The following is a 288,358-nucleotide window of genomic DNA, read 5'->3' as shown; positions in this document are numbered from 1 at the left end:
CATGTGGTTGAGAAAGCATTCTTGCACCAAAAGCAGGGAGAGAAATGAAACAAAATAAAGTTTCAGTGGCTGAGAGATTTCAAATAGACTTGAGAAGTCATTCTGAAGGTTTTCCTTATGCATTATATAGATATCCCTTTTTAGTTTTTAGTGTATTAGAATAGCTAGAATGAAATACCTGAAACTGTTGAACTGTAATCAGTAGCCTTGATTCTTGAAGATGATTGTATAACTATATAGCTTTTACGGTGTGACTGTGTAATTGTGAAAACCTTGAGACTGACAGTCCCTTTATCCAAAGTATGGACAGATGCATAAGAAAATTAAAAAAAAATAAATAATGGTGGGGAGGATAAGGAGTATGGGATGCTTTGTGTGTTGGTTTTTATTTTTATTTTTATTTTTATTTTTTTTTTGGAGTAATTAAAATGTTCAAAAATTGATTGTAGTGATGAATGTACAACTATATGATGATACTGTGAACCATTGGTTGTACACTTTGGATGATTATCTGGTATGTGAATCTCAGTAAAATTGCATTACAAAAAATCAGTGTGCAAGTGTCTGTTCATGTCCCTGCTTTCAGAACTTTGGGGTATATACCTAGTAGCAAGATTGCTGTATCATATGGAAGTTCTCCACTTAGCTTCCTAAGGAACTGCCAAATTATCTTCCACAATGGCTGCACCAGTTTTCATGCCCACCAACAGGGAATGAGTGTTCCTATTTCTCCACATCCTCTCCAACACTTGTAGTTTTCTGATTTTTGATAGTGGCCATTTTAGGAGGTGTGAAATGATATCTCACTGGGGCTTTGATTTGCATTTCCCTAATAACTGGTGATGTTGAGCAACCTTTCATGTACTTTTTAGCCATTTGTATTTCCTCTTTGGAAAAATGTCTATTCAAGTCTTTTGCTCATTTTCAAATTGGATTGTTTGTCTGTTTATTGTTGAGTTGTAGGATTTCTTTATATATTCTGAATATTAAGCCCTTTAAAGATAGGAAATTTGAGCCCTATTACATATATGGTTTCCAAATATGTTCTTTCATTGAATAGGCTACCTTGTCACTTTCTTGACAAAGTTCCTTAAAGCACAAAAGTGTTTAATGTTGAGGATGTCTGATTTATCAATATTTTTGTTTCATTGATTGTATTTTGGGTGTAAAGTCTAGGAAACCATTGCATACTACAATATCTTGAAGATGCTTCCCTACATTTTCTTCTAGGAGTTTTACAGTCCTGGCTCTTATCTTTAGGCCTTTAATCTAGGTTAAATTAACTTTTGAATAAGGAGTGAAATAGGGGTCCTCCTTCATGCTTTTGGATAGGATAGCCCATTCTCCCAGCACCATTTGTTGAAGAGACTGTTCTGTCCCAGTTGAGTGGACTTGGCTGTTACGTTTTTTGACTGGGGAGAGAAGAGACCAAAACTCAATCAGAGAAAGTTTTATTTATGCACAGGTGGGCTGAAGCCAAAATGGGCAACAGCCATGAACAAAAGGGGGCAGTACAATTTAATAGTTTTGGGGAGGGGTGTTGGGGTAAGATACAGAAGGAAGGAGTTGACATCAGGGGATTAGTTGGCTCATGGTAAGATGAGGGGTTGATGTTAGGAGATTGGTTTGTTTAGCGTAAGATAAGGAGTTGATGTCAGGGAGGTTATTATGTTATGCAAAATTTTTGTTTTTGTTCTTGGTCAGACTGCTATGTTAGCTAAGAGTGGGTTTTATGCAAAAAGTCACATCCATGTGGGAGAGCTTCCTGGAATATTTGTTAAGTGTGTGTTATGTGTGTGTTGTGGGTGGGGAGTTTTACCTTACATTGGCAGCCTTGTCAAAACTCAATTGACCATAGATGCAAGGGTCTATTTCTGAACTTTTAATTTGATTCCATTGATCAATATGTCTATCTTTGTGCCAGTGCCATGCTATTTTGACCACCAAAAATTTGTAATAAGCTTTAAAGACAGGACATATGAGCCCTACAACTTCTTTCTTCTTTCTCAACATGTTTTTGCCTATTTGGGGCCCCTTACCCTTCCAAATAAGTTTGATAATTGACCTTTCCATTTCTGAAAAATAGGCCATTGGAATTTTGACTGTGATTGCATTGGTTCTTTAAATCAATTTGGGTAAGATTGACATGTTAACTTTATTTCATCTTCCAATCCGTGAACACCGAATGTTCTTCCATTTATATAGATCTTCTTTGATTTCTTTTTGCAATGTTTTATAGTTTTCTGTGTACAGGTCCTTTACATCCTTGGTTAAATTTATTCCTAGATATTTGATTCTTTTAGTAGCAACTGTTAATGGAATTTTTTTCTTGATTTCCTCCTCAGATTGCTCAATACTTGTGTATAGAAATGATACTGGTTTTGCGTATTGATCTTGAATCATGCCACTTTGCTGAATTTGTTTATTAGCTCTAGTAGCTTTCTTGTCAAATTTTCAGGACTCCCTCTATATAGGATCATATCACCTATGAATAGTGAAATTTTTACTTCTTCCTTTCCAATTTGGATGCCCTTTATTTCTTTTCTAGCCTAACTGCTCTAGCTAGAACTTCTAGCTCAAGGTTGAATAACAATGGTGACACTGGGCATCCTTAACTTGTTCCAGATCTTAGAGGGAAAGTTTTCAGTCTTTCACCATTGAAAATGGTATTAGCAGTGGGTTTTTTCATATGTACCCTCTATCATGTTGAGGAAGTTTCCTTCTATTCCTCTTTTGAAGTGTTTTTATCAAGAAAGGAAGCTGGATTCTGTCAAATGCCTTTTCTGCATCAATCAAGAAGATCGTCTGGTTTTCCCTCTTTGGTTTGTTAATTTGTTGTATTGCATTAATTGATTGTCTTGTGTTGAACCACCCTTGTATACTGGGGATAAAACACACTTATCATGGTGAATAATTACTTTAATGTGCTGTTGGATTCAATTTGCAAGTATTTTTGAGGAGTTAGCATCTATGCTCATTAGAGAAATATGTCTGTGATTTTCTTTTCTTATAGTATCTCTATCTTGCTTTGATATTAGGGAGATGTTAGCTTCATAGAATGATTTAGATATTGTTCCCTCCTTTTCAATTTTTTGTAAAAATTTGAGTAGGATTGGTATTAATTCTTCTTAGAATGATTGGTAGAATTCATATATGAAGCTATCTGGTCCTGGGCTTTTCTTTGTTGGGAGGTTTCTGATGGCTGATTCCATCTCTTCATTTGTAAATGTCTGTTGAGGTCTTCTATTTCTTCTAGAGTTATTGCACATTGTTCTTGTGTATCTAGGAATTTGTCCATTTCATCTAGGTTTTCCAATTTGTTGGCATATGGTTGTTCATAGTATCCTCTTATGATCCTTTTTATTTCCATGGACTCAGTAGTAATGTCCCCCATCTCATTCTGATTATATTTGAGTCCTCTCTTTTTTTCTTTGCCAGTATAGTTAAGGGTTTGTAATTTTTATTGATCTTCTCAAAGAATCAACTTTTGATTTTGTTGACTCTATTTTTATTCTCTAAAATGCATTTATTTCTCCTCTAATCTTTATTATTTCTTTCCTTCTTCCTTTGGGATTAGTTTGCTGTTCTTTTCCTAGTTCCTCCAGGTGTTCCCCTAGGTCTTTGATTTTAGCTCTTTCTTTTTTTAATGTAAGTGTTTAGGGCTATAAATACCCTCTCAGTACTGCCTTTGCTGCATCTCATAAGTTTTGATATGTTGTGTTCTCATTTTATTCATCTCCAGATATTTTATTTCTCTTGCAATTTCTTCTTTGACCCACTGATTGTTTAAGAGTGAGTTGTTTAGCCTCTGTATATTTGTGAATTTTCTGATTCTCTTCCTGTTATTTATTTCCAGCTTCATTCTGTTATGGTCAGAGAGAGTACTTTGTAAAATTTCAATCTTTTAAAATTTACTGAGACTTGTTTTGTGACTCAACCTGTGGTCTGCCCTGGAGAATTATCCATGAGCACTTAAGAAGAATGTATATCCTGCTGTTTTGGGTGCAATGTTCTGTATATGTATGTTAGGTCTAGTTCATTTTCATAATATTCAGGTTCTCTGCTTCCTTATTTTTCCTCTCTCTAGATGTTTTATCCATTGATAAGGGTAGTGTATTGAATTCTCCAACAATTTTTGTGGTGGTATCTGTTTCTCCCTTCATTTTTGCCTCTGTGTGTCTCATGTATTTTGGAGTACCATGGTTAGGTCCACAAATATTTATGATTGCTACTTCTTCTTGGTGGGTTGCTCATTTTATTAATACTGAGTGCCCTTCTTTGTCTCTTAAAATATTTTTGAATTTACAGTTCATTTTATCTGATATTAGTACAGCTACACCAGTTCTATTTTGTTGTTGTTGCTGCTGCTGCTGTTGTTGTTATTGTACTGTTTGAGTGGAATATCTTTTTCCAACCTTTCACTTCTAACCTATTTGTGTCCTTGAGTTTAAGGTGTCTCTTATAGACACCAAATAGATGGATCATATTTATTCTTTTATTCATTCTGCCAATCTGTATCTTTTAATTGGGGCATTTATTTCATTAACATCAATGATATCATAGACAGTACTTACTTTAACCATTTTATCCTTTGGTTGGTTTTTATCTCATATCTTATTTTTGTCACTCTTTTTACCTTTTTAGTTACCCTTACTGATAATTTTCATTTCTATGCTCTTCTTCAAACCTCTCTCTCCTATCTTCTCCTTCCAGCCTGCAGAACTCCCTTTAGTATTTCTTGTAGAGTAGGTCTCTTGTTTTGACAACTCTCTTAGTTTCTGTTTATCTGTGAATATTTTAAACTCTCCCTCATTTTTGAAGGACACTTTTGCCAGATAAAAATTCTTGGTTGGCAGTTTTTCTCTTTCAGTACCTTAAATATATCATACCACTGCCTTCTGGATTCCATGGTTTCTGATGAGAAATTGGAACTTAGCCTTACTGCATTTCTCTTCTATTCTCTTATCTTTGATGTTTGACCTTCTGATTAATATGTATTGTGGAGTAGATCTGTTAGGATTTATTCTGTTTGAAGTACATTGGATTTCTTGATCATGTATATTTATGTTCTTCATATGAGTTGGGAAGTTTTCTGCCATTATTTCTTCAAATATTCTGTCTGCCACTTTGCCCTTCTCTTCTCCTTCTGGGACAGCCATGATACATATATTTGTGTGCTTTGTACTGTCTTTCAAATCCCTGAACACTGCTCAGTTTTCCCATTCTTTTCTCTATATGTTCTGTCTATAAGATTTCAACTCTCTTTCTTCTACTCTCTGATTCTTTCTTCTGCCTGTTTTGTGCTTCTAGTGCATTTTTAAAATTCAGTTTTATTGAGATATATTCACATACCATAAATCATCCATGGTGTACAATCAACTGTCCACAGTACCATCATAGAGTTGTGCATTCATCACCCCAACCTATTTTTGAACATTTTCCTTATATCAGAAAGAATCGGAATCAGAATTAAAAAAAATAAAAATAAAAAGAGCACCCATATCATCCCCCCTGTCCCATCCTATTTTTCATTTAGGTTTTGTCCCCATTTTTCTACTCATCTATCCATACACTGGATAAAGGGAGTGTGATCCACAGGGTTTTCACAATCACAATGTCACCCATTGTAATCTACATTGTTATACAATCGTCTTCAAGGGTCAAGGCAACTGGGTTGGAGTTTGGTAGTTTCAGGTATTTACTTCTAGCTATTCCTATGCATTAAAACCTAAAAAGTGTTATCTATATAGTGCGTAAGAATGTCCACCAGAGTGACCTCTCAAATCCATTTGAAATCTCTCAGCCACTGAAGCTTTATTTCATTTTATTTTACATCCCCCTTTTGGTCAAGAAGATGTTCTCAATCCCACAATGCCAGGTCCATATTCATCCCTGGGAGTCATATCCTGCATTGTCAGGGAGATTTACACTCCTGGGAGTCAGGTCCCACATAGGGGGGAGGGCAGTGAGATCATCTGCCAAAGTTGCATAGTTAGAAAGAGAGGGCCACATCTGAGCAACACAGAGGCACTCAAGGGGAGACTTTTAGGCACAATTATAAGCAGGTTTAGCCTATCCTTTGCAGTAACAAGCTTCATAGGGGCAAGTCCCAAGATAGAGGGCTCAGCATGTCAAGCTGTCAGTCCCCAGTGTTTGTGAAAACATCAGCAACAATCCAGGTGAGGAAGTCCAACACCTCCACATCCTCCCCCAGCTCCTCAGGGGGCCCCCAAATATATATTTTAATTCTGTGCCCAAATTACTTTAGGATGTGTCGCTATTTCACTCTAACCTATACAGACATGCCATATCCACTTCCTATTCAAAGTTCCACGTGATTGTGGTGTTTGAACAAACTGACTGTAGAAGTTATATTGTTTAGAAACTATAGATCCTACACCAAATAAACATTTCTTTCCTTGGTCTCACATGGAAGTTGAAGTTTTATCACACAGTCAGTTTCAACCTTTACCCTTTGGCCTGATTTGCCCTAGTCTCAACCAGATCTGCTTTATTCATATCTCTAATTGAAGTCTGGGCTCTTTTTCAGGTTGTTTTTTTTTTTTTTTTGTAACAGTTGCCATAAGCATTAATACTGACATTCATATCTGCTGAGCTGTGTGTTCTAGTTTGCTAATGCTGCAGAATGCAAAACACCAGAGATGGATAGGCTTTTATAAAACGGGGGTTTATTTCGCTACACAGTTACAGTCATAAGGCCACAAAGCATCCAAGGTAACACCTCAGCAATCGGGTACCTTCACCGGAGGATGGCCAACAGCGTCCGGAAAACCTCTGTTAGCTGGGAAGGCAGCTGGCGTCTGCTCCAAAGCTCCAGCCTCAAAACAGCTTTCTCCCAGGACGTTCCTCTCTAGCAAGCTTGCTCCTCTTCAACACATCACTCCCAGCTGCACTCTCTTCCTCCCCCCGAGTCAGCTCATTTATATAGCTCACCGACAGCTGGGTGGGGCACACTCCAAGCAAATCCAACCATCACCAAAACGCCTGCCCCACACAAGACCACAAAGATAATGGCATTTGGGGGACACAATACACTCAAACCAGCACATTCCACCCCCTGGACCCCAAAATGACATTATCTTTCCAGAATCTTCCCCTTATCCACTTAAAAAGCCGTTCCAACATGTTTGGTATTTGCAGACTCAGCAGCAAAAGCACCCCACTCTAGGTACCAAAATATCTGTCCTAGTTTGCTAATGCTGCAGAATGCAAAACACCAGAGATGGATAGGCTTTCATAAAACGGGGGTTTATTTCACTACACAGTTACAGTCTTAAGGCCACAAAGCATCCAAGGTAACACCTCAGCAATCGGGTACTTTCACCGGAGGATGGCCAATGGCGTCCGGAAAACCTCTGCTAGCTAGGAAGGCAGCTGGCATCTGCTCCAAAGCTCTGGCCTCAAAACGGCTTTCTCCCAGGATGTTCTTAAGGCCACAAAGCGTCCAAGGTAACACCTCAGCAATCGGGTACCTTCACCGGAGGATGGCCAATGGCATCCGCTAAACCTCTGCTAGCTAGGAAGGCAGCTGGTGTTTGCTCCAAAACTCTGGCCTCAAAACGGCTTTCTCCCAGGACGTTCCTCTCCAGCAGGCTTGCTCCTCTTCAAAACATCACTCCCAGCTGCACTCAGTTCCCTCTCTTTGAGTGAGCTCATTTACATAGCTCCATTGATCAAGGCCCACCCCAAATGGGTGGGGCCACACCTCCATGGGAACATCTCATCAAAATCATCTCCCACAGCTGGGTGGGGCACATTCCAAGCAAATCCAACCAGCATCAAAAACGTCTGCCCCACAGAACTACAAAGACAATGGCATTTGGGGGACACAATACATTCAAACCGGCACACTGTGGCTCTGAGTTTCAGGTGTCACAGAGATACCCAATGTTCCAGAGACCAATCAGGTTATACACCAAGGGATCAACGTCTCAGAGTTTGGAGATAGCCATTATAGTTCAGGAGTAGATTTGACTGCTGTAAGAGCTTATAATCTAGGGACCATTACAATAATCATTTCCCTGTTAGGCTGTGCTCTAAGATTCTATTCTGAGTTCACACATTGTAGTTAGTCCATATCAGTGAAGCATTATAGTGTTTGCCTTTGTTTCTGGCATACTTCACTCAAAATGCTGTCTACAGGATCCATTCACCTCATTGTGTATCAGAACTTCACTCCTTCTCGTAGTTGCTCAATATTCCATTGTGTGCACACACCACAGTTCACCTTTCTGTTCGTCAGTCAGTGTACCCTTAGCCCACCTCCACCCACTGCAAATCATGAATACTGCCTCCATAGACACCAATGTGCAAATGTCCATTCATGTTGCTGCTCTCAGATCTTCCAAGTACATACCCTATAATGAGGTTGCCAGACCTTATGGTCCCCACATACTTAGCTTCTTGTGGAATCACCACAGTGACCTCCAGAAAGACTACACCATTCTGCCTCCTGATCAACAGTATATAGGTACATCCCTGACTCCATGTTTTCTCCAGCAATTTTACCCCATTTATATTTTTTCCTAAAATTTTATAGAGATATATTCACATAACATGCAATTATCCACAGTGTACATTCAGTTGTTCACATTATCACCATATAGCTGTACATTTATCACCACAGTCAGCACTTAAACATATATTGATTACTATGAAAAAGGGTTTTTTGGTGAATAATAAAAAAGATAATAAAGAAAAGAAAAATAAAGTGTCATATACTACAATATATTAGCAAGGACAGAAAACAACACCACTACCAAGAATCCCATATCCCTCCCTTATATCCCCCTCTCATACACATTTAACTTTGGTATATTACCATCGTTACATTTAATGGAAGCATATCACAATGTTACTGTTGACCATAGACTCCAGTTTGCTTTGATTATGTTTTTTTTTCCCAAATACCATCCCTTTTTCAACATTTTGCATGGCTGACATTCATTTGTTCTCCCACATGTGAGAACATTTTTATATTTGTACATTTAGCAACAGTCATTGGTCACTCCAGTTTTTGCCAAGTTATACAGTCCCAGTCTTCATCATCTATCTTTACCTCTGGTGTCATACATTCCCCTATCCCAACTCTTTTAGCCTTACTCACAGACATCTTTGTTCAGTGTACTTACAATATTGTGCTACCATCACGCAGTATTATGCTGTCTATTTCTGGATCTATACAATCAATCTTGCTGAACATTTTGTAGTCCTTCAGCATCAAATGCCTGATCTCTACCCTCTTTCTATCTCCTGGTAGTCTGTGTTATCAGCTTTTAACTCTCAAAGTTTGCTCACTAATGTTAGCTCATGTTAGAGAGACCATACAGTATTTGTCCTTTTGCTTCTAGCTAACTTCACTCAACATAATGTCCTCAAGGTTCATCTACATTATTATATGTTCCATGTCTTTGTTCTGTCTTACAGCTGCACAATATTCCATCATGTTTATATATGACAGTTTGTTTATCCACTTGTCTGTTGATGGACATTTGGGTTGCTTCCATCTCTTGGCAATCATGAATAATGCCACAATAAACATCAGATTACAAATGTCCATTTGTGTCTTAACTTTCAGTTCCAAGTATATACCTAGTAATGGAATAACTGGGTCACATGGCAAATCTGTACTTAGCTTCCTGAGGAACCTCCACACTGTCTTCCAGAGTAGTTGCAACATTCTACATTCCCACCAGCAATGAATAAGTGTGCCTCTTTCTCCACATCCTCTCCAGCACTTGTAGTCTCCTGTTTATTGGACAGTGGCCATTCTGGTAGGTGTGAGATGATACTTCATTGTGGTTTTGATTTGTATTTCCCTAATAGCCAGTGAAGTTGAGCATTTTTTCATATGTTTTTGAGCCATTTGTATTTCCTCTTCAGGAAAGTGTCTGGTCCGTGTCTTTTGCCCTTTTTTAATAGAGTTTTTTGTCTTTCTGTTGTTGAGTTGTAGGATTGCTTTATATATATGGGATATTAACCCCTTATCTGATATGTGGTTTCCAAATATTGTCACCCATTGTGTAGGCTGCCTTTTTACTTTTTAACAAAATCCTTTGATGTACAGAAGTGTTTGATTTTGAGGAGATCCCATTTGTCTATTTGTTTTGTTGCTTGCGCTTTGGGTGTAAGGTCTAGGAAACCACCTCCTATCACAAGGTCTTTAAGATATTGCCCTACATTTTCTTCTGAGTCTTGTGGTCTTAGCCACTTATGTTTAGGTCTTTGATGCACTTAGAGTTAATTTTTGTATAAGGTGTGAGGTAGGAATCCTCTTTCTTTCTTTTGGAAATGGATATCCATTTCTCCAAACACCATTTGTTGAAGAGGCTGCTCTGTCCCAGTTGCTTTGGCTTGACTGCCTTATCAAAGATCAATTGCCTGTAGATGCCAGAGTCTATTTCTGAACACTTAATTCGATTCCATTGGTCAGTATCTCTGTCCTTATGCCAGTACCATGCTGTTTTGAGAACTGTAGCTTTGTAATATGCTTCAAAGTCAGGTAGTGTGAGACTTCCCACTTCATTCCTCTTTCTCAAGATATTTTTGGCTATTTGAGGCACCTTGCACTTCCAAATAAATTTGGTTATTGATTTTTCTATTTCTGCAAAGTAAGTTGTTGGGATTTTAATTGGTATTGCATTGAATCTATGAATCAGTTTAGGTAGAGTTGACATCTTAATTATATTTAGTCTTCCAATCCATGAACATGGTACATTCTTCCATTTTTTTAAGGTCCTGTTCAATTTCTTTCAGCAGTTTCTTGTAGTTTTCTTTGTATAGGCCTTTCGTGGCCTTCGTTAAGTTTATTCCTAAATACTTGATTCTTTGGGTTGCTATTGTAAATGGAATTTTTTTATTTCTTCCTCTTGTTGCACATTGCTTGTTTATAAGAACACTACAGATTTTTGCATGTTGATCTTGTAGCCTGCCACTTTGCTGTATTCATTGATTAACTCTAACAGCTTTGTTGCAGGTTTTTCTGGGTTTTCTACAGATAGAATCACAGCATCTGCAAACAGTGTAAGTTTTATTTCTTCCTCTCCAACTTGGATGCCTTTTATTTCTTTTTTTCTTTTTTTTTTTTTTTTTGCATAATTGCTCTAGCTAGAACTTCCAGCACAATGTTGAATAACCATGGTGACCGGGCATCTCTGTCTTGTTCCTGATCTTAGAGGGAAAGCTTTCAATCTCTCCCCATTGAGTATGATGTTAGCTGTGGGTTTTTCATACATTGTTTTTATCATATTGCGAAAGTTCCCTTCTATTCCTATCCTTTGAAGTGTTTTCATCAAGAAAGGATGTTGAATTTTGTCAAATACCTTTTCTGCATTGATCGAGATGATCATGTGGTTCTTTTGCTTTAATTGATTGATGTGGTGTATTACATTAATTCATTTTCTTGTATTGAACCAGTCTTGCACACCTGGAATGAACCCCACCTGGTTGTGGTGTATAGTTCTTTTAATATGCTGCTGGATTCTATTTGAGAGTATTTTGTTGATGATTTTTGCATCTATATTCATTAAAGAGATTGGTCTATAATTTTCTTTTTTTGTAGTATCCTTGATTTTGGTGTTAGGGTGATGTTCGCTTCATAGGACAAGTTGGGTAGCTTTCCCTCTTCTTCAATATTTTTGAAGAGTTTGAGCAGGATTGGTACTAATTCTTTCTTGAATGCTTGGTAGAATTCACATGTGAAGCCATCTGGTCCTGGGATTTTCTTTTTTAGGAGCTTTTTGATGACTGACTCAATCTCTTTGCTTGTGATTGGTTTGTTGAGGTCATCTGTTTCTTCTTGTGTCAGTGTTTGTTGTTTGTGCTTTTCTAGGAAGTTGTCCATTTCATGTAAGTTGTCCAGCTTCTTAGCATATAGTTGCTCATTTTTTTGTTGTTGTTGTGGTTGTTGTTAGTCAATCTAGGGGTCCATCAATTTTGTTGATTTTCTCAAAGAACTAGCTTCTGGTTTTGTTTATTCTCTCTATTGTTTTCCCGTTCTCAATTTCATTTATTTTTGCTCAGTCTTTGTTATTTCTTGCCTTCTGTTTGTTTGGGGTTATTTGCTGTTCTTTCTCTAGTTCCTCCAGGTGTACAGTTAATTCCTCAATTTTTGTTCTCCCTTCTCTTTTAATATTGGTGTTTAGCACAAAAATTTCCCTTTTAGCACTGCCTTTGCTGCATCCCATAAGATTTGATATGTTGTGTTTTCATTGTCTTTTGCCTTGAGGTATTTACTAATTTCCCTTGTAATTTCTTCCTTTACCCACTGATTTTCTGAGCGTGGGTTGTTTAGTCTCCATATATTTGTGAATTTTACAATCTTCTGCTGGTTATTTATTTCCAACTTCATTCCATTATGATATGAGACAGTGTTTTTTATAATATCAATATTTTTAAATTTGTTGAGACTTGCTTTGTGACCCAGCATGTGGTCTATCCTAGAGAATGTTCCATGAGCACTTGAGAAAAATCTGTGTCTTGCTGTTGTGGAGTGTAGTGTTCTATAAATGTCTGTCAAGTCTAGTTCATTTATCATACAATTCAACATCTCCATTTCCTTGTAGGTCTCTGTCTAGATGTTCTATCCATTGATGAGAGTGGTGTATTGAAGTCTCCAACTATTATTGTGGAGTTATGTACTTCTCCTTTCAGTGTTCTCAGTGTTTGCCTCATTAATTTTTGGTCACTCTGGCTTGGTGCATAAATATTTATGATTGTTTTGTTTTCTTGATGAATTGACCCTTTCATTAATATATAGTGCCCTTTTTTGTCTCTTTTAATTGTTTTACATTTGAAGTCTATTTTGTCTGATATTATATAGCTACTCCTGCTTTTTTTCTGGTTGCTGTTTGCAAGAAATATCTTTTTCCAGCATTTCACTTTCAGCCTATCTTTTCCTTGTATCTAAAGTGAGTTTCTTGTAGACAGCATATAGATGGGTCCTGTTTTTTAATCCATTCTGCCGTCTGTGTCTTTTTATTGGGGAGTTTAATCCATTAACATTTAGTGTTATTACTGTAAGGGCAGTACTTTCTTCTATCATTTTGCTTTTGGATTTTATATGTTGTTCTAGTTTGCTAATGCTGCTGGAATGCAAAACACCAGAAATGGATTGGCTTTTATAAAAGGGGTTTATTTGGTTACACAGTTACAGTCTTAAGGCTGTACAGTGTCCAAGGTAACACATCAACAATCGGGTACCTTCACTGGAGGATGGCCAATGGTGTCCAGAAAACCTCTGTTAGCTGGGAAGACACGTGGCTGGCGTCTGCTCCAAAGTTCTAGTTTCAAAATGACTTTCTCCCAGGATGTTCCTCTCTAGACTGCAGTTCCTCAAAAATGTCACTCTTAGTTGCACTTGGGGTATCTGTCCTCCCTTAGCTTCTCTGGAGCAAGAGTCTGCTTTCAACAGCCATCTTCAAAAGTCTCTCATCTGCAGCTCCTATGCTTTCTTCAAAGTGTCCCTCTTGGCTGTAGCTCCTCTTCAAAAGTTCACTCTCAGTTGCACTGAGTTCTCTCTGTCCATCAGCTCATTTATATGGCTCCAGTGACTCAACTTAGACACACCCTGAATGGGCAGAACAATACCTCCATGGAAATTATCCAATCAGAGTCATCACCCACAGCTGGGTGGGGCACATCTCCAAAGAAACACTCAAAGAAATCTAATCAACACTGATAACATCTGCCCACACAAGATTACATCAAAGATAATGGGATTTGGGGGACACAATACATTCAAATTGGCACAGGGGTTAATCCTGCAGCCGGTAGCCAAAATAGGGGTGCACCACTTTTTGGCTGCCTGGTCTGGCCAGTATGCCATGGCAGGGCTCAGATTAGTCATGAATAATTATATTCACTCACTTTTTTCAGTCATAGTTTCTCTGATTTTTCATCCAGGTCTTCCTTATATAATGCAGCAGTGTTTCTCTGGTCACTCGAAGCCAGGAACTGCTGCTTTGGTCATTTTCTGCCTGTTCTCTAGTTGTTTTATAGTGGAGGAGTGAGTTCTGCCTACCCTATTCTGCCATCTTCCCCTCTATTCTGCCATCTTCCTTCCCTCTGCTTGTTTTTGATTTGCCTCTTTAGTTTTTTAACCCTTCCTTCATTGTCTCTGGCTGCTTTTGCCTGGAGTGCAAATTCTGGGAGGAGGGTCACCCCAAAAAGGAACTTCTAGGTCAGTATTTCCCAGTCAAAACAGGTCAGGGACCCTGAAGGGGGCATAGATCAGTTCCAAAGTGCCACAGGGAGGAGACCCAGAAGGATGCCAAACTTCTCTTTGACAGCTCTCCAAATGTGTGCTTTTCTGGCCTGCCCAGCAGATGGTGCTATTCAGCCAACTGTTCCCCACAGTCCTAAGATGTTACAGTGCTTGTTAGTCTCAACTGATTCTGCCCCTGCCTGGGAAGGGGTTGAAACAGAGGCTGCCTGCTGCTTTTTTCTGGGGCGGCAGGTAACCAAAAATTCATAATTCTTAAAATAAAAATTTTTGTATATCTTTAAAATTATCTGGCCTTACAACTAGCAGTACAGATAACATGGGAAATACTGAAATGTTGTTTATAAAGTGCTTAGGCCAGAACCCACACAGATTCACAAAGCAAAAGCAGCTTTTGTGTGATAACTATCACAGTTATCAAATTCAAGAACACTTTCATCACACTGTTTTATGGTAGTAATATTTTTTATGATAGTAATATAAAGTTAAATATATAATAAATATTTTATATACCTAATATGTATTTATATATGCATCACATTTAATATAAAGCTAAATATTAAAATATTTAATTTTAAAACTTTATCAACTTGAGGAAAATCTTAAATAATGGTAAAAATTCTAAAGGCAATACAATAATGCCTGAAGGTTAGGAAATTCTGATATTTAAAGTAACACTGCCCAAGGAGAGGTAGAATTAGCCCCAGTTTCTGGAAAAGGAAACTGAGGTTCTGAGAGGTTAAATAGCATGCCCAATGTCACCTAAATCTCACATCTGACTCCAAAATGTATGGCCCTATTCAGGAGATGCCACTCTCTAAGACTTGGCCCAGGCACACCAGATGCGACCATCTTTGTGATTGAAAGCCATGAGCAACATTTCATGAAGATTCAGAATCAGGCTTTGGCATGTACCCCCTGTCTCATGATCTTCGGCACATAACTTCTAAGCTTCATTTCCATTCCCTGTAAATGGGGATGATAAGAATATGTACTTTATATACATTTATGATGAGGATTTGTTATTAAAAATTTAGTAAAGTGCCTGGTATATACACAGTGCTCCACAAGTATAAGTTACTATTGCTGTTGTTACTAATAATAAGACTGTTACAGGCTTTTAGGCTGAGGCTGTGGCTGTTCCGCACGTCCTGGTCAGGCCAGGTTTGGAAATGAGCTGACTGAGACATATTCTTGGAAGAGGGCCTCAGGGACTCCTGCTGGAAGTGGTTGGGAAAAGCAGGGTCTGACCAGGCATCCTCCAGACATGACTAGATACCCAGAAGCAAGAAAGTGCAGCCAGGTCTCTGAGCCCAGTCTGCTTAGCACAAGCTACTGAACTTCTCTGTGACTCACTGTGCCAGTTTGGATGTATTATGTACCCCAAAATGCCATGGTTTTTGATGCAATCTTGTGGGAGCAGACGTATTAGTGTTGATTAGGTTGGAATCCTTTGATTGAGTGTTTCCATGGAGATGGTGACTCAATCAATTGTGGGCGAGACCTTTGATTGGATAATTTCCCACCCGTTCAGGGTGGGTCTTAATTGAATCACTGGAGTCCTATAAAAGTGCTCACAGACAGAAGGAGGTGCTGCAGCCAAGAGAGAGACTTTGAAGAAGGCACAGGAACTGGGAGTGCAGCTGGAACACAACCTGGGATCAGCAGACACCAGCCATGTGCCTTCATAGCTAACAGAGGTTTTCCAGATACCATTCGCCTTCCTTTGGTGTAGGTATACCTGTGTTGATGCCTTCATTTGGACATTTTCATGGCCTTCAGACCATAACTTTGTAACCTAATAAGCCCTCTTTATAAAAGCCAATCCATTTCTGATATTTTGCATAACAGCAGCATCAGCAAACCAGAACACTCAGTTCCTATATGTGAAATGGGAATAATAGCAATAGCTATAGGATAACTGTGAAGATTAAATAAGTTAATATATGGCACATATATTATGTAAGAGTTGGCTATTTTTACTGGATTCTCTTTTCCCTTTGAGGAAGATGGTAGTTATATCAGTGATGTCTCCTCAAAAGACCCTGTCTCTGAACCAATACCTCAGTACCCACAGGCCAGTTGTGGGCATAGCTGACCCCAGTCGGCCATAAGAAGAGCCAGTGGCCTTGGGGCTCACTCACAGCAGGCCACATGAGAAAGGGCTCTCTTTTGGTTCCCTTCCCTTTGTGAAGAATGTTTGACCCCAAACATTTCTTAATTTCTTCAATTTCCCCCCACCTCCAATATTATTCTGTTGTCTCCATTCAGGGATACTTAAGCATGCTCATTTACATACAACTGAATCAACAGACCTTGAGTGATAGTTCTGCCAGTTCCCCTAGTCAGAATGTAAGAAAAGGATCAAAGACACTGGCAGGGGAAGTAAACTTTATTTAGGTGGTGTTGATCCTTAGAGTTAACTGTGAGATCTATCCTCTTCTAAATTGCTTGAGCAGTTCTAGTTCATGGGCAGAAAATTCACATCAGAAGAAATTGAGAATTTATTGGGTTAGGGGCAGCAGATAATGGGAAGAATTAGGTTAACCACCAAGGGGGTGGCCCAGAACTCCTGCAGCTCCTGCTATGAACTGGGTCTCTCCTCACCATTCACCCCATCTTGGACAGATGCATAAATGAACTTGGGTCCCTGGGGAGATCATTGCAAGCCTTTCTGTATGACCTAAGCAAGCTTGAAGAGTGGGGCTTCCCTGGCAGGTGTCAGAGGAGGTGAGGTGGGGGTGTGGTGCTGGCAGTAGGCCCCCCATGCAGGCTTTAGCCCAGAGACAGTATATTGGGCAGGTGAGACGACTCTCTCTGTACCCCAGTCTGGAGACAGAAAATGATTTTCAGGCTGTTTTTACTCAGGATGGGCCTTCAGGCTGCTTTCACTCGGGCTGGGCCCTGAGACCCCTGGATAGTGAGCCATGGACATTTGTCTGACTTCTTGGTGCCCCATAAGAATCTATGCCAAGACAAAAGGCCATCTCTTCGAAAATAAATTATCTTTAATAATTCATTGGTTTACTGGTGGCAAGTAGAGGCCCCTAGAACACTGAGGACATCCAGAGGAGGAAAAAGAAATTTCCTGGTAGGCCATGCTGTAGAGCTGAGAACAGAACAGAGCTATAGAGTAAAAAGCCCTGAGGGGAGGGAAACAAGCCCTGGAATTAACTGGTTGTTCCATAAAACCACACCCCATTCATGCTACTTAGGTCTTTTCTTCTCTGCATCCATTCTTGCTCCCACTCTAGACTCTTTTGTCAACTAAAGGATTTAAATTTTAAAATTAGATTTAATTGTGTCCCTTAGTTGTTGAAAACCTTTCAGGGCTCTTGGGTTTGAGTGCCATATTTGTACCCTGCCTGTACTTCCCTGTGAGATCTGGGTCCCTCACTTTTCCAGCCTTTTCTTGGGCAGCTCCTCTTGCCCATTACATCATGTCCAGCTGCCCTGACCCATGCTGCTCCCTCCATCTGGACGCTTCCTCACATTTGACTGGTTAATTTCTTTTCATTCTCCCTGCCTCACCAGCCTAGTTCAAGTCCTCCTGTTACATATTCTCATTGCCCCTATAGGTATCCTCCATGGCTCTTAGCATTGTCCTGGGTCATCAGAGTGAATATCTGTTTAATGTCTGTCTTCCTCTCTAGCCTGAAAATTCTGTGAGAGCAGAGACCTGAACTACTCAATGCCTGGCACAGGGTAGATGCTCAACAAATATTTTTGTGGAATAAATGATTAAAGGAATGAATGGAGATAGATGTATGGATGGATGAATGGATGGAAGGATGGATGGATGGATGGATGAAAATGAACTACGAGACTTACTTAAAGTTGTAAGCTGGAATTTAGAGCTCATGCTCTAAATAACTATATTTTTACTTGCAGCTTACAAATTCTTTGAACCTATGACTTTATCCTCATATTTCAAGATTCTTTAAGAGAAAAAAAAATTATATCTATCCAATTCAGAGAAAAGAGTTGAGTGAGTCAAAAGTCCAGAAAATAACACCATGGATACAAGAGGCTAGAGGCATGGATGGACTGTTGGGGAAGCAGGGAAGAGACAAGAATCCAAGGGTGGGGGTTGGCCATTTCCAAAGCATGTGGCAGGTTCTGGAACGAGGAGTCTTAGCTCAGGTCATTTCCTTGCAAGGAGCCCTGGGCAGTTCTGGTCAGGGCAGGGGTGGCTGTGCACAGATTCTCAGCCCTGCCCTGGCCTAAATTAGAAAAAGGAGCCCCTTTCTCAAGACACATTCCTACCTCCTGCAGAAAATTGTCTCATCCTATACAACACCTCAGTTACTACGATGTGTAGGGTGCCCCTGGAGCTGTGCAAAACATAACAAACACAACCATCAGTGGTAGCTCAGATGGACCAGAGGGCCATTAAAATGAATAAAACTGTGAGGAAACTTGATGATTGCCTAGCAGTGCTTCTTGGTAAAAAGAAAAATTATATCCTCCTATGTTCTCAGGAGAAACTTCATAAAGAGCTCCTCCCACCTTTTCTGGATGCACTCTTCCCTCCTCTCCCTTCTTCCTGCTGACAGCACAATGGACAAACCTCAGGTTCATTCATGCTTTTTGTTCCTTCAACATTTATCATGCACCAATCATGCAACAGGCAGTGTGCTGGAGACTGAGGGAAGAAGAAGGAACAGGGCAGGGTCTTTTCCTCCAACAAGTAGAAAAACCTACGAAAAGAAACATACCACTTCCCAGTACTGTCTAAGCTGTGGAAGTTGCCAGGGTAATCTGGGTTGCCAGTGCCAAAAAAGCAGAGCACAGTTGGAATCCGGAACACCCCTGCAGGGCAGGGAAGGGGTCCTCCTCTGGAGCTTCTCACTCACAGCCCCTCAACCCAGCAGCCCAACATCACCTTCCTCACAATAGCCCCTGGGGCTGGGCATTTAGAGAAAAGGAAAGAAAGGACAAAGGCTCAGTATCAGGCTTCTCGGTGCTATTTTCTAGAAGTCAGGAAAAGAAAATAGCTGTTCCCAAACAGAAATGAGCAATCCATCTTTTGTGGAGCCAGAGTCAGCCTGTCAGTCATCAGCGTACAGAGGGCTCACAGAAGACACAGAACTGCCTGGGTGCTGGGAAAGAGGCCAAAAGGCAGAAAACCCAGGACTCACCTCCCAGAAATTTCTTTCTAGCTCCTCCTTAATAAACAGAATTCTTGTTTAGGACCCCTTGTTCATTGGGCATTTATTGACATTAGCAGAATTTGGGGGAAGTATGGTTGTTCTCACTTGAGAGAGGGGAATCTCCCTCTTGGAAAAAAGTGAATCTGATCTCAACAACCTCGGGAGACACAGCCATGGGAACTTGGCTGGCGAGCAGACGGCTCCTGGGGATGCGCCACCTGCTCATAACAATCTGCCAACCTCCTCACACCCGCTATGTGCCCAACTTCTCTACAGAAGTAACAAAGCAGAAGGAGGAGAGCCAAGTGGTATAGAGGAAGGTGGAAAATATATCGTGATTGTTGCTTGACTCTTCCCCTCAGGAAGACACAATTCTAGAATTTTTTTAAAAGTGAAAGTCTTGTAGAAAAACTAGAAACAATATTTCTTACTCTGTCAAAATGCCCCAAAGTTTACAAATGTGGAACCTACTTTTTTAAGTAGCCTGAACAAGCAAACACCATAGCTAGAAGTTCACCATGGGAGGCAAGAAAGTTAAAAATGATGATTGTCAAGTTCTTTTCTTCCTAGGTCCGACCTCATCTGACTTGACCTACCACTTTCCTAGTGGAAAAGAGTCATCTTTGTTCCATGTGCTGGAAGGCAGGAGGAACAAATTGTGCAAAATATCTTGGTTTAACACTGGGTATATGTAAAAGTCCACTGGGTGAGGAAGGCCGAGGGAAAATCAGAATCACAGGCTACCAGCAGAACTGAAGGGAGAGACAGCATTGGTGAAACCTTAGGGAGTGGAGAGGGGATGGTATTTACTACCATTGGAGAGGTGGTCTTTGTATAGATATTTTTAACATATAGGTTAGGAATTGAGAGACATCACAGGCTTCCAGGCAAGTATCTCCCAAACCTGTCTTCCATAATAACTAACAGTCCCATGCAAAAAACAGTTTTGGATTAAGGTGTCATGACTTTAAAAGCCTCACCTAATGTGTTAGTTTCCTATTGCTGCTGTAACAAATCACACAAACTTAGTGGCTTAAAACAACACAAATTTATTATCTTACATTTCTCTAGGTTAGGAGTCTGACAAGGGTCTCACTGAGCTAAAATCAAGTTGTTGCCAGGGCTGCTGTTTTAATTTCCTAGCTGCTGAAACAAATATCATAAAAGGGGTTGGCTTAAACAATGGGAATTTATTGACTCATGGTTTTGAGGTTAGGAGCAATCCAAAATCAAGGATCAGCAAGGCAATGCATTCTCCCCAAAGACTGTGGCATTCTGAGGTTCGTTGCCCACAATCCTTGGTCCTCGTCTTTTCCATCACATGGAACACACATGGCGGCACCTTCTCCTTTCTCTTCTGGATTCCATGGACTTCTAGCTCTGGCTGTTCCCCGTGGCTTCTGTCTCATCTGACTTTCACTCAATTTGTAAAGGTCTTCAGCAATCTAGATTAAAGCCCAACCTAATTCAGTTCCACTCTACCTTAACTAAAATAACATCTTGAAAAGATCTTATTTCCAGTGGGTCCATACCTACCAGAATGCGGACCAAGACCAAAAAACATGTCCAAACTGGGGTCCACAATTCAGTTCACAACTGTGCTCTTATGTGGAAGCTCTAGCAGAGAATCCATTTCCTTGCCTTTTCCAGTTGCCCACTTCTTTGATTTGTGCTCCTTTCCTCCATCTTCAAAGCCAGTAACGGTGGATTGAGTCCTCACATCGCTTCACTCTGATCCCGTCTGCCTCTGACATGTACTTTTAAGGACGCTTGTGGTTACATTGGGCCCCCCTGGATGATCCACGTTGTACTCCCTATCTTCAAGTTGGATGACTAGAAACCTTAATGCCATCTGCAACCTTAACTGCCCTTTCCCATGGAAGGTGGCATATTCACAGTTCCCAGGGATCAGGATGCCCACATCTTTGGAAGGCCAATACCCTGCCAACCACATGTAGCATGCATATTTGTTACCTGGGATGGATAAGCCTAATTAAATTATAAGATCAATTAGCACTCACCCAGAAGTGTGCATGAACTTTAGCTCCTGAAGCTCAGACCTGGCATACTTTGATGAAAAGGAGGGATAAGAAAAAGGGTCAGTTCATTGAGTACTTCAAGGGCTGGAAGTCCTAATGGGGATCCAATGCTAAGTGTGAGGATGTGAGGGGGAAAAAAACAAAGAATAGGTCTATAGGCTAGTTGCCTTCTTAGTTATCTCATCTTTCAGAGATGCACAAAGATTCTTAACCTGGAAATATTTCAAACACTCATTCTCATAACCCAGGCAGCCTTATTTCCTTCCCCTAGCATGGTTTCTTTTGCTTCCTAATCTCTTGGCAGATGAGGCAAAAAAAAGATACATTTTGGATGAGAGCACCTCTTGCATCTGACATTTAGCTGCAGCAAATGACTACCAATGGAGCCCCAGAAGTGTTTCCCAATGCATGTCCCACAATCCACCTGCATCAGAATCCCTGATCTAGTTTGTCCAATTCTGGGATGGGATCCAGGAATCTGCATTTTAGAGAGCTCTTTGGTGATCCTGATGCAAATTAAAGCTTGATGACCACAATTTTTTATCCTCCTTTTATTTATATTTGTCTCCATCTCTTTTGTTTCTAAGGTATTAATTTCGTATTTTTTATTAGAAAAGTTGTAGGTTTACAGAAAAGTCATGCATAAAATACATAAAATACAGAGTTCCTATATACCACCCCATAATTAACACCTTGCTTTAGTGTGGTATATTTCTTACAATTCACAAAAGAACATTTTTATAATTGTACTAATGAATATAATTGTATTATTAACTATAGTCCATCATTTGCAGTAGGGCTCACTGTGTTGTACAGTCCTATATTTTGTAAAATTTTTATTCTCATAATTATATACAACCTAAAATTTCCCCATTTAACTGCATTCACGTATATAATTCAGTGCTGATAATTACATACACACTACTGTGCTACCATCACTACTATCCATTACCAAAACTTTACAGTCAATCCAAACAGAAACTCTGTACAGCTCAAGCATTAACTCCCCACTCTTTATCCCCAACCTCACCCCTGGAAACTTATACTCCAGATTCTGATTCTTTGAGTTTGCTTATTCTAATTGTTTCATATCAGTGAGATCATCCTATATTTGTCCTTTTGTGTCTGGCTTATTTCCAGCAACATGATGTCTTCAAGGTTAATCCATGTTGTCACATGTATCAGAACTTCATTCCTTTTTATATCTGAATAATATTCCATCATATATTTTATTTTACCATATTTTATTTACGCATTCATCAGTTGATGGACACTTGGGATGTTTCCATCTTTTGACAATTGTGAATAATGCTGCTATGAACATTGGTGTGCAAATATCTGTTCAAGTCCCTGCTTTCAATTTTTGGGGGTATTTACATAGAAGTGGATTTCTGGGTTATATGGTAATTCTATACTTAACTTTCTGAGGAACCACCAAACTATCTTCTACTGTGGCTGCACCATTTTATATTGCCACCAGCAATGAATGAGGGTTACTATTTCTCCACATGCTATCTGATTTTCTATTTTTTAATATTAGCCATTCTAGTGGGTGTGAAACGGTATCTCATTGTGCTTTTGATTTACATTTCACAATGGCTAATGATGTTGTGCATCTTTTCAAGTGGTTTTTGGCCACTTGTATATCTACTATGGAGAAATGTCTGTTCAAGTCTGTGCCCATTTTTTAATTGGGTTGTTTGTCTATTTATTGTTGAGTTGTAGGATTTCTTTATATATATTCCAGATATTAAACCCTTATCAGATATGTGGCTTCCAAATATTTTCTCCCATTGAGTAGGTTGCCTTTTCACTTTCGTGCAAAAGTCCTTTGAGGCACAAAAGTTTTTAATTTTGAGGAGGTCCCATTTACCTATGTTTTCTTTTATTGTTTGTTCTTTGGGTGTCAAGTCTAAAAAACCATTGCCTAACACAATATCTGAATATGCTTCCTTATATTTTCTTCTAGGAGTTTATTATAGTCCTGTTTCTTATATTTAGCACTTTGATACATTTTGAGTTAATTTTTGTGTATGCTGTGAGATCGTTTCCCCTTCATTTTTTCATATGGTTATCCAGTTCTTCCAGCACCCTTTATTGAAGAGACTATTCTTTCCCAATTGAGTGGACTTGGCAGCCTTGTCAGAAATCAATTGGCCATAGATATTAGGGTCTATTTCTGAACTCACAATTTGATTCTGTTGGTTGATCTATCTAAACTTATGCCAGCATCATGCTGTTTTTTCCACTATAGCTTTGTAATAAGTTTTGAAGTCAGGAAGTGTGAGTCCTTTAACTTTGTTTTTCTTTTTCAAGATGACTTTGGCTCTTCGGGGCGCCTTATCCTTACAAATAAATTTGATGCTTTACTTTTCCATTTCTGCAAAGAAGACTGTTGGTATTTTGTTTGAGATTGCACTCAGTCCATAAATCGATTTGGGTAGAAATGACATCTTAACAATATTTTGTCTTCCAGTCCATGAGCATGGAATCTCCTTTCAATTATTTGGGTGATCTTTGATTTCTTTTAGCAAAGTTTTGTAGTTTTCTGTGAATAATTCCCTTATATCCTTGGTTGAATTTATTCCTAGATATTTGATTCTTTAAATTGATATTGTAAATTGAATGTTTTCCTTTATTTGTTCTTCAGATTGCTCATTACTAGTGTATAGAAACAGAATTTTTGTGTGTTTATCTTGTACCCCACCCCTTTACTGAATTTATTAACTCTAATAGCTTTGTTGTATATTTTTGGGACTTTCTACACATTGGATCATGTCATCTGCAAATAGTGAAAGTTTTACTTCTTCCTTTCCAATTTGGATAACTTCTATTTCTTTTTCTTGCCTAATCACTCTAGCAAGAACTTCCAGTACAATGTTGAATAACAGTGGTGACAGTGGGCATCCTGTCTTGTTCCAGATCTTAGAGGGAAAGCTTTCAGTCTTTCACCATTGAGAATGATGTTAGCAGTAGGATCTTCATATATGCCCTTTATCATGTTAAGAAAGTTTTCTTCTACTCTCTCTTTTGAAGTGTTTCTATCAAGAAAGGAAGCTAGATTTAGTCAAATGACTTTTTTTAATCAATTGAGATGATCAAGTAGTTTTTTTCCCTTTGATTTGTTAATATGGTGTATTACATTGTTTTTCCTGTGTTGAACCACCCTTCTTACCTGGGATAAAATCCACTTGATCATGTGTATAATTGTTTTAATATGCTATTGGATTCAATTTGCAAGTGTTTTTAAGGAGTTTTGCATCTATACTCATTAGAGAAACTTGTCTGTGAATTTCTTTTTTTACAGTATCTCTGTCAGGCTTTGGTATTAGGGAGATGGCTTCATAGAATGACTTAGGTATTGTTCTTCCTTTTCAATTTTTTGGAAGAGTTTGAGCAGGATTGGTATTAATTCTTCTTAGAATGATTGGTAGAATTCACCTGTGAAGTCATCTGGTCCTGAGCTTTTCTTTGTTGGAAGGTTTTTAATGACTGATTCAATCTCTTTACTTGTAAATGGCCTGTTGAGATCTTCTATTTCTTCTAGAATCAGTGTGTAGATTGTTCGTGTGTTTCTAGGAATTTGTCCATTTCATCTAAGTTTTCTAATTTGTTGGCATACAGTTGTTCATAGTATACTCTTATGGTCCTTCTTTTATTTCTGTGGGGTCAGTAGTAATGTCCCCCTTCTTATTTCTGATTTTATGTATTTGCATTTTCTGTTTTTTTCTTTGTCAGTCTAGCTAAGGGTTTGTCAATTTTATTGATTCTTTTCAAAGAACCAACTTTCGGTGTTGTTAATGCACTTTTTTTTAATTCTGAAATTCATTTATTTCTGCCCTAATCTTTGTTATTTCTTTCCTTCTTCCTGCTTTGGGATTAGTTTTCTGTTCTTTTTCTAGTTCCTCCAGGTATGCAGCTGGATCTTTGATTTTAGCTCTTTCTTCTTTTTCAATGTAGGCATTTAGGACTAAATTTTCCTCTCAGCACTGCCTTCACTGCATACCATAAGTTTTGATATGTTGTGTTCTTGTTTTCATTCATCTCAAGATATTTGCTGATTTCCCTTGTGATTTCTTTTTTGATCCATTCATTGTTTAAGAATGTGTTATTTAACTTCCATATATTTGTAAATTTTCTAGTTTTCTGCCTGCTGTTGATTTCCAGCTTCATTCCATTGTGGTCAGGGAAGATGCTCTGTCTAATCTCAACTTTTTTAAATTTAAGGAGGCTGGTTTTGTGACCCAACATATGGTCTATCCTGGAGAATGGTCCATGAATACTTGAGAAGAATGCATATCTTGCTGTTTGGGGGTGCAATGTTCTGTATGTCTGTTAAGTTAGTTCATTTATCGCATTACTCAAGTTCTCCCTTTCCTTATTGATTTTCTGTCTATATGTTCTATCTATTGATGAAATTGGTGAAATCTCCAAGTATTATGGTACAGGTGTCTATTTCTCCCTTCAGTTTTGCCAGAGTTTGCCTCATTTATTTTGGAGCATTGATGAAACAAATATAGATATTTATGATTGTTATTTCTTCTTTGTGGATTGACACTGTTAACATACATTGTCTTTCTTTGTCTCTTGTAACAGCTCTTTTAAAGTATATTAGTACAGCTCCCCAGCTCTCTTTTGGTTAGTATTTTCATGGATCATCTTTTTCCATCCTTTCACTTTCAACCTATTTGTATCTTTGTGTCTAGGTGAGCTCTTGTAAACAACATATAGTTGGATTGTGCTTTTTTTATGCATTCTGTCAATCTGTGTCTTTTGACTGGGGAGTTTAATCCATTAATATTCAATGTTATTACTGTACATGCAGGACCTACTTCAGCCATTTTGTCATTTGGTTTTTATATGTCATATCCTTTGTTTCTCTTTCTCTTTATTGCAACCTCCTTTTCTGTATAGTTCATCTTCTGTGATGTATCTGACTGATCCCTTTCTCATTTGTTTCTGTGTATTTTTAAAATACTTTCTTTTTCATTGCCCTGGGGTTTATCTTACACAACTTACACCTATAACCTACTAATTTGAAAAGATACCAACTTAACTTCAATAACATACACCTTCTCTGCACCCATAACCCTGCGTTTCCCCTCTTTATGTTGTTTCTATCCCACATTTACTCATTATATTTTGTGTGTCTATTATCAGAAAACATGAGTATTTCTTATTCAATTCTATTCTAACTCTTATAGGCATTAAAGATTAGAGTTATATATTGAAAATACAGTACTATTTGGGTTTTGCATTTACCCATTTAATTACCTTTATTGAAGACCTTCACTTCTTCACACTACTCCAAGCCACTTTCTCCTGTCTTTTCCTTTCACCCTGAAGGACTTTCTTTAGCAGTTCTTGTAGAGCAGGTATTTTGGTTAAAAACTCTTTTCAGTTTCTGTTAATCTGTGACTGTTATAAGCTTTCTCTTTTTTGAAGGATGGTTTTATCAGATAAAGAATTCTTAGCAACTAGTTTTTTTCTTTCAGTACCTGAAATATATCATACCACTTCCTTCTCACTTCTGCAGTTTCTGATGAGATATTGGCACTTAATCTTATTGTGTATCCATTCATGAAACAAATCACTTATCTTTGCATCTGACATCTTTATTAGTATGTGTCTCAGATTAGGTCTATTATGTTTTATCTGTCTGGAGTACTTTGTACTTCTTGGGCATGTTTATGTCTTTCATAAAATTTGGGAAATTTTTGGACATTATTTCCCCAAATATTCTTTCTGCCCTTTTCCCTCTCACTTCCCCTTCTGGATTGTCCCATGATGCATATGTAGGTATGTTTCATGCTGTCACTCAAGTCCCTCAGACACTGCTTAATTTTTTCTACTCTTTTCTCTGTCTGTTCTTTTGACTGTATAATTTTGATTGCCCTGTCTTCTAGTTTGCTGATTCTTTCTTCTGCCTGTTCAAATCTGCTATTGTATGCCTCTACTGTATTTTTAATCTCCATCATTGTGCCCTTTCTTCCCCATAATTTCTGTTGTTTCATTTCAAACTTTCTAACTCTGCTCTATGCTCACACTTTGTCTCCTTAATATCCAATTACTCTATATCTACTATTAATTTATTTCTATCCATATTTCCTTCATCTCCATGGATGATTTAGATTAGTTTGAACTCCTTGGATTAGTTGTTCCAAGGTCTATGTCTTCTTTTAAGTTTTAATTTGTTCCCTTGACTGAGCCATATATTCCTATTTCTTAGTAGGACTTGTCATTTTTACTGATATTTAGGCATCTGATAATTTTGATGTACTAACTCTGAAGTTCAATTTCTCCCTCTTGCCTAGGGTTTTATTGTAGATTGGCTATGTGTTAAGGATAATTTCTGATGCTTGGTCCAACTTATACTGGACCTTTAGAGTAGCCCATGTCTAACTTCAGATTTCCTCAAGTCTTCTGTACCTAATACTTGCCCTAGATATGTGATATAACTTTTAAGATTGCTCCTTTGTGTGCAATTGTTTCATTTCCAAGAGAAAGCTTCCTTTACTTTGTTCTTTCTCCAAGAATCCTGATCTGCTCTATTTGTTTTGTGCAGAATTTTATCTCCACCTCTTGTGATTTGTTTAACTTCCCTTCCTCACTAAGTGTCCCCTATTTATTATACTTTCCAGTTCTGGGACCTGTCCTGGTTTACAGCAGTTCAGTTCCCCCATGCCTGTTTTTTTTGTTTGGGGCTTTTCTGCCTCCAGTAACTTCCCTGTTTAGGGTATCCTGCCCCAGGGAGCCAAATTGGGTCAATCCAAATGCAATGCAATGAATGAACATTAGCCTTTGTTTTAATAGGTAAGATTTTTTTAATATTTAAATTCCAGTTATCATAAAAGTCAAATAAATCTAATAATTATTTTGCATCTTGGCAGCATACATTTAAAATTCTTAGTGTGTGTGCTATGAAAGGCAAATAGCTTTCCTGCATCATTGTCAGCAGCTGGGAACTTATTAGACATAGAGAATCTTAGTTCCAACTCCATGCCTACTGAATCAGAAACTCTGGGGGTGGGAACCAGTGACCTGTGATTAGCAGGCCCTTCAGATGCCTCTAATGCACACTTAAAGTTGAGAACCATCACTATAGAGATACTGGGTAAAGCAACTGCTAGTATGGAGAAAATCCCTTCTTTGAATATCAAAAGTTAAACCTCCCCAAAATATCAAGTGCAAAGATGAATGGTGATGAAATGCCAGAAATATTGGGATTTTACTCTGACATTTTTGGAAAATTTTCCCTGAGTTAGGAATCCATTAAACTTGCCTTAAAAAATCAAGACTGGTTTCAGAACTCAAATATGTTACCTGCCAGAGCACAGAATCAAGAAAAAGTAAATTTGAACTTAAAATGTATACTCAGAAAGTAATAAAATGTTAAAGAGGTCTTGAGAGATCATAGTCCAAAAAAGGTCATTTGATACATAAAGGGACTAAAGGGACTGAGCCCATAGAGATAAAACATATTTTCCAAGCTCAATGAACTGGTTAGTGGCAGAGCGTAGACAAGATCTTCAGACTCCTAACCCAAGATTAGTACTCCAGACCTTATATCACTCAGTACTACACTTTAACTAAAGAAAGCCTTAAGAAAGGTATTACTACAATCTTAGAAAATCTTAATACATAGATCATTATGAAAAATAATTTTTAAAGAAATAAATACTGGGTGTTTATTCTACAAGCAATTGATTCAAATATAAAGAAAATACTACCCCAAAAATAATCAAGTAAGGCTAATTATGAACTTCCTCAATGACAGTCTCATTATTTTGTAATTTTATTTGACAGTTTTTACTGCAAAATTGTAAAATGAAATAATGTTCATTAATGTTTAATATTATAACAACATTAAAGGGAATGTTTAAATGTACATCTCTAATATAACAATTGTCTTTATGTTTCTTTGCAATCTTTCCATTCCCTATACATTTACTTTTATTTTCACCCAGTTGTGATACAGGTCACATAAGTGTTTTGCATTTTTTACTTTAAAATATTTGGTAGGCATTCTTCCATGCTTCCATGTTGATACACAATATTCATAATTAAGCTGTAGCTGTTTTTACGCATATTTTTACTTCTTCTATAGAATTATTTCCTTTGGGCAAATTCCAAAGGACAAGTTGCTGAGTCACTGAGCATGGGTCTGTTTATGGGTCTTGATCAGAAATACCTCGTCATCAGTGTCCCAGCAAAATTTTACTGGGACTCCACCAAAAGTCTCACACCAAGTACTTGTTCCAGGGGGAAAAACAAAGGAGAATTGAATCAAGTCTCAAAGAAAATAGACATCAAATAAGGAAAATTATGAAAATGAGCCCATTTTTAATTAGACCCAAAATGCTAATCTTGAGTCACATGCTCAATTATTAACCTTTAACTAGTACTCAATACTAAGAATCCTCTCAGTAATTTGAGATAATATAAAGAGGTAGGATGATATATAGTCTCTGACTTCAAGAACTTATAAACTAGTATGAAGTTCCATTAACTGGCACTGGAAAACCTTTATTTTCAACTTTCCCACCTGCAAAATGGAAGTAAACATATTTGCCTATCTTGCAGAAGAATGTAAATAAAAATGAGATAAAATAGGTGACTAAATACCTTTACTTTTCAAGATGCAGCTTGATCCCTTTTAAGACTCATTCAAGTTCAGTGACTCATTCAAGTCCATCATAGTATCACTATCAGTGACAAGACATGGTCAGGTCCTGGGGTCACTCAGAAAGCATATGTGACAGGGAGGCAGGTCAAGATGGTGGCATAGAGAGGTGTGGAATTTAGTTAGTCCTCCTGAGCAACTAGTAAATAGCCAGGAACAACGAGTAAATAGTCTGGAACAACTGTTGGGGGCATCCGTGATTGAAGACACATCATACATCAGCCTGGAATGGTGAAATGGCTAAGATATAACAGTTAAGTAAAGCTCCCAAACTGTGGAGCTGGTGTCCCTCCCCCACAAGCATGGCAGACTGAGCTGAAACATTCCCTGTGGAGAAAAGAAGCAGTTTACCAGGAACGAGAGAAAGTAACTCAATCAAGCTCCAATTGCAGTTTTAATTAACAAACTTGGACTACTGAATACAAATTACAAGCACAGACAAACCCAGAGCAAGCAGGAAAGTACCCTGAGTCACTCCTGGCAGAGAGGAGATGGTGCTGACAGAAAATAAATAAATAAATAAATAAATAAATAAATAAATAAATAATAAATAAAAACAGAGGCTTTTATTCTAAGTAGGTCATTAGAAAAGGTCTCAGGCATTTTCAATTGTCAGCACTGGCACAAGCAAGGGTGACCTGCCAGTTTGGATGTATTATGATCCCAAAACGCCATGTTCTTTAATGCAATCTTGTGGGGTCAGAAGTATTAGTGTTGCTTAGGTTGGAATCTTTGGATTAGGCTGTTTCCCTGGAGATGTGATCCACCTAACTGTGGGTAATAACTTTGATTAGATTATTTCCATGGAGGTGTGGCTCTGCCCATTCAGCATGGGTGTTCCAGTTTGCCAATGCTGCCATTATGCAAAAAGAAGAAATGGATTGGCTTTTATAAAGGGGGTTTATTTGGTTACACAGTTACAGTCTTAAGGCCATAAAGTGTCCAACAGTTGGGTACCTTCATTGGAGGATGGCCAATGGTGTCTGGAAAACTTCTGTTAGCTGGGAAGGCACATGACTGGCATCTGCTCAGGAGTTCTGGTTTCAAAATGGCTTTCTCCCAGGACGTTCCTCTCTAGGCTTCAGCTTCTCTCCAAAATGTCACTCTTGGGGCATTTGTCCTCTCTTAGCTTCTCAGGAGCAGAAGACTGCTTTCAAAGGCCATCTCCAAAATGTCTCTGTAAGATGCAGCTCCTCTCTCAGCTCCTGTGCATTCTTCTAAGTGCCCCTCTTGGGTGTAGCAAGCTCTCTCTTTCTGTCTGAGCTTATACAGTGCTCTAGTAAACTAATCAAGGCCCTTGTTGAATGGGCAGAGCCACATCTCCATAGAAATTATCTAATCAGAGTTATCACCTACAGTTAGGTGGGTCACATCTCTATAGAAACACTCAATCAAAGAATTAAAATCTATTCAACACTAATACCTCTGCCTACACAAGATTGCATCAAAGATAATGGCATTTTGAGGCACATAATACATTCCTACAGGCAAAGTGGGTCTTGATTAGTTTACTGGAGCCCTATATGATTTCAGACAGAATGAACTCAGCTGCAGCTAAGAGAGACATTTTGGAGATGGCCATTGAAAGTAAACTTTTGCTAGTCAGAGTTTGTCTCAGAGAAACTAAGAGAGCACCCCCAGACACCTAGAGAGGAATGTCCTGGGAGAAAACCATTTTGAAACCAAAACCCTGGAGCTGGCACCAGCCATGTGACTGTGCTTTCCCAGATGACAGAGGTTTTCTGGATGCCATCAGTGTTCTTCAGTGAAGTTACCCTATTGATGATGTCTTGTTTTGGACACTTTTATGGCCTTAGGACTATAACTTTGTAACCAAATAAACCCCCTTTATAAAAGCCAATTCAATTCTGGCATTTTGCATAATGGAAGCATTAACAAACTGGAACAGGTGGTGTTAACAGAGTCAGAGAGACAAGAGAAGAATTCAACTGTAAAAGACAACTACCTAAAGGGTGTATCTTCCTTAAGAAAAGGGGGTTTGGGCCCAGCTCAAGTGGCTGCCCTCCCTCAGATAATTCAGACCCCAGGGCATGGGGAAAAAAACAGAAACAACTTAAGCTTGGCTACTGACACCCTTTGCCCCAGCCAGAACAGAGTCCACTGAGAATTAAAGGGACCACACTTCTTCACACCAGTGGGGAGAATACAGGCCGCCAAGTACTGCCTGCTGGGCAGGATAGGAAAAGCACTGAGTCTAGAGGCCTCACAAGAATGTCTGAAACCTGCTCCTAAGGGAAACTTGATAGTGATTATACCTTTCTCCTTAGACCTGGACCCATCTGATCTGGGAAAATCTGATGGGGGTAGTCAAGGAAACCAGATGCCAAGACAACAGTTACAAATCACATTAGGAAAAATGAAGATATGGCCCAGACAAAGTAAGAAACTTATACTTCAACTGAGATACAGGAATTGAAACAACTAATTATTAATAAAACTAATCTCCTACAACTCAAAAATCAAATCAATGAGTTGAAGGAAGATATGGCAAAAGAGATGAAGGATGTAAAGAAGACATTGGGCAAACATAAGGAAGAACTTGAAAGTTTGAAAAAACAATTGGCAGAACTTATGGGAATGAAAGGCATAATACAAGAGATGAAAAACACAATGGAGACATACAATAGCAAATTTGAAGAGGCAGAAGAGAAGATTCATGAACTGGAGGACAGGACATCTGAAATCCTATACACAAAAGAACAGATAAGGAAAAGAATGGAAAAATATGAGCAATGTCTCAGGGAACTGAGTGACAACATGAAGCACATAAATGTTCATGTCATGGGTGTCCCAGAAGGAGAGCAAAAGGGAAAAGGGACAGAAGCAATAATGGAGGAAATAATCACTGAAAATTCCCCATCTCTTATGAAAGACATAAAATTACAGATCCAAGAAATGCAGCGTACCCCAAACAGAAGAGATCTGAATAGACCTATGCCAAGACACTTAATAATCAGATTATCAAATGTCCAAGACAAAGAATTCTGAAAGCAGCAAGAGAAAAGCAATCCATTACATACAAGGGAAGCTTGATAAGCCTATGTGTGGATTTCTCAGTAGAAACCATGGAGGCGAGAAGGCAGTGGTATGATATATTTAAGATACTGAAAGAGAAAAACTGCCAACCGAGAATGCTATATCCAGCAAAATTGTCCTTCAAAAATGAGGGAGAGTTTAAAACATCCTCAGATAGACACTGAGCGAGTTTGTGAACAAGATACTTGCTTTACAGGACACACTACAGAAAGATAGGAAAAGGCAGGGGAGAGAGCTTTGGAACACAATATTAGATGATGGTAGCACAAAAATGTATGTACACTGAACAAAAATGACTGTGAGTACAGTTGAAAGAGGAGGGTTAGGGGCACATAGGACACCAGAAGGAAAGATAGAAGATAAAGAGTGGGACTATACAACTTAGTGAAACCTAAGAGTGTCAATAATTGTGATTCAATGTACAAATTTGTTTTTGCATGAGGGAGAACAAATGAATGCTACCTTTGCAAGATGTTAAAAATTTGATGGTATTGGGGGGAAATACAGTCAATGCAAACTAGAGTCTATAGTTAAGAGTAACACTGTAATATGCTTCCATTAATTATAACAAAGGCAATATACCAAAGCTGAATGTCTGAAAGAGTGGGATATAAGGGAGGGTGTTGGCATTAGTGGTGGTGTCTGACTTTTATTGTGTTTTATTTTAATTTTATTTTTTCTTTTATAGCTTTTTAGTTGTCTTTTTTTTCTTTCTTTTTCTTTTTTCTTTTTACTCTTTTCACCTCTTCCTCTTTCTTTGTGGAAGAAATGGGAATGTCCTTATATAGATACTGATGGTGAATGCATAACTAGGTGATTATACAGGGAAAAACATTGATTGTTTACTTAAGATGGAATGTATGGTGTGTGAATAAAACCATCTAAAACATAAACAGAAGGACACAAGTACTGGAGAAAATGTGGAGAGAGGGATGCACCTAATCACCACTGGTGGGGAAGTAGAATGATGCAGCCCATCTGGAGGGCAGTGTGGTGGTTCCACAGGAAGCTAAGTATAGGGTTGTCATATGGTCCTGCAATTGGTTATTGGGTATATACTTGGAAGAACTGAAAAGAGGGACACAAATGGACGTTCGCACAGTGGGGTTTATGGTGTCGGTATTCACGATTTGCAGTGGACGGAGGTGGCCTAAGGGTACACTGACTGATGAACAGAATGTGAACTGTGGTGTATACATACAATGGAATATTGAGCTGCTACAAGAAGGAGTGAAGTTATGAGGTGAATGGACATTGAGGACAGCATGTTGAGTGAAATAAAACAGAAATGAAAAGGAAAACATTATAATGCCTCACTAATATGGACTGACTACAATGGGCATACTCTGAGAACTGAGTCTGAGAGCATAGATTATCAGGAGAAGGCTTATTGTAAAGATTCCTGCATTGTAAGCTCTTGCATCAGTTACATATATTCCTGGGTTGTAATGGTTATTTCTAAATTCTGAGATGCTGAACTGTTTGTGTATAATCTGATCGGTCCCTGGAACTTTGGGTATCCATGTGACACTGAGACTCAGAGCCCAAGTCCAGCAGCTATGAATGTCAGCATTACCCCATACAGCAAATGTTAAAGAGTCTGAAAAAAAGAGATCAGACTTCAATTAGAGATATGAACAAAATGGACTTGGTTAGGATTATGGCAAATCAGACTAAAGGGTAAAGGACAATATTGACAATGTTTTTAAAGCTTCAACTTCTGTGTGAGACCAAAGGAAGAGATTTTTATTAGGCACAAAATCTATATCGTTTGTAACAAACTATATAATTTAACTTGTATGGTCAGTTTATTCAAACAACATAATTGCATGGAATGTTGAATAGGGAATGAAATCTGGTTGGTTTGTACAGGTTAGTATGAAGCCCCAATACATCCCAGAATAATTTGGGCAGAGAATAAAAATGTATGTGCAAAGCCCCCTTGAGGGACTGGGGGGAATGTGGAAATATTAAATTTCCCCACCTTTGGAATTAATGATATTCTCACAAGCATTGGGAGCTACCAATTTAGAAGGCCAAACCTTCGATCTTGGGGCTTGCCTTTATAAAGTTTGTTACTGCAAAAGACAGGCTAAACCTACTTAAAATTGTGCCTCAGAGTCATCCTCAGAGAACCTCTTTTGTTGCTCAGCTATGGCCTCTCTCTCTAAGCCAACTCTGCAGGTAAACTTACTGTCCTCCCCACTACATGGGACATGACTCCCAGGGGTGTAAATTTCCCTGGCAACGTGGGACTCGACTCATGGGGATGAGCTTGGCCCTGGCATCGTGGGATTGAGAAAGCCTTCTTCGACAAAGAAGGGAAAGAGAAATGAAACAAAATAAAGTTTTGGTGGCTGAGAAATCTCAAATAGAGTTGAAAGGTCATTCTGGAGGTTATGCATTATATAGATATCCCTTTTTAGTTTTTAGTATATGGGGATAGCTAGCAGGAAATACCCGAAACTGTTGAACTGCAACCCAGTAGACTTCATTATTGAAGATGATTGGATAACTATATAGCTTACACTGTGTGACCTGTCATTGTGAAAACTTTGTGGCTCCCACTCCCTTTATCCAGTGTATGGACAAATGAATAGAAAAATGAATAGTCAAAAACTAAATGAATACTAGGGAAGGATGGGGATTGTGGGATGTTTTGGATGTTCTTTTTTACTTTAACTTTTTTTTTGTTTTTTTTTTTTTATCTTCATTTTATTGAGATATATTCACATACCACGCAGTCATACAAAACAAATCGTACTTTCGATTGTTTACAGTACCATTACATAGTTGTACATTCATCACCCAAATCAATCCCTGACACCTTCATTAGCACACACACAAAAACAACAAGAATAATAATTAGAGTGAAAAAGAGCAATTGAAGTAAAAAAGAACACTGGGTACCTTTGTCTGTTTGTTTCCTTCCCCTATTTTTCTACTCATCCATCCATAAACTAGACAAAGTGGAGTGTGGTCCTTATGGCTTTCCCAATCCCATTGTCACCCCTCACAAGCTACATTTCTACACAACTGTCCTCGAGATTCATGGGTTCTAGGTTGTAGTTTGATAGTTTCAGGTATCCACCACCAGCTACCCCAATTCTTTAGAACCTAAAAAGGGTTGTCCAAAGTGTGCACAAGAGTGCCCACCAGAGTGACCTCTCGGCTCCTTTTGGAATCTCTCTGCCACTAAAGCTTATTTCATCTCCTTTCACATCCCCCTCTTGGTCAAGAAGATGCTCTCCGTCCCACGATGCCAGGTCTACATTCCTCCCCAGGAGTCACATTCCACGTTGCCAGGGAGATTCACTCCCCTGGGTGTCTGATCCCACGTAGGGGGGAGGGCAGTGATTTCACCTTTCAAGTTGGCTTAGCCAGAGAGAGAGGGCCACATCTGAGCAACAAAGAGGCATTTGGGAGGAGGCTCTTAGGCACAACCATAGGGAGGCCTAGCCTCTCCTTTGCAGCAACCGTCTTCCCAAGGGTAAAACCTATGGTAGAGGGCTCAACCCATCAAACCACCAGTCCCCTATGTCTGTGGTCATGGTAGCAACCATCGAGGTGGGGTAGGCAAATACCCCTTCATTCTCCACAGGCTCCTCAAGGGGGCACTACATCTTTTTTTTTTCCTTGTTTTTCTTTTTTTTTTTTAACTTTCCCTTCTTTTTTAAATCAACTGTATGAAAAAAAAGTTAAAAAGAAAACAAACATACAATAAAAGAACGTTTCAAAGAGATCATAACAAGCAGTAAGAAAAAGACAACTAACCTAAGATAACTGCTTAACTTCCAACATGTTCCTACTTTACCCCAAGAAAGTTACATAATATAGCAACATTTCTGTGAACTTGTTCCTACTATATCCATCAGAAATTAACAGACCATAGTCATTCCTGGGCATCCCCAGAACGTTAAATAGCTTATCTGTTCTTCTTGGATTATTGTTCCCCCTTCCTTAATTGCTCTCTATTGCTAGTTCCCCTACATTCTACATTATAAGCCATTTGTTTTACATTTTTCAAAGTTCACATTAGTGGTAGCATATAATATTTCTCTTTTTGTGCCTGGCTTATTTCGCTCAGCATAATGTCTTCAAGGTTCATCCATGTTGTCATATGTTTCACGAGATCGTTCCTTTTTACTTTAACTTTTATTCTTATTTTTGTGTGTGTGTGATAATGAAAATGTTCAAAGACTGATTGTGGTGATGAATGCACAACTATATAATGGTACTGTGAACAACTGATTATACACCATGGATGATTGTATGGTATGTGAATATATCTTGATAAAATTGAATTTAAGAAAACAAAGAAAAGAAAGCATATGTGACAGTCTTCCAGAGCTAAAGGGACCTAGGGATGATGAGTGACTCCAAAAGAGGCATAAATTAAATTTATTCATAATAAGAAATAGATTATAAACCAGTTTATAACAAGGAATATATCTGTCAAGTATGGAGTCATCTAGCCAACATTTTATCTCCCTATTGGTAAAATCTGTGAAGCAAGCCAGATTATAATTAGGAAGAAGCCTGCCTGGTGAGCTTGGAATCAGATCCTGGGAGTTAGCTCCGACTTAGATGTTTGATAGCTTCAGGCACTGGTGCATCCATCTGCACCAACACATGACAGGTTGTGTCCTTAGACCCAGGAAACCTCTCAGGGCAACCTGTCTATAGGGCTTGGATGGGCACTACCAACACTGGCCTCTGAGAATTTCCCTTTTCCTTGCTTCCATGGCTGGCCATCCCTCCTTCTCAAAGACTTTTTTTTCCCCTTCAGATATGTTAATAGCTTAAAAAAGGTTTTGTTGATCTGGGAACCATTCCATCTCATTAGAGATGACTCTGGGTACCTCTGCCCTTATCAGTTATATGTTGATTGATGGTTCCGCTCTCTAGTTAATGAGTTTCCAAATTAATGGGTTACCGCACTGTATACTTCCCTCTTACAACTACAATGATACAGAAATTAACAGCTCACAAAGTAATGTCAAGCCTGACCTTGCTGGACATAGTTCTTCTCGAATTAAGAGAGAGACATTTGAAATGAAATCGTTATTAGAATATAAATAGATTCTTCTAAAAATGCCTAAGTAGTTTATTCTCTTTAATAAGAATAACTGGCACTCCTGCAATCTTGTCTGAATGTAAATTTACTTGGAAAACCTTTCCTTCCAAGTTTACAAGTAAATTTTAGCTCAGATCAATCCCGTTAATAAGAGATCTTGAATTAAATGGGTCCAAACTGATGAACTTTTAGTACATTATTACAAGAACTGAAAAAATAAACAGCAAGAATTGTGATGTAAAGGGTGGGTTTCCCCCACTTCCCCATAGACACACCACTCTATTGTAACTCCACCGAAGTACTTGACAATCTAGTTCTCAAATTTTCATTTTTACTTTTCATTACATTAGTAATGTTATTTTTCTGTCTACAGTGTTGCTAGTGCACAAGAACTTAACCCAAAGCTGATTTCAGCTACATAACTTTTTTTCAAAATTATAAGTATTCAATTAATTCAGAGTTTTATAGAGACAGAAAGTAGATTAGTGATCCCCAGGAGTTGGAGGGAGGGGACAGTGAGGAGTGACTGCTAATGGGTATAGGGTTTCTTTTGGGGATGATGAAAATATTCTAGAATTAGAGAGCGGTGATGTTTGCACATCCTTGCAGCCACCGAACTATTGTTAAAATTCACTTTAAAGCATGAATTTTATGGTATGTGAATTATATCTCGATAAAAAAATAATCCAGAGCAACTTGCATATTCTCAGAACACTGTATTTAGGTGTTATTCATTGCCAACTCCAAGAGGTATAGAGGAAGGAACTTGTTTAAACAATCCTGATTTAAAAGAGACTTGAGGTGTTGAACAAACTACAAACCAAATCCACAGAAGATTGAAACTCCTCTTGCCTCTGATGAGGAGTCAGTGAGTGGCAGCAACCTGGCTGCCTGAGCCCTTAAAAATGATGAAAAAATAGCATCATCTGTTCTCCGAATGCCAAGGCTAGCAACATGTTGTATATTATATGAAGACTTTGATGGCTCCACTCCACTCTGGATGGTCATCCGATTGATCTACCCACTCCAAAGAGCAGATGCCCATCCTCTGGAGGAAGACTTGCTCCTTCAAAATCTATCCCATTCCAATGCATAAGGAATGGTGAAGATGTGAATAAGTAGATGCTAGATTTCTGAAAAAGTGACCTGTAAGCTTAATTTGCGTAAAATGAATCACCTTTGCTCTACTGATTTGCATAAACATCTCAGAAAAGTCATTGTTGGAGGTGGAGGGTCTGATATTTAGCCTCAAGCAATATATATGACTTGCTGTTGAAATACGTTAGGTTATAACTGTGGTAGCTTTCTAGATACTGAGGTGGGAAAGTCAACTGGATGTATGGGAAACAGGGCTGAGGGTGTCCTCATCCTCCCCCGATATCACATAAGGATAGTTGACTACATCGAGCTTAGGAAAAAAAAAAAAAAAATAGGATGTGTATGCCCAAAGGTGTGATTAGGCCAGTGTGGTGGTGGCGGGATGGGATTTTGCCAGGCACAGAGCATGTCCCCTCAGTGTCTGCACTGACCACTCTTAAAGATATGTAAGGGCACACAGAGTTGCCATGATTCCAAGGGCTCTCTATTTATGGAATCCGTTCACTGAATGGGTTGCAGACCCATTCCATCTGATTGAACTGCGTATTCAAAGAGAGGGCCGTCATACAGCAAGCCTGCACTCCACTAATCAGAAGGAGTCTGCATGAGCCAAGTTGGAGGCAGCTGGGCATGTGCTCCTGGTAACCATTCACCTGACAAGATGCTGGGCTGCCCCTTCACATCCCTCAATTTCCCCAACCAACTTTGCAGTCAGAAGTTCTCCCTCAATATGGATTCTTTACGCTCGAGGGATTTTAGTTATCCTCATCATCAAAATAGCATTTGCTGTGTGTCATTTTAAATTCAGTATGTTTGATTTGAGAAGCTGTTGTGTTGTAATGAAAAAACTATGAGGAAAAGGTATTCAAGCTAGAATATATTGCTCAGCTTTAGAAATATATGATTCAAGGATCAACGAGAGTTTAACGAGTTCTCCAAGAACTTAACCAAAGATAGAAAATGCTGCACGTTCTTTATTTCAGTGGGTGCCCACTAAACAGAATTTGAATACATACCTTAAACTCTCGTGAATTGTTCATCTTATCTGAGAGAGGTAAAAGAAAGCAATAGAAGCAATTCTCTCTAAAAACCAATCACCTTGGGTGTTTTTCCCAGATTGGAAAGTAAGACATGTACAAAATTTGAAAACAATAAATAAATATTTTAAATTCTTGAATTTCTGTTTGTATGTCTTATTTCCTTCAAACTTGTAAATAGGGATCATAATCTGTTCATCTTTTATCTCAAGCTACTAGCACCATGTCCGCCTCATGGTGTATTCTCAATAAATATTTGTTAAATTAATAACTGTGTAATAGCCTAGAGTTCAATGAAGCTTTGTTATCCAAAAGAGAAATTGTTCTTTTTTTTCTTGAAAGAAAACTTTTGTTGAGGACATAATAAAAATAAATCTGATGCAATTTTTTTCTTGGAGATCTTTCATAGTAATTTTAGGAAAGCAATACAACATAATGACAAAGAGATTCTAGGGTTACAAAAACAGAGTTTGAATCTTGACTCTGTTGCTTAATGATTTTGGACTAAAAGCAAGTTACTAACTTCTCTAAGTCTCAGATTTCTTACCTATAAAATGGGGAATAATAACAGCCAATTGCTCAAAGAGTGAGACATTATATATAAAGCTTAGCATTTGGTAAGCACTCAGTAAATAGTAACCATTATTAATATTACTTTTATAATATTACCTTAAGTGCATAGGATAAAGATAACTTTTTTAAAGCTTATAATTCTGTAAAAAGGAAAATAAAATATATGGGTTGTAGATAAAAGAAAAATACTGATAAATTTGAATAACTGCTTCACAGACCTCTTGAGAATCCGATGAAAGCTATGGATATTCTTTCTAGTAACTATGTATCCACAGAGCCACACAAAATATTGCATCCAGTTGCAGAGGGTTCCAGACTCCTGAGGAGCAGATGGCAGGATGAAGTGAGTCCATGTAGGGATGTATTAGTTAGGCTGAAAGTGGGTGGGAGTCGAGAGCCTTGGGTTCTCACCAAATTTGCTATTAACCAGTTGTGAACTTGTTAGGTGACTTGATCTCTCAGATCCCAATTAGCTCCCAAATGACATTTTGCCTAGACAAACTCTGATTTTGACATAAGATTTGACATAACAGGAAGATGTCCTTTCTAAAAGTAAAACCTGGAACAAGATGACCCTACCAGGTAATGTAGAAAACTGAACACAGCTGTAAATTTGCTTTGTAAATTACGACATTTACTCATTCATTCAACAGATGACAAATTTGATGCAATGACTACTGTGTGAACCCTCTCCATTTCTCCAGGTGACCTCACATTGCATCTGAGAAAATCTAGTCCATCTGATGTGAATTTTCTCATCCTCTGTTCCCCTCACAATGGACCTATCTCTGCAAAGATTCCTTCCTCTCCCCCTTCCTCCCCCCTTTTATTGACTTTCCCAATCAGCCTAGATCTCACTCCTGACTCCTCTGCTTTGGTTCACAGATCCTGTCCCTTTAAGCCAGCCTGACTCACTCACATATACTGGCAGCTGGTGGCCAGGAAGGACAAGACACAGACCCTTCAGTGCCCTGCCCAGCAGTGCCCCTGGGTCTTCTTCACTTCACTTTTCCCTGGTGCCTGTACTGTCTTCATTCTTAGCCATAGCCTTAGTCCTAGAATGGATGCAGGGCTGTGGTTGCCCCAGCTGACCCTTGGTGCTCTCTAACCACACCTAGGCTCTCACTTTCTCGGTGGACTGCCTGGGGTGGGACTGATTCTCTGTGCTGGCTCTGCCCACCCCAGAACCTGAACCTGGGTGTCTAACCTCTTGGCCAATGCCTTAGCGAAGCTCAATCCAACCCCCAACAGTGAGAATCAGACTTTCAGACACAATCCTTTAAGCTTCTTGATTTGACCATGCTATTCCCTCATGCTGGCCTTCCTCTTTCCCAAAACTCCCTCATCCCTCTCTCAATAGTGCTTGTTTAAAGGTCACCAGAGCTGTCTAGTACAAAAACCAGTGGTGATTTCTTAGCCTCCTTTCTCCTGGACCTCTCTGCAGCTCTCAACTCTCTAGACACACGAGACTTAGACTCATACCTGCCCCTAGGAACCACAGCTACTCCCAAGCCTCTCTTCCCAAATGCTCTAAAAAGACAAATGTAATATATTTGCAAGCAGGAGGCTGGGTTCCAGCTCAGGCTTTGACACCAACTAGCTGTGTGGACTCAAGTCCTTTATCCAAGCCCTCTCATCTGAGTATAAACACCCATATTCTCCCCTCCAGAAGACAATGAGCCTGGATCAAATGACCACATGAGGTCCTCTCAACTTGGAGACCAAATCACAATTCTCTAAATATAAATAATAAGTATTCAAACATTGGTAGGAGAAATGAAAGATCAGGGAGGACTTTGAGACATCTTCCTAAGAAAGGAACTGACTGTGAAACTTGAAGGATGAGCAGCATTTGGAGAAGAGTCCAAAGGTGCACATTTTAGACAGAGCAGTATAAGCAATGGTGTGGAGATGAGAACAGGCAAGGAGATGAGCAGCTATGCTTGTGAAGGTTCAGATCATTTAGATGAATCTCTGACTGCTCACCTTGACCAGGTAAGTGTTTGATATAGGGCTATAGTAACACTTTTGAGGATGTGTTCCAGCTATAATGACCTTCTTTGGGTGCCTTCTCAACCATGGTGGTAGACTCCTGGAAACCATGATTATGAAACATGTCCCACCCCTGTGGCCACAGACAAACCAATGAGAGATGGGCCCTGAACCCAATGGAACCAATCAGGGTGTCTTCCTTAGAAATTCAGAATTTGGATGCAAAAAGTCACTCCTAAAATCAGGAGCTGAAACATGAATTTCAGAGCTAGGGCCCTCCACCGATTTGCATGTTATATGGAAGTTCTTTGGGTGATGAGGCACAAGCACAGATAGGCTGCCAGCCAAGAATGCATGAAAGGGCACCTTTACTAGATCAAGAGCCTGGAGGAGGAGAGGGGAGAATGAGGGCCGTGGAGATGCCTGGGCTTACAGAAGTTGGGCTCCCACAAGGGTCTGTGAGGAGGAGAAAGGAGAGAGTATATGTGAGTCCTGGGCTCTTTCCTTTGTTGTGACCCAGAGGGGAGGGTTAGGTCTTTCCTGTGGATCCTGGGAATTGGCAGACAAGCAGAAGTGGCAAAGGTAGTTGGGAGATACATGTCTTGTGAGTAAATTATGAAGCACAAAAGGGCAAAAGTGGTGAGGGCCATTTGGAAAAGCAAAGGGCAGCTCTTATTATCCAAACCAAATGGCGATACTAGTTGTGGTTATGGCCAGGGCAGTGCTAACTGAGGTGGTCACACCAAAAGGGAACTAATGACCAAGCTGGGCAAGATGATGAGGCCCCAAATACAATTTCTTTTATGCCATTACCAGCCACCTTGTTGTGCCTTGGCATCATTTCTTAAGACGCTTATGTCCTGAGTAGTCAAGATATTTAAGGACATATAAGCATTATGGTTTAAATGATCAGCCTAAATAAGGGAACCATAATCATAGTTGAAACTAGTCCTATGACTAGTAAATGGAAGGCCTGGCAGAGCTAGTCTCCCTAGATAGTGGGGCTTAGCCATGAGAAATTGTCCCAGGCAGGCTTGAAGATAGGGAGAGTTTGGGAGGAATTACACATTTTAACAAAGGTGTTACAGATGTTATTAATTATGTATATCTGTTGTTGCATCTTTTAGCAATTATTTTGGACTTACCCTGAGTTGTTGATGTACATACAACAGGCCATGCCAGTCATAACACAGACTTCCCCTTTCTTAGCCAGGAGATAATCCAAATGGTCTATTGTGGGAGACCATTTGAGCTGGGGAGCCCAGGGTCTGGGATACCATTTGCATTTGCTGGGTTATTGTGGCTGATCGTTACTGATTGGCCTGGAGGATACATATCTGTTGTAGGATTGTGGCTTCCAGTTTTGCAAGTTTAAGGTCCACATGAGCTCTCTGGGCAGGCAGTTGGTATAATTCCAAATATGAGTCCCAGAGCTGCAAGCAGTGCTGTAGGTCCTGTATTTCAACTCCTGTGGTGGATTTGATGGGAGGCAATATCCTCTCCAGAGACCAGGTCATGGGCTGGGGTGATGTCGTCTGAGGCAAGGTCATCTCCAACAGCAAACTCCATGGGCTGAGTGACATTGTCTGAAGTGGTGATTGCCAGGGATATCCCTCCCAAGTAGCAATCCATAAAGGATGGGGAATTTGTCAGGGGCTTTTGAATACCATTGGGCAGCTCTAGTCATGTTTTCTCTGTAGGTCTTGTAAAACAGCTTTTGTCACAGAGCTCCATGACTTTTAGGAGGTCATCTAGGATGCTTTCAGCTTCTGGCTGCAGTGGCTACCTCTCTGTTTTATCTGTTTTCTGTGTGTCCTCTCTCAGCTTCTCTGGGGCATTTTTTTTTTTCTTTTTAATTTTTAATTTTTATTGGGATTGTTCAGGTACCATACAATTATCCAAAGATCCAAAGTGTACAATCAATTGTTCTCTGGGGCTTTTTCTGTGAGCTTCTCTGTCTCTTTTATCCTCTTATAAAGGACTCCAGTAAGAGGATTAAGACTCACCTTGAATGAGGTAGGTCACATCTCAATTGAAATAACCAATCAAAAAGTCCCACAACAATAGGTCTATACCCACAGGAATGGATTAAAAGAACATGATCTTTTCTGGGGTACATACAGCTGTCACACTGTGTAAGAATGAATTTTAGGTAGGTTATCAGTAGTGTCATTGAACAGGGACTGATGTGGTGAGTCAAGTGTGTGTGGAAATGGGTAAGGCTGCAAGCTGTTTCCAGATATGGTGCCCCCTACATAGGCTTTTATTATATAACAAAATTATTGTGTTTCCATTGGCTTAACTCCCCTCCCAGACCAAGAATTGGTGACGATTTAGAGATTGGGAACTGGTGGCTCAGTGCATCTTGGAGGGCTAATTGGATCACTTCCAGCTCTGCCAACTGTGCAGATCCCAAATGGCCGTCTTGGGTAAGTGGGGTGTTTGAGGTCAGGTGATATAGCAAGGCCCTCTAGCAAACTGCATTGCCTAAGATAGCACTGCATTGGTAAGATATACTGACTCCCTTTCCACATCAGACATTAGGTCCCAAAGGGCTCCCCATTTAACCAGAGGAAGAGGCAATGGGGGTGCCATCACCAGCATCTCAAGGTCTGTGGGCAAGGGGTTGAACCTGGGGGGAAGCCACATCCTCCTGTAATTTGGAAAGGCCCTCTCCTATAGGTACTATCTCTCTTTTACCAGTGAGGTAAAATGGCCATGCTGAGCTCCTGCTGGGAATTCTCTCTCACCCATGGCATTATGGGCACCCACATGTGCAGGCTGACTAGCTGTGGCCTTTAAGTACCTCCATTTTATAAGAACCCAATAAGAAGCCAGGATTTTCCATTTTAATAGGGTATATCGGGTGGCAGAAAAGGGGAGCCTCTTGATACAAAAAACCTATAGGGAGCCATTGTTTGCCATGCTTAGTACAAGAACTCCAAAAGGCATATTTGGAAGTAGCCAAAGCCTCTAATATAAAATCTGTTCCCAGTGGGACAAGGAGCATGGCTTGGGAGATGGTCTATTGTGCTAATTCTAAGGTGCATTGCTGGGGCACTCCCCACTGGAAAGCAGCAGTTGCACATGTGATTTTGTATATGGGCTATACTGAGAGTGAGAGATGTGGGATGTGTAACCTCCAGAACATGAATAATCTTAATAAGCATTGTGCACATCTTGGTGTCTGTTTTGGGCTTATGTTTGATGGTGGCAGGAATCTGACTCTCTTTAGAGGACCAGATGAAACTCAGGAATTTCACAGCGTTTGATGGCCCTTGTATTTTATGAGGTGATATTGCCCAGCCTCATATTTATAAATGGTGTGTGTGTGGTTAGGTCCTCTTGGAGACGCTCTTCAGAGTCGCCCCATAATCAGATGTCAGCTATAGAGTGTCAACATTAAGAGGGTTTTTTAAATACCATTTGTTAAGGTCTTGATAGTAGGAGTAAGAGATTTTTTTATTTTCTTGTTTTGTTTTGTTTTGTTTTCCTTTAGGTATTGGTACTGACTAAAACATGTTGGCCAAGTCAGTCACAGCAAAGCAGTTGCCCATGCTCCTGTGTGTATCTTTTATTTATTAGACGATGTTAGGAATAGGAGCTTTGATGAGCAGGACTAGTACGTTATGGATGGTATAACTGATGGGGGAGGCTTTAAGACCTGGCGGAATAGGGTTATTATATGGGGAGATGGTAGATACAATGAATGACTCCTTCTTTGAGGACATCTTGGATTATGGGGCGGAGCCCATGGTACCTTGTCTCAGGCTGTATTGCAGCATTTATCACCTTGGTTGGCAACAGGAGTTCCATGGGGGTCCCATTTAGCATGGCCCACCCAGGGAGCCAAAGATTTGATCTTATTCCAGGCGATGTGTTGAAGTATAAATATCTATGGTAGGGAAAGTAAGAGCAAAAGGTGTCACCACTAGGGGTAGGTGTTTAATAAGAATTGTCACCACTCCCAGGAGGGTGGGGGCTAGGCCTTTGATGTGCAGGAGGAGGAGGCCATGGCCCCCTGTAGGTGTCCCCCTGGGCCTGATAAACCAGGATCTGGGACTCTACCGAGTCTCTCTCAAGTCCTGCCTATAGTTCCACACCATCCACAGCTTCGCTGAAAGTATGAGCCTTGCTGATAAGGTTGAGCAAGGCTGCCTGGTAATTTGGGAGGAGGGGGCTCCCTGTAAGAAAATGTTCCATGACTGTAACAAAATTTTCCATGACCTCGTGTCAAAGGGGGAAAGGGGGTCTCCCAGAGCAGGAGATAAACTCTGGGTCTCTTTTGTCTGGATGCTCAAAGAAAAGTTGTGCTCATTGCATCTTCTCAGTCTTGTAAAATAGCAATGAGTCCTCATAAATTGCTTGCCGATGGGCATCTGTCTTGACTGGGAGGGGCTCAGTCTTAAGTGATACTAGCCAATTGCCTCTCTCTCTCTCTCTCTCTCTCTGTTTTTTTGCTGGGGGTAATAGTGGCAACTCTGGACTCCTCATTAAAGACTCTCAGCAATTACTCTGCCCCTTTTTTCTTGCCCTTTAAACAAAATCTTTATCAGGGTGGGCATTAAAATTATATACCCACTGTACCCATCCTATTTTAGTCAGGAGAGCCTTTACTTCCCCTGTGGTCCTCTAGTGACTCACACCTTGGCTGAAGTAAGGGCTCTGAGGGATAGACTGTCTTCCAAGCCATAAAAGTCCACGTGAAGAGGGGTAGAGCACACTCAACTTTTAGGAGTCTTAGCAGCCTCTTGGTCCTCACTTTCTTCCTCTATATCATTGGTCTTTTTACCCCAGTTACAGGGACAGATCTTCTCCCTTTTAAATATAGCCGGATCCTGGTGGTCACAGATAAATTTAGCACGAAGGCTTAGAGTGTCTCGGAGCTAATGATGTAATTTGGATTCCTTGGCAATGCCTTCTAATTGTCTCATCTCCTGGGGGATGGTGGGTACTAATAACTCGGACCCAGGTTGAATTTCTTTAGCAACCAACAGGCCGACATTTCTCTCTCCTGCTGAATGAAATCCTTAAGAATGGTTTGAATTTCCAGTCTGGGAAAATTTCTGGTTTTGGTTTCAGTATCCTCCCCATCCAGGGTTAGTTTGACCTTGTAGGTCATTGTCAGAAAAAATTGTATGCGGGTGGGGATGTTGTTCCTCTGTCCTGTCTCACATTCTGCCACCTCATTCTCCACGTGTCTCAATTGCTCTCAGAGTGGTTAGGGCTCGCAGACAAGAATTGGACCCTCCATAATCCTTGGGGTCGCCGGATGATAATCCTTGGGGTCGACGGATGAAAAGTGACAGCAGGGAAGACAGCAGCAACAGAAGGGTTGCAGTCCCTGTATCCCTTTGGCCAGCGGGGTGCTGTGTTACCCAGTCAGGCGTACTCCCCTTCCTATATACTCTGGCAGGGGAAATATCCCTAAACCCACGGATGGTGTAATACCCTTGGACCAGGACTGGCAGACACAGCTCAGACAAGACTGAACAATGGAACAACTGAACAATGGAAGCTCCCATCTTGATACAATGCCATCCTCATCCTCAGGCCTCTGGGTGATTTGGCAGACACAGCCAATGGTAGGCCCATGAGTCCTTACCCCCTGGGTGGCCTAAAACACGTACTCCTGGGAACAGCCTAGTCTGTATTTTATGCAGGCCTCTATATCTTGCAAGGACAACAGGCAATCAATTTATACTAATTTGCACTGATCTTACCCAGTTCTCTCCTGCTTTTGAGGGTACAATAGGGACTTATTGTTCCCCGCTTTGGTCTACCCTCTTGCAGGCAGTAGAATTAAGTGGGCTCCAGGGAACCTGCCTGTGACTCTCTCCAGGTCCCCGGGCCTTTAATGTATCCACAGTTTGGTGTGGGTAACCTAGGCAACACCCAACAGACAAAGGGTTACGGTACAAAGCAGTGCCGAGGAACACTAGCAAGGGGTGGGGCCTTCCCAAATGTGCTGGTCACTTGGGACAGCAGGTTAGTAAGCCAAGCGCAGCATAAAGACATGCTCACCTGGCCAGTCAGTATCAAATCACTATGGCAATTGTTTTGGATATTATGCGGAAGTTCTTCGGGTGGTCAGGCGCAAACACAGATAGCCAGCCAGCCAAGAATGCATGAAAGGACAGCTTTGTTAGATCAAAGAGCCTAGAGGAGAGGGAAGAACGAGGCGGGTGGAGGGAGCTGAGCTTATAGAACCCAGACTCCCACAAGGGTTCGTGGAAGAAGAGAGTGTACATGTGGGTCCCAGGCTCTTGCCTTTGGTAGATCTTTCCCATGGACAGTGGGGATTGGCAATTTTAAACTGCGGTGTGAAAAGCAGAAGTGCAAGGGCTGTTTGGAGAAGCCGAGGACGGCTCTTATCACAGAAGCCATGTGGAGATACACACCTTGCTGGTAAATTATGCAGCATGAAAGAGAAGAAGCAGCAAGGACTGCTCAGAGAAGCGAAGGATGGTTCTTATGCTCCAAACCATAAGGATGTACAGGCTTTGCTAGTTGTGCTTATACCCAGGGCAGGGCTAACTGAGGTGGTCTTGCAAAAGGGGAGCTTAAGAATAACCTGGGCAAGATGATGAGGCACCAAACATAATTTATTTTATTTTATGCATTATCCTCACTATATGCACTAATAGCAGGAAAAACTGCCGTACTGGGAATGAAGAATGGAGCAGATGTGTAGCTCGAGGCACAGATGAGAAGCAGAGAAGAGGATGGAAGCCTGGGTTCCCCATGGCTTTACATTTCTCTGTTTGAGTCCTTCCAGTGGCCCAGATGCTCCATGCCTTCTAGTTTTGTAAGATGTCCCTAAAGCTTTTGAATAAGTTTTCTTCTTCTCCTTCTCCTTTTCCTCCATTACTTAACGTTGGTTTCTATTACTTGCAACACAAAGAGTCCTAAATCAGAAAAAGCTTAAAGATGGAGATATATCATTAGGAAGCATGACAGTATCATTGGCAGTTTTCAGAGGCTGCCAGGCAAGGTAGTGAGAGTGGGCTGTCAAAAACTGATGGCTAATAGATTAACACAATTTGATAGTGTTGACTCTTGACAGCGGTTCCAGATTTGCTGAGACACAATATCGCCAGGACACAGCAACATTGGTGAAGGACAGTAAGAGCCTGGGTTCAGGCTGACAGTCCCATACTCTGAAGAATATTTGGAACTTCTCTGCAGGGCAGGGCTCATTCATTCATTTATTCAAGAAATATTTACATGACCTTCTACATATCAGACATTGCGTTGGACACTAGGAATAAAAGGGTGAGCGAGACAGAAAAACAGCCCTGTGCTTATGGAGTCTGTATCCTAGTGAAGGAAACATTAAAAAATAAACAAATTAAAGAAATGTAATTGTGATAAGCTCTGAGAAGAAAGCAAACAAGAAGTAGAGATGGAAAAATAATGGGGGAACCTACTTTAACCGCGGTGGTTAGGCAGGACCTTGCTGAGAAGTGAAGGTAACGAAGGGCAGCTCTGTGAAAGGGTGGTGAGGAGCGTTCCAGGCTAAGGAAACATCATGAGCTGGGAAAGAAGGTGGCAGAAGGCCATGGCTGGATTATAGTAAAAGAGGAGAAGAGTGGAATCAGAAGAAGAGACAGAGATAGAAACCAGATCATGTAGCCTCTCGTAGACCATAGAAGGAATTTGCATTTTATTCTAAATAAAAGAAAAGAAATCACAGGGTTATAAGCTGGAGAGTGACATTTTAAATAAGATCATTCTGGATGCTCTAGGGAAAGAACTTGGAAGGAAGCAGAAGCAGGGAGACCTGTTAGGAGGCTAGAGCAGAGGTCCAGATGGGAAGTGATGGGGCATGAACTATGGTAGCAGCAGGATGGAGAGAACTGAACAGATTCAAGCTAAATTTTGGAGATAAACTACTGGAACATGCTGTAAATGATTAGTAAATAGCTTCAAAAGGAGAGAGAAGAAAGAACCATTTCAAAGCTTAGTGTTGGTGTTAGGAGCCTGAACATATTCCTGTTTTATAGAAAAGGAACAGAAGCCTACAGGGTTAGAGTGATTGGTTCTAAGATCTTTGGCTGATTTATATCAGACCCAGGAACGAAGCCCAGTCTTCTGACCTTGAGCCTAGCAGTCTCGTTTCCCTTCCCATTTTCAGAGCAGCCAAACTGCTCCTGAGCATCCACACAGGGTGTGTTTTTACAGAATGCTACACTCACAGCATTCACCATCCCTTCTATTCTCATACCTTCTGTATGCTCCAGTCGTGTAGAAGCCTAATAATTCTCTGCCTACCACTGGTAGACAAAAATCACATCACTTTTCTTTGATGTGGTTGTGAAATACAGTGATGATGGTGATAACTAACTTTTAGCCCCATTTCTGGGTACCAGAGTCTGATCTTAATGCTCTGCATAGATCTTAATGCTATGTCATTTAACCCTCCCAACAGCACTATAAGACGGGTACTATTATTAAACTCATTCTACACATCAGTAAAATGAGGCACAGAGAAGTTATATCAGTTGTTCCCTAAGTTCCATGTAAACTGCATAGCACCCCTCAGACTGTCAAGCTCCCACAACCAGCTCTGTGCTGGGAGAGTTCAGGCCTCTTCTTGCCCCCACAGCATTCACTCTGCTCTACTCACTTTACCAGTTGTCTGGTGGTGATATTTGCTTCTTTAGCTACATGCCAGGATATTTTCTGAGAGTGGTTACATAGGAATAATTAGTCTTTATGTAACCACTGCCTTGCAAAATATGAAAGATGTAACTTTTAGGCAGCCAGAGAAACCAGGAAACAGCTTATAATCACAAGGATTTTTGTTGTCTCCAGAAGTAATTACAGATGCAAACAACAAATCACCACACTTCAGTTGGGCTTCTTACCTTCTCCAAATTACAATAGTGATTTTCTAGGGAAAGATTAAGGAGAAAGGAGCAGATACCCAGTGGTTGTGTTTCTCTGCTGGAGGTTTCTAATTGAGAAGGAAACAGATGCTCTTTCCTGGGGAATCAATGTCATGGTCTAATCACAGCCCTCTAAGAGGACATGGGGGCTGGGAGGCACCTTAGAGTCTTAGTTCAGGCTCTTCCTGTTGCTTATGACAGAAGCCCACTTCAAACCAGATAATGCAAAAAAGAGGACTGGGGCAAGCCCTGGTCCCAAGCAAGGAAGTACAATCTGGCCTCAAGTAGGACTCATGCCTGGAACTTTGTTACCAGCATTCTCTTCTCTTATTTGCCACAATTTCAGAGGTGAACATAGCTGCAAAGGTAATAGCTGATCTCCAGGGTACATGTATACATACTCTCCTACAGCACAGTGCCCCACCACACCTCTTTTCTTCACTATCCCCCACCACCACCACCATCACTCTTCAAAATTGGAGAATATTCTGGTTGTCTGTTGCTGTGTAACAATTATCCCTAAACTTAAAGTTTTAAAACATCAACCATTTTATTAAGTTTCATGATTTTGTGGATCAAGAATTCAGGCAGGGCAAAGATGGACAACTCTTCTGTTCTATGTAGTTTCCATGGAGGTTACTTGGTGGTAGTCAGCTCATGGATGGGCTGGTATAAAGACGCAAGACGGCTTCACTCACATGTCTGGAGCATTGGTAGGGTTGGCTAGAAAACTGAGCTCAGAAGGACTTGTCAACTAAACACATACACATGGCCTTTCCAGCACAGCAGTCTCAGGTTAGTCAGATTTCTTACATGGTAGCTCAGTACTCCCAAGAAACCCCAAGGGGAAGCTTCGAGGCTTCTTTCAATCCAACCTCAGTAGTCTCAGAAAAACACTGTACCATACTGCATTGGTGAAACAAGTTACTAAAGCCAGCTCAGACTCCAGAGGATGGGAATTCTACCTCTCGATGAGAAAAAAATGTTGAACAATCTGTGGCCCTCTTTAATCTACTGCAGAAAGATTACTAGGCAAGTGTGCCGGTTTGAATGTATTGTGTCCCCCAAATGCCATTATCTTTGTAGTTTTGTGGGGTAGACGTTTTGGTGCTGGTTAGATTTGCTTGGAATGTGCCTCACCCAGCTGTGGGTGATGATTTTGATGAGATGTTCCCATGGAGGCATGGCCCCGCCCATTCAGCGTGGGCCTTGATCAGTGGAGCCATATAAAGGTGCTGACTTAAAGAGACTGAACTGAGTGCAGCTGTGAGTGATGTTTTGAGGAGAAGCAAGCTTGCTAGAGAGGAACGTCCTGGGAGAAAGCCATTTTGAGGCCAGAGCTTTGGAGCGGACGCCGGCTGCCTTCCTAGCTAGCAGAGGTTTTCCGGACGCCATTGGCCATCCTCCGGTGAAGGTACCCGATTACTGATGTGTTACCTTGGACGCTTTGTGGCCTTAAGACTGTAACTGTGTAGTGAAATAAACCCTCATTTTATAAAAGCCTATCCATCTCTGGTGTTTTGCATTCTGCAGCATTAGCAAACTAGAACAGCAAGTGTCCACAGTACTTAAATAATAATGGCTTTATTGGATCCAAGAGAAAGATCGATGAGAAATGGAAGCAAACATCTGGTCAAATGGTTTAAGGTATTCAGAGGACACAGCTTCCAGATGGGCTGCAAATGGGACATCCCCTCTAGATCCCTCAGGTGGGAAGCCTGGCCCCAGTCAATCCTGTTCGTTTCACCGGTGGGTGATAGCATCAAGAAGTGATGAAGGAAGAATTATGAAGGAAAATCAGTAAAATATGTAAAAGGAGGATAAGAATAGTATACCTACTTCACAGGATAGTGAGACGTGAGTAGACTTTATATCTGTTAAGAGCTTAGAACAATGCCTGGCACATAGTAAGTGACTTGTAAGTATTCCCTGCTATCTTCATCAACATCATCATCTTCTTCATGCTTGACGGACCACATGAAACCATTTCTTAGCCTTAGCTGGGGATCAGAATTTAAATCCTCAGAGGATGATCTTCCGAACTGTAATCGAAAGCAAGTGAGGAAGAAATGTACTTTACAAACACTTGGCTTCATTTGTCTGCAAATCACTAATAGTAATCCATTTAGGATTCTCAAAGTAAATAACTTCTTTTTTTTCACTTTTTTTTTTTATTTTAAGAAATTTTGTTTTGAAATAAATTCAAACTTACAGGAACAGTTGCAAAAACAGTTCAAACCCCATACACAGAACCCAGCATACCCCGACCCCCCTCCCCTGGTTCCCCAATTCACCACCTTTAACATCCTGTCACACCACCATTTCTTTCTTTCCCTCCCTCTCTCCCACCCTCCCTCCGTCCCTATCTGTCATCTATCATCTATTGCTCTGTCCTCTGAAAATATGAGAGCAAGCTGCACACATCTTTGAACAAACACTATAATTCACATATACCTTTCCCATGGACAAGAACATTCTTTTATGCAATCCCATTAAGCGCAGCTAAGAAGTTCAAGAAATTCAACATTGATACAAAGCTTACATTCTATATTTCATTTTTTTTTTCCTTATGTCCCATGTGTGTCCCTTTCAGCCTCCTCTCCTCCATCCTCATCCGGGATTATCCTTGGCATTTAATTGCGTCTATTTAGACTGTCTTTTTTTTTTTTTTTTTCAATTGTGGAAACATATACACAGTCTAAATCCTCCCATTCCACCCCCTCCCTTGCATTCCATTAGTGGGATTAATCACATTTAGAATGTAGCAGTGCTATCACGTTCCCACCATCCATTTCTAGAAGTTTCCCTTCACCCCAAACAGAAACCCTACACTCATTTCTGAACTCCCCATTGCCCCTTCCCCCACTTCTCATAACCTGTACTCTACTTTTCATCTCTGTGGTCATCTTCTCTGATACTTTCTTTGTGTTTACTGTGGGGCTTAAATTTAACATTTTAAATCTATAACAATCTTATTTTTCTTTGATACCAACTTAACTTCAATATGAAGCATAAACTATGTTTCTTTACTCCCTCATTCCCCCACCTTTATGTAGTTCTTGTCAAAAACTACATATTTTACATTGAGTCCAAAACCACTGATATATCATTACAGTTTATGTATTTAGATCCTGTAGGAAGCAAATAGTGGAGTTACAAATCAAAAATACAGTAGTATTGGTATTTATATTCACCATGTGACCTTTGCTGGTAATCTTTATTTCTTCATGTAGTTTCAGTCAATTGTTTAGTGTCCCTTCCTTTCAGCCTGCTCAACTCCCTTTAGCATTTCTTATAGGACTGATCTACTGGTGGTGAAGTCCCTCAGCTTTTGATTATCCGGGAATGTTTTCATCTCCCCCTCATTTTTACCCTCCAGGTGTTTGTGATTTCTCCAAGTCTCTGATGGTTATTGACTTCTATTTGTATTCCATTGTGGTCAGAGAGTGTGCTTTGAACAAATTTGGTTTCTTTTGTTTGTTTGTTTGTTTTTAATTTATTGAGGCTTGTTTTTATGTCCCAGCACATGGTCCATTCTGGAGAAAGATCCATGATCACTAGAGAAGAATGTGTGTCCCAGTGACCTGGGATATAATGTTTTATATATGCCTGTTAAATTCTCTATATCTTTCTATCCTTTCTTTGTGTCTCTGTCAGTAGGGCTCCCTTTAGTATCTGAAGTAGGGCAGGTCTTTTATTAGCAAAATCTCTCAGTATTTGTTTGTCTGTGAAAAATTTAAGCTCTCCCTCAAATCTGAAGGAGAGTTTTGCTGGATAAAGTATTCTTGGTTGGAAATTTTTCTCTCTCAGAATTTTAAATATGTCATGCCACTGCCTTCTCGCCTCCATGGTGGCTGCTGAGTAGTCACTACTTAGTCTTATGTTGTTTCCTTTGTATGTGGTGAATTGCATTTCTCTTGCTGCTTTCAGAACTTGCTCCTTCTCTTCAGTATTTGACAGTCTGATCAGAATATGTCTTGGAGTGGGTTTATTTGGATTTATTCTATTTGGAGTTTGCTGGGCATTTATGCGTTGTGTATTTATATTGTGTAGAAGGTTTGGGAAGTTTTCTCTGACAATTTCTTTGAATACTCTTTCTAGACCTTTACCCTTCTCTTCCCCTTCTGGGACACCAATGAGTCTTATATTTGGACGTTTTATTTTATCTATTGTATCCCTGAGATCCATTTCGATTTTTTTTATTTTTTTCCCATTCTTTCTGTTGTTCTTTCATTTTCTGTTCTGTGGTCCTCAAGGAGGCTGAGTTGTTGTTCAGCTTCCTCTAATCTTGTATTATGAGTATCCAGAGTCTTTTTAATTTGGCCAACAGTTTCTTTTATTTTCATAAGATCTTCTATTTTTTTATTTACTCTTGCAATTTCTTCTTTGTGCTCTTCTAGAGTCTTCTTTATGTCCTTTATATCCTGTGCCATGCTCTTCTTCATGTCCTTTATATCCTGTGCCATGCTCTTGTTGCCTGTCTGTAGTTCTTTGATTAATTGTGCCAAGTACTGTGTGTCTTCTGATCTTTTGATTTGGGTGTTTGGGTTTGGGTTCTCCATATCATCTGGTTTTATCATATGCTTTAAGATTTTCTGTTGTTTTTGGCCTCTTGGCATTTGCTTTACTTGATCTGTAATTTATCAGAACTGCAGCTTGGTGGCATACACTTTCTCTAACTAACCAGCAGATGGCATCCGTGAGTCACCTATTCCCTTCAAGTCAGTTCTCCCCAACTTTGTTTTTGTGGTGTGTGGGGGTCTGATTCTTGTGGGCTCCAATTGGTGCACCAAGTTTGAGTGTGTTGTTGGTGCTATCCGCCCTGAATGCGGGGAGTGTGGCTGGGTAGTTAGGGAGACAGGGCAGCTTTAATAATCAAACCTCCCAGGAGTCCCCAGAGATTTAAGGCTGTTGCAGGAGCCTAAGCCTTCATTTCAGTCTTTCCACAGATTGTCTCTGCTGCTGACCCACAAATCCTTGCTATTCACATAGGGTCCCTGGGGTTTCCTAGCGGGTTCCCCTTCCCAGCTGTGCTCTTCCAGGACCTCTGCTGAGGGAGGGCTGTGCCATGTCACAAGTGTGTGCTGGCCTCCAGGGAAGCCCTGGGTCACTGGGCTGTGCAGGGGCATTCTCAGCCCGCTTCAAAGATGGTTGAATGGGAAGGGTTAACTTCCCCCTTTTCGCACAGCTCCACTCTCCCAGCTCCAAGACAATCAGCTGTGGGTGCACTAAAGGCCACTGTCCACGGCCAATATTGTGGCTTGCATGAAGTGCTGCAGGAAAGACTCCCCGTCGCACTGGGTTTCTTGGCGCAGCTCTGGACTGTGGGTCTGGCCCCAGGCAGGAGCGTCCCCCACCCACTGGGGGGATGGCTGCAAGGAATGCGGTTTTTTTTCTCCTTTTGGCTCCCCTCTGCTCCCCTGGGCCTGAGACAGTCAGCAGCGGGTGTGGGAAGGGGTATCCTCCACGCCAGACACCGAGCTGTTAGCCCAGCCTGCTCCTGCCATGCTTCAATGCGCGGCTCTCCCTGTCATATCTGCAGCCACTCCTGGGCTCTTTTTTTTTTTTTAAACAACTAGTCTGTCTCCAAACGCCAGCCCACCATTTCCCCACACTAAAGCGTGGCTCCCAGACTTTCAGCCTGCTTACTCACTCATTTCAGAATGCAGACCCCTGGTTTCACCAAATGCACGTTCCCTGTGGATTTAGCAGACCTTGTCTGGCTTGTGCTATGCTGGGAGCGGTGTTCTGGGTCACTTTCTGGTTTTTATCTAGTATTTTTCACAGAGGTGTTTTTTTGCCGTCTCACCTAGCCATCTTAGGTTCTCCATAAATAAATTTTATTTCAATCTGTTATATGATATAAACAATAGTGTCATTTTTAAAGCTCTCAGGTGCCTGTTCCTACATGAATCACAGGAATGATCATATTATATAAGGAGCTGTTGACTGAGGCGGCCGATTTATGACACTGACTACTTTTCTTGCAATTCCCAGGGCCGCCTGTTACAGGCTGATGCATCGGGGACAAGTGGCTTCTCCTCCACCAGCCATCAATTGCTGGGCCTAGCCAGGTGTCAAAACTCACCTCCTTTAATCAGCCAAAGAAAGTTTCTGCTTCTTAGGAAGTGAAATTTCTGGGCAGAATATTGGGTATGGGATTAAAAGTCTCAGGAAGGTAGAAGTAGAATGGAGGTATTTTGTGACACTTGAAAATGTACCCAATGACTATTTCTCAGGACAGGCCAGAGGACACGCCCTTCATTAAGACAATAGAGAATGCATTGCTGTCCAGAGGACATCAATGTCAAACTTCTCAAATATTTCAGGGGCTCCCTCTAAAGGTTGGTTTTGAAAATGGGAGACGCTGCCATTGCAGACTCTATAGAATAAGTGGAATAACAGGATTCTGGAATGACAGATGTCAGCATTTAATTGTCAGAGCCAAGACAGATGCAGTTACCATACCGGTCAGCAAGACTGAAGTGGCAGTCAGGTTGCCTAGAACACCAGGGATCTGGAGCAATCATAGTTTTGCAAGGAGATAGATGGAGAGTAGACCAGATTATTACTCAACTTTTATAACCAATAAAGTTAAACTGTTGAAAAGCAGGTGCCTTGGTGAGCTGCAATAATAGAAAACCATGGTCTCTCACCTCCTTTGCTAATTTAAGTGAGCACAGAGACCCAGAGCCCATTAATTTAAGGGGAAGCTAGATCTGCCTGAGGAAAGGACCTACAGCAACACAGTTAGGTACAGTAAATATGTTCCCAATCCTTCCCCTAAGTGCATGTTCCCATTTTCCAGGGTAACTGTATTCTGGGGAAAGAGGAATAACTAAACTTTTTGAAGACTATTTATTAGGTAAGGATCTGAGCTAACACTATCTGAAAAGCAATAATGTTCCTATGGATAGAATGGGAGTGAGAAAAGGAATGCTGTTCAGAATGCATAGTCAGGATAGATATCCTCAGTGTATGGCAGACCCTCACATTGATTCTCTGGCCTATACAGTAAGAGCCATTATGGTAGGAATAGTTAAGTAAATGTCCTTGAAACTGTTTCCACACCTGTCCAAGACGATAAACCAAAGTAGTGTCACATCCCAGGTGGAACTGGAGAGATTAGAGCCATCATCAGAAACTTAAAGGATATAAGGGAGACAATTCCCATCAATTCACCTCCCAATTCCCTGCAAAAGCTAGATGGCTCATGACAGAGGACAGTAGACTACCATAAACTTAACTAAGTGGTGACCCTAACGTCAGCAGCTATCCCAGATATAGTATCCTCACTAGAACAGATCAACACAGACTCTGGCACTTGGCATGTAGCCACTGATCTGGAAAATATATTCTTCCCAAGCTGTATTAGTAAGGAGGTAGAAAAGAGGTTCATGTTTCGAATTGGAAGGAGAGCAGCATACATTCACTGTTTCCTGTCTAAAAGCTCTGCTTCACAGGTCTGGTTAAGACCAGGGACTTGCCCTTATGAATCTCATTACCACAAAGGAGAGTCTAAAGTTGTATGTAACGGTGCCTAAGAGTCTCCCCCTGAGTACTTCTTTGTTGCTCAGATGTGGCCCTCTCTCTCTCTAACTGAGCCATCTCGACAGGTGAACCCGCTGCCCTCCCCTCTACGTGGGACCCGACTCCCAGGGGTGTAAATCTCCCTGGCAATGCAGAGTATGACTCCCGGGGATGAATGTGGACCTGGCATCGTGGGACTGAGAGTATCTTCTTGACCAAAAGGGGGATGCAAAATGAGACGAAATAGTTTCAGTGGCTGAGAGATTCCAAATGGAGTCAAGAGGTCACTCTGGTGGACATTCTTATGCACTATATAGATAACACGTCTTAGGCTTTAATGTATTGGAATAGCTAGATGTAAATACTTGAAACTACCAAACTCCAACCCAGCAGTCTGGACTCCTGAAGACAATTATATAATAATGTAGATCACAAGGAGTGACAGTGTGATTGTGAAGACCTTGTGGATCACCCCCACTTTATCTAGTATATGGATGAGTGGAGGAATGGGGATAAAAACTAAAGGACAAATGGGGTGGGATGGGGGGATGATTTGGGTGTTCTTTTTTCACTTTTATTTTTTATTCTTGTTCTGGTTCTTTCTGATGTAAGGAAAATGTTCAGAGATAGATTGTGATGATGAACGCATAACTATGTTCTCATACTGTGGACAGTGGATTGTATATCATGGATGATTGTATGGTGTGTAAATGTATTTCAATAAAACTGAATTTAATTAAAAAAAAAAAAAGCTCTGCTTCACAAAATAGTCTTCAGAGACTTTGATTGTCTTGACATTCTGCAGAACATCACATTTGTCCCCAATATTGATAATATCAATGCCAATCAGACCTGGGGAGTCAGAATTAAAGTACTTTAGATGCTCCAGTAAGAAACACATGTGCCAGTGTTTTCTTAGACTTTACACCCAAAGCACAAGCAGCAAAAGAAAAATAGATAAATGGGACCTTATCAAAATAAAAAAAACTTCTGTTTCTCAATGGAATTTATCATGAAAGTAAAACGACAATGTACACAATGGGAAAAATATATGGATAAAGGTTTAATATATAGACTATATAAACAAATCCTTCAACTTAACAATAAAAAGACAAACAACCCAATTTAAAAATGGGCTAAAGACTTGAACAAACATCTCTTCAAAGAAGATACACAAATGGCCAGAAAGCACGTGAAAAGATGCTCAACATCATTAGCCATCAGGGAAATGCAAATCAAAACCACAATGAGATACCATTTCACACCCATTAGTATGGATGCTATTAAAAAAATGGAAAATAACAAGTGTTGGAGAGGATGTGGAAACATAGGAACACTCATTCATTGCTGGAGTCAATATAAAATGGTGCAGCCACTATGGAGGACAGTTTGGCAGTTCCTTGGGAAGCTAAGTATAGAACTACCATATGACCTGGTAAATCCCACTACTAGATACATACCCAAAAGAATTGAAAGCAGGGACTCAAACAGATATTTTCATACCGATGGTCATAGTGGCATTATTCACAATTGCCAAAAGCTGGAAGCAACCCAAATGACCATCAACTGGTGAATGGATAAATAAAATGCGGCATATACATACATTGGAATATTATTCAGCCATAAAAGGAATGGTGTTCTGATACACATGACAACATAGATAAACCTTGAAGACATCATGTTGAGTGAAATAAACAAGACACGAAAGGACAAATATTGTGTGATCTCACTGTTTTGAAACAATTATAAGAAGCAAACTCATAGAGTCAGAATCTAAAATACAGGTTACCAGGGGATTGGGTACGGAGGGGACAGAAAATGGGAAGTTAAAACTTAAAATGTACAGGTTTCCTATTTGGAATGATGGAAATGTTTTGGTAATGGAGGGTGGTGATGATAGCACAGCATTGTGAATGCGATTAACAGCACTGAAATATATATCTAAATGTGATTAAAAGGGAAATATTAGATTGTATATATGGTAACAGAATATTTTAAAAAATCCATAGAACTATGCTACATAAACAGTGAACCCTAAATTAAACCATAGACTTTAATTAATAGTACAATTATAAAAATGTACTATCATCAATTGTAATAAATGTTCCATACCAATGCAAGGTATAGGTGTTGGGGTGGTATACGGGAATCCTGTATTTTATGCATGATTGCTCTATAAACCCACAACATCTCTAATAAAAAGAAATGTTCTTTTAAAAAAAGAAAGGAAAAGACAAAGCAAGAAAAGAAAAGAAAAGAAAAAAGAAAAGGAAAGAAAAAGAAAAAGAAAAAACACATGCACCAGAAGGTAGGAGAAAAATCTCCACAAAACTTAAGAAGCTGCTATATCAGTGAAGTTAGAGGTGCAGTATTCTGGGATATAATGGGAAATCCTCTAAGGTGAAAGACAAGATATAGCACCTTATAACCCCTACCACTGAGAAATAGATGTGGTGCTTAGTAGACTTCTTTAGATTTTAGAGGCAGCACATAAGTCACTTGGCAAAAGTGCTCCAACTCCAGGTAATCAAAAAGCTGCCAGTCTTGAGTGGGGCCTAGAGAAAGACAGGACTGAGCAGTAGGTCAAGTTCTCTGCCACTGGGTACATTATGACCCCATGAACACAAAGAGCTAGAGGTATCTAGAAGATAAGGCTAGTGTCTGGAGATTGATAAGACTCAAGAGGATAATCTAAAGTTCTGAAGCAATGCTATGCCTTCTGTGACAGAGAAATATTTGCCTTTTGAGATAAAACAGCTCCTGGAGAGCTAGCAGGCACTGATAGAAATGCATGACTATGTGATCGGAGTTGCCCATCATGAACTATCTTTTATCAGATCCATAATAACATTTGGTCAGGTGAATGCAACAGCACTCCATTGTTGGAGAAATTGTAAATTTAGGATCAGGCTAAAGCAGGTTCAGAAGGCAGAAATAAGTTGTATGAATAGCTGACCCAAAGGCCCTTGGCACCTTACCTTTATTTCATTGACAGCTTTCCCTTAACTCACACCAATGGGAAAGGAAATTTCTCAGACCAATTTCCAGATGTGTCTGCACACTATATGGGTGCCAGCTACTTCTACCTTAAACCCACACTCAACAGTGGCCCTGGGCCATATGTCTTCGCAGAGAGTTATACCCACCTTAGTTGGTTTTACTTTTCTTATTTTCTCCTAGGGACTATGAGGCCAAGATAATTGGAATTCCAACTGCCAGGAATCCTGAGCCAGGAAACAAAATGGGCTTTAGGATGGAGACAAAAAGAACTTCCCTCAGTCCTGATGCATGGACAGGGTGCTCAGGGAAGGCTGAGAGAGGGAGGTTCTGGTGGTGCCCTACAGAGGTAGGCTGGCCTAGCAGCATCTCTGGATATCTAGTCTGTTCCATCCTTCTTGCTCCTCTGCCAGGTATTGTGAAGCCTGAGCCCTAGCTCAACCCAGGAGTAGGCAAAGAACCTAAGCTGATTCCTTGGTCTTAGTAGGGGGCTAATTTCCAACATAGCATGTGGCTAACTTTGAAACTCCTATTGACCTTTCCACCTGGCTTTGTGGGCATATGCCTCAGGAAAATGACTAGGTGGAAATGTGTATATGTATGTGTGTTTTAAGCTGAGATCACTGTATCCCTAAAGTTGCCACATGTGACTAATGAAATTTGAATTTAAATTAAGGTTTTTAAACATGCTAAATTCTGCTTCTTAGCCAACTAGCCACATCTCAACTAGCCACATGTGACTAGTGGGTACCATGTTGGGCCACAGTGATATAGAATACTTCCACCATCAAAGAAAGTTCTTTTGGACAGTGCTGTAAAAGAGCTGTAGCACTGGAATCACAGGCTTCAAGTAGTATGAAACAACCATAGATGAATGTATCTATGGCAAAGAGGAGTTCTCCTCTATTTCCAACACCCGGAATGTTGTTGCCAAATGTCTGGTGTCCATTCTCACACTGAAGCCAGGGAGAACTGCACTGGCCCATGAAATAATAAGATTGCCACCAAGTTATATTGCACCCAGTTAAGAGAGGCAAAGCATATCAGTTCTGAGTTCATCTGGCAGCCATTTCAGAGCCTTTTCATAAATGTGTAGAAGGGAACAAAATTATAGCATTACCTGCAAAGGTTTTTCCAGGTCTCCAATTTGCCAAAATTTTTTTTGCAACTCAGACACTGACTTCTGCTGCATGTCAAGTGTGCTTTTCTCAAGCTTCTGCCACCTGTCAATCATTCTGAGTCCTTAATTAGGGTTCTTCCAAGGAGACTGTGACATTCCAAAGAGTGATTCTTCCACATGGATCCTCACCCTCTTTCCCAAATCAAAAACTGTGTCAGCAAACATGGTCAAAAGAGGTGCTTCCAACTTCTTGGGGAGATATTTTAAAGGACAGATTTTTAAAGTGTGGGTGGGGGAGATGGTGTGTGCTTTGCAAATGCTGAGTTGTCAGAAGCCAGGGCAATAGAAAATTGCTGTGCCTGACAGAAATGGCTCCCCAAGCCTTGCTCCAGCCAACAGCAGCTAAATGTTGTTCTGATTATTTTATGTGGCTAAACAGTTATAGGTATTGCCTCCTGAAAAGTATGCACTCATCAAAACAGAGCTGGACACTGCTGAAAGGGCTTCCAGGCACCAGCTGTGTCCACAGCTGTTCAGCTTCCCAACTTCCCTCCATGAACCAGCATACTTGTTTTGGGCAAGGATTGTTCAATGTTGCCTCTGATTTAGAAAAGCCAATGAAAGCCAAGGAGAGGGATGCAAGCAGGAACAAAGGGCAGGCAGCTCTAGCCGGAGGTGAAGAGAGGAGCCAGATCATGATAGATAACAGTTTATAATGGGAAGAACATGGTGCTAGTCTCTGAAGACAGGGGCTATAAGGCCTCACTAAACTTCCTAGCCTGCCTTCTTATTTGAATGATATTCTTGTTTCTGGAGGACATGCCAGATACCGAAAAAGACAAAACCTTAGATACTACCCCAGAGACGTACGATCCTCACCCCTATCACATCATTTTGAAACGCCAACTCAACCATACTTTCCCTCCTTCATTGAGCTTCACTCTGAAACCATTCACATGGCATGGTTCAGCTGAATGGCACAGTGAGTTCTCTGCCTTTCTGCACACTCCTGTTCTCCTCCAAGGGGGCCTGGGACCCCAGAGTCCCTGTCCAGCAATCTCGAAGATCCAGCGCCCCTCAGCTTCCCAGTGGGCACTGCTGCTACTATTAAACTACCACCAAAGCAACAGAGTGGTCCCGATTTCCAAATGCATAATGAGACTACATTTGTCTCCTCTCAATGCAAGAGGCAGGAAAGGAGATTTACTATGGAAGTCCAAATGTTTACATTTCCAGGAGAGTTTGATGCTTTACAGAGTCCACAGAATCTGAGATTTAGATTGGAAGCCTCTGAGTTCCAGTTTCTGGACTGCAGAAAAGGACCTGGGAAAGGCAAAGAACAAGAAAACTGAGGAGAAGACAGTAAAATCAAATTTTGTACCTGAAACAAAATAGCTATTTCTAAAATGATGGAAAAGCCAATTGGCAAATCACCAGCCCCTAAAAATATACAGGTTTCTTTTAAATTTTCCTCATAATTGTTGTGAGTGTGTGCAGTGGGCACTGGGTAGTAGGGAGAAAGTTTCTAGCAGCAGACAAATGTCAAAGCACCAATAACTACTTTGTGAGCTACTGTTTCACCAATCTAGCTTAAGAAGAGCCACCCACCAAACACACTGCAGTTAGTCTTCAGTTTCATGCTCAACAGACGGACCCAGAGAAGAGCTGCCTTGGCCCCTGCTGGGGTGCCTGCCCACGAATCTCCCATACAAGGCTGACCCCACCCAAATGGGATGGGGGGCTTATACATTTTCCTTATATGGAAAATAAAAAGTCTGCAAATGTTGTTTCCAAAGGTTAATGAAATGAAAATCCAAAATGGAATTTCTGCTTGGCTTTCAACTATATAAATACCATGTAGTCATGAGAGCATGGACCAAAAGAGAACAAGAAAAATGAAATATTCAGATTGTATGAGTGGTGGGGCATGAAGATAGCTTTCTGTTTCCTTTTTTCCTATTATAGTAGTTATAATGTTAAGAATAATTCAACTGAATGAAGGACACATTAAAACTTGGCACTTTCAAAAGAAAAGAATTCCATTTATACAGTGGGGATGGAGTATACAGCAGATGTTCCTGGCTCCTGCTGGACCATGGCTCAGCCACAGGGCTGGCATCTTTCTCATGCGAGTGAGAACCAGAGGGTAGGCTTGGGTCTTGGGTGACAGTCTCTGACAGTGTGATACTTATACAGCTACAGGATCCCCAGTATATATCCAGACTCAGCCCTCAGCCCACCACTGTCTATCAGAGAAGAAGCAGCTTCTCACTGTCTCAAGACCATGAGTGCTCATTGGCCTGTTTCCTTCTAAGACCCAGGCTGGGCTATTATTTTATCTTATATTGGGAGACATGTCAAATCAGTCAAAACCTTCTTCTGGCTGAATCCTGCTGACCATGACAAATATATTTCTTGATTCATGTGACATTTTGAGTCAAAATGTAGTTTATTTGGATGCTGACTTGACTCTATTTTGGGAGGGAAGAAGAGCAGCTAAAACCTCAGTGCCCTTTTCCATGTAAACCCCACATACAACTCTGTGGGCTGGGAAATGCTCTGTGGGCTTCCATAGACATCTATGTATTTTAGGTTTTAAAATATATAGATAATAAATAATAGCTAAAATTATTAAGTGCTTACTATGTACCAGGGTCATATCTAATCTCTCCACATGGTACCTAAGCAATTCCACACACACCATCTTATTTAATCTCTCCCTATGACAGCCATGCCCTTCCCCCTTCATCTACCCCAACTTCTACACAACTGCCAACTGTGGGGTTTGGAGGAGGGAGGAGGGGAGATGGATAATTATCCCCACTTTACAGATGAGGAAACAGAAAAAAAAGCTTGCTCAGGATCACATAAATGACAAGCTAGATTTGCCGGTTTGGATGTATTATGTCCCCCCAAACGTCATGTTCTTTGGTGCAATCTTGTGGGGGCAGACGGAGTATTACCCCACCCATTCAGCATGGTTCTTAATTAAATCACTGGAGCCCTATAGGAGCTCAGACAGAAGGAGCTCTGTGCTGCAGCCAAGAGAGACACTAAATAATGCACAGGAGCTGAGGGTGGAGCTGGAACACAACCTGGGATCAGCAGACACCAGCCACGTGCCTTCCCAGCTAACAGAGGTTTTCCGGACACCATTGGCCTTCCTTTGGTGAAAGTATACTACTTGTGTTGGTGTCTTCATTTTCATGGCCTTCAGACTGTAACTTTGTAACCAAATAAACCTCCTTTGTGAAAGCCAGTCCATTTCTGGTATTTTGCATAATGGCAGCATCAGCAAACCGGAACACTAGGATTGAAGTCTTTGGATCTCAAGACTGTATTCTTAACCAATATGCTTATATTACCTTGAGTGAAATATAAAATCTATAGTTGACATTTGGGGTGTTTACATCGAGGCTTTCTTTTTTAGACTTTAATTTTAACTTTCAGATACTCTAGAGCTAGAAGGGACCCAGAGATTATTTTGTGCATCTCCCTTCTTTAAAAAGGAAACTGTTCTCTCTGGGCCCTCCGTCAATCCCAGATTCGCAAGAACAGGCGTTATGATGGGCCAGGCCAGTTGTGGACCCAGCTTGGGGACTGCGGGGGAAGGCTAGGGGTTCTTATCAACAGGACAAGAATGTTCTAGGCCATCAGACACCTGAGTCCATGGCTTTGGCTAGTCCCAGACTCTCCATGAACACATCAATCTGTCATCCCTGGTAGGGGAAGCAATGACCTAATTCCATCCCGTGGGACTGCTCACCTCAGAGAACTCAAGTCTGTAAATGAATCTGGTCACCTTGATCAGATAGGCTCAGGCTTCGCCTGTCTCAGCGTACTGAACATCCAGGAGGCTAAAAGGAAGCGTGAGGAAGAAGAGAGAGTGCTGCTGCCACCTCCTCTGACTCAAGGTATTACTCACCAGCCGTGACTAGGAATCTACGTGTGTGACCCAGACACAGGTCTGCCTGGACCACTCTGCAACAGGAGACTTCTCGAACTGGAGGGCGGAGCAGCCCTCTGCCTGCAGATCTCAGAAGCGCTGTCTCTCCCTGCAGCCCAAGTGGGTATCGTCAATGTAATAATAATAGCTAACAACAAAGGAGCATGTGCCATGGGCCAGCACTGATGCATGCACCATCTCAGTTAATTTTTACAACAATCTGAGGAAGTAAAGGCCATGATTATTAGCATCTCCATTTTACAAATGATAAAATTAAAGCACAGTGAAGCTGGGCTGCTCTCCAACCTGCTCCATGCTCTGCACTGCTTTGGATCCCCGGGAGACTGACCTATGTGACTGCATCAACAGGGCCTTTTTGCTCTGTGGCTCTGGTGAGCTTGGCAAGTGGCAGGCACTGGCTTGAGATGGGATGTCAGGAGAAGGTAGGTATGGGCCGCCTTCTCCCTCCTGCTTCCCTGCTGGACCAGTTTGGGCATTGCTCCACATCTGCCTCCCAGCAGCCTCTCTCCCACACCGTTCCCTCCCTCTTGTCCTTCAGGCAGAGGGGTGGCAGTGGCTTCCACCACCATTGGAAGTAGTCCCTTTGTTAAACTCTTCTTCAGTTAAATCCTTTTGGGTGCCACTTTTTTCCTGCCAGTACCTTGACTGAGCAGAAACTAAATTTCATGCTCAAATTAGCACAGCTAAAATACGGTGAAGCTTGGATTACGTATCTTGGCAGTCTGACTCCAGAACCCACACTGGTTAAAGCATCACATAAGGCCACCAACAAGAAGGAAAAGAGAGTCTCCCTCCTGATTTCAAATCTGCTGGTCTTTCTCAGACACTGTCATTTAGGCAAATATTTTCCATATTAGGGCTGACTCCTGGACCTCACTTTTGCCCCAGACTGCCCAGATCACCCTCATTCCTTCCCTGCAGACCAAGAAGTTCAGGGCCACTGTGAAAATGATCCATCCTTACCCATCCAGAGGCCCAAAAGCCTTTCTCTAACTGGGCCAGGTCCTTTCTCATTCTTGTTACCCAGAGGTTAGCAGAACATGATCATCCCCTGTGGGATCTGGATGAGATCATGCCCCCTCTGCTGCCTCCCACCCCCAGTTCCACACCCTGTGGAAATCCAAATCACCCCCATGGGTTTGGTGAGTGTCTTAGTTTGCCAGGGCATCTATGACAAATATCATACAAGGGGTTGGCTTATAGAATAAGAATTTTATTGTTTTATGGTTTTGGAGGCTAGGGTCCAAAATCAAGGTCCCAATAAGCCATGCTTTCTCCCAGAGTCTGTAGCATTCTGATTCTGGTTTCTGAAATCCTTGGGGTTCTCTGCCTCCCATAACATGGCAATCTGTCTCCTTGGTGTCTTCCTGTGGCTTTCTATGACTGTCCAAATTTCCTCTGCCTTATAAGGACTCCAGTTAAATGGAATAAGACCCACTCCGATTTAATTTGGCCTCACCTAAATAGGATCTTCAAAGACCCTACAGTATTCACAAATGAGTCCACAACTTAACTAAAAATAATATCTTCAAAGGTCCTATTTACAAAGTTGGTTCACAACCACAGGAATGTGTATTAGAACTTGAACTTGTCAATTAAACATTAAGCATCCTTGTTTTTAAAAGACCTTTGCATATTCCAGCACCTTTGATTTTGTCACTGGCTGTTTCTTCCCACATTGAGCCCAACTTCTCACTGTCTTGCCCTCTTCCTTCTTCCTCTCTCCTTTCTCTGCCTATCCTCCACTTGTCAAGAATAAAAAAGCAAAATTTGCCCATTACCCTCATGCAGGGCAGTTTAACTGTCTTCTTTGTTGCCTTAGCTCCTCATCTACCCAGAGCAGATTTACAATGCATTTCTTTTAACAAACTTCCCTCCTTAAGAGAAATTATGGAGCAGCTGCTAAATCAATTGTCACCATATCACTCATCAAGGTAGGTAGTTACCTCCATCATGCAATTTGAAACCATTTCCCATGCTCTGTGCAGTCTAGAAGTCTAAATTCCTGGGGAAAGACCCATATGATTTGGCTGAGAGCAAAGATGATAAATTGTCAAGAATGCAAAGACACAAAAGGACCGCAGAGCCTAGGAGAGGACAAACAGCCCAAGACTCAGCCTGAAAACCTGAATTTGGTCCTGTCTCTTCCACTCACTAGCTGTGGGGTTAGTGATGTTATCTTTCTGTGCTTTCATTTCTCCATCTACCCCTGGACCAGCAGCATCAGCATTACCTTGGGAATTGTTAGAAATGCCAATTCCCAGGCCTTTTCAATGAAATTGTTTTCAGGTCATCACAGAAATCTGGTAGAAATTTTTTGCTGGGAATGGGAAGGAAAAGATAGAAATTGTACTAGGTTTGTTAAATTGGCCTTGAAGGTAAACCTGAATTATTCCTTTTACAGGGCTTTTGGGATGGAGAGACCAGCAGGAATGGTCTATGATCTCTTCCTACTTCTAATGAACTTTGCTGACCATCCTGGCAAAGCTACCTACAAATGTAGAACTGCAGGGGATGGAGGAAGCTGGATCTCCTCTTTATCAGAGGGAATATGGTGAGGTGGAATAAAAAGGACACAATCAAAAGTACTTGGATTACAAATTATCTTAGAAAGTTACTTAATCACTCTAGTGTATCTATTAGCCTCCCAGTCTAGAGATATAATGCCCACTTCACGTGGCTAAATATGTCAAATTCTTAGCATGCAGAAAGTGCTCAGTACTTGTTAGTTTCCTTCTTCTCTTTCATGGCCCCAAATTTAACAAGTCCCAGGAAAAATCTGCTGGAAAGGTTTTCTTGTCTCTCTAAAATATCCCACACTCTGTACTTTTGAACACGTCAGCCCTTCACTTCAGCTAACTTTACCCTAGCCCTTTTACACCTATTCCTCTGTCTTCAAGATTCTTAGGTAAATAATTTTACGCTTTGGGGAATATTAATCATTATTTTGTTATCTTGATTTGCTGTAGTGTATTCCCCCTTTTCAGATGTATAGGAATACATGCACAGGTGGAACTTCCTTTTCTTTAAGATAAAAGGTTTATTGATAAAAATGAGATTCAAGGATTCTTCCAATTCTAAAATTGCTATATCCTCTGGTAACAAAGTTTCAAACAAGGAAATATGTGGCCTAAATGTATCATTTTTCTTTATTAGAGACCTCATAGCACTAAAGTGGTCTCTGATGTCCTGAAATACCCTGCAGTTTAATACTGATCATGTATTCTTCCCTTGTTTGTACCCCCAACTTGTCTGTGCTCCCTCTCTCTCTCTCTGTCTTAGCCTGCATTCTCCCCAAAACAGAACCTGAGATGAAGACTGAAATTCAGGTAGTTTGTTTGAAAATGTGGTCTCAGGGAACAGGAGTGTAGAAGGAAGGTGTGAACAGTGAAGGAAGAAAATAATTATCAAGGATGCATTATCAAGTTGGCCACCCTTACGGGTGACTGGCTCTCACTCCCACAGGATTACTGAAGAGCCTGATAAATTGCAACTCAAAACTGCCTGCCTGGGAGAGGAAAAAGGACAGCATTTATTTATCAATTCCCATTCCTACTGGTCAAGGGTGGCCCCTCAATAACAATCCTCTCATACTTCTAAGTTGCATGTGCCAGAGTATTGATCTGGTTCCCCTGATGTGATGTCAGGGAAGCTCTAGCATCAGAGAAACCTGAGGGATACAGAACAAGGCTAGTCTCTGTCAGGCTGCTCTGGGCCAAGCTGACTGAAGCCCACACAGACCTGGTTACCATGGAAGTGGCATGAGCAAGAGGATTTGGAGTAGTGCACAGGAGGCATCTGTGACAGTCCATCCCTTGCACTTGTTTGTGCCTTTCACTGAGTTTGTTCAACCTGTCACAGAGTCCTCTTCAAGATGATGGCCAGCCATAGTCTCTGCAAACACGTAATTCAAGAGAGTTAGTGGAACAAGTTCCAGTTGCTGTGGCTTCAGCTGGTCTCAAGACCATAATAATATTCTTCATTTCCCTCCTCCTCCACCCATTATAGATTTCTCTCACTCTTGTCCAGCAACATGGCTACTCTAGGTTTCTTGGTTAGAGGATGCTCTGGTTTGCTAATGCTGCCATTATGCAAAATACCGGAAATGGATTGGCTTATATAAAGGGAGTTTATTTGGTTACAAATTTACAATCAGAAGGCCATGAAAATGCCCAAATTAAGGCATCAACACAAGTATACCTTCACCGAAGGAAGGCCAATGGCATCTGGAAAACCTCTGTTAGCTGGGAAGGCACGTGGCTGGCATCTGCTGATCCTGGGTTGTGTTCCACTCATCTCTCAGCTCCTGTGCTTTCTTCAAAATGTTGCTCTTGGGCATTTTGTCCTCTCTTAACTTCTCTGGAGCAAACACTGGGCTAGCATCGCCAAAGTGTCAGCAAAAGTCTGCTTTCAGCGGCTGTCTCCAAAATGTCTCTCTCAGCTGCTTTCTAAAATGTCACTCTGAACTGTCCTAAGGTCCTTCTGTTTGTGAGCTCTTTTATAGGACACCAGTGATTCAATCAGGACCCATCCTGAATGGGTGGGGCCCATATTTCCATGGAAATTATTTTTATCAAATGGGTCATCCATATTTGATTGAATCACATTTCCATGGAAACACTCAATCAAAGGATTCCAACCTAATCAACACTAATACATCTGCCCCCACAAGATTGCATTAAAGAATATGGCTTTTGATGGGACATAATATATCTAAACTAGCACAGAGGGTGACCATAACTTTATCTGTGAGAGGTTTAAACCCTTAGTTGCCTTGACTTTTTTGTTGTTGTTGTTGGACAAAGAGATGCTGTAATAAATCCCCTGAGCTCTAACCATAGTCCCTGCCCTCACTGTGTAGCAGCAACCCTAGCTTCTCCTGCAATCCATGTTCAATTAGCCCACCAGTTTAGTACCTCTTTTCTTTTCTCTTTTCTTTTCCTGATGGTCTACTGGCAGGTGAAATAAAAAAAAAAAAGAAAATCAAGCAGCCATAGCTTGAAGTTCAGTGATATTCTTACCACATTGTCTGGAAACCAGGACCTTATCCAGCAGCTACCCTAAGGTTATGGGGACAGGAAGCACAAATTCTTCAAGAAGGACACTGAGAGTGTTGGTGAGAGAAACCAATCTTACTTTTTTCCACCAGACCCATGTGTTCTAACTATAGGATACAGCACTATAATGTATCTGCACTGTTGTTCAGTGCATATGCTTCATCCTGGATGAGCTGGTTTGGAGTGTTATGTACCCGGAAAAAAAAACATATTCTTTTAATCCAGTCTTGTGGGTGCAGACCTATTGTGGGTGGGGAATTTTTATTAGATTCTTTCCATGGAGATGTGACCCCGCCCATTCAAGGTGGGTCTTAATCATCTTTATTCACATCCTCTGAAAGGATAAAAGGCAGAGACATTTTGAAGAGAGCTGAGAGATGCTTACTCAGAAATGCCCCAAGAGAAACAAGCAGAGAAGCTAAAAGAGAAGCTAAAATATGTAATCCAGAGTTTGCCCCTGGGAGAAGCAAGCAGGGATCCACAGAAGCTGAGACAGAAGCCCAGAGATATTTTGTAGAAAGCCACTGAAACCACAGGCTAAACCCGGGAGAGAAGGTTCAGCAGAGCCAGCCATGTGCCTTCCCATGCAACAAAGGAACCCTGGATGCCATTGGCCTTTCCTCGGGGAAGGTATCTACCTCTTGATGCCTTAATTTGGGCATTTTCATGGCCTTAGAACTGTAAATCTATGAAATAATAAACCCCCATTGTAAAAGCCAATCTATTTCTGGTATATTGCATTTTGGCAGCTTTAGCAAACTGTAACACTGGAGGACAGAGTCCCAACCCAGCAGGATCTTGACTCCTGTGAGGTCAACCTTAGCTGAGCCAATCATAGGTATAACCAGTGGATACCATGGTCATGTGCCCATTGTTGTCCCTCCTTTGCCATAAAGGAAGTTTCTTTGTCTGAAGCAATGTTCTAAAGATACCATGCCCATAGAACAAGAATTCTACAAGTTCTTGGATGGTGTTGCTGGTGGAAGCAGAGGACAGGGATCACAAACCCACAGTCATGCAAAAGGGGCAAATAACTAACCACCATGGTAGAAGGATTCTGATGTAACCAACCTGCCAGTTGATGGGTCTTCTTGAGGGGGTGATGCCATATCATGAGTTCTATTTTCTAATGCTAGTAAGTTGGCTATTCAGCAGTAACAGTAGCTAGATTGGCCTTTGTGAAAGTAAACCATTGCTATGGGGCTGTGTATGCCCTCTATCCTCCAATATAACCATTCTGTTCGTGATTGTGTTGTGCCAACATTATTCACTTGGTTTTCAAATGCTTCCTGTGTGGTAGTCACTCTCTGGTAGGCAACAAAACATGAGAGTCAAAGATTTTCATACATTAGTCCTATGCTTGAAGGCAATCCTCAGGCCTTCTCTCCAGACTTTCTTGTCTCTGATTTTCCATCCTCCTCCTTCCAGAGCTTGGCCCAACAAGCCAAGACAATTGCCATTGCCCAGTCACTTCTCCCTCCATGCTAAATGGATGATGATCTTACATCTATTCTCACTCTGGTAGGATTACCTTTCACCAATGTTCTCTAGTGTTATTCCTGTGAGGGGCTGTAGCAGAAATGGTGTTCATTTACTGCTATCCCCTACATATCATGTCAACAATGTATCACATCTATCTATGAATCAGATCAGAATTTTTTCCTTTTCTATTGTTGACTGTATGAAGGTCTTCTATAAGGTCTTAGTCTTAGGTTGAAATGGAGATGTGCTGATTTAGCAGAGGTAAGTGGAAGTCTGATTATATACTTGAGTCTTTTGACTCTTCAGGCCTGATCCCTATTGTATCATTGTTTCCATTATACAATATATTGCTGCTGTGTGGTCACCATACCTGATGGATCTGATAATTCCAAGCAAGGTAACTTTAGTCACATAGCTTCTTGGTTGCCCTTAGTCAGGTGCTTAGTATCTACTCAGTCTAGTAGCACACAAGTTGCTGCTTTTCAAGTGGTTCGAGTGGTTTTCTGCCAGAGAAAGTATGACCTTGATCTAGAACTTTAGGGGTATATGCTATAATTCTATTAGAAGAGTTGCCCAAGACTCCAAACACTATTCTTATCTACCACAGATTACTACTAGCACCACAGATATACTGAGTCATATGACTGGGAACAGCAAGCATAACAGTCTTCGAAGACACATGAGAAATAGGTTTGAGAATTATTCCCAAGTGTGGTACACACTGCCTTCAAAATCTCAATGAGGCTGACCAAATGCTATGATTCTTCCTTAGTGGTAGTGAATGCAAGGTGCAACAATTGAACTTTTACCTTAGAGTAGATGACCCATGATGCCCCAGACCACAGGACTCCTAAAATCTTTACCAATAAGATGGGATAAACTTTGTGGGGTTTATCACCCATCTTCTGGTATGAATGTATCTTACTAGGATATCTAGAGTACTTCCCACCTCCTGCTCAACGAGGCAATTGGCATGTTGTTATCAATGGAGTGTATCAGTGTGATATTCTGTGGAATGCCCTAATGATCAAGGTGTCTGTGGAGTATATTGTGTGACAGAAAGATGGGAAGTAAACATAGCCCTAGAACAAGACATTCCTCCTTACTGATGGACATCAAGAACAGCACATTCACCAGTCAAAAGTTGCAAATGCCAGAGGCTGTGCTGACCAGTTGCAGAAAAGATAACACATCTGACAGGTGTGAGATTGGAGCTACCAATTGGTAAAGTTTGTATTTGGTTACCATAATCCACCATAGTTCATCTGACTTTCATAGGGGCCATACAGATTAATTGAAGTGGCTATTATGGGAAATGCCATCCCTGAATCCTTTAAATCTTTTATAGTGTCACTAATGTCTGCAGTTCTTTCCAGGATGTATTATTGTGTTGCTTTGTTTGTTTGTTTTTGTTGTTGTTTGTTTTTTTGTGATTCAATTTTATTGAGATGTATTCACATACCATACAATCATCCATGGTGTACAATCAATTGTTCACAGTACCATTTTATAATTGTGCATTCATCACCACAATCAATTTTTGAACATTTTCATTACCACACACAAAAAAATAAGAATAAAAATTAAAGTAAAAAAGAACACCTAAAACACATCTTACCCCCCATCTCTCCCTATTATTCATTTACTTTTTGTCTTTATTTTTCTATTCATGCCCGTACACTGGATAAAAGGAGTGGGAGCCACAAAGTATTCATAATCACACAGTCACACAGTGTAAGCTATATAGTTATACAGTCAACTTCCAGAATAAAGCTACTGGGTTGAAGTTCAACAGTTTCAGGTATTTCCTGCTAGCTATTCCCATACACTAAAAACTAAAAAGGGATATCTATATAATGCATAACAATAACCTCCAGAATGACCTCTCAACTCTATTTGAGATATCTCAGCCTCTGAAACTTTATTGTGTTTCCTTTCTCTTCCCCCTTTTGGTACAAGAAGGCTTTTCCAATCCCATGATGCCACCACCAAGCTCATTCCCTGTAGTCATATCCCACATTGCCAGGGAGATTTATACCCCTAGGAGTCATGTCCCATGTAGTGGGGAGGGCAGTGAGTTTACCTGCAGAGTTGGCTTAGAGAGAGAGGCCACATCTGAGCAACAAAAGAGGTTCTCTGGGGGTGACTCTTAGGCACAGTTTTAAGTAGGCTTAGCCTCTCCTTTTCAGTAACAGCCTTCATAAGGGGAAGCCCCAAGATCAAGGGCTCAGCTTTCTAAATTGGTAGTCCCTAATGCTTGTGAGAGTATCATCAATTCTGCAGGTGAAGAAATTTAATATTCCCACATTTTCTCTCAGTCCCTCAAGGGGGCTTTGCAAATACATCTTTATTCTCTGCTCACATTACTCTGGGATGTATTGGGGCTTCACACTATCCTGTACAAGCCAACCAGATTTCACTCCCTATTCAGTGTTCCATGTAATTATGTTGTTTGAATAAACTGACCATACAAGTTGAATTATATAGTGTGTTACAAAAGATATACATTTTGCACCTGATACACACATCTCTTCCTTTGGTCTCACACAAAAGTTGAAGTTTTAAAAACACTGTCAATATCATCCTTTATCCTTTAGTATAATTTACCTGAGTCCTAAACAAGTCCATTTTGTTCATATTTCTAATTGAAGTCTGATCTCTTTTTTTTAGACTCTTTAACATTTGCTCTATGGGGTAATGCTAACATTCATAGCTGCCAGACTCTGGCTCTAAATCTCAGGTGTCACACATATACCCAAAGTTCCAGGGACTGAACAGATTATACACAAACAGCTCAGCATCTCAGAATTTAGAAACAACGATTACAACTCAGAAATAGATGTAACTTCTGTAAGAGCTTACAATCTAGGAACTTTTATGATAAGCCTTCCCCTGACAACCTATGCTCTCAGACTCAATCTCAGAGCTTTGCACATTATAGTTAGTCCATATTAAAGATGCAGGCACTATAATGTTTTTCTTTTCATTTCTGGTTTATTTCACTCAACATACTGTCCTCAATGTCCATTCACCTCACAACTTCACTCCTTCTTGTAGCAGCTCAATATTCCATTGTATGTACATACCACAGTTCACCATTCTGCTCATCAGTCGGTACACCCTTAGGCCACCTCCATCCACTGCAAATTGTGAATACTGACACTGTAAACCCCACTGCACAAATGTCCATTCATGTCCCTCTTTTCAGTTCTTCCAAGAATATACCCAGTAACTGAGTTGCAGGACCATAAGGCAACCCCATGCTTGGCTTTCTGTGGAAACTCCACACTGCCCTCCAGATAGGCTGCACCATTCTACTTCCCCACCAATGGTTGTTAGGTACCTCCCTTTCTCCACATTTTCTCCAGCACTTGTATCCCTCTGTTTACTTTTTAGATGCTTTTATTCACACACCATACATTGCATCCTAAGTAAACAAAGAATGGTTCCCTGTAGAGTCACATAGTTATGCATTCACCACCACTATCTATTTAAGGCAATTTCCAATTCTTCCACAAAGAAAGAAGAGGCAAAAAATATAAAAAAAAAGAAAAAAGAAAAAGAAAGAAAAAATGGCAACTATAAAGCAAAAAAGAAAATTATAATAAAATACAATACACCCAGGGGATTGAATCTCCCCGGCAATGTGGAATATGACTCCCAGAGAGGAATGTAGAACTGGCATCGTGGGATGGAGAACATCTTCTTGACCAAAAGGGGGATGTGAAAGGAAATGAAATAAGCTTCAGTGGCAGAGAGATTCCAAAAGGAGCCAAGAGGTCACTCTGGTGGGCACTCTTACGCACACTTTAGACAACCCTTTTTAGGTTCTAAAGAATTGGGGTAGCTGGTGGTGGATACCTGAAACTATCAAACTACAACCCAGAACCCATGAATCTCGAAGACAGTTGTATAAAAATGTAGCTTATGAGGGGTGACAATGGGATTGGGAAAGCCATAAGGACCACACACCACTTTGTCTAGCTTATGGATGGATGAGTAGAAAAATAGGGGAAGGAAACAAACAGACAAAGGTACCCAGTGTTCTTTTTTACTTCAATTGCTCTTTTTCACTTTAATTATTATTCTTGTTATTTTTGTGTGTGTGCTAATGAAGGTGTCAGGGATTGATTTAGGTGATGAATGTACAACTATGTAATTGTACTGTGAACAATCGAATGTACGATTTGTTTTGTATGACTGCGTGGTATGTGAATATATCTCAATAAAATGAAGATTAAAAAAAAAAAGAATTTTAGGAGTGAAGCAGTTTAATTGTTTGATATGAGCCCAGTCAAAAAGCTTTGACTCTAGTTTTCAAAGTCTGCCTCTGTTCCCAAAGGTGGATTGAGAATTCAGCCTGAGGTCCCACTTCCCACGGCCACTAAAAGAAATAGAGACAAATAGGAGGGAGGGAGGGAAGTGAGCATAAGCTTCTCTGGAATGGACAAGGGCTAATTTGTGTAGGGTTAAGATAAGTAAAAGCATCTTTGTGTTCAAGAAACAAGAAAATATAGTGAGAGCATAGAAATAAAGGAGGGGAATAAAAGGGGGAGAGGCTGGGGAATACTAGGATGAGAGCCTAGACAGAAAAATTCAGGCAGGATCTACATTTGTGAGTGTGCAGATGGCTAAATAAGTAAATGCCTCAACAAAGGAATAAGAGGCCCATCACAGGAGCCATTTTAAGGAAGCTGACGCAAGATCCAGGGAGGAGAAAGGAGAGGGCAGGTGCCATAGAGCCAGATAGTTGTTAGTAAGTTCCTGACTCAATGTTTTTATAGCCTGTGGACATCAGCTCCTACATAGATAAAGGTAGGCAGGCAAAACTGGCAATAAAGGGCTTTTCAAAAGTCACCAAAGCTTTTAGCAAAAAGAATGTACAAGCAATGGAAATAAATAGTTTCTTGGGCTGGTGATTAAACCAATGAACAAGTCCTTAAAACCCATCAGAAGATGAAGCAGATCTGGTTAGGACTAAGGCAAATCAGGCCAAAGGGTAAAGGACGATATTAACTGTGTTTTTAAAACTTCAATTTCTATATGAGACCAAGGGAAGAGATGTTTATTTGGTGCAGGATATATATCTTCTACAGCACACTAAATAATTTAACTTGTATGGTCAGTTTATTCAAAAACCATAATTATATGGAACTGTGACTAGGGGGTGAGATCTGGTAGGTTTGTACAGGTTAGTGTGAAATAATAGTGATACACCCCAAAATAATTTGGGCAGAAAGTAAAAATATATTTGCAGGTCCTCCCTGAAGAGCTGGGGAAAAATGCAGAAATGTGGGACTTCCCCACCTGGGTTATTGCTAATATTCTCACAAACATTGAGGACTGACAATTTGGTATGCCAGGCCCTCAATCTTTGGGCTTGCCCTTATGAGGCTTGTTACTGCAAAGGAGAGGTTAAGGCTACTTACAATTGTGCCAAGAGTCTCCCCCAGAGAACCTCTTTGTTGCTCAGATGTGGCCCTCTCTCTCTTGCTAAGCCAAGTCCGCAGGTGAACTGACTGCCCTCCCCCGCTACAGGGGTGACTTCCAGGGGTGTAAATCTCTCTGGCAACACAGGATATGACTCCCAGGGATGAGCCTGGACCTGGCATCCTGGGGTTGAGAAAATCTTCTTGACCAAAAGGGGGAGGCAAAATGAAACAAAGTTTCACTGGCTGAGAGATTTCAAAGGGAGTCGAGAGGTCACTCTGGAGGGTATTCTTATTTACTATATAAATATCCTTTTTAGGTTTTAGTGTATTGGAATAGCTAGAAGGAAATAACCTGAAACTGTTGAACTGCAACCCAGTAGCCTTGATTCTTGAAGACGATTGTATACTTATGTAGCTTACAAGGGATGACAGTATGATTGTGAAAACCTTGTGGATCGTACTCCCTTTATCCAGTGTATGGACAGATGAGTAGGAAAATAGGGACAAAAACTAAATGAAAGATAGGGTGGGCTGGGGGGCAGGTGGAGTGATTTGGGTGTTCTTTTATACTTTTATTTTTTTATTCTTTTTGTTCTTTTTGGTGTAAGGAAAATGTCCAAAAATTTATTGGGGGTGATGAATGCACAATTATATGATGGCACTGTGAACAGTTGATTGTATACCACAGATGATTGTATATTATGTGAATATATTTTAATAAAACTGAATTTAAAAAAAAAATCAGAAAAAAAAAGTCAGACAACAACACTAATGCCAAGAATCCCATACCCCTCCCTGATATCCCCCTTTTATAGACATTTAGCTTTAGTATATTGCCTTTGTTACAATTAATGGAAGCATATCACAATGTTACTTTAACTATAGACTCTAGTTTGCATTGATTGTATTTTTCCCCATTTTTAATACTTTGCAAAGTTGACATTCTTTTGTTCTCCTTCATGTAAACATACATTTGTACATTTAATCACAATCATTGACCACTCTAGGTTTCACTAAATTATACAGTTCAGTCTTTATCTATCTTTCCTTCTGGTGTCCTACATGCCCCTAACCATCTTCTTTCAACCATACTCGCAGTCATCTTTGTTCGGTGTACTTACATAGCTGTGCTAACACCACCCAAAGTTGTGTTCCAAACCTCTCACTCTTGTCTTTTCCTATCTGTCTGTAGTGCTCCCTTTAATGTTTCTTGTAGTGCAGGTATCTTGTTCACAAACTCTCTCAGTGTCTTTGTCTGGGAATATGTTTAACTTTCCCTCATTTTTGAAGGACAGTTTCAGTGAATATAGAATTCTTGGTTGGTAGATTTTCTCCTTCAGCTTCTTGAATGTATCATACCACTGCCTTCTTGCCTTCATGGTTTCTACTGAGAAATCTGCACATGGTCTTATCAAGCTTCTCTTGTCTGTGATGGATCGCTTTTCTCTTGCTGCTTTCAGAATTCTCTCTTTTTCCTTGACATTTGATAATCTGATTATTAAGTGTCTTGGCATAGGTCTATTTGGATCCATTCTGTTTGAGGTACACTGTGCTTCTAGGATCTGTAATTTTATGTCTTTCATAAGAGATGGGAAATTTTCAGTGATTATTTCCTCCATTATTATTTCTGCCCCTTTTCCCTTCTCTTCTCCTTCTGGGACACCTATGACATGTACATTCATGTGCTTCATGTTGTCATTTTGTTCCCTGACATGCTGCTCATATTTTTCCATTCTTTTTCCTATCTGTTCTTTCGTGTGTTTGACTTAGATGTCCTGCCCTCCAGCTAATGAATCTTTTCTTCTGTGCGGGTGTCTGAGCTTGTACCTCGGCTTGCCAGGCCTGGGCCAGGGGACCTGATCACCCCCTGGGGAGGGTAGTAGGTACGGGCGTGAGTGCCCTCTGCAGCCCCCCCGAGCCTGGGGAGCGAGGTCAAGGCAGCTCCCTTTTCCTCACCCAAAATGCCACTGGCAGGGGAGGCTTGCCGGAGGAAACCGCCTTTCTCCCAACTGCCCTTTCCCCACTTCCTTATCTTACCCACTCACTCCCTGGTGCCAAGGCCACTCCTGCCACCGCCAGCGCGCATGCCCGTGGCCAGAACTACCCCCGCCCCGCTGCAACGGTTCCGGCGTTCTCTCAGAACCAATCCTAGCCCCTATCCCTTCAATATTGCCATTTAAGGCTACTTCACCTCCTTTCCAGCCCTGCCCTTCTTACCAGCCTATATATCCTGTAATCACCCCTGAATAAATCTCTTTGGCGCATACTCCTACTGGATGAAGAGTGTCTTGTCCCTATCGCCGCCCTCCATACCTTGCACGCCTCCCGCCGAGGACCCCGGCCACGTCCTCCGCCTCGCCCTCGCCTCCGGGAAAGAGCCCCCGCCGCCGGTACCCCTTGAGCAGCCCCGAGAGCTGAGGGCTCGGCTACCGGCCGCCTCTCCCCCTAGAAGTAGTAACCGCGACCGCACTTCTGCCTCTTCAAATCTGCTGTTGTATGTCTCCATTGTGTTTTTCATCTCTTGTATTGTACCTTTCATTCCCATAGGTTCTGCCAATTGTTTTTGCAAAATTTCAAGTTCTTCCTTATGTTTGCCCAATGTCTTCTTTATATCCTTCATCTCTTTTGCCATATCTTCCAACTCATTGATTTGATTTTTGGATTGATTTAGGAGATTTGTTTGATTAAAAATTAGTTGTTTTAATTGTAGTTTGTTCCTTTGACTGGGCCATATCTTCATTTTTCCTAATGTGACTCATAAATTTTTGTTGTCTCAGCATCTGGTTTCCTTGCTTTCTCTGATCAGATTGTCTCAGACCAGATGGGCCCAAACCAGCACACTAAGTAAGGGATTTGCCAGCTTCTAAGTATATTTACCCCAATTATACTGCCAGGGATTGGGATGGGGGTAAAGCACAGGGTATATCTGTGGACCTACTGGAGCCACTATCCATTGGACTTGGACCAAAAATCCCATTATCAGCATAAATTCCACTCAATTCATAGGATCAGGATGGCATTTTGTGTTGGCTCAGACACTTGGACAGTTTAGCTATTCCTCTTTCCTTGGGGCCTAGCTTACCTGGGAAAAGGCCCCTGGTTCCTTTGGGGAAGGATCAGGGAACTGTTTATTGTATATACTTGTAGTGGCACTAATAGGATCCTCTATAGGAAGACCCAATCTCCCCTTCCATCAGTGGACCCATTTCTTGAACTTATTTAAATCTGGAAGCAGAGTGAGGGGTTGCAATTTTCTACTGTAATGACTAAAGTCAGTCTCTGTCTTGCCAGCTCTCAATTTAGGAGGAGTGGGGAAGGGTGGGTTTGGGAAGCTGTTATTCACATGCTGTCCATTTCTTCCTCTTTCTTGGAACACCATAATGTATTATCCATCACCAGAGATCCTGTGGCTCAAGGCACACTGATTGACACTCTAGCCTTGCTGTCCATTATGGTCACTGCAACCACCTTGCTTCTGTTAGTTAAGTGTCTCTGCCTGGCCATCTTGGTGTCCCATTATCCCTACTGATACAAGGGAGCCCAATTCCATGACAGCATCTTCTACTTTCAACCTTGGCCTACAGAAGATAAACAACAGCTTTTCAAAGATAAGGATGCCCTTCTCACCAGTATATTCCTTATTATCTCAGTTAAGGGAATGTCCCCTGAGTTTTCCTAGGGACACGGTAAAGTGTAGAGTTCTCCAGTCTCATATAGACCTATTTTTTATTCCTACTTCTCTGAAACTCCTGACCACTTTCTCAATCCTATGCCAAGGCACATTCAACAAATCAACCTCATGTCTAAACTTCAAGAATCTATCCATTTAAAAAAAAAAAAGAATCCATCCAGTAGTGTGTTAGAACTTGCCAGCAGGATGAGCCCAAATCACAGGTGATTGCACCTTTGTCAATACATTTTCCTTTAAATTTTCCTTAATCCAACCTTATATACAACCACACCCTGATCTTCAATACCCACTTCCATTTGCTTTCTCTAGTTCTGCTAGTAAACATAAGCCATAGCTATCACAAAACCCAATGCTTTGCCTTTTACCTGCACCTCATCCCAGTCCACCACAGGCAAGTCTTAGTAATTGGGGTTCTGCTGGCCAGGTATCACCACTCCACTTACCGCCAGCCATAGGGTCCATTTTACCTCTGACCAGTGAGTAATATAACTCCAAAATTCCAGTCCCAATTACTGTAGCTTGGGTTCCCCTGAAAGCAGAGCCTGAGAAAAGTCTTTGTGCAGATGAAAGTGAAACAGGGTAAGAAAGAAAGCCAATACAATGATGAGATTTCAAGATATCCGCTGCTATGGACAATTGGTGCTTGATCCTAAGGAACATCCTGAGTCTCATGAAATGCATCTCAGAACAAGCCATGTGGGGACAAAAGGTGAAAGAATTTAGTTATTGGCTTCCATTCCCCATCAGTTAACACCCACTGAGCTAGGTCCCACACTTTCAAGTTGTATGTGTGTCAGTATCAAGCAGGGTCTCACAAGTAACCTACATCATGACATAGAGAGGTCCTGGGCAGGAAGTAGAAGCAGATGGTGTATGCCAGTAGTGAGGTATAGTAAGGTTGCACTTGTGCAGAGTGGTGGAAGCCTGTGCAAAACTGATTACTACTGCAGTGGCTGAAATAAGAGAATTTCAGGATTTGAAGTGGTACCAGAGATATCTGATATACTCACTCTCGGATGTCCAAATTGCCCCAGAAGCCTTCATTTATGCCTGTTATCCATTCATAATTATTAACAGTGTCCCTATGATAGTTAGGTTCATGTGTCAACTTGGCCAGGTGATGGTGTCCAGTTGTCTGATCAAGCAAGCATTGGCCTATCCATTACTGCAAGGACATTTGTGGCTGGTTAATAAACCAGAAGGCTAGTTTATTAAATCATCAGTCAGTTGATTGCACCTGTGGCTGATTACATCAAGGGAGTATCTTCTGCAATGAGAGAATTCAATCAGCTGGATTTAATCCAATCAGTTGAAGACTTTTAAAGGAGAAGAGAGAGAACCTTTACTTCTTCTTCAGCCAACCAGCCTTTCCTGGGGAGTGCATCTAAGACCTTCATCAGAATTGCCAGTTCTGTGCCTGCCCTACGGAATTGGACTCGTGCATCCTGCCCTATGGAATTTGAAGTCATGCATCCCCACAGTTGTGTGAGACACTTTTATAAAATCTCATATTTTCAGATATCTCCTATTGGTTCTGTTTCCCTATGGGACTCTAACTAATACAGTCCCCATACCAATTTAGACATAACGATATAGTAGTTTGGCTCTCACTCACTCTCTCAAACAGCACACACACACACTCTTTGAAAAGAGAAAAACAACTATCCCCAAAGAGTCCCTTTTCATTGCTGTTTTTTTCTATTTTTCCACTTCTCCCTGCAGAGATGTCTCTGGAGAGGATGCACTTTGTCTTCATTGAGGCAAATGAAGAACTGACCCAAAGAAACCACCTTCTATTAAGACTTAAGCCAGGGAACAGAGCCACATAGATTTATTTTTAATACACTTCCTTTAATGAAGTACTGAAATCCACAAGTACGGTTTGAACAATAATTCTGTTTTGGGATAGAAGAATCACAATAAAGTAATAAGTGCCATGAACTGCATGTGGAAGCCTTGTGAATCTAGAAACCAACAAGAAACCAACAGTATACGAACATGGAACATTCTCAGCTTTTAAAATGTGGCTGTTAAATAGGACAGGCTCTCTCATGACATTATACAAAATCACAATGCCAATATCTTGTTTTTATTTTAATAACCAACAAAAGTGTTTGTAAACTGTAAGCTTACTTTATATCACTATGATAAGTATTGCAAACTACATCTCTGATGAATGACAAAGGCTAACTACAAACAATTGTGAATAATTGGATTGTCTGTTGTATACTGTCTACTGAAACACAGCATTTACATGAATACCACAGGTATTCATTCATTAACAATTTCCAGATATCACTCAAATATGTAGCATTCTTCTCTCTGAGGCCCCTCATCTTGGAGAACTTGGTTAAAGATGGGTTACATGCCCACACGTCAAGGGTCAGTGTGGGCTGATATAATAAAAATTAAATACTTTAAAAATGGGATCAAAATCATGACCAAAGACCAATGCCATATCATTTTCACAGCATGGAAAAATAATCAACCAATCACTTATCAGGAGGTCTTGCTGTTTGATTCCATTCTGAGCTTATCCATGTAAAGCATCGAGCATAGCACCTGGCCCAGAGCAAGGGCTCAATAAATGTTCATGATTTTAGTATTGCTAAATTAAAAAATTTGTATTTCACTAGCATTTTTGAAATTAACACTTTATTTATATAGCATAAAACCAGCCTATTTAACAATCCCCCATGTCTGAACTTTAAAAATGATCCCCATCATTTAAAAATGGAAATATAAATAAGATCCGAACTCATTTACTTGTGAAATGTTTTCCCAGTGGCCTTTGATTGACTACTGGCCTCAAACATGAGTAGAAATGTCTCTCCTAAAGAACATGTGTTTTCCATTGAAAAACTGGTGGTTTGATGGGTTGAGCCCTCTACCATAGGTTTTACCCTTGGGAAGACGGTTGCTGCAAAGGAGAGGCTAGGCCTCCCTATAATTGTGCCTAAGAGCCTCCTCCCGAATGCCTCTTTGTTGCTCAGATGTGGCCCTCTCTCTCTAGCTAAGCCAACTTGAAAGGTGAAATTACTGCCCTCCCCGCTACGTGGGATCAGACACCCAGGGGAGTGAATCTCCTTGGCAATGTGGAATATGACTCCTGGGGAGGAATGTAGACCTGGCATCGTGGGACGGAGAACATCTTCTTGACCAAAAGGGGGATGTGAAAGGAAATGAAATAAGCTTCAGTGGCAGAGAGATTCCAAAAGGAGCCGAGAGGTCACTCTGGTGGGCACTCTTACGCACACTTTAGACAACCCTTTTTAGGTTCTAAAGAATTGGGGTAGCTGGTGGTGGATACCTGAAACTATCAAACTACAACCCAGAACCCATGAATCTCAAAGACAATTGTATAATAATGTAGCTTATGAGGGGTGACAATGGGATTGGGAAAGCCATAAGGACCACACTCCACTTTGTCTAGTTTATGGATGGATGAGTAGAAAAATAGGGGAAGGAAACAAACAGACAAAGGTACCCAGTGTTCTTTTTTACTTCAATTGCTCTTTTTCACTTTAATTATTATTCTTGTTATTTTTGTGTGTGTGCTAATGAAGGTGTCAGGGATTGATTTAGGTGATGAATGTACAACTATGTAATGGTACTGTGAACAATCGAATGTATGATTTGTTTTGTATGACTGCATGGTATGTGAATATATCTCAATAAAATGAAGATTAAAAATAAAAAAAAAAAAAAAAGTTTGCCAAGTGGTAAATGCATACCATTTGAACCTAATAATATTTTATGGATGAGAAGTAAATTTCACATCCAAAGAAACTATTTTTAGAATAAAGTTCCTAGGGCTTTATCCATGTGCTTTATTTATTTTTACATCCTACCAAGTGCAAGGAATTTGGTTGAGTAGACATGCTCACAAAGATCTTGGTCACATGGAGCACAGTTTCATTAACTATTTTTAAAGATACTTAACATTTGTCTTAAAATATATAGAACCAAGACAATAAAAATATTATTTAATGAGTCATGAACTTTATTCCATTAGCTTGTACCCACTTTCATTTGCAGACCCTTTAGACCCAAAAGGGATGGGGAGAGATTGGATCCAGAGGCCCAGTGGAGAAAACATGCAGAAGATATGGAGGAGGAGCTGAGGCACCTCTTTTTAACAACAGTGGAAGAAAACAATGAATAGAGCAATGAATATTTGCTCGCTTAGCTTTAGCCAAGTGAAACCAGATGTGGAAAATGAGTGTGCCCAATAATAAATGACACAAAAATACTAATTAGATTCAAGAGAGTTAGACTGAATGAGTCTTTAGCCAACTTAGGTCATTTGATTAAGTTTTCTTTTCCCAATACCTCTCACAGTACTACAAATTATCTATACTCATTGTTATTCAATCTTACTCTCTAATCATAATATCTTACAATCTTTGCTTTAGGGGCAAAGACAACAAAGAGGAAAGTATTCTCTAATCTCTCAAGGATAGAACTTGACGTCTGTCCAGGGAAGTTGTGTTTCTGAAAAATTTTCTTCTCTCAACTATATTTTCATTACATTATATGGAAGGGCCTTGAATAACTGGGCAGTCATGGACAATCAAATGACAAATAAATCTTACCCATGGGAAAACACAGCATGTTCATTCAAATGCAACATCAGGATTTTTACAAGCTCTTTTCATTCTCTTTATTCCTTTTAAAACAACCATGAGAGGTTGTAGCTACAGGGAAGTAACAGAGTAGAATGTAAATTATAATCCTGATTTTGTGTAAAAGTATATATAGGCAGCATTACCATAAATACATGGAAGAAAAAAAGATTAGAAAAATAAAGACCAAAATGGTAGCAATGGTTATCTATGGAGATGGGACTGAAGTGGTAATTATTTTCTTTTTATGCTTTCCTGTATTTCCTCAATTCTTCATTATGCCACCTAGGTTCTCCAAAATCAGACCTTCTGTTGATATGGCAACCAGGGAAAACTTGATTTGTTTTTCATATGCTAAGGAAGTCAAACTACTTGATGATTATCCATGGCAACTGTCAAAAGACCACAGAAACAACTCAGCACTTAGGATGTGGGGCATGCATTGATCAAGAAATTCTCCAAGCTGCTCATCCAAAACCTGACATTATACTTGTACGGACCAACCTTGATCAAAGAGAAGATTCTTGGATTTGTTTTCAAGAAAAACAAGGTACTGAGCTGTGGCCCTCATGTCAGAGAACAAGAAACTATCCCATTAGCCTTTACAAATGAAGAGAGTTACTCAGATCCTAGATAGTAATTCATACGTAGGGCTCAACCAAAATAATGTGATCTCCTAAAGATACTTGGAGATTTTTCCCAACTGTTTAACTTAATTTTTATTAAATTTAAAGTTATTTCTTTGGCATCTACTATTTAAAGTCACAGAGAATAACACACACGTATGTTCACTTAGTAGAAGATTAAGGCTATCTATACATTTTTGGCAGACTGGTATGTTATTTTTCTCAGACCTATATATATGCTGGGATGACACAGGGCCAGTCTCTCTGGAAGCAGGATGCTGGACTTTATGGTATCTGGAGGAACTTAAAAGTCCCATGACCCAAGTGTCCATCCACAGATGAACAGATAAATCAAAAGTAGTATATATGTGTAATCGAATATTACTCTGCCATAAAAAGGAATGAATTTCCAATACATGTTACAACTTGGATGCACCTTGAAAACAATCTGCTAAGTGAAATAAGACACAAAAGGACAAATATTGTATGATTCCAGTTATATGAAATATCTGGACTAAGAAAATTCATAGAGACAGAAAGTAGATTAGAGGTTACCAGAGGCCAGGGAAAGAGGAAATGGGGAGTTATGGCTTAATGGGTACAGGGATTCTATTTAGGGTTATGAAAAAGTTTTGCTAATGCATAGTGGTGATGGTGGCATAACAATGAAAATGTTATTAGTGCCACTGAATTATATACTTAATAATGGTTAAAATGGCATATTTTGTGTTATAAATACATATGTTACCACAATTAAAAAAAATACATCCTATGATCCTGGTCTGCTTTAACCATCGTCTTTTCCTCATCTCTACACCTAACCAACCTCTCAGTCCTACTGATTATCCCTTATGAACACCCCAGAACCATCCACCCTCCACATTCACTATTGCAGCCTTGGTCGAGGCCATGGCCAGCTCTCACCTGCGTTGCTGCACTGGCCCCTGACTGGTGTCCCTGGCTCCAATCCAGTCTTCCCACGAACTCAAGCCTGGTCCTACTACTTCTCAGCATAGCCGCCTTCCATGACTTCTGATTGGTCTCAGAAGAAAATCCTACTTCCTTGGTATGACCTAGAAGACCCTTCAGGATCAGCTTCATATTTCACACCCCTGAAATGGAGGTCCCGCCTCCAATCCCCACTCCCCTAGTGTACTTAGCACTCCGGCCATGTCAGCGAATTCAAAATTCTTCCATGGTCTCTCACCACTGTGCTTGTTTACACATGTGATTCCCCTGTCTAGAATGCTCATCCCCTTCCCCCCTTTACCTGACCAAACCCTACTTATCCCTCTGGTCTCAGTTTTGACGTTACCTGCTTACCCTCCTCACAGGATGAGGTGCTCTTTCTTTGGATCCCATAGTCCCAGTGATGAAATTGTCTATTTACTTATCCCCAATCCCCACCCCACCCCCACGACTCCACAAACTCTTTCTAGGCATGGACTGTTTCTTGCTTATTCTTGCTCCCCAGCACGTAACCCAGTGCATGACATGTGGAAGACATTCAGTAAATCCTGATTCAGTCAGAAGTAATGATATCACAGCAGCTATCCTCACTCCCCTTGATTTGGTTGCTTCAATTACGAAAGCATTTTAGATTTCTTCTCTCTTTTATATCTTAAATAACGAAGGAAATAAGGGGGCAATGATTATTGGAGGCTTTGTAACAAAATTCCTTTTTGGAAGATAAAAGATTAAAGATTCCTTTAATCATCTGTTACTCAAACATCTTTCTGTTTTGAAAGACTGTATTTATACTTTCCTATGGTATGTTTTGGAATGTCTAAAAAAGTCTGAAACCAAACCATGTGGCTTTACTACAAGGCATTTAATTGGAGAAATGTTTCAGAGGCTATTGGTCTCTTCCTTTATTTCACTGTGAATTAGGAAGAAAATACTGAAAAGCAAAGGACACTAGTTAATTCAACCCCCAGGTTCCTGGTCTGATACCAGCCTCATTCTTTTGAAACCAGAGCAGGTGACCTCTCTCCCTTAAAGGTTATAAAATAATCCAGCTGGGCACTAACACTTGCCTCCTATTTTGCTTGCACGCTACTCTAACGTAACCAGGAGACTTTCATCTTATCTGTCTTGAGCTTCAACCCCCTCCCAATCGTGTTTACTCTACCTAGGGTGGGAGTTTTTGCTTAGAAAATGACAACCTTTTCTGATCCCCTTAATAATCTAAACCATCCATTGAAACTCTTTCTTCCACAGCTACCGTCAGCAAGAAAAGATGGAGACAAAATAGGTTTGTGTAATTTTATGGTCCCTTTCCCTGTTAACGGTGAAGCTCACCTCACTTGTCTTCATCATTTTTCCAAGCAGCTATCCATTCAGAAATTTGGCCTCCTCTAGCACATTCTTAATGGTTTGTGCCATCTTTTATATGTGTCTTGTATTCTGCTTTTTCCTCCATCTTCCTGTCCTTATTGTTTTCTCTGTAACCATACCTTCACATACCCTAAAACTCAGAGATTCTTTTGTTAGGTTATAATTCTGCTGCCTCAGATTTCCCTGTGGTCATAACAAAGCTTCTCTTGCCAAAAGGCCATGTAGCTTTAACCTCCTGCCAAATAATATATCTTGTTTCCGAAAGCTGCTTTTTGGCAGCTAGTAGGGGCATCAATTATTCATATCCACAGAAATCACAATGCCAGTGGATCATTTGATTCTCCTCCCCAAGTTATAGATGTGACTTCAAAAAAAGCTGTTCCAGTTGAATGTCCACAGTGAAGAAGCTATCTGGAGGCTCAGAAAAAGGGAAGCACTAGACATTCAGCATGCTCTATGACTTTGAAGTCTTAGCCTTTTAAAAAAAAAGTAACTGAATAAAGAACCAGCTTTGTTGGTGCTAAAACCACTTTAAATATGTTCTAAAACTTTGCTTTAACAGTTCCCCACACATTTTTAACTTATGTAAGTAATACAGGTACTTTAAGAAAGTGTTTTTGGAAAACAGCATTTGAGACAGTTTATGAGCTAAAGCCAAGGCTAAGGCACTGCTGAGGCAATCTGTTACCCGGGATACTAATTAACTCCAAATACTGCATATAAATTAAGCCAGGAGCTACTGAATGAAGCAGCTTATGGGAGATAGACAAACTAGAGGCTTAAAAGAAAAGCACTGTCTTCTGATGGGGGAGAGGAAGACATCAGGGGCATGATAGGAACCAATTCTCTCCATCACAGCACTTCACTCTTTTCTAGTAGCTTCCACCCTTTTCTCTCCCCCTTTATTTTTCTGCATCCTCCATGGCAGGTGGGATTTATTGTGAAGTATGACTAGGGAAAGAGTAATCCCAGGCGGCCTGCTCTGCCTTGTCTCTTTAATGAGGAAGCTGTTCTCAGGTTAGATGCTCTCCCAGCCGTGTTCCCAAACCTGCCTGGGCAGGACAATCCCAAGCTCCTCCCCTGGAGGTTCTGATTCAGTAGGTCTGGGGAAGGGCCTTGGAATCTGTATGTTTAACAAGTGTCCTGGAGAGTCTTTGAGTCAGCAAGTTTGGGAAACACTGTCTCTTCCTCCAAGGCTAAGATGCAGCCCCCGTCCCTGCAGTGGGGTGCCTGCAGTTCAGGCTGGCTAAATTCAGTTCAGAGGAAAAGTTGACAATAACTGAAGCTGCAGCTATCAGTCCCCTTTCCAGTCAGCTCTACTGTTAAATGTTTTAAGCTCAGTTGTTAGAATAAAAAGTTGAATTTTTATTTTTGATGTGCAACTAAAGGTATAATAATCACTTATCTCTTGTTAACCACTTGTGGTGGTTTGGAGTTATGTACCCAGGAAAACATATTCTTATCCTTAATCCATTCCTGTGGATGTGAATCTATTATAAATAAGGACTTTTGATGAAGTTACTTCACTTAAGGTGTGGCTCAACTGAATCAGGATGGGTCTTAATCTCATTACTTGAGGTTTTATAGAGAAGACCCCAGAGAGAAAAGCCACAGAGAGCAGCCAGAAGCTGGAAGTCAATGGAAACCAGAAGAGAAAGGAGAAGAAGCTGCCATTAGCATTGCCGTGTGACAAAAAAGCCAAGGAACCCCAAAGATAGCTGTTCAGCCAGAAGACACCGACCTGGGAGGGAGCAAGCCTTCTAGCCTGTAAAACTGTAAGTCAATAAATTTCTGTTGTCAAACCAACCCACTGTATGACATTTGTTTTAGCAGGTAGGAAACTTAAACATCACCAGTGCCTGATTGGCTCCTTTTAATCTGAACTACAGTATAACTGTTGGCAGCACCTCTAACCCCAGTTTTTGTTTAGAATATGACCACCTTTTCTGATCCCCTTTATAATCTAAACCATCCACTGAAAATCGTTCTTCCACAGCCACCATCAGCAAGGAAAATGGCCAAAATGAACATGGATCTGCGCCATCCACTGGACCGTCCACTCAACCCAGAGGCTTAACCGGGGTTGTACTGAAATCTACTGTGATCCTAATAAACTCTTCTTTCAATGGTCATATGTCCCAAAAAGGGCTGCAAAGGCATGTCTGCTTAAAGTTAAAAATCACACAAGTGTCATCCCCATAGCCCTCTGGAAAAATGAAAATATGCATGTTATTTGTGACTTTATTAAATTATAGTTTGAGGGTTCAACCTATTCGCCATGGTCTAGCTAAGACCATGGATTCAGAGTAGCCCGAGGCATTAGTGGTCTTTAGTATCACCCATGTGTTGGTGGCCTATTGTGTATTCTCTGTAGTCAGTCGAGGAGAGCACAGCAATGAGCAACAAAGTCACATCATGCTCACTTAACCCTAACCTTAGGAACTCGTACAGCAAGGGTCTGCTCTCGGAAAAGGAAAACATAACTTTTTAAGTTTCTCTGCATGCAAAATTACAAATTACTTAAGAGTGTCACGGTTCTGATTCTGTTTTAAAATCTGACCTTGGGCCTATTTGCCAATTGCTAACTTCTATTTGATTGTATAGAGCTTTTCAACTCACTTTATTTATTGTGTACATTTGCTTAAATCTCTTGACCAAAAAAAGTTTAAATTATTTGATGAAAACATTCTTGTAAATTGATGTGATTGTAAAGGAAATAGGTGAAGTGGGAGAGGAAGGAACTTGTGTAAGAGAGAAATAAAGCAACATTCATTTAACAGATAGAAACTCAAAACAAATGTTCTTTGGGTGAGCAGATATTTCCTTAGATCCTTGTCTTTAAAGAAATGTTTCTGCTTCCTCCAGAGTATGCAAAAAGGGTGCTAAAATGAAGACAGGGTTTCAAGGTCTCAAGTTCCAGTAGGTTCCAGTCCTGGTTCTTCCCCTGGATATAACTCTGGATACCTGCTTCAGTTATCTGCTTCAGTTCTGTTTTCAGCCACGTGGGTAAACAGAAACATGTGTCCTAACTCACAGAGTAGCAATGACTAAAAACCCTGCAACTTGCCTTGTGAGCCTAATAGAATGGGCCCGAATAGATGTGAACAAATTCTCCATGGTGTAAAGTACTAAGACAGTGTTAACAGTAACCGTTAACTCTTTCCAAATCTCTACTCAAAAACTCAAGAAACCACAAGTCTCAAATGCCCAGTTCAAAAGACAGAGCAGGGAATTACATTCCACCATAAGTGAGAAATGATACCACATAATCCAGCATCTCCACAGCAGGACACCCTGAGAGAGGCTGGTTTTCCGTGAGCTCTGTGGTCGCCATGGCTCTGGCCACTGAGGTTGTTTCTACCACAGAACTCTGTTTTTCTCTTAAAGCCAAATAAGGACCAATGGAAGCCCACTCCTTCCATGGCCAAGAACCAAAGATGTGGAAAAGCAGTGTTCTGAATAATTCAGATCAGTGGCCAGGCAGGCACAGAGCCCAAATGGCAGAGATAAATACCCTGCAAACTCATCTACCCTCATTTTCCTCTTGATTTGTTCTTGACAAAGTTGAATGAGACAAAAACCAAACAGCTCTTAACAATAAACGTCTAAGAATCTGTTAATAGATCTGTTAGACTCAATTATACAATTTAAGAAAACAAGCATACCTTAAGATTGAGAGACAATTTAATGCATGATCATTTCTGGTGCAGTTTTTTCTTGCCAAAAATGAGGAAAAAACAAAAGATGAAAAATAATAAACCTGGGAGTTGAAGTACATAATACAAGATATATATAAATCTACAACTAATCCTAGTGTGCTGAGAGATCTTCTTTATGAAAAAGGGTTTCATTCCAAGATGCTGCTAGTTTTGAGGCAAATGCAGTTTATGCCACAGCTGGAGTGCAGTCATCAGAAGTTATTCGTTGTTAAGATTTTTATTTCCAAATCAAGCGTGCCTTGGTGGCAGTAATGGTTATACTTAGGGCAGGTAATCCAAACCAAGGAAAGCGCGCTATGGAAAAATACAAAATATTTACTCTACCTAATCTAGCAACTCCTACTGAACCTGTGCACTGCATATTTATGAGCTATAACTCACTACAGTACAAAACCAAACATCATGTGTTACATTTAGTATACAGCATGCCTTTTCTGCTCAGTACAAGAAAAATCAACTGCCCCACAGATAATGAGGGTATGGTAGCAGCAATGTGGCAGCACGTTATTCTTTTTTTTTTTTTCTTGCTCAAAAATCAAAAATAAAGTAGTAACACCACTCAGTATCCCAGCCAAATCCCAGTCCAACTCAAAATTCATCTTCGGAGCTGTCAGCTAAGAGCATTACTCGATCTTGCATGCTGTTGAATTCTCTCTGCTAGAGAAAGAAAACAGAAAAGCATTAAAGTTTCTGCCACAAAACAAAGCTGAGAAATAGGTCCACTTTAAAAAACACACTAACAAACGAAGCCCAAACAGCTAATCCAAACCACTGGGCACGTCAATACTTTTTATGCATCATTAAGCCCCGTGTGCTTTACTAAGTAAATTAGATAAGCAGAGAATGTTCTGGAACTGATTAGGTTTTGCTGTTGTTGGTTCCATACCTTTCTTTTATGCCTTTTGAAGCCATTTCTCCTTCGGCGATTCATAACCTTAATGCTGTAGAGTGCTCCCAGGATGAACAAGGCCCCAGCTATTCCAACTCCTACAGGCATGAGCATCCCAGACATATAGCCAGCCTGCTTAGAAAAGGACATGCACATTAGGATGCTAAACAGACCACAGCCCTGGGTTTCTCATCCCTGCTTTGTTATAAAAATAAGATAGCACCCAGAATAAAGTTACTTTTTAGGGAGAAGGCAACAGAAAGAGAGGAATGACTATTTGAGTTCAAGTACTTAGAAGAACAGAAATAAATCAGCTGGACCTAGTAGCACCTCAAGCCACTTGAATATGCACACTTGTCTACATCAGTTTCTGGTGACAGAAATATAATTTGTATTAAAGATGGATGAAGTGAGCTTCTGAAAATGCTGGCACTATCAAACTGCTATAAATTGGAAATAGTCTCAGTGTTGCTGCAAGAAGGTTGAAGACTTCTCTGGAGAACTGTGCTTCTTTGAAGGTAAAACAAGAGCCTTGATACTGGTGGCTCACTCTCTTTTGTTCTTAACTGCACTTGAGTAAGAAGGCAGAGAGCAAAGTGCTTGTAAATGAGTAAAACATGAGAGCTTTTGGAAACAACAAGGAGGAAAAAGATTTGCAAAGAAAAGAGGAGGGATATAAATGTTACAGCAAAAGCACAGGAGAGAGTGTGCACACAAAGTAGATGGATTAATTTCTATGAAAATACATAATCTGCCCAGTGGGCAAGATCAAAGCTGGGAGTTGAGAGGGAATTCTTGATGTCCCCAGCCACAAAGAAAGGAAGTGGCAGAGAAGGGCACAACGATCACTGCAAATGACATGGGTACATCCAAAAGAGCTATGGATACCTTGGTGCTAAAAGAACAGTGAGATCTATGGGCTTAAGTAGCTTGGGGTCTACCCTTGAACTTGGGGCAAGATCTTCGTTCCAAGGATGCCCCTTGTACCTTGGACAATGTCACATGTGAGCTTTTTCTATTCTACCCTTAGAGGCCTTTTATGAGGGAACAGATTCTGTTGTGTTTTTTTTTCCCCCAAGAAAGCCCCTCCTGGAAACCTAACCAGACAAAATACATAGACACCACCCCCACACCCCTGTACTCCCCCCAAAAAACTGTAGCAAGTACTTTAGGCATTATATTAGCAAAGAGAAACATGATGCTGCTCATTTATTTTACTATCTAAAATTTCTAATATAGCACAAACTATTTCTAGTATCTTTCAGAATGAGTCAAAAACAGAGAGGGATTGAATCATGTCTCTCACCAAAAGCATGTTCTGGTCTCAGCCCTGGTCTGAGAAACAACAGACCAGTGGGGGAGAAACAACATTGGGTCTATTGAGAAAACTTACATGGAGCCAGATTAAATAAAAGTACTATATCAATGTTAAAGGTATCAAAGCTGATAACTGTACTGAATATTCCTATTTTTAGGAAAGACGCTGGCGTACTTAGGGATAAAGAGACAGAGACAGCACAAATGATAAAGTAAATGGGATAAAATGTTAATAATGGGTGAATCTTAGTAAAAGGTGTAAGGGTGCTCTTTGCACTATTCTTACCCTTAAACCTTTTTTTTGTGCTGGGGCTGGCATCGGTCTGTGCTTTGAAATTACAAGATGGGAACAGAACAACCTATCATTGTCAAATATGATTTAACTGTTCCTCCTTCGAACTAAAGGAGAATAAGCTCTTCTTTGAGACTTGCCTATGATTTGTTTTCTGTGGAAATGAAAATAAATAAAACAGCATGTCCACATTTTTTAAGTTATAAATTCTCTATAGTCTCTTTTTTTTCTGTTCAAAATTATTGGACGTACAGGTACCCCTAGCTGTGGCACCCTAAGAAGACACAATGGCACCTATGTATTATTCCAATCAAGAATGCATAACCTGAATCTAATCATAGGGAAACAACGTGACAAACCTAAAATAAGGAATATTCTGTTTAAATAAAAGAATATATTCTTAAAAAATTTCAATGCCATAAAAAACAAAAGACTATAAAAATGTTCCAGATTAAAGGAAACTAAAGAGATATGTCAACTAAATGTTACATGATCTTAGACTGGATTCCTGTACTAGTGGGCGAGAAACAACATTGGGTCTATTGAGAAAACTTACATGGAGCTAGCTTAAATAAAAGTACTATATCAATGTTAAAGGTATCAAAGCTGATAACTATACTGAATATTCCTATTTTTAGGAAAGCCGCTGGTGTATTTAGGGATAAAGAGACAGAGACAGCACAAATGATAAAGTAAATGGGATAAAAAGTTAATAATGGGTGAATCTTAGTAAAAGGTGTAGGGGTACTCTTTGCACTATTCTTACCCTTAAACCTTTTCTCAAATTTTGAAATCATTTCTGCACAGAAAGTTGAAAAATTTTTTAAATAGATTGTAAGTCAAAATATTACTATATGTTCTTTGTTCCTGGTTTGTGTTTGTTGTTTTAAGTTATGAGGAAGGTATTTTTCCTTTGTAGAAAATGTATTTGTTCAGAAACAACTGTTCTCAAGAAAGCTATTAGAAAATCAAATAATACACTGTAATGCTTAAAGCCTGCTGAATCCAGAGTCCTCTTATGATTTCTGTGGAATAGTGAGTGGTTCTCAAACTTGAGTATGCATCAGAAACACTTTCAAGGCTTTATAAACACAGACTGCTGGGCCCCATTCCAAGAGTTTCTGATTCTGTAGGTGTGGGATGGGGCCCCCAAATTTGCATTTCTAACAAGCTTCCCTATGCTGCTTGTGCCGCTGGTCCTGGCCACACTTGGAGAGCCAATGCTATGAGGCATAATCTGGGTCATTCTTTTTCTGGATCATTTCCTAAAGTTAGAAGGAATAGAATGGTTGTGTTGACATAAAAACAGAGCTTTAAGCTAAACTTGCATATAACTGTGCCTAAGAGTCTCCCCCTGAGTGCCTCTTTGTTGCTCAGATGTGGCCCTCTCTCTCTAACTGAGCCACCTTAGCAGGTGATCTCACTGCCCTCCCCTCTACGTGGGACCCAACTCCCAGGGGTGTAAATCTCCCTGGCAACACAGGATATGACTCCCGGGGATGAATCTGGCCCCAGTGTTGTGGGATTGAGAACATCTTCATGACCTAAAGGGGGATGCAAAATGAGACGAAATAATTTCAGTGGCTGAGAGATTTCAAATGGAGTCAAGAGGTCACTCTGGTGGACACTCTTATGCACTATATAGATAACACCTCTTAGGTTTTAATGTATTGGAATAGCTAGAAGTAAATACCTGAAACTACCAAACTCCAATCCAGTAGTCTGGACTCCTGAAGACGACTGTATAATAATGTAGATTACAAGTAGTGACAGTGTGATTGTGAAAAGCTTGTGGATCACACTCCCTTAATCTAGTGTAAGGATGAATGAGTAGAAAAATAGGGACAAAAACTAAATGACAAATAAGCTGGGATGGGGGGATGGTTTGGGCGTCCTTTTTTTACTTTTATTTTTTATTCTTATTCTGATTCTTTCTGATGTAAGGAAAATGTTCAGAAATAGCTTGTGATGAATGCATAACTATATGATCATACTGTGAACAGTTGATTGTATACCATGGATGATTGTATGGTATGTAAATATATTTCAATAACACTGAATTTAAAAAAAAAAAGAAATCTTAAAAACAGAAAAAAAAAAACAGAGCTTTATTACACAACTAAAATAGTTACGTATCTTCAGTTTTCAGAAGCAATTCAGAGGTTAGAAACATTTATCCATAGGTAGCCAAGATAGGCTTTTCCTAACAAGCATCACCAACTTGGACATTTAACCAGGAAGGATGTTAATAATGGAATGAGTTCAGGAGTACAGGAACTGTCTCACTCAATATCCATTCTCTCCTCCTTCTGCAAGAATAGACCCTCTACTTTGGGGGGAAGCATCAAGCACAGAATAAAGACTACTCTGCCCCTTGGTACAGCTGGGTATGAACTTGTGATAAGTTTGGTCAAGGAGACATACCTCAAGAGAGGAGGAGTGCCTTTATCTTCTCTTTTGGGAGAATGGGTGTTGGTTTCCCCCCCTTTTACCTCCTTTCTTCTAGCTGGACTATGGATATGGCTAAGTTCAACTGCCCTCCAGAACCATGAGGTGACCTTGAGAATGAAAGTCACAACTGGTAGTGCATTGGACAGAAGGAGCCTCAGACACCCCACTAGCCCGTGGCTGTCATCTCCAGATTAAGAAATGAGACAAAAACTTCTCTCCATTAAGCATCTGGCATTAGGGATTTTCTGTCACGCACAGCTAATACAGGGACTAAATACCAACAAAAGGTGTAATTCAGAACTTTTGAGAACACCACCCTCACTAAAGTTCAGCTATCTGATGGGGACACTAACACCACAATTAAAGGAAGCTAAACCGAGATGTCCTGGAGCACAGTTAAACATATAATTTATCCTACAACTCAATGACAATAGTACAGACAGCCCAATTATAAAATGGGCAAAAGATATGAAAAGACATTTCACTGAAGAGGAAATATAAATGGCTAAAAAACACATGAAAAAATGTTCATCTTCACTAGCTATTAGGGAGATGCAAATTAAAACCACAATGAGATACCATCTCACACCAATTAGAATGGCTGCCATTAAGCAAACAGGAAGCTACAAATGCTGGAGAAGATATGGAGAAATTGGAACTCTTATTCATTGTTGGTGAGACTGTACAATGGTACAGCCACTCTGGAAGACAGTCTGGCATTTCCTTAGAAAACTAGATATCAAGTTACCCTTTAATCCAGCAATTTCACTTCTCGGTATATAACCAGAAGATCTGAAAGCAGTGACACGAACAGATATTTGCACACCGATGTTCATAGAGGCATTATTCACAATTGCCAAGAAATGGAAACAAGCCAAATGCCCTTCAACAGATTAGTGGATAAACAAAATGTGGTATATACACATGATGGAATACTACGCAGCCAGTACGAAGCAATGAGGTCATGAAACATATGAAAATATGGATGAACCTTGAAAACATAATGCTAAGTGAAATAAGCCAGGCACAAAAAGAGAGCTATTGTATGTTACCACTAATGTGAACTCTGAAAAAAATGTAAAATAAATATTTTATATTGTAGAATGTAGGGGACATAGAGACTGACAGCAACTAGTGAAGGGGGAACGATAATATAATAAGAACAGATAAGCTATTGAGGGTAATCTCAATGTTACGGGAATGCTCAGGAATGATTATGGTTCGCAAACTTTCTTGGGTATAGTAGGATCATGTTGGAAGCAATACAGTTATTTTATGTTATTTGTTTTTTTTATTCTTTTGTTTTGTGAGGGTTTGTTAATTTTCTTGGGATATGGTAGGGACACGTTGGAAGCAATGCAGTTATGCAAGATTATTTGTTTTTCTTACTCCTTTGTTCTGTTTTGTTTGAATTGGGTTTTTTAAAAAATTTTTGATAAAGTAAAAAAAAATGCTATTGCATTTTAAAAATTAGCTTCAACGTAGTTATTTTAGGTTACTTGGTTTTTCTTATATCTTTGACTATGGTTTGTTAATTTTCTTGGGATATGGTAGGAACATGTTGGAAGCAAAGTAGTTATTTTTAGGTTATTTGTTTTTCTTAATTCTTTGTTTTGTTTGAATGTTGTGGGGGTTTTTGTTGTTCATTTGTTTGTTTTAATTTTTTGATAAAATTTTAACTGATAAATTTGATAAAATTTGATAAATTTGATAAAATTTTAACTTTTGATAAAATTTTAACTTTGATAAATAAAGTTAAAAAAATTTATATACATATATATAGGTTAATTTTCAGTTCCAAGGGATTCTGTTACTTCATTGAAGAGGCAATAGTTTTGCTCTCAGCTTCTGAAGACAATTACCTGTAAGACCTTTACAGACAGGGAGACAGAGAGAGATGAAGATATGAATATGAATAGGTATTTCCTGTATGAATGTATGTATGAAGTGACTGAATAATAAATATTTCAATCACAAGGAAAATGAAGGTATGAGAAAGATTAGAGTGACTTCCTCCAAGAAAGAATCAAAATAAAAGACTGTAAACAGAACAACCATGACTGGAGACTCAGCTTTTCATCTTCCAAAAGTTTTTTTGCTTGTTTGTTTTAAATTAAGACAACTGAAAAAAATGCTACAGAAGCAAATGAAGAGAGAGCTGGAAAAACTTAAAAATAATCCAGAATACTAAGGGCCACACATAAAATTATTTCTTTTGGTAAAAAGGAGTGAGGAGAAGCTGCCAGTCCTTGGAGACAAGATAAGAAGGAAAAGTCCATAGGAATAAAAAATATATAACCTTAAGATTTTAAATAGAATCAAGAAGTCATTCTGGAGCTTTAGCCAGATATTACAAATTGCCATGGTATGTCAAGCCCCAACCAACAGTATTCCTGACAACCCTAAAGAAAACCCAGGGCTTTTTCTAAGACTCTATAATAAAGTTTTACTTATTAAGATTATTTTCCAGAAACTTAAAATCTCCAGATTGTTCCTATGTCAGATAAGCCCTAAAACTTAGAGGGACCAGTCTCTCCCAGAACATCAATTAATTTCATTCCCTGACCCCATAATGTCAGCACCCCTTTTCAATGTGAAGAAGTTAAAATGGTCATTGCCCAATATCCCAGAAGACTGAGAAAATGATCAAATGAGAGGGAGGAGTTGTAACATAGAAGTTAGGATTTAACAAATGATTATGACTACTGAATCATACCATAGATATTTCTTTTTAGTTTCTAGTATATTAGAACAGGAAATACCTAAAATTGTGGAACTGTAACCCATACTATACTTTGAAATTTGCTCTATAACTGCCTGTTAAACTGTATTTTGAAATTAAATATATATTTTTCTGTGTGTGTGTGTATATGTGTGTGTGTATATATATATATGTATATATATATATGTATATATATATATATGTATATATATATATATACATATATATATATATATCTTCTTTCTCTAAAGCTGCACAGATTTTTAAAGGAGGTAGCTAAGCTATGTATACACACAGGTAAGAAATGTTGCAATATCTAACTTCAAAATGAACTACATGCCAAAATTTATTTTCTTACATCTATTTTTTTTATCCTTTTTTGTAACTCAGAAGAACATTTTCTATAAAAATAATGACATATGGATTCCTAGATTAGCACAGCAACACCTCTTTAATTTTTATTGCATCATATTTTCCACTGAAAAATAACAGGAAATACTACCAATGTAAATATATTCAATTCTAAATTTTTGACCTTTTCTTCCTCCAAATATCATTCAGTCCATTTGGTCATACATCCCTTGGACAACTAGACCCAGTACAGATACCAAAACAACCTCCACTGACCTCAAGAGACTTCAAGTTTTCCAGTGTCACTTTTAATATTTATGAACACAAAATAGTCTCAATCTCAAAAGTTATATATGCTGAATTTTACTGAGAGGCAGAAAAATAATTGTGAGGGGAATTAATATCATTTAAATGGAAATTGAATATTACATTTTCTTTTATTCTTTAACACTAAACTGTAGTCAAAGAAATATTAATAACTCAAAAATGGGAATAACTGGTCCCCAAAAATCAAAAAGATATGGAATACCATCAACAGAAGCATATTCTGAGGCTAGTAAATCAGAGGTACCTCAATATCTGGCAGTTAAACAGATTATCACTTAACTAAAAACCCCAGTGAAATCTAAGCTTGGCTATAGTGATGGAATCTGACACAGGCTACAGCAATTAGAACTCCATCAGTTTTGTTGAGTAATTCCCACTTAAAATTATGTGGAAACCGAGAGGAAAATATTTTTCAATAGTTGGTCATTCCAGACAGGTCAGGTCATCAAACACTTATGAATTAGAGACACAATGATAGACTCCATGAATGTTGGCCATTTAGAATTTCTAGGGAACATGCTCAGGTGTTGTATTTCTCTCTCTCTCTCTCTCTCTCTCTCTCTCTCTCTCTCTCTCTCTCTCTCTCTCTCTCTCTCTCTCTCACACACACACACACACACACACACACTATGGTTTAAGGATACCCTTTCTGTCCACAAACTTTTATTCAATTTTTGCTCTTGGGTCAGAGAATCAGTGCTTTCCAAAACCCAAGTTCTTTCTTCCTCAAACAGGAAGAACAGGCTTAAGAAAGCCTTACATTGGGAAAAGAAATAACAAATAGAACGGGATTGTAATTTCCTAGAAAAGACTTTATTTTGATATGACTGGGGTATTATTCTATTGAGCATACCAGACGTTGCCTTTACAAAAACGATTAGTGCTCCAAAGGAGATGATATCTCCTCTGTTCTAAAGGGAGTTTAAAGGTAAGTCCTTTCTTTTTGGGCACTTGGAAAGTAGTCCTATATCTTGGATTATCAGAATTAGAATAATAAATTAAAGCTCCACTTCTCTGGAGCTCTTTTATTTGACAAAGTCATGCCCTTTAAGATAAATCCAAAGGAAGAAAATACTTTTCTTACCTTGTCTTTTAGTTTTTCCATCCAACTTCTCACTAGGAAAAATAAGAGAATAAAATGTGAATAGCCATCTTTTTAACTTATTTTTCATGACAAAAGGATAAGGTAAATTTGATAGCACAAGGAAGGTTTTACTGAATGGAACACAGTAAAAGGGTTAGCAATATTAACATATAGACATTAATGGTCTTGTTTTTGTTTTTATTCTCACTTATTAAAAAATGCAACAGATAGCAAAAACATATCTTTCATGTCATTATTAGATGAATGGAGAATATTTTTGCTTGCCAAATGCCTTTTCTATTATTATCAAATGCTTTTAGGGAAAAGCTGGGGCAAAAAATGGAAATCACCTTTAAAATATCAAGTTGTAATTTTATCTGACTTTCTTTAGCTTTATTCCTCAACTTTATTTCTTATCTAAACGCAGTGGGAATGCAGCACTTAAATCAATGCCAGAGAGCAGAAAGTAAGATAAGAAAGGGCAATAGGTAAGCCAGGGCTGCCCAGCACTGGCTCGCATGCTAGGCATTTCCATTCATCTTTGAAGAAGATTCTGACCAAAGGTAAGAACAGAAAGTATTTCTGAATTATGTACAGCTTGCAAACTGTAACATTCTATCATGGTGTACCCACTATGAAAAATAAAGGCAAAATCAAGTAATAAAGATTATGTGGCAAGGGCTACAGCAACCATTATGTTTTATGTAGACCATGCTTACGATCATTTGGAAATAAACCAAAGCGGAAGGAAAGGAAGCATCAAGCACAATGAAAACATCTGTTAGAGTGGCGATGTTAACAATGGCTTGAGGTTGGGAGGCAGGGGTATTGTTCCCCTTAACTGCCTCCTGAAGTTATAATAACATTTCACACTGAATAAAAATTCATTTTTTAAAAGCATCAAAAAGGGTTTAAAAAAAAAAAAAACAATTACACCCTGATTTTACTCTTATTATCAGGCAAGAGAAATTAGCAAAAAGAAAAAAAAAATAAATATAATAATAATAATAATCATACTTTGGATTATCAGATTTCCTTAAATTTCCTTTCCTCTCTGGGAGCTTCAACAAATAGGAAGGAAAGGGAACAGAATGGCATACCTAGAGGTGGCTTCCAAAAAGCATAACCAGGGTTCAGCAAACTTTTTCTACAAAGAGTCAGATAATAAATATTTTAGGCTTTGCGAGCCACACAGTCTCTGTGAAAACCGTTCAACTCTACTGTGTACCACAAAAGCAGCCCCAAACAATATGTAAACAAATAGGCATGGCTATGTCCCAATAAAATTTTATTTATGAGCACCAAAATTTGAACTTTATGGAATTTTCACATCATAAATATTTTTCTTTGGATTTTTTTTCAACCATTTTTAAAATGTAAAAAACATCCTTTGCTCATGGGCCACATAAAACAGGCGGCATGCCAGATTTGACCATGGGTTGCTGACACCTGGCATATATACTTTACCCAAGAAGTTGATGTCTTCATTTAGAATCTGACTCCTCTAGTATTATCTGACAATAGTAATGACAGCTCAGATGTGTTTATGGATTTAAACCTTACAAAGTACATCCACACGTATTGCATCCTATAATCAGCAAATCAAAACAAACATGAGAGTAAAGTATGATTATGCTCAGGGAAAAGATGAGGAAATTGAAGCTCAGAGAAGCTAAGAGATTTGCCCATGGTTAACCAGAGAGAAAAGAGACACTGGAACTTAAACCATGATCTGATTTAACTACCCACAAGAATAACACTTCCCAAATACTTTTTTTTTTTTTGGTGATCACCACTCTTCTGCTCTCCCAGGTTGAAAATGAGAAATGAGGAGACACTTTCGGACCTTCATTCTCCTTCGGTTCCCACCTTCAATCTCTGATGTCAGCCTTTGCAAAGCCTCTCGGGTTTGCCCTTCCCTCATCATTCCTTCTGTTTCAGCAGGGTTCAGGCAAGAGTGGTGGTACTCAATCCAGATAAGACCAGGGTAATGGAAAAGTCAGAGGAAGAAATTCCAGGAACCTCCGGGATGAAGCCAGGGGTTAGTGATTCAGGAGTGGCTCCATGAAGAGTGAGTTCAACCACTGATGCACTGAGTGACCATGGATAGATTAATGAACCTCTTGGGCCCTCAGTCTCCTCATATGTTGAAGATGATAACACTTGTCTCACAAGATTGTCATGAAGATTAGAAATAATATGTGCAAAGTGTCTGGTACAGAACTTGACAAAGAGAAACTGGAAAATAAAACAACAAATCTAGGACAGAAGGGGAGGAAGAAAGGCAAGTGAAATATGACGATTGTGCCAACATGTCTCCACTAAGTCCAAGACATAAATTTAAATGCAAGCAAGAGAATGCTTCCAATTCATTCATTCTTCATTCAACACATATTTATTAAGCACCTGGTATTGGCTAGGCATTGTGGTCTGCAGCAGGTGGCTAGAGGTATGGGGACCTAATTCCAGTGAGAAAAGGGTTAGATTATCAAGTCTATGAGAAGTGGATGACAAGGCAGCAATGCAGGGACTGAGAGAGTGAGGGACTGCAGGAATGCCAATTATTGGGACACAAGGCAGAACTCCAACTTTGAAGGAAGCAGGGAATAGGTAGGGTTTCATATAAAAAGCAAAACAAAAGAGGGGTGGGAACAGGAGTGCCTATGTGAGCTCCTTGAGGAGATGGCGAGCTGGAGCAGGCTCATGGCAGGAGAAACCACGGGCAGTGGAACGTGGCAGAGTACTTGTGGCTGACGGGATTAAGGGTGGCTGTGAGAAGAGGAAAAGGAGGCAAAGATCAAGCCAGGGACCGAGGTGCCGGAAAGCTTTCCACACTTAAGGAAATTCCTTTTTGAAAGAAACGTCTTAACTTAGGTCTCATAAAGCCAGACATCACTGAACGGCCATATCTTAGGTTCTTAGAGTACTTTATAATAGAGTCCTGCTTTGGAGGTAGTTTGAAAGAGCACGCTCAATGTATTTATTTCTGTAGTTTTAATGCAAACTACACAAAGTAAAGCTGGGCAAAATCTTCTTGGCTAGTGAGTGGGCGATACCCAGAAGACAGTGAAAAAGTATTTTTGTGGGTATGAGCCTAAAAAGGTTGAGAAAACACTACTCTTTAGAGTACTGAGCTCATTGTTTTAAGGAAGAATGTGAGACCCCTGAGGGTCACGCCTTATGTTTCTTAGGTATCCACCAGAGTCCTTAACATGGCATTGGAAGTATTTTTTCCTTCATTCTGCAAATATTTATTACCTTTAAGTGAGTTCATAATCTTTGAGTAAGCATAATTCTCTTTCATGAGGGTTCTGTAGACTGTTTTCAACACAATGCTCAAGGTGCTATAAGGATAAATTTTATGCAATGATCATTTTTAAACTTAAGGAATTGAAATGGAAAAGGGAAAGCAAAAGCAAAAAGAAAGTCATAAAGGAAGATTGTCAATTTAAAAAAATATTATTTATAAAGAGGAGAACAAACAACCACAATTTTTTAAAAACTGAGACATCACATCAGTGAAAGGAGTAGGAACTGGTACAGCTTTTTGGAGGTGAGGGAGGAGGGTGATTTGCAATCTATATCAAAAGCCTAAAAAAAGTCCAAAATGTTGATTCAAAGTTCCACTTCTAGAAGAAATGTATCTTGAACAATTAATCACGGATGTGCACAAAAATTGTGCTCAAATAATGTTCATTGCAACATTATTTATAATAGAAAATAATTTTGGAAACAATATAAAAATCCAAAAATGGAGGATTGGTTGAAATATTCAAGGGGAAAATAACAAAATAAAGCTATTTCTACAGAAGAGAAAGTTATACAAAAATTATAATTATTTGAAGAAAAATATTTAATGTATGGTATTCAAATTTATATTCCAAATTTAAAAATTAGATACGTATAAAATGAACCCAATTTTGTGAATACAAATACTATGCATTTAGGAAAAAATGGAACTATGTACATCAAAATGTTAACTGATTTCATCACAGTGCGGTGAAATTATGGGTGATTTTTATTTTATTCTTTGTCTTTAGGATTTTCCAAATTGTAATTTCTTATTGCTAATTTTAAAATAAGAAAAAAAAAATTCTCTTTGCAAAAAAAATAATATAGAAGTCTCTAAACCTTTGCAAATTGAGGTTAATGGAAGATTGCCAATAGTGAGATACACAAGAGCCTTTCCACTTGGCTAATCCCTCAATCCATGGCTACAGATTCATTCTAATCTCATTGATTCTGGTCTATTTTCTTTCTTACAATTTTAATTACGCAAGTCAGAAAGCACAGCAATATAATGAGCCCTCAGGTCTAGCCTCTAATAGGGAGATACACAGAAAAGAGTCAGAGGACATTCTGCATTTGTCTGAGCTAATAATTAAGATTTGTTGAGCACCTCAAAAAAGCTAGCAAGATAGGTATTATGCCCACTTTACAGATGAAGAAAATGAAGCTGAAGCTTAGGTAAATAAAGTACTGAAAGCATACAAGCTCAAAAGCAGCTGAGCTGGAATTTGAATGCAGGCTTTTATGGTTCTAAAGCCTATTCCTGTTCAGCACACCCGTAGGTCGCTTCGGGGACGGGCATGGGCAGGTCAGCCAAGGTGACTGTTCCAGTTTGTGAGAGCTTCACTGAAGGAAGGCCCATGGCGTCCAGAACACCTCTTTCAGCTGGGAAGGCACGTGGCTGGCATCTGCTGGTCCTTTACTCCAGGGTTGTGTTTCAAAATGGCTTTCTCCAAAATGGCTCTGGGTTTCTGTCTCTCTTAGCTTCTGTCACTCAGCTCCTGTGCATCTTTGCTTGTTCTCCCAGGGTGTTTCTCTCTAAGCATCTGGGGGTCTTCTCTCAGCTTCTCCGGGGCAAACTCTGGGCTTCATGTCTTAGCTTAGCATCTCCAAACATCCTTCTGTCTGCATCTCCAAGCATCAGCATCTGTGTTGGCTCTTGAGCTCTCTTAAGTACTCCAGTGAACTAATCAAGACCCACTCTGAATGGGAAGGATCCATTTCCATGGAAGTAGTCCACACCTCCATGGAAATGATCTAATCAAAGATCTCACCCACAGTTGGGTGAGTCACATCTCCATGGAAATATTCAATCAAAAGGTTCCAATGTAATAAAAAACTAATAACTCTGTTCCCACAAGACTGCATTAAAGATCATGGCTTTTTTGGAGGACATAATATATCCAAACCAGCACCGTGGCCATATCAGAGCCCACAGTGGGGCTTTTCCAAGTTCTGGAGATGGGGACATGCCCAAATTAGGGAAGGTGTATTATATAAGCTTACCTGTATGTTATCCTGACTCCTTTTTTCTCTATTTTCTCCCTCTCCCTCTCTCTGACAAGCTCCCTCCTCTCTCTGTCTCTATGTGTGTGTTTGGCTCTCTCTCTCTTTCTCACTCTGTCTCTGTATATCATATTGTGTTTTGTCTCCCTCTCAGTCTTTCTCTTCCTTTCCTTTTCTCTCTCTTTCAGACTCTGTCTGTGAGTCTGTGTGTCTGTCTGGCTCTGTTGTCTCTCTATGTATCTGTCTTTCTCTCTCCTTCTGCCTCTCTTTCTGTGTGTGTGTGGGGGGGGGTGTGTTTCTTTCTCTGTATGTGTCTCTATTTCACACAAAAAATAAACTAGTTCTTTTGGTTCCACCTCAGCCTGAGGAGTTTTCTGACTTAGCCAGTGTGGCACCACACAGAGCTCTCCATTGGGTAACAACAGTCCTGAGTGGCAGAAATCCTGGGATGAAACATAAAACTCAAAAGAAGCAATGCTGAAGATACTGAGTCTGAGATCAGAGTACATGGTGACCCTGAGAAAAGACGGAATACAGAAGGCAGCAACACATTCCTAGGGAGATGATATTGAGTTGTATCCCAAATATCTGGAGTTTAACATACTTCCATGATATCCATATGGATGTATCTTATTGGCAGTTAAAACCTCGGATCTGGAGAAGCCCAGGCTGAAGACCAAGGTGTGGGAATCCCCAACATGTTGATGGAAGCTGAAGTCAAGAGTGGATAAGATCACCCCAGAGTGTAGTCAGAGCCTGGACAAGGCCAAGGTCATAATCCCAAGGAACCCCAATATTTAAAGGCCTGGCAGAAGAGGGGCTCAGAACCCTGCACTGTTCTCATGAAACAACCCAGAAGAGCTCATTCCAAGTGTTTATGAGGGCATATTGACTTTCCATCAATCAAATCCTTTCTCCAGGTACAGCTGAGGCTATTGGTGCTCCACTCAAGCACCCTCACCTTTAGAGGGCATAGCAGACAGCTGCCACCCCATGCAGGCCTGAGGGCCTTTGTGGCTGAGGACAACCCAGTGTTGCTAGAACACAATGGACCTGACGGGGGTGGCCAGAAGTGCTGAGGAGTCACCATCCAGGAGCCATCCTCAACCAATGAGGGCAGCAATTTGGTGGCTGTAGTAGTTTCCTACAGCTGCTATAACAAATGACCACAAACTTAGTGCCTTAAAACAGCACATATTTATTTTCTTATAGTTCTGAAGTCAGAAGTCTGAAATCAGTCTCACTGGGCTAAAGTCAAGGCGTTGTCAGGGCTGGTTCCTTCCAGGGGCTCCAGGGGAGAATCCATTCTCTTGCCTTTTCCAGCTTCTAGAAGCCACCTGCATTCCTTGGCTCATGGCCCCCTTCTTGCATCTGCAAAGCCAGCAGCATAGTATCTTCCAATCTTTCTCTCTCCGACCTCTGTTTCCATCATTGTATTTTCTTCCAACTCTAATCTTCTTGCCTTCGCATGGTAATCTCCCATCTCAAGGTCCTTAACTTTATCACATCTGCAAAGTCCCTTTTGCCATGAGAGGGCAACATAGTCACCAGTTCCAAGGATGAGGAAGTAGACATCTTTAGGGGGCTATTATTCTGCCAATTACCATGAGTAGATCTCTCAGCTTTCCCTACCCCTGAGGGGGGACATGGCCTCTCAGAGGATCCCCAGTAGGCGCTGCCCCAGCAATCTTCCTCTCATTAATGCCCCCTTTGTTGGCTGCTCACCCTCCCCTGTGTCACTTCCTCACTCCCTCACTATGCTTCCTGGGATCACTTCGCAAATGAACTCCTCACCCCCAAACCCTCGTCTCAGGGTCTGCTTTTAGGGAGAATGCAAACTAAGACATTCTGCCACCACACAGGCAGGCCCACCCTTTGCCACACTAATTGTATTTATTTTTGTCATCGAAAGAAACTATTAGAAAGAACAGAAGGAAGAAAGCAAGAAAGGCACAAGTTGACCAAGTTCAAGGTAGAGGTCATTTCCATTAGTCTAAATTAATTATAATTGAAGAACTTCAGGGTACCGGAATTGATAAAATACATACTTTCCGTATAGCATTTTGTAAGATGTACTTTATAACTGGGTTCACTTAGTTCACATTCAATTTTGAAAGGGTTATAAATACAGTCTTTTTAATAATCAAAATTTCAAACTCATTTACATCGTTCAATAATGTGGGAAACTTGATATTTATCTTAATCAAAAAAAAGAGACATGCATATTCTACCTAAATAAAAAAATGAAATATCAGAAAATAGTCCTTTGTTAAAAGTCTGAATAACTAAATTGCAATTACAGTTATTTCTACAGTGTCAAGAAATAAATGGAGATCATCTTTTTCTTTCTTTTGTTATTTAACCAGAAGTGCCCTTTCTAGCCCAAAAAACAGACAAAGCTTTTGCCAACCTACATAATACATTTTAAGAACAATAAAACCTATCAAGTTTTAAATATTATCTGAATACAGTTTTTTAAAGAAACTTGAAATTTTCTAGCTATAGATTATTCTCTAATGATGCTAAATTTACCTGCTTTAAAATCACACAGAAACTCCATCTATAATCATTTGCTCTTCACATAATTACAGAACAGCAAGATTGTGATGAAAGAATGACCTATTTCTTTGCATATAGCTAAGTGAGCTGTAATCGTGCATCAAAGATGCAATTAATTTTGAAGGCTCTGCACTGATGCTTATAGAGAAGGGTGCAAAGAGTCCAACTACCCTAATCTCTACTTTTCAGGGATATTAATTTCTTTCGTATACTGCAAGCTTAGGAATGATATTAGATACCCAAGTGAAAAATGCAAAGAGAACACTTTCAGTTTCCTGGCTGCCAAAGCAAATATCATGCAATGGGTTGGCTTAAACAACAAATTTACTTGCTCACAGTTTTGAGGGTAAGAGAAGCTCAAAATCAAGGCATCATCAAGGCGATGCCTTCTCCCAGAAGACTGTGGCTTTCTAGAGCTGGCTGCCAGCTGTCTGTGGTCCTTGGCTTTTCTGTCACATGGCGAGGCACATGGCAGCTTCCCCTGGCTTCTCTCTTTTGTTCCTGGTTCTGTTGACTTTCAGCTTCTGGCTGCTCCCTCTGTCTTTTTCTCTCTCTGTGGCCTTTCCCATAATTCTTTCAGTAGTAAGATTTAGACCCGTCTTGAGTCAGTTGGGCTACACCCTACAGAAGTAACCTCATTGAAAGGACTTATTTACAATGAGTTCACACCCACAGGAATGGATGAAGTTTAAGAACATGTTTTCTGAGACACATAGCTCCAAAGCACCACAAATACCTTATAATCAACTGTACATCCTGCTGTTAATGCTAACAAGCTGATAATTATAAACTGTGTTGTCACCACATGGAAGTATATGATGCATAAATTGTGTCTCTTTCTCTTCCTAAAAAGGAAGCATGATATACAACATTGCTTCCCACTAGTCACAGGAAAAAAAAAAACAACCTGTCTTTACCCTTCCCTATACCTGATTGTGAGGGGAAAAAAAACAAAACACTGTTCTTTGCCTGACACCTTTGAAAATTCTACTGAGCACTGGGGTTTCTGATTCTATCGTTTTACTATTCATCAGTATCAGGTCGGCACTCAGGAGTCCTGAAATTCTCCCCAACTCTCTCCCATGGGGGTTTCCTCACATTTCCACAACTTAACTTCAATCCATTAGTGAAAAATAAAATAATTTGGCCTTCATATTTTGTGGGAAACTGAGTCTTCCATGTTGCCTGAGGCATATCTAGGGTGGTGACTTGGAATGCTGAGCTGCAGGCCTGCATAGAATGCCATGCAGGCCCGCCCTGTAAAGAGGTGTGTCTCGTGACTACCATTATCTTAAACCTAGATTGGATACACCTGATGGGCTCTCCCCCACCTGAGCACCTTTAGCATATACACCTGATCTTCTGAAATAAATAGCTGGAGCAAGGCTGCGTTGTCATCCACTTAGCACAAGATGCAAGTGGGCCCTCTGTTCCCTTAATTCTTAGCTTTGTGTCCGAGTCTCATTCCTACGTCGCCCTGTCAGCAATATTTTATTTTTAGTAGAAAGTTTACTGCTTTCTGAAATTCAGTATCATTCAGGCTTCCATTAGAAAGTCAAGTTGCCTGTATGTTGCTTGCCAGACCTGCTGAATCTAAAATTCACCATCTTGAGATATATTTGAGGCTTCAGCAATCATATATATATGCTCCTTTATATATATTTTGGGGCTTCCACTGCTAAAAAAATCATGGCTTGATCATAAGACTGAAGCAAAGAGAATATTGGCTAATGACCAGGTGATTCCATGAAGTCTCATGTTTGCCAAGGGCCCTTATCTGTGGTTTCTGATACGATTCTACTTAACATGAAGCTCCCACCTCCCCAGTGCCTTGGCTCAGCTGACAGATGAAATCAGTAAGAAGTGGAGCACTGCATGACTACAAAAGTGTTTTTCAAGTCAGCTTCAGGGTTTGTTTCAAAAAAATTCCATTTACCGGTTCACAATGCTTCACTCCTCATAATAATGGGCAAATAACAAGCTGCACTCTCAAGAGAAATTAAGGTAAATCTTTGGTTAAGAGCACCTGAGCATCACAGTTAATATCCTCAGAAGCAGAGCTTTTCTGCCATCTAAATGGATTACTTGAGAAGAAAGTTTCCCTGAGCGCTTGATCCTTAAGGAAAAAAACCTCAAGATCCCACCAGACCACTATAGGTTAGCAAGTGAATAACCTCTACCTCCACCTTTTCTCCTTTAAATCCCTTAAGCAAGCTTTTCACATGCTCCCTGGGAGCAGCTGTTCAACTATAAGGGGCAAACTTTTTATTAAGGTACTGGAGCCATTCACAGTTTCTTTATTCTTTAATCATTTCAAATACACTTCTATCTTGCCAGGTTCTTGAGATACTAATTCTCCTGTCTGTTATTGTTTACTTACTTTCCCTCACTGGGGAACATTTCCTTGTGTGGTCTGCAATTTTTCATGTGAACTTATTTTTTAGTGGAGGTTGTTTTTTTCCATGGGAACTCTGGACTGCAGAAATGTCACTATAGCTGAGCAGTTTCTTATTTGTTTGTGCTGAGCACACAGCAGGGTTTTTGCCCGTCTGGAATGGGTCTGTATACTAATTTCTGAGTTGGGGATTCTTGCATCAGGAAGGTATGTCTTTTTTTTTCTCTTCCACTCTTTTGATGTTTCTCTGGGCTTGTAGGGAGATGTTTCTAGACTCGCTTTCACCAAAGGGGCAGCCTGGCCAGGTTGCCTTCTTTGTGCAGGAGTTTTGATTTCTGCTACCTGCCCTACACCAGCCCAAGGCCGGGTCTCCTGCCCCATGTTGGTGTTAAACTTCCACCCCACATCCTGGGGCCTGCATTTGGTCCAGTGTTCTCTCTAGGACACCACAGCTTCAGTTCAGGAGGTTATTGCTTAAGCTTCAAGTTGCCTCCTCTGCAAGCAGAGTTTCTATCAAGCTCAGTTGCATATTTAAGAATTTTGTTGTACTTTATCCAGCATTTCTCAATGTTTGTGGCAGGAGGTAGAAATCCACAGCCACTCATTCTACCATGCTGCTAGAACTGAAAGTCCAGGCTCAACTTCCAACTGGGTGTTTTTGTTTTTGTTTTGTTGAGGCAAAATCCACATAACATAAAATGAACATTTAAAGTGTACAATTCAGTGGTATTGAGCACATTCACAATGTGTAACCACTGCCTCTATCTACCTCCAAAACATTTTTATTACCCCAAAAGGTATCTCCTTCCCATTTACCAGTCCCCATTCTTCCCCTCCAGCCCCCCATCAGACCCTGGCAACTACCAGTCTGCATTCTGTCTCCCTGGATTTACCTACTCTGGATCATTTATATAAACAGAATCGTATAACATGTGACCTTTTGGGTCAGGTTTCTTTCACTTAGCACAATGTTTTCAAGGTTCATTCACATTATAGCATGTGTACAAATGGCCAACAAGCACATGAAAAGATGTTCAGCATCATTAGTCACTAAGGAAATGAGAATCAAAACTACAATGAGATATGACTTCACACCCACTAGGATGATCATAATTTAAAAAAAAAAAAAGGAAAATAACAAGTGTCGGCAAGGATATGGAGAAATACATTGCTGGTGGGAATGTAAAATGGTGCAGCCACTGTAGAAAACATTTGGGTGTTTCCTCAAAATGTTAAACATAATTACTATATGACCCAGAAATTCTACCCTAAAGAATGGAAAACAGCTACCCAAACAAATACACAAATGTAAAGAGCAACACTATTCATAATAGTCAAAAGATGGAAGCAACTCAAATGATCATCAACTGATGAACAGATAAACAAAATATGGTATATCCATACAATGGAATATTACTCAACCATAGAAAGGAATGAAATATTAATACATGCTACAACATGGATGAACTTCAGAAACATTATGATAACTGAAAGAAGCCAGACATAAAAGGTCACATATTGTATGATTTCATTTAAATGAAGTATCCAGAATAGGTAAATCCATTAAGACAGAAAGCAGAATGGTAGTTGCTAGGACCTGGCAGGAGGGGAACTAGATAGAGATGGTGGTTGCACAAGTTTGTGAATGTACTAAATGCCACTGAAATTTTACACTTCAAATTTTATGCAAATTTTATCCCAATTTTTTAAAAGAGGAGAAGAAACAGCCATCTACTCTCCATAGCTCTCTACCTGCTGGGTCTGTGACCTTTCAAAGTACCACTGGAGAGAAGAGAGGATACAATGGAAGGACCTGGCTTTAGAGTCAGAATTGCGTCTGATCACTGAATCTGCCACTTACTGGTCATGGAATCTTGGGTGAGTGACTTAACCTCTCTGAGACTATTTATTTGTACAATGGTGATTACTAGACCTACTTAATAGAATCATAATGAGAAATAATTGAGTCAACATGGATGTAAAACACTTGACAGATAGTAAATAATAAATGATAGCTGCTACTATTGTAGTTCTTGTTGTTAAATTCAAATTCCTTTGGGAAATATGTAATAATGACTCACTTCACATGAGCAATTTCGTGTGAATAGGTTTTGACAGAAGCTAGAGTAAAGAAGCTCTGTGGGCCCTCATGGAAGCTGGGTAAGTTAAAAAGTGCAAGAATAGAGACTTTCCCAACATCTTCCATCCATGCCTACTCTACACATTGTGCCTAAGACCCCACATAATATCTGTCTGCTGTGTTCCCTACTAGAGCCAACATCACCACTCAATGCTACATTTAAGTGAGCCTACCCAAGGGCTGGAAAATGGGAGCCTTCTTATTAAAACAAATAATTTCTCACTTAAATTGTTTATTTATTTGAAATGATTTTGAAAAGTTTAATCAGTTTCAACTGTTAGGAAAGAAGAAAAACAGAGGAGCTAGAAGCAAAGCCATATCTAGGTTTCTGATTCAGCAATTTTCATTTGATTAGAAGAGGAATTCAATAATGTAACCTACATTCATTGAGTAACTAATAGGTACCGGGTCCTGCACCAGAAAGTATCTACAAAGACTTGAATACTTATGAATTAAAATGAAGGCTGCAGTTATCCTTAAAAGGGAGGAAGAGAAATTGAATTGTGTATTTTTTCAGCACACATAATTAAATCCCAAACTTCTGAGCATCGATTAGACACTAGAAATAAAATCTGATTATCCCAGACACTCATTCCCATATAAACACTTTTATGAGTTGACTAAATGAGCATGGCTTTTAATTAGCCATCAACCAAAATGAATTTGTTTTTACCTAGTAACAAACAAACCTTGAACCCATTTAAGAGTTTCTTATGGAGAAGCAAGCAGAGATCTCTCATTAAATTGGCAATATAGCCATCTACATTATTAATGCTAAGTCATTTTCTTCTTTATGTAGGACTCTAAAGGCCATTGATGCTGCAGCAAGTTACAAATGTACCCTAAGAGAACCTAACCAAATAACATCCACTTTCTCTATGGTTTATACGTTATAGGGAAATATGTTCCCAAGATTTGTATGAGACTTTATGTTCACAGAGAGACATTTTCAATAGATTTCAGACAGAACTACCACTACTATGAATATCTTAACACTAAAATAGATGCTTCCAAAACTTTAATGCCATTTATGGTAGACTAACAAATAGAAATTCAAGACCCCAGTCATTCACACAGAGCCAAAAGAAATCTCAACAGAAATCAAGCAAGAGTAATTTGAATAATCACTCTTGCCATGTTCTCCCTCATTCCCCACATCCTTCCAAACCAGGCTACCATCATTTTTCCCCTGAAGTATTACCAGAGCTTCCTGAGCCTGGCCTTGTTTCCTTCCAAGAATATTTTTGAAAGGCAATCTGATCACATCACGACCTGCTTAAAAGCCCTTCAAAGCTCCCTGTTGCCTTCAGGAAAAAGCCTAAACTTCTGAACATGGCTTACAAGGCAATGCCTGATTTCAGGTCTTGCAATGAACTAAACATGCCTCATCATCAAACCTTCACCCTTTCTTAAACCTCTGCCTCCAGCTCCTCTTATCCCAAACAACTACTCATTCTTCAGACCCAGCTAAAGTGGTCCTTTCTCAGGGAGGCCTGTTCTTGCCCCTGTGCTAAGTCCCTCTACCAGGGCACCCATAGCATCCTATTGTTCCCATTTACTGACATCTCACACCACTCTGTAATACATTAATTAACTGCTCCTGTTTGACAGCTGCCTTTCCTGCTGGTCAATAAACTCTCTGAGGGCAGGCGCTGGTCTGTCTTACTCATTGCAGCAGTCCCAGAACTACTTTGCCTAGCACACAAGGGATACTATTTGTTGAATAAAGAAACCATCTTCCACAATAATATATTCTCATGAGGACAGAGGTTATAGTTCTTGTACATTTGGAGCCAGGTAAAGAATCTACTGGGATAATATACTTAATATGATACTACTGAATACTATCTAAAGCATGAGTTATTGACCATGTTTGTGCCATGGACCCCTCTGTCAGTTAGATGATGTATTAATTTCTTAGGGCTGACATAACCAATAACCACAAACTGGGTGTTTCAAAATAACAGAAGTTCCTCCTCTCACAGTTTTGGAGACTGAAAGTCCAAAATCAAGTTGTCAATGGGGCCAGGCTTCCTCTGAAGGCTCAAAGGAAGGATCTGGTCCGTGCTTCTCTTCTGGCTTCTGGTGGCTGCTGGGAACCCTTGGCTTGTAGCTGCATCACTCCAGTCTCTGCCTCCATCCTCACATGGCCTTCTCTGTGTGTCTGTGCCATCACCTCTTCTTGTAAGGACACCAGTCATTGGATCAGAGCCCACCCTAAGACAGTATGACTTCATCTAAACTTAACTAATTATACCTGCAAAGACCCTATTACCAAATAAAGTCAGATTCACAGGTTCTGGATGGACATGAATTTTGGGGTGACACTACTTAACCCAATACAGATTAAGACCATGGACCCCTTCTTGGAATAACTCTTACAAATGCATAAAATAAAACAAATAAAATACATAGAATTTTAAACAAATAATTATATTTAAATTCCATTGTCAAATTATTTTTTAAATTTATGATATAACAGTAAATGTGGTTTTTTTACTACCTCGATAGAGAAGATCTAGTGGCAGATCTAATTACCACCATAATTTCAAAATAATGGTGAGCACAAATGACAGTTTGAGATATCTGTGACAACTATATCTATATTGAAACTATCTGTAATATTTATTGGTGACAAAGACACATTAGTGCTAATACTACTAGTATGGCTATGCCTATATACATAATTAGGCAAAATGCTAAAATTCAGTTAGAATTTGAAATAAGTGATGTAACTTCTACCATCCAAGTTCACGGACCCCTAGAAAGATCACTATGAAGGTCATGGAAATGCCCTGCTAAACTTTCCTGCCACCCCCACCCCAGACCCACTACCACATTTGTGCAGAGTCCACATTTGTCCCGGGCTGTTCCCAGGCAATGGCTAGCACGCCAGGGCTACCAGTGCAGACCCATTCCAGCAGGATAGGGGATTCCTCTAATGGACAACTTTGGCTCAAGGACTCATGATCAACCTGGCCAAAACATTCTTAGCACTGGGCTGCTGAGTCTTTCCCTACCCAGTCCTCCTTCCTTCTCCCTCTCTGATTCATAGGAGTCACAGAAAGTCATCTCTGGGCACTATCCCCTTTATCTTTCACAGGCTTTTGCCCAATACATCTCTTGTATGAGTGAGCCCATCGAGGCTCTGCTTCTCGGAGGACCTGAGCTGACACAATTCCTTTTAACTAAGGAAAACAGAAAGGCCTATTTAATTGAGTTTATTCAGACCTGATTATTGTGAGGACATTTGCACACATTGTGCTTACAACACTTTGCCAATATATACCACCTGATTTCAGAAAAGGACCTTGCAGAGAATTTTTTTTTTTAAAGATCTTTCCTATTTTAGTCATCTAAAGGAAGGGCCACAAAGGGTTAAGGCCAAAGATTAGCCTTTCTGAATAGATAACAGTGGCTCATTAGGAATCTGGAACAGAAAGAAAGGAATTAAGACCTGCCATGTCAGCACCAAGACTTCTGTTTAAAAAGTATGATTTGAAAGATACCCAAAGTCAACTCATCAGAATACCCTACTCCTCAGTCCTGAGAGCCACCTCTGGCTCAATGTTATGGGATATGAAGTAGAGAAATATAGAGTAGAGAAATTAGTATACTGGATGGCTAGATATAACTTAGAATTGCAGAGAAGAAAATGGGGATTATAACAGGTAAATTTTAATGGAGAAAGAGGCATGTCCCTTTCCTGCTCTCCACCCCTTCCACGAGGGATTTCAGGTATAGCACCACCACAAAAAGTGACATTAGAACCAAAATAGTGAACAAGAATAACAACAAATAAAAAGAGGATGTAAATAAGCCCCCCAAAATCAAGATCAGAGAAATAAACACAAGACTCTAAGGTCCTTCAGAGTCAGTAGAGTGGATGGGCAGAAATGTATTCTTAGAAACCCAAGTTGAAACTTGGAACATATTTTCCCACCAAGACCTCATCTGGTGCACTGGTTTGACTCTGTAGGACCCTTAACAGAAAGTCTACTTCAGGAACATTGTGGGCGAAATCAGTTGCTATGGGCTGCCCCATGACACATAACATGGTTTCAGCATAGAAAATGCCCTCTGCGTTTCAAGTCAATTTTTGTAAAGCAATTCATTTGGAAATGGGGAACATCCTGTGTTTTCCTAGAAGAAACACAGGAATTCCTTTTTGCAAAAAGCACAGGGCTATTCACCATAGGCATCCCTGGTCAGTCTACCCACCTCTGCTAACCCTGAGTTACTGATTTACGAATCTCATGGTAATGGCCTGGTTTCACCGGCTTGATTCCATGCTAGAGAATAGCCAGCCTTTTGAGAAACTGGATCTGTAGTAGCAAAAATCAACCTGCTGATGCACTCTCATGACCCAAGTCACCTCTTTATTACTAGAGAACAATCTGCATGCAGAGACTATCTAGTTCGATTCTGACCTCAATATATTATATTTAAATTGTACTCTTCTACCAAGAACACTTAGAAAAATTGCCTCATTAACTCTCACTACTCCCTTGTGAAGTAAGAAATGGACAAGTACCATTATCTCAATTTTGAAGATAAAGACACTGAATCCTAAGATCCCAGGACTGTGAAGAACATCAAGAGGTCATCTGTTCTAAAGAGACTCAGACTTGCTCAGCAGATCACCTGAGGAGCTGGGCAAAAATACAGATTCACAGGCCCACCCCAGCCTCAGGGCTCAGCAGCACCAAGATACATGCAGCCCAAGAATCTGAATTTTTAACAAGTTCCCCAAGGAACTTTTTAATTTTTTAACTTTTATTTGTTTATTTGTTTGTTTATTTTTTTTGGTATAACCTGCCTAGCCCAGTTCATGAGCTGGCCTTTGGGAACCATTGAAATGATCTAGTCTTTCTCAGATTTGAGAACCATATGGACAGGTGCCTTTTATAACATAAACATGAACCTCCAGTGCTAAAAAATTATTTTTATTTTAATGTTAAATCATACAAACCTAAGCCTAAATAAAAACTTCTTATGCTGTTAGCTCCTTTACAACTACAAAACCAAAACAAAGTTCATAAATTACATAGAATCCCAATGAAGTCCAAATTGACCGCACCAGTCACTGTGTAACTGCTGTGTAGACTGCAGCCGTCCTGGTCCCAGACAGCGTGGGAGGCTCTGACCACACGCGTAGCAGGAGCCATCCTTCCCCCACAGTTCTCTCCAAGAACCACAGCTTTGTCTGCCTTAGGCTAGGTCTGCCTTTGGCTAGATCTGCCTTCGGCTACGTTTGCTTTCCACGAGGTCTGCCTTAGGCTAGGTTTGCCTTCCTGCCACCTGCCTCAATGTCATGACCTTCTCTGCATGAGAATGTGATATAAACTCAAGGCAAATGCAAATGTAGGCTTTCTCATCACATGGCATACTCAGCTATAAGAGGTCAGCCAAATAATCTAAAAGAAGCTTATCCTAATGTGTTTACATTTTCATCCAAATGCAAGCACAAGATTTACATTTTCTCTAATCTGTCTTCTTTCAGAGTCATAATTCAGTGAATGGGGGTCTTAATTTCTTAGTAGTAGTTAACACATATGGTGCTTACTATGCAGCAGCACAGTGCTATAAGCGCTAGACATGGATTAACTTGTTTACTCCTCTTATCAACCCTATAAAGTAAATGCACACATTATTTCCATTGCACAGATGAAGGAACTGGGACAAGAGAGGTTAAATAACTTGCCCAAGATCACACGACTAGTCAGTGGCAGACTAGGGATTTGAACCCAGGAGTTTGGCTCCAGAGTCTGTGCTCTTCATCACTAATTGTGTTTACTTCTCATGAGAGGTATTACACACTTTAAGATTATTGTCTGACTTTTCTCTGCTTCCAGCAATTAAGAATCTGAGGCAATGGATTCAGGCTGGCATAAATTAGGAGTTCAGGTGAGGGGTGGGTGGTTGTACTGCAAAGGGATAAGAAGAAAGCCTTAGAGACTCACCAAGTCCAAAAGTCAGGCAATAAAAAATAGATGGTGAATGAAGTGGGGTCCCTTTCCCTTAATCCTAAAACATCTGCAAAGCAACAGTGTTGTGTAAACGGCATTAGGCCATGAGGAGAGGGGAGTGAGACTGGGCCTGTACCAGTTAAAGGAAGCAAAACTTTACCGTTTAGGGGAGGCAAAGCTGCTGTTGCAAGCATCAGCCAAGCATAACCCTTTTAACAATAACTGCTCCAGGTCCAAGTGAAACTTTTTGTAACCCTTTAATAATCAATAGCTGCTCCAGTTCCAAGTGAAACTCTTTGTGAAATTGTTTCTTTGTGAAATTGTTTTTTGTGATCAATAACTGCTCCAGTTCCAAGTGAAACTCTTTGTAAAATTGTTTTTTGTAATCAAGAGCTAACTGCCAACTCTGCTTCTGTTAGAATAGCTTGCTTGCATTCCTAGGATATGGTTTCTGCCTATATAAGTCTCAAGCACTCTCAGGTCGGGGCTGCTGCTTGCTGAACTCCCTGCGCGGAGTGAGAAACGGCAGCCGCCGGCCGGCTCATAAAGGCTCTTTAAATTCTGTTTGGCTGTTTCGTACTTTAACTCGCGGGCACCACAACAGTGAATAGACCATTGTTCTAGTTTGTTAATGCTGCGGAATGCAAAACACCAGAGATGGATTGGCTTTTATAAAAAGGGGGTTTATTTGGCTATACAGTTACAGTCTTAAGGCCATAAAGTATCCAAAGTAACACATCAGTAATCGGGTACCTTCACTGGAGGATGGCCAATGGCGTCTGGAAAACCTCTGTTAGCTGGGAAGGCACGTGGCTGGCGTCTGCTCCAAAGTTCTGGTTTCAAAATGGCTTTCTCCCAGGACATTCCTCTCTAGCAAGCTTGCTCTTCTTCAAAATGTCACTCACAGCTGCACTCCATTCAGTCTCTTTGAGTCAGCATGTTTTATATGGCTCCACTGATCAAGGCCCACCCCGAATGGGTGGGGCCACACCTCCATGGGAGTATCCCACTAGAGTCACCTCCCACAGCTGGGTGGGGCACATCTCCATGCAAACAACCTAATCCAAACATTCCAACTTAATCCCCACTATTCTGTCTGCCCTACAAGATTGCACCAAAGAATACGGCTTTTTCTGGGGGATATAATACATTCAAACCGGCACATTCCACCCCCTGGACCCCAGAAAAACATATTCTTTCCAAATACAAAATACATTCATTCCATCACAATATCACAAAAACTTAAATCATTTCAGTAACAAAAGTTAAGTACAAGATCCTATCAAAATCAATTACAGGCATGGTGGGTCCTAAGGCATAATTCTCCTTTAGCTTTGGATCTGTGGACTTAGAACAAGTTATATGCTTCCAATATACAAAGGAGGGACATTCACAGGATAAACATTCCCATTGCCATAAGGGGAAAGAGTAAGGAAAACAGGGTTAACAGGACCAAAACAGTTCCTAAAACCTGCAGGACAAACTCCATTAGATTTCAAAGTCTGAGAGTCATTAACAGAATAACGTTGCATCCTTGGGGCTTGAGAGAGCGGGAGCCTAACCCTTCCTAAGGGCCTTTTTGACAGCCCTTTCCTCTCCAAATGCTTAGGTGAGTGCTCCAACATACCCACACATTGGGGAGACCACCTTCTTGGCCCCACCCTTCTCAAACATCGGGGCAGCTCCCGGATTCCCTTCCATCTCCCAGGCACACGCTCAACCCCTTCAGAACAGTGTGGTGGCAGCCAGGCTCTCCCCAATTCCCTGGGAATGTGCTCCAACCTCTTTGGGACCTGAGGTGGCAAAACTCTTCCAGAGCATCAAGGTGGAATGCCCACCCTCGACCTCTGGGGCAAACTCACCCTTTCCATGCATGTGGGCTGCTCCGTTATCCCAGCCTGAGACCTCCTGACTCCAGACCTCAACCTCCATGGCTCTGTCTTTAAAGAGATTTTTCCTTTAATTTTTTCCTTGTCTGTCTCTTCCAGTCCAGACCGGCAATGGCTCTGTCTATAAAGATCTCGCAAAAATTCTGTTGGCTTTGCATGAAGCATGCAGGGGTCAAAGCCATCAGACAATAGGACTTTCCACAAATCCTTTCTGGATAATTCCATCTCCAATCCTGGCTTGTACTGAAATGGTGGCTGGGTTCCATGTTTGGTTACATCCTCACGTTGGGCTGTAGCTTCTGGGATTCCACCCCCTGGAGGCTCGTAATTTTCAGCTTCTGGTCTCTTTGAACCCAAGAGTTCAGTTCTAAGTTTATCTCTTTCCGCTCGCATTTTACTATAAGCTGCAAGGAGAAGCCAGGTTATGTCCTCCACACGTAGTCTGGAGATCTCCTCAGCTAAGTATTCCAGGTTGTTGCTTCCAGATTCTTCCTTCCATCTGACAGCAGGACTCAATTTTGCCAAATTCTGTGCCACTTTAAAACAAGGATCACCTTTCTTCCAGTTTACAACAACACATTCACCATTTCTGTTCAAGGCCTCGTCAGAAGTATCTTTAGAGTCCATATTTCCATAAACAGTCTCTTTAAAGCGAAGCTAGAACAGATTTTGGTACCGAAAGAAGTGGGGTGCTTTTGCTGCTGAGTTTGCAAATACCAAACATGTTGGAATGGCTTTTTAAGTGGATAATGGGGAGTTTCTGGAAGAATTGTGAGGAGCTTGATAGAAAAGGCCTAAACTACTTTAAAGAGACTGAATGGAGTGCAGCTGTGAGTGACGTTTTGAAGAAGAGCAAGCTTGCTAGAGAGGAATGTCCTGGGAGAAAGCCATTCTGAAACCAGAACTTTGGAGCAGACGCCAGCCATGTGCCTTCCCAGCTAACAGAGGTTTTCCGGACACCATCAGCCATCCTCCAGTGAAGGTACCTGATTACTGATGTGTTACCTTGGACACTTTATGGCCTTAAGACTGTAACTGTGTAGCCAAATAAACCCCCTTTTTATAAAAGCCTATCCATCTCTGTTGTTTTGCATTCCGCAGCATTAGCAAACTAGAACAACCATCTATCCAGAAAAGCTAGGTGAAGCAGAAGAATCTGGATACATGTCAGTAGGAATGAAACCAAGGAACAAGATGAGTGCACAGGTCTGAAGCAGAGGTAAGGCAGAGACTGAAAATACTAAGCAGAAAAGTTTTTGGCATGATCGAGAGGATATTGTTCAAGTTACCAAGTTAGCTCCAGTAGAATCCTGTAAAGTGGAACCCCAGTCGGCTGAATACGAATTTACACATTTTCTCAAGAGAGGTAAAAGTTGACACGAGAATCTCTGGAGAGTTAAAGCCACAAAAGCTCACAACAGGAAAAACTCAAGACTCCCTCCTCAAAGATGTTTGGATCTTTTATCTTGCCATCTGCCAGGCATTTAAGTGAACTTTGCTAACTTTTACTTCCTTCTGACACATTCTAAAAATATAAAGGCATCAAGCAACATCAGGTTGCTATGGGCTCAATCACAGATGAAGCAAGAAGACCAAATGGTTGTGCTACTTTGGTGAATGTCATGCGTTTCAAAAAGCTTATTTGGGCATAACTAGAAAGAGGCTGCCTAAAAGGAAAAGTGGGTTTGTGTGGTGATAATAAGTGATATCCCTCTAATACTGACCAATATTACTTTGTCCCGCCCTTCAAATTATCTGAACATTAACCTTGGGAGTCACCACTTTATGTCTGGGAAGTTGGCACATTTTCTAGTAAAAGGGTAATTTTTTAAGGGAACTAAAAAAATGAGGAAAATTTTTAAAAACACAAGAAAATGTTAGAAATGATAAGAAATGAAGAAAAAAGAGAATGTGAGCATATAAGCAAGAGGAGAAACAAGAGAGACATATGGTATATGAGAGAAAGGAGAACAAAGGGGAAAATAATTATTTTAAATGACTGACATTGAGTAAGAAGAGAAAAAGTCATTCAAATGCAATTTGGTAATGCTTTATGCCCATGATTAAATCTTTTTTATCATAAATAAGAACATAAACCCAGTGGATTTTTGATCAATCAAAATAGCAGTAAGCCTCAGTGATAAGAGGAAAAGAAACCTGAGAAAAAAGTCAAAGAAAAACTGTGCTACAGAGACGATCTTTCACTACAAGACATACTTGTTTCTGAGCTATAAAAAATGTCATAATCATAGGTACGCAATTTCAACTTTTTTCAAAGAGACCTTCCCCCAATCTGTGTCAGCAGTAAGATTTTATATATGATGGTTTCAGCACCCAAAGTAGCATCTGTTTTAGGTTGCAATATAGAAGCAAAGATGTAGACCCAGAAGAACCAAACATTTTGAACCTGACAAGCCTACATAAATTCTCCAGGATGATTCAATTCAACCATTTATTAAGCATCTTCTGTGACCAGGCACTTGTGGGAGGGATTGCGTAATAGATACAGAAATTATCAAGATCCATTCCTTGTCTTCAAGAAGCTTATAATTCCACAAGGAAGTTCCTGTGAAAATTAACATAAGACATGGTGTGGTGATTTAAGGTTGTTATGTACCCCAGAAAAGGCCATGTTCTTTTAATCCATTCCCGTGGGTGCAGACCTATTGTAGGTGGGACATTCTGATTACGTTATTTCAACTGAAATGTGACCCACCCCATTCAAAGAGGGTCTTCACCCCCTTACTCAAGTCCTTTGTAAGAGGCTGAAACACATACAGAAGCTAAGAGGTGAAATTAAGAGAAGCTCATAGAGAAAAGCCCCACAGAAGCTCAGAGAAGAAGCCACCGAAGCCAGAATCTGAAAGCAATGAAACCTGGGAATGAAGGATCAGCAGGCACCAGCCTTGTGACTTCTCATGTGACAGAGGTGTCCCAGATTCCAGTAGCCTGTCTTCAGAGAAGGTATCATCCTGTTGATGCCTTAATTGGGACATTTTCAAGGCCTGAGAACTGTAAATGGTAAGCTAATAAATCCCCATTGTTAAAAACCAGTCCATTTCTGTTATATTGCATTCCAACAGCTTTAGCCAACCAAAACACATGGTAAGTCCCCATGACGGGAGAGATGGCTGCATAGGTGATGGACGAAGACCTTAATTAAGAAGTATTTATATTACTAAGGATATTTGAGAGAGAACTCACTTCCCTCTGAGGTTTTTCAAAGTCACTGACTTAGTGACGTGAGGGCATCACACAGTGAGCTCACCCTTCTCACAGCACAGGCACACTTCACGGTGCAGATGGCTTTCGCCTCTGTGCTTTGATCTTCCAACGGGCAAGGCAAATGCTGTTTGCTGACTGCACACGTACACATCTCTCTAACACTACAGACGCAGGCCTGCAGAAGGGGTGGGGGACAAACAGACTCTTCTCACAGGTCAGCAGAGGCAGGAGTAGAGTTTTTGTCTGCTTTACTCACACAGTTCGGTCCAAGCCAGTCCAAGAAGGTCCACATTCCTCAAAGTCCTATCTTCACACTAGCCAAACCCACTCCTTCCCTCTTTCTACTTGCTGGACAGTCATAGCCAGTGGCAAATAAATTGCCCATGTGAGTGACTGCATAGTGAGCAACTGACCAAGGAAGAACATAAAGAAAGCAGGTACACTCACAGAGACCTGTGGTCACCCTGGAGCATGAACCACCTGGGGGTGAACGACCAGCTGCTCAGCTGAGTAACCAGTAAAAAAAGCACAGAACTGTTTTCTCAGTCTTGTCTTGTTTTGATATTTGTTTCACTTTGTTGGTTTTTGTTTCTTAATTACCAGATGTGTGTATTTAGAAGAAGGAAGATCTGAGTAGAGGGTCTGGCGTTAAGCTCCTTCACTTCCTAATGACAGCCATACTTCAGCCATCATGTCACAGAGAGGAATGAAGGACATCCATTGAGGATAATTTCACAAATAATGGAAAGATGCCCCTTTGAAACATTTTTCTTTGTATGCTGCAAAGTCAGGCTGCAGCTATTTCAGGAATGCAATTATGACTGATCAGACACCAAGGACTCTACACCTCTTCTATTTGGGGGAGGGGGTTATAGAATCTAATAATATTGATTCCTCTGCTCCTGCCAGATGGAAAATCTTCAGAGATGCAAAATCTGTGGCAGCTCTGCAGGTAAATTGTGTGATTTAAAGGGCAGCACTAAAGGAAAACTGTAAAACTAACGAAATCATTTTCCAGAACTAGTTGATGACTTCAGAAAACAACGAATTAATTAAAAGGCCCCTCCATAGTAAATCGAAACATATATTTGCAGCAGCTTTGGTGCAGATGGGGTGAGTGGTCATGCCTTTGGGATGAGTGAGGAAGCCTGACAGATGCTGCAAGTCTTTAATACAAGAGCCACTTTTAAAAGAGGGCTGCATTTGTTCTAATGTCCACATATCATAGCCCATCACTGGTCCAGGCTATGACTACTGAGTGTTCAATGGATTCAACTTCAGCACCACTACCCTGACAAAGGGAATAGGTCTGCCAAATAAAGCAAGTAACTGTGCTTGAATAACCAATATATTCATATAGATAACCTTTATGGAGTGGATACCAACTCTTTAGACTTTCCATAACTCTTGGTAAAATAGATTGTCATTTTTTAATCCAAACCATCCTTGTCTCTTTCAATCCTGGACTTCACAGTTCTTGATTTAATTTCTATTTCTTCAAATTCAAAGGTTCATATGACCTTTGTCCTTTGGCCTCCAGAGGTCCCTCAGGAGTCCATCCTCAGACTCAAGCTCTTAACTCTATATAATTGGCTGTAGGACGTACGAAGGAGTGACCTGCTGAGCCTCTGGCCTACTTCTCCCACCTGATGGAGCTTCCTTAGTAGACATTCTAGGCTTAATATCTAGTTAACAACTCAAAATAAAACACACAAATAGAAAGAGAAAACTCTAGCATTTTCTAAGACTGAATGTTGGGAACCATTTTCAACCTCTCTTTCTGTTCCAGGCCACTGTGGAAGCCCTGAAGTATGACTCAAAGGCTCTCTGCTCATCCAACACCCCAGACCTTATTCCAGGGTCTCCCACCCAGATTACTCCCAATATTTACAGCCCCGTTCTGGCCTAGCATCTAAGACTCTCCGCATTTGGACCCATCTTAACATTTCTACTCTCCCAGACACAGACCTTGAGTGCTAGTGCAAGCAGGTACTCTGCCATTTGCACCCCTACCCCCATTTCTCTTCTCATTTTCTCACAACACTTTTGCTCATTATTACACCAGATAACATTTCCTGTAAACTTATTAAGTAGTTTGCACACATGGTGCAGCTCACAAAATAAATCTATTTCTATCCCCATTTTACAGAGGAGGAAGCTGAAGAAGAGCAGGTTCATGGAGACAATCTATAAACACGATTCCAACTGCCTCTTAACTTCAAAGCTTTTCATCAAAACATTTTCAGATCTATTTTTGTTCATTTGTTTGCCCCTCAGCTACATTCCGTCAGTGAACCACCCCCATCCATCTCAAAACAGCTCTTTCCCTTGGCTTCTGAGACCCCACCCCTCTTCACACATCTCTGGCTGTCCCTCTTCAGCCTCCTTTGAAATATTACAATTCCCTAAGGTCCAGTACCAAGCCATTAACCTTCTCCCTCTATAACTTGCTTCCCAGGCATTATCATCTACTCCCATGACATCAATTACCATCCAGCGCTGATGACCGTAAAATTTATAGCTTCAATTCAGCCTCTTTTCTCAGATTCAGACATATCTCTCCTTCAGTGTCTCTCATGCACTTCCAAGTCAACACACCCGTGACTGAACTCATGGGCTCTCTCCCTGCCACTCCTACTCATCCCTAACTCAGGTCATCATCTGGTCTCCACCCTCTCAGTAAGGGCACAACCACTCACCCCAAGTGCACCAGCCAGAAACCTATGAGCCACCTTAACGCTTCCCTGCCTTCCCTCCCAAGATCCAATCAACCACCAAGACCTTTTGATTTTACTTCCGCTTTTCTCTCTGTCCCAGTTGAAACCGTCTCTACCACTTGCCAGTGGATTGTCACACGCTCTTCACTGGCTTCCCTGCATCCACTCTTGTCCCTCCCCTACTCCATTTTCCACTCTTTATATAGCATTCTTTGCAAGACATCCTGCAGCCAGAGTGATACCTTTTAAATGCCAATATCATATCAGAACCCTTCCATGACATTCCATTGCCCACAGCAATAAAATCCCAACCCTGCCTAGCTTTGGCCCCTGCCTAGTTCACCAGCCTAACTATGCACTTTCTCTTGGATCCAGCTCACTGGCCTACTTTCAAGTCCTCAAATTATTTCTGCCTACCTCCAGCCTTCACAAATCTATTGCCTTTGCCTGAAATGCTCCTGTCCCAGCCCCATTCCCCTTACCTTAAAGATCTCAGCTCACAGACCCGATCCTCAGAGGAGCCTCCTCTGAGCCTCAGACAGGTCAGGACATATGCTAGATCTCTGGCCACCTAATCTTCTTTATGGCATTTATCATGATTGCAATTTCAAGATTTATGATTGCTTAAATAATGTCTGTCTACCACCCTCCACTAAAATCTAATGCATGCCTGTGTCTTTATATAATGTTTTTCACACCACCAATGTTTATAAATGTTATCACAGTTAAATGATATTTATATCAATAACATAGTTATCATGTTATAGTATATCAACTTATTCTCTAAAGAGCCAAAAAGATTTAATTTCTTAGAGTTGAGTTGCTGAGACACTGATACTTAGACTTAGCACCTTAGTACCTCTCAAAAACCCTACAGAGTGAGGAAACTAAGACACAGAAAACAAAATAACTGGTACAAGGTCCCTCAGTAAGTACCTGGTGGAGCCAGGAATCAAACCCTGAGCTCTCTGACCCAGAGCTCATGGTTAATAAAACATGTGAGTGATGCTAAGCCAGCTGTGGTTCCACCTGTGGAGCTAAGCAAGTTTAGAATGAATGATCACACAAACTTCCATTTCACTTCTCATATGGAGACTGGTGGTGTATAGATTCTATGGCATGACCAAGGTTACTCCCCTTTCTGTTGGCCAACTGAGTGATGAGAAATCCTTTGAAACTGTATTGAAATGTGCAATGAAGAGTTAGCTACCTACAAAGCTATACCTATATGGCTTCCTGACTACATACCACCTAAGGACATTCTTTTTCCTCAAACAATTATATGGGAATGTCACTTACCAGTAAAACTACCAAGGTCTGCAGAATCACATAGAACTTGTGTGTGACAGTTTGAGCACAAAATACTGCACTGAAAATTTAGATGCAAGATATAATTTTTAAGTCCTTTAATTTCACTTGGGTTTGGTCCAGGACAAACCATTATTTTCCACCCACCCTGGGTAAGCTCGTGGCAGGCACCCTCTCTTTTGTACCTGGATTTCAGGAGAGGCACAGGCTATACTGCTAAATGGAGAAAGCAACATAAACCTGTGTGACTTCAATCTAAGTGGCTGCCACGCTGCCTGAAGTCCTCAGGACTGCCCAAACCACGCGCTAATGCATATACATAGTCTTCACCATGGAAATGAAAGGAAAGTACAAAGAAAAAATATTTCCAATTTGATCCTATATACAACCACGTTTCCTCTCATGTATTAATTCTGATAGAGAAGGCAACAAAATATGCCCCAGACCAGACAGATATACATATCATCTACTTAGCACTTAGAGCAAAACAAGCATTCAGTTAGATTTTTCAAACATTCATTTAACAAAGAGTTTAAAAGCTTATGAAGTATATGAAAATGTGCTAAATTTGTAGAAGGATTTGAGGTGAAATAAACAGAGCTTTTTTTCTGTACTTCAGGATCTTATAATCTTAAAGGGATCATATATGCAAATAACTTTAATGTAAGGCCATATAATTACCTCAAATTTAAAGTGCTGTCTTTAAAAATATTCATTGGTCCATGGGCCAGTGATATCAGGACAACATCTAGGAGCTTGTAAGATATGCAGGATCCCAGGCCCCACACCACACCCCCGAATCAGAATCTGCATTTTAGCCAAATCCCTAGATGACTCAAATGCCAAATAAAGTTTGAGAAGCACTGCTTTACATTATTTGGTGTTCAGTCACTGCCCACCAGTAACAAACTTGATGGAAGCTGACTTTAAAACAGGGGCTCAGATTTTTATAAAATAAATGCTTAATACACTGTTTTTAAAATAAATCTCTGAGGGATTTGTTTTCAAATTTAAATGTGCAAAATGTGATTCAAAAGCTCAGCAAACTACATGGCCCTGCATTTTAATTTTATCTGGTAAGTACTCAGACCCTTGCCTGAAAGGCTAAAGGATTTAAAAATACAGCTCTATTCATAGAGGTGAGAATATTTTCTTTTAAAGCTTGATATGTATTAAGTTGACCTTGCAGAAGTCACTGGAGGAGGTGGAAACTTTTATCAAGAAGTTCAGCCAGATGACAAAAAAAAAAAAAAAAAAAAAAAAAAAAAAAAAACACTTCTAAAAGGAATGTCACCAGAGGGAACTAAGATGGGATCCCTCCCAACTTAAGAAGAGCTGATGCGTCATAAAATGTGAGGGCAGAAAAGACCTTAGAGGTTATTCTCTCACTCTGCTTCCTTCCCAAAGAATATCATTCTGCAGTACTTTGAATCTATAGCATCTTTCTCCAGTGAGCTCCAAAAGATTCACATTTATCAACCAACCAATCAACAATCCATAACTATTGTTCGATCTTCCAATATCTGCAAACTGCTGTGAGGAGCAATAAGATATGTTTGTTCCTTTACAAAGCTTATGGTTTACTGAAATGAAATAAAAGCTCAGAACAACCAGAGTTAAGATGGACAGTAAAGAGATGCTTCAGGAGGTGAAAGAGAACCATTGAGATGAGGTGTCAAAAAGCACTTCATGTTTGTGGATGCAACCTTGGAAACCATCAGTCCCAGGTCTTCCTTCATAGCTAAGGATACTGAGGTGCAAGGGGTTAGGTGCTTTGGCAAAGATTGCAGTGCAAGTCTCTGGCTGAACTAGAGCAAGAAACCCAGCCTACTGATTCCAATTTCTTCCACCATGCCACATTGTCCCTCTTCAGTGTTGGCTTTCTGGAGTTGGGCTCAAAAGCAAAGAAAAGTTGTCCCCCAAAATCCATTCCTCCCTTTTGCTATGGGAACCATATCTGGGCACATGCTGCCTAGCTATCCTAGTTTTCTAGACTTCCTTGCAGTTAGGTGTGGCCCTGTGGCTAAATTGTTGCTAATGGCCAATGAAATGTTAGTGGAAGTGCTGTACACAAATTAAGGACTTGCACTTTCAGAAAGCTGATGTGCCTACTTGGCATTCTCCTTCCCCTTCCCACCAACTGCAATCTGGAAATCGACAATGCCCTAGAAGATGGCAGAGCCACAACTTGAGAAGGAACCTGGATCCCTGAATGACCGCATGGAGCAGAGCTACCAACCAACTTGAAATATTTAGCTCAGAGTTTTATATGAAAAATAAATAAACATCTCTCTCCTTTAAGTCACTGAATTATTTTTGGGTCTCTTTGTTATAACAAGCGACCATATTCTAATCAATATAGGCTCTAAAGGTTAAATGAAATTAATTGCATGTGAGATATAATAAGTCTGTTTCTTTAAACTTTAATAATAAGTATCACTTTGCATTAATTCCTTGACCTACGTCAGCACCTATATTCATTGATGTAGATATAGACAGATATTTTACTGGGCAAACAGGCAATGTTTTATTGGGCCTGTACTAGGTGTCAAACAATTTGTTAAGCAACTTACATACAACAGATTTTTCAATCTTTTCAACAATGCTATGAGCTAGGTACACTTATTATCTTTAATTTACAGATGAGAAAAAAAATGAGGCCTAGAGCAATGAATTAAGTCATATAACTAGTTAGTGTTGAGTAGAATTCAAATCTAGATATGTGTGACACTAAAACCAGTGCACTTTCCAAAAATGCTATATTTCAAGATTGTGTGTGTGTGTGTGTGTGTGTGTGTATTTTGACAGGCAGGAATCAGGTGAGTAAAATAAGTGAGGCAGTTAGATAGAGTGACTGCAACTCTGGGCTGGGAGTCAAGAGACCTGGGATTTTCACAGGTTACAACTCTGGACAAGTTATTTATCTTCTTAGTTCTAAATGCCCTCGAGGGTAAAATGCATTACCTGAACAAGTTGCTATAAAGCCACACTTGCCACTCACTCACTGAGACAACCTACCTATACAACCACTCTTCGACTCTCAAATCTGAACCAAACCGAAGACCTTGCTAGAGAAATAAAGGTTGCTCTCCACTGAAGGAACAGCATACTATGAAAGTTTCAGTTAGCAATATAAAACAATCTCAGTGCACCTACCAACACAAATGCAGAGTTTGAGTCATAGATTAATTACCCTTCTTTCTTGTTCAGATATGATTCTTAATTTTTCTTCAACTAGTAACTGTCCCAGAATGGAAGGTAGGAAATTCACCTCTTTTCCACCATTGTTTTTCATCTCATCCTTGCTCATAAAGCAGTAAAATTAAAGAAATCAGCACAGGAAAGTTCTATCATAAGCCATAGAATGGAGAAGAATTGCAAAGAGTCATAGAGACATGGTCTTAGGAATAGTGAAAGAGGTGACTGCTTCTTAAAGTGGGGATCTTTAAATGCTGGACAATGCAGTGGAGAGACGTAGAAACAGCAGTTTAAAGACAAGCTAACAGCCCATCCTGGAAATATAAAGAGAAGGGCCTGTGGGATACAAATGATCATCAGAAGATGGCTGCATTAGCACAGGTCAAAGCTGAGAGTCTTCTGTAACTGGAGAAGGCTGCATAAAATATTTAAATGACTTTTCTGGTATTTCACAGTTCCCAGGGTAGATATAAATCTGGGAGGCCATGCTCTCAGGGGACCTGCTAATTGCCAGACACTTTATCCTGCCTGAGACAGCAAGAGTCCCACAGAACTGTTAAAAAAAAAAAAAAAAAAAAGCTAAAAAAGAGCCCAGACTTCAAGTAGAGATAAGAATGAAGCAGATCTGGTTATAGCTAGGGCAAATCGGGCCAAAGGGTAAAGGAAATACTGACTGTGATTTAAAACTTCAACTTCCATGTGAGACCAAGGGAAGAGATGTTTGTTTGTTGCGGGATCTATATTTTCTAAGCAATTTAACTTGTACAGTCAGTTTGTTCAAACACCATAATTACATGGAACTTTGAATAGGAAGTGAGATTGGTAGGTTTGTATAGGTTAGTGTGAAATAGCAACACATTCCAAAGTAATTTGGGCAGAGAATAAAAATACATATGAAGAGCCCCCCTGAGGAGCTGGGGGAAATGCAGAGATGTTGGGCTTCCTCACCTGGATCGTTGCTGATGTTCTCACAAACATTGAGGACTGACGGTTTAGTATCCTGAGCCCTCTACCTTGGGGCTTGCCCTTTTGAAGCTTGTTACAGCAAAGGAGAGGCTAAACCTGCATATAATTGTGCCTAAGAGTCTCCCCTTGAGTGCCTCTTTGTTGCTCAGATGTGGCCCTCTCTCGCTAGCTAAGCCACCTTGGCAGGAGATCTCACTGCCCTACCCCCTACGTGGGACCTGACCCCCAGGGGTGTAAATTTCCCTGGCAATGCAGGATATGACTCCCAGGGATGAATCTGGACCCATTATCATGGGATGGAGAACATCTTCTTGACCAAAAGGAGGATGCAAAATGAAATGAAATAGAGTTTCACTGGCTGAGAGATTTCAAATGGAGTAGAGAGAGATGGACATTCTTACGCACTGTATAGATAACCCTTTTTAGGATTTAATGTATTGGAATGTCTAGAAGTAAATACCTGAAATGATCAAATTCCAACCCAGTAGCCTTGACTCTTGAAGATGATTGTATAACAATGTAGCTTACAAGGGGTGACAGTGTGATTGTGAAAACCTTGTGGATTGCACTCCCTTTATCAAGTGTATGGATGGATGAGAAGAAAAATGGGGACAAAAACTAAATGAAAAATAGGGTGGGATGGGGGGGATGATTGGGTGTTCTTTTTTACTTTTATTTTTTTTTTCCTATTCTGATTCTTTCTGGTGTAAGGAAAATGTTCAAAAATAGATTGGGGTGATGAATGCAAAACTATAAGATGGTACTGTGAACAGTTGATTATACACCATAGATGATTGTATGGTATGTGAATATATCTCAATAAAACTGAATTTAATTTAAAAAAAAAAACAGTCCTGCAGAAGGGGTGCAAGATTCCAGAAGAGCCTTGGCCAGGGTGCTAAATCTCATCAAGGAGTAATCTCTAACTTTAAAAGTCAACATTTACAGCCAGTGTTTTACACTGAGTATGCATTCCAAAGACCTAGAGAATACAGATTCCAAGAAAGAATATAGATCCTCTTTGGCTACTACTGCCTGAGGATCAGGTTCCAAACGGACTATTGAAAATGACTCAACTAATGCTTAGAAGACTAATCATCTAAAAAGCATCCTGTAAAATACTGATTCACATCACATCACTTGCCAAAAATATGCCACATAAAACTATCTGAAGCAGTAACTCTCTTTGAATATGGCATTTATGGGGAATTAATAACCAGCTGGAGACTGTGGACTTGACCAGAGCCAGCAGTTATCAATGCACAGGAAAAATTTTATACTTCTGGCTCATTTTTTTCAACAGTAGCATCCTTCAATGTGTATAGAATATAAAACCCTGGATGCTGCATTATATGTGAGTTCCCTGGTATTTTTAAATAGACTGGTGGACTCTCTTGTGACTACAGCTCCATATTTCGCACAATCGAAAAGCTAAGTAACAGGATCTGTCAGTGGAATGTTTACAGTTTTAAGCCATGTTGTCAACACACAGAAAACAAAGTGAGATTCAGACAAACTAAAACATAAAACTATCCTAGAACCTGCAAAAAAGGAAAAAATGCTTTCAATGTCTTCATATTAAGTCTATCGGGTTATAATCCATTTTAATCAATATTAAATCAGTTTTTAAGCAGTTTCATTGAGGTTTATCCATGTATCCAAAGTGTACAATCAATGGTTCACAGTATCATCACATAATTGTGCATTCATCACCACAATCAATTTTTGAACATTTTCATTACTCAAAAAAATAAAACCCACCAAAACATCCCATACCCCTTCTCCCCCACCCCGCATTATTGACCCTTAGCATTGATGTGGTACATTTGTTATTGCTGATGAAACAATATTAAAATATTACTGTTGTTTCAGTTGCTAAAGCTGACGAAATGCAATATACCAGAAAAGGACTGGCCTTAACAACAAGGATTTACTAGCTTACAAATTTACAGTTCTAAGGCCATGAAAATGTCCAAATTAAGGCATCAGCAGGATGATACCTTCTCCCCAAACACCAACGACCAGTGAGCTTGGGCTCCTCTGTCAGATAGCAAGGCACATGGCTAGGACTGCTGGCTCTTCTCTCCCTGGTTTCATTGTTTTCAGCTTCTGACTTCAGTGGCTTCCTCTCTCAGCTTCTCTGGGGATTTTTTCTTTTATACTCTTATAAAAGACTCCAGTAAGAGGATTAAGACCCATCTTGAATGAGGTGGGTCACATCTCGATGGAAATAACCTGATCAAGAGGTCCAATCTACAATAGGTTTATACCCACAGGAATGGATTAAAAGAACATGACCTTTCTGGGGTACATACAGCTTCAAACCATTACAACTGTTAACTATAGTCCACAGTTTGCAATAGTTTCATTTTTCCCATATACCACTCTATTATTAACTTCTTATAATAATGATGTACATTTGACCTAGATCATGAAAGAATATTTTTATATTTGTGCTATTAATCACAGTTATTGTCCACCACAGGGTTCACTGTGTTAGAGTCCCATGTTTTATCTTCTAGCTTTCCTTTTAGTGACATGCATGACCCTAAATTTCCCCTATCAACCAAAATCACACACATAATTCAGTGCTGTTAATTACACTCACCATAATGTGCTACCATCACCTCTATGCATTTCCAAACATTTAAATTCAACCTAGTTAAAAATTCTGCACACATTAAGCATCTGCTGCCCATTCTCTATCCTCATTCTTTCTCCTGGTAACCTGTATTCTAGATTTTAACTCCATGACTTTACTTATTATAATTAGCTGATATTAGTGATATCATACAATATTTGTCCCTTTGGATCTGACTTATTTCATTCAACATAATGTCCTCAAGGTTCATCCATGTTGTCACACTCTTCAGAACTTCATTCCTTTTTACTGCTGAATAATATTCCACTGTAAGTATATAACACATCTTGTTTATCCATTCATTGGTTGATGGGCACTTGGGTTGTTTCCATCTTTGGGCAATTGTGTATAATTCTGCTAAGAACATTGATGTGCAAATGTCTGTTCATGTCCCTGCTTTCAGTTTTTCTGAGTATATACCTAGTAGCAGGATTGCCAGTACATATGGCAGTTCTCGGGAACCCCTTCCTGGGGAACCATCCAACTGTCGCAAACAGTGGCTGTACCATTTTACATTCCCACCAACGGTGAGTAAGTGTTCCTATTTCTGCATATCCTCTCCAACACTTGTAGTTTTCTCTTTGTTTAACAGTGGCCATTCTAGTAGGTGTGAAATATTTCATTGTGCTTTTGATTTGCAGTTCCTTGATAGCCAGTGATGTTGAACATCTTTTCATGTCCTTTTTAGCCACTTGTATTTCTTTTTTGGAAAAATGTCTACTCAAGACTTTTGTCCATTTTTTTAATTGGGTTGGTTGTCTTTTTGTTGTTGAGTTGTAAGATTTCTTTATATATTCTAGATATTAAACCCATATCGGATATGTCATTTCCAAATATTTTCTCCCATTGAGTAGGCTGCCTTTTCACCTTTTTGACAAAGTCCTTTGTTGCACAAAAGTATTCAGTTTTGAGAAGGTCCCATTTATCTATTTTTTCTTTTATTGCTTGTGCTTTGGGTGTCAAGTCTAAGAAGCCTCTGCCTACCACAAGATCTTGAAGATACTTCCCTACATTTTCTTCTAGGCATTTTACGTTCCTGTCTCTCATAGTTAGGTCTTTGATCCCTTTTGAGTTAATTTTTGTATAAGGTGTGAGACAGGGGTACTTCCATTCTTTTGGCTATGGATATCCAGTTCTCCCAACACCATTTATTAAAGAGACTGTTCTGTCCCAGTTGAGTGGACTTGGCTGCCTTGTCGAAAATCAATTGACCATAAATGTGTGGGTCTATTTCTGAGCTTTCAGTTCGATTCCATTAATCAATACATCTATTCTTGTGCCAGTACCAAGCTGTTTTGACCACTGTAGGTTTGTATTATGCTTTAAAGTCAGGAAGTGTGAGTCCTCCAATTTTGTTCTTTTTCAAGATGTTTTTGGCTATTCAGGGCCCCTTGCACTTCCAAATAAATTTGATGATTGGCTTTTCCATTCCTTCAAAGTAGGTCACTGGAATTTTGATTGGGATTGCATTGAATCTGTAAACCCATTTTGGTAAAACTGACATCTTAACTATATTTAATCTTCGAATTCATGCACACAAAATATCCTTCCATTTACTTTAGGTTTTCTTTGATTTCTTTAAGTAAAGTTTTGTAGTTCTCTAAATACAGGTCCTTTACATCTTTGGTTACATTTATTCCTACATATTTGATTCTTAGTTGCTGTTGTAAATGGAATTTTTTTCTTGATTTTCTCCTGAGAATGCTCATAACTAGTGTATACAAACACTACTGATTTTTGCATGTAGATCTTGTGTCCCACCACTTTGCTGAACTCATTTATTAGCTCTAGTAGCTTTATCACAAATATTTCAGGGCTCTCTAAATATGGGATCATGTCATCTGCAAATGGTGAAAGTTTCACTTCTTCCTTTCCAATTTGAATGCATTTTATTTTTATTTATTTATTTATTTGTTTGTTTGTTTATTTTGGCCTAATCTCTCTAGCAGGATTTCTAGCACAATGTTGAATAAGAGTGGCGACAGTGGCAATCCTTGTCTTGTTCCTGATCTTAAAGGGAAAGCTTTCAGTTTTTCAGCATTGAGTGCAATGTTAGCTGTGGGTTTTTCATATATGCTCTTTATCACATTGAGGAAGTATTTGTTGTTGCTGTTGTTGTTTTTTCCTTTGTTCTTTTTTTTATTTTTTATTTTTTTTATTTTTTTTATCTATTCCCCTCTTTTGAAGTGTTTTTATTAAGAAAGGATGCTGGATTTTGTCAAATGCTTTTCTGCATCAATCAATTTGATCATGTAGTTTTTCCCCTTTGATTTGTTGATGTGGTGTATTACACATAGACACTCTCATATACATACACACACACATAGATACAAATATGCACACTGTGATGGTTAGGTTCATGTGTCAACTTGGCTAGGTGATGATGCCGAGGTGTCTGGTCAAGTACTGGCCTAATCATTACTGCAAGGACATTTGCGTCTGTTTAATAAACCAGAAGGCTGGCTTATTAAATCATCAGTCAGTTGATTGCATCTGTGGCTGATTACATCAATGGAGGGCGTATCTTCTGCAATGAGAGAATTCAATCAGCTGGATTTAATCCAATCAGTTGAACACGTTTAAGGGAGAAGAGAGAACGTTTCCTGCTTCAGCCAGCCAGCCTCTCCTGGGGAATTCATCAAAGACCTTCATCAGAGTTGCCAGCTCACTGCCTGCCCTATGGAATTTGGATTTGTGCATCCTGCTCTAAAGAATTTGGACATGTGCATCTCCACAGTTGCATGAGACACTTTTATAAAATGTCATATTTACAGATATCTCCTCTTGGTTCTGTTTCCCTAGAGAATCCTACTACACTTTCTTTTCAGTTTTTCGGAAGAATATGAGTAGAATTAATTCTTTCTGGAATGATCAGTAGAATTCACATGTGACGTCATCTTGTCCTGGGCTTTTGTTGGGAAGATTTTTGTTTATTTGTTTGTTTTAATTATATACAGTTGTATTGAGATATATTCACATACCATACAATCATCCATGATATACAATCAACTGTTCATTGTACTATCATATAGTTATGCATTCATCACCTCAATCTATTTTTTAACATTTTCCTTATACCAGAAAGAATAAGAATAAAAAATAAAAGTAAAAAAGAACACCCAAATCATCCCCCCATCCCACCTTATTTTTCATTTAGTTTTTGTCCCCATTTTTCTACTTATCCATCCATACACTGGATAAAGGGAATGCAACCCACAAGGTTTTCACAACCACACTGTCACCTATTGTAAGCTACATTGCTATACAGTCGTCTTCAAGAGTCAAGGCTACTGGGTTGGAGTTTGATAGTTTCAAGTATTTACTTCCAGCTATTTCAATGCATTAAATCCTAAAAAGGGTTATCTATATAGTGTGTAAGAATGTCCACCATAGTGACCTCTCGACTCTATTTGAAATCTCTCAACCAGTGAAACTTCATTTTGTTTCATTTCACATCCCCCTTTTGGTCAAGATGATGTTCTCGATCCCACAACCGGGTCCAGATTCATCCCCGGGAGTCATATCCTGCATTGCCAGGGAGATTTACACCCCTGGGAGTCAGGTTGTTGGGAAGTTTTTGATGAGTAATTCAATCTCTTTACTTGTGATTGGCTTGTTGAGGTCTTCTATTTCTTCTATAGACAATGTAGGTTGTTCATGCATTTCTAGAAAGTTGTATATTTCATCTAAGATGTCAAATTTGTTAGTAAAATTAGTTTTTGAATCTTATTTAATATGAGCATAATTTAATATCTTACTTCAACTTTTCCTAAGCTATATTTTATTCACTTTTTCATTTATCTGCCAACATTGAAAGACTGGGTAACTCATCTCTAGACTCTACTAAACAGGTTAATAAAGCAGCACTGTGATGGTTAAGTTCATGTGTGAACTTGGTTATGTTAAAGTGTCCAGTTGTTTGGTCAAGCAAGCACTGGACTGATTGTTACAGTGAGGCTATTTCATGGATTTAAATAATCAGTAAGTTGATTGCATTTCTGACTGATTACATCCTCAATCAACTAAGGAGATTGCCTTCAGCAATCAGAGAAGCCTCAATCAATCAGTTGAAGGCCTTAAAGGGAGAATTGATTATTTCAGCGATCAGAAAGAAGAGTTTCCCTTTCTACTTCAGCCAGCCAAGCTTCTCCTGGGGAATCCATCGAAAACGTTCATCAGAGCTCCCAGCTTACAGCCTGCCCTATGGAATTCAGACTTGCCCATTCCCACAGTTGTGTGATCCAATTTCTATAATAAATCTCATAATATTTACATAATATGTATATAATCTCCCATAAGTTCTGTTTCCCTGGAAAAACCTGACTAATACAAGCATTAATGAGTCAGTTTTGCTGTTGCTTCCTCTTAACTCTTTGTCACTAACAGGAAATAGTTTGTTCTTGGCTTTATTCCCCCACTGCACCAATTTGCCTCTTTGCTCTAACTCTGTGAACTTGCAGAAGACAATTTGTTTCCAATTCTCACAGATAAATTAACTACAATCTGCAAAGACTGGTCAAGATCTGGTAGAGGTATAAAGACTGAAAACATCTTTACCCTTCCAAATCATCCTCCAAAACCACGGTTTGATTAGTAGACACTGCAGGAGGAGTCTTAGATACAGATATTGCTGACAGGGAATGGCTGGTCACCTGTCACTTGATTTTGTAGATTATTCTTATAGGACTGCACCCTCTGAATGTGTATCAAGAAATATAAAAGCAAGGCAATGATCAGGTATATTTACAAAATACCTCTATGGCTGAAAAAGATCACTGCTCTTCAGAAGCAATCAAGACCAGAGGAAAGACGAGATCCTCAGGAATACTTCTTAAATCCATATCTACACCAAAATTTGGGATCAGGGTAGAAAGGAAAAAGCTGTTGCATCACATTTTACTCCAAGTAAAGGCTTCCCTTGGAGCTGTGGAAAGGAAACAACTACAGAGCCTGATGTGGCAGCCTTAGACTAGGGGTTAGAGGGGGAGTAACAGTCAGAATCCAGCTTGTGCTGGGCCCACTGCATAAATTGTCTCATTCACTCTTCACACAAGCCCAGAGAGGTAAGATTATCCCATTTTACACACAAAGAACTGGGACTCAGAAAGGATAACTCATCCATAATCACTCACTTATCACAAAGCTGAGAACTGAACACAGATCTGTTAGATTCTGACATTTTCATTAGCTATAATGCCTTCCCAGGAGAAGTTTGATAAATGGAGTAGCCAGAGGCAGAGAGGATAATCAGAAGGCGATGGAATACAGGAGCCCTGGAGAAAAGTGCTCAGTAGGGTCCAGTTTTGCAGAGAGCCAGGCAATGCAAAAACTGGAACAAGGTATGTGGCAAGTGATATTAATGAAAACAAGTGTTAGCTACATGCCAGGCACTATGCTGGATGCTTTACTGGTAATATCTCAATTAATCCTTACATCAGCCCTAGACATAGGCCTATTTTATTGACAAGCATAAACAAAGGCACAAGCAGGTTAAATAATTGGCCTAAATTGATACAGCTAGTAAAGAGTGGAGCCTGGACTTGAACCCAGATGTTCTAGTTCGCTAACGCTGCTGGAATGCAAAACACCAGAAATAGATTGGCTTTTATAAAGGGCGTTTATTTGGTTACACGGTTATAATCTTAAGGCCATAAAGTGTCCAAGGTAGCACATCAACAATTGGGTACCTTCACTGGAGGATGGCCAATGGCATCCAGAAAACCTGTTAGCTGGGAAGGCATGTGGCTGGCATCTGCTCCAAGTTCTGGTTTCAAAATGTCTTTCTCCCAGGACATTCCTCTCTAAGCCACAGCTCCTCTTCAAAATGTCACTCTCAGTTGCTCTTGGAGTTATTTGTCCTCTCTTAGCTTCTCTGGCCATCTTCAAACTGTCTCTCATCTGCAACTGCTCTCTCAGCTTCTGTGCATTCTTCAAAGTATCCCTCTTGGCTGTAGCAAGCTCGCTCCTTCTGTCTGAGCTTATATAGTGCTCCAGTAAACTAATCAAGGCCCATGCTGAATGGGCTGGGCCACACCTCCATGGAAATTATCCAGTGAAAGATCTTGCCCACAGTTGTGTGATCTTATCTCCACGGAAACATCCAGTCAAAAGTCTCCAACCCGAGGAGGCGGGGCAAGATGGCAGACTGGTGAGCTGTATGTTTTAGTTACTCCTCCAGGAAAGTAGGTAAAAAGCCAGGAACTGCGTGGACTGGACACCACAGAGCAATCTGTCTTTGGGCATACTTCATACAACACTCATGAAAACGTGGAACTGCTGAGATCAGCGAAATCTGTAAGTTTTTGCGGCCAGGGGACCCGCGCCCCTCCCTGCCAGGCTCAGTCCCGGGGGAGGAGGGGCTGTCAGCTCCAGGAAGGAGAAGGGAGAATTGCAGTGGCTGCTCTCATCGGAAACTCATTCTACTGATTCAAACTCCAACCATAGATAGACTGAGGCCAGACACCAGAGACTCTGAGAGCAGCCAGCCCAGCAGAGAGGAGACGGGCATAGAAGGAAAACAACACGAGAAGCTCCAAAGTAAAAGCAGAGGATTTTTGGAGTTCTGGTGAACACAGAAAGGGGAAGGGCGGAGATCAGGCCTTGAGGCGCATATGCAAATCCCGAAGCAAGGCTGATCTCTCTGCCCAGGGCACCTTTCCTTAATGGCCCTGGTTGCTTTGTCTATTAGCATTTCAATAACCCATTAGATCTCTGAGGAGGGCCGTTTTTTTTTTTTTTTTTTTTTTAAATCCTTTTTGCTTTTTCTAAAACAATTACTCTAAGAAGCTCAATACAGAAAGCTTCAAAGAATTGAAATTTGGGCACGTCAAGTCAAGAGCAGAACTAAGAGAGCTCTGAGACAAAAGGCAATAATCCAGTGGCTGAGAAAATTCACTAAACAACACAACTTCCCAAGAAAAGGGGGGTGTCCGCTCACAGCCACCATCCTGGTGGACAGGAAACACTCCTGCCCATCGCCAGCCCCCATAGCCCAGAGCTGCCCCAGACAACCCAGTGTGACGGAAGTGCTTCAAATAACAGGCACACACCACAAAACTGGGCGTGGACATTAGCCTTTCCTGCAACCTCAGCTGAAAGTCCCAGAGCTGGGAAGGGGGAGCAGTGTGAATTAACAGAGCCCCATTCAGCCATCATTTCAGCAGACTGGGAGCCTCCCAACACAGCCCAGCAGCCCAGAACTGCCCTGGGGGGACGGCACTCACCTGTGACATAGCACAGTCATCCCTCAACAGAGGACCCGGGGTGCACAGCCTGGAAGAGGGGCCCACTTGCAAGTCTCAGGAGCCATACGCCAATACCAAAGACTTGTGGGTCAGTGGCAGAGACAAACTGTGGCAGGACTGAACTGAAGGATTAGACTATTGCAGTAGCTTTAAAACTCTAGGATCATCAGGGAGATTTGATTGTTAGGGCCACCCCCCCTCCCCGACTGCCCAGAAACACGCCCCACATACAGGGCAGGCAACACCAACTACACACGCAAGCTTGGGACACCAATTGGGCCCCACAAGACTCACTCCCCCACTCACCAAAAAGGCTAAGCAGGGGAGATCTGGCTTGTGGAGAACAGGTGGCTCGTGGACGCCACCTGCTGGTTAGTTAGAGAAAGTGTACTCCACGAAGCTGTAGATCTGATAAATTAGAGATAAGGACTTCAACTGGTCTACAAACCCTAAAAGAACCCTATCAAGGACAGCAAATGCCACGAGGCCAAAAACAACAGAAAATTATAAAGCATATGAAAAAACCAGACGATATGGATAACCCAAGCCCAAGCACCCAAATCAAAAGACCAGAAGAGACACACCTAGAGCAGCTACTCAAAGAACTAAAGATGAACAATGAGACCCTAGTACGGGATATGAAGGAAATCAAGAAGACCCTAGAAGAGCATAAAGAAGACATTGCAAGACTAAATAAAAAAATGGATGATCTTATGGAAATTAAAGAAACTGTTGACCAAATTAAAAAGATTCTGGACACTCATAGTACAAGACTAGAGGAAGTTGAACAACGAATCAGTGACCTGGAAGATGACAGAATGGAAAATGAAAGCATAAAAGAAAGAATGGGGAAAAAAATTGAAAAACTCGAAATGGACCTCAGGGATATGATAGATAATATGAAACGTCCGAATATAAGACTCATTGGTGTCCCAGAAGGGGAAGAAAAGGGTAAAGGTCTAGGAAGAGTATTCAAAGAAATTGTTGGGGAAAACTTCCCAAATCTTCTAAACAACATAAATACACAAATCATAAATGCTCAGCGAACTCCAAATAGAATAAATCCAAAAAAAACCCACTCCGAGACACATACTGATCACACTGTCAAACATAGAAGAGAAGGAGCAAGTTCTGAAAGCAGCAAGAGAAAAGCAATTCACCACATACAAAGGAAACAGCATAAGACTAAGTAGTGACTACTCAGCAGCCACCATGGAGGCGAGAAGGCAATGGCACGATATATTTAAAATTCTGAGAGAGAGGAATTTCCAGCCAAGAATACTTTATCCAGCAAAGCTCTCCTTCAAATTTGAGGGAGAGCTTAAATTTTTCACAGACAAAGAAATGCTGAGAGAATTTGCTAACAAGAGACCTGCCCTACTGGAGATACTAAAGGAAGCCCTACAGACAGAGAAACAAAGACAGGACAGAGAGACTTGGAGAAAGGTTCAGTACTAAAGAGATTCGGTATGGGTACAATAAAGGATATTAATAGAGAGAGGGAAAAATATGGCAAACATAATCCAAAGGATAAGATGGCCGATTCAAGAAATGCCTTCACGGTTTTAACGTTGAATGTAAATGGATTAAACTCCCCAATTAAAAGATATAGATTCGCAGAATGGATCAAAAAAAATGAACCATCAATATGTTGCATACAAGAGACTCATCTTAGACACAGGGACACAAAGAAATTGAAAGTGAAAGGATGGAAAAAAATATTTCATGCAAGCTACAGCCAAAAGAAAGCAGGTGTAGCAATATTAATCTCAGATAAAATAGACTTCAAATGCAGGGATGTTTTGAGAGACAAAGAAGGCCACTACATACTAATAAAAGGGGCAATTCAGCAAGAAGAAATAACAATCGTAAATGTCTATGCACCCAATCAAGGTGCCACAAAATACATGAGAGAAACATTGGCAAAACTAAAGGAAGCAATTGATGTTTCCACAATAATTGTGGGAGACTTCAACACATCACTCTCTCCTATAGATAGATCAACCAGACAGAAGACCAATAAGGAAATTGAAAACCTAAACAATCTGATAAATGAATTAGATTTAACAGACATCTACAGGACATTACATCCCAAATCACCAGGATACACATACTTTTCTAGTGCTCACGGAACTTTCTCCAGAATAGATCATATGCTGGGACATAAAACAAGCCTCAATAAATTTAAAAAGATTGAAATTATTCAAAGCACATTCTCTGACCACAATGGAATACAATTAGAAGTCAATAACCATCAGAGACTTAGAAAATTCACAAATACCTGGAGGTTAAACAACACACTCCTAAACAATCAGTGGGTTAAAGAAGAAATAGAAAGAGAAATTGCTAAATATATAGAGACGAATGAAAATGAGAACACAACGTACCAAAACCTATGGGATGCAGCAAAAGCAGTGCTAAGGGGGAAATTTATAGCACTAAACGCATATATTAAAAAGGAAGAAAGAGCCAAAATCAAAGAACTAATGGATCAACTGAAGAAGCTAGAAAATGAACAGCAAACCAATCCTAAACCAAGTACAAGAAAAGAAATAACAAGGATTAAAGCAGAAATAAATGACATAGAGAACAAAAAAACAATAGAAAGGATAAATATCACCAAAAGTTGGTTCTTTGAGAAGATCAACAAGATTGACAAGCCCCTAGCTAGAATGACAAAATCAAAAAGAGAGAAGACCCATATAAACAAAATAATGAATGAAAAAGGTGACATAACTGCAGATCCTGAAGAAATTAAAAAAATTATAAGAGGATATTATGAACAACTGTATGGCAACAAACTGGATAATGTAGAAGAAATGGACAATTTCCTGGAAACATATGAACAACCTAGACTGACCAGAGAAGAAATAGAAGACCTCAACCAACCCATCACAAGCAAAGAGATCCAATCAGTCATCAAAAATCTTCCCACAAATAAATGCCCAGGGCCAGATGGCTTCACAGGGGAATTCTACCAAACTTTCCAGAAAGAACTGACACCAATCTTACTCAAACTCTTTCAAAACATTGAAAAAAATGGAACACTACCTAACTCATTTTATGAAGCTAACATCAATCTAATACCAAAACCAGGCAAAGATGCTACAAAAAAGGAAAACTACCGGCCAATCTCCCTAATGAATATAGATGCAAAAATCCTCAACAAAATACTTGCAAATCGAATCCAAAGACACATTAAAAAAATCATACACCATGACCAAGTGGGGTTCATTCCAGGCATGCAAGGATGGTTCAACATCAGAAAAACAATCAATGTATTACAACACATTAAAAACTCGAAAGGGAAAAATCAATTGATCATCTCAATAGATGCTGAAAAAGCATTTGACAAAATCCAACATCCCTTTTTGATAAAAACACTTCAAAAGGTAGGAATTGAAGGAAACTTCCTCAACATGATAAAGAGCATATATGAAAAACCCACAGCCAGCATAGTACTCAATGGTGAGAGACTGAAAGCCTTCCCTCTAAGATCAGGAACAAGACAAGGATGCCCGCTGTCACCACTGTTATTCAACATTGTGCTGGAAGTGCTAGCCAGGGCAATCCGGCAAGACAAAGAAATAAAAGGCATCCAAATTGGAAAAGAAGAAGTAAAACTGTCATTGTTTGCAGATGATATGATCTTATATCTAGAAAACCCTGAGAAATCAACGATACACCTACTAGAGCTAATAAACAAATTTAGCAAAGTAGCGGGATACAAGATTAATGCACATAAGTCAGTAATGTTTCTATATGCTAGAAATGAACAAACTGAAGAGACACTCAAGAAAAAGATACCATTTTCAATAGCAACTAAAAAAATCAAGTACCTAGGAATCAACTTAACCAAAGATGTAAAGACCTATACAAAGAAAACTACATAACTCTACTAAAAGAAATAGAAGGGGACCTTAAAAGATGGAAAAATATTCCATGTTCATGGATAGGAAGGCTAAATGTCATTAAGATGTCAATTCTACCCAAACTCATCTACAGATTCAATGCAATCCCAATCAAAATTCCAACAACCTACTTTGCAGACTTGGAAAAGCTAGTTATCAAATTTATTTGGAAAGGGAAGATGCCTCGAATTGCTAAAGACACTCTAAAAAAGAAAAACGAAGTGGGAGGACTTACACTCCCTGACTTGAAGCTTATTATAAAGCCACAGTTGCCAAGACAGCATGGTACTGGCACAAAGATAGACATATAGATCAATGGAATCGAATTGAGAATTCAGAGATAGACCCTCAGATCTATGGCCGACTGATCTTTGATAAGGCCCCCAAAGTCACTGAACTGAGCCATAATGGTCTTTTCAACAAATGGGGCTGGGAGAGTTGGATATCCATATCCAAAAGAATGAAAGAGGACCCCTACCTCACCCCCCTACACAAAAATTAACTCAAAATGGACCAAAGATCTCAATATAAAAGAAAGTACCATAAAACTCCTAGAAGATAATGTAGGAAAACATCTTCAAGACCTTGTATTAGGAGGCCACTTCCTAGACTTTACACCCAAAGCACAAGCAACAAAAGAGAAAATAGATAAATGGGAACTCCTCAAGCTTAGAAGTTTCTGCACCTCAAAGGAATTTCTCAAAAAGGTAAAGAGGCAGCCAACTCAATGGGAAAAAATTTTTGGAAACCATGTATCTGACAAAAGACTGATATCTTGCATATACAAAGAAATCCTACAACTCAATGACAATAGTACAGACAGCCCAATTATAAAATGGGCAAAAGATATGAAAAGACAGTTCTCTGAAGAGGAAATACAAATGACCAAGAAACACATGAAAAAATGTTCAGCTTCACTAGCTATTAGAGAGATGCAAATTAAGACCACAATGAGATACCATCTAACACCGGTTAGAATGGCTGCCATTAAACAAACAGGAAACTACAAATGCTGGAGGGGATGTGGAGAAATTGGAACTCTTATTCATTGTTGGTGGGACTGTATAATGGTTCAGCCACTCTGGAAGTCAGTCTGGCAGTTCCTTAGAAAACTAGATATAGAGCTACCATTCGATCCAGCGATTGCACTCCTCGGTATATACCCGGAAGATCGGAAAGCAGTGACACGAACAGATATCTGCACGCCAATGTTCATAGCAGCATTATTCACAATTGCCAAGAGATGGAAACAACCCAAATGTCCTTCAACAGATGAGTGGATAAATAAAATGTGGTATATACACACGATGGAATACTACGCGGCAGTAAGAAGGAACGATCTGGTGAAACATATGACAACATGGATGAACCTTGAAGACATAATGCTGAGCGAAATAAGCCAGGCACAAAAAGAGAAATATTATATGCTACCACTAATGTGAACTTTGAAAAATGTAAAACAAATGGTTTATAATGTAGAATGTAGGGGAACTAGCAGTAGAGAGCAATTAAGGAAGGGGGAACAATAATCCAGGAAGAACAGATAAGCTATTTAACGTTCTGGGGATGCCCAGAAATGACTATGGTCTGTTAATTTCTGATGGTTGTAGTAGGAACAAGTTCACTGAAATGTTGCTATATTATGTAACTTTCTTGGGGTAAAGTAGGAACATGTTGGAAGTTAAGCAGTTATCTTAGGTTAGTTGTCTTTTTCTTACTCCCTTGCTATGGTCTCTTTGAAATGCTCTTTTATTGTATGTTTGTTTTCTTTTTAACTTTTTTTTTTCATACAGGTGTTTTGAAAAAAGAAGGGAAAGTTAAAAAAAAAAAAAAAAAGAAAAAAAAAAGAAAAAAGACAAACAAGGGAAAAAAAAAAAAAAAAAAAAAAAGATGTGGTGCCCCCTTGAGGAGCCTGTGGAGAATGCAGGGGTATTCGCCTACCCCACCTCCATGGTTGCTAACATGACCACAGACATAGGGGACTGGTGGTTTGATGGGTTGAGCCCTCTACCATAGGTTTTACCCTTGGGAAGACGGTTGCTGCAAAGGAGAGGCTAGGCCTCCCTGTATTTGTGCCTAAGAGTCTCCTCCTGAATGCCTCTTTGTTGCTCAGATGTGGCCCTCTCTCTCTGGCTAAGCCAACTTGAAAGGTGAAATCACTGCCCTCCCCCCTACGTGGGATCAGACACCCAGGGAAGTGAATCTCCCTGGCAACGTGGAATATGACTCCCAGGGAGGAATGTAGACCTGGCACCGTGGGACGGAGAACATCTTCTTGACCAAAAGGGGGATGTGAAAGGAAATGAAATAAGCTTCAGTGGCAGAGAGATTCCAAAAGGAGCCGAGAGGTCACTCTGGTGGGCACTCTTATGCACACTTTAGACAACCCTTTTTAGGTTCTAAAGAATTGGGGTAGCTGGTGGTGGATACCTGAAACTATCAAACTACAACCCAGAACCCATGAATCTCAAAGACAGTTGTATAAAAATGTAGCTTATGAGGGGTGACAATGGGATTGGGAAAGCCATAAGGACCAAACACCACTTTGTCTAGTTTATGGATGGATGTGTAGAAAAGTAGGGGAAGGAAACAAACAGACAAAGGTACCCAGTGTTCTTTTTTACTTCAATTGCTCTTTTTCACTCTAATTATTATTCTTGTTATTTTTGTGTGTGTGCTAATGAAGGTGTCAGGGATTGATTTAGGTGATGAATGTACAACTATGTAATGGTACTGTAAACAATCGAAAGTACAATTTGTTTTGTATGACTGCGTGGTATGTGAATATATCTCAATAAAATGATGATTAAAAAAAAAAAAAAAAAAAAAAAAAGAATGTAGGGGACCTAGAGATACCAATTAGTGGAGGGGGAATGATAATCTAATAAGAACAGATAAACTATGGAGGGTAATCTCAATGTTATGGGAATGCTCAGGAATGATTATGGTTTGTAAACTTTCTTGGATATAGTAAGATCAGGTTGGAAGCAATAGAGTTATTTTAGGTTTTTTTTTTCTCTTATTCCTTTGTTTTCTTAGGGGTTGTTAATTTTCTTGGGGTATGGTAGGAACATGTTGGAAGCAATGTAGTTATTTTAGATTATTTGTTTTTCTTACTCCTCTGTTTGGACATGGTTTATTAATTTTCTTGGGGTATGGTAGGAACATATTGGAAGCAAAGTAGTTATTTTAGGTTATTTGTTTTCCTTAATCCATTGCTTTGTTTGAAATGTTGTGGGGTTTTTTTGGTTGTTGTTTGCTTGTTTGTTTTTAATTTTTTGATAAACAAAGTTAAAAAATTGAAAAAAAATCAGTAGAAAAATGGGAGTAAAAACTAAATGACAAATAGGGTGGGATGGGGGGATGGTTTGGGTATTCTCTTTTCACTTTTATTTTTTATTCTTATTCTGATTCTTTCTGATGTAAGGAAAATGTTCAGAAATAGATTGTGGTGATGAACGCATAACTATATGATCATACTGTGAACAGTTGATTGTATACCATGGATGACTGTATGGTTTGTGAATATATTTCAATAAAACTGAATTAAAAAAAAAAAAAAAAAAAAAAAAAAAAAAAAAAGTCTCCAACCCAATCAACACCAATAGTTTCCTACCCACACAACACTGCATCAAAGATAATGGCGTTTTGGGGGACATGATACATCCAAACCAGCACACCAGGCAATCTTATTCTTAGCCCCTCCTGGGTGGTCACTGAAGTCCTCAATAAGTAATTGTTTAGTGGAGTGGTGCAATACAGCCAATTTGCAGCTAGGCTGTGCAGCAAAGGAAAGAAAGAAAGCAGGTGCTCAAGGGGGGCATGGGTTTAAGGGGAGGGTTTTTAAAGATAAAGATGGCAAACATGATTTATGTGCTTAAACAAACTCTTTTAAAATAACATTTTATTAAAGATCATTATTATAGTTTGTTAATTTCATTGGGGTATGGTAGGAACATGCTAGAAGCAAAATGGTTATTTTAGGTTATTTGTTTTTCTTAATCCTTTGTATTGTGTGAAATGTTGTGTTTTTTTGTTTGTTTTAATTTTTCAATAAAGTTAAAAAAAAAAGATCATTAGGCAGGTCATGTTTCTTTCCAAATAAGAAGAAAATCTGATTTTTTCCATCCCAAGAAAAGCTTGCCAAGCCTGGCATATCATTTTAGCATTCTGCTTTGTTTTAATGGGTTGGAGAAGGACACAGCCCCACAAATTTTTACTAGGAGCATTACAAAACTGTCTGTCTATCACAGTCTCTCCAGCTCACATCACCCCAGATCAATATGAAAGCAGAATCAATGCCCATATCAAGCTGCACAGTTCACTTTCGATGACACAGACTGACAGAGGCAAGCAGTTGTGCAAACACTAAAACCAACAAACAGAAACTTTCCAACTGGCTGTTATTTGGTCTGTTTTTTATTGATATTTTCCTTAGGTAATTAAAAAATTAGATTGTAATCTCTTAGTTTATTTCAAACTGAGGTAGTGCAAGGAAATGGCCTGAAAATGGTCAGAGTGGCAAAAAGTAGCCGAACTGGGAATCTGTGGTTGGCATAGAGAATCTGTACACTTTTAGCCAAGAATTAGCTGTACTTAGGATGGATTAATCCAACATCCAAAATCTTGGCATTAAAATTTTGCCTTAAGCTCCTCCAGCACAGGATTAGTTATCAAATAAAGAAATTGCGACTCAAAGAATTTATGCATTAACTTTTCCCAAAACATTTATTTAATTATTGCCCACTTCTTCCCGACTATTCAGCATAGTCTCCTAAGCATACACATTTAGCAAAACTCTAATTAGAAACAACCCATAAAGAAATGAGCAGACAGTGGTTGTTAAAGTGTTGCTAAGCCATGAGAGACCCCTGACTCTCATTATTTTTGCTCTTTAAATTCACAACCACTGTGTGGACTACAGTATTGGAAGCAAAAAGTAGCAACTCCCAGCTGAGGCAGAAGACATCAACATCATCAGGGAGCAAAAATGCTTTTTAAACAAACACACTATTTACACAAATGGATGTTATTCTATTCAAAATAAGCAACTCAAGACTACCCATTTAGTCCAATCGTATCATATTACTCAACAATTTTTGGAAAACTCCTTTCCCACAATTACCATCAGAGTGTAAAAACATTATTTTGAATTCATTCTTTAATTTCACAAATACTCTTTTAGTGCCAGCCATGTATGTGATATTGTGCTAGATGTCATTGATTTTTTTGAAAGATTCAAGAGTAACTCAGGGAGCAAGCAGACCAGTTATATTGTGGATCAAGCAGGGTAATGCCATTTGGGATCAAAAAACTACTTCACAAAAAGTATATTGCCAACCAGAGTGTTGTTCACTCTTCATGCATCAAATAGATCTCAGTGGTTTCAGAGTTTCTTCAGTAAGCCTGGCTGACTCAGGACCTTGTAGTATGATTTCCTAGCAAATGATGCAATTGATTTAAGAGAATTGGTCTACATTGTCATTTCATTCCCCTTGAGTCTCAGGGCTCTAGGAGACATCTCAATCTCAGATCCTTAGGCTGAGCCCACAAGACATCATCACATTAATTATCCTCCTCAAAAACCATCATTTTTCCCAGTTTTCTTTGAAAGATCAAAACAAATGCTATCTTTGCAGTTTCTATATATCACTGCAAATACACAGCATATTCACCACAGAACCTCTGTTCATGCCCACATTGTTTTTTTTTAAATGAGCCTGTTTCTTTACCTAATTTACTCTTCAATGAACCAGCTCTGTCAACAGATGCAAGTGACCGAATGATCCATTTATTCAGCAGTATGGCTCCACATTATCTCCAACTCCTAGTACACACGTCCTTGTGTAATCCCCTCCTCTTGACTGTGATGTTTCTAACTAAAAGAATATGGCAAAGGAAATGGGATGTCACACCTGTGATTATATTACATAAGATTGTAATGCTTGTCTTGCTAGCAGACTTTCTCCCATGTTGGCTTCAATGAAGCAAATTGCTATGTTGCAGGATGCCCTAGGGAGAGGCTCATGTGGCAAGGAACCAAGGGCAGCCTCCAGCCAATAGCCAACAAGACCTACAGCCCACAAGCAACTTCATTCTGCCAAAAAACATGTGAGCTCAGAAGCAGATCCTTCCCCAGTTGAGTCTTGAGATAAGGCCACAGCCCTGGTCAATAGCTTGAAGCTCAGCTCCTGAAACAGAGGACCTAGCCAAGCTATACCCAGACTCCCGACCCACAGAAAGTGCCAGTTAGTAAATGTGTGGTGTTTTAAGCTGCTAAGCTTATAATAATTTTTTTACACAGCAATAGATAACTGATACACTTTATCATGTTCTTTAAACTGGAAATAAAGGCTTGTTCTTAACATTATTTCATCTCCATAAGATTCTCTGATCATGTTAGTAGTCTTGCTTTTCCATTTAATGTCACATAAAATGATGACAATTTTTAGAAACTCCCAGGATAATTATACAATGGCCAACATTATGTTCATTTAGAGTTCACTGCTGATAAGAGCATCTCAGCTTACCTAAACATGTTATAACATGTCACAGTCATGCTTGGGCAGCCTTTATCTCTACATGTCAGTTAAGACAGTCAATCCTGTTCTTCACAGTTAACTTCAAGAGTAAACAGGGAGAAGCAGAGCTCAAGGAGTGTTTGGAGGATTCAGAAAAATATTTTTCAACCATAAGGGAAGGTCAGGTTGCTTACATTTCCAAGAGAAAAAATCAAAAGCAACTATATTACTTGTTACTTCCAAATGTTGCATTTCCTGGACCCTAAGAGATCATTGACTATATAATATCACCATTGACATTAAAAATAAAATTGACTATAAGACTTATCTGTGATTTGGAAACATGAAAAGGTGAAAATCATTTGTATTAGAATCAGAGAAAAATACTATCAAAATTAATTAAACATGGTTACTACAAAGCTAAGCAGATAAATTTTGCTTTACTAATCTACAGTGTAACTTGGTATGCACTAATATAAGATGGAAAAAACTGTAAGATAATAGGCCGTTAGTTTCCTCCAAGTAGCAAGATTGCAGGTGAGTTTTCCCATCTTCTTTAAATATGTTTTGAAATGTGGCAGGATGGTGTTTCCTCTGCTTTCATCTCCTTTGTGCCTTCTCATCTTTTCCTGGTAGGAAAAGGGTGTTCTAGCCTAAGGCATCAAAGCTATGCTATGAGAGGTGGACGTTAATGGCAATAGAGTGGTTTACTCGTCTAGATAGATACTGCTCACTGAAAACTTCATTCATTTATCCAACAAAAATTTATTGAGGGTCTACTACATACTAGGCATTGTTCCAGACCTCGGGAAGACTGTGAATAAACAGTCTCTGCTCTTACAGAGCTTCCAATCCAGTAGACTCAACTAAGCAATGCAAAATAGGATTTAATGGCTCAACCTCAAGACCATAGGGTAAAGCTGGAGCCCTAGGGGGAACATGATAAAGGAGGACTTAGGGAGGGAGACCAAGAAAGAGGAACTTCTAAGCACCCTTGTAAGGATAGTCAGCACAGCCAGAAAGACAACCCAAGAGAAATGATGGCAAAACATTTGCACCATCCTCTGACCAGTGAGTGAATCTGTAGTCTGCTCTAAGTAAGGGTTCTTTCTGGTGACAGCTGGAGCCAGAAGCCGACCCAGCTGTTCCTGGGCATCATGCCAGGATTATATCTTTTATAGAAATGTTTTGCTTTCAACATATACTTTTTGACAGAATAAGCAAACAGACAAAAAAAAATGGGGAATTGACAAATATCAACCCTTGCCTTACTCCTTTTAGCCAATCAGGCTGGTGGTTTTAGAAGATAACAGATCAATATCTGCAAAAATAATCACTTTATGAAAATATGTAAAAATTTTTAAAGATTCATAAAGAAACTGAAATTTCACTTCAAGTCAAAAAAGTGAGAGAAAGAATAAGTGAAAGAGTGTCACACTTCTCTTTGGAAATTTTTGGCTTTTTCTGAATCCTAATGGATTTTACATGTTCAAAACATCATTTAAGTGGATGAATTATTTCTTTTTCAGATTGATAATGAATGTGACAAAGGTGATTAGAGAAAGCAAGAATATGAGGCAAAGCAGATGCTGAAAAGATGTCTTGTAAAAACTTAGTTCTTTTTATCATTGACATCACTGCAAATGGTTATGTCTGCAAACTACTTAAAAAAGTCAACTTTCCGTATCTGGAAATGATGAGGTGAATTATCAGTTAATGCCCTCCCCCAATAGAAAATTTTAGTTGCTGATGTTTTCAATAAAAGGAAGCATTATTGCTTCCACCTTAAGCTTTGCACATTGATTACTGTTCACTGACTTGAGTAATTGCCTCTACTTGAGGTATGTTGTAGGTTCAAAGATGTTCTTTGCTCCTTTGAACACCAGCTCACCATGTGCCTGTCATGATTAGACAGCATCATATTTGCCTTGCTAGCTGAAACTAAGACATTTCATCAGCTTTAATGATGCCTACCTGACAACCAATTCATTTGGGAATGAGCCTAATGATTTGTCATTGAGGAACAGAAGTGAATTTCAGAGAACTAAGAAAAAGAGACAGTGACAAGTGATGTTGAGCAAACTACCCTTGTTTCTCAGCCAGCAGGCAAAAGTGTTACGAGGAAAGTGTTCCAATTGTTGGATTTGAAATGATGTAGCCAAAATGCAGTCATCAACTCCTACAGCTAAGGAAGACTTGACAGATCTAGTCTAAAGATTTCCCAGCAATTAGTTCAGATCTACCTGCAGATATCAAAGTCTTACCTAGAAGATCAACTAGCCAGTTTTAACTTCCACATTTACTCTTTTCACAGTTACTGACATTTTCATTGAGATGAGAAACACTGCAGTACCCACTTCCACCCATGCATGTGGGCAGCAGACATTCATTCATTCATTTTAGTCAATCAAAAACCACTTACTGAGCCTCTAATATTTGCTGCATGCCACAGTTTGCCTTAGGAATTACAAAGAAGAATAAGGTATGATCCATGTTCTCAAGGAGCTTACAGTCTCACAGGAAAACAGACATAAAGAATACAATTTAGGAGAGCATAAGCGCAAAATGGCGGAAGAGAAAGTTTTTTTGTTTTTTTAATTCAATTTTATTGAGATATATTCACATACTATACAGTCATCCAAAGTGTACAATCAATTGTTCACAGTACCATCATATAGTTGTGTATTCATCACCCCAATCTGTTTTTTGAACATTTTCCTTGTACCAGAAAAAGCGAAAATAAATAAAAAAATAAGGTAAAAAAGAACACCCAAATCATCTCCCCATCCCACCCTCTTTTTCATTTACTTTTTGTCCCCATTTTTCTACTCATCCATCCATACACTGGATAAAGAGAGTGTGATCCACAAGGCTTTCACAATCACACTGTCACTCATTGTAAGCTACATTGCTATACAATCGTCTTCAAGAGTCAAGGCTACTGGGTTGCAGTTTGATAGTTTCAGGTACTTACTTCTAGCTATTCCAGTGCATTAAAACCTAAAATGGGTTATCTATATAATGCATAAGAATGTCCACAAGAGTGACCTCTCAACTCCATTTGGAATCTCTCAGCCACTGAAACTTTATTTCACTTCATTTCACATCCCCCTTTTGGTCAAGAAGATGTTCTCAAACCCACGATGCCAGGTCCAGATTCAACCCTGGAAGTCATATCCCATATTGCCAGGGAGATTCACTCCCCTGGGAGTCAGATCCCATGTAGCGGGGAGGGCAGTGAGTTCACCTGCTGAATTGTCTTAGCTAGAGAGAGAGGCCCACATCTGAGCAACAAAGAGGTACTCAGGGGGAGACTCGTAGGCACAACCACAAGCAGGTTTAGCCTCTCCTTTGCAGTAACGAGCTTCATAAGGGCAGGAAGAGGAAGTTTTTTAGAAATCACTCCATCCACCAGAAAAACAAAAGAGCTGGAAAAAAAGAAACTGGAATTAACTAACTAGGTAACACTCTGGAACCAGAGTGGACATTTAGAATAACTACATGAGTGCCAGAGGAACTGAGAAGCTGCTGAGAGTTCAACTTTTGTAAGTGAAAGCAAGAACCAGCGACCAGCCCCTATTGTTCAGCCCTGGCAATAGCTACAGAAGTGGCTGCAGCTGCAGCAACCTGGACTGGAGAAACCTCCAGCTAGGGCCAGGGACAGCAGAAGAAACCTCCTCTTCCAAAAGTTGGGGTTGAGGGTTGAGGTCGATCTTGGGGATCCGTGAGGGAACAGTGCAGAAACTGGCTTCAGTTTTGGCCCTCTGGGCAGCAGTGCTTCCAGCTCCCACCAGCACCCAACTGGACATAAAGAGCTAACATTTTATTTTGTTCTCTTTTCCCCTTCTGTCTGACCTCACTGTTTTGAAACAACTAGAATAAGCAAACTCAAAGAGTCAGAATCTAGAATACAGGTTACCAGGGGATGAGGTGGGGATAGGGAATGGGAAGTTAAGATCCCTATTTAGAATAGAGTCAGAATGTAGAATATAGGTTATCAGGGGATGGAGTGGGGATAGGAAATGGGAAGTTAGGGTCCCTATTTAGAATGATGGAAAAGTTTTGGTAATGGAGGGTGGTGATGGTAGCACAACATTGTGAATGTGATTAACAGCACTGAGATATATATCTGAATATGATTAAAAGTAGAAATATTAGATTGTATATATGGTAATAGAATAAAATTTTTTTAAAAATCCATGGAACCACACTACACAAACAGTGAACTCTAAGTTAAACCATGGACTTTAATTAATAGTACAATTATAAAAATGTGCTATCATCAATTGTAACAAATGTTCCACACCAAAACAAGGTGTTGGTGGTGGGGTGGTATATTGGAAACTTTATTTTATGAATGATTGTTCAACTCCTCTAATAAAAATTTAAAAAATAAAGCAATTGTGCTCTATATATTAGCAACAAATAATCTGAAAGGAAATTAAGAAAATAATTCCATTTACAATAGCATCTAAAAGAATAAGATATCTAGGAATAAATTTAGCTAAGAATACAAAAGATGTGCCAAAAACTACAAAACACTGCTGAAAGAAATCAAAGACGACCTAAACAAATGGCAAGGCAGCCCATGTTTATGGATGGAAGAAAATATAGTTAATATGTCTATATTATCCAAGGTAATATACAAATTCAATGCAATTCCTATTAAAATTCCAGCAGCCTTTTTTGCAGAAATGGGAAAACTGATAACCAAATTTATATGGATCTGCCAGGGGCCCCAAATAGCCAAAATAATCTTGAGAAAAAAAAAAAGAACAGGGTTGGAGGACTCAGACTTCTCAATTTTAAATCTTATTACAAAGTGACAATAATCAAAACAATGTGGTACTGGCACAAAGACAGACAAACAGATCAGTGGAACAGAATTAAAAGACTGGAAATAGACCCACTTATCTACAGCCAATTGGTTTTTGACAAGGGTTCCAAGTACATGGAGAGTGGTGTGAGAACAGTATCTTCTACAAGTGGTGTTGGAAAACTGCATATTCACATGCAGAAGAATGAAGTTAGACCCTTACCTCACACCATTACAAAAACCAACTAAAAATGGATCAAGGACCTATATATAAGACCTAAAACTGTAAAAACCTTAGAAGATAACTTAGAGGCAAGTCTTCTTGATCTGGGATTTGGTGATGGATTCTTAGATATGACACTAAAAGCACAAGCAAAAAAAGAAGCAATAGACAAATTTGATTTCATCATAATTTAGAACTTTTGTGCATTGAGGAAATTATCAAGAAAGTAAAAAGATAACCCACAAAATGGGAGAAAATTGTTTTAAACCATATACCAGATAAGAGTTTAATATCCATAATACATAAAGAATTCCTATACCTCAACAAAAAAGGACAACCCAATTTAAAAATGGGCAAAGGACCTGAATAGACATTTCTCCAAAGAAGATATAGAAATGGCTAACAAACACATGAAAATATGTTCAACATTATTAGCCATTAGGGAAATGCAAATTAAAAATACAGTAAGATACCACTTCACACCTACAAGGATGGCTATTATTTTTAAAATGGAAAATAGAGGGATTTTCCCACCAACAATGCACCAGAGTTCCAATTACCCCACATCCACAAAAATAAAATGTTGGAGAAGATGCAGAGAAATTGGAACTCAAGTGCATTGTTGGTGGGAATGTAAAATGGTCCAGTCACTTTGGAAAGGAATATGGTGGGGTCTTATCTACTGTCTCCCCCATTTGACTGTAAACTTCAAGAAGGCAGGAGAGAAAAACTAAGATGGCAACTAGCTGAGACAGGGCAAAAAAAACACCTCCATGAGAAACACTAGCTAAAAACCAGAAAGTGACCCAGAATACTGGTTACAGCGATGCGCCAGCTGGACGAGAACTCCTAGCTCCAGAGGGGCCGTATACTTGGTGAAACTGGGAGTCTGCATTCTGAAACGAGTGAGTAAGCTGGCTGGAAGACCCGCAGCCACGCGGCAGTCTGGGGAAGCCACGGCTCAGCATTTGGAGACCGGCTGGCTCTTTTAAAAAAAAAAAGGGGAAAAACCCAGGAGCGGCCACAGCTGCAATAGTGGGAACCATGCAGTAAAACACAGCAAGTAGGGGCTGGGCTGGCCTCTCGGTGTCTGGCCGGGAAGATAGCCCACTGCAGATACCCTTGGGTCCAGGGGAACGGAGGGGAGAGCCGGAAGCAGAAAGAAACCCCACGGCTAACAGGTGGCCCCCCAGAGGGCTGGATAAACTCCTGTCCAGGGCCATGCCCACAGCCCAGAGCCCCACCAGTTGTCCCAGAGCTGGGAAGGAGGAACTGTGTGAGGAGGGGGGTTTGAGACGCCCCATTCGGCCATTTTTGCTTCAGGCTGAGAGCACACCGCTGCATGGCCTGGCGGCCCAGGGCTCCCCTTGAGGGACGGCACACACTGGTGATGTAGCATGGCATTCCTTGGCTGAGCTCCTGGAGGATCGCTGCTGGGAGGGTGGACCCACTTGGAGAAACCAGGGATGCTACACCAAGTCCGGCGGTTTGTGGATCAGTGAGAGAGAGGGTCTGGGGCTGAACTGAAATGAAGTCTTAGACTCTTGCAGTGGCCTTGAACCTGGGGGATTTGAACATTAAAACTGCCCTTCCTCCCTGGCCACCCGTACACATGCCCCACATTCAGGGCAGACAGCTCCAGCAACACACCCAAACTGAGTTCTCCAACTGAACACAAGAATCATTTCCCCACACACCACGGGAATAAGGTTGAGAACTAACTTGAGGGATATAGGTGACTCACAGATGCCATCTGCTGGTTAGTTAGAGAAAGTATATGTCACCAAACTGTTTCTGAAAAATTAGATCGATATCTTTTTTTTTTTTTACAACTTGAAAGAACCCTATCAAGCAAAACAAATGCCTAGAGGCAAAAAAACAACAGAAAATCTTAATGCATATGGTAAAACCAGATGATATGGAGAATCCAACTCCAAACACACAAATCAAGATATCGGAAGAAACACAGTACCTTGCAAAATTAATCAAAGAACTACAATCGAGGAACCAAAACATGCAAAGGATTTAAAGGACATCAAGAAGACCATGGCCCAGGATATAAGTGACATAAAGAAGACCCTCGAAGAGCATAAAGAAGACATTGCAAGAGTAAATAAAAAAATAGAAGATCTTATGGAAATAAAAGAAACTGTTGGCCAAATTAAAAAGATCTGGATATTCACAATACAAGACTAGAAGAAGCTAAACAACATCTCAGTGTCCTAGAAGTCCATAGAACAGAAAATGAAAGAACAAAAGAAAGAATGGAGAAAAAAATTGAAAAAATTGAAATGGATCTCAGGGATACGAGAGATAAAATAAAATGTCCAAACTTAAGACTCATTGATGTCCCAGAAGGGGAAGAGAAGGGTAAAGGTCTAGAAAGAGTATTCAAAGAAATTGTTGGGGAAAACTTCCCCAACCTTCTACACAATATAAATACACAACGCATAAACGCCCAGCAAACTCCAAATAGAATAAATCCAAATAAACCCACCCTGAGACATATTCTGATCAGACTGTCAAATACTGAAGAGAAGGAGCAAGTTCTGAAAGCAGCAAGAGAAAAGCAATTCACCACATACAAAGGAAACAACGTAAGACTAAGTTGTGACTACTCAGTGGCCACCATGGAGGCGAGAAGGCAGTGGCATGACATATTTAAAATACTGAGAGAGAAAAATTTCCAACCAAGAATACTTTATCCACGAAAACTCTCCTTCAAATTTGAGGGAGAGTTTAAATTTTTCACAGACAAACAAATGCTGAGAGACTTTGCCAATAAAAGACCTGCCCTACTTCAGATTCTAAAGGGAGCCCTACCAACAGGGAAACAAAGAAAGGAGAAAGAGATATAGAGAATTTTAACAGGCATATATAGCACCTTACATCCCAAATCACCAGGACACTCATTTTTCTCTAGTGATCATAGATCTTTCTCCAGAAGGGACCGTAAGCTGGGACATAAAACAAACCTCAAGAAATTAAATAAAAAAAAAAAAAAAAAAAAAATTTAATATACTCAAAGCATATTCTCCAACCACAGTGGAATACAAATAGAAGTCAATAACTCCACTATTTACTTCCTACATGATATAAAATACACAAACTCTAAGGACAAATCAGTGGTTTTGAACTCAATGTAAAATATGTAATTTTAGACAACTATATAAAGGTGTGGGAATGAAGGAGTATAGGAACATAGTTTATGTGTCCTATTGAAGTGAAGGTGGTATCAAAGAAAACAAGATTAATATGGATTTAAGAGGTTAATTTTAAGCCCCACAGTAAACTCAAAGAAATTATCAGAGAATATAACCATAGAGATGAAAAGTAGAGTTTGGGTTAAGAGAAAGGGGGGAAGGGCCAATGGGGAGTTAAGAAACGAGTGTAGGGTTGCTGTTTGAGGTGAAGGGAAATTTCTAGTAATGGATGGTGGGAAAGAGCATTACAACATTCTAAATGTGATTAATCCCACTAATGGAATGCTAGGGAGGAGGTGGAATGGGAAGATTTAGGCTGTATATATGTTTCCACAACTGAAAAAAAAAAAAAAAAAAAGAGACAGTCTAACTAGATGACAATTGAATGCTAACGATGAACTTGGACGGGATTGGAGGATAGAAGACAGGTGGATCAAAGGGACACAGGTGAGACATAAGGAAAAGGAAATACAGAATGTAAGCTTTGTATCATTGTTGAATCTCTTGTACTTCTTAGCTGCACTTAATGGAATTGCATAAAAGAATGTTCTTGTCCATGGGAGGTGTATACATAAATTATAGTGTATGTTCAAGGATGTGTGCAGCTAACTCTCATATGTTCAGAAGACAGAGCAATAGATGATGGATGATAGGGAGGGAAAGAAATAACGATGTGACAGCATGTTAAAGTTGGTGGATTGAGCTACCTGGGGAGGGGGTCAGGGTATGATGGAATTCTGTGTATGGGGTTAGTATTGTTTTTGCAACTGTTCATATAACTTTGAATTTATTTCAAAAAAAAAAAAAAAAAAGAAGGCAGGGGCTCAGACATTTTTGTTCACTACTGTGTCTCCAGAGCAAAGACCTGTGCCTGGCATATAGCAAGCACTCAACGGATATTTGTTGGCTGTGTGAGAAAAGAGAGAAACAAGGGGGTGGTTGGAATGAAAGAAAGTAGTCAGGGGACCACAGATGGCACAGGCCTTATTAAACTCCTTGTCCTTTATTCAGAGAGCAGTAGTGGTTCCTTGTTGGTTCTCCCCCAGCTCCCAGGGGAGGAATGTCATCACAATGCATTATCAATGACCACTGTGGCTGCTGTGTGGATGATGTATTGGAGAAGCATCCAGAGGAGATGCCAAGAGAGCAGACAGTGGAGGGCTTGGACCAGGTTGGTGGAAGTTCAGGGCCAGATGGATACATAGACAGAGAGAAATGGATGGATCCAAGAGATATTTTAGGTAAATTTAAGAGGCAAATTTAGGAGGTAAAATCGACAAGGCATGGTGATAGATATATACAAATGGGACAGGGGAAAAAAAAAAAAGAATACAATTTAACACCTTGGGCAAAGGGCAGCAGAAGTATAAACAGGGAAGTAATCAACTTATGATAATCCTCACAAATAAAATGGCATTTGAGTCAGGTATTGAAGAATGAGTAGACATTCCACAGACAGACGATGGAGAAATGGGGAAGGGAATTCCAGACAGAGGCAGCTGGATGTGCAAAGTCTTAGAAACAGAAAAGAATATTGCACACTCAGCTTGAGAAGAGTTCACTGTGGCAGAGAAACAAGGTACACAGATGGCAAGAAAAGAGGTGTCAGAAGATCTTATTCAAACTGTTTGCCTCTCTAAGACCCGCATTACACCTCTCATATGATAAATATTTCTTCATTGTAGTTGCTGCTGCTTAACAGACACAATCAGATTTGCATTTTAGAAAGAAATCTCTGAAAACAGTAAGGAGAACAGACTGAAGGTGGAAAAGACTGCAAAAAAAAGAAGACCAGTTAAGGGGCTATGGCAATAGTCTGGTAAGAGATGATGCTGGCTTAAGGCAGGAGAGAAGACAGGAAGGGTTAGATCAACAGTAACCTCAGAGAGAATTAATGGGACTTTGCTACTGCTTGGATGTAGGGACTGAGTGAAACAGACAGGAATTAGAAACGATCCTACATTTCTAACAGACAATGAGCGTTCCAAACGGCTTAGTATCCTTCTCAGTTCAATGGGGCTCCAAAGCTTAATAAGAGACTTCCTTGCTGGCTCTGCCTCCCAAACATGCTTGCTCAGCCTTGCCTCACTGTTTGCTGCAAACCCTGCCCAGCCAATCAGGTTCTCACTCTCCATCCTTCTATGTCCTTGAAATTTTAGACAATTTTTTTATTTACCAAGGTTTTCTCCCCGGCACATGGACCTCAGTAGCCTTCGTTTCATACTCAAAGCTTTGGGTTGGCCCCATCCATAGGCAACCTAAGCCCCCTGCCTCAACTCCTGCTTGTGCAAGTAGAGTGATCAGACAGTTAGGTGATGATGTCATTTCAGAGATAAATCTAAAAGGAGGGCTGAGTATGGGGACTATTAGTGTGCCTGAGTTTTATCAGGTTGCATGTAAAATGACTCACCAGATCAGTGGTTCTCAAAATCATCTGCATATTAGAATTAACCTGGGGAGACTTTTAAAATCTCAACTCCCAGCCTACACCCCAGACAAACTAAATAAAATTTTATTGGTGTGAAACTCAGACATGAATATTTTTCAGACTTCCCAAATGATTACAATATGCAGCCAAGGTAAAAACCACTGCTGTTGGTTTTCAAACTTAAGCATGCATCGGAGTCAACCAGAGGGCTGGTAAACATCAGATGCCAACCCCACAGCTAAAAGTTCTGATTCAGTAGAACTGCAAGGGGGGCAAAATTTGCATTTCTAACAAGCTCCCAAGTGATGCTGATACTGTTGGTCCAGGGATCATATTTTGATAACCACTGGTCTAGATTGAAATGTCAAGTAAGCAAATTAGAAATAGGAGACCAGCACACATACGGATTGAGTGGTAGAGGAAGTAGTAGAACTGAGATTAACATGAGAAAGCTTGTGACCATGAGAAAAATAGAGGATAAAGGACAGAGCACAGGTCAATGCCATGTTTAAGGACAGGCAGAAGAAGAGGTAGACTTGAGGTATACTTGAGAGGGGATGATTTTAAAGATCACAGCAGAGCCCCAGAAGACAATGGTTTCAAGAAGCACAGGAAGAGAGAATATTAAGTAGTAATTGTTATTGGTTAACAATGCTCAAAACCACAGAGACATCAAGCATGGTGAAGGATGAAAAGTGTTCTTTGGATTACTAGAGTAGGAAATGAGGAGTTCATGATTAAAAAAAAAAAAACTTTCAGTAGAGTGGAGGAAGCAAAGGAGTAAGGGGTGAATGGAAAATGAGGAAGCAAAACAGTTCACAGAGAGGGGACAGAGATGGAGTGAACAGCAGCTAGAAGTAGTGACAAAACATTCTCACTTGGGCAAAAACTTGAGGGGAAAAAGTAATAGAGAAGAGAAGGTAGAAAATGTAGTTAATACAGAGGATAATTGATAAGGCAGTGTCCTCAGAAAGGAGGAAAAAGTTTCTAGGATCCAGATCATGGTAGAAGTGTTAGACTTGGGCAGGGTCACCTCTTCTTTTGAGTCAAGAAGGAAGATAGACCCAGGTACACTAGAGGAGAGCACAGAGGAAAATTAAAGGGGGTTTTATGTGGTTATCTCAGACTGATCCAAAGTCTTTCTCTATAGATGAGAAATACAAGGCTCAGAGCACTTAGGGAGAGAGTTACCCAAGACCACACCATACATTAGCTACAAAACCAGAACAACAGAAAGTTTTCCCATGGTTCCAACCACAATATTACGATATTTCCTTATACATATTAAGACAAAATCAAAAACTTCAACTTCCCGAGCATAGAAATGGAAGAGGGGACATGTAAATAAATTAAGAGAAACTGTGAAAGCTATGCCTTTCACTGTTCTGAACGTTCACTTCTTGGTAATTTATTTTGTAACCTGGCACACTTGAACATTTATTTCCTTTATTCCAAGGAAAACAGTTGGTAAGCTCAATAGATAATGATCATCCTAGGCTTGAGGTCATAGTTTTTATAATGTGACAAATAAAGGTTTGGGGGAATGAATTAAATCAAGGTGAGTGCAGACCTGAGAGTTAAGTAAAGAAATAAAGAACTTATTTTTGCAGTTTCTTAACTGAAAAGGAAGCAAGAAAAGTCATTACTCATTCATCAGAACACAATTCTCCTGTCATTGCAAAACACATGCTTGGGTCTCCTAAAAATGAAGCACTCAGATTTATAACTTGGTTTTTACTCATGCCAAAATCAATATTTGGGACCCTTAATAAATTGAATTTAGGGTTTCAAAATGTAATTCATGAGTCACTGGAGATACAGCATATATTGAACAGAATAACTTCATGTTTCTTATCAATATTTCTTTCTCATACATGCTTAAAATGTCCAATATCTAATTCAACAGGCAGTCCTTTTCTGCCATGTAGGTCACTTCACTGTTGTCAAATTGGCTCCCAGTTGTGTTTTTGGCTGAGTTTTTCATCCCTGATGGAACCTGAAGCTTTTTCTTTAATCCCAAGACCTCAGTGAGAACAAAGGAAAGGGAGCCTGCTTCTAGCATTCAATTTTATCTTCTACACTATCACATGTGAATAATATAATCAGGAGTATTTATCAAAGTATCCGACATATAAAAGACACTAAGGAATTTTCAATATCTCAAGGGAGAGGTAATGACAGTAATAAAAACCATGATTGATTTTTCAGATATTTCAAATGATCTAAATAAAACCAGGAGGGAGGTAAACCCTTGTGCATGCAAATGGTACTGATGACAGGGGATAAATTACACCACAACAAGAACCCAGAAGAATTTTAAATGGAGTGAAAGGATCAGACTGGCTCTTAAATTTGTGTTTTCATGCATGATCTGGGCAATTTCTTCAACACCAGCACAAGAAATCATCCCTGACTCCCGGACTTGGTCAGTGCCCTGGTTGTCTGCTTCCATTTCATCTAATACCTTCTCTATGGTTACACTAATCTCTGCACTGTAATTACTTCATTTTTTGGTATTATCTCTTTCATTGCTTGTCTTCTCCAGCAGACAGTAAGTTCCACAGAGCTGAGCTGTATGTATTGTTCACCACTGTAAGCCCAGAACCTGACAAGAACCTATTGTAGGTGCATATGAGTATTTGTTGAATGAATGAATTGATAAATGAATGGATGGACAGAATGGAATGGTTTCAGAATTAACATGTGTGATTTTTTTATTTCAAAAAAAAAAACATGTTGTAAAGGATTTGAGTTTGGAAAGGGGAAGACAGCTGGACGCTCTCTTAATTTTAACAGCTACTAGTGGTCCTTTCCGTTTTCCTCTAACATTCTTTTAGCTGGCGCTTTCCTCAACTTTTACTTGACTGTAGCGACACCTACTGCTAATTTGGAGGAAGAGCCATCTTTTTACTCTGCCGTTGGTGACAGACAAAAACCCTCGGGTGTTCAGATGTGACACCATGTCATCCTGAATAATGATTCTTATTTATTTGTTTGTTTGTTTTCAAGAATATTTAAATTTCAGAGTGGGGCGGCCAAGTCTGTTCTGTTTCATTTTGTTTCTTATCCTTTCTCCTTGTCTGGAACTAAGGTCCTTGTACACTTGCTTTTTAAAAAATTTCAGTTGTTCTCGATCAGTACAATTCATATTGATTCGTGGAAGATAAAACTCTCCTTGTTTACTTGATAGAAAATTCAATTCATTATCAAAGTGTTTCCAAACAGCTGCAGATGTCCTGCAGATGCAGTTCTTGCCTGAAGCACCCTCATTTGTGACGAGGAATTTGCAGTGTGAAATCTAGTCTAATCATTTTCCCCTGACAGTGCTGGTTAATATTTAAGGCCAGATTATCCAAGTTGACCCTCTAGATTTTTAAGATTTAAAAAAATCAACCAGAAGCATTTGGAATCAAGCTGCGCAACAATTCTTATGGCTTGTTATCTCCATTTTAGAGAAAGGAAACTTGAGTATATTTAATTAACATAATTCCACAACACATTAGGGACAGAACCCCAAATAGTACCTCCTGGCTATAGTGCCCTCCCAGGAGCCTTGCTGAGTGAGGCGAGGGGACAGCTATCACATAAATGCCTGAGAGGAATTGCATCACTAGTGTACCTCCTCTTTATCTGAACACATTGATGTCTTTATTGGCTTCATGAAATTCCCACCTCTTTGGGAATTTGTCCCATGAAAAGGTGGCAACTCTAAACTAAATGAGTGGAGGAAAAACAACAAGAAATGCCAAATGGCATAAGGAAATATTCTTAGGCCTTTTGCAAAAATAACATAACCCTGTTACTTTTCCAGTGTCCCTTGTTCATTTAAGAAGTCACTCTGTGTTTTCTTCATCACTAAAGTCAATCTGCTCATTATGCTGTAAAAAGTGTAAAAGTCATTATGGTCCAGAACATTCCAGGTTATACACTCAAATACTTAAAAAATTCCAAATTTTCTGAGGAATATGTTTACTGTTTGAAATAAAGTAAAAAGTTAAACACCATGCAGCCTGAGCTTCTGTCCCCTCATCAGGTCATTCTGTTGACTGATAGCCACTCTGCCTTTGAGTTCTAAAGCAATAATTATCCTAATGGCAACCCACTGTTACTTCCTCTTCAGCTTGTTGCTTAACCTAATGGCAACCCACTGTTACTTCCTCTTCAGCTTGTTGCTTAACCTCAGGAAAGATGGATTCATTTACTTCATCATAAGAAAAAAAATAGTCTTTCTGAAGCTGCAATTCCCTAAAGACAGACTTTATTTTTAATTTGCGTTTAGGAGACATAGGAGGCTGCGACTATTACTAGCTCGGGGGTTATTAGGCAAATCGAAGGGAAAGGATGTTGGAGATGGAAAAAAACAACCTGGAGGCCGCAGGCCTAGCTCTTTCCGCCTACGAGTTGTGCACATGGAGTGAACCACCATGGGCCTCAGATTCCGCGGCAATAAATGGGGGTACTAATAACCCCCTATTTAGCTCACAGGGTTGTTAAGAAGACAAACAAGGTAATGTATGTTAAAACATTTAGTGAACTATAAAAAGGCCATACAAATGTAAGGACAGATTATCGCTTAAATCTCCAAATGAAATAATTGAGGAGGTACTATCATATTCGCATTTCTCTTGCTAAACCAAGAAGCACAATATTATAAAGCCTAAGTACAGAAACATGGAGTGTAAGAATGCAAAACCCCTAGTATTCACTTGAATCCAACCTTCTGCTTTAAGAGGAAGTGTGGGATAATTCATGAGTACAACCTCATGCAGGACTGGAACCCAGGTTTCCTGTCTGCCAGGTCATGCACATTCCAGGCACCGGGTCCCCAATCAGCACCCCCTTTCTGGAATGCTGTCATGTGCCCAGTTCTGCATTCCTCAAGTAAAGAAAGATTTTTGCCTGATTCTAGACTGCTCAGAACAAAACCAGAGAATAAAACCCATAGAGAAAGATCAATAAATCACAGGTTATTCTGCCTGGAGAAGAGAAAGTCAAGGAAGCACTTCATATCAGCATGGTTGCAGATGTCTTCAATTCCACTGAGGTCCAAACAAGTGGGGAAGGTGGTGATGGGCCAGTAAATGCTTAATGGGCTCACTGGAGGGGAAATGCATGTGTGTTATGTCTGTGTGTTTATTATAAATTTTACTGCCTTAAAGGATGTGTAGGACACTATGTATAAATAATAATATATATTTATTGTAAATCCCATATAGTCAATTGAGCATCACAGAATGCTTTCATTAGTTTCTGCCAAACATTTCTATCTGTAGCTAACCTATGGTTGCAACCATCTATGATTTGACAAATTGAGTTGCATCCCAAACTGCTAATTATTTTCCCAATAAATTTACTATAATTGTCTGATGCATGAGCTACTGTTAAACCATCTCTCATCCTCATACAAATCATATTCCCTAAATGGAAACCTGTTTGGTTTCAGCATAAATTTAATGTGTATTATTAATATTTTCTCCATCGCTTTTTAAAGTGTAAACAATCGACAAAACAGTAAATCAAACCCTGATTTGTAGCATTTACTCATTTGTGTGGTATTCATTCTCCCACTGGGTCAATTTTAAGCTACCAACATGACATCACTGAATGCAGGGAAAAAGAGACACAGTAGCACTCCATTATATAGTATTTCCACTATACGTATACAATAGATGTCAATAACTTTAAGAGCATAGATGAAGTAAAATGTAATAAAATAATTAGGAAGAGTTTTGAGCATGTTTATCTGTGTTTTTAATATAATTTATTTAGTTGTAAGTTTATATAATTTAATTTTTCATGATGGCTGTGTTTAACAACCAGCTTGCAAAATTCTTGAAAACGTAACAATTGGCTCTTGCAAGTCGGTAGGAGCTAGCCCCAACACATCACTGGGAAGGGCTCACAAAACTGTGAGAGAGATTTGGAGTGATATTCTGCTAGTTCAGAGCTGCATTTTCACAGTCAAACAAACATGGGTTTAAATCTTGGTTCTGCCACTCACTGGGTGTAGGATCTCGAGCTTCAATTTCCTCCTCTGTAAAATGAAGAAAACATACTATCTGTGGTAGACTGAATTATATGCCCGAACATAGATAGGCATTCTTATCTTCTGCATTCTTATGAGTGTGAACCCATTGTAAATGGGATCTTTTGATGACACTATTTTTAGTTAAGGTGTAGCCCAACTGAATAAGGGTGGGTCTGAAACCAATTACTGGAGGCCTTATAAAAAGAAGAAACCAAAAGCCAAAAGTTGGAGAAGACCACAGGGAATGGCCAGAAGTCTGCAGAAACCAGCAGAGCAGACGAAAGGAGAGGACATCACCGTGTGACGGGAGGCAGAGATGCAAGCCAAGGAACCAGGGATTGCCAGCAGCCAGCACCAGACACTACAGACTCAGAGAGAAAGCAAGCCTTACTGATATCTTGGTTTTGGACTTCCAGTTTCAAAACCGTGAGCCAATAAATTCCTATTGTCAAGCCAAAGCCAGTTTGCAGTATTTGTGACAGCAGCTCTGTCAAACTAAGACACTATCTCTTAGGATTATTGCGAAGATTAAATCAGATGTTCTATGTTAGCTTCATAGGCAATACCTGGCACTTGTGAAACATGCAATAAGAAGTGTACGTTATTATTTATGTCATTGCTGAAGAATTTCCTCGTCATTAAGCAGTGTAATAAATTTCCAGCACAGGTGATCAAATCCTCATCTTTGAAAATTTATGGAAATAGAATACATGCCCATGTGCCTGGAAAGCACTGAGGGGGCTGCCTAAGCCAGGAGATGGATGAACCCCTCCAAGCTTAGAGTCAGTGTATCTACTTCCCCTTGGGAATCACTGTCATCTAGTGTTATTCAAGGCAATTCAACCAGCTTTTTCTCCCTAAGTAAGTGGCTCAGTAACAGGTAAGGACTGGGTATATTTATTTCCATTTCAACCTGGAACTCTAATTTATATCCTTGCTTTCAGAATCAAGAGAAAAAACTGGGAGGTCTACTGCCTGAACACAGTAGCAGATCCCAATTTGCTTAACGCCCTTACCCACATTCTTAGGGAAAACCCTTGCACTTCCACTCAAAAGGATAAACCAACCCAAAGAGCTGGTGACCCTAGGAAATTTAAAAAATGCTTGTATGCAAAGATTAATTTATTGATGAAATACAAAAGGTATAAAGTGCTCTCCTGGGTATGTAAACCATCAGATGCAGATACTCTTCCTACTATCCCTTGCTGGTGGCAAGATCAGGAGATCAGGCCCCTATTCCAACCCAGAAATCATAACAGGGATCTGGGAAGGGCAGTCCCAACCAGTACAGACTTAAATAGAATGCTTAGGGCACTGGAGTGAGGAGGCCAGTGCCTGTTCCTGCACTGCCATGAACTGGCAATTTCACAAACTGAAGAGTAAGTCTCCAACTCCATGATACATGATGCCTAGCAATAAAGGGCACTGTTATCAGAGTCATCCCTAAAAGGGTGGGGGAGTTAGAGTAGCTCTAGAGCAGAAAAAAGTCAGAGTATTATTTTCTTTTCTCAAATACTAAACTTCAATAAATAATGCATCCTCTTTGAAGGCACCTCACATTCTTAATTCAGATTGCTATTGTGACGGTTTGGATATATTATGTCCCCCCCACCCTCCCCGCAAAGCAATGATCTTTTAATTCAATCTTGTAGGATATTTGGATTAGGCTGTTTCCATGGAGATTTGACCCCACCCATTCAGGGTGCGTCTTGATAAGTTTACTGGAGTTCTTTAAAAAGAGCCACACAGGCCCAGATGCCTGCTGACGTTTGCTGACGCTAACGCTTAGAGATGCTTGGAGAACACCATTTTGACATGCAACCTGGGAGCAAACAGATGCTAGCCACATGCCTTCCCAGCTGACAGAGGTGTTCCAGATGCCAAAGGCCTTTCTCCATGAAGGTATCCTCTTGTTGACACCTTAGTTTGGACATTTTTATGGCTTTAGAACTGTAAATTTGTAACTTAATAAATCCCTTTTATAAAAGCCAATCCATTTCTGGTATTTTGCATAATGGTAGCATTAGCAAACCGGAATAGCTGCCCACTCTAATACTTAAGATTTTTTCACCTGAACTACTGTTTTATTAAGTGAAGTCTCCTCCATTCAGAGCTTCAGTAGTCAGCTATTTGAACCTAAGTACAGGACTTTTATTTATTTCTCTTAAATCACAACTCATTAGATTTAGCCAGTCTTTATCATTTCTGAGTTGTTAGTCTTGACCCTTGTCATTCAGTGTATTCCTTCTAGGTTATTATCATATCTTCTGTTTTTTCATCCAAGACATTAATAAAAGTTTGGAACAGGTCAAGTTCTAATACTGAGGGTCCTGGCTTTCTACAAGGGATGCCACCTCATTTATTATCTCTGCTCACCATCATTCAACCAGCAGAAAATCCAGGTAACATCACTGTCATCCAGAGATTAGTTCTCCATTTTGTCTCCAAGGATATCTTGTGAGATGTAAAATGCCTTGTTCAAATTCAAGTACACTGCATCTGTAATAGTCCCGTAACTATTACTACCATGAAACAAACAATTGAGCCTAGTTTGGCCTTTCTTATTCATAGTGAATATACTCAGGCTCCCAGTAAACACCACTTACAGGAAACATCCATCTCATAATAGTCTAGACAATTTTGTCAAGAGTAATATCAAGCTTTCCTATGTATAGTTTCTAGAGTCTACTATTCTCCATTCATGAAAATTAAGATCTTGCTTGATCCTCTCCAGTCTATGAGCACCTCTCCCATTTATCCTGATTCCACAAACATTAGAGTTAGCAGTTGAGTAGCCACAACTCTACACATACCCGGGGATATAATTTAGCTATAATATTTATAATCCATTTAAAACAGTTAATGTCCTCTTAGTATCTCTTCACCTACTTGGGGTTTAAATATTTGCTCACTTGCCTGGTGTGAAGACCATATTCCTTGATAAGAAGAAAGAAACATTGCAGGGTTCTGCTTTCTCATTACCGTTTGCCAATATTATTCTAATCTGTTCCCCAAAATGAGTCTACTGTTTAAGAAAAATAAAATAAGTCTTTTCAACAAATGGTGCCAGGACAACTGGATATACACATAAAAAAGAATGAATTCGGATTACCTCACACAATACACAAAACTTAACCCAAAATGGATGATAGGGGATAAAACTATAGAAGTCTTAGAAAAGGACAGAGGAGTAAATCTTCATGACATTGATAATTATTTCCTAGATATAATTCCAAAAGCATAAATTATAAAAGAAAAAATGATAAATTGGACTTCATCAAAATTAAGTTTTTAATGACACCATCAAGAAATTGAAAAGAAAATCTACAGAATGGGAGAAAATATTTGCAAATCATACATCTGATCAGGGTATAGTCTTTATAATTTATAAAGAACTCTTACAACTCAACAACAAAAAGAAAAAAAAAAATTAAAAGATGGTAATGGGCTTGAATAGACAGTTCTCTGAAGAAGACATACGAGTAGCCAATAAGCACATTAAAAGATAAGCAACATCTTTAGTCACTGAAAAAATGAAAATCAGTGTGATACCACTTCATGGCTATAATCAAGAAGATGAACAATAAGTGTTGGCAAGGATATGGAGAAATCGGAAGCCTCCTACTTTATTGGTGGGAATGTAAAATGGTGCAGCAATTTTGGAAAATAGCTTGACAGTTCCTCAAAATGTTAAATATAGAGTTATCATATGACCCAGAAATTTCACATCTACACAAGAGAAATAAAAATACATGTTCACAGAAAAACCTGTACATGAATGGGCATAGCAGAATTATCCATAACAGCCAAAAGGTGGAAACCCAATTGTCCATCAACTGACAAATGGATAAATAAAATGTGGTATATCCATACAAGGGACCACTATTTTGCAATAAACAGGAATGATGTACTGATGCGTGCTACAACATGGATGAACCCCAAAAACATGACACTAAGTGAAACTATCCAGTCACAAAAGACCACATACTGTATGATACCATTTATATGAAATGTCAAGAATAAGCAAATAGACAGCTGGAATAGAGAAGAAGTTTGAAAGCTATTCCTGGGGAAGCTGACCAAGAAGGGAATAGGGTCACCATCTGAAGAGACCTGGGATAGGGAAACTTGAAAGAGCATCACTTGGGAGTGACTGCTGGCAGGCTGCAGACCAGCTTCCCAGCCTGTATGGGAACAAGAGTCTCGTCTCTGGACCTAGGTTTGGGCCTCTTGGTCCTCCCATTTGGGACCACCAGAGAGGAACTTGCTTTGTATACACAAAGGCCTCACCATCTGCCTGGCCAGCAGGAGTGATGTCTGTCCTGCCATAATCTTGCTTAGTCCCCTCTGGCTCCCCAGTGGACCCTCCACACTACAGTCAATGCTGCAGAACATTCATAAGCCCAGTGAGGGGGCCATGAACACTTCGTGGGTGTATTTAGTGGGCATGCAGGGCCAGGGCAGGCTCAAGGAAACAAGCTAAAGCACCTAAGCAAAGCATGTGGCTAATGACAAATTAGTTACAAAGGTCTTTGGTTCTCTTTAAGGGTGAGTAAAATTTGAAGATTTTAAAGAGTGACAACTGATAGTGCAACAATGTCCTAGACAAGGTGAAAACAATGAGGTCAAAGAGCAAGAGTGGATGCATTGGTCTCCAAGAATACTCTGTAGGGGTAAATATCATTCTAAATTCAGACAGAGGAACTGAGGCTCAGAGAGGTTAAATAATGTTCTCAAATTCACAGAGCTAGCATATGATATTACCAGGATTTGAATCAAGATCTAGATGACCCCAATGCCACCAGCACACTGCCCCCTTCCTATAAAACCCAAATTCCTCCTGAAATTGCACTGAATTTTAAAATTCCACCCTCTTCTTCCTTATCAGGAAGAAAATACAACTTTTAGTTGTATTATCAGAACAGGAATTTTTAAGAACTCATCAATCGGGTTGAGCCCTCTGCCGTAGGTTTTACCCTTGGGAAGACAGTTGCTGCAAAGGAGAGGCTAGGCCTCCCTATGGTTGTGCCTAAGAGCCTCCTCCCGAATGCCTCTTTGTTGCTCAGATGTGGCCCTCTCTCTCTAGCTAAGCCAACTTGGCAGATGAAATCACTGCCCTGCCCCCCCTACGTGGGATCAGACACCCAGGGGAGTGAATCTCCCTGGCAACGTGGAATATGACTCCCGGGGAGGAATGTAGACCTGGCATCGTGGGACGGAGAACATCTTCTTGACCAAAAGGGGGATGTGAAAGGAAACGAAATAAGCTTCAGTAGCAGAGAGATTCCAAAAGGAGCCGAGAGGTCACTCTGGTGGGCACTCTTACGCACACTTTAGACAACCCTTTTTAGGTTCTAAAGAATTGGGGTAACTGGTGGTGGATACCTGAAACTATCAAACTACAACCCAGAACCCATGAATCTCGAAGACAGTTGTATAAAAATGTAGCTTATGAGGGGTGACAATGGGATTGGGAAAACCATAAGGATCACACTCCCCTTTGTCTAGTTTATGGATGGATGAGTAGAAAAATAGGGGAAGGAAACAAACAGACAAAGGTACCCAGTGTTCTTTTTTACTTCAATTGCTCTTTTTTACTTTAATTATTATTCTTGTTACTATTGTGTGTGTGCTAATGAAGGTGTCAGGATTGATTTAGGTGATGAATGTACAACTATGTAATGGTACTGTGAACAATCGAATGTACGATTTGTTTTGTATGACTGCATGGTATGTGAATATATCTCAATAAAATGAAGATTAAAAAAAAAAAAAAATAGGAAGTGAGACCTGGTAGGTTTGTGGAGGTTAGTGCGAAACAGGGACACATCCCAAAATAATTTGGGCAGAGACTAAAAATATATACCCGAGGCGCCGGGGGAAAATGTGGAAGTGTTGACTTCCTTACCTGGATTGTTGCTGATGCTCTCACGAATATTGAGGACTGGCGTTTTGGTATGCCAAGCCCTCTATCTTGGGGCTTGCCCTTATGGAGCCCATTACCACAAAGGAGAGGTGAAACCTGCTTATAATTGTGCCTAAGAGTCTCCCCCTGAGTACCTCTTTGTTGCTCAGATGTGGCCCTCTCTCTCCAGCTAACCCTACTCGGTAGGTGAACTCACTGCCCTCCCCACTATGTGGGACCTGACTCCCAGGGGTAGAAAACTCCCTGGCAATGTGGGATATGACCCCCAGGGACGAATCTAGACCCCGCATTGTGGGATTGAGAGCATCTTGACCAAAAGGGGGATGTGAAATGAAACGAAATAAAGTTTAAGTGGCTGAGAGACTTCAAATGGAGTCGAGAGGTCACTTGGGTGGGCACTCTTACACACTATATAGATAACACTTTTTAGGATTTAATGTACTAGAATAGCTAGAAGAAAATACCTGAAACTATCAAACTGCAACCCAGTTTCCTTGACTCTTGAAAATGATTGTATAACAGTGTAGCTTACAAGGGGTGACTGTGTGATTGTGAAAACCTTGTGGATCGCACTCCCTTCATCCAGTGTATGGATGGATGAATAGAAAAATGTGGACAAAAACTAAAAGAAAAATAGGGTGGGGGGGATGGTTTGGGTGTTCTTTTTGACTTTTATTTTTTATTCTTATTTTTACTTTTTCTGGTATAAGGAAAATGTTCAAAAAAAATAGATTGTGGTGATGAATGCACAACTATATGATGGTTCTGTGAAAAGTTTGTTGTACACCACAGATGATTGTACGATATGTGAATATATCTCAGTAAAACTAAATTGAAAAAAAAAAAAAAAGAACTCATCAATCATGAGTTGTGTGCCTATTTAGAGTTTGCTTTGCTGAAGTCCTGAGAATATGGCCAAATAAGCCTAGCATTCCCTCCTACTCTAAAATGAAATGGACATTGCCTCTTTCATCTCAACTATCAGTTCTGCCTTGATTAGATTCACAGTTCCTCTTTTCTCCTTCAAGGCAAGGTAAAAACTTAGGAGCCGCTCTGCTGAACTGCTGGTGCTCGCCGTCACAAACGCATATGACCTCTGGGACCTACATGGGACCCTTAACTAGTTTAGTGATCTGAATTCTGAAAAGATTGTTCATATCCCCAATACAGCCAAGACCTATGAGACATCACTTCTCTTTCTTTCTATTTTTAACCTCATCTAATGCTTTCTGACTTATCTTAACTTGTAGGTTCATGTACTATCACTCAGGTAAATCTACCTTCCCACAAAAATATCCTTTATAGCACATCCACTTCTTGGAAATGAAGATGCCTTTCTGTAGCAGTCACTGCTGGTTACCTACCAATAGTTACTCACCTCTTCCTTGTTAACAGAACCTTGATTCTGTTCATGTATTCTCCCCCTTGGTGCAGGGGTGATCTGATAGGCCTAAGCCAGAGGTCAGCAAACTTGTTCTATAAAGGGCCAGAGGGTAAATATTTTAGGCTTTGCAAACCATAAGGTCTTTCTTGCAATGACTCAACTCTGCTGTTGTGGAGTGAAAGGAGCCATAGGCAATAGGTAAACCAATGGACATGACTGAGTTCCAATAAAACTTTATTTATGACATCAGGCTGGATTTGGCACATAGGCTGTATTTTGCTGACCCCTGGCCTAAGCCAATGGGACCATTTTGGTTCCATTTCTTTTGCTAATGATTTGTTTAGACATGGGCATATGATACAAATATGGCCAGGTGGAGATGAAGGAATATCTATAAGTGACTTCTGAGAAAGTCTTCCTTCTACTTTAAAAGGATCATAAGGTAGAGGTGATTTTTTTTTTTCTGCCAGACATCATCACTTATGAATGTAATGACTGGAAATACAGCTGACTTTTGAGACCATGGAAATTTGGGAGCCATTTTTACCAGATGATGAAGTCCACACCCTGAGATTTCCTTAACAGTCAATAGGAATAATGATACCTCCCTATGAATCCTATATGATGTAAAATATAAAAAGTGCTTAGCAGTATGCGCATAGAGCAAGCTCCAGTAAATGAGAGCTACTACTGCCAAATTCACTGTATATTGATGTGCCCATAAAAATGTTACATGAAAGGCAGGTACTCAATAAAAATTTTTAACAAGCATATACTTGGAAGTTTTTCCTCCCAACAGCAAGGCTAGAGCTAGAACTGCCCTGTTCTAATCCTGCTCTGACTGGGATTCTCCCGTAATAAAAAACACATTTGTAGGCTCTTTTCTAGGGCTCAGCCTGTGATCCTTGCCTGAGTGGATCTGGGGGTCAGCTTCCTTGGCTCTGTGTTCTAACCAGCACAGACAAGTCCTAAAATTCTACACTACTTATAAGCAAAAATAATAACCATGGAAATGATCTGAGTACCTGAAATTATGGTAAGAAGATTTGTCAGTAAGATTAGACATGCTACTTAACAGTGACAGTTCATCCTCCAGGCTTCTCTACAGTAGCTACCAGTCATGTTGTAGTACTGTCCACCGTGCTAAGGCAGAGAGAGAAGAAATACAATTATCACTATCATTAAAAGAGAAAAAATAAACAAATAACAGGACCAAGACTAACTAGTCTAATGGTGTAATGAATTCCAATTATGTCTGTAATGGGGGATGAGGGATAAGAGGATCAAACAACTGCTGATTTATTAAAAATAAATGTTATGAAATTCTCCTTTATAAAAAGGTCTTCTAGATTGCCTTTAACTTCCCAAGTGAGATATTCTCAGCTTTCCAGAAAAAAAGTATATGCTTTGACCCCTTGCTGTTCAGACACAGACCATCAGCATCTGCTTCACCTGGAAGCTTATTATAAACGGAGAATCTCAGATCCCACACCAGACCTAGTGAATCACAGCCACATTTTAACAGGATTCTCAGGTAATTGTATGCACAGTCATCTTCCAGAAGTACCGCATCTTGCTCAGCTGTATAAAGTCAGTAAAACATTAATGGTGCAGAGAAGTTGAACATAAACTTGTATGGGGCTAAGTAGTACAAAACACTCTGAATTTTCAAGTTTATATCTCAATATTACCACTTTTATGGTAAATGCCCTTAAGGTAGTCTTGTTGTGATTTTTTTTTCTTTCCTAACAGCATTCTGTAATTATCCTATATGTTCTGAAAATTAAAATATATAATAAACCTGGGAAAACAAATCATTAGAGGCAAAAATGTGGAAAAGACAGAAGCCTTGATGAAGTAGTATCTGAAAAAAAATTCAAATAAATTCTTTGCGTCATTTCTAAGACAGGAAATCACTTTAAACCTCCTTCCACTAAACTGACTAAACTAAATGGTCCATTGAGTATTATGCAGACAACCCCTGAGTCATGTTGGAAAGAAAAAATAAATGAGCAAAAGCCACTGGAAATCCTTGCCAGATTTGTAAAGAGTTCAGCTGTTACATTTCCAAGAATGCTCTAGGTTTTCAAACCTATTTTTGGTAGTCTTATTGGGAACCCCCAATACATAAAAGTTCTTTGATGGCATAAGGGGTAAAGGAACCAGAACTCCTGGAGCTTGCCCTGCTCCTTTCTTACAATGCCCCTTTACCCTTCTCTGTCTGTTGCAATCTCCCAAAACTTTAAGGTCTCATATAAATGAGTTTCTGCTTTCCTAAACTTTATCTACCATTTATGAGGAGCTACTTGCTCATTTTGCACATAAACATCTATCTACTCATGTATTGTTACAGCTCTATGAGTTGAGTTATAATGTCCTTTTTAGAGTTAAGGAAATTGAAAATTAAGGAAATTTAAGAGAAGTCAAAAACCCATCCAACATCAATGGCAGTAAAGCAAAGATTTGAATTCAAGACTTCCAAAATCTAAGCTTCTAAAGGCCATGCTCCATTTTGTCTCTATTCCTTTACATGGTTTCCCATGGTTGAAATTACTATGTCACCCTTTGGTACTTTCAGAGAATTATTTTCATACAGCATGTCACATCCTGCCTCACATTACAGATTTTCATCCCCTTGACTCATAAGCTTCTGGAGAGCAGGCATTTTTTTCTGCTCATCACTCATAATCTAGAAATAATTTATTGAGTTTTCCCCAGCTTTCTGGGGTTTGCTTTCATAGAGGAAGTACACCTGAGAGCAAAGCCCTCAAGAAGGCTAAGTGCTCACCAAACTGGTTTTGCTTCCTCCTAACACACTGCAAGTCCCCATGTACCACTACTACCCGCCCCCGCCCCCTCCAACTAGGTGAGGCCATGTGACTAGTTCTTACCAACAGAATTTGAGTGGAAGGGACATGAGTCCATTCCAGGCTGAGGGACTCCGAGAAGGCTTCCCTGAATTGTCCCTGAATTGTCCCCTGGCTGGATGCAGAAGATCCAGAAAGATCCAGTAAGAATACTGACACCCTACCAGACAGTGCCACACTAGATGGAAGAGGCCTAGGACCCTGGGGTACAGTGAGGATTGTAAAGAGAGCAGGAAATAAATCTATTGTGTTAAGCCACACACTGAGACTTTGGAGTTGTTTGTTAACAGCGATTGGCCGTCCCTCCCAGGTACCTTCCCACTTATACAAAAGCCCACCATTTGGTTTATTTAGTTAGCAAGCAGTTCTTTCACAATACAAACACTTACAAACAAATTAGGGATACAAGGCATTCTTACTTTATTGTGTAAGAAATTTTTTTTAACTTTGGAATGAGGAAAAGAGATTGTTGGATATCCTTTCAATGGAGAGCTGGAGCCTCTGGGGCTTATCAGATTCTACTAGAGCTCTACAACTTTCATTGTCTTTAGACTATTTTACAACTCTTTAAATTGTAGGTCAGAGATAGAAATGCAAAGGATTCCTGTCTAGACAAGTAGATTAATTGTCCACTGGGAGGCACGATCCTCCCTGCTTGGAAAAAGTCAGTCTTGTGTCCATTTGTAAATTCATTTTAACAGTCCTTTACTCCATATAAATTTGTGGTCCTTTGCTCTTTCCTTTGAACTGGTTGTGACATCTGCCTGGTTCCTTGACTGATTAACAAGTTAAAATCTTGTACATGTGTTCATTTTATGTCTGTATTAGAGTCATGATTACAACTTCTTTTAAAAGTTATCTTTTGACAAGTATGAATTATTGATGGTCCCTCAAAATTAGTTAAACCAAACTAAGATTCTAGACTGAAGATGAAGATAAGTAAGAAGGAAGAAGAAAAGGTGGCAAGATTCCACTGAAAAACTTTCCAACAAACCCTGAATTATGATTTTTTCTATGGTTTGCCCCCACCTCCTTCTTATTAGAGAATTAAAAGAATGACTTTGTCTTTATATGTCCATGTGGTTTCTCTAGCTCAGCCCTGAGTAGTAAGGTCTGCTTGGCAGCAGCTCTTCACCTTAACTCCGAAAGCATGAAGCATGTCCTCCATTACAGGGCTCCCGAAGCCCAAATCCTTAGCCTGCAGGATGTGCAATACTTTATCAGACTAGTGATAAACAACCCCAGGTGGTGATTCACCCAGTGCCTGTGGCTGATTTCCCATCAAACCCTCTGTATTAGAAGTCACCAATATTATCTTGGTATTCACCCCCAAGGGTTCCTCTAATCCACCCTATTTCAAACGGTTGTGGTCCTCTTCAAGAGGAGCAGCTTGAAAAGCCAAATCTTTTATTTCAAAAAGATTTCAACCCTGCAGGAAAATTTAGAGATGGAAGGTGTAAATCAAAATCGCTTAGTAGTGAGCACTCTTCTGTTTTAAATTCCTTCCCTGGGCCTTGATAATGTGTATGTCTGTGAAATTCATTTTAAAGTTTCTTCACATGAATTGTTGACCATGTATCTATATTTTTGTGTCAGGTTCTATGAAAGAATTTTTCTGTACAACAGAAATTTTCCAGAAATGGAAAAGGAGAACACTGTAGTTATTAATTCTCAAACGCTGAAATGAAATAAAGAAGTTCACTGGCTGACTCCAACATTGGCCCTAAGGATTTAGCATCCTTTTTTAAGGTCATGATTGGAGGTAAGAGACAATTACTAAATTGCTCTCCTTTCTGAGATAGTGGAGTTCACTGCATTTTTTTCTCTGACCCAGATAAGTAAGACAAATGAAATTTGCAGGACTCCAGATATTCCAGATTCTTCATACAGTGGACCAGTAATATTTGATTAAATAATTGACCTTAATTAGCCTTGTCGTTTAACCTCAAATCAAGAGATAAGAACATTGTTGTGACTATGTTCTCAGTTTTTTTAAACACAATTAGAAACTCCTTAACATCATTTTTATTTACTTTTCTCTGTATTTTTCAAAGACAATTTATACTTAATTTCTTTTTTTCTGAAAACGTTCCCAGTTTGTCCAGTATTTCTTCTTGTTTGATTCCCAGAAGAGTCTACCAAATGTTTTCATATTTTCAAAATTCCCCAACAAAGCCTTCAAGTACATACTGATTAAAAAGAAATTAGTTCACAGTATTCCCCTCACTTGTAATGTGATTTATCAATGTTTGTATTAACTGTAACTGATGAGGAGATTATTTTCTGGCTTACTTCCAACATTCCTTTTTCTAGCTCTCTAAAGGAAAAGGACTACTGAATTTTCATGTAAGATGTACACTCATGAAAGAAATGTGATTTTTTTTCCAATCCCATAATTCAATATAATTTAATTATGATTCTACATATTAGGCTTCAGCTTCCAGAAAGCATTAAGTCTATTATCTCACAAAGATCTTTAACAGAAATAAAATCAAGATGAATAATTTGGAGATGAGATATTTGGATTTAGGTTTCCAGAAGGATTTTTGTAATCAAGTCCAAATTTATTTTTTAGTGAACCTTAGATACAAGAACTCAATATCTAGAACTGCCTGCAGAGCATTAAAGACATTAAAAGAGAGTATTTTTTCAAACCAGGAACGCAAGCCATGTAAATACTGTATTATAATTATAATTTTACTGCAACCAGAACCAAGATACAAAAAGACAACCTGGATCACCAAGATGGTAGAGTGAGATGTTCCAGGATTCTGTTCATCCACAGAAGTTCTAAACAACAAGCAAATATAGGCAGAATCATCTTTCTCAGATCTCCAGAAAACTGTTAAAAGGTTGCAGTAACTGGGAGACTGCTGAATCAAGAAAAAGGCAACTTAAATACAGTAGGAAAACCTTGAAGCACCATTGCTGGCCCTTCTTCAATCCTCTCCCTCACTTAGTGTGGACCTAGCCCACACTGTCAGTGTGGGTCCGTGGTTCTGGCTCTGGAGGGAGCGGGGCAACCTTTATGTGCACACTAGGGTGCATGTTTGTCTGTACCAATCTGTCTTATAGTAGCCTGGAAGTCCGAACCAGGATGCTCATTGCAGGCTAACAATCCCAGAACTTGCTCAGCATATAGAAGCAATCCACAGGGCAGCTAATATGCTATAGCAAAGCAATCAGATCACAGCTTCCCAGGGCAAAGAACTACAGGATTTAAGGCATACAGAAATATGGTACCCAGGGCAGGGAGGAAAGACTGTTTCTTAGGGGAAGAAGAGGCATTAAGATCCATGTAAATGGGGGATTTCCTAAGGCCTCAGGCACATGCCAAGAATAAGAGGCATGCTCAGAAAAGACCAAGAGGATGCTTTGCTTTCACATCAGGCTATTCTTTAGACCCATTATTATGGTGGCTAAGCTCTAAAGGAGAACACTCATACAAGCCAATATATACAGACTGGGAAATAAGTTTTCTTATCTCTCTCTCTCTCTCTCTTAGCTCCTAGCATGCAAGGAAATCTCAGTCATAAAACTAGTTGAACACAACCTTAAGGAGCAGATATCTCAGTGGCAAAATTCCAGAAATAATACATTAAAATATTAAAATTTCCAGTATGCAGCAAAAGACTACAAGGCACACAAATAAAGAGGAAATGATGGCCCATCCAAAGAAGCACGAAAAAGCATTAGAAACCATCAGTGAGGAAGACCAGACTTTGGACAACCAGACTAACAAATTTTTAAGATTGTCTTAAATATGCTGAAAGAGCTAAAGGGAAACACAGACAAGAATTAAAGAGAATCAGGAAAATAATACAAGAACAAAAAGAAAATGTCAATAAAGAGATAGAAGTCATAAAAAGGAACCAAACAGAAATACCGGAGCTGAAGACTATAGCAACTAAAATTAAAAAAATTCCCTAGAGGAGCTCAACAGCAGATTGGAGCTGGCATAAGAAAGAAAGAATCAGTGAAGATAAGAAAATTGAAATTATTCAGTCTAAGGAGCAGAAAGAAAACAGAATCAAGAAAAGTGAACACAGCCTAAAAGATTGTGGGATGCCATAAAGCATGCCAATATACAAATTATGGGATTCCTTGAAGGAGAATAAAGAGAAAAAGGATATTCAAAGGAATAATGGCTGAAAATTACCCAGATTTAACAAAAGATATGAATATAACACATCTATGAGTTCACAAACTCCAAACATGATAAACTCAGAGACCCACACTAAGACATATTTTAATCAAACTGTAGAATACCAAAGACAAGGAGAGGATCCTTAAAGCTACAAAAGGAAAGCAATCATCATGTACAAGGGAAACTCAATAAGTTTACTGCCAATTTCTCAGCAGAAACCATCAAGACAAGAAGGCAGTGGGAAGACATATTTACAGTACTTATGGAAGTAAATGCCAACCATGATTTCAGTATCCAGCAAAAATGTCTTTCAAAAATGAGAGAGATATTAAAACATCCCCAGATAAATAAAAGCTGAGGAACTCCATCACCATAGACCAGTCCTACAAGGAATGCTAAACAGAGCTTTTCAGGTTGAAAGGAAAGAAAACTAGGCAGTAAACTAGAGGCACAAGAAGAAATAAAGATCCTGGAAAAAATAATAACATGGGTAAATATGAACACCATTACTACAGTATTTTTGGTTTCTAACTCCACCTTTTACTTCTTACAAGATCTAGAACGCAAATACATAAAAAGCAATGATAAATTTGTGGTTATAGGCACAAAATGTATAACTAGGTCATTTGTGACAAGAACTACATAAAGTTGGTGGAATGGAAGTATATAGGAGCATAATTTGTGTATGCTATTGAAGTTAAGTTAGTATCAAATCAAATGATATTGTTATGCCAGTTTGGATGTATTATGTCCCCCAAATGTCATTATCTTTGATGCAATTTTGTGGGGGCAGATGTATTAGTGTTGATTAGATTGGAATTCTTTGATTGAGTGTTTCCATAGAGATGTGACTCAATCAACTGTGAATGAAACATTTGATTGGATAATTTCCATGGAGGTGTTACCCCGCCCGTTCAGGGTGGGTGTTACTTGGATCACTAGAGTTGTATAAAGGAGTTCATGGTCAGAAGGACCTCAGAGCAACTGAGAGTGACATTCTGAAGAGGAACTGTAGCTAAGAGAGGACAAAACACCCCAAGAGCAACATTTTGGAGAACGCCATTTTGAAGCGCAACCTGGGAGCAAGCAGATGCCAGCCACATGCCTTCCCAGCTAACAGAGGCTTTTTTGGATGCCAATGACCATCCTTCAGTGAAGGTACCCTACTGTTGATGCCTTACCTTGGACAATTTATGGCCTTAAGACTGTAACTGTGTAACCAAATAAACCCCCTTTATAGAAGCCAATCCATTTCCAGTGTTTTGCATAACAGCAGCATTAGCAAACTGGAACAATTGTTAAAGATTTAGGATGTCAAATTGAAGTCCCATGGTAACAACAAAGAAAATTTCAGGAAAATATACACAGAAGGAAATAAGAAGATTTCTAAAGGGTTCATTACAAAAAAATCAACTAAATACAAAAGAAGAAAGTAATGGAGAATTGAGAGACCAAAAAGGCAAAAGGCTTACAAAAAACAAAGATCACATGGCAAAAGTAAGTCCTGCATTATTGGTAGTTACTTTAAAATATAAACAGGCCAAACTTGACAGTCAAAAGAAACTCACCTTAAACTCAGACACACAAGCAGGCTGAAAGCAAAAGGATGAAAATAAATATTCCATGCACAGAGTAACCAAAGGAGAGCAGGAATGCTATACTAATAAAGTAGACTTATAGTCAAAAACTGTTAAAAGGGACAAAGAAAAATCCTATATAAGACAAAAGGGGCAATTCATCAAGAAGATACAATGATTAAAACATAAATGCACCTAATAACAGAGACCCAAAATTTATGAAGGAAACATTAACAGATTCAAAGGGAAAAACAGACAGTTCTAAAATGATAGTAGAAGAATTCAATACACCACTTTCAATAATGGTTTGAACATCTAGACAGAAGATTAATAAGGAAATAGAGACTTGAACAGTACTATAAACTAATAATACTATAAAACAGATATCTATGGAACACATCATCCAACAGCAGCAGACTACACATTCTTTTTAATTGTACTTGGATCATTCTTTAGGATGTAGCATATATTAGGTCACAAAACATGTCTTAATAAATTGTAAAGGATTGAAATCACACAAGGTATCTCCTCTGACTACAATAGAATGAAACTAAAATGAATAACAGAGGAAGAACCAGAAAATTCACAAAAATGAAGAAATTAAACCAATGGGTCAAAGAAAAAAACTCACAATGAAATTAGGAAATACCTTGAGACAAATGAAAACAAAAACACAATGTATCAAAACTTACGTGATGCAGGAAAGGCAGTGCTGGGAGGGAAATTTATAGCCACAAATGTTTACATTACAAAAGAAGAAAGATCTCAAATCAGTAATCTAATGTCACACCAGCAGGCACTAGAAAAAGAAGAGCAAACTAAACCCAAAGTGAACAGAGGAAAGAAAAATGAAAATTAGAGTGGAGATAAATAAAATAGGAAATAGAAAAACAACAGAGAGAATCAACAAACCAAAAGTTGATTCTTTGAAAAAAATAAAATAAAAATAAAATAATAAAATTGACAAACCTTCAGCAAGAATGACAAAGAGAGAAGACACATATAACAAAAATCAGAATTGAAAGAGGAGACATTAATACCAACTTTACAGAAATAAAAGTGATTACAGAAGAAGGCTATGTATAACTGTACACAAATTAGATAACCTAGATGAAATGGACAAATTCCTGGAAACATTCAAATTATTCAAACTGACTCAAAAAAAAAAAAAAGATTTCAACAGACCAATAACAAATAAAGGATTGAGTCAGTAATTAAAAACCTCCCAACAAAGGCAAACCCAGGAGATAGCTTCAATGGTGAATTTTACCAAACATTTCAAGAAGAATTAACACCAATCTTGCTCAAACTCTTCCAAAAAAACTGAAGAGGAGGGAGCACTTCCTAAATCATTCTATGAGACCATCATCACACTAATACCAAAACCAGATAAAGATTTCACTAGTAAAGAAAATTAAAGACAAATATCCCTCATGAACATAGATGCAAAATCCTCAACAAAATACTAGTAGTGAACTGAATCCAACAGCACATAAAAAGAATTATACTCCATGATCAAGTGGGATTGATCCCAAGTATGCACGTGGTTCAACATAAGAAAATCATTCAATGAAATACACCACCTTAACAGAACAAAGGGAGGAAAAAAAACCATATGATCATCTCAATTGATGCACAAAAGGCATTTGACAAAATCTAGCACCCTTTCTTGATCAAAAACACTAAGAAAACCAGAAAGAGAATGGAGCTTCCTCAACACGATAAAGGGTTTGTATGAAAAACCCACAGCTAACATCATACTTAACAATGGAAGATTGAAAGCTTTTCTGCAGGATCAGGAACAAGAAAAGGACAACTGCTTTCAACACTGTACTGAAAGTTCAAGCCAGAACACTTAAGCAAGAAAAAGAAATAAAAGGCATCCAAATTGGAAAGGAAGAAGTAAACTATCCCTATGTGCAGATGACATGATCTGACACAGAAAATCTCAGGGAATCATTTATTAAAGCTAATAAATGAATTCTGCAAAGTGGTGGGGTACAAGATCAAGACACAAAAATCTGGTGTTTCTATACACCAGCAATAAACAATCCAGAAAGGAAATCAATTCAATTTGCAACAGTAACTAAAAGAAAAAATACCTAGGAAGAAATTTAACCACAGATGTAAAGGACTTTTACATGGAAAACTACAAATCATTGCTGAAAGGATGACCTAAATAAATGGAAAGATATTCCATGCTCATGGATTAGGAGACTCAACCTTGATAAGATGCCCATAATATCTACAGCAATTTAAAGATTCAGTGCAATCCTAATCAAAATTACAATAGCCTTTTTTGCAGAAATGGAAAAGCTAGTCATCAAATTCAAATGGAAGGGTAAGGGACCCCAAATAGTCAAAAACCATCTTGACAAAGAAGAACAAAGTTGGAGAACTCACACGTCCAGATTTTAAAACTTATTACAAAGCTACAGTAGTCAAAACAGTGTGATATTGGCACAAGGACAGACATATAAATCAATGGAATATAATCGAAAGTTCAGAAATAAATCCACACATCCATGGCCAATTGATTTTTGGCAAGGGTTCAGATCCACTAAACTGTGTGCTCAGGAGTGGCTGAAGTGGAAAATTGTATGTTGTATATATGTTACCACAGTTTTTTTTAAGAGAGACTAAAGGGATAATGACAATTAAATGCAATACATGATCTTAGATTGGATGTAATAACGGAGGGAAAAAATGCCCAAAAGGACATGACTGGGAAAATTGAAAAGACTGGAATGTAGACTGTTTGCTTTATATCAATGTTAAATTTCTTGAACTTGATAAATGTACTTTATATGATTACATAATAAGTGAATATCTTTGTCCTCAGGAAATATACATAGAAGTATTAAATGGCAAAGGAGCATGATGTATTCAATCTACTTTCAATGTTTGATAGATAGATAGACAGATAGATAGATAGATAGATGCTAGATGATTGAAAGAGAGGTCAATAAATAATAGGTGACAGAATGATAAAACAAATGTGGCAAAATGTTACAAGTTGGTAAATCTGGGTATCAGGATTGGGGGCATGTTGGAGTTCTCTGTGTTACTTTGTGTTGTGTTTGCAAATTTCCTGCAAGTTTGAAATTATTTCAAACTAAAACGTTAAAAAAAAAAAAAGACAACTTGATTCTCTGACTTAGGGGGTCAATAAGCCAGTGACAGAGAGATTCAGGTTTAATAAATTTATCACTTCCACGTAGGTAATTTTATAGTTGCTTTTATTCTTTGATAGACTCAAAGGTCTTATCTCTATTAAGCCACCTAATTAATTACTTGGGAATAGTTAATTGACTGGTCATTCTGTGAGAATGCAATCATATTATTTTCATCTGATTCAGATGTTACAAAAATAAACGCAATTGTCCCAACTTTTCCAAGATCCTGATCATTTCGTGGTGTAGATTCACTCAAAGTTTATTCTAAAAAAAAATCTAAAATGTTATATTTTGTTCCTGAAATATTTAGCCTCAAAATACTATCCAAGATTTATGACCTGAAGGCATGCTATAATTAGCTCTTTGCTAAATGTTTTGCAGAGAGAAACAGAAAATTAAAATCAGGTGAAGTTCTACATGTTATGTGATCCTTAGGCTTACAAGCATTATAAGCATTACAAGCATTACAAGCATTATGAAATGCCCACAGTACCTAATCAGTTACCACTTTTTATATGTCATGCTAATTAACTCCATGTAAAAACCCTCACCCCATTCCCAGGCTGCTTTCCAGGATATTTACATAAGATACTACTGTTAATTGGCAGAATGCAATAAAGCATCCCCATCCTTGCTCCCAATTGTACTAGAAAGTTTCTGGGCCAAAATGGCCAACAACTGTAATGGAATCCTCCTTTAATCAATTAACAGTTCTCAATGGTGGGCATTAGATGCTGGGAGGGACCCAAAATTAACTAAATGAGACAATACAGTAAATAGAAATTGAGCAAAACTGATAATAACCACTAAAGGAGTTTCAAAGGAGAAACCCAGTGTGAGTTGGAGTTGCCAAAAACGGCTTCAGCAAGAGGTGGGCGCTGACAGATGGACAAGGGAGAGGCCATTCCAGGAAAGAAGAGTAATGGGAAAAAAAACGTGGGATCAGGAATGTAAAATGCAAGTTCTGGTGCCAGAGACCACAGCCCGATTAAGGAAGAGGTCTCAGACAGAGCAGTCATGATAAACAAGGTGGGAAGACAGACCACAGATGATTCTTTCCAAAGAAAGAACAAATGACGTTACTCTCAAATCCAGAAACCCTGGGTACCATCCTGGGGACAGCAGTAACCCAGGCCTCTGCCAGATGCCTGACTAAGGAAACTCACAACAGAGAGAAGTCCACTCATTCCCGGATGCGAGCATCTAGGTACAAACCTCCAGAGTCTACTCTGCGCTTTCTGGGAAAATTAAAGAGTGAAAATTGACTTTCAATTTTATCTCTGTGTGACATGTAAAAAGTTGTGATTTTTTTTCAAGACAACCAATCCAATCCAAAAAAGATCATTAAAAGCAATGTAAATCTTTATTAACAGGGATTCCATTCATAATATACAGAAACATGTCTTAAAATCCTCTTTCCCTATCCTCTTATTTAAAAGGAAGCTGCCTCATCCCAAGGGGATAGCCAGTAGATTCAGTGTAAACAGTGCTCCTTGGGGGCAGGAGGGAGGGGTGGAACGCAGGGGGACCCGGGTATCAGTATATTTTATAGCTCTCCGGATGATTCCAATGTGCTGCCAAGACTGAGAACCACAGGTCTAGGGAATTTAGCCCATCTGCTGTCTCTCTTTGCACTGGTTACATTGGATTAAGGTTTCTTTCCTGCCTTCCTTCCTTCCATACACATATTTAATTGCATTATCCCTGGCTGCTTCTTGAGCAACCCTTTGATCCATAGCTTAACATGTTATACATCAAAAGACATTGACATTTGGTGCAATGACGAGTTGTTTGAAATCTCACACTTCCCACTATCTTTTGCCAAGACATGCCACAGCTCACGTCGCACTATATTTCAGTATGCAAACTTAGCTACATGTTAAATATTTTTAAAGAATAAGAAAAAGGAAGAGAAAAAGAAAGAGAAGTGCTGACATGTTTTGGAGTTAAGGGTCTGGCTTTCTCACAGCCAGGTGCTCAGTTTCTATCAGGCCCACCCACCACACTCTTTACCTGCTCTACATTTCTAGCAATTCAAAGCACATTTGTCTGCGTACATCTCTCTTGCATCTTGCTAAATCACCAGCTAATGAGCCTGATCAATTAATCCTTAATAAAGTATAATAAATTATAACTTCATGGGTTAATCTCTCCAGGCCTTCTAAAGTCACATTACGTCAACCCAAAAGAGGGCCCTTGTATTGCAAGTTGGCACTACACTAAGGCAGGTATGGTGTAAACGAGGGGTCAGGCAGAGCACCCCTGAAGTCACACCTCACAGGTGGCTGCCCACTCAAAGCAAGCCCTGGTTATTGGTGATGATTTAGTTCCACGGTGGAGCTGCTCACCATTGACCTCACCCCTGTACACCTCACTCCCCAATGCAGGGCAATTTAACTATGTATATGTCAGCGTCTCACTACTGACCAAGAAGTTTTTCCTTCTTTTGATCAAGTTGCCAGCCTTACTCCTTGCTCAGCTACCCACTGCTTCTCATGTCCTACCTTGAAACTAATCTTGCAGTTCTGGAACTGCAGAGAAAAACAACTCGGACCACAAGAAAAAATGGAAAACAGACAACTTCAGACCCTAACTATTTTGAAGATCAATCTCTCCGACCTCCCCTCCCCCTCTCCCTCTCACCGCTGCTACCTAGAGAGAATGCTAACTACACAGTACTTCATCTCCCTCCCCACCTCTCTTGGGCTTTTACAGGCTCCAGGGGGCCTAAGTACAACAAAGGAAAACATTCCAAACCAAGTGGCCCTAATCCCAACCTCTGTAAATCCCTCAGCCATCTCCTTGGAACCAAAGGGTCCTAACTCAAACCCCACTATCTTCTGGAGGAGCTTTTTCACTAACCCACCCCCAACGCTTTAAAAACTACTATCTTTTGTTTCCACGGAGTCCAGTTCTACCCTCTCTCCCTAGCTATAGTAGCCACTGAATAAACTCATCCCTGCCTGTTGGCTATTGTCCGGTGCAGTTTTTTCTTTGACACTACTTCCATAACATCCAGCACTCACTCAGTAGGTGCTCAATGAATGTCTGGTGAAAACATAGAGGAACACTCTTCATCCCTCTGTTTTCCACAAACCCCTAGAACATTAATTGAACATATTTCTTTTTACTTTTTATTTTGAAATAATTTCAAATTTACAGGAGAGATGCAAAAAATAATACAAACTCCATACAGAGAGCTCTAACATACTCACCCCCCAGATACCCAGATCCACCAATTTTAACATTTTATCACCTTTGCCCATATCATTCTTTCTTTCTATCTACCTATCTATCTATCTATCTATCTCTATTTTCTGAATATTGAGAGCAGGTTGCACACATCATACTCCTTTAACACTTAATACTTCCATGTACATTTTCTATGAACAAGGATATATACCTACGTATTCACCTTAAGTGCAGTTATGAAGTACAAGAAATTTGACATTGATATAAAGCTTACATTCTATATTTCAATTTTTTATGTCCCAATGGTATCCTTTTGAACCTTTTCTCCTCAATTCTTAGATTCTAATCAGTTTAGGAATTGCATTTAATTGTCTAATCTCTAGTTTTTCTTTCTTTTTTAACTGCAGAAACGTAAACAACATTAATCTTCCCATTTGTTCCAGTTTGCTAATGCTGCTGTCATGCACAATACCAGAAATGGATTGGCTTTTATAAAGGGTGTTTATTTGGTTACAAATTCACAGTCTGAAGGCCATAAAAATGTCCAAATTAAGGCATCAACACAAGTACACCTTCACCAAAGGAAGGCCAATGGCGTCTGGAAAACCTCTGTTAGCTGGGAAGGCACATGACTGGTGTCTGCTGATCCCAAGTTGTGCTCAGCCCCTGTGTGTTCTTTGAAATGTTGCTCTTGGGGTGTTTTGTCCTCTCTTAGCTTCTCTGGGGCAAACTCTGGGCTAGCATTTCCAGAGTGTCCCTAAAAGTCTGCTTTCAATGGCCATCTTTAAAATGTCTCTCTCAGTTGCTCTTCAAAATGTCACTCTCAGCTGCTCTTCAAAATGTCACTCTCAGCTGCTCTGAGGTCCTTTTGTTAGTGAGCTCTTTTACAGAACGCCAGTGATTAAACCAAGACCCACTTGATGGGTGGGGTCCATGTCTCCATGGAAATAATCTAATCAAAGATATTACCCACAGTTGGGTGGGTCACATCTCCACGGAAACATCCAAACAAGACGTCACGCCCTAATCAAAAAGATTAATCAATCTGCCCCCACAAGATTGCATCAAAGAACATGGCTTTTTCTGGGGGACATAACATACATACAAACCGGCACACCATCCCAATCCCTTCCAAGCATATCATTTAGTGGGATTAATCACATTCACAATCTGGCAGTCCCCTCACCACTTCACCCCGAATAGAAACCCTACACTCATTTTGCATTAACTCCCCATTGCCCTTACCCCCAACCCCTAGTAACCTGTACATTATTTTCTGTCTCTGTGAGTTTGCATATTCTCTGATAGTTTCTTTGTGGTTACCATGAGGCTTAAATTTAACATTCTAAATCTGTAACAATTTCATTTGCTTTGATGCCAACTTAACTTCAATAACATACATAAACTATGTTCCTAAACCCTCCATCCCCTGACCTTTGTGTATTCTTGTCACAAACTACATATTTATACATTGTGAGTCCAAAACCATTGATTCATCATGACATTTTAGGCATTTGCCTTTTAGAGCCTGTAGGGAGTAAAAAGTGGAATTACAAATTAAAGATACAATAGTACTTATATTTATATTTACCCATGTCACTATCTTTACCAGAGATCTTATTTCTTCAGGTAGCTTCATTCAATTGTCTACTATCCTTTTCTTTCAGCCAATAAAACTCCCTTCAGCATTTCTTGTAGGGATGTTTTAGTGGTGACAAAGTCCCTCAGCTTTTGTTTATCTTGGAACATCTTAATTCCTTCCTCATTTTTGAAAGACAGTTTTGCCAGATATAGAATTCTTGGTTGACAGTTTTTTTTGTTTTTGTTTTGGTTTTTGGTTTTTGGTTTTTTGCTTTCCACAATTTAAATATATCTTCCCACTGCCTCCTTGCCTCCATGGATTCCAATGAGATATCAGTACTTAATCTTATTGAGGCTCCCTTGCATTGTGATACACTGCTTCTCTCTTGCAGCTTTCAGAATTCTCTCTTTATCTTTGGCATTCAGCATTTTAACTATAACATGGCATGGTGTGTCTATGTTTATCTTGTTTGGAGTTCATTGAGCATCTTGGGTGTGTATATTCATATCTTTCATTAAGTTTGGGCAGTTTTCAGCCATTATTTCTTTGAATATTCTCTCTGACCCTTTCTTATTTTCTTCTCCTCTGGAATTCCCACAACATGTATATTAGTCCACTTGATGGGTCTCACAGGTTCCTCAGGTTCTGTTCACTTTTCTTCATTCTTTCTTCTTTCTGCTCCTCAGACTGCATGACCTCAATTGTTTTATCTTCAAGTTCACTGATTCTTTCTTCTGCCAGCTCCAATCTGCTTTTGAACCCCTCTTTGGAATTTTTAATTTCTGTTACTGTGGACTTCAGCTCTGTTTGGTTCCTTTTCCTAATTTCCATCTCTCCATTGATATTCTCTTTATGTTCATCCATCATTTTCCTGATTTCCTTTAGTTCTTTGTCCATATTTTCCTTTAACTCTCAGAACCATTTTTTTTTATTTTTTTAATCATCATTTTATTGAGATATATTCACATACCACGCAGTCATACAAAACAAATTGTACTTTCGATTGTTTACAGTACCATTACATAGTTGTACATTCATCACCTAAATCAATCCCTGACACCTTCATTAGCACACACACAAAAATAACAAGAATAATAATTAGAGTGAAAAAGAGCAATTGAAGTAAAAAAGAACACTGGGTACCTTTGTCTGTTTGTTTCCTTCGCCTACTTTTCTACACATCCATCCATAAACTAGACAAAGTGGAGTGTGGTCCTTATGGCATTCCCAATCCCACTGTCACCCCTCATAAGCTACATTTTTATACAACTGTCTTCGAGATTCATGGGTTCTGGGTCGTAGTTTAATAGTTTCAGGTATCCACCACCAGCTACCCCAATTCTTTAGAACCTAAAAAAGGTTGTCTAAAGTGTGCGTAAGAGTGCCCACCAGAGTGATCTCTCGGCTCGTTTTGGAATCTCTCTGCCACTGAAGCTTATTTCATTTCCTTTCACATCCCCCTTTTGGTCAAGAAGATGTTCTCCATCCCACAATGCCGGGTCTACATTCCTCCCCGGGAGTCATATTCCACGTTGCCAGGGAGATTCACTTCCCTGGGTGTCTGATCCCACGTAGGGGGGAGGGCAGTGATTTCACCTTTCAAGTTGGCTTAGCCAGAGAGAGAGGGCCACATCTGAGCAACAAAGAGGCATTCAGGAGGAGACTCTTAGGCACAAATACAGGGAGGCCTAGCCTCTCCTTTGCAGCAACCGTCTTCCCAAGGGTAAAACTTATGTAGAGGGCTCAACCCATCAAACCACCAGTCCCCTATGTCTGTGGTCATGTTAGCAACCATGGAGGTGGGGTAGGCGAATACCCCTGCATTCTACACAGGCTCCTCAAGGGGGCACTACATCTTTTTTTTTTTTTTTCCTTGTTTGTCATTTTTCTTCTTTTTTTTTTTTTTAACTTTCCCTTCTTTTTTAAATCAACTGTATGAAAAAAAAAAGTTAAAAAGAAAACAAACATACAATAAAAGAACATTTCAAAGAGACCATAACAAGGGAGTAAGAAAAAGACAACTAACCTAAGATAACTGCTTAACTTCCAACATGTTCCTACTTTACCCCAAGAAAGTTACATAATATAGCAACATTTCAGTGAACTTGTTCCTACTACATCCATCAGAAATTAACAGACCATAGTCATTTCTGGGCATCCCCAGAACGTTAAATAGCTTATCTGTTCTTCTTGGATTATTGTTCCCCCTTCCTTAATTGCTCTCTACTGCTAGTTCCCCTACATTCTACATTATAAACCATTTGTTTTACATTTTTCAAAGTTCACATTAGTGGTAGCATATAATATTTCTCTTTTTGTGCCTGGCTTATTTCGCTCAGCATTATGTCTTCAAGGTTCATCCATGTTGTCATATGTTTCACCAGATCGTTCCTTCTTACTGCCGAGTAGTATTCCATCGTGTGTATATACCACATTTTATTTATCCACTCATCTGTTGAAGGACATTTGGGTTGTTTCCATCTCTTGGCAATTGTGAATAATGCTGCTATGAACATTGGCGTGCAGATATCTGTTCGTGTCACTGCTTTCCAATCTTCCGGGTATATACCGAGAAGTGCAATCGCTGGATCGAATGGTAGCTCTATATCTAGTTTTCTAAGGAACCGCCAGACTGACTTCCAGAGTGGCTGAACCATTATACAGTCCCACCAACAATGAATAAGAGTTCCAATTTGTCCACATCCCCTCCAGCATTTGTAGTTTCCTGTTTGTTTAATGGCAGCCATTCTAACCAGTGTTAGATGGTATCTCATTGTGGTCTTAATTTGCATCTCTCTAATAGCTAGTGAAGCTGAACATTTTTTCATGTGTTTCTTGGCCATTTGTATTTCCTCTTCAGAGAACTGTCTTTTCATATCTTTTGCCCATTTTATAATTGGGCTGTCTGTACTATTGTCATTGAGTTGTAGGATTTCTTTGTATATGCAAGATATCAGTCTTTTGTCAGATACATGGTTTCCAAAAATTTTTTCCCATTGAGTTGGCTGCCTCTTTACCTTTTTGAGAAATTCCTTTGAGGTGCAGAAACTTCTAAGCTTGAGGAGTTCCCATTTATCTATTTTCTCTTTTGTTGCTTGTGCTTTGGGTGTAAAGTCTAGGAAGTGGCCTCCTAATACAAGGTCTTGAAGATGTTTTCCTACATTATCTTCTAGGAGTTTTATGGTACTTTCTTTTATATTGAGATCTTTGGTCCATTTTGAGTTAATTTTTGTGTAGGGGGTGAGGTAGGGGTCCTCTTTCATTCTTTTGGATATGGATATCCAACTCTCCCAGCCCCATTTGTTGAAAAGACCATTATGGCTCAGTTCGGTGACTTTGGGGGCCTTATCAAAGATCAGTCGGCCATAGATCTGAGGGTCTGTCTCTGAATTCTCAATTCGATTCCATTGATCTATATGTCTATCTTTGTGCCAGTACCATGCTGTTTTGGCAACTGTGGCTTTATAATAAGCTTCAAAGTCAGGGAGTGTAAGTCCTCCCACTTCGTTTTTCTTTTTTAGAGTGTCTTTAGCAATTCGAGGCATCTTCCCTTTCCAAATAAATTTGATAACTAGCTTTTCCAAGTCTGCAAAGTAGGTTGTTGGAATTTTGATTGGGATTGCATTGAATCTGTAGATGAGTTTGGGTAGAATTGACATCTTAATGACATTTAGCCTTCCTATCCATGAACATGGAATACTTTTCCATCTTTTAAGGTCCCCTTCTATTTCTTTTAGTAGAGTTATGTAGTTTTCTTTGTATAGGTCTTTTACATCTTTGGTTAAGTTTATTCCTAGGTACTTGATTTTTTTAGTTGCTATTGAAAATGGTATCTTTTTCTTGAGTGTCTCTTCAGTTTGTTCATTTCTAGCATATAGAAACATTACTGACTTATGTGCATTAATCTTGTATCCCGCTACTTTGCTAAATTTGTTTATTAGCTCTAGTAGGTGTATCATTGATTTCTCAGGGTTTTCTAGATATAAGATCATATCATCTGCAAACAATGACAGTTTTACTTCTTCTTTTCCAATTTGGATGCCTTTTATTTCTTTGTCTTGCCGGATTGCCCTGGCTAGCACTTCCAGCACAATGTTGAATAACAGTGGTGACAGTGGGCATCCTTGTCTTGTTCCTGATCTTAGAGGGAAGGCTTTCAGTCTCTCACCATTGAGTACTATGCTGGCTGTGGGTTTTTCATATATGCTCTTTATCATGTTGAGGAAGTTTCCTTCAATTCCTACCTTTTGAAGTGTTTTTATCAAAAAGGGATGTTGGATTTTGTCAAATGCTTTTTCAGCATCTATTGAGATGATCAATTGATTTTTCCCTTTCGAGTTTTTAATGTGTTGTAATACATTGATTGTTTTTCTTATGTTGAACCATCCTTGCATGCCTGGAATGAACCCCACTTGGTCATGGTGTATGATTTTTTTAATGTGTCTTTGGATTCGATTTGCAAGTATTTTGTTGAGGATTTTTGCATCTATATTCATTAGGGAGATTGGCTGGTAGTTTTCCTTTTTTGTAGCATCTTTGCCTGGTTTTGGTATTAGATTGATGTTAGCTTCATAAAATGAGTTAGGTAGTGTTCCATTTTTTTCAATGTTTTGAAAGAGTTTGAGTAAGATTGGTGTCAGTTCTTTCTGGAAAGTTTGGTAGAATTCCCCTGTGAAGCCATCTGGCCCTGGGCATTTATTTGTGGGAAGATTTTTGATGACTGATTGGATCTCTTTGCTTGTGATGGGTTGGTTGAGGTCTTCTATTTCTTCTCTGGTCAGTCTAGGTTGTTCATATGTTTCCAGGAAATTGTCCATTTCTTCTACATTATCCAGTTTGTTGCCATACAGTTGTTCATAATATCCTCTTATAATTTTTTTAATTTCTTCAGGATCTGCAGTTATGTCACCTTTTTCATTCATTATTTTGTTTATATGGGTCTTCTCTCTTTTTGATTTTGTCAGTCTAGCTAGGGGCTTGTCAATCTTGTTGATCTTCTCAAAGAACCAACTTTTGGTGATATTTATCCTCTCTATTGTTTTTTTTGTTCTCTATGTCATTTATTTCTGCTTTAATCCTTGTTATTTCTTTTCTTGTACTTGGTTTAGGATTGGTTTGCTGTTCATTTTCTAGCTTCTTCAGTTGATCCATTAGTTCTTTGATTTTGGCTCTTTCTTCCTTTTTAATATATGCGTTTAGTGGTATAAATTTCCCCCTTAGCACTGCTTTTGCTGCATCCCATAGGTTTTGGTATGTTGTGTTCTCATTTTCATTCGTCTCTATATATTTAGCAATTTCTCTTGCTATTTCTTCTTTAACCCACTGATTGTTTAGGAGTGTGTTGTTTAACCTCCAGGTATTTGTGAATTTTCTAAGTCTCTGATGGTTATTGACTTCTAATTGTATTCCATTGTGGTCAGAGAATGTGCTTTGAATAATTTCAATCTTTTTAAATTTATTGAGGCTTGTTTTATGTCCCAGCATATGATCTATTCTGGAGAAAGTTCCGTGAGCACTAGAAAAGTATGTGTATCCTGGCGATTTGGGATGTAATGTCCTGTAGATGTCTGTTAAATCTAATTCATTTATCAGATTGTTTAGGTTTTCAATTTCCTTATTGGTCTTCTGTCTGGTTGATCTATCTATAGGAGAGAGTGATGTGTTGAAGTCTCCCACAATTATTGTGGAAACATCAATTGCTTCCTTTAGTTTTGCCAGTGTTTCTCTCATGTATTTTGTGGCACCTTGATTGGGTGCATAGACTTTTACGATTGTTATTTCTTCTTGCTGAATTGCCCCTTTTATTAGTATGTAGTGGCCTTCTTTGTCTCTCAAAACATCCCTGCATTTGAAGTCTATTTTATCTGAGATTAATATTGCTACACCTGCTTTCTTTTGGCTGTAGCTTGCATGAAATATTTTTTTCCATCCTTTCACTTTCAGTTTCTTTGTGTCCCTGTGTCTAAGATGAGTCTCTTGTATGCAACATATTGATGGTTCATTTTTTTTGATCCAGTCTGCGAATCTATATCTTTTAATTGGGGAGTTTAATCCATTTACATTCAACGTTAAAACCGTGAAGGCATTTCTTGAATCGGCCATCTTATCCTTTGGTTTATGTTTGCCATATTTTTCCCTCTCTCTATTAATATCCTTTATTGTACCCATACCAAATCTCTTTAGTACTGAACCTTTCTCCAAGTCTCTCTGTCCTGTCTTTGTTTCTCTGTCTGTAGGGCTCCCTTTAGTATCTCCAGTAGGGCAGGTCTCTTGTTAGCAAATTCTCTCAGCATTTCTTTGTCTGTGAAAAATTTAAGCTCTCCCTCAAATTTGAAGGAGAGCTTTGCTGGATAAAGTATTCTTGGCTGGAAATTCCTCTCACTCAGAATTTTAAATATATCGTGCCACTGCCTTCTTGCCTCCATGGTGGCTGCTGAGTAGTCACTACTTAGTCTTATGCTGTTTCCTTTGTATGTGGTGAATTGCTTTTCTCTTGCTGCTTTCAGAACTTGCTCCTTCTCTTCTATGTTTGACAGTGTGATCAGTATATGTCTCGGAGTGGGTTTTTTTGGATTTATTCTATTTGGAGTTCGCTGAGCATTTATGATTTGTGTATTTATGTTGTTTAGAAGATTTGGGAAGTTTTCCCCAACAATTTCTTTGAATACTCTTCCTAGACCTTTACCCTTTTCTTCCCCTTCTGGGACACCAATGAGTCTTATATGCGGACGTTTCATATTATCTATCATATCCCTGAGGTCCATTTCGAGTTTTTCAATTTTTTTCCCCATTCTTTCTTTTATGCTTTCATTTTCCATTCTGTCATCTTCCAGGTCACTGATTCGTTGTTCAACTTCCTCTAGTCTTGTACTATGAGTGTCCAGAATCTTTTTAATTTGGTCAACAGTTTCTTTAATTTCCATAAGATCATCCATTTTTTTATTTAGTCTTGCAATGTCTTCTTTATGCTCTTCTAGGGTCTTCTTGATTTCCTTCATATCCCGTACTATGGTCTCATTGTTCATCTTTAGTTCTTTGAGTAGCTGCTCTAGGTGCTGTGTCTCTTCTCGTCTTTCGATTTGGGTGCTTGGGCTTGGGTTATCCATATCGTCTGTTTTTTTCATATGCTTTATAATTTTCTGTTGTTTTTGGCCCCTTGGCATTTGCTGAACTTGATAGGGTTCTTTTAGGATTTGTAGACCAATTGAAGTCCTTATCTCTAATTTATCAGATCTACAGCTTCGTGGAGTACACTTTCTCTAACTAACCAGCAGGTGGCGTCCACGAGCCACCTGTTCTCCACAAGCCAGTTCTCCCCCGCCCAGCCTTTTTGGTGAGTGGGGGAGTGAGTCCTGTGGGGCCCAATTGGTGTACCAAGCTTGTGTGTGTAGTTGGTGTTGCCTGCCCTGTATGTGGGGCGTGTTTCTGGGCAGTCGGGGAGGGGGGGTGGCCCTAACAATCAAATCTCCCTGATGATCCTAGAGTTTTAAAGCTGCTGCAATAGTCTAATCCTTCAGTTCAGTCCTGCCACAGTTTGTCTCTGCCACTGACCCACAAGTCCTTGGTATTGGCGTATGGCTCCTGAGACTTGCAAGTGGGCCCCTCTTCCAGGCTGTGCACCCCGGGTCCTCTGTTGAGGGATGACTGTGCTATGTCACAGGTGAGTGCCGTCCCCCCAGGGCAGTTCTGGGCTGCTGGGCTGTGTAGGGAGGCTCCCAGTCTGCTCAAATGATGGCTGAATGGGGCTTTGTTAATTCACACTGCTCCACCTTCCCAGCTCTGGGACATTCAGCTGAGGTTGCAGGGAAGGCTAATGTCCACGCCCAGTTTTGTGGTGTGTGCCTGTTATTTGAAGCACTTCCGTCACACTGGGTTGTCTGGGGCAGCTCTGGGCTATGGGGCTGGCGATGGGCAGGAGTGTTTCCTGTCCACCAGGATGGTGGCTGTGAGCGGACACCCCCCTTTTCTTGGGAAGTTGTGGTGTTTAGTGAATTTTCTCAGCCACTGGATTATTGCCTTTTGTCTCAGAGCTCTCTTAGTTCTGCTCTTGACTTGACGTGCCCAAATTGCAATTCTTTGAAGCTTTCTGTATTGGGCTTCTTAGAGTAATTGTTTTAGAAAAAGAAAAAAGGATTTAAAAAAAAAAAACAAAAAAAAAAAAAAACGGCCCTCCTCAGAGATCTAATGGGTTATTGAAATGCTAATAGACAAAGCAACCAGGGCCATTAAGGAAAGGTCCACAGGGCAGAGAGATCAGCTTTGCTTCGGGATTTGCATATGCGCCTCAAGGCCTTAGCTCCGCCCTTCCCCTTTCTGTGTTCACCAGAACTCCAAAAATCCTCTGCTTTTATTTTGGAGTTTTTCGTGTTGTTTTTTTTCTATGCCTGTCTCCTCTCTGCTGGGCTGGCTGCTCTCAGAGTCTCTGGTGTCTGGTCTCAGTCTATCTATGGTTGGAGTTTGAATCAGTAGAATGAGTTTCCAATAAGAGCAGCCACTGCAGTTCTCCCTTCTCCTTCCCGGAGCTGACAGCCCCTCCTCCCCCGGGACTGAGCCTGGCAGGGAGGGGCGCGGGTCCCCTGGCCGCAAAAACTTACAGATTTCGCTGATCTCAGCAGTTCCACGTTTTCATGAGTGTTGTATGAAGTATGCCCAAAGACAGATTGCTCTGTGGTGTCCAGTCCACGCAGTTCCTGGCTTTTTACCTACTTTCCTGGAGGAGTAACTAAAACTTACAGCTCACCAGTCTGCCATCTTGCCCAGCCTCCCATCCAGAAGTATTCTTGTTTTATTAATCACCTTAGATGAATCTGAAGCCACAATTTTGATTGCTTCTGATTGTGTTGCTCAGTGTCATGGAATTCCAAACATCTCAGATTCCAAACTGCATATTCCTTCTTCTTGTATCTCCTGATTCCAGTCCGGGGCATATCTCAGAACCATTTTTTAAAAGTCTTTTTCTGGAATGTCATCGGTCTGATCCTTCTCATTGACAGTTTCTAATGCTTTAACATTCTCCTTTGCATGGTTATCACTTCCTGTTTCTTTGTATGTATTGTAATCTTTTGTTGAAACCTGGACATTCTGATATTTTAATATGTTATCACTGGACTTTAGACTTGATGATATATGTTCCTTAAACTTGTATCCAGCTAGTCTTCTGACAGATCTTTCCTTGAATGCCAGAACTAACAAAAAAAATTTTTAATTAAAGAAGGAAAAAAAGAAAACACCTTTTCCACTCTTTGCAGGTTGACCTGTGTGACTGCTCTCCTTCAGAGCTTATCCATATAATGAGTTTAGAGAATAGCTCTAGGTCAAAATGTAGGGAACTCCTTGACCCTTTCTATGTGTGCATCTTGTCTTAGACATGCATATGTGGCCCTAGGAATTCCCTCATTTACACAAATATGAATATCCCCACAGCCTTAGGAAACAGTTTCCTCACGGTCCCAGGCACTGTACTCCATGTTCCACAGCCAGCAATCCCTTGCTCCAGGCAGCGTGACTTGACTGCTCCCCCACAGCATTCTGTAGGAGGGCTCAGTGAGCCTCCTTCTACATACAGGACAAATTCTGTAATGACAAGTCCCTCAGTCCATCACCAGACACATTGGGCCAGACATACATGCTCCCAGTATGTGCATGAGGGTTACTCTGCTCCATCTGCAGCTGGGACAGGGGATCTTCACTGAGCATATGGATGGCTCTGAGCTGAGCCAGTGAAGGGTGAGTGAGAGGCCAGCCAGGGCAGCACAAGATCCTACCGCTCTAAGTAGACTTTCTCTTTAATCAGCACTTTTCCTGTTATTGCAGTCATTTAACTATTTCCTGGAACTTTGAGAAAGATGTTTCTGCTAGTTCTTGCTGGTTGTTCAAAGCTCCTGTTGGGGGACGGAGCCCTGAAGTTTCTCACTTTGCCATCTTGATCAGGGCCCATTTGTTGAATATTTATCTTTTTTACAAGATCTCCAGATAAAAATATTCCACTTCCTCAATATAGAGCAATTCCAATGTTAGAATCAGACTTTAGAAAAAAGTGAAAACAGCTATAATAAATCAGCATATAGCTAACTGTTGGCTTTTTGGAAGCCTTCTCCATCTAGAATGTTAACCAAACTCTAAAGTGGTCAAAATTGGTCTCTCCCCAAGGAATAAATGGACCAATGCCACCCTTAGGCACTCATCCAAACTCATGAACTCAAAATCATATTCAAAATAGAGATATTACTTTAAAAAGAACGGCCATAGGGTTTTTAGAGAAAAGAAGAGACATGGTAAGCATCAACTAAGAAAGAAGAAGACCAAAGAATACAGAAATCATGGGTGGAAGGCTTGGTGATTGACATACCTCCCTCTCCCCATCCATTCCATCAATCATGTAATCATATTCTCCTTGTCAACTGCTTGAACATAGGCAAATTACCTAATCCCAGCCAATTAGTGATGAGAGGAATGCTACTGGAGGATTCTGGGAAACGACTCCTCTCTCCCAAGAAGGAAACATAGTGAAAAGCTAGTCTTTCTCTGGAAAATGTCTTGGTATGACACCCAAAACTGCTGTAGCTGTTACAACTACGAGGAGGTCAGCCTGCGGGCAGAGTCAACCTGCCAAGGATGTCAGTGCAACAAATTGTAAAGAACTTGGGTCACTAACAATTGAACTGCTGAGTCAACTGACTTAGAAGCTTTATCTCTGGACTTCTAATTTTGAGAGAAAAATGTATTTCTTTACTGTTTTACCAATTTAAATTAGAATTTTTGTTACCTGAAGCTGAAGACATACTAACAGATATAGAAAGCAAAAAGGAAAGATCACCAGGTGTTAATTACATTGGAAATATTTAAACATTAATATGGATATGTTGACTCAACTTTGGTCATATTGATTTTATACTTTAAAAAGGATAATTGGTGATTTACTAAAGCAACAAGAAGTGGTGTGGGTCACAATGTCTGTTGTCTTTACAGTTTCCTTCCAATAAATTTGAAAATGAACTTGTTATATCAGAGAAGTTGGTTCAGCATATGTGAACAGAGAGCCTCCTACATGCTACTTGGATTTTACCAATCAATCCACCAAAACCACACATGGAACTTTCACTCCTGAATCCCTCTATATGAACAACACACAGTCCACTCCATATTCATACTTTCCTACAGCAAGATAAACTAAGCTCTCCCCCTCCAAAGCTTTAGAGGCACAATGCAGAAAACAGAAATTCAGAGAATTTGAGGCCATGAATCTACCACTTTGCCTTGGAAAGTCATCCAAATTTTCTGCTCTTGCTTTACAGGAAATGACACTATAATCTATTCAAAGAGCTTGCATTCTTTTTAGCCAATCCCAACTACCCACTTCAATCTGTTCATTTTTAAAAGTTGAGATGGGTTTTAGCATTTGCGTTGGAACACCATTCATATTGTAAAATAGGATGCGATAAGCTATAAATAACCCATTTAAAACAGGAATAAAATGAATGGCTGATTAGAGTGTTACATTAAATAAGATTTCTTTTTAAAGGGTCTCTATTTTTTGCATTTTTATTGATTCATTAAGAAAAAACTATACTTAATTTTTCAACATTCACACGTCAACCATAGCTACCATGCAGCTCTACTTTCTAAAATGATGCTGCTCATGAAATTCTCATCTGTGTTAGTTTCCTAGGGCTGCTGTAACAAGTGACCACAAACTTAGTGGCTTAAAAAGATACACATTTATCATCTTATAGTTCTGGAGGTCAGAAGTCTGAAATGGGTCTTACAGGGCTAATATCAAGGTGTCAGCAGGGCTGCACTCTTCCTGGAGATTTAGAGGAGAATCCATTGCTTTGCCTCTTCCAGCTTCTAGAAGCTTCTGGCATTCTTTGGCTCACAGCCCCCTCACTCCAACCTCTGCTTCCATCACCAAGTCTCCTTTTCTGACTCTGGCTGTCCTGCCTCCCTCTTTTAAGGACCCTTGTGATTACAAAAGGTTCACTCAGATAATCCAGGATAATCTCCCCATCTCAAGGTCCTTCTCCTAACACCCCAGCAAAGTCCCCCTTGCCATGTAAGGTAACATATTCACAGGTTCAGATTCTGAAGATTAGGACATGGACATCTTTGGGGAGCCATGATTCTACCTACCATAAAATCCATCACAAAATAGGGGAGATTTGCTCTATTTCACCTCATCTGAGAGTATTTATGAAACTGTGTCTATTAATGCTGATCCAGAATTGTTATTGGCTTTGAGTTATTGATCCTAGAAGATACTCCTTCCTCCAAGGAAACATTGGTAAACTAATAAAATGCAAGACCAAGACACTGCTCAAACACAATCTTCCCACAATGGGGAAAAGAGTTGGAACAGCTTGAAATATTTGTTCCTTGTTTTGGTTCCCAGGAAATACAAATGCTATAAAACATGTTGACAAAATGAATTTACAGAGAAAAGAAGTGACAGCAAAAGGTAAGGGCAGTAAAAGGTAGGGACATAGTATTATTACAATAAGAAAAAATCTGACATAAAAAACCCATGGGTTGAGTAAATCATTTTTAAAAGCATAATAAATCACTAAATTGGCATCGTTAATATAAGAAGCATGAGCTTCTTATATTATATTAGTTAGTTCTGGCATTAAACCCTGGGGGCAGGGGATGGGCAGCAGACCAAAAGGAACCACAGGGCTATTTGGCCTGGGCCTCAATCCTGACTGTGGTTTACCGCCTAAAATTAAAGCCCCATATTATATGCTGCCTTGACACCTGCTGAAACACGGAAGGTCTCAAATGGCCTAACCACAAGTTCACCTCTCCACCCTGCTCCTGTGAGAAAGCTCTCCTGGCCAAGCAACCCGGAACCAGGCACAGTTGCTGTTGATCCACGAGTGAGGAGCTTCCATTCCCTGCCAGTGCTTGGAATTACTCAAACAAGCCAATCACATCCTCCTGTGGGAACCGGGATTCACCTCACCCTCTAGAAACTGCAAAGCCTGCCTCCCACAGTCCCTGCTTGTTCACCCTGCTCCCCAGTGCAACCCGCACGTGGCCCTGCCTGGCACACAGTGTCCTACTCCCCTGGACTGTCAGTACACGTGAATTAATAAACTGCTGCAACTCTCGTCTGTCCAGTATGCAGTGTCATGTGATCAGCCATCCCCATAACCCTAGGGCGGGGATCCACCCCTCACCTTCAGGGTGAATAGGAGGCAACAAAAACATTGGCATCGCCTTAAAATTTAACTGCTATTGGCTGAAAACTGAAAACAGCCCAAATGTTCATGAACAGGAGACTAGATAAACAAAGTGTTATATAGCCATACAATTGAATGCTACTCAGCAATTAAAGGAAGAAACTACTGATACATACAACAACAGGGATAAATTGCAAAATCGCTATGCTGAGTGAAAGAAGCCAGACATGAAAGGGTGCATACAGTATGATTTCATTTATATAAAACAGTAGAAAATGGAAACTAATATACAGTGACAAAAGTAGATTAGTGGTTTCCTAGGGCTGGGGGCAAGGGAGGGATGGCCTGCAAGGGTCACAAAGAATCACTGGGAGGTGAAGGAAGTGTTCTGCATCCTGAGAGTGATGGAGGTTGTACAAGCATACACAACTTTCAAAACTCATCAAATTGTATACTTTAAGTAGATGCAGTTTTTTGTATATAATGTATACCTTTAAAAAGTTGATTTTTTGAAAAGTCTGACTCCTGTTCAGTGGTAAATTGATATAGAAGAGCATGGTAAGGCTATATCCCAAAAGACAGTTTCAGCCTTGAACCATAGCCTCCATATCTTTTTCTGAGATCCATAGTCCCTCCAGTTACTCACAGTTATTCATAGATGGCAAACCAACTTCCTAAGTGGAAAAAGCTAGTTTCTATGACTACAGTCCAAGGATAGATAGATGCTACATGACCCCTACTTGTGTACCAAGGCAGCCCTCCCTCCTTGATTGTAAAGTGCTGAAGTCTCATTGAATATTCATCCAACCCTTATTTTTAAAAAGACTGTACTTAATACTTCCATATGATAAAGCCACAGCCTGGGAGGTCATTTTATGTGTAGATTTTTATGTCTTTGTTTTTAACCTACCTTGCAATAAGTTGTCTTTGTATTTGGTGTTTTATTTTGTTCATTTCAAATCAGATCATGCAGAACAGAGGTATTTCAGACTAAATATTTATTCACCTGTTCATAGACCAGTGTTTCTATTATTTTGTGCTTGTTAAATAATATTTTCAAACCTTTATGACCTTTTATTTTCATTTGACATGTTTTAAAGTTATTATTGCCCAATTACATGCTGAAGTTGTTCAGAAAATAATTTAGGTAAAAAGTAAAAATTGTACACATAATTCTGCCTGCCCACTAAATGTTAGCATTCTCAGGAAGTCTATCCTTTATTATCTTCTTTCCTTCCTATATGCATATTTCACAGGACATTCCAGCTATATTTCAACATTTACACTAATTATATCTGAAACCCAGACTTTCTTCCTGAATTCCAGACTCCAAATCTGAGTCCCCCCTGGACATCCCTCAGGCTCCTGGCATGCAACATGCCCAGAACTAGCTCATCATCTCCCCCAAAATGCCAAACTCACTTCTCTTCATTATCTTCATCAGAAGCGTCACTATATACCCATTTGTTCAAGTCTTCATTTCTCACATGCACAACTTTAATGGTCTAATAAATGCTCTTTTCTCTCTCCATTCCCACTCTCTTCCTCTCTTCCTCCATTGTACTATCACCAGGATGGTTTTCATAAAAGACGAGTTAAAATCTCTTGGTATTCAAAGGTCTTTGGGATGCAACCCTTGCCTGTCTTTCCAGCCCCATCTGCTGCCACGTCTTCTAGAGCCTCATTTTACCCACCTGTAATGTTCTTTGCCAAGCCACCTGCAGTTCTTCATATGCACCATGCTTTTATGTCTCTCCAATGCCTAGATGAACATTAATTCTTTGGCTTTCTTCTCCAAGCTATCTCCCTCCTATATATGTTATATACATCCTACAAGCAACAACTCTGAACACGCCAAGCTAACTTAAATGGCCCCTTTTTACATTTCCACTCCCTTTCTATAACCTGCTTTTATTATACAACTCACCTAACATGCACTGAAATCCTTGTGATATGGGCTCTGCCCTAATTAAGAGACAGCACTGCCTTGTTTATCTATGTGACCCTACTGTCTTGCAAAGAGGAGAAACACAAGAGGTGCTTGATTATGTTCGTTGGATTAATTAATTAATCAAATCTAAAGCACCTAGCCATCAGAGAACTCTATAAAAGATGAGCACATGTTCATGCATAATTCTTTAGTACCAGAGATTAGAAAAAGGATTCCTCCTTAGACAGCAAACTTACAACAGTTTTATCAATTTCAGTTTGAATTTTAAAAAGAAGAGCTTGTTTTAAATTTGCACACTCATGCAATTAAAAGAAGCTATGATGGTCCCACTCCTTACTTGCTTTTATGCACTCACCCTTTGGCATTGCTAATCTAAAACAGAATTGTCATGAAATGAGAGGAGAAAGATCACTGATAAATCTTAGGTAATAAAATTCTAAATTTGAAGTTTAATTTGAGGCATCAAGATACACTGGGTATGGATTTGAGTAGGGTCCCTAACCAACATCCAGTTTTTCAATGAAATACCCCAAAAGTAGTTCTCTGACTCTTAAATCTAACCTCTGCCACACTGAAGACATGAAAGGGCCTAAAGTGTTAAAGGCTAAGAGAATTTTAGAGGATTTCTTTGGGGAACAGGTCACTTCACCTCAAGTCAAGAGAGTGAAGCCTCAGGGAAGCACTCAGAGCTTAATATGTATCGATCTCTCCCTGAGAAAACCCAAGAGGAAAGAGACGTGCCAGGGAGTCACCCTGCTGATAAAAGGAAAGTGTGTGAGTTGGGGTCAGCTGCACTCTCGGAGTCTGTCACCGCAAAAGCAGGCCATGCACAAGAGAAAGCAAGCATGGAGTTGACCGCACACTCTAACTGCTGAACTGAAACTGTGTTTGTCAATGTAATACAACCATAGAACAAACAGAAAAGTCACAGGACCAGCTGAATGTTCACCCAGAAGCCAGGGAATAATTTCCCCTAGTGAATAAATTCTAAAAGGACAGAGGACAGCAAAATACATTTGTTCTATGGTTGCAGTCCATACGCACTGCTTCTGGATACACACGGCTTTCCATTTGGAAGTCCTCCTAAAGCCTACAATTGTCTTCCATCTGGGGAGGCCAGATGGAATTCCTTCCAAAAATCAGGTAACTTGCTCTTAACGGGCAGTTTGGAGATGTTACATCAAGCCTGGCTATGTATGAGCATAAATGCAAACACGTTAAAGAAATAAATAGTTCTTTCCTGAACAAACCACTCATAAACATAAACAGAAAATCCATTTTTCTCCATGATCAATGCCAGTGAAAGCTGTTACTTTAGAAAAATAAAAGGAGGATAGGGAGAGAAGGAGGGAACTCTTACCTAGGCCCTGATTCTGCTGCTCCCACTCGATGGCATCTGGCACCTGGTAGGTGGCGCCCTCCAGTGGGCCCAGGTTTCCCAGCTCTAAGCCTGGTTCCTGGGACGTGAGGCCAGGGAGAGTAAACCCAGGCAGCTCAGTGTCACCGTCCAAGCTCTCGTCCAGGGAGTCCGCGTCTTTATCTTCCTCTTCTTCCTCCTCATTGTCCTCTTCTTCATCTTCCTCCTCCTCATCCTCCTCATCCTCATCTTCTCCCTCTGGACAAAAAGAAATCAGGGAGAAAGGTGAAGAAAGACAGCAAGTACATAACAACTACTTCAACAAATGAGCCTTTTGAAATCTTTTTAAGCAAATTTTATGGCCAAAGTTGGACAACATGAGCTTTGCAGCATTATGCACCCACAAAATAGCTTACATTTTAAACTTTTAAAACTACAATTATGTAACAGGGACTAAATATAATGTGCAAACTCTAAGAATTCAATTCAAGAGCACAGGTTATCAGGGGAAGGCTTATTGTAAAGGTTCCTAGATTGCAAGATCTTACAGTAGTCACATCTATTCCTGAATAGCAAGTTATTTCTAAATCCTGACATGCTGTGCTCTTTGTGCATAACCTGAAACTTCAGGTATCTGAGTGACACCTGAGACTCAGAGCCAGCGTTTGGCAGTAATGAATGTCAACATTACCCCATACAGCAACTATTTAAAAAGCTGAAAAGGAGATCACACTTCAATTAGAGATATGTATGAAGCTGATCTGGTTAGGACTAAGGCAAATCATACTAAAGGGTAAAGGACAATATTGACTGTGTTTCAAAACCTCAACTTCTGTGTGAGACCAAAGGAAAAAATGTTTATAATTTATATTTTCTGTAGCACACTATTTTAACTTGTATGATTATTTTATTCAAACACCATAATTAAATGGAACTTTGAATAGCAAGTGAGATCTGGTTGGTTTTTACAGGTTAGCGTGAAGCCTGAAACATCCCAGATTAATTTGGGCAGAGAATAAAAAAGTATTTGCAGAGGCGGGGCAAGATGGCGGAGTGGTGAAGAGCAGAATTTCGTCTCTCCCCTAGAGCAGCTGGCAATTACCCAAGAACTATATGAAACAGTGTTTTCGGGGTCTCCAGTAACCAGTCACACATTGGACACAAGTTTGGAATTGGAGGAAAAGCTGAGATCGCAGGGAACATTGCTTCAGTCAGCCACGCCCCCGACAGGATCAGAGTCACCAGGAGAACTAAAGGCTCCACACCTCCTTACACTGGTGGGGGAGCTGCAGGCTGGCCAGCGCCACCTGCTGGACAGGAGAGGAAAAGCACCAATTCTAAAGGCCTCATAGGAGGGTCTCATTCTCAGGAAAACTCCATACCCCACCACTGAGACCTGGGCCTCACTAGACTGGGAAAATCTGACCAGGGTCGACCATATCTGAGGAGACCCACTCACAAAAAGGTTACATAGAGGCAGAGCAAGAAACAGAAAAAACAAGAGGGGAAAAATTCTGATCAACTAAATAGAACCTAAGTTAGAGGTCTAGAATAAGCTGAACTGAATAACAGAGGCCAGAAAACAAAGCCAACCAACAAGAAAACCACTAGGTAAAAGACAGAAAACAAGCTCCAAAATAAACTAATCAAGAGAATCAGATGCCTAGACAACTTAAGATAACAAGCCATACCAGGAAACATGAAAACATGGACCAGCCAAAGGAACAAACTAGCTCAGCTGAGACGCAGGAGTGGAGGCAACTAATGCTAAATAAATTTGATGAAATGAAGGAAGATATAGCAAAAGAGCTGAAGGATATAAAGAAGACACTGGATGACCATAAAGAAGAATTCATAAACTTAAAAAAAAGTATTTGCAAAGACCCCTTGAGGGCCTGGGGGAAAATGTGGAAATATTAAACTTCCCCACCTGGGGAATTCCTGTTATTCTCAGAAGCATTGGAGACTACCAATTTAGAAGACTGAGCCCTCAATAGTGGGGCTTGTCCTTACCAAACGTATTCCTGCAAAGGAGAAGCTAAGCCTACTTGTAATTATGCCTAAGAGACACCCCTCAGAGAACCTATTTTGTTGCTCAGATGTGGCCTCTCTCTCTAGGCCAACTCTGCAGGTAAACTCACTGCCCTCCCCCCTATGTGGGACATGACTCCCAGGGATGAGCCTGGCACTGGCATCATGGGATTGAGAAAGACTTCCTGGAGAAAAAGGAGAAGAGAAGTGAAAGAAATTAAAGTTTCAGTGGCTGAGAGATTTCAAGTAGAATCAAGAGGTCATTTGGAGGTTATACTTATGCATTATACAGATATCCTTTTTTAGTTTTTAGTGTATTAGAATATCTAGAAGGAAATACCTGAAACTGGTGAACCGTAATCCAGTAGCCTTGATTCTTGAAGAGGATTGTATAACTATATAGCTTGTATGGTATGACTGTGTAATTGTGAAAATCTTGTGACTGACGCTCCTTTTATCCAATGTATGGACAGATGCGTAAGAAAATAAAGATAAAAAATGAATAAATAATAGGGAGGGATAAGGTGTACGGGATGTTTTGGGTGTTATTTTTTATTTTCATTTTTGTTCTTACTTTTTTTCTGTTTTTTTGGAGGAAGGAAAATGTCCAAAAATTGATTGTGGTGATGAATGCACACTATATGATGATACCATGAACCACTGATTGTACACTTTGGATGATCATCCGGTATGTGAATATGTCTCAATAAAATCACATTTAAAAAAAAACTCTATTATGTCAGATAGTTATCACACATTATGTTTATTGGGAGCTGAAGTTCAGCTAATGTGAGTTGTTATTGAAGTAATATTTAAAAGGTTAGGAAACAACTCCTCCCTTTCTTCTGGAGGTCATTAAAGACATCAGTTAGAAAACTGAAATATGAAGAGAACTTGAAAGGAGCTGTTCCAATTCCTCTATGTCTCATATTTTCAGACAAGAGAATTCATTATTTTCACATGGTTTCCATTCAATTCTCCTTCCACATTAGCAAACAGAACTCGCAAGAATGTTAGTGAGAAGTGCACAAATCCACTCTTGGATTGGGTTCTCCTTAGGGAAGAGTGACCCAAGAAACTGGAAACAACTGCACTAACTTTCTCAGTCCAATTCTAAAGGGGATTGGGAATGGGATATCGATGAAGGACAGTCAGAAATGCAACACACAAAATATCATTCTCATTATCCTCCTTGTAAGAGTTAACATTTACAATTTGTCATGCTTAGTGTTTTGAATGGAATAGGAAAAATGGAATAAGAGCCCCACTTTTTTTTTTTTCACCAATTTTCATCTTCTAGGAAGTCTTCGGGGTCCCACCCTCACCCTGGATGCACCCCAAGAGCCCCTGATGAGAGCCTGCAAAGTTCATCGAAGGCCTCCCCTCTGCTCTCCCTTGGCTGACAACACAGCCGTTTCTGCAACAGGGATCTCTCTTCGGATGGTGGAGAGGGGAGAAGGGAGGACAAAACCCACCCAGGAAGAAAATAATAGGAAATGAGGTAGGAGGGCAGGCAGAGGCCAGATCACATATGGCCTTTATAGGACTTGATAAACCTTTGTAATTTACTTTAAGTGGGATGGGAAGGCATTGGAGGTTGTGAGCAGGAGAGAGATAAAAATCTAACATTTTCAAAGTATGACTCTTGCTGCAGGGTGGAGAACAGGCTTATTGCAACAAGAGGTGAAGCAAAAAGATCCATTAGGAGGCTGCATCAAATCCAGGGAACAGATGATGATACTTTGGACCATGGTGTGGTCCTAGAAGGGGTGAGAAGGAGTCAGATTTCAGGCATAATTTGAAAGTAGAGCTCTGCCGGAAACAAGATGTAAGACAAGATGTAAGATGGATTAAGACTAATTTACAAGATATTGGGCCTGAGCAAACAGAACTCGCAAGAATGTGAAGTGAGAAGTGCACAAATCCACTCTTGGATTGGGTTCTCATGAGGGAAGAGTGACCCAAGAAACTGGAAACAACTGCACCAACTTTCTCAATCCAATTCTAAAGGGGATCGGGAATGGGATATTGATCAAGGATAGTTAGAAATGTAATACTGAATGGATGATATCTTACATTGAATGGGTGATATCTTACATTGAAAATGAAACAGAGGATAGCAAGAAAACTCAAGAATTTTATTTGAGACATATTAACTGTGCGATGGCTATGCCTACGACACCCAAATGGAAATGTTGGAAGTCTAGGAAAAGGTCAGAGCTGGAGATAAAAATTTGGCAGTCATCAACATATAAATAATATTTAAAAACTTGGGCCTGGCTAAGCTCACCAAGACAGTGGGTGTGGATGCAAAGAGAAGCAGCCAGCAAGCAAGCCCTGGGCAATCCCACATTTCGTGGCTGGCCAGCAGAGGGAGACAGGGGAGTGACCACAGAGGGGTGTTGCACGGAAGCGACGCTGAGTAAGAGTCTGAAAATTTCCCTCAGCCTTTGACATTGCCCCAGGGTTTGACAAAAGGTGTTTCAGTGGAATGATAGGGACAAAAGCCAGACTGGAGTGGTTCAAGAGAAAATCAGAAAAGAAGAAGAAGAACAGCAAACAAGAAAACCATTACAAGAAATTCAGCTGAAAAAGGAACAGGGACATAAGAATGTAGCTGGAGGGAGATTTACAGTCAAGGTAAGGTTGTTAAAATATGGAGATACTAGAATTTGTAGGTTGATTGGTAAGATCTGGTAGAGAGAGAAAATTGATGGTGCAGGAGACGGGGGGAATAGCTGCTGGATCAATGTCTCAAGAGACAGGGTATCCTATAGTGGCCACAGGCATGGACTCTGGATCCCCACAGATTTATTAGGACTGTGTGATTTTGGACAAGTGACTGACTGAATTTCACTGTGCCTCAGTTTCCTCATCTATAACACAGGTATTATTACTACCTCATAGAGTTGTTTAAGAATTACAATAGTTATTTTCGGAGTAACGAAAATGTTCAAAAATTGATTTTGGTGATAAATGCACAACTACATGATGGTACTGTGAATAACTGTACACTGTGAATGATTGTAGGGTATATGAATATATTTCAATAAAACTGAATTAAAAAAAAGAATTACATTAGTTAAAGATACATAAATAAAGTACTTGGAACTGAGCCTGAGACCTGGTGGCCCCTGTGTAAGTTTAGCTTCCTTACTGTTATTGAGAGGGGAGGGATCCAGTGCACAAGCGGAAGGGGTGGCACAGATACGTCCTCCCCTGCAACAGGAAGAAAGGCAGAGAAAACAGGCACAGATGAAGGGAGGTGGGTACATTTTGTGGTGGGAATGTGTGAACATTATCTTCTTATTTCTTCACTTTTCTCTGTCAAATAAAAAATTGGAAAGGACAAGAGAAACACTGGAGGTTTGAGGTGAGAAGAGGATGTGTGAAATAGTCATCTTGGAGCGTGGGCAAGTGAATTACCCAGGGAGACGAGGCAGGACTGCCGGGCAGCCTGGAGAGCCCACTGGAGATGTAACATCACACATCTAAAGTGAGACCTATTAAGACAGTTGTGTGTTTTTCTCCAGGCACATTCAGTTGCTTTGGGTTTTGGTATGGAGTGGAGCAGGCAAAGAGATTTAACCAGTGGCAAGTTTTGCTAGAAGAGCACAATGCTGCAAGGGGATGTGGAAAGAAGTTAGCTGACTGTGTGTGGAGGGAGTGATTATAAAGATGGAACAAGGACTAAGTCGAGCACAGAAAACATGAGGAGGAGATTGGACAGAAAAAAAGTGATGTGGTCAGTGGATTTTGGAGATAACCATTGGGATCATGAAGACTATTTGAGGGCTTTACTGAGCTTCCTCTTGTGGACTAAAAAGAGCATTTCTTTACTGAAGCATTATAAATTCGCTTTTAGTTCCCTCTCCTCCACATAAACCTAAAAGTTTGTGAATTATGGAATAACTGGGACAATATGATATTGATCCCATAAGCATGAACTGTCTTCTGACCACTGCCACCCACCAAGCACAACTTCTACTTAGTCCTCAACTTCTTCTGTTAATTCCTTCTCTTAAAAGTATAAAATTGTAAAATCTGAAAGGGATCTCAAAAGTCATCTTACTCCATCCTTTTGCATCCCAGAGATAGGGCTGCATCTAAACAAGCCTAGACCAATACGAAAGTTGCAACTTTCATATATATATGACTTGGAGAACATTTCTAGGATCAGTGACTCTCATAAGCTTCCCCACACTCCCCCACCAAGATATGCAGCTTTCCCTCTCCTCCTCCTTGGCCTGAAATGCCCAACAGGAGATGTCTTCCTCCATGTCAGACAATAAAACCAAGGAGCATTCTCTCCAGAAACACTCTATTGAGTAGTAAACAATTTACCTGGAAAGTAAAGAAGGGCCCTGATTACAAGTGGGATGAAAGAAGGAAACCTTCTCCTTGTACCACCAAGGAGACTTACCAAATTTATTATTTGTCATTTTTAATATTTGAAAAATCATAGAGCAAGACTAAATTGGTTGCTATAGAAAAAGGAAATTTGGGTGACTGTGTAGAGAGGTCTAGCCATATTCTCTCACTACCACTTTCTGCCAGTGAATGTTATTACATTTTTGGGCGCCTACACTAATTTTGTAGCTATCAAACATCTTTAGTAGTATGACACCTGTACCCTACTGCAATTACCAGTGAAACACTGACTATTATTTCAGGTCAATAACAAAAAAATATATCATCACCCTTCCTCATATTAGCAAGATAATGTACTTTAGAGCAGCTAGACTCAAACAGGTGGAAAAATATTGGACATAGGAAAGATAGTCTTGTTCTCTACTGTATCACCAAAGACCAGCACAGTGCTTTTGCAATTAGCAGAGCTCAACAAATATCTGTTGAATGAATAAATGAATGAGGGCAGGAATACTGGGAGAGATGCCTGTTTTTAACAATTGGCTAAACCTATGGAAATCACAGAGTAATATTTAATAAACAATCAAATATTAGCAACACATTCCTCTGAGTAGTCTTGTAACAAGCCCAAAAGCAAGATGCAAGACCAACTGGTGCAAAATAAACCAGAATTTTCAGCATTCATTTTCCATTCACAAAAAGTGAAAAGTAAGTCATCCGTATTTCAGCCACTTTCAACTAGTTACATCCTCGAAAAATAATGACATCATGAACGTCTCTGAACACAGACAATGATAAGCTATAAACATTTGGCAAATAAAACTGTCCCCAAAACAACAGGATCCCTTCCCCCAAAGAATTAAAGCCAAAGGAAGAAATCATTCAAATAACATGGAGTTATTTAAAAGTTATAAGGTAATGCTTTCCAAATTTTGCAATTTTGTTTAAATAAACCCCAAAATTAATTTTAGTTGTTCTGAATCCCAATTAAGGCTGTGGGTCAAGGAGATAAAAACATAATTGTTCAATATAAAGATGATAGGGAAAAAATGAGCCTCTGAGAGGAAGTGATCACTTTTGGTTTGCCACATGAAGCAGATACACCTCATAAATCAACATCTAGTGACAATGCTTAAAAGGCTTGAAGTTGTGTTTGTCTTGAGAATCCCTAAAAAAACACTGAAATCCAGGAAGGGAAGGTTCAGAGAGTTCAGCCTGAATCATATAGTCATGTCATGTCACCTGGAACAGAAAGTGTATCCTTGAACTGACACTTCTTTTTCCCAGGTTGACTTGATGCAGATTATTTCATGATACTAAAAAAAAAAACAGTAACACTAACAGCAAGGGGCAAGGGGCAGTAATAATGGTTTCAGAGTAACCACCTCTGTTGACAGGCAAAAATCTTCCCACCACAGTGCACTGTTCCCACTCCCAAACACATGATACATGCTATGCAAAATTGTCTTTTAACTCTTGTTGAATCAGTCTCTCCTAGAAAGTTCAGAATGTCTACTGAATTCAAGATGCACAATCAGGCATTGACTGAGATTGCTAGCCATGGAACTATTGGATTTTCCATTAGCAGACTCCTAGATTCTTACCAAGATCAAATCAGTTGGAGTTTATCTGATGCAATTGCTAGCATGTCCACTGTCATAAATTCTGACACTTTCAATAATAGTGATAAAAAGTTATTTGTCAAAAACTTAACTGTGGTGAATGGAAACAATTAAAATCAAAACTGTAAATGTGAAGCAGAAATGTCAGGTAACAGTGCCATGTGGCTAAGATATGCTCCATGACATTAAGTAGAGTGTCAACAGCTTAGAGAAATGTCCTGTTATAAGTGGCGGGGAGAAAAAATGTGTCTAGACAGCACCCTCCTGTCCCAGTTTGCTAAACCTGCCATTATGCAAAATACCAGAAATGGATTGATTGGCTTTTATAAAGGGGACTTGTTAGGTTACAAATTTACAGTTTTAAGGCCATAAAAGTGCCCATACTAAGGCATCAACAAGATGATACCTTCACTGAAAAACGCCAGTGGCATCTGGAATACCTCTGTCAGCTGGGAAGGCAAGTGGCTGGCATCTGCTGGTTCTTTGCCCCCAGGTTCTGGTTTCAAAATGGCTTTCTCCAAAGTCAGGGCTCTGGGCTTCTGTCTCTCTTAGCTTCTGTCCCTCAGCTCCTGTGCATTTTTGCTTGTTCTCCCAGGGTGTTTCTCTCTAACTGTCTAGGGGTCCTCTCTTAGCTCCTCCAGGGCAAACTCAGAGCTTCATCTCTTAGCTTAGCATCTCCAAGCTTCTGGGTCTGTGTCAACTCTTAGCTTCTCCCAGGGGCAAACTCTGGATTACATATTTTAGCTTCTCTCCAAAGTGTCTCTCTCAGCTTCTCTGAGCTCCTTCTTTTCGTGAGCTCTCTTAAAGGACTTCAGTGAACTAATTAAGACCCACCCAGAATAGGTGGGGTCACATTGCCATGGAAATAATTTAATCAAAGATCTCACCCACAATTGGGTGAGTCACATCTCCATGGAAACAATCAAAAGGTTCTACCTAACAAGATTGGATTAAAATATCACAGCTCTTCTAGGGTCCATAACAGTTTCATATCAGCACATCTCTCTAAGCCAGTTTCATCTGTCTGGTCACTCTGACAGACTCTTCTAACAACTGTTCCATAACCCATAACAATATTCTATATGTACATGGGCCTTTTCTTCTGAGGAACTAAAAATTCTTTTCAGGCATTATCCTGCAAACTTATATTGTTAGCTACACAGGTAGCAAGTTTTATAAACTGTTTTACTTATAGGGCTACATAGCTGGTGAAGTAAATGCCTTAGGTGCTCAGATATCACTGGGTTTGTTCAAACCCAAAACTTTTGACTCTCTAAGTCAGGCCTGTTTTCTTTATCCATTGCAACTGCCTGAGGTTTCCAAGACCAAGAGTTTTGCTCAGGACCAACAAAATCAATAGTGTACAACAATACTCATAGCAGCATTATTCACAATCACCAAAAGATGGAAGCAACCCAAGTGTCCATCAACAGATTACTGGATAAACAAAATGTGGCATATAAATACAACGGATTGCTATTCAGTCATAAAAAGGAATGAAGTTCTGATACATATGACGATGTGGAAGACCCTTAAATCTATCAGGAAGAGTGAAATAAGCCAGACACAAAAGGACACTATGATTTCACTTACATGGAAAACCTAGAATAAGCAAATACATACACACAAAGTAGATTACAGGTTATCAGGGGCTGGAGTGAGGGGGAGGGAATGGGAAGTTACTGCTTAGTAGGTATGGAGTTTCTGTTTGGGTGATGATAATTTTGATAATGGATGGTGATGGTAGCACGATATTATAAATATAATTAATACATTAATAAATAAATACAATAAATATATTAATATATTATTAATATCACTGAATTATACTTATGTAAGCGGTTAAAATGGGAAATTTTGGGTTGCATATTTGTTACCATAATAAAAAATTTTAAGGCAAAAACAAATTTTAAAAATAAAAATCACTAGAAAATACGGGAGAGAGCTTGCCCCGTGGCTCTGGCCTGTGTTAGCTGCACTCTGCTACAAAGTCCACTTGCCAATTCATTGGCAGTTCCCACCAAAGGTGCTCAGTTTCTTTAATTCCATTTTTAGCACAGCTTAGACAGTTTTAGAGTTCCAGAAGAATTTAGAGAAATAGCTAGCACCCCAAGTGTTTCTAATGAGCCCAAGGGGAAAGAACCTTGACTGAGAATGTGTCATCCCAAAAATGGAGGAAGAATAACCAAAGCAGTAACTCCTGTTCCCCGACATAATCTGTCTATCCTTGGTTTTCAAGAGCAGGATCTCACCTGTACCCTCCCTCTTTGAAGTGGCAATGATTAATTTGGATCCTTGTCTCTTGCCTGTTTACTCATTAGTTTTAAACACCAGACCTCTCGCTTCAGTACCCTTTTGCTTTACTTTCTTCCTAAGTTTAAAATTAAATCCAAGTTACACATATCAGGGCACGTGAAGAGGAGGAAGGATTTCACGAGAGGAAACAGGGTAGCTTCCCTGGGCAAAGGCTGACTGAGCCTGTATGACTCTTTCCCCACATTCCCTCTGAAGGCAATGGCTCAGATACAAACCAGTGGCACCACTGCTAAAAGAAGAAAAATTTGTTGGTGTGCGTTTTCCTGGGAACCACTATGCCAATAAAGCCATAGTTAGCAAAACGGTTTCCTCACATAAAGAGCAACCGAAGCACTATGAATGGCATTGCTTTTCATATACACATTTTTTTTTCTTTTTAATTTGAGCATCAGATCAGGCACAAAATCTAAAAGCTGGAAAAGAAAAAATTAAACTTGTCTTGAGGATGTGAAGTGACTCTCCAGCAGATGGCTCTCCAGGATCAGAAGGACAAGTAAAACCCAAAAGCTTCTGAAATTACTGCAAAATCCAGCAACTCACAATGTTAAACTGGCTTAGAATTTATAGAATTTCACTACATTTCTAAAATCTGAAGTATCCCACCAACTAAGTGCTTTTACATTTTTATCATGTAATATTAGTTGTATAAAGAGAATATATACACCACGTGTATGTTTTTAAGCTAATAACAAAATGAATCCCAAAGAACTCACCATTCAACTTAAGAACTGGTATAGAACTAATACTGTTGCATCTATCTGCATTAACCCCCTTAATGATATAAAAAATAATGAATAGCATATTCTAGGACTTGGATTTTTTCCCATTCAAAATTATGTTTCTAAGTTTCATACATGTTGTACAAAATATCGGTTTGTTATTTTTCACCAAGGTGTTGTTTTCCATTATGCAAATAAGTTACAATTTATGTATTTAGTTATCTTCATATCAATAAAAAATCACGTTATTTTGTTGCCAATTTTTTTTTTTTTTTTGCAATTATGGACAGTGCTTCTACAAGCATTCGTATATATGATTTCTAGAGTATCTGTTCAAGAGTTTCTCCAGAATGTACTTTCAAAAGTGGAAATGCTGGATCAAAAGAAATACAAATGTTCAACTTCTTAGCTAATCTCTAGGAAAATTTCCTTATCTCCACATCCTCACCAAGCCTTGGTTTTTGTCAAACACTTTTTTCAATCCACTGTGTATAAATGATATGTCATTGTCATTGTAATTTGCATTTCCCTGATTAGTAATGAATTGTCTGATTTTTTTGGAGTTGTTTCTATTCTCAACATCAATACTTTATCAGTTACATGTATTACAAATATATTCTCTTGGTTTAGAAGTTGTATTTCCATATTATTTTATTTATGTATCTGAATGTGCAGAAAGATATTCTTCTATGATTTTTCTCAAATTTTCAGGTTTTGCCTTCCACATCTGTCTTTAAATCATATGTAGTGGATGTTTGTGTATTTCATGACATCGGGATCTAATTTAATTTTTTCTATATGGACAACCAATTGTCCCAGAATTATTATTTTTTTAAAAAATGCTTTCTCCACTGCTCTACAATTCCATCTCTATCATATATCAAGGACCCTTAAATAAGTGTATCTGTTTCTATGCTCTCTATTCTGTTCCACTAGTCATTTTAAATACCCCTGTCCATGACCACATTGTTTAAATATATAAAATCTTAATATCTGATAGGACAACTATTCTCCTCCAACTTATTCTTCCTCTATAGGGATGCACTGGCTATTTCTTAAGCTTTTGCTATTCTATATAAATTTTACAAAAAATTTGTCAAGTTGTTCTGAATTAATGAAATGGAAAAATAAAATAATGAAATCTTATTTCTATTACTTAATTCCTTCTATTTTCTTTGAGTTTCTTCTATTTTATTTTTATAGCTGAAGGTGGTGGCTGCCTTGCTCATTAATTTTCAGTCTTTCTTCTTTTATAACAGAAGCTTTAAGGCTAAAAAATTTCCCTTTATATATCCCTTTATCTTCATTGCACAAGTTTTGATATAATATTCTGACTATGACTCAGTTATAAATGCTTCTATTTTCTATTATTTCTTCTCTGATCCATAAGTTACTTAGAACTATTTTTTTTAATTTTCGAAAGTATGAGGCAATTTCTCTTTTTTATTATTAATTCCTGACTTAACTGCACAGCCATTAGAGAATGTGGACGGCATGATATCAATTCTTTGAAATTTGTTGAGATTGTTCTATGGACTAGTTGGTCAGTTTTTTATAAATATTCCCTGTGTGCTGGAAAATAATGTATATTCTCTAATCATTTTACTTATGTCCATTTTTGTCTTAAATTTTATTTTGCTTGAAAATCTCAGCAAATCAAATCTAACAATGCATAACAAGGATAATACAACAAAACCAGTTGTGTTTATGACAGGAATGCAAAGTTGTTTCAGCATATGAAAATCAGTCTTGTGGTATCTCTTTTCCTAACTTTTTATGGAAATATAACATCAAATAAAAAGACAACAACCCAAAAGTCAAGTGCACAGCTGAATAAACTGTTAAAGTGAACAGACCAGCACCCACCACCCAGATTTAAAAAAAGAGAGAGAGAACATTCTATTGCCCCAGAAGCCCCATTCATGCTTCCCTTACTACTCCAAAGGTAAACAATGTCCTGACTTATAACACCATGGATTAAATTTGTATGTTTTTGAAATTTATATAAATGAAATCATGTAGTATATATACATATTTTTATGTCTAGCTTTTTTTCACTGAATCATCCATATTGTTGCATGTAACCATCATTCATCTACTTTTTATTGCCATATAGTTTTCCATTGTATTAACCACAATTTATTTGTTCTCTCTACTGTTGGACATTTACACTGCTTCAAGTTTGGGACTTTTTCAAATAATGCTGCCATGACCATCACTGTGTACGTGTTTGGGTGTACTTGTGTTTGCGTTTCTTTTGGATGGTGGGGATTACTTGTTTATTTACCTTGTTTGCTACATTTTGTGCTTCTTGGATCATGGATTCACGTCTTGCATCAGTTCTGGAAAATTTTCAGCCATTGGCACTAAAAATCTTACCTCTCTTCCATTCACTCCATTTTCTCCTACTACACTCCTGAATTAAGTGAGAAGTTCTCACTCTGTCCTCCATATAGCTGAACTTCTCTTTCATGTGGTCTAATTTGTTGTCTCTTGTATAGCACTCTCTAGGATGTCTTCAAATCTTTCTTTCAGTTTACTAACTCTCTCTTTTGTCATAGTTATTAACCCATCATTGAACTTTCCTCTCAACAATTATATGTTCATTTCTAAATGTTTTATTAGGTCCTTTTAAAAAATCTTCCAGGTCATTTTGATAGTCTCTTATTGCTTGCACATATTTGTGATTTCACCTTTTATTTCTTTAAAACTTTCATACATGATTATTTTATGTTCTATATCTGACAGTTTTAGTATCTAGCATACTGAGTAAGGCACAGACAAATTAATTGTCTTTTCTGCTGACTCTCAGTCATGGTGGCTTGTTTTCTTATTGGTGTGTGGATCTTTTATCATTAGCTCATATTTGGTTGACACTAATCAGTTGTGAACCCATGGATCTTGACTGGACATGCTTTCCTCTAGAGAGAATTTACTTTTGCTTCTGGAAATCAGGATGCAGAACAAATCTTTATCTCCTATGAAAGACACAGATTTAATGCAGGAATTTAATCTTGCTACTAGCCCAAGTCTCAACTCCTTATTGCAACACTGGTATCACTGTTTGCCCTAGAGCACCCTTTCCTTTCCAGTATGCTTACTCCTTACAGCACATTCTTTGGGTTTCAACTCATATTTGGGGTATAAAGAAGCTGGAGAGTATGGTCCTTGGAGATTTTTCTTACTCATTGCAATCCCATTAGTGCATTAATGTGTTTTACCCAAGATCTAATTATTTTGCAATGGTAGGGCCATCAGTCTTCCATCAGAAGATGAAATCCAAATAATGTACTTTTCAAAAGCATCCATATAACTACTTGAAGTTGGTCCAACAAGTTGAGTAAGAGCTTTTATTGGCTTTTCAAACTATAATGGCATCTGTAATCTGGGGTGCATTTTGAAATTAGATAAAGTCTCAAACTATTTTTCATCAAATATTACTTCTGTTTTAAGCTTTTTTGTTAATTTATTCAGTTAAATCTTTTTTAAATGCCCCATCACCATGATTTTTTTAAAACTTCCCATATTAATCTATCCAAATTTCTTGAAAACTTTTCATTAAATTTCACACTTCTCACTGACTCTGTAATTGTAAATATAGCAATTAAAAAAACATCCTCCAGTCTACTGTAATATTTAAAAGGTATCTACATAAGAAAATAAAAAGGATGTTAAAGCACAAGTGGCAAAATGTTTTGGATGCAATCCAACTTTCAGATAAAGGCTTAAATAATTTTTATTTCATTCAGTATTACTTTCTTTAAATTAGAGGATTCTGCTCTTGAAAATGTCCTCTCTTAGAAAGCTAAAAAAAACCAGTCTACCTAACTGTTCTTACATTTACTGGTCATTACATAATCCCAATATAACTGGTACATTCTCCATTATATTCTATAAATCCTGCCCCAAATTAAATTGAGTTATCCTGATAAATAGAGCCCTAGAGCTGTAATTATAAGTTCTGGAGTCTAACTTCTGTTCATTAAACAACTCACTTTTGACTCAGATGACAGCCTCTATGCGTTTCCCTCTGGAAAGTAAGATTACAGCAACACTCTTTTATTTCTCAAGGGTACTATGAAGGGAAGCATAAAAGCTACATTAATATTGTGTCTATAAAGTCTGAGTCATCTGGAATAAAACTTTTCTCTTTGGCAATTTAGCAGTCTTAACGGAATATTTGCTTAAAACAAACACACAGAATTTGTACATGAAAATCATAATGCATTCAAAAGATAAATTGTAGGTTGATTATTGATTTTGCAAAAATATGTACAAAAGTAGATTTCCCCTTTAAAATTTAAAACATGACTCAACTTACCTTACAATGAAGTTTACATATTAATTTGTGGAAATGTACTTTTTTTATCATACCTGTGTGCATTTAGCTCCTTGAAAGCAGAGATGCTGTCTTACTCATCTTTATGCCCCAATCCCAGGATCAAGCACTGTGACTTACAAAAAATAAGCACTCAATAAATGCTGATTAGACAAAAACAAACTGAACATTTTAATTCATTAACTTCCTCTTCAAAATAAGTAGTAATACCTTTATGAGGCTCCAGTATAATTTGTATTAATCTATGTTATGTATATGCATCAAGTGAGTATATTATCAACTGTTTAAGGAAAATCCATCTAAATGTTTTGGTCACACTTGGGGGAGGAGAGGGCACCAAAAAAAAATGACCCTTGTACAAATTAACTTCAATAATGTTTTTCAAGAAAGATTTCCCTGCTATTTTCCTCTCTTTTCCTCCCACTTTTCCTCCCTCCCTCTTTCCCTCACAGCCCGGCTTCCCAAGGTGAGTTTAAAGAATGACTTAAGTTTACTGAATTCCACTTACCTAATTGTGTGCAGATGTTTCTATGTATTCCAATGAGAAGAAAATGAAATAATGTACAATTTCTCAATGGGACTTAAAAAAATCTAAGCAAATTCTTTTTGAATCTCTAGCAGAACATGATTGGGAACCACTGCCTCATTCACAAAAAAAAGTGCTCAATGCCAGGCCCAAAATAAGCCCTGGATTTAAAACAATGGCAACAATAAGCAAGACAAGTCAAGTAGGAAGTAGATCAATTAAATCAGATGATGGTCCTAAAACCATGAACTCATTCACTGATGATCCAGTACCAAGCATTTGGTGTCTATAGGCCACAGGGGACACAACAAGGCAGGAAGATCTGGCTCCGCCTTTAGGAAAGTTGCATAGAGTTCAATTAAGTGGTCAGGAACAGAGGGTCAAGGGCTGGGAGAACCGATTCGTTTGAGATAAGCATAACACTAAAAATGAAATAGAACAGGCAAACACTTGAATAGGTTCCCACCACTTTAAAAACTCAGAAGATTTCACATAAAAATCAGAATTTTTAGCTAATCTTGGAAAAATTCTGAGATCTGACATCAGTCAGCTTACATTCTCCTCCTCCAACAATTTAAACAGAATCTGTCTGGATCAAAGGTAGTGTGTGCTCTTACTGCAATCCACTCACCACTCCCAACTGTCTTACATCCCTTCCTCTTTGCTTTCTTAGTTTAAATACCTGGACCCTGATCAATGGTTGCACAGAGAGGATCAGAATTTTAATTACAATAGTTAATACAAAGTAGTACATGGTAAATGATAAATAATCTACAGTTTTAAGGAAAAGAGATCACCAGTCATAAAAATAACTCACTTATTATGTATTTACTCCATGTCAAAAAGTATGTTAAGAAGATTGCATGCAAGATCTCATTTTATCCTCACAAGTAGCCAAGAGATAGTAATATCAATATCCTTGCTTTACAGATGGGTGAACGGAGGCTAAAGATGTCAAATGATCTGGTCAAGACCACAATGCTTAATCGTGATGGAGCCAGGACTTAAACTCAGGTTGTCTGTTTGGGACTGGAACCAGAGCTATTTGCCACCAGCCGACACTGCTCACCAATGTAGGCTGGGTGGTGGAAGGCTTCATAGAGGAAGATGAGTTCAAGCTGAATTGTTTCTGTTTGTCTTTCTTGTCCCCTTTTAATTTTAACTCCATAGTCTTCTGTTTATGGAGTAGTATAGCTCTGAGTATTATTTACTACATAATGTGACATAATGATGCTACTACCATATGGGTGTGTTTCTTGTATGGTGAGAACAGTATTTTATTGCCTAGAAGGAATCATGCTATTCCTTTAACTGGGGTGGGATTTCCTCTGAAGGGTGGTGTGTGTGTGTTGTTAATCATTATGGCTATCTGGTTACCAATTGTTTAAGGACAGAAGGTGTGTCCTTCAACCAGGAAACCAGGACAAATAGAGTAAATATGTGGGGATTGGGGTTCCCTACTTAGTGGTGGAACTTCGAGGAAAGTTCAGCTTAGTCTGGGCTCTTCCATATGAGGCAGGGACAGGGAGTAGAAAATACTACAGGAAACAAGCCAAGAGCTGAGAGGCTAGAATACCTGGCAAAGGGTCTATAAAAGTGTGGCAGTACTTTGAGGATAAAATATAAAAACCTTCTCAGATCATGGATGGAAAAGGGCCCGGGAGCCCTGGGAGCTTGTTAACTAAAGTAAGATTAGAAAGAAATTTGGAGGCGGGGCAAGATGGCAGACTGGTGAGCTGTATGTTTTAGTTACTCCTCCAGGAAAGTAGGTAAAAAGCCAGGAACTGCGTGGACTGGACACCACAGAGCAATCTGTCTTTGGGCATACTTCATACAACACTCATGAAAACGTGGAACTGCTGAGATCAGCGAAATCTGTAAGTTTTTGCGGCCAGGGGACCCGCGCCCCTCCCTGCCAGGCTCAGTCCCGGGGGAGGAGGGGCTGTCAGCTCCAGGAAGGAGAAGGGAGAATTGCAGTGGCTGCTCTCATCGGAAACTCTTTCTACTGATTCAAACTCCAACCATAGATAGACTGAGGCCAGACACCAGAGACTCTGAGAGCAGCCAGCCCAGCAGAGAGGAGACGGGCATAGAAGGAAAACAACACGAGAAGCTCCAAAGTAAAACCAGAGGATTTTTGGAGTTCTGGTGAACACAGAAAGGGGAAGGGCGGAGATCAGGCCTTGAGGCGCATATGCAAATCCCGAAGCAAGGCTGATCTCTCTGCCCAGGGCACCTTTCCTTAATGGCCCTGGTTGCTTTGTCTATTAGCATTTCAATAACCCATTAGATCTCTGAGGAGGGCCGTTTTTTTTTTTTTTTTTTTTTTTTTTTTTTTTTTTTTTAATCCTTTTTGCTTTTTCTAAAACAATTACTCTAAGAAGCTCAATACAGAAAGCTTCAAAGAATTGAAATTTGGGCACGTCAAGTCAAGAGCAGAAATAAGAGAGCTCTGAGACAAAAGGCAATAATCCAGTGGCTGAGAAAATTCACTAAACAACACAACTTCCCAAGAAAAGGGGGGTGTCCGCTCACAGCCACCATCCTGGTGGACAGGAAACACTCCTGCCCATCGCCAGCCCCATAGCCCAGAGCTGCCCCAGACAACCCAGTGTGACGGAAGTGCTTCAAATAACAGGCACACACCACAAAACTGGCGTGGACATTAGCCTTCCCTGCAACCTCAGCTGAATGTCCCAGAGCTGGGAAGGGGGGAGCAGTGTGAATTAACAGAGCCCCATTCAGCCATCATTTGAGCAGACTGGGAGCCTCCCAACACAGCCCAGCAGCCCAGAACTGCCCTGGGGGGACGGCACTCACCTGTGACATAGCACAGTCATCCCTCAACAGAGGACCCGGGGTGCACAGCCAGGAAGAGGGGCCCACTTGCAAGTCTCAGGAGCCATACGCCAATACCAAAGACTTGTGGGTCAGTGGCAGAGACAAACTGTGGCAGGACTGAACTGAAGGATTAGACTATTGCAGTAGCTTTAAAACTCTAGGATCATCAGGGAGATCTGATTGTTAGGGCCACCCCCCCTCCCCGACTGCCCAGAAACACGCCCCACATACAGGGCAGGCAACACCAACTACACACGCAAGCTTGGGACACCAATTGGGCCCCACAAGACTCACTCCCCCACTCACCAAAAAGGCTAAGCAGGGGAGATCTGGCTTGTGGAGAACAGGTGGCTCGTGGACGCCACCTGCTGGTTAGTTAGAGAAAGTGTACTCCACGAAGCTGTAGATCTGATAAATTAGAGATAAGGACTTCAACTGGTCTACAAACCCTAAAAGAACCCTATCAAGGACAGCAAATGCCACGAGGCCAAAACAACAGAAAATTATAAAGCATATGAAAAAACCAGACGATATGGATAACCCAAGCCCAAGCACCCAAATCAAAAGACCAGAAGAGACACACCTAGAGCAGCTACTCAAAGAACTAAAGATGAACAATGAGACCCTAGTACGGGATATGAAGGAAATCAAGAAGACCCTAGAAGAGCATAAAGAAGACATTGCAAGACTAAATAAAAAAATGGATGATCTTATGGAAATTAAAGAAACTGTTGACCAAATTAAAAAGATTCTGGACACTCATAGTACAAGACTAGAGGAAGTTGAACAACGAATCAGTGACCTGGAAGATGACAGAATGGAAAATGAAAGCATAAAAGAAAGAATGGGGAAAAAAATTGAAAAACTCGAAATGGACCTCAGGGATATGATAGATAATATGAAGCGTCCGAATATAAGACTCATTGGTGTCCCAGAAGGGGAAGAAAAGGGTAAAGGTCTAGGAAGAGTATTCAAAGAAATTGTTGGGGAAAACTTCCCAAATCTTCTAAACAACATAAATACACAAATCATAAATGCTCAGCGAACTCCAAATAGAATAAATCCAAAAAAACCCACTCCGAGACATATACTGATCACACTGTCAAACATAGAAGAGAAGGAGCAAGTTCTGAAAGCAGCAAGAGAAAAGCAATTCACCACATACAAAGGAAACAGCATAAGACTAAGTAGTGACTACTCAGCAGCCACCATGGAGGCGAGAAGGCAATGGCACGATATATTTAAAATTCTGAGAGAGAGGAATTTCCAGCCAAGAATACTTTATCCAGCAAAGCTCTCCTTCAAATTTGAGGGAGAGCTTAAATTTTTCACAGACAAAGAAATGCTGAGAGAATTTGCTAACAAGAGACCTGCCCTACTGGAGATACTAAAGGGAGCCCTACAGACAGAGAAACAAAGACAGGACAGAGAGACTTGGAGAAAGGTTCAGTACTAAAGAGATTCGGTATGGGTACAATAAAGGATATTAATAGAGAGAGGGAAAAATATGGCAAACATAATCCAAAGGATAAGATGGCCGATTCAAGAAATGCCTTCACGGTTTTAACGTTGAATGTAAATGGATTAAACTCCCCAATTAAAAGATATAGATTCGCAGAATGGATCAAAAAAAATGAACCATCAATATGTTGCATACAAGAGACTCATCTTAGACACAGGGACACAAAGAAATTGAAAGTGAAAGGATGGAAAAAAATATTTCATGCAAGCTACAGCCAAAAGAAAGCAGGTGTAGCAATATTAATCTCAGATAAAATAGACTTCAAATGCAGGGATGTTTTGAGAGACAAAGAAGGCCACTACATACTAATAAAGGGGCAATTCAGCAAGAAGAAATAACAATCGTAAATGTCTATGCACCCAATCAAGGTGCCACAAAATACATGAGAGAAACATTGGCAAAACTAAAGGAAGCAATTGATGTTTCCACAATAATTGTGGGAGACTTCAACACATCACTCTCTCCTATAGATAGATCAACCAGACAGAAGACCAATAAGGAAATTGAAAACCTAAACAATCTGATAAATGAATTAGATTTAACAGACATCTACAGGACATTACATCCCAAATCACCAGGATACACATACTTTTCTAGTGCTCACGGAACTTTCTCCAGAATAGATCATATGCTGGGACATAAAACAAGCCTCAATAAATTTAAAAAGATTGAAATTATTCAAAGCACATTCTCTGACCACAATGGAATACAATTAGAAGTCAATAACCATCAGAGACTTAGAAAATTCACAAATACCTGGAGGTTAAACAACACACTCCTAAACAATCAGTGGGTTAAAGAAGAAATAGCAAGAGAAATTGCTAAATATATAGAGACGAATGACAATGAGAACACAACATACCAAAACCTATGGGATGCAGCAAAAGCAGTGCTAAGGGGGAAATTTATAGCACTAAACGCATATATTAAAAAGGAAGAAAGAGCCAAAATCAAAGAACTAATGGATCAACTGAAGAAGCTAGAAAATGAACAGCAAACCAATCCTAAACCAAGTAGAAGAAAAGAAATAACAAGGATTAAAGCAGAAATAAATGACATAGAGAACAAAAAAACAATAGAGAGGATAAATATCACCAAAAGTTGGTTCTTTGAGAAGATCAACAAGATTGACAAGCCCCTAGCTAGACTGACAAAATCAAAAAGAGAGAAGACCCATATAAACAAAATAATGAATGAAAAAGGTGACATAACTGCAGATCCTGAAGAAATTAAAAAAATTATAAGAGGATATTATGAACAACTGTATGGCAACAAACTGGATAATGTAGAAGAAATGGACAATTTCCTGGAAACATATGAACAACCTAGACTGACCAGAGAAGAAATAGAAGACCTCAACCAACCCATCACAAGCAAAGAGATCCAATCAGTCATCAAAAATCTTCCCACAAATAAATGCCCAGGGCCAGATGGCTTCACAGGGGAATTCTACCAAACTTTCCAGAAAGAACTGACACCAATCTTACTCAAACTCTTTCAAAACATTGAAAAAAATGGAACACTACCTAACTCATTTTATGAAGCTAACATCAATCTAATACCAAAACCAGGCAAAGATGCTACAAAAAAGGAAAACTACCGGCCAATCTCCCTAATGAATATAGATGCAAAAATCCTCAACAAAATACTTGCAAATCGAATCCAAAGACACATTAAAAAAATCATACACCATGACCAAGTGGGGTTCATTCCAGGCATGCAAGGATGGTTCAACATCAGAAAAACAATCAATGTATTACAACACATTAAAAACTCGAAAGGGAAAAATCAATTGATCATCTCAATAGATGCTGAAAAAGCATTTGACAAAATCCAACATCCCTTTTTGATAAAAACACTTCAAAAGGTAGGAATTGAAGGAAACTTCCTCAACATGATAAAGAGCATATATGAAAAACCCACAGCCAGCATAGTACTCAATGGTGAGAGACTGAAAGCCTTCCCTCTAAGATCAGGAACAAGACAAGGATGCCCGCTGTCACCACTGTTATTCAACATTGTGCTGGAAGTGCTAGCCAGGGCAATCCGGCAAGACAAAGAAATAAAAGGCATCCAAATTGGAAAAGAAGAAGTAAAACTGTCATTGTTTGCAGATGATATGATCTTATATCTAGAAAACCCTGAGAAATCAACGATACACCTACTAGAGCTAATAAACAAATTTAGCAAAGTAGCGGGATACAAGATTAATGCACATAAGTCAGTAATGTTTCTATATGCTAGAAATGAACAAACTGAAGAGACACTCAAGAAAAAGATACCATTTTCAATAGCAACTAAAAAAATCAAGTACCTAGGAATCAACTTAACCAAAGATGTAAAAGACCTATACAAAGAAAACTACATAACTCTACTAAAAGAAATAGAAGGGGACCTTAAAAGATGGAAAAATATTCCATGTTCATGGATAGGAAGGCTAAATGTCATTAAGATGTCAATTCTACCCAAACTCATCTACAGATTCAATGCAATCCCAATCAAAATTCCAACAACCTACTTTGCAGACTTGGAAAAGCTAGTTATCAAATTTATTTGGAAAGGGAAGATGCCTCGAATTGCTAAAGACACTCTAAAAAAGAAAAACGAAGTGGGAGGACTTACACTCCCTGACTTTGAAGCTTATTATAAAGCCACAGTTGCCAAGACAGCATGGTACTGGCACAAAGATAGACATATAGATCAATGGAATCGAATTGAGAATTCAGAGATAGACCCTCAGATCTATGGCCGACTGATCTTTGATAAGGCCCCCAAAGTCACCGAACTGAGCCATAATGGTCTTTTCAACAAATGGGGCTGGGAGAGTTGGATATCCATATCCAAAAGAATGAAAGAGGACCCCTACCTCACCCCCTACACAAAAATTAACTCAAAATGGACCAAAGATCTCAATATAAAAAAAAGTACCATAAAACTCCTAGAAGATAATGTAGGAAAACATCTTCAAGACCTTGTATTAGGAGGCCACTTCCTAGACTTTACACCCAAAGCACAAGCAACAAAAGAGAAAATAGATAAATGGGAACTCCTCAAGCTTAGAAGTTTCTGCACCTCAAAGGAATTTCTCAAAAAGGTAAAGAGGCAGCCAACTCAATGGGAAAAAATTTTTGGAACCATGTATCTGACAAAAGACTGATATCTTGCATATACAAAGAAATCCTACAACTCAATGACAATAGTACAGACAGCCCAATTATAAAATGGGCAAAAGATATGAAAAGACAGTTCTCTGAAGAGGAAATACAAATGGCCAAGAAACACATGAAAAATGTTCAGCTTCACTAGCTATTAGAGAGATGCAAATTAAGACCACAATGAGATACCATCTAACACCGGTTAGAATGGCTGCCATTAAACAAACAGTAAACTACAAATGCTGGAGGGGATGTGGAGAAATTGGAACTCTTATTCATTGTTGGTGGGACTGTATAATGGTTCAGCCACTCTGGAAGTCAGTCTGGCAGTTCCTTAGAAAACTAGATATAGAGCTACCATTCGATCCAGCGATTGCACTCCTCGGTATATACCCGGAAGATCGGAAAGCAGTGACACGAACAGATATCTGCACGCCAATGTTCATAGCAGCATTATTCACAATTGCCAAGAGATGGAAACAACCCAAATGTCCTTCAACAGATGAGTGGATAAATAAAATGTGGTATATACACACGATGGAATACTACGCGGCAGTAAGAAGGAACGATCTGGTGAAACATATGACAACATGGATGAACCTTGAAGACATAATGCTGAGCGAAATAAGCCAGGCACAAAAAGAGAAATATTATATGCTACCACTAATGTGAACTTTGAAAAATGTAAAACAAATGGTTTATAATGTAGAATGTAGGGGAACTAGCAGTAGAGAGCAATTAAGGAAGGGGGAACAATAATCCAGGAAGAACAGATAAGCTATTTAACGTTCTGGGGATGCCCAGAAATGACTATGGTCTGTTAATTTCTGATGGTTGTAGTAGGAACAAGTTCACTGAAATGTTGCTATATTATGTAACTTTCTTGGGGTAAAGTAGGAACATGTTGGAAGTTAAGCAGTTATCTTAGGTTAGTTGTCTTTTTCTTACTCCCTTGCTATGGTCTCTTTGAAATGCTCTTTTATTGTATGTTTGTTTTCTTTTTAACTTTTTTTTTCATACAGGTGATTTGAAAAAAGAAGGGAAAGTTAAAAAAAAAAAAAAAAGATGTAGTGCCCCCTTGAGGAGCCTGTGGAGAATGCAGGGGTATTCGCCTACCCCACCTCCATGGTTGCTAACATGACCACAGACATAGGGGACTGGTGGTTTGATGGGTTGAGCCCTCTACCATAAGTTTTACCCTTGGGAAGACGGTTGCTGCAAAGGAGAGGCTAGGCCTCCCTGTATTTGTGCCTAAGAGTCTCCTCCTGAATGCCTCTTTGTTGCTCAGATGTGGCCCTCTCTCTCTGGCTAAGCCAACTTGAAAGGTGAAATCACTGCCCTCCCCCCTACGTGGGATCAGACACCCAGGGAAGTGAATCTCCCTGGCAACGTGGAATATGACTCCCAGGGAGGAATGTAGACCTGGCACCGTGGGACGGAGAACATCTTCTTGACCAAAAGGGGGATGTGAAAGGAAATGAAATAAGCTTCAGTGGCAGAGAGATTCCAAAAGGAGCCGAGAGGTCACTCTGGTGGGCACTCTTATGCACACTTTAGACACCCCTTTTTAGGTTCTAAAGAATTGGGGTAGCTGGTGGTGGATACCTGAAACTATCAAACTACAACCCAGAACCCATGAATCTCGAAGACAGTTGTATAAAAATGTAGCTTATGAGGGGTGACAATGGGATTGGGAAAGCCATAAGGACCAAACACCACTTTGTCTAGTTTATGGATGGATGTGTAGAAAAGTAGGGGAAGGAAACAAACAGACAAAGGTACCCAGTGTTCTTTTTTACTTCAATTGCTCTTTTTCACTCTAATTATTATTCTTGTTATTTTTGTGTGTGTGCTAATGAAGGTGTCAGGGATTGATTTAGGTGATGAATGTACAACTATGTAATGGTACTGTAAACAATCGAAAGTACAATTTGTTTTGTATGACTGCGTGGTATGTGAATATATCTCAATAAAATGATGATTTAAAAAAAAAAAAAAAAAAAAAAAAGAAAGAAATTTGTACTTTGTCAGCCTAATTTCTTTTTTGTTTGTTTGTTTCTTTTATTTTCTTGGATTATTTACTTTATGCTTGCTTAGGTTTAAGCCAAGTGTTTTTAAATTATCTACTAATTTCAGTTAAAACAAGTGAGGGAGTTTTCGTCTATGCTTGAACCAGATTCTTAAGAGGAAATAGAATTCCTCCAGAGAGCATGCAAAGCAGACACTGAGAAAATCCAGAGGGAGAGTACCAAGTCCCTGTCCATCTGGAGAGTCTCATCCTCATGCTAAAATCTTGGTGATATTTTACAGAAGAAGAAATTTTTGTAGAATATTTTTTTTGTCTGGAGATATGAAACAACATAGAAGGAGGAACACCGGCTGAAGAAGAAAAGGCACTGGAAAATGTAGGCAGAATCAATGCAAGTCTTTTACGACAAATTTAAAGTTCGCAAGTGTGACAATTTTTAAAATCCTATAAGGTCACTCAAATTGATGCATTACGTTTTTCTTCTAATCTTCCCTTTGGGGGATATGCATACATTTAAGTGTTAAGAGGTAGTCTGATGCCAAAACAAGTTCATGATTTTAAATATAGCCTGATAAGGTGCAACTGATAATAACCTTACTTTGTTTTATACATTTGTAAGATCTGTAATTTTTTGTACTCCAATGCAATAAAATTATCACATTTACACTAGTCAAAGGATACTTACATGTATCTATCCTCCTATTTAAAAATCTTGCCTCATAAAACATGGTTTTATTTTCTACAAACATCTAAAGACACCTTTGAAATATCCAAAGCCCACTGTGCAGTTCCAAGCTACACATTTGCTTCAACAACTGCAAAAAAACCACCACAAACAGAAAGCCGTGTTTAGACCAGTCCTCACAGGGAATCTCAAACCTAGAGTATCAGCCCAAAATAATCATTTGGAGAAAATCCTTTTGCCTGAGATTCCCAACAGAGACATGGTACAATTTCCTATAAATCAGATATTTATTAGCCTAGGCACCTGGCTGCCCCTGAGGCTGGGCACTTGGCTACTCCTTTTTACATTGAAAAGCAGTTTATTCTTTATTAAAAACTAGTCTTAAGAAATAACTTATCTAACCAATAAGCTAAATAGAAAAATTTGCTTGATTGCATGCATATAAAACAATTTATTGCCAGTGCAGTGTGTGTGTGGTATCTTTTCACTTCCCTTTAGAATTTTCCCCATACTTTTGGATTTCCAAAGTATATCTTATTTTTAATAGCTATCAATAGAGCCATGAATATACAAATATATATGTACAAATATCACCACCTCCTGCATGTGCATGCACATATGTGCACACACACACAAGACACACAGGCACATATATCAATTCCCTGATCCTCTAAGCTGGAGCGAAGGTCTCTCTCCTAACTCTCATAGTCCTTTTTCAGTAATTTTCTTGCAATTTCTATCCTGCATTTTGTTATTTATGTATTTGTCTTACCGCTTCTACTAAAATATTTATGCTCCCTTAAAGAGCAAGATTCACTTCCAATACTCCTTTGTATTATTTGAATCACCAAACAAATATTTGTTAAATGCACACATAAATAAATGAATAAATGAAACAGCTGAATATGTACAAAGCTTGTAAAAAGCTTGAAATGTCTTCAAGAGCCATTAAGAATAATTTTATGAGTGTCTAAGGGTGAGCTTAGTCAACAGTGCTAACTTTCTGATGCTAGGCAACACACACACACACACACACACACACACACAAAGGTGAGGGGAATCAACTGTAGAACAATGTTTAGTTAATTGTGGTTATATCAATAAGTGAATACCTTAAGGTAAGAACAAGAACTTAGAATCAATGCCAATTACCTTTCTTCAGCAACAGAGTTTGTGAACAAAGTTGTATGGCTATACAGCATAGTATCGATTTTAAATATTTTTGACCTACCATTGGCTACTAGTAGCAAACACGTGCTGACCAGTATGAGTGCAAGATAATTTACTATACTACCCTACAGAGCATACAGGCACTTAAGAATAGAGCTTTGACAATAAGAGAACATAAATATGTCCTAAACTCCATAAAAAGCATGATGATTTCAGGACAAGACAACAAAGCAACTCACCTTAAGAGACAACTGATATATCACCAGCAATTCTATACTTCTAATCTCTCATGCAAGACACTTGAAAAGGATGCAAAGATGAAAACATGAAAAAAAAAATGCTTGTTCTTTTCTAAAATACTTGACAATAAGTATAAGATGTTTCATGTGTCATGTTTATAGAGTTATAAAATGAAAGTTTTTAATTAAAGCCCTATTGTTGTTGCCAGAACAGGAAAATCTAGCATTTAAGCCACCACTAAAACCAAATGAAGAGCATATTCCATCAAACACTCTTTTCCACTCCTTCCCCACTTATACATAATTCAAGTGTCTCAGTCATTGGTGCAAAAACAAATCAGCACAAGGCATTTCCAAAAGCAAAAACAAAACTTGTGCCCATTCTTAGCATAATTAGAGTAAGCGTCCTTATCACAGGTGGCAGTGGACATTTCTAGTCTGTCATTCACAACTTGATCTTTAATACTATATACCACACAACAGCAACCAAAGGTAAACCTCATAAACTTTTACAAATATGGCCTCTATATGAGCTTCATTTTGAATCCTCTTTTTCATCCATCAATTCTAGCTGCCTTCGGAGTTGAAAAGTCACACGAAAATTGGGAAAATAATAAGAAACTATTCTCTGAAAAGGAGTGCTTATTGAGAGGACCAGAAATCATGATTTTGTGAATTGAAGTGCAGGTGAAGAGCAGACACTTCTGCCATAAAAATTGCATGAGCTCTTAAGTATCCTCAGTGGAGCTATTAAAGAAAAATATCTCTGAGATGTTTCCCTAATGCCATTTAAAACATGCCTTTCCCAATTTTTTTTTGATTCACCAATAAAAGGATAAAATATCTTGACTTCAGTACCAATTTTGAGGCCATCACACCACCAAAAATATCATTCAATCACTTGAATGAAGGCACATTTTGCAAACATGAATTTCTCCTGAAATTCCTATGTTATTAGTAGACAGAATCCCTAGGCTGGTGACAGAACTAAGAACCCCAGATAAGAAAGGAGAGGAAATTAAAAGGCACCACAAACATATATTGAAAGTACTCTCTGAAGGACTGCAGAAAACAGCCATTAAATTTAAATACACACACACACATATACATACACACACACATACACATGAAGGCAGGAAAATGGATGTCACTGAAATAGATTAAACAAGTGACAGAATAATGACAGCTTTCTGCCCCACATATGCTGCCTGGCCAGGAAAAGATGTCAAAATGCAACCTTTTAAAACAGTCTTTGAAAAGCAAGGAAAAATCTGTTGGAAAAAAACTTAAGTCAAATGATATATTTGGTCTTATTTTTAAAAGATCAAGGTATTTTCAAAAAGTTAACCATGACTTCTCTGCTGGGTCCCAAGATTTAAAAATCTGTTCATTTGCTTAAAAAAAAAAAAAAAAAAGATATTTCTTCAGCAAATCAATTACTATGAGTTTGTTCTAGAAGGCTTGTAATAAATTGGCCTTTTGAAACAAATGAAGAAATGGGAATTGTCTGGGATAATGGCAGGGGATTATACAGCCCCAACACACAGTCTATAATGCCCACAGAAAAACAGGAAATAGGACCAGTCAGATCAAGAATCCAAGTTCTCCAAAGCAGAGTGTAATAAATTAACCCCAATTCATCCTGGGAGAGCCTGAGCAAATTCGCTGTGTTCCATGACTGCCTGTCTAATCAGTGCCCTGGCGAGCACTAGCTGGAAGGCACGAATACTGACTTTCAGACACCAAGGAGTCACTGTTGCGGTTGAGAGGGAGGATAATCAAAACCTCCATCATAAGATCTCAGGAATCTTTTTTTTATTCCTATCTCCAAATGTTCTTGGAAAGTTAGTACCTAGCACAAAACAGACCTACAAAAGTAGAAAATAGATTTTTCTGAACACTGAATTATTACAGCAATAACCCTGCACCCCACACAATTATTGTTATCATTCTACAACATGGATGAATTTCTGTCTTCCATGGGAGTATAGAGAACATGAAAATAAGTTTAATTTATTTAAAGTAAATAGATATCATCGGTTGGGTTTCTAATAGACAGCAAGCTGAACTTCTTCGAAGCAAGACATACTGAAAGTTCTATTTCATTTGATATTAGTATTGAAACATTTTAAAGATAGTTAACCCAAACGAATGATTCCAGATATAAAATGCCAAGTTTTCATAAATAATCGAGAATTTTAAGTTGGCATTTTAGAGCAGAAAAAGACATTAAGATTCAACGAAAGAAGGAAATCAAGCTATACATAGATTGTGTCCAAAAATATTTTACATACTTACAAATAAATATATTTATTTTATATACATAATACGCCATTAACCTATTTTGAATAAAAAATTAGAAGAGTTTTGTCATGTTTGTGTTTCAAAAATGCTGAATACAGCGTGAGTAGAGTTGTGCCTGAGATAAGTATAATGCATTTTTTATCATCTTGAAAACATTTACTTCCTAAAAAAAAAAACTCATACCTAGAAGTAAAATGTATCAGGCAAGGTGATGGATAAACCATTATCCCTTCAAAATTCAAAATGCAATTTTGCTGACAAGGTAAAAGGCTTAATAAAATGTGTACAGGGCAATACAGAAACTATGCCCTACAAATCTCAGGCACCAAAGAGCCAGGCATTTTTCAATGACTGAGAAACATAAAAGACACCAAAACTTCTCCCACTCCTCACCAAGTCACGTCACTCATGTGCATGTCTGCCTTCAGAGGTGGCTGGCAAACTCCTATAGAGGCAGGCCCCCTCAGCCATTATATCACAGGGACATAAAGGAGGAGGGAAAAAGACAGGGGGCCAAGTAGCAATAATTTTAGACTGATATGGACTTCTAATTATCCCTTAAAGGAATAAAGGACAGAGGATTCAGATATTTCCACAAATATTCTCTCTTCTTGGGTGTCTGGTTTCACCCAAGGGTTGACATGTCTCTTTCCCATATCCCACTGAGAAAAGATTTCTCATTCTCTGGAGAAATGGCTCATGTCCCCTAGTGGGAAGAAAGATATTAAAATACATATAAAAATTTTAATAACATGATTGAATTAATACACATCTTAAGCTGGAGACTCATATGTCATTTATCAATGCATCATAGAGATTAAAACTCAAAAGGTAGATAACTCAACATAGGAATAAACCCACTGTTCTAGGTAAATATAAATAATCTCCTTCTGGGTACAATCCTTTGGTAGAATTAAAATACTTCACCTAGTCAAAGTTCTATGCTGCATGTATATTCCTAAACAAGGTGGGAAAATATGCATTGAAAATAAATACATTTAATAATACAAGTAAACACACAAATACATGCCCCCAATATATTCGAGTCTAGTAGGTTTATGAGTTTAGCTAAAGGTAGTATCTTCAACTTTCTGAGGATGTATGCACCAGCATAATACTAACTGTGGCATTATTAACATACACTAATAAAACATTAAAGGTATCCCTGGTATTTAGGAAAAAAAGGTGTAATAATTCAAAATCTTGTCTTAAGCCCAACGACTTGCCAGAAAGAATATTTTTTAACCAAAAATGCTTCATAAGCCTTGACAAAGATCAAAATTTAGATCAAAAACTGACAAAATGTATTACCAAAATGAAGCTGAAATTGAATTGTCTACAAGAAAAGAACTAAAACTCTAGGCCATCTTAGGCAAGTCAGGAAAAATTCTAATGTCTTTCAATACTACTGCCATAATTTACTAAACTTAGAAAATCATTGCAGTTTCACAAGTATGGATTATTCACAAATATAATGTTTTCCTCTGTTAACAAGCCCTGCTGGGTAAAGGTGTCTTCTCTAACTCAGGTAATTTGCTTTTCCAGGGGGGATGAAGGAGAGAAGACAACTAATATGAGACACTAAATTCAAAGTCATGCGGTATTTATCCTAATGTGGAGTGCAAGGGCTGTTAGCTTCTGAGCCTTCTTTAATTCATTCTTTAAACCAGAATTCTACTGTGTAATTCTACATAGTACTCCTAAAACATCATTATTTTGCTGTCAGAAAACTGCCAACATTATCCTGAAAGTCTGTAATGGGGTCTGTTGCAAATCTTCCTGAACCACCTTCCCTGCTGCAGAGTAGAAGAAATAACAGTAATCCTATATCTTTGTTATATCAAACATACTAATTTAATGCCCAAAAGATTACCTGCCATCTAGATTCATTTAAGAAACTATGCCCTACAAATCTCAGGATATTTTGCACCCCCAGCAAGGAGCTGTTCACCTGCCAAAACACTGATTAATTAAATGACCTTGGAGTCATACTTCTAGTCTTCTTGTTTGCTGATGCACAGCTGTGCCCCAAGGGTCTTTTGCATCCTCAATGTCTTGGAAAGTATAATTTGTCATGAATTTCTCAGTCTTAACAGGCAAAGAGACTGCATATCTTCAAAGAGTACAACAACCTAACCCAGAGATATCACTAAGGTAGAATAAGCCAGCATTAATAATCAGAGCAATATTATTAAAATCTAATCCACATTAAAACTTCTCTCCAAGAAAATCTGGAGGGAAAACTCAAGTTTTCATTTTAAATCAGTATTCTCAATCTGGGCTGCTTACTGGAATCATCTAGGGTACTCTTAGAAAGTGTTGAAACCCAGATCCCACCCGACGCCAACTGAATCAGGACTTCTGGGAGGAGGACTCAGTCACTGGGATGTTTTTTAAGCTTCCCTAAGTGATTCCAATGGGCAACTATGGCTGAAAACTGATCTGGACCAGGGGTTGGCAAATGTTTTCTGTAAAGGCCACATAGGAAATATTTTAGGCTTCGTGGACCACTTGGTCTCTGCTACAACTACTCAGCTCTGCAGCTGCAGCACCAAAGTATCCATAGACAATATGTATTATTCTATTCATTTGTTTTCAATCATTTAAAAATTAAAAAGTCATTATTAGCTTACAGGACATAACAAAACAGGTGGTGGGCCAGACGTGGCTGGGCCATAGTTTACGCACTCACCCCTGATCTATTCTACAGGTTGAACACACTTCTGCTTAATATTTTCTCAAAAACATTTGCTCAGAACTCAATCAGTCCTAGAAAAGATTCTCTTCAAACGTGAATACCTTCAGATTCGAGTTGATCCAGACCATATGAGGCAGCTGTATTAACAAGGCCAATGGATGGGACAACGGTTCTTCTTTCAGAGGATGCCTCGGATGCAGAAAGCGTCCGGGAAATGCTGGCCACCTCCTCCGTTACTCCAGGGGGAGTCACTGGAAAGCCCCAAACCGGTGTGAACAATTCTTCATTTGGGCCCGTGACAGTGTCCATTACGTCTGTCAAAAACAAGAGACGGGACTTGATCATAAGATAATCATTATAGGAAATGCAAATGGTGCTTTCACTTTTTAGCAAGATATGGTTAATGAAACCAGTATCTTACATACAGTAAATTCAGCACCTAGATCAGCTCCTCTCTCCCTATACTGTATCAATCCAGCTATCCAAGGCAAAAACTATCTTCCAGGAAAATATATTGTCTCATATCAGAAATTTTTTAATAAATTTTAATTTTGTGTTTATTCTGTTCACAATATTATGGATTTCACAGCATTTTATATAACGTATTACCAAAGGTGGCAAAATTAACACAAATTCATTAAGATATATGCCCAATTGAGAGATTCCAAATGGAGTCGAGAGGTCACTCTGGTGGACATTCTTATGCACTATATAGATAACACCTCTTAGGCTTTAATGTATTGGAATAGCTAGAAGTAAATACCTGAAACTACCAAACTCCAACCCAGCAGTCTGGACTCCTGAAGACAATTATATAATAATGTAGATTACAAGGGGTGACAGTGTGATTGTGAAGACCTTGTGGATCACACCCCCTTTATCTAGTGTATGGATGAGTGGAGGAATGGGGATAAAAACTAAAGGACAAATGGGGTGGGATGGGGGAATGATTTGGGTGCTCTTTTTTCACTTTTATTTTTTATTCTTGTTCTGGTTCTTTCTGATGTAAGGAAAATGTTCAGAGATAGATTGTGGTGATGAACGCATAACTGTGTTATCATACTGTGGACAGTGGATTGTACATCATGGATGATTGTATGGTGTGTGGATATATTTCAATAAAACTGAATTGAATAAAAAAAAAAAAAAGAAAGACAAGATAAATGCCCAAGACTACTTTGGAAAGACTATTGTCTTTCTCAAAATCAACAATAAAAGCCTAGGTCTGTATCTGTAATATGTTCAACTTCAAAGCAGCCAAATTTAGGCCCAGGATTTGCCAAGTCTAAAGAATCTAGAATAGTAGTAACTTGCAAGCCTGGCTGATAATCAGAATTTCTTGAGGTAATTTTTAAAATGTAGATTCTCAGGCTTTCCACTCACCTCAACTTATTGAACCAGAATCTCTTTGGCAATGAACCTTGAGAAACTGCATTTTTTAAAAGTGCCTAGATTATGGCTCTACAGGGTCTCTTGTACATTGTTGGCAGGAATATAAATTGGTGCAAGCACTTTGGAAAACACCTAGGCATTATCCCCTAAAGTCAAGCATTCACATGTCCTATGGCATAACAAGTCCACTCCTAGGTATAAACCCAAGAGAAACTCCTGCACATGAACAATGGGGAGTATGTAAAAGAATATCCATGGCAGCAGTGTTCATAATAGTCAAGCCTAGAAATGACCCAATGCAAGTAGACAGGAGTGTGGATGAAGATTAGATGTATAAACCAGTATATTTCCATAATGGAATACTATAAAGCAGAAAAATGAAAGAACTGCAGTAAGTAAATCCTAATTAAAAAAATTAATCCCAAGTAGGCTATATATAGTATGATACCCTTTTTATAAAGTACAAAACAGCTAAATTTTTAAATTTAAACTTTTAGGAATAAAAATAAATGCAATGAAACTAGAGGAAAAGAAAGTCAAGGAAATGATGAAGACAAGATTCAGGATGATGGGTACCACTCAGGGGAGGAGGGGGAGGAAAGGGTTCCCAGTCAAGGGAGGAGGGTGAGATGGGAAGGGTCATGGAATTACAGGTAGATTATTGACAAAGCCCTGGTTTCTGTGGGGGGGGGGGGGGGGGAGGATGAGAAGGTATTCATTACACTGTTAAAAAAAATAACTCAGTAATAAATTCAAGTGGGGCATAATTGGACTAATGATGAGACAGAAACATGAGGTACAAAAATAATATCACTATAATTTGTTTTTAATTCCCCAGGTGACTCTGATGATCACCCAGATTTGAGAACCTCACTGCCCTCAAGAAATCAGAGCATTTGAGGGCCCCAATGTAGAAAGCACTTTATATACATTACTTCGAATCCTTAAAATAACTTGCAAGACAGGTAGGTGTTATTTAATGATGAACAAACCAAGGCTTAGAGAAGTTAAGATTCCTTGAAGTCACAAAACTAGCTCCTAGCATCCAGAGTTGCCAAACTAGAACAGAGTTTGCAGGCCCCAGAGATGAGCTATGCAGGGATTTTCACATGGAACTAAGCCCTCATCCTTTTAGGCTATGCCACATCTCTCTAAACAAGAAACATTTCACCTCCCTTTCCTCTCACCCTCCAGGTGAGGTGCGTGTGTACCCTGGCTGGTGATGGGACCATCTTCCTCATTCATTCAATTCCTTTTCAACTCACAGGAAAAATCCACCCCAAAACACTAAGTCCAAGTCCCTCCTTTACAGACCTTCTGCTGCAGGAGTAACTTTAAGAGACAAAGGTAGGGCTGTAGTTGAAACTGCAGTGGCCAGAGGCTTCAGTCTCCCTGACAGCTGAGTAACACCAGGCACATCAGACGAGGCAGAGAAGGACTTGTTTCCTTCCTCAGTTTCACCATCTTCACCGGTAATCGTGAGGGTAGAAACCCGTTCTAGTGTCACTGATGATAAAGTGGCTTCTGCTTCTTGAATAGCTGTTGTCATCTCTTGAGTACCAATGTCTTAAAAGAGGAGGGGAAATAACATTTTAAAATAAACAAATCTCTATACCTTAAAATATCACTAAATAACTATATAATTAATCAACTGGAGGGGGAGGGAAAGCAGATAGCTATTCCAGGGATTAGGAAGGGAAAGGGAAAGGTGAGAACTAGAATGCCAGAAATAAATGTTTTCCCTATTTGTTGCTTTCAGGAATAGTAAATTCATCTAAGAGATAAAGGAAGTTAATATAAAAACATAAAATTCAAAACAAAGTAGGAAGATCAACAGCTGAGCTTTCAACTTATTTGAATATCAATATAACGTTTGTTGGATAACAAATTTTATAAAACTAAGTTACATTCAAAAATTCTCAAAAGCATTTGTATAGATTAATTTTCACATTTGCTTTTCTGAAGGGGAAGAGGAAATTAGTCTTTTAAAATAATAATTATTACAATACCAAATGTTTACTGAGTTTCTGTTTGTGCCATACACATGCATAATAGCAAGTCAGTAAGTTATACAATGAAAAATAACAACATTCTAAGGGTAGCTGAACAAAAAGTTTTCTCAAACTTTCATTTATGACATCATGACACTTCCTATTACTTAAAAATATTTTTCCATGGAGGCAATGCATTTGCTTTAAAATAGTGTGTGTTTGTTTTTCCAGTAAAGATAGTTCCTTTTTTGGGGGGAAGTCATCCAGTTTGGACTATTTTTTCCTTTGAATTCAAGAGGTTTTTACATTTGAGGGATTGATGTACCTGGTTATAGAACAAGCAATGTGAGTTAGGATGATGTTCTTATATCTGTTTCATATTTGTTCCTTGTATCACACTTAAAATATTTTATTTGTCCAGTAAGACTGTAAATCTCTTGAGAGATGAGATTCATTGCCCTTTCTGTGTTTCTAATACCTGGGACAGTGCTCTGTTTGCCAGAAGATGATAATAATGTATAGTTTTATCATTTTAAGAAGTATAGCTTCTCTGAGTGGCCCTCCTTTTTGAAGGCATAATAGACATTTTTGAGAACAAATATGTAAAAATAAACTTACAGTCTATGGTCATAGGTTATGAAGCAGCAAGAAAATGTCAAAATGGCATACTACCTTGCATAAGTGATTGCTTATTAAAGAAAGAAGAGTGAGAACTAGAAGGAGTAATGAGGAATGCCTCTTTGTTGCTCAGATGTGTCCCTCTCTCTCATAACTAAGCCACCTCAGCAGGTAAACTCACTGCCCTCCCCCCTACATGGGACCTGACTCCCAGGGGAGTAAATCTCCCTGTCAATGCAGGATACGACTCCCGGGGATGAACCTAGACCCAGCATTGTGGGACTGAGAACATCTTCTTGACCAAAAGGGGGAAGCGGAATGAAACAAAATAAAGTTTCAATGGCTCAGAGATTTCAAATGGAGTCGAGAGGTCACTCTGGTGGACATTCTTATGCACTATATAGATATCCCTTTCTAGGTTTTAGTGAATTGGGATAGCTAGAAGTAAATAGCTGAAACTATCAAACTCCAAGCCAGTAGCCTTGATTATTGAAGATGATTGTATAACAAGGTAGCTTACAAGAGGTGACAGTGTGATGGTGAAAGCCTTGTGGATCACACTCCCTTTATCCAGTGGATGGATGGATGAGTAGAAAAATGAGGACAAAAAACTAAATGAAAAATAGGGTGGGGGAGGGTGATTTGGGTGTTGTTTTTAATTCTTATTTTTATTCTTTATGGTATAAAGAAAATGTTCAAAAATGGATTCGGGTGGTGAAGGCACAACTTTATGATGGTTCCGTGAACACACTATGGATGACTGTATGGTATGTGAATATATCTCAATGAAACTGAACTTAAAAAAAAAAAATAAAAAGCTCCCCATGTCTCTCATTCTTCCTATTTCCTGTATAGAAAAATAACATAATGATTATTACAGACAATTTTTAAAACCTGATCTTCAATTGAACCAGCGGAAGTACTTGCTGTATCAGAGGACTGACTATAATCTCAGGATACTCCTCTGTTAATCATATGCCCAAACTCCAAGAAATCACTGTATATCCTGAAGAAGGTAATCTCATAAGTGGTCCCTGGACCCTAAAATGATTAGCATTTTGAGCTGTTTACTTCAGAAAAATATTTATAATCAAGAGAAAACAGCTAGAAAAAAATATCAGTTATTCTTTAATGTGTCAATAATCTCAATGTTTCACATTCTTTTGAACTCTCTGGGACAAAAACAATAAAATGAAAGGGATTATTTGATTGTTCCTGTCTCTACACAGAACACTGAGAAGTTATTTGATTAAATTTGGACAAGGCAGACTGCCAAATTGGATAATGGTAGTCTGAATGGTTCTTTATCTGTATTTACTCATCCATTGAACAGATGCTAATTGAGCACCTATTAAATCTCAAGTATTAGGCTATGTGCTGGGAGTAAAAAGAAGTTGCTTATTAAAAGACTGTAATTAAGTGAGGAGATTATGACCGAGTAAGGAGCATATACAGTAATTAGTATAATAAGACAATTGCCAATTCCATTTTACTTCTTAAGCTGTATAAATAGAAGCCAATGTAAGACTACTACAAAGAGTCACGGATTCAATGTACAATGAATAATCTGGTACATATAGCTTAACGCTCCCAGAAACATCTTAAGGTGATATGGAGAATTGAATTCATCTTCTTACTCAGTCATATATAATACCTTCATGATCTTGTAGACCCATCTCTCCTAATATCATTTAAAAATCAACTTACAAACCTTTTTCTGGAAGCAGATATGAAAAGTTAAAGTACATGAGGTCTTTCAATCTTTTAAAAATGAATTGAACATGTGAAACTCTGTCCTTCCTTTATTATTTTAATTCAATCTTAATTATGCTTTATAAAATGTATTACTAACTTGATACTTTCCATTAAATGGACTACTTGGCTAAAGTAGCAAATGCTATATATTCCAAAACAATTTGGAATAAATATATGTATGTTACAGTAAGCCTTTCCTTCCCCATGTCATGACCTGAACAACTGCACATAATAAAAGCATTATCCCACAGCAACAAATACGAGTTTTGTTGGTTTGCAACATGTAGAAGAGAGAAAGTATAGAATCAAGCCAGCAAATGATTTATCCTTAATGGTTTCCTTATTTCTAGATAAAATTCTTTTTTGGGGAAAACAAAGTGGGAGAACTTTTAAGACAATACTATGAGATACATATTTACCTAGAGCTTTTTTGTAAGAAATGTGAGCATTTTTTACAATAATGTGTAACTAGGTACCTAACTTGCTTGTTATACTATTTAAACACACAGTTAGTTCTTTTACCTTTTTCCTAAAAAATGTTTGAAAATAATTAGCCCATTTCAGGGTTTCTCAACCTCAACATTATTGACGTTTTGACCTGGAGAATTGTTAACTGTGGGTGGTTGTCCTGTACATTGTAGAAGTTTAGCAGCATCACTGGGATCTACCCACTAGATGGCAGTTGTGTCCCCCCAGCTGTGGCAACCAAAAATGCCTCTAGCATTGCCAAATGCGTCTTGGGGAGGGTTAAAATCAACCCTGTTTGAGAACCAGTGGTCTAAATGCAGGAGTTATACTTGGTTGTAATTTTTATATAAAATAAATGTTTTCTTTGTGAATATTCCAAGTTAAACAAAGGTTGCCTTTCTCTCTTTGTCTTTCTTTTCTATTTTTTTTTCAATTATTTTTGTACCTTTAAGTGTATTTCCCAATTCTTGATATGCCTCAGACTCATATTCTGAGATGGAAGCAGCAGTCTCCAAGAAAAGCATGGCATCATTTTCCTTGTTGGATTCTGTGATGTCTCTGGTATTTTGGAACAGGTTTACAACTGACACTTTTGTATCTTCCATCAGACTTGTAGGAGTAAAGGAACTTTGATCGGTGAAGGCAGCTGATCTCTCATCCCCAGGCACTACCAGCAGGGCTGTCCCCATGTATGTCTCCCCTTCAGGCAGCCCTAGAGCCACATCTGCAGCCTTTGTCATGGTTTCACCCCCTTCCGTACCATCACGGATTAGGTGTGTTGCCTGAGACGTTTCCATTCTCACCTGTGTATCTATATTTTCTCCAAGCTCTGGGGCCCTTATCTGGCTTACACTCTCTAACTTGGTATCATCCCAATCATCACTTAAGACAGAGGCAGGTGGAACCGCTGTACTGACACCAACTGTGACTTCCCAGACTCCCAGCAGGCTGTCAGTTTCTGACTCAACACTCGGGGTGTACACGGAGGTTGCAAGCAAGTGCTTTGTGGCAGTAACCTGGGAATTATCAGCTGTCGTTTGTGAAGACCTCTCTCTATTGAGCGTGAGACTTCCAGGCTCAGTGCCTGCTGTGGGCTCAGCACAAGGAGAAGTTGTCCTAGGCTCTGAGGCTGTTTCAAGTTTCTCTGTCGTAGGATTGGTGGTCAGCATTTCATTAGTGTTCGCATAGGATGATGGTGAATGTCCCAGACTTACTCCCTCCTGACTGTCGGTTGCAGATGAGTGATTATCCAAATACTTCAGAAAACCTCGTGTTGTTTCTGTGGTCCCTTCTACAACGGGATGGATGCTGGTACTACTAAAGGGCTCCTCTTTCTCATCCATATTCAGAGAAACAGTTGCAGTGACAGCGACGGTTAACATGGCCTTGGAAAACCTGCTTTCAGGAGACATACCCTCTGGCTGGCTGGAACCAAATACTTGGTCACCTCTTGAAACAACTGACTCAGTAGGAATGTAAACACCAGGACCATTAGGTTGTGTGAGCCTAGCTCCTACAGGATGGGTTTCTTCACTAATAGGGAATGCTTTATTTACTGATGTCACTGATGGTCCTGCTGACACTACCATTGGCTCTTTGGAGACTTTGCTTTGAAGCATTTGCTTTGGAGATACAGAGTTATTTTCTAAGTCATCTGGGTTGGTGCTCTCAGATTGACCTTCTTCTTTATGAATACGTGATAGCTCCCTCCTTTCCATTTTGGGGAAGGCCAAACATTGTGCGGCAAAGTTGAGAAGCAGGAGGCTACAGAAAGCCAGACAAATGAGCAACACAATTTGTCTGCTCATAGCGGAAGAAAAATGTGCACATAAATTGGCAGAGTTGACAATTCCGGTAATTGAGTCCTGCAGAAAAATAAAGGAGATCAAACTGTAATATATATTTTTTCTGGAAATAAGCCCTTTTAAATTAAACCATAAGTAAAACAATCTCCTTGACTTCATGCTCAGCGGTGGTAGGGAAGAGAAGGCTGTCCTATTTCTTTGTACCTTTGAGACATGGCTAACCCAGTTCCTTTTACCCTGGTGAATTACGCAGCCAATTTAACTTGAAGCTCCCTAGAAAAAGACACAGATTGTACGAGTACTAGGTTCACTGTTTCATAAACACCTACTTAAAGTAAACTATCCTTGAAGTCACATTTGCAACGTTCTCTCCAAATTCCTCCATTGATCATGTAGTCAAATGACTAGAAATGTCCATGATATAAAAGGTAAATCTTATACATTCATTCAAAAAATATCTTCAACATGTTTTAAAACATTAAGTATCATCATGAAATACCTAATAAGTTGCATTCAAGAGTTTTTTTTCAATAAAAATGGATTTGAATTAAAATTTGCCGTGAAAATATTTAAATCATTCCTTATTCTCTGCAATAACTACAAAAACTGTAGGCAAAACTCTCATGTTTCAAAATTTAAGGATTAGGAAAGGTAAAAAGTTAAGCAGTGTTAATAAGCTTATTTTTAGAAAAAAAATTTTTGAAGGAAACAAAACATATTTTTAAATTAGCTATCTTTACTGAATACATATTATTTTAAGTTGAAGATATATCACATTTTTATTTTTAAAAATTCACACACACTCTCATTACAACTAAAACCTTGTTAGACCTGCTAATCTACCCCCACCCTCAAATGTAAGGATTTTAGTTCTTTCTATCCTCTTTGCTGAGTAGAGCTTTTCCTGCTTCTTCTCACCAGAAATTTCTCAAAGATGCTGCACATTTTCCAGAAAATTAAAACTAGGAATCAAATTCCAACATAAAAACTGTGCCTCTATAAAAATTATACCTTTTATTTCTTTCATGTCTAATTTAACCATCTGGATTTAGCATGTGAGTAACATATGCAACATATAGAAATTTACATTTTTATAGGACTTCACGGCTTTCATAGGACCATAGACCTATTTTCACAAGGTTTTCAACTCCACATAAGGAGTTCAAAGTTTCAAGTCCTTATGAGACAGAGAAAAGATGAAGTCCTTAGGACATGTTCTCGATGGCTGAAGACAAAAAGAAGGCTGAATTTTTCTACATGAGAAAAGAGGGATCCATGGAATCAGAGCTGAGGTCTCCTGCCAATTACCAGTACTACATGAGTGAATCATCTTGGGTGCAGACCTCCAGCCCCAGTCAAGTCCTCAGATGACTGCAGCCTGGGTTAACCTCCTGACTGCAAGCTCTTGAGAGACCCCAAGGCAGACCTACTCAGCTAAGCTACTTCCAAATTCATGACACATAGAAATGGTATGAAATAATAAACACACTGCTTTTTATTAAGCCACTAAATGTTGGGGTGATTTGTTACATAGAACTCTTGGGCTGGTAGGAATTTCGGAGAATGCAGGAATGGGATGATGTCATGAGGTGTCATGGTGCCATGTATAAAAAAGGAACAGCACAGCCGGGATCATAAATTTAGCAGCAGAAGAAAATTAAAGTCAGAGGCAACTAGGAGAAACATAAGCTCCCCAAGAATCCTCCAGATGATGAGAGGAGTGCTAAATTTCCCCCTATACACAATGTGGCTTTGCAACAATTTTATTTTAAAAATATTAAATTACATACAGGTATCTAGCATCATTTAAAAGACAGAGGATATGGCAAAGATATTTGAAAGAGAGGGAGTAATATGTTCCAAGGCATGTCAACAGTCTGGACATTAGTTAGATGATCCATAAAGCACTCCAGTTTATGACCAGGTAACAGATCACTGTGCTTGGCCTGCTGCTTCCATTTTCCTTCCTTAAAACAAAAACATAGTGCTGTAAAGCAAGAGTGCTCACAGTTGATGAAACTGCACATGTGGATTCCTGTGCAGACAAGTTGAACTATGAGACTGCATCTGTATAGTCCAAGATACATAAAAGCTATAGAACTCTGTGGTTCATTGCCAATCGGGTAGCTGTTCTTTTATTTTCCCCGTTGAACAAAATTTTACCGAACATCCCAGAAGATGGAGAATGTGGTCTGAAATCATGGTCTATATGATTCTCTGCCTCTGGATAAAATGCCTGAAAAATGCAGGCCCTCATGAGTGGTAGGAGAGATGAGAAGAGCATAAACTGGCATCAGAAAAAAATGATTCCTGAATTGCAGCCTTACTGATGTCAAAACTCGCTATGTGACACTGGGAAGATGATTGAATGCATGCTTCACACTTGATTTATATGCTCTGGAATCATGTGGAGCAAGGGAAAAATTTTATGGACAAAAATTTAGGGGAGAATAAAAGATAAGGATTTAATATAGCACCCATTGCCTTCCCAAAACAGAATTTCCTTTCGATGTTTGAATATCAACTAGAGCTTAAGTTTTATAATTTTTGTGTAAAGGGAATTCTGCCATTGTTCTAAAAGTCTTTCCTTCTGTGGTTAAGTGCCAGTCACCTGCTTTCTAAATCCAATTACAATAGAAACAGTTGAGGGGGTGGGGGGGGGCTGAACTGCCTTTTCTGTGTCTGTGTATCATGGCCATATGCTTCTCCTACCCACTATTCAAAATGATGCCTGAACTTTGAGAGAAGCAGAGAAGAGAGCCTGTAGGAATGGCTGCAAGAAACAAATCCAAACAACTCAGAGAAATTGGTGGGTGACCTTCAAGTCCCATATCTTTCTCATCTTTCAAAGCACGATACAGGTTCACATAAATCACTCCCGTGAGTTTGCTATCCCACGCTGGGAGTTACATGAAGTTAGAGAATAAGTTTTAAAAGATTGACCATTGTCAATTCAATGGCATTACTTCTAAACCTACAAAACCAACTGCAACCATATTTTGAAGACTATGGGCCTTTTCTATTTTCTTCAACATTGCATCCCCTACCTGGCAAAGTGTCTAGTAAAGAGAAGATACTCAGTAAATATATGCTGAACAAACAGGCAAACGTCTATAAGCCTACTTTGACTGGGAGCCTCAGGGAGGGAAGAAGAAGTAGGGGAGATTCCATACTCATTAAAATTCTGCAACTTAGAAATTATCTTAAATTGGCTCAATCAAAAACAAACAAAAAGAACATTTCTCTTACTTTTTCTCACATCATGTCCTTGGATGCTGCCTTCTTTTCACTATATCCTTCAATGCAAATTAATTCAGATAAATAGGCTCTAGCCAAATTACTGATAGTGGATATTCTAATAGCTTTAGAAGCATCCTCTCCAGAGCAAGTCAGTAGCACTTTGTCTATCATTTGTTATCAAGGCATCCTAATGGCTCTGCAGAACTCTTAACAATTTACTACATTTCTGCCACCAGTGTGCAGATAAGCTGTTTTGTCAAGAGTTATCTTTGACAATCTTAAATAGAAATAGTCCAGAATCTGTTTCTTTGAGAAATCTAGACATATTCAAGTTTCAAAGACAAATGAAAAGCAACAATTACCGTCTTAAACATTTTGTTAGACTTAATAATCATATTTTTAGAACTCTTAGTCCACATTTTTCCAACTAAAATATACATTACTATTTCAATGTGTTTCTAAAGTGAAGACACAAAAGGGACAATGGCATGTTAAAACATTCTTGTCAGTGACAAAGCTACTATTTTCTAAGTAAATCAGGTTTCTTGTAATGATACATAAGAAACGTGAGCATTTGCACTGAGTACTCCAGACACAGAAGGCCCATAGAGTATGTTAATAAGCTAAAGACAATCTGCCTTATATTTTCTTTTTCTCAATATAAACACAAACACAGTAACAAGCCTGAGTGGCGGTGGGACAAAGTAAACTATCTAATCTTAGTTTTCATTGGCACTGGAAGTTTCCACTTGATGCCACCTCAAATACTAACCCTTCTCCATCATCTAATCAACTTCCCCTTAATATCCAAAGCACTATCTCCTCAGGCTTAAGCTTTGGCATCATCTTGAGCTCTTTCCTCCTTTACATTCTAGATTCCAGATTTCTGTGGATCCTTCTCTCATAATATTTCTTGGAATTTTCTCCTCTTGTCACTTCAATGCATTATTATTTTAATTACCTCCTAATTGATGACCCTGCCCAGACTCTCTCTTCTCCAATCTCTCTCATACAATCCAGATAGTTTATTCTTAAGAATAAAAACGATGATCAGCACAATCAAAATGACTACCATTTGGGGGATGTTATGTGCCAAGTGTTATTTTAAGTGCCTTATGGAAATTATCTTACTTAACACTTACAACAACTTAATGAAGTAGATACTGCCAAATATCCCCACTGTTTAAGTTGAGAAAACTTACAAGATTATAGGGGACAATTAACTTGCCTAAGTGGCTGTGATGGTTAGGTTCATGTGTCAACTTGGCCAGGTGATGGTACCCAGGTGTCTGGTCAAGCAAGCACTGGCATAACCACTACTGCAAGGACTTTTGTGGCTGGTTAATAAAACAGAAGGCTGGTTTATTAAATCATCAGTCAGTTGGCTGCAGCTGTGACTGATTTCATCAACGGAGGACATGTCTTCCACAATGAGGGAGTGCAATCAGCTGGATTTAATCCTATCAGTTGAAGACTTTTAAGGGAGAGGAGAGAACCTTCACTTCTTCAGCTAGCCAGCATCTCCTGGGGAGTTTGTCTAATACCTTAATAGAAGTTGCCAGTTTGCTGCCTGCCCTATGGAATTTGGACTCGTGCGTCCTGCCCTATGGAATTTGGAATTATGCATCCCCACAGTTGCATGTGACACTTTCATAAAATCTCATATTTACAGATATCTTCTGTTTCCCTAGAGAATCCTAACTAATACAGTGGCAGTGTCTGTTTTTGAACTTAATTCTGTCAGACTTCAAGTGGCCTTTGCCACTATAACTCTCTGCTTTTCCCCAAACATGCCATATGTCCCTAAACATACAATTGCCAAACTCCATATCTATAATGCAAACCCACATTAGTGGCAAGTACAAACACCATCGCCAGTTAGGCCATATTGCCCTTTTATGTGCCATACTCATTTCAGGCTCCAAAGTTCTGCTCAAGCCACGACACTAGCCAGGAACATATCTTCTTCCCTTTCCCAGCTATACAAAACCCTGGTTTCCAGGTCACATCCCATTTACCAACTGCAGTCACCGAAACGCCTGTCCGTTCTCTTCCCCTACTTCTCTCAGTTTCTCTGGCACAAATCCTCATGTCTGTATATCTTGTCACCTCAAATAATATTGTATTACTTGTGCACAAAAACTGGTCTTTAAGCTTCCTTTATTTGCCATATAATTGCTAATAATGGTAGGCACATAGAGGAGGTGCTCAATAAATATTTGCTGATGTGATGTGAATATAAATATTCATTTAAGAAAGTGAAAAAGAATGTTCAGTGTCTCCATTCTGTATTGTAATATTTTCAGTGACATTTCATGGTCTATCCATGTCTAATTTCATGTTTTGTTCGGCACCTAGTCAATTTGGGTGACTTACTAAATGTGTCATTTTAACAAAAGTAATAACTTCTGTATTCTCACTTTTAATATATTTAGGTTTTCAGAGATTGTTTCACAAAAAAATGTATCAACAGTAACAATGATCAAGTCTCAGAGCTCCAGATCATCTTGTTTCCCAATTACCATTTCACCTTCTCAAATCCAATTAGTGATTCTTTTGTTGATGAGACAAAAAAGGAAACTACTTTCCTTGTTTGTCTGGGTCTTAATAACCTTTCCATTTTGTGTTTTCATGATCCTCAGTGATTAATTTGGCACTGTCATATCTTTTCTTTTTTTAACCCTTAAGGCTCTCATTGTCAAGACTATTTTATTTGCTTAAAGCTGAGCTTGTAAGGACCCTGACCATGTTAACTCTTCTGTGGCACATAGCTTCACAATACCAGACTTCTGCACACTGTGCTAGTGACAACTGTCACCAGCCTGTTATATTGGTGTTAAGACCTGGCTCCAGTCAGCCTTCACCATAATATAAGTAGCTGGAATGACAGATGATCCTTTCAACAGCGTGTTCCACCAAAGTGGAAGGAGGGAGTAACCACAAAGAAAAACATGGTCCCTCATGAGGAAAGAGGCATTAGTGTTGACAGTGAAGAGGATAAGTAGGCTGGGGTCAAGATGGTTACTCTGGCAACCACCAGCAAAGTGCTTTATCATCCCTACAGACCACACCAAGTTCTACATATTGAGCCTACAAGCTTTATTCTCCACCATTTAGAAACATAGACAGATGAAGATGCTCTTGCTTATCACCTCTAGCTTATCAATCTAGCCCTGGTAAAAGAATCTGGACTTGAAGATTTTAAAACTGGCTTCAAGTTCCAGCTCAAAATGGGCAAATCACTGAAACTCAAGTTTTCTCATTCAAATGGAGATAATGATCATTCTATTTTCTTCAAACGGTGGAGGAGAGATTTTAAAAAGTGATAATAGACCTGAAAACACTGAAAATTATGTATTAAATGTATCATACATATTAATAATAGGGAAAACTATGTAAAGGAGAGTATATGGGAACTGTACTTTCTGCATGATTTTTCTGTAAACCTACAACTTCTCTAAAATATATATTTGTATATATATGTAAAAGAATCATACACTATAAGACATATTAGTGTGGTGCCACCACATGTTCCCCTCAAACCACAATAAACTGGTGAGCTGTGAGAAGCTTCCATAACACTTCACATAGAATAGCTCCCCTACCCCCGGTTCAGCTTTTCAGGGAGAGAAAGTGATGTGGGAATGTTCTAATCTCTGCAGAATCCTGCCCTCATCTATCCATCATACAGTTCTTTTCAATGACCCAATTTGACACTTCATTTTTGTTATTTGTGGCTCATAAACCTCATTTGCATGACAATAACTCTAAGTATTAGTTGGCATTTCAAGGGAAGGTAATCCCCAGGTAGATATTTCAAGGAATAAACAACATCAAATATTTCAAGCTAAAACTGGATTTACTTTTCTTATTATCACCATGTAAACACAATATAGAAAAATAGGACTGACCGCACATCTTAATTAGGGAATAAGTTTTCATTTTACAGAGATTAAGCCCAGGTTCCCTCTAAACAGCCAGCCTTCCTAGTTGGGAATAAACAAAATTCAATTAACAAAAACACAATTCCATCCACAACTTTATATGCACATATCTACCGAATACTGTCAGGTACACATGTATCTGAAGACTGGAAAATTTCCTTAACAGAAAAGGCTTTCTTCCTCATCTTGATTCTATACTAGCACCAAACTATTTCTATAATACCAAATTATGATATTATAAAGATCTAGCAGAAAACACCGAAATATATAGTAAGAAGCCTTCTATGAAAACAAGACAAATCCACATCTCCCTAAGTGGCTCTGTTGCTGTAGCTACCTTAGAAACCCAGTGACTTGGGAGTTTTGTGAATAAACGTAATCAAGTCTGTTGCACAAGGGTTTGGTTCATTATTATGTCAAATTAAACAAACTCCACCTTATTTATTAGCGTAAGTCACACTACACTTAACTCTGTACTGTGTGTAAAAGTAGCAATTCTCTGATACTGTGAAACCTTGCCCGGGTTTTCAGTTTCAACAGATGCTACAGCAGCATTCTGCTGGCTAGTCAGACACTTAAAGTGAATCTTTCCAGCTCAGCAGTATCACTTGTAATCAAAAAAATACACACAAAAAAGAGAGGATGGCATGCAAATTCTGCCACACATTTTGCTCCCAAGAGCAGACAGAGATGGTTCAGAGCTCTATGGGCGACTTTGTGAACCAACACTCCCCTCCCCCACGTTCCAAACTAAAACTTCCAAAGAAAGGAGGCAGTCCGTTTTAAGCAACCACTCTCCTCTCCTCCACATCAAATTTACACTGAAATTGGAAACCAGTATCTTGTCAGATCCCGGGATCAGCTTGGGAAGAAAAAAATTTCTCAGCAGTGAGAATCCAAACTCTGGCGGGTCCTATATTTTGTCAGCCCGGGCTGCTTCCTCCCAGCCAGGTCTCTGCATGTTTCGAACCTACATAGGTCGGTGCTGTCAGTGACCAGGACGCAGACGCGGCGTCTGGGCACCTCCGGACAGCGCCTTCCAACCATTCTGGAGTCTCAGCCAGACAACCTCACCTTCTTCAGGTCTAACCCGGAGGCCTTCTTTCTAAAGTGACCTTTCCAAGGAGCAGCAGTCAGCCGTGTCCTGGGGGACTGGTCAGTCTGAGCAAGGAGGCTCCCTGACATCTACGCTCAGCATTCAACTGTTTTCTGCAAACTAAAAGAACACATTTCAGTGGCCACTGCAACCCCCACTAGCTCCTCGGCTGCTAGACGCTGAGTGGCATCGAGGACATTGTGATCAATGGTGTGAAAAAGCAAACCCTGGTCTTTGGTAACTTCTCTATCATAGCTGAGGGGATTGGGAGCAGAGAGAGAGAAAGAAAGAAAAGCCCACACAAAGACAGGCAGCCCTGAAAGCTCAACCAGCACAAAGGCCCGCTCGCTGGTGCAGAGCCGGGAGGCTGGACTGGAGCTAGGAGCGCGACGAGTCCACCGAGGCCTGCGCGCCGCGCCCAGCGCGCCCAGGGCTGCCCCAGCGCGCCCGGCGCTCTGGCACAGCGTTTCAGCGGGGACGCAGGGCGCACTCCTGGCGCGCCCCGGGCTGCACCGCTCCCGGGGCGACCCTGGGCCGCCTGGGGCTCCGGCTCTGTCCCTGCACCAGCACTCCGTCTGCAGCCGCTACCGCCCATGGGGCAAGACCTGAACCCGTCCTCACCTGTGCACCTTCAGGCAAGCAGCGCGTGAAAGGAAGCTGCAGCGCCGGCGCTCGGCATCCCCGCGGCGGCCCCTGCGGCGGCGGCGGCGGCGGCGGCTGCTTTCGCCACTGTCTGGGACGCCGGGGGGAGGGCGCTTCGTTTTGTTGCTTATTCATAAGGCCGCGGCCACGGCTAGGGATTGGGCAGCGGGATCTTGTGCCCGCCCCGACTCCACTGGCACTGACACACGATGCCTTCGCCCCACGCCCCTGGGCGCCCACTTCCTCGCTTCCGCTCCTGCACGGGGACACAATCGCGGGGTCAGGTCCTCTTCTGGTCCTCCGGAGACTTCCCCTGCCCGGCGGCCCCACTTTGTAGCCTAGGCTTGGACAGCAGCTCCCCCTCCATACCTATGGAAAAAAGACCAGGGACACCGTTTTCTCAGGAGGAGCCCCAATTTCTCTCATTCTTGGTTAGGACAAAAGGCGCATGTCCAAGTCTGCAGGATGGTCCTTGTGCGACGGCTTCTCAGGCAGAGATGTGCGCCTATGTAGGGTCCTGTAAAGTAACCCTGTATGAAGTAGTTCCTTTTCAAGCACTCAGAGAAGTGGAACAAAAGTGCTAATAATAGTAGGTACAATTTATTGACCAGATACTGGTGCCAGACCCAATGCTTGGAGCCTCACTCCTTCTTTACCTGCTTTACCTGCATAAAGACCATGAAAGGTAGATACAATCCCCACTTATCAGAGGAGGAAGCTGAGGCTAAGAGAGTCTGCATAACTCGCCCCAAGTCTTGTGCCTAGTTTGGCCACCTGCGTTCTTAAATATCGCTTGTGGTGTTTCCTTTTTCTGTTACTCCTGACTGTGGGTAGAAAGAGATGTCAGGAATTTAAAGGCTCATTCTAGAATAACCTCCACAGCACTTTAGATTTGCAACCCACTTTTCACAAGTATTCTCTCTTGTAATTTTTAACTCCCCCCACCCACTTCCTTTTTTTTTATAATAGCTGACTTGGTTGTGTTTTGTAAATACCTTAAGGTCAGAGCAAGATCTTGTTCACCTTTGACCCCTATACCTAACACATTGTGCTGATGTACACTGGTCTTATCCATTCCAGTTCCTTTTAGAAGATAATTATCTTTTTATGTCTAGAGAGGCAGTCAACAAATAATTGTTGAATGGAATGTAATTGAATTCAATTAAATTTATAAGTTTTTTTCTCATAAGTATTCAGTGTAATAGCATATGATACATTGTATTGTGACCAGGCCTTCTACCTAGATTTAATGCCCACCAGGTGGATAACCCACACCCAGCCTGATCAAGTTGTGCTTCAACATTTTATCAGTCAGTTGTTTGAAACTGAGACCACATTTTCTCATAAAAACAATGCCGTATAGTATGGCTAGTTTCCCAGCTAGCTGCAAATGTCTACTTGACCCAAATGCAGATAAATCATAGCATTAATAAAAACAACCCGAGTTCTGGGTGCTACCACCAGAAGGCCAAACAGAATGGAAGAAGACAGCTCCCCTTGCATCTAGGGCCAACCCTGTACACAAAGTTTAAAAAGTCAAAGTTCTTTGACATCTTTCTGCCTCTCTGCACTCTTCTCCAATATCCTGGGGTTCTCCTCCTTAGATACCCAATAGCATGTACTTGAAACCTCATGAATATTTTCCCATCTGCTATGACAAAGGTCATACAATGGGTTGACTTAACCAGAATTTATTGTCTCACAGTTTTGGACGCTAGAAGGCTTACTTCCATCCTGTGGTCCACTGCATTAGGGTTCTGACTTGCTGCAATCTTTGGGATCTCTTGGCTTGTATTTCTACTTCACATCACTGGCGATGTCCTCTCCTTTCTCGCTCCGTGACTTCTGGGTTCTCTTTAGAAGGCCTCCAGTAATCTAGATTAATACCCACCCTCATTCAGTTGAGTCACAATTTAACTAAAAATAAATACCCTGTTTACAGTGGGTTCAAACCCACAGGACTGTGGTTTGAGATAAAGAACATGTTTGTGTTGGGGTACATAATTCAAACTACCACACCCCAACTACAGGGCTCCACTCCCCAGACCTGCCTTACCCTCAAAGTTTTCCATTTTCCAAAATTGCTCCCCCTCGCATAGTAGAATTCCCACCTCCTATATCTTCGGTACAAATTATTTTAGCTATTCAGTAAAAATAAAGCAATCCTATTGGAACTCATTTACTCTGGTAAATTTGCATTGCTTTAAACAATTCTAATCAATATAATTTATCCTAGCAACTGCTATCGGTAATAGCAGTAATATCTCCACCTCCTCCCTGCCCTCCCCCCTCCCCCACCGCCAAATTTGTGGATCAGAGGAAGCTGTAGTCCAAAAAGTCAAATCAGTAAATATACACACAGTGAATATTTTTAGGTTTTTATGAGTAAAGCAAGGAATTATATGTGTGTGTCAAAAGAGTCTGGAAACACCCACAACTCCAGTCTAATTGGCAAGGAAGCTTAGGAAGGCAGTATTTGGGGATTGCTAGATTTAGCAAATAAAAATAGAGGATGCCTAGTTAAATTTGAATTTCAGAAAAACAATAAATAATTTTTATTATTAGTATGTCCCAAATATTGCATGCATTGTTTATCTGAAATTCAAATTTAACGACATCCTGTATTTCATCTGGCAATACAGGTAATAGGATATTAGAAGGTGATTACCTAGTCCTGGATGGTGAAAGCTTTTGTGCCAGAAAGGAATTGGTCAGAAATACCAATAAACACTGCCCATTCAAATACCACGCAGAGCGGAGAGTCTTGGTAAAGCAGACTTGAGCATTTTGGTGTACTGCGTAAGGCTACACAGAAATGCTTCACGGTATATCAACTAAATCTCTTTATTTTGAGTGCCATGTACCAAGTAACTGTCTGGCAGCTTGATTTCCCATTTGTATTGCCCATAGGGCTCTGCTCAAATGAGCAGTCCCATCTGCTTGACCTCAGTGTCTACAAAATCGTTACTTTGGGGCATGTTATCAGTCTATATGAGATGAATCATGTGAGTATGTTCCTAACAGATATATTTCTGATGACGACAAAAATTGGATTTCTCGTCATGCAGCCCTGAGGCAAAAGATCAAGGTAAATGCCCCTTTATAAGAGTTCTTGAACTCCAGCTGGTAGGACCGCTCCAGACGCTGCACCACTGTTGGCTCTGTGTGTTTTTTTATTGCTGTTGTTTTGTTTTCATTAGAAGTAGCAATAGTGATGAGTACTTGAGGAAATAGAACAAAACAAAATGAAAGATAGAGACACATGAAGAAAAGTCTTGAAAGTCAGAGCTTACCTGAGATCTCCTCTAAACTGCTCCTGTATTTTAGCCATTGTCCCTCTGTTTTTGAACCTTCTAAAGCTACTGCCTTGGATTTTGTTATTCTTATTGACTCCCAAGGCACCCAACAACGAGGTCTCGCCATGGGAGAAGAACAGGAGCTGCCATGTAGAAGCAGGGGTCATTTGTAAATTGTAATTTTGTGTCTAGCTTATTTCACTTACTGGAGTCCTGGCCTGCAAAAGATTGTCTTTCCTTTCTGGCCTTTCTAAAAGTTTATGAGCTTTTCACCTTCTCCCAGTGTTCTTTGCCCAGCCGTTCCCTGACTCTAATTCTCTTTTGGGGGTGTCTTGGATGCTTTTTTTTTTTTAATTGAAATTCCCTGAGTGGACTTCACTGTAAAATAGCATTGCTAAGTATACTCTGCTCACCCTGGGTATTCAATTATGGTGATAATGTATAAATACTGATAATGATGCTAGAATATTTTCTATTAATTCTGCTAGATGTTTTCATTGCACCCAAAACTGTTACAAATCCTCAGTACACTTGACATGACCTACCTTGAACTACTTCAATGCTACTGAGCTTAGATTTTCACCTCCTGCTAAATTATGTATTTATAATGAAGTTTATTGGGAAGATAAGTAGGTAGAACAAATCCAATAACAAAATGGTTCTTTCTTTTTTTTAATTAGAGAAGTTGTAGGTTTACAGAAAAATCAAGCAGAAAATACAGAGTTCCCATATACCAACCTATTACCAGCACCTTGCATTAATATGGTACATTAGTTACAATTCATGAAAGAACATTTTTTATAATTGAAATATTAACTATAGTCCATGATTTACATTAGGGCTCCCTTTTTCAGTTGTATAGCCTCATGGGTTTTTTTTTTTAATGTTTATTCTAGTGACATATATACAACCTATAATTTTCCCTTTAACCACATTCAAATATATATTTCAGTGCTGTCAATTATGTTCACAATGCTTGTGCTACCATCACCACCATCCATTACCAAAATTTTTCCATCAACTCAAATAGAAACTCTTTGCAATTGAAGTATTGACTCCCCATTCCTAACCCCACCTGGTCCCTGGCAACCTATAGTCTGGCTTCTGACTTTATAAATTTGCTTATTCCAATTTTTTCATAACAATGAGATCATATAATATTTGTTCTTTTGTGTCTGGCTTATTTCACTAGCTACATTCATCAATGTTGTCACATATATCAGAACTTCATTCCTTTTTATGACTGAATAATACTCCATTGTGTATATATACCACATTTTGTTTATCCATTCATCGATTGATGGACACTTGGGTTGCTTTCATATTTTGGCAATTGTGAATGAACATCAGTGCAAATATCTGTTAAAGTCCCTATATTCAATTCTTTTGGATATATACCTAGAAGTGGAATTGCTGAGTCATATGGTAATTGTATACTTGACTTTCTGAGGAACCACCAAACTGTCTTCCACAGCAGCTGCACCATTTTACATTGCCACCAACGATGAATGAGTGTTCCTGTTTCTCCACATCTTCTCCAACACTTGTAATTTTCCATTTTTTTTTAACAGTAGCCATTCTAGTGGGTGTGAAATGGTATCTTATTGTGGTTTTGATTTGCATCTCCCTAATGGCTAATGATGAGGAACATCCTTTCATGTGCTTTATGGCCAAAAAGGCTCTTTCTTTAAACAAGGCTTTCAGCAAATTTTGATACACTGTAGTTTTAACTGTAAACACAAGAGTCCAGTATACTTACTTGTCTTTATTATTTAACTTATTATGCAAATACACAGATAAATTCTCTTGGTTCTCTGCTGTCCCAAGAAACATAATTGTAGAAGCAGGACATTATATGCCCTATGCTCTCTTTTTAGAAATCTATTATTTTCTAAATTCTTTTGTTTTGTGTTAGGTTTCTTTCAGCCCTGAACTTCCTGTTGGGTTCTAACAAATGGAATTTTGCCTATTGCCTTGAAAAGGTAAGATAAGAGTGGAAGGGACTACTGATGCAGATAGAGCAAGAAACAAAACTTCTAAACAGCATAGCCATTTAAAAGAAACCTTTTAGATAAAGTTAGAGGCTGAAAACATTTGCAAGAAAGAAATATCATCCTTTATTTTGTAGCTGTGAAAATGCCTACATGTGAGACCACCTATAAATCCTTTTTAAGGTATTTGAACATCAAAAATTTAATGCCTCTTGTGGGATGTACCCTTTAGTTCTAAATGAATTTGTCATTGAGTAATTATATTCACATCTATAACTTTAGAAAAGACATGAATTGCCTTTTACTTTGTCAAAAAGTGTTATATGCAATCCTTTCTCTTTCTCTCCTTTGTTTTTTTTTTTCTTTTCTTTTATGCCTAATGGTAAATAAATCAATGGCTTATAGATTCCTTATCTGAAACAATGGGTATGAGATATTTATTATTGACGTATTGGTATGCATGTCTACTGCCTATGTTGCAAAGAAGGAGTATTGGATTTATCTTCTCTGCCTCTATTAAGGATGGAATTAAAGAAAATGGCTTTACCAGGAGCAGCAAAACTCAAGTACAAGGAAGCTCTCTTGTCAGAGAAAGTTCTTAGAGACAGGAATAGATTAGTGAGAGAGGTTATATATTCTCTTTCGTTGGAGGTTTCTAAAAAGGTCTAATTTCAGTTTGGCTGGCTTACAGGTTTCTGGTGAAACACATCGTCTCACTCAACAAGGCATTTATGGGCATAGTCATAGATGTCGGAGAACTACCAAATATATTTACTGTGGCTAACTGTGTTATTGTTTATAACCTGCCTTCCAATGAATGCTGCTTGTGTTGCTCTTAACAACTATGATTCAGGAGTTAACATTACATTCAGAATACACAGGAGCATCTTCAATCTGCAGCATGTTGACAGAAAAAAAAAAATAGGATCCATCAATGGAGATTTTCTCCATTCCAATGAAGATGAACTTGTGGCTCATAACCAGAATGATATCAACAATCTGAGTATTGGTTTACCAAGGTTTAAATATGGCATGAACATTAGTGCCAAAAAAAAGACTTTCCTTCAGTGAAGCACTCAACCTGCTCCAAAATTCTTTGTCCCTATAAATTTTGGCTGATTCTTCTGGTCAAATTGTTTTATATGCCAACAGAATTAAATTTGTGCTTCATAGTTATTAAGTAATGAGCATTCCATCACTTAATGTGGGTTGTGATTTATTTGGCATTGAGCTTAACTCCACAGTTCATCAATCAACAAGTGTTTCATTTTGTGGAAGGTATGTGGGAAGGTATATAAATATATATATAACTGAACTCAACTTTCCTCACAGATCTTAAATTTAATTGAGAGGAAAAAGTTATGAATACATAAGCATTACCAATTATACATGATATAAAACTTCCTCATATGCTTCTTCAACAATTTAAAAGTGAAACCTATTTTCATCCTCTTTTACTACTATAGAGAGGAACTATTTGATAAAGCATTTGTGAAAAGTCCATGTCTTCATATTCTTAATACATGTGTATGTAACCATCTTCTCCTCCAAACTTGTGAGCTCTTTGAATAAAGAGACTGTCATTTATATAGTCTTTTATCCCCTAAAACATCTACAGCAATTCCTTAGCATAGCAGCTGTTCAAAGAGTATTTGCTAACTGTTTAATTAAGGCCGTAAGCTCGTTACAAAAATAAATATGTATTGCAGTAATGCTTACCACTTTTAAATTAGGGAGCATAAACTGAATGCTATTGCCATGTAAAGGAAGCTTGACCAGCTTGAGAATTAATATATTACCCTCATACAAACCGGAAAGATACATTAGAATGTATCTGAATTAAAATGTATCTGAATGGCTCTGAGACCTGGGATTGAACTACTTTTACGTCCTCTGAGAATGAGTTAATCCATGCATGTATGTGACCTGTCTAAAACCAGAGAACTGGGCCAATTGATGTTTCAAGTCACCTTCTAATCACAAGTCTATGATCTTTTTTTATTGATAAAGTTCATATTCACATAAAGAAGAGTTGCACATGAACAAGAAACACCCTGAGAGTAAGATCAAAGATTAAAAATTTTAAAACCTACTTCCAGCTGAATCCAGTTCTCAAATACCATGCAGGCACAAATCTTTTGAAATAGTGTGAGCAACATGCTTTATTTTATTTATTCTTTCTCAAGACCTACAATATAAAGTAGACATAAGAGGAGCACTTTGCAGAATTAGTTCAAAGCAATTCCTCCCTAACTTGTTTACAAAAACAGCCAAAGGAAAAAAATTTCCTTTGGAATCAGGATGATTGAAAGCATGCTTCATACAGAGAAAATTATTTACTTTCGGACTAGTCTAAAGTGTGAGGTAACACCACAAAAGAACAAATGAATTTGCCTCCAAAAGATTCCCAGTAAAGACAAATGGAATGATCATGTGATGTTCTTTTCTTTCTCTTCTCTTTGATTTTAGGAGCTTTCTATAAGTGATTTTCAGGCATAGTGACATGTTTTCTTTTCCTTCCATTTCTCTCTGTGTAAAAGGCATTTTAAGGCACTCACCATTGCTAGCCAATGTTCATTTTATGACATTGTTCTCAGCAGTCAATTTTACATGGATGAGCACTTTTCATTCAGATCACATTCTGCTTGGTTCATCAAAAAAAAAAAACTGTTTTTCCCTTGTTAGCCTCCATTTTTCCTTTAAATTCTATTTCTCTGATTTTATCTCATACTTGTCCTTGTTTCCTAGATTGTATACTGCTGTTTTTGACATTTAATGCCTTCTCCAGTGTTACCTTATGCTTTGTTTCAACGATGCAAGTCTGAGCACTTTGGACCAATACTTTTAGGTTTCAGTGTCTTTAATGCCAATGTTCTTGTGTGTTTGAGGTAGCCTTGAGAACCATAACCAAATCCCATTTGGGGAAATACATTATTCATTCTTAAGCAGTTTTACAGACCTCCTCTTTTGTTCAAGGAGCAAATATAAGCAATTGGCCTCATTTCTCTCCCTCTCTCTCTACCTGGAAGAAGAATGTGACAGATATGAAGGACCTCTAAAGGAGATGATAAAGATATGAAAGACATAAAGAGATTGGAGGCTGGAACAGTTTTTCTCCATCACAGAGAAAGAAACATTGGTAAAGATGGTAACTGCCATCCGCTTCCTCTTCTCCATTTCTGTCCCCAGGCCTAGGAGGTGGACATTTTATGGGAAAAATCAGGTTTATAAATCTACATCTGGAGGGACAATCCACTTGAGGAGTTAGGGGACAGAGACTTTTAGAATCCTTCTTTTCCTCTCCTAGCCTTCTTTGGGAGTGACTTGAGGGTAATAAACTTTGAGGAGGTGAGTTTGGGACAGGGGGTGATATGCCTAAGAGCTTCCCTCTGGAAAGCTAAGTGGGTTTGGGCCAGGGTGGAGTTTTAGCTTACACATTGGTACATAAACACTGGTGGTTAAAATAATGAAATATTTCCATATCAGTTGGTAAAGAGCCAATATCCCAAGCTGTTGCTCCAAGCTCTCCCAATACCCTTTCCCCTACCCAGTTTCAACTCCTCCCCACCTTCACATCATCTCAAGATAAAGGGGGCCAATGCCTGGTGGGGTTGGGGGTCTCTTCTAATTAATTAGTGCCCATGTCATGCTAAGTACTTTCAATAGCCTCCCTGGTTGAAGCAGAAGAGTGACCTGGCTGAGAGTATTTAGAGGGGACACATAGGGAAGGCTTTGTAATTAAAAAAAAAAAAAAAAAAAAAGCGCATTTTCCGACCAAAGAGTCCACAGTCCGTTTTCACATAGTGGCTCTACCTAATGGTAGGATCTGACTATGCCCTTGAGCTTGTACTTTGTTAAAGTTGCTGCATAGGCTGTCTAGAGGTTCTTGGACTTCACTGAGATAAAGAGAGCAAATAAGTGTTCTAGACTCTGCTTGGGAAAGATTCTAGCAGCATTGCTTAGGGACCAGAACTGTGCTCTTAAGCTTCAGAATAAGATAATAGTAGTTCTTTTTCTCTAAGATTGTTGGGAGATTAAAATTGTAATATACTTAGCACAGTGTACTTAGCACCCATTACATGTCCAGTAAATAGCAACTATTATTTAAAACAGAATGACACCCATTTGATGAGGTAGTTATTTTCAGCTATAATAACAGGTATTTCCCCAGTTGATGGCTATGAATTTTTTTCCCCGTTGAGGAACTTTGTGAGAGCAGAAATGAACCTATTGATATCCCCATATTTAAATTTTAGGTTATGATGACAAGAACAATTTTCTGGGGATGGATTGTAGAGTGGTAGTTTGGATATAATTTTATAACATTATATCTGGCCTATTGCAGACACTCAACAGATTTATCTAGGAATCTCAAAGTACTTTATAGTTACAGAGATATATTTCTCATCTGCTCCAGTTGCCTTATTTATCAAATTAGATACAAACTGCAAGATATTGCTCAATGTCAGGACAAAGCCCCTGCCAGAATCCAAGTCTCTGGACTTGTAATCCAGGGATCTTCCTTTTCTATTCAGGCATGTGATCTTCAAATGCATTATCCCATTTCAAAGGGGGAGAAACACATTTAATGGCTTAACTAAAGATTTAGCCTTATACCCTAGCATTATAGTCTATATTTTCCTCCATGCCTTGGCTCATTTTCTTTCTTCTAACTTTTCTCACTTTTCTTCTTTGCCTGGCTAAGGATGCTTATTCCTCCTTCAGGATTCATCTTGTGCACCCCTTCCAGGACACCACCCCTAATTACCTAGGCTGGGCTGAGTGCCCCTTCTTCAGGTCCCTAGCACCCCTGGGAACACCTCTGGCTTAGCACTCACCACATTATATTGAAATCATTACAAACCTTGCAGTGCTCTGCATCTGCACATCCTTGTGTTACCTCTGGCTGAAGTTATTAAGTTTCACAATAGCTTTGTCTCAGGCATTCAGGCTTCTATGTGACTTTGTACTGAGACCCTTCTGCATCCCATTCCAGCCTGTATCATTTTCCAGTTTGTATCTTTCCTCAGCTCATGGCCTCACCACAGTCTATATTATCCCCTGCTGGTAACCCCCCCCCACCTTAGTTTGTAACCCCTGGCTTGTATCCTCCCCAGTCTGCATCATGCCCCAGCCCGTAGTCCCCTTCAGCCTGGATCCTCTTCAACCTACATACTCACAATCTATTTCCTCACCAGCCTGTTTCACTCCCAACCAAGAGAGTTGGATATAGGATTAGCCTATATCTCTCCCCTGTTGTACCCTCCACACTACATTCCCCTGTGGAAGGAGAATTCTAGGATGGCTCCCAATATTCCTGGCTCCTGGTGTACCAGGGTACCACCTTTTCCCAGTTACTCAATCAAACACTAATCTACTTGCTGTTGTAAAGCTATTTTGTGGATGTAATTAAATTCCCAGATCATTTGACTTTAAGATAAGAAGCTTATTCAGGAAGGTCTGATCTAATCACATGAGCCCTTTAAATCTAGGTTTAGATGTTAGAGACAGAGAAGTCAGAGAGATTCGAAGCATGAGTGGGTATCATATGGAGGGGGCCACATAGCAAGGAACTGCAAGCATGGGGCCTCTAGTTGTTGAGAGTGACCTGGCTGGAAGGCCTCAATCCTACAACCACGAGGAACTGAATTTTTCCAACAACCATGTGGTCTCAAAAGAGGACCCTGAGCTCCAGAAATGAACATAGCACAGCCAACACCTGAATTTTAGCCTTGTAATACCCTGAGTAGAAAGCTCAGTCACCTGGTGCCTGGACTTCTGACCTACAGAACTGTGAACCAATAAATGGGTTTTGTTTTAAGCCATTGTATTTCTGATAATTTGTTACGCACTAAGAGAAAACTAATACACAGTTCCCCAGCCTGTATCCCGCCTTCCCTACTGTATCCCCCTATGATATATCCTCCCATATTGAATCATTTCCCCCTCTCCCACTTCCTGTATACCACCCACCCTACCCCACCAACCCAGTTTGTATTCCCTCTAGCATGTAGCCTCACCAGCATTATGCCCCCAGCCTGTGTTTCTCCCAACTTGTTCCCTAGCCAGAATGCCCCTCACATACACACACAGCTTATCATATACATCTCCCAGTCAATCCAGCCACCATCCCCCCACCAGACACCACCATCACTAACAACGCCATCACCACCACCCTGCACAGCACAAGACTCTGAGTGATTCTACCTAAAGAACACACCAGTCAAGGTCAGTCTGTATTACCAGATGGAAATTTTCCCTCCTTTCCAAGACTGGTGAGCAGGGCTCGGCAACCCCAAAGGAAAACCATAGTCTATTTTCCTTTGCTCCCTTGAGACTCAAACCAATCAGGAATAGCCAGTCATTCCTGATTCCTATGCTCTAGCTCTGCACTGATTCCTCTAGCACTCAGGAATCAGAGAGGCCTGAAGGCACACCCTTTCCAAAATGAAATGGACCCTAAAATCCTTTCCTCTCTCTTCTCTAAGTTCCCAAAGTCCCTTTCCTCCAGTAGTTCTGCTGACACCTCCTAATCATTCTCCACCTCTATTCAGGGCCAAGCAGTGTTTCCTCTCCTTCCAGACTTTTCCATCTGCACTATCAAAAAAACTTCTGTCTACCAGAACAACTTATATAGGCAAGATGATGCTTTTCTCAGGCATGTCTTCCTCCATAATATATCCTTGTACCATAAATGGAAACTTCTCTGAAGTGGTTGGGATGGCATAAGATAAAGTGGCAGTACCTACCTTTAAAAAGGAAACATTAGGTGATGAAAGTAGAAAATCTGCTTAAAAGGATAAATACCTTTACATATATTATGAAACACCTATGAAATATGGCTATTACCATATTCAGAGAAGTTAAGTAAGCTGTCCATGGGCATACAGCAAGCAAGCAGCAGAGCTGGGATACCACCTCAGGCAGTCTGGCTCCAGAGCCCATCCTTTTATCCACTTTGCTAAACACTTAGTAGGTGCCCGAATCACTGTGCTAAGTAGGGTATGTGCAGTAATAAAGTGACAAAGGGGCCAGAGAGAAAACAGAGAGGATTGTGTGCTAAAGTGAACAGGAATCCTTTCCAGAGAAAGTGGGGCTTGAGCTAGCATCACAAACAATGTAGGACTCTACATGACACTCATGTCTCTACATGACACTCATGTAGACACTCATGTCTACATGAGTGGTGGTCTTCAGGTTGGGGAAATGGAGTGAAATAGGTACAGAAGTCCATGTTCTGGTGCCAATAATTTTTGTGGGGAATTAAAAGAAATAAGGCTGATGAGATAAGTGGGGACGAGACTATGGCTGCCTTGAAGCCAAACCAAGGAACCTGGCCTTTATTACAGGCAAGAGGAAGCTCTAGAAAGGTTTTTGAACAAGTGGGTGCAGAGAGAGGGGAAAGAGCTAAATATGTTGACTGACTCGACTTGGGAAACAAAAAGAAGAAGAATTAAAAAAGCATCCCAAGGTTTAGCTCTTGGTTGGCTAGAATAATTTTAGTTTTAATAACAGTAATTGATTGAATTGTATTAGAAACTGAAATTTGCCACCTGACAATACTTCTACATATGATTGGCCTTTAAACTCTGCTGGGATGAAAACTGCACTTTGCTCTCTCCATAAGGCAATCCTGGAAAAATTTGTATAGGACCAGAAAAGTACAAAGAGTTTAAGGAACATCAAAATTCTACAGTTTCTCCTTTCTTTACAGAAAAAAATCATAAAGATCAGCTATGGGCATTTTGGCAAGGAGCCATTTAGAGGGTGGTATCCCTCTAGTGCTAGTTTGAATCTCTTATGTCCCCCACAAAAACCATATTCTTTAATGCAATCTTGTAGGGGCAGACTTATTAGTCTTTTGATTAGGGTGAGACCATTTGATTAGATCATTTCCATGGAGGTGTAGACCCTGCCCATTCAGGGTGAGTCTTGATTAGATCACTGGAGTCCTTTAAGAGAGCTCACAGAGAGAAGGAGCTCAGAGAAGCTGAGAGACACAGTTTTGAGAGAAGCTAAGATATGTAATCCAGAGTTTGCCTCCAGGAGAAGCTAAGAGCTGACACAGATGCTTGGAGACACTGGGAGATGCAGACAGAAGGATGTTTGTAGATACTAAGCTAAGAAATGAAGCCCAGAATTTGCCCGGGAGAAGCTAAGAGAGAATTTCCAGATGCTTAGAGAAAAATGCCCCAGGAGAATCAAGCTGAGAGAGAGAAGCTAAGAGAGACAGAAGCCCAGAGACATTTTGGAGAAAGCCATTTTGAAACACAACCCAGGAGCAAAGGATCAGAGACACCAACCACGTACCTTCCCAGCTGACAGAGGTGTTCTGGATGCCATCAGCCTTTCCTCAGTGAAGGTATTCTCTTGTTGATACCTTAGTCTGGACACTTTTATGGCTTAGAACTGTAAATGTGTAACCTAATGAATCTCCTTTTTAAAAGCCAGTCCATTTCTGGTATTTTGCATAATGGCAGCTTTAGAAAACAAGAACACCTCTAAATAGGAGAACTGAGAAATTCAATTCTAGGGCTTCTTTTTGTGTTCCACATCTGTATCAAGCAGGTGGCTGTGAGGGGGGTGGTTTCTGCTGAAAATGGGATCAAAGCAGGTCTGATTTGCTGAAAGGGGGGAAAATACTACTGATCAAAAGGCACTATTGCAAGTCAGCATTACATACTCTCAGATGTTTTTTTTATATAGTTCAGTGTTTTAAAGTGATTTTAGGAGTTGAGTTGCTGTAAAGATGCAACTTTAAAGATATAATTTTAGTTTTTCTTCCTCACAGTGAATTAGCAATAAATGAGAATATAAAGTATACGGGAAAAGATACCTCATGCCAGCACTGATACACATTGCAAATACTCAACCAAAGCAGGAGTGGTGCCTTGGTGTCCTCCAACACTGCCTGGTATGAAAAAAATGAACTGAAGAGGGAGAGGCAGAAAGGGAGCAGTGGAGACTTGAAACCAGTCACACCACCTCTACCTCCACCACCGCAGGATAGTCTGGACCTGCACGATAAAGTTGAAAAGTAGAAACTTGAAAGCCGTTTTATTTCACACCCTAGTCTCACCATCTACCAGCTGCATTTACTTTGGGTAAGTTACCTTACCTCTCTGTGTCAAATCTCTATCAAAAAAAGGGGGGCAGGGGGCTTACAATAATCTAATACATGAAATGCCATCTGCAAAAGCACCTAACACAGTACCCAAAACATCCAAGAGGCCCATAACCATTAGCTTCTTTTCCCTTCCCCTCAGTGAGCAGCAGGGAGCAGTGGAGATAATGGAGTATTTCAGTGGGAACCCAGGCAGAGTTCAGGACCAGGGAATCCAAGAGAAGGCAAATCATGGAGAATAAGGCTGGGGCCAGGGGCTAATGTGTTCAGGGATGCTTCTCTACAGCTGTCCTACAGCTTGCTGGGTTAGACCAGTAGGATGGATTGTCCATGGAAAGGTAAATGGAGTCAGAAGTGGGGAACGCAAGGAAGGCAGCATACACTTGGAGAGCAAGTGGAGAAAAAGGGCATTTAAATGGGAAGCATGTATATTGGGGGGAGGGTATGGGAGATGGAGAGGGGTTAGGGAATAGAGTAGGGCATAGGGAACAGAGTGGGGCTTACAAAGCAATGAAGGTGAGTGCTTTCAATAAAAACTGAGCCAAGGCAGAAAACTTTTATCCTGAGACCAAGATTCAGGGACAGTCTCCCCGGAGAAAATTGGTGAGAAAAAGACAGGGGTTTGGTGACAAAACAAAGACCCAATTGTCAAAACTGGGATACAGAATGGGAGCAAGGTCAGAGCTGGTGACAAACCAGGAGGAACAGCTGTGACTTGGTGCTGAGTCACTGAGACCTGATGCTGAGTCAGCAGAGGACTGACCCTCTGATTGGTCCCGAGCCTGGGGCAGGGGCTGAGTATGCAGATGGAAATCCAAAGGCCTCAGGGGTGAGCCAGTGAGTCCAGACGGGCCTCAAGAGCAGGAGTCTAAGCTTGGCATTAAAAAAAGCAAAGATTCAATGGAATCTTGCTGTCAAGGGCCCACGAGTCAATAGGAGAAGCCATTTTTTTTTTCACTGTTTTCAGAGTATTTTAACAAATACAATATAATCTTACTTCTGTGCTTGTGCCTTACACTTATCTGGGGAGCTTGCTAAAAATATCAGTGTTCCAGCCCAGCTCAGAGTTAATGAATCAGAATCTTCACGGGTGGGGCCAAAGCATCTGTATCAGGTATCTAATGCACACTAAAACTGGAAACCCGGAGGTTTAGATTCTGAATTTTAGAAAGACATTCTTCCTCACTTTGATCCTGGATTTATGTACTGGGGCCTGCTTTAATTGCTAGTCTCCCCGGTTACTCTCTTTAGAAAGAAACTAGCCTCTAATAACCATTTGGGAATCAAACTCTGAGGCAGATTCAAACAGGTTCTTCAGCTATAATGTTTTTCTTCCCTTGTCTCAGTATAACACATTTTAGATCAAATAAGAAAGGAATGCAACTCACAAGAAGTTAGTGTTTTATTCATTTTATTGGTACCCACTCATGAGAAGAAAATTCTTAGAGACTATTCAAGATTAAACCAGAATTTATTGAAGATTCTTTCTATCCTGAGGCCAGGGCTAGGTGCTAGAGAGACCCTGGTTCCCATAAGCTTGAAATAATATAATCATCAGGTAGAAATCTAAACAGCAGTGGTATAATGTGGGAAATGCTATAAAGCAGCTATGTGTGGAAAGCTGAGGGAACACAAAGGAAGCAGAACTAAGGAACCATGGGAAAGAAGTCAAAGGGGAGGCTTTGAAAGTGGAGTGAAATTTTGCCAGTCAGAAAAAGGGAAGGAAGGTAGGAGCATTTTGAAAGGAGGACATGAGAAAAAGCATGAGGCAAGGCATGTTTAGGAAATACCAAGGATAGCCATTGTGGGGAGTGTGTGTGTGTGTGTTTGTGTGGGGAGCTGGGGGAAGTGGTGGTGGGCAGGTAGAAACATGGAGGTAATAGGAAGACAGAAGTGTCTAAATGGCTTGTGATTAGTCAACCAGCTCATTTATTTGAACAATTGTAAAAAAAAAAATTTAAAACACGTATCTGTTGACACATTCCTTCCAAAAGAATATGATACATTTAAAAAGTAATTTTGTTGGGAAAACTGGAAAAATAGAATAAAATCTGTAGAGTAGAAAATAATATTGTATGAATGTTAATTTCCTGATTTTTTAACTTATACTATGATTATAAGAGAAAGTTCTTAAGAAATACAAACCAAACTGAAGTATTCAGGGGAAAGGGGGAATCATGAGTGCAACTTACTTCCCAATGGTTCATAAAAATTTCTACGTATGTATACAGACAGAGAAAACCACAAAATAAATGTAGCAACAACTGGAGAATCTGGTTGAAAGGTGTATGGGAGTTTTTGTACAACCATTACAATTTTCTTATGTGGCTGGAATTAATTCAAAATAAAACTTACAAAAAATAAAGCAATGCTGTCTCTATAGTGGAAACCAGGTTCTGCAAAATAAAACATTTTTGTTTAAAATATTTGCAATATGAATATATATGCAAGTATTTTTATATACATAGAAAAATGTCTGAAAAGATACCTACTAAATTATTTAATAGTGATTGTTTCTAAGGAGTAGAAATGGGTGGAGAACAGGAACATTGCAAATTTTACTTTATGCACTTCTGTGTTCTTTGAATCCTTTATTAGATCATGTATTAATTTTGTAATTAAAAATAAAAGACATTAAGAAGAAAAAACTTGGGGATGATAACTGATGATGGAGAAACAACTTTACATTGTATGGTAATGGAGAAGAGGTGGTAAGAAAAAACATGTTTACCTTTAAAAAAAAAACATATTTTACATACAGATAGATAAACAAATACATATCAACATAGAAACAATTGTTTGTACTTAATGAGAATGATTCTTCATGTCCCTGAGGTTTTTTCCAGAAACTGAGAGCTACAAAATCTTACCACATTGTCCTCCCAGTCCAGCGCTCCATTGGTAAGGAAAATCAAAGAAACTCTCTTAATAATTTAAGCACAAAGCCCACATCTTCACCTTAATCACTGCCTACCTTTTGCCAAAACTAAGACTGTTTTTGTAGCAGAATGACTTCTGTGGGCTGACATAAAAAAGTTACAGCCTGTTATAGTCTCCGTAGCTCACCCACATGACCAAACTGAATTAAGCACTCATTAAAATCATGCCCTCAAAAAGAGAGAGAGGAAAGAAAAGAAGTTCTATTTATTGTGCATGTGGATGAAAAGGAAAATATAAAATGACAGCAATCAGCCAGCATCCAATTTCCTGCCTCTGGCCCCAGCAGAGAAGACCATCTAGTCATACTTTCCCCAGGGTTAGATGTGGCTTAAAGCAGATATTGATGAAGCATCCTGATCACGGCCATGGATTCCCCCTATCTTTCCAGTTTAGGAGAGAGTCAGAGAGGTTGGGTAAAGTCTTTGGGCATCATCCTAGTGGACAGATCAAATGCCAAGTTGAGAAGCTTCAGGTGATCTGGGCTCAGATCTTTTTTACTGTTTTATACGATTGTCTCCCAATTTATTCCCCCACCTCTGTACACCATTTTCATGGTCCTTCTGCCTCAAGGATGTAGGTGTATAAGCAGGGTTTTATCTGTAAATGTTCTAGGTTATTGACTCCCAAGATTCAGCAGGGGAGAGGGCTGGATTGGCTAGTCTATCTTACTTGTGATACATTTAATAAATGAAGACGTTCTTTTGGCTGGGTCCTTTTGTATCCAAATACAATATTATCTTTTGATTCTTGATATATTTTGGGCTAAAATATGTTCATTATATAAACTCTGAACATGAACATGACCCAGGTTTTTTTTTTTAATAAAATATTTTAGTAGAAGAAAATCCCCAATCACATGATGAAACCTACTTCATTTTTTAAAAATTCCAAATCCTAAATTTTAATGATCATAAATATACCTTTATGGATACATACTCTCCAGATTGAAAATGAGTCTATCATTCCTAAATTATTTATTTAGTACCACAATAATGTTGAATAAGATGTTAAATCAAACATATTTCCTGCCTTTAAGAACCTTATTATATTCAAACTACTATTTTCTTCATTTTTAAAATAGGAGGCAATAAGAAGTCACCTAAATGTAGTATATCATTGTCAGACAATAGATTCTTTGGGACAAGTTTGCTGAGTGACATTCAAGAAATAGTAGAAACTTTCTCTCAAAGAATTGTCTTGTGTTGGTGTTTTAGATTCTTCGGCTGCTCAAGCAAATAACATGCAATGGATTGGCTTAAACAGTGGTAATTTATTTGCTTAAGTTTTGAGGCTAAGAGAAAATCCAAATCAAGATGTCATCAAAGCCATGCTTTCTCCCCCAAAGACTGGAGTTCGGAGGCTGGCTGCTGCCCGTAAGCCTTGGGCCTTCGCTTGTCACATGACAAGCCATGTGGTGCGTCTCCTGGTCTCTCCCTTCTCTTCCTGGTTCTGTTGATGTTCCACTTCTGGCTGCTTTCTCTGGCTTTCTTTCTTTCTGAGTGAATTTCATTGCATTTACAAAGGACTCCAATAATAGGATTAAGACCTAACCTTTTGAAGTGGGCCACACCTTAACTGAAGTAGCCTCATCAAAAGGTCCCACTTAAAATGGGTTCACACCCACAGGAATGAATTAAGTTTAAGAACATGTTTTTCTGGGGTACATACAGCTCCAAACCACCACAATTGGTGACCAAAAGATTCACCTTCCTATTCAACTACACTGTATGTATCTAATCATTTTGCATTTGTTCATCCCTGAGGTCACTTCACTTTCAACAGCATTTAATATGTGTTCTGCTGCATTCTGAACCAGAATAAATATTCCACAAAAGTGTCTTCATCAAAATATTGCAAAGCAACAGAAACAAGTTCTGAGTAACTACAACAAAAAGAAGCTCATGTTTTTTTCCTTTCTAGTTAAAGCTAATAGAAAGAATTTCAGAAGTAGCATCTTTAAAATTTTGACTACGTGAGACAACCAGCTAACAACAACAAAAACAAAAAGCCAGATTTCTATTTTCTTCCTACCAAAAATATGTACCAGGTCAATCAGAAATTTAAATACAAAAACATGATGCCCTAAAGGTACCAGGAAAAAAAATGGGTAAATTTCTTATAGTCTTGCATTGTGGAAGGATTTCCTAAATATGACCATTGTCCCAGATGCCATAAAAAAAGTTGTGTTAATATAAAAAAATTAAAATTATAAAGGTAAAAAGATCACCTTAGAGTTGAAAGAAAACCAGGAAAGACATTTCCAAAAAAAAAAAAAGACAGAAAAGGGCTGATTTATTTAATAAACAAAGAGCTGTCAGAAATCAAATAAAAGCAGTAGTGAAATCAAGGAGGGACTGGGATATGGTTAAGCCTTTTCCATTACCCCTCCTGTGTTTTTCAATAAAAGCAATTGGCATTTTCACAATTTTTGTCAAGTACTGTGCAATCACAATTTCAAGGCAAGGTCCTTAGCATCAACCTTTCCAATCCTGTTGTTTACAACTTCTTCCTGTATAGAAATTCTGGTGTCACCACTTATAAGAAGACATTCAACTCAATAGAATAAGGGGGAAAGAATACAAATAGTCAATTTAAAATAACCACATGACAGGATATTTGACATATAGTCATAGAAAAGTACTCAAAATAATTAAAATAATAATGAGACACCATTTTCTACTTACCAAATGATCAAAAATTTAAAAGATTGATGATACCCTGTATTAAGAAGGTTGGGGAAAATGGGCACTCTTATCTCATGAGAGCGTAAATCTGTATAAATTTGGGGGCTGTGCTTTTACATATAACTTCTAAAAATATCTGTGTGTATGTGTGTGTGTATTTTTTAACCCAGAAATTCTACTTCTAGGAATTTATTCTGTATATATATATATACACTTACCCAAGTACAGAAAGTTTATATGTATCTTTATCCAAGGATATTCCTTGAAGCTTTTGATAATAATGGAAAAATAACAATAATGTAAAATTACCAAAAGGCTCTGTTAAAAAAAAGAAAGATACATTACTGGAGTGGAACACTACATAGCCATTAAAAAGAAAGAGGTGTGAGAATATGTACAGACTTTTTAATTAAATTTCTAAGTTTTGTTAAGTGAAAACAAGTTTTAGAACAAATTAACACATTTGTGTAAAAAAAAAGTGAATTTGTGTGTATATACATACATACATATGCATATTGTGCTATTTTGAAGATATGTACCCCAGAAAAGGCCATGTTCTTTTAATCTATTCCTAAGGGTGCAGACCTATTGTGGGTGGAAACTTTTGGTCAGGTTATTTCAATTGAGATGTGACCCATCCCATTCAAGATGGGTCTTAATCCTTTCACTGGAGTCCTTTATGAGAGGATAAAAGACAGAAAAAGCCCAGAGAGAAAGTTGAGAGAAAAGCCCCAGAGAAGCTAAGACAGGACCCACAGAAGCTCAGAGAGGTAGCCACTGGAACCAGAAACTGAAACCAAAATCTGGGAGAGAAGACCAGTAGATGCCAGCCATATGCCTTCCCATGTGACAGAGGTGTCCTGGATGCCAACAGCCTGTCTTCAGAGTCCAGTATTGTCCTGTTGATGCCCTGAGTTGGACATTTTCACAGCCTCAGAACTGTAAATTTCTAAGTTAATGAATCCCCATTGTAAAATCCACCCCGTTTCTGGTATATTGCATTCCATCAGCTTTAGCAAACTGAAACACACATATATACACATATATGCATATAGGTATGCATAGAAAATATCTGAAAGGTTAGCGTGGATAACTATGAGCAGTGATATTAAAGGAGGTGAGAACAGTTTTAAAGAAATGGCACATTTTATTTCATATGCTTCTGCACAGTATGAATGCTCAGTGAAAAAAAAATGAAGTGTTTTTATCCTCTGTACTTAAGATGCTTGACTAGTGTCAAAAACTACAAAGCATGTTTGAACTTTCCCAGAAAAATTAAATTACATTTGGGAGGAAAAACAGCTGTTTATGCATTAAAAGCAAAACAACTGCCAACTTTACTTAGTTTGATATTTTTTCATGTCTTATCAAACTAGAAATAAACACTGAATCATAGTTAAGTGATAAAATTAGAAAGAAGTGATACTCCAAGATGATATGCTTAAGGGTATACTTGCACAGTGGTATATACTGGTGGGTAACTGCAAAGAAAACTACAGCCAAAAAGAAGTGTGTAGCATTCATCAACATGATACCTATTGAAATAACTCACTTCTTGTCATTTTTCTTCCCTGACTGCATTTTCTAATTTGCCAAAGGGTGTTATAATTCAGAAATCTCCGGGCAATCTAAAACCAGATGCTTATTGTCTTTATAAACCAGCTGACAGCAATCATGTTAAAGTTCAGAACAAAGAAAGGATCAAGGGAATTTTTTCCTTAGAGTTTACTAGGACAAACTTCAATATAATTTCCTTCTTTGTAGGCATTTTTACAGTACAGTAGTATTTTAGGGCAACATGTCTGGACCATGCCTCTGAAGATATGTTAACTTGTCTTCTTGAGCTATTGGGAATGAAAGAAAAAAATTACAGGCTTCTGCTTTATTCATTCATTCTGTCATTCCTTCATTCATGATTCTGTCCATTCATTAATTCATTTTTAAAAATTATTGAATAATTTATATGCTCAGTTCTATGGATACAAAGTTAATATGCTGTTTCTATATGAAAAGATTTTTCCATCCATGGGTAGATAAACAAAAAAAGGGGACAATTACAAAACAAGTAATAAAAGTTCCGTACAGAGGCTGAGGGAACACATAGGAGGGTACCCAGTGCAAACAGGAGGACCAGGGAAGACTCCCCAACAAAGGGAATATCTGAACTGAGTCCTAAAGGATGAAGGCATTCCAGAGAGGGGAAGCAGAGTGCAAAGTCATGGCAGTGTAGTGGGAAAATACAGCACATTTGGGGGATTGCTCTTAGCTCAGTATGGATATTCTAAGCAGAGTTCTAAGAGGGAAATGATGGGGTGACAAGGCCAAGGAGAGATGAGCAGTGTTCTGGTCATGAGAGACTTTTTTTCCATAGTAAAAAATCTGGAATTCATCTGGACTTCATCCTGATGGCTGTGGGTTTTAAGCAGGAAGATGACATGCTCAGGGTTGGATGTTAGAAAGATCTCCTGGTAGCAATGTGAAGAAACAAAACACTAAATGAGAAATAAATATGAAAGGGTAGGACAATCCTTAAGGTAGGAAATTAGTAAGGAAGCAGTCACAGTAACACAGGAAAGAGATAATGAGGACCTTTGTTTTTTAAGAAAAAATAACAAATGGCAGATGGGGACATTGGTCCTCTAGTTGGACCCTGAGGCTCTGGAAGAACTCTGGAGTCAGAGACTATGGCATTTTATGGAAGCTTTGGCAGTGATAGCAAGAGCTGAGGGTTCTGGCCCTGGGAGGCAAGGTCTGAGACAAGGAGTGGTTCTTGGTAGAAGATGGACTACCTGATCCAGGCCATGAAGGTTTACTCCCTGTATGAGATCTCTTCTCCCTGCCCATCAAGGAGTACAAGACTTTTCACTTCTTCCTATGGCAATCTATCAAGGTTTTGAAGGTCTTGTTCATTTTTAAACATGAACCAGACTGAAGGTTTTTGTGACTATTAGGTTAATCTGGCAGTGTAAGTGCCCTAAGGAAGTCAAAGTGTCATCCATGGTGCCATCATCCTGACCAGGCTACCTTCATTCCTATGAGGTGAGACTACTGAGAGAACAAGATCAACAAGCTTTCACGATTGCAAGGTAACACTCTCTTCTTTGCAAGGTGACAGGATGCTGGGTTTCGGTAGGGGTACATCTTACTCTCACCCCCTAAATGAACTGACATTATATCTCTGCTATTATACCCAGAAAACTACTGCTGATGACTGACATCAAAGACTACTATACTTCTGCCAGGAGCTACACTATCACTTGAGCAACTTTGCTAAAGCTATTGCTGATGACATCTCAAAAGTCCTGCAACTATCTGACCCCTGAACTCTGGAAATAGACAGTATTTACCAAGTATTCCTCTCAGGGATTTACGGATCAAAAAGACCCAAGTGTCTGTGTGAAGAATCCAGACTCCTTCTGTGGTTACCACATTGTGTTTTTACTTGAGAAAATTAAAGAGAAAACGATCATGAAGATCTGAACTGATGTAGTAAGAATGGAAGGAAGGCAACAGACTTGAGAGCTATTAAAGAAGAAATTATAGGACTTCATGACTGATTGCTGATGGAAAGTAAGATGGAAAGAGGAGTTGAGAATGATTATTTCAGGTGTCCAGCTTGGGCTTCTGAAAGGAGGTTTTTCAGAGTGATAAGAAATTTAAGATATGGGGCTACTGTTCAAGGGATTATGAATAGTTAGGTTTTGAACATCTTAAGCTTGAGGTTGGTGTGGGACATTCACAAAGAATTGTTCAGTAGGTAGTTGGATAATACAAGTTTTAAACTCAGGCAACAGGTGTGAGCTGAAGGTACAGATTGTTGGGGAGTGGGGTGGACATGAGTTTAAGATGGCAAATGAAACCATAAAAGAGGATGAGATGACTCAGGGAGAGTGTGTAGAGTGAGAAGAGAAGTGAGCCAAAGACAAAATGGTAGAAAATAGTATGTTAAAATATTAAGAGCTAGGCAAAAAGAAGACTCCAAAAAAAGTTCACGAACTATGTGAGTAACCAAACAGGGTAGTATTTTAGAAACTAAGGGAAGAGAGGAGTTCAAGGAGACAGCAGTCAACAGTTTGAAAAGTTGTAGAAAAATCACATAGATTAAAAACTGAGATATGTTCATTGGATATAGCAACCAAAGAAGTCACTCATGTGTTGGGCAAGAGCAGTCGTGTTCAACTGGTAAAATTAAACAACACAATAGATTCAGAAGTGATGGGAAGTTAGGAAGAGGAGATAATAAATACAGATCCTGTTTCAAGTTCAGTTGAGAAGGAAAAGACAGAGACATGATGGTAAGTAGAGGGAAAGATACAGTTAAGGGAGATTTGTGTGTGTGTGAAAGATACTGGTGGCAAAGAGAAGGAGGCAGGTAATTGAGGAAGCCTGGCCACAAGGAGGTGTGGGGGATGAGGTCTCAAACCCAACTGGAGGAATTAGCTTTGGGTTGAAAAGGGAAGTCTCTTCCTCTGTAATAAGAAAACCCTGAAGACATATTTCTAAGAGATATTCACCACCAACAATTTCTGATACAAAGCTTCTTCCAAATCAGATGGCAAGCAGGCATTTCAAATGTTATAAGATGTGACAAGCAATGTCTCCTTGGGCTATCCTGTTCCACAATCTTTAACAACTGCCGCATCTCACAAACTCAACAATGTTGAAAGCAGAGAGAAAACCAAGTCTTCAGTACTGCTTTGTTTTTTTTAAACACACACACACACACACACACACACCATTATTTTGTTGAAATATAACTTAATACCATAAAATTCACTGATTTCAAGTATACAATTCAATTGTTTTTAATACCTTTACCAAGTTGTGCAAGTTTTATCATAATGCAGTTTTAGAACATTTTCATCACTCCGGTAAGATCCCAAATGCCTACTTACAGTTAATTCCCATTCCCATCCCTAGCTCCAGGCAATCACTGATCTACTTTCTTTTCTATAGATTTGCCTTTTCTGGACATTTACTATAAATTGAATCAAACAATGTGATCTTTTGTGTCTGGCTTCTTTCACTCAGCATAATTTTGAAGTTCATCTATGTGTCATGTATATTGGTAGTTCATTCCTTTCTATTACTGAATAGTATTCCATTGCATGGCTGCACCACATTATGTTTATTCATACACCAGTTGTTCTGGGTTAGAACTGCCGTTATGCAAAATACCAGAAATGGATTGGCTTTAATAAAGGGGATTTATTAGGTTACAAAGTTACAGTTCTAAGGCCATAGAAGTGTCCAGACTAAGGCATCAACAAGATGATCCCTTCACTGAAGGAAGGCCGATGGCGTGCAGAACACCTCTGTCAGCTGGGAAGGCATGTGGCTGGCGTCTGCTGGTCCTTTGTTCCTGGGTTGTGGTTTCAAAATAGTTTTCTTCAGAATTGTCTCTGGGCTTCTGTCTCTCTTAGCTTCTCTCTCTCAGCTCCTGTGCATTCTTGCTTTCTCTCCCAGGATATTTTTCTCTAAGCATCTGGCGTCCTCTCGTAGCTTATCTGGGGCAAACTCTGGGCTTCATCTCTTAGCGCAGCATCTCCAAACATTCTTCTGTCTGCATCTCAAACAAATCCAGGTGTTAACTTCTGTGTCAGCTCTTGTGCTCTCTTAACTACACCAGTGAACTAATCAAGACCCACCTAGAATGGGCAGGGCCCACATCTCCATGGAAATAATTTAATCAAAGATCACACCCACGGTTGGGTGAGTTGTGTCTCCATGGAAACACTCAATCAAAAGGTTCCACCCTAATCAAAAGTCTAATAAGTCTGCCCCCACAAGATTGAATTTAAAGAACACAGCTTTTCTGGGAGACATAATATATCCAAACCAATGCACCAGTTAACGGACATATGCTGCTTTGTTTTTGCTTCCACCCTTGCCCCTGACTGTCAGAGCATAGACTGACAGTTTTTTTCTCTCTTA

The 288,358-nt window shown here is 39.4% G+C and overlaps 1 protein-coding gene across 2 annotated transcripts; it reads right to left on the bottom strand.

The window, feature by feature from the left end:
* Positions 1 to 94,901: 94,901 nt before the first annotated feature.
* Positions 94,902 to 262,497, bottom strand: ARMH4 (armadillo like helical domain containing 4). Of its 2 annotated transcripts, none has more exons than XM_037832626.1 (8): positions 262,369 to 262,497; positions 252,108 to 253,527; positions 248,145 to 248,396; positions 245,540 to 245,752; positions 212,875 to 213,129; positions 103,859 to 103,890; positions 95,312 to 95,449; positions 94,902 to 95,082 (listed from the first exon to the last, which is right to left on the bottom strand). In XM_037832626.1, the coding sequence occupies exons 2-8, from the start codon at positions 253,468 to 253,470 to the stop codon at positions 95,014 to 95,016; spliced, it is 2,322 nt and encodes a 773-aa protein (XP_037688554.1). In that variant the 5' UTR covers positions 253,471 to 253,527; positions 262,369 to 262,497; the 3' UTR covers positions 94,902 to 95,013. The 2 variants fall into 2 exon arrangements, with proteins under 2 accessions (XP_037688554.1, XP_037688555.1); XM_037832627.1 differs by having other exon boundaries at positions 95,312 to 95,446.
* Positions 262,498 to 288,358: the final 25,861 nt, after the last annotated feature.

This window comes from Choloepus didactylus, chromosome 4 (assembly GCF_015220235.1).
Source record: "Choloepus didactylus isolate mChoDid1 chromosome 4, mChoDid1.pri, whole genome shotgun sequence".
Taxonomy (NCBI): domain Eukaryota; kingdom Metazoa; phylum Chordata; class Mammalia; order Pilosa; family Megalonychidae; genus Choloepus; species Choloepus didactylus.
This window is presented reverse-complemented; position numbering and strand designations above follow the sequence as displayed.

Excerpts from the sequence above, each read along its gene's own strand:
- ARMH4 (XM_037832626.1), bottom strand. The coding sequence starts at position 253,470 with ATGAGCAGACAAATTGTGTTGCTCATTTGTCTGGCTTTCTGTAGCCTC. Across the intron at positions 245,753-248,144 it reads AGTTACTCCTGCAGCAGAAG|ACGTAATGGACACTGTCACG; the intron begins GTCTGTAAAGGA and ends TGTTTTTGACAG. Across the intron at positions 95,083-95,311 it reads TCAAAAGGCATAAAAGAAAG|CAGAGAGAATTCAACAGCAT; the intron begins GTATGGAACCAA and ends TTCTTTCTCTAG.